Source organism: Sabethes cyaneus, chromosome 3 (assembly GCF_943734655.1).
Source record: "Sabethes cyaneus chromosome 3, idSabCyanKW18_F2, whole genome shotgun sequence".
In the NCBI taxonomy this organism is placed as follows: Eukaryota; Metazoa; Arthropoda; class Insecta; order Diptera; family Culicidae; genus Sabethes; species Sabethes cyaneus.
In genome coordinates, this window is record NC_071355.1 from 202,399,205 (window position 1) to 202,642,997 (window position 243,793).

Below are 243,793 nucleotides of genomic sequence, written 5' to 3' on the forward strand. Positions count from 1 at the left end.
ATGAAACTGAACAATTTATATGTCGTTGGATAGATAAAATGACCAACAATTTTATGGAGGGGGTAAGAGAGCAATTTTATGGACGGTGTAAGAGGGCTAATTTGTTGCTCCACTCAAATTTTCAAAATGGCGCCCCCAGAACAAAAGAAAAACAGCCGGCGTTGGTGTGTACAGACATTTTACTACCTACACACTCGCAAACGCACAGCCTCGTAGCGTCTTTCTGCATAACCACTCACGAGGCAAACAACTCGTGAGCAGCCAGCTACCCGTAAGTGTTAGTGGCACACTGGGATACAGATGTTGCATTACTTTTTGTTTTCTTCTTCATCTTACGCCCTCGATTCTACACGCGGGTGGGAGTGCTAGTCCGCGAGAGTGATCGGTATTAGTTGCTCGGGCTGCAATGACGGGCGAGAGCGACGACCGTGGTTGTTAGCTAAATACACACTCGCAAAAGTCGTTGTAGTGCATGAATAAACACGAGCAGCAGACCGAAAAGAATGCTTATACCGGCGTGTTCATTAGAACGAGTACGCGTGTGTGAGAAAATTGGCCCACACAAGTGCGGGCTTCGCCACGCTGGTCACATTCAACCTCCATTTCTTTTGAATAATTGTCGGTTTCTTGAAACCCATTATTAGAATGATAAACCTTCAAAAACTTACGAAACTTACGCCAACTTACGTGCCTGTTGCCATTCATGTCAAAAGAGAAGGACATTCGAATGGCATTCGTAATTGCGATGAACGTGCTTTGGTTTTAATGTTACAGTAATGACCCGATTTTGTCACCCCCATGATGAATTTAGAGGTGCCAAAAACGGGACAGTGACAAAATCGGGTATTTTTTCAATTTTTATGTTCTTGCAGATAACTTAGAACGAACTACATATATTTCATTCTGATCACTTTTAGGACCTTTCGCACTTCCTTCTACCTCTCTGTGGACATTTGTCACCTGTGCTGTGAGGTCCCACAAGTATGAAAACACGGGTTTTTTAATTGCGCCGAAATGGTTGATTATACTGGTTGACTATGTTCAGAGAAATTTCACAGCGTAAAAAGCTCTTTCTTATGGTATGAACGATTCTTTGATTAACCCCCCTAAAAGTAAGATAGAAAATTTATTTTTCAAGCAGTAAGAGATAGAGTAAAACAATGTTCTACAAAATTTTTGAGAAGATTATTATAAAAAACTTTGCCAAAGAAAGTGACCTTTTAGCTATTATAGTTGTGGAGAAAAAAAACAACTTTTGTGGAAACTCCACAAAAATCAACACAGTTCTTTTCACAGTGTTTTAACACACTTGACATGTTTGAAAATGATTTTCAAACTAAGCTTTTGATAAATCAAAACCGTGACAAAATCGGGTAAAAAACGTGACAAAATCGGGGGTGACAAAATCGGGTCAAAAACGTGACAAAATCGGGGGTGACAAAATCGGGCAGTGACAAAATCGGGGAGTGACAAAATCGGGTTACCACTGTATTTGTAACCAATGGCCCTTTTAAAGGCCACAAGCGAGTTAAAGTAAGATTATTGAAACACGTCAAGTTACACGTAATCATATTTAATACAATAATCTGTGGGCTGGTCATTCATTACTATTTCAACCTTTATGATGCACACAAGAGATTTTTAAAAGAAATCTCTGTCTCAATGGTTGATGGTGTTGCACTTATGAACCCTCGTCCACCTATTTTCAAAGCCACCGCTGCCATTGCATTCAATGAAGAATTGAATCTGAATATTTCACTCTTCTCTTTCAAACATTCACGTAAACAATGACAGTCACAGATTCTTATAAACATACATATGCCAGAAATGCAGTTTACATTAGCCTTTGATCTAATGATCTGATATAGTCCTACGCCACCCTTCCGTACAACCCTTAGGGCTGTATACCTTGTAGTTTTTTTATTTTGACTTAGTTTTTTCATTGTTATCACTAATTTTGTTCAAATTTGGTCAATAAAATTAAAGGGGCATAGTACTTTTTCAACTTAAAAAAATCGAAATTTTTTTTATTGATTATTTCGAAAGATTGACATTTTGACCATATGTGTTTCAAGTCATTTCAATGAATTCCAAAAATTGACAAAGTTACAGCTATTTGTACCGCGCATGTCTGGAGCGATTACACGGCGAATAAAAACTTCAACGTCGTTTTTCTCGAAACCAGGTTTTGAAAGTCGGTACCATAAATATCTCAAGAACGGCTCAAGCAATTCTCATGATTCTTTTTTTGTTTTAAAGCCAACAAAATTATCTAGTGTTTGACCCATCCTTTTTTTGATATTACTATTTTTGTATTTTTTAGAAATGTTTAAAGTCAATTTTTTCGACTAAAAACCTTACTTTTATGTTTGAATGTCCGCCATTTTGTTATGCGTTCGAATTTTAAAAAAAGGATGGGTCAAACACGAGATAATTTAATATACTTTCATGTCGTTTTGGAATTTTTCAATTCGGATAAGACCCCCAGCGCCAATCCATGGTACCGCAAATCATGTTTTTTTCGAACGATCATGTTCAAGGAGCCGTAGGGGAGAGGGGAAGAGGTTCACATATGCAAACAAAATTGTAAATATTAGTACAAAGTGTAATGTTTGGAATGCAAAAACCCGAATCGATTTGCTTTTCGCGTTATCGAGAATAAAATATTTGAAATTAGGCAAAAAATATGGTGTTAAAAGTACTATGCCCCCTTAAATTATGTCTGATTTATGGCACAGTGCGATCAAATCCCGGTGTAGTGCCACCGACTTCTCGGATTCAACCCAACCCCGCAAAGGTCAAGAACGATCTAAGCTGTTGGGGTGTCCATAATTAGAACAAACAAAAAGTATTTTAGTTTGATTTAGTTTAATTACGTTTCGTTACGTTACGTACGTTGGGCTGTGTTTCGGGTATGCTTCCACAGTAGCGTCGAGTACCTTTCCATTACATGAACATTCACGTAATTATGCTTTGGATTTTATATAAAAATTGGGCTATTTGATTGCTTCAAAATGCTGTATCTCGGGATCGATGTACAATGTCCTGCAGTGATGGTAAAAACTCAAAATCTCAAAACTCATCAAAAATCAAAATCAACTGTGAATCAGTCAGCTTGATCCTATGCAGAAAAAAATCACGCGTTAGTTTTTCTGTTTTCATAGCAAGAAGCACAAAACTCACACATATTTCTTCCCGTTTGATCACATTCTGCTTTGCTTCAACTGCTAACCGGAGCTATGCACATATACATACAAATTCCTTGTTGAACAGCATATGCATTCTCTCGTGCGATACGTAGTTGTGAGTGAGCGTGAGGGAATGAATCTCTAAATAAATCGCAAAGTTAAACGCACGTTTAAATTACATATTTAACTAATTCTTATTAGGCTTGTTACTTTCTAGCTAAGAAAATGTCGATTCTCGCGAAGGAAAAATGTAAATTCCGCCAATATGTTTGCCATCTTAATTCATGAATGTGTGTTGCATTTTTCGCGGCTGATGTTTTCTCTGACGGTAGATTCTCTTTTGCTCTCTGGTTCGTTGTATAAAATGCCAGCTGTGGAAGAATTAAGCAAAATGCTCACAGCGTAGCAACAGAGACATCGCGTATAATAGCGAGAGAAATTCATATGTGACTTTCGCGCTTGTGAACAAGGTTGAAATTTCATCTGCTTGAGATCTCATTGAATTTTTTGCTGCTATGAATTTTTCAACACTGTGTACTGTGGTAAGGAGTGATTGTTGTAAAAAAAACAACAGCAAGCAGTAATACTTTTTCCGGATTCCTTGCACAAATTTTTCAATAAATGTAGAATAGATTTTATTTCTAAATCTAATATTTCCCGAGATAAAAGCAAAACAATGGTAAAAAAAAGGAATTTGACGAAAACGGAACTTTTAAAAGAAGCTAGTCCCAATGTTCGAGGCAATGTACTATCGACACCAATCCTAAGATTTTCTTATGATCGAACCCATACTTCCTCAACGGGTAGCCAAATGTCGTCATCGATAATAAAGAGCTTGAACCGGCCATGGCACGATGGTTTTGCGGCTATCGTGCGGACGCTGCGTTCGATTGTCACCCCAGATTTCGATCATTGCGAGTAACTCGTATGGACAGTCAACCCATGCGAGCAGCTTGCCAAGCACCACTAATTTTTTGGTAGTAAATCTGCATGTGATGGAGTTTTGAAAGGTTGTTTAGCTGCTGGTTGCATGGTGGTAAGTTGTATGGAATATCGAGGAGGCAAAAATCGGCAACTTTAAGCTACCTTACGAAGGATTTTGGCAAGATCACTGCGACTGTTGGTTGTTAGCTGAAATAGCTAGAATACAGCGTGAAGATCACAGATGTCCATCAACAACAATCCATCCCAGTGCCTGTGTGATTCGATTGGCAAAAATTTAAAGAGTAAATAGTCAGTAGTTCAAGAACTGAAAGCTACGATATTTGAATATATCGTGAACTGTCTCAAATGATGTATAGTACTTTAAATTGTCTGATGCTGGTTGAAGTATACTTTAGTTTGGTTGCGCCCAGCTACTTTGCTTGGAACCTACGGATCTAACGTGTGCAACGGATATTTGTTCAACTCCCAAGTAGCAATATGGGTTTTATTATACTCTTATGATGGCATTTAAGACCAAAATTGGTCTTGAAGACCACCATAAGAGTACAATAAAAAACACATTGTTGCTTGGGCTGGCTGATTTCCCTGACCTGTCACCTCGCGCAAACAGATGTCGTCTACTTGACCTTGACGCAAACACAGATATTAAATGCGTCAAGCTATATTCATGACCGCGGCGAAATTGACTTTCCAAAACTGCAATATAATTCATGGGCATCGCAGTGCTCTTCACGCTCAACGGATTAGTTACAAACACCTTATTTCATCGAACTGCGTTTGGATATGATAAACCAATCACGGAATGTTTATATGTTTATGTTTATTTTTCCAGATATAAGGGCTTGACCGCCATCGAAATTAAAATTAATGATTATAATAGACCGTCGAATATTTATTAAAAGATGTGGCTTTTCGATCTCGGGTTTCTTACGAAAACTTTATTTTACGTTCAGCTGACGTTTCGAAGAACTATGCCTTCATCGTTTTGCTCCGATGATGAATAAAGTTTTCGTAAGAAACCCGAGACCGAAAAGCCACATCTTTTAATTAAAATTAATGTAATTGGGCTCTTAAAAATATTCCAAGTTGTGCCTTGGTCAATGATATATTAAGATTAATTACATTTCTAAAGTTATTCATGAGCATCATGTATCGTTAAGCTGGCTCGTTATGGGCAATTGACCTCAATTTCTATGAGTAAATTTCATGGTTTTCTTCAATTTTGTAATATACCTAAATATATCTAAAATATCTGGGTAGAGCGTTAAATATTAAAAACGAAAAAGAGAAATTGATTTTTTTCTTACCTGGCGCTCCTTCAGTTAATTATTTTTGCATGAAAATCTGAACGTAAGGTTCTTTTGAGTGTATTTTCATGATAAAATAGTCATTATTTTAATCGCATCGTTTTTTCGATGTTGCCCGTTAGAGGGTTAAGCAATCCTCCCTTTTCCTAACTGGATAAAAAAGCTTCACATCGTCAGCGTAAATTATTTGAAAGGCATTGTTAGTTACGGTGGGTTCAATTATTAGTATAACGAATAGAAGTGGTCTCAAATGACTACCTTGCGGTACTCCTGACGTAACAGTGATGGTTCGGAACAGGCACCTTCTACACTAACATATTGCTTTCTTCCGGTTAAGTATCTATGGATCCATCTCATCAACGAGTTACGCACCAACCAGAATTCCTACAACACCGAAGGCCTTCGTCATGTTTGTATACACGCAATCAATTTGGTAACACGTTTTCATCCATTCTGTCACTCTTGTGGTGAACTCACATAGGTTTGTAACTTCTGATCGACGCTTGAAGAATCCGTGTTGAGCTGGCAATATCAAATTGCTCTACAGCTGAGTACAACTTGTTATGATCAAGTGCTTCAAACAGTTTGAGGGTTTGCGGATAAAATAGCCACTCCTCTATAGTTTTCTGCTCTCAATTCAGAACCCTTTTTATGAATTGGTATTAGTCTTGAGATTTTCCATGAGCTGGGAAAGCTTCCTGCTGCTTGCGATGAATTAAATAATTTGGTCAGCGGATTCACTAACGGAGCTAGCAACAGCAACACGTTTTTAATAGCTTATTAAGTATCCCATCCGGGCCAGGTGACTTGACTGGATCAAGTGAAAGCAATTCGCACTTAATTTTCTCTTCGGTGATCGTGAGTGATAGAACCCATCGTAGTATTTTCCTGGCGAGGACTATTGTCATTCTTACCCTCTGCTGGATATATTGATTAGGAAAAGTCAGCGAAAACCTGCTCACTTGATCTGAAGCAGTTTGCTTCCGCACTTCCTTTTGCCATTGCGAAATTTCCAGAAGCTTTTTGCATCAGTTTTATATTATTTTGGATCTTTGATAGGTATGCAGTATATGCATGGTGGTGTTCCTGTTTAAAAGAAGTCAGAAGTCGTTCACATTCGATATGATCTTTTTCATAGTTGTGTTTTTACGCAGTTCTTTGCGTAAGAAGAGTTTGATTGTGTTATCATATGTTATTATTAATTTAAAACGACATTCGATATTGTGGAGCAAGAATTAAACAAATTAAATTAAGCAACGGAAACACTTTGATAATGCAAACTAAACTTTATTACGTCCGCTTCCTGCAATGGTACTACAATACAGAATATTCTTTCATACCCTATCGTGTTGGTTACAATAAATTTTCCTACACACACGCAGATCAAGTTTGGCGCGTATTAATTTGACAAGTTAGGCAGTACGCCCAGAATGACGGAAATATGCATGACGGAACATGTGTGAAACGGAATAGGGTGCATAAACACACTACATAACGTAACGTAACCTAAATCATACTACAATATATTTTATGAGATATTAAAATGATCTTTTAATACTCATATGCGACTACATTTCATATTCAATATCTTAATAATACTAAAATATGTTATTCCAAACTTTATATACAGTCATGTTATTGCTTTGTTATTCAAATAACACAAGTAGTTATGCTTTTGGCCTTAAAGGGGCAAAATTTTGATATTATTTTTTGTTATTTTATCAGTTATCCCAGCCAAGACAAGACCAAATTTTGAAGCGAGTTATCCGATTTCCACAATATGGTTTGATATTATTTTGCATTTCGTGTCTCCTCAGGTCAGCCGCATCAGTTTGTATGGAAAGCCGTTTTTGTCCATTGTTTGCCATGTAACCATTCGCATTTGACTGTATCGTATGCTGCTTTGAAATCCACGAAAATATGATGCGTGGGTATGTACTTCCGACATTTCCGGAGAATTTGTTGGAGTGTGAATATTTGATCCGTAGTAGCACGAGCAGCCATAAAGCCCGCCTGATACTGTTCTACGAAATATTTTGCTGGACGTAACAAGATTTGGGAGAGTATCTAGTTGGCAGCTTTGATCTGTGTAATGCCGCGGTAATTACAACAGTCAAGCCAATATCCCTTTTTGCTGATGGAACAAACCACACAAACTTTTATTAATTCCTCCGGTAATTTCTCCTTTTCTCAAATCTTCGAAATTATCCAGTTAAGGACGCTTGTGTACTAAGTATTTTCATAATTTTGGTATTCCTCGAAAAAATTTGTGGACTTTGGTTGACTGAGTCCCATTTTTGACAAAAATGGAAAATTATCCGTCAAATAATTCGTATGTTTAAAGCATTTCACACATTTTTTTAGTGCAATAAAACTAATTGTATGAATCTCAAGCCTTTCTGAAGACTCTGAATTTTGCTGTTAACCCAATGAACTGCGGCATTTCAAAGGTAAAGTTGCGACAAAGGCAGAGGACATACTCAGTGCAATTATTTTCCGCACAAAACTAATCACCATCATCACGATCAGCATTTCAGTGTTACTCAACAACAGCAAAAACTACTACAAATTGTCACTGTCCGTATCTGTGAGTGTTATAACTTATCGTGCGACCTGTCGGTTGAAAAAATCACTTGACCATAAACCGGTAAGATTTGCTCAAACCGAGCGAACGCCGAATAAGGCATCCAAAAAAACAAAGCAAATGGATGAGTCTCACCGAAAACATCCCGACAATGTTTATTGTCGATAATTTGTCAAAGGCCGTTTCGTTTGATGTGCTGAACTGCTGCTGCTATCGATGGCTGATGTATTTACCAACCTATACCTATGGAGGACTTTTTTTCCACAAAACAAACTACCGGCCCCCATCACTCGTTTCAATCCGCCAATGACACAGATGTGGTTTTTCGTCACGAGGATTTTCTGCTGTCTGCACAGAGCGCCCAGTCGATTTTCGGCTGTAAACCGGCTTTAAATTAAAATCGAATTAATTTACAAATTGTGGTTCGTCCCTTCTTATCTGGGCTGTTGGCGGCGGTGGCAGCAGCAGCAGCAACAGCTACTGGCATGCGTGGTCACTGGAAGCCCTCCGGTCCCCGGGGCCGGCCCAGTCATTGTCGCCGCTCGAGAGTGCCCATAAATGGTCAGAACGAAACGAAATGAAATAAATTCAATTAAACGAGTGAAATTTTTCAACAGCATCGGCCCGCCAGTTAAAAAGCACAAGAGCTGACGAGTTGAAAATGAGATTTTCCCGGCCGAAATCAGCAGATAACCCAGCTTTTTAGGCGGTTTCGGCAGGTATTCTGCGCAAATGGAACGAGAAATGAAAAAAAAAAAACAAATGGAAGAAGGATGGCAGATTTCGACTTCAGAGTGGAGATGATTGTCCAGAAAGTTACAATGTGCGTAACTTCAAGGTAGTTAATCGCTTTTCTCGCGGCTGTCCACCGTGTGTTTGTCTGGTACATGATTGGACTTTCACAGAGGAAGGAGCATTTTTACGAGATTCCTCGGTAACGGCAATGGGGGGCGATTGTGCAACGCGAGGGGCCGCGATCAGATAGCGATCCGCAGACGCAGCTGGAATTGTGTGTGCTTTTTACTTGCTTGCTTGCTTGCTTGCTGGCGGGGACCCTTTGGGGGCGCAAGACTTTGGAGCGGCGCGACTTTGCGAGAATGTTAAGCATCTTCTCCACATCGGTAATGTGCTTTTACGGCGCAGGATCGCGTAGTTTTGGCACAAGCTTTAAAACGGTTTTTCTTTTTGTTTTTTTCGGCTCTGTGTGAATGTGATCATTTTACGATTCGATGCACCAGTTGAGATACCGAAGCCAATCGAGCTATGACCGATCGGAGCCAACATTTTTTGGTCGCTTTTTATAAGCTGAGTTTTGTTTTTTACCTGCCTGCAAGATTATAAACTAAAACATTTCGAGTTTGGGATGAAATTAAAATTGATAAAATTCTTGCAGAGAGTTCATGCTAAATGGCACACTGACGCGTAAGCTTCTAACAGTGTTTTAGACAAAAAAAACAGATTAATTTTATAATAATAACAATGAATTTGATTGTTTTGCTTCACATTGGATTTATGATCACGTTTTGGAGTTCCTTTCAAAACTCTTTCAGCTGCAAGACATTGATTTGTGGGCGTAAATACAACACGGAAAAGTATCGTGAATAATTAACATTATACGAGTAGAATACAATGCATTCCAAAACTATTTTTTGCTATTTAGGGAACGTTGCACGCGACTAGACAGTTTGATATGCATTCAAGTAAAGGATACGGTTTGAATCGTTGCATTTTCAGTTCCGCAGCAAAAACTGGTATTAATTCTGCTTGTAAGAGCACAAGCGAAACATTTTGGCTTCGATTTATTCTGTTGTTTGTAGGAAAGGTTCTATAATCTGAAAAATCTGATTTGTAAAAAGTCAGGTATTCATATAACAAGCATATTTCAGCACTAAGGTACTTTTCCTGCACAGTCAAAGTCCGTACAGGAGAATGCAATGAGCATATGAGATCACACTCAATTGCACTTAGCTTTGAGTCTGGCCAATCTAAGAAAGTCCAGACAGCACCGCTAGAAGAAACAATCTATATACTTTTTGCTGATCTTGCTGTCATACCGATCATTTATCAAGTTCGTCTATAAAACCTCCAGCCAGACCAGAACTAGCCAAACGTCCCTGCCACTCCGGCCGAATGTTTCAATCAGCATGTGTGTTCCAATCCCCATGCGCTAATTGAGTGATAGAAATAAACATTTACGGCGTCTACTCTCTGGGCGTCGCGTCGTTCCGTTGTTGGCCAGTGAGAGACCTTGTTGAACTTTTATGATCTAGATATTCCTGAGGACACAGCCCACACCGATTGATGAAGTTTTACTGCCGAAAACCGACCGATATGTCGTCTCGTTATAGTTCGACGAAACACGTCGTCGGGCGGGCTTGCACAGATCAAATCGTTAAACTGAAAAGCCAGCCCCCCCACACCCAAAGGCAGCCCACTTGGAATGAAAACGAGCGAGTGTCACCACCTTCAGCACCGCATCACCGGGGGGAAGAACTGGGGCGAGTTATGAATGATGACACCATAACGTAGTATTATTGGTAGAGAAGATCTCCAGCAATTTCTGCCATAGACGGTTCGCGGACGAGGGGACGGATCGGATGGTGGAAAACAAGGCTGTGCAATGTCTTGAGCGGACACCAATTCAATTTACGACTGTCATCTTACCATAAATTACCGACTGCTGAGCAGTTGTTGGTAAATACGGACTGAACAAATGCAAATGATGATATTGATTGGACATTGTAAGGCGATATCGTCATGCTACAACAAGCCCGGCTGTCGAATGAACTGTCGAATTGAGAAATTATCGGATTGACTAGATGTAGACGAGAGTACACTATTTGAACGCCGCCGAATATGTATGTCGTGATTGATTCGGCTGTCGGTTTCGTTCGAGGGGTAATTGTTTGCATCCGTGGGAAAAGAATCTTGATTTTTTAATCGTCTAACGTGAACAGGATGTGGATATCGATATTAATAATCATCATAATTGGATTTGTTAGCGATATTTCGAGCAGATGATTGGTTAGTCTCGGATATTTATTTATTAGATAGTTAAACAAGTAGACGTGACATGCATCTGATGACAGAAATGTCCTTCTGGCTTTCATTTATAATTATCGATCATGATTGTTTGATGATGTTTGTTTGTGTCCCATATTCGGCTTGAGAAAATCGATGGTTGTGTATGAATATTATTTTGATTGAAACATAATTTCGTACCTATTTTGCATTAATTTTGTTCAAATTTTATCCCAAAAGGATAAAGTAGTATTTTTAAAATAATGTGATGCAAAATACATCAAAGAGTTTCAGAATTTCATGAAATTTTAAGTATGGGAAATGTAAATAAATTTACTCAGCAATTGGGGGAAAGTATAATCTAGAAATAGTTTTACAAAAAAAAATCCAAGGTCCTGAAAAGCTCCGATGAAAAGTCAAAAACAAACTCTGTTACAGCTCTTGGAAGAAATATTTGTAGAAATGAATGTAATTGGGAAAACTTATACATTAGTTTGTAGCACAATAAGGCCATTACAAATATTTTAAAAAGTTTTTGTCCCCCCCCCCCCCCCCCCCCCTGGAAATTGGCTTGAAAAATCGAGGGGCAAAATAATAATTTTTAGGACATGAGCTAATTTTTTTTTTCATAAAATCAATTGTCCATGGGTTCTACAGCCTGAAAATCTCGAAAAATGAGTGTACGAGTTGAGTTAACGCTTCTAACACGAAAAAGAAATGGAAATTCGAGCAATGCAATTTCCGAAAATCGTCCAAAAAAAATTTTAGATTTGGTTTTCACGTCGATTAAAAAATTCACTTTGTTTTTTTCGCCAACCCCCCCCCCCCCCCCCTTCCCTTCAGTGGCCCAACACCGTGAGGACAAAAACTTTTTAAAATATTTGTAATGGCCTAACTTCTTTTCCTTAAGAGATAGAAGCTTTCCACCTTCTACAAAAACTTCTTAAATAACATTTGATACCTCTGTGCATTGTATGCACAGTGTTGCGGTGCATTTGCTGCTGTTGGAAAAAGTTGCCAATGCCTTGTGCTTTGGACTACTAGAAAGACAAATCTTTGCTATGGTTAAAACTTTCAATTTCGTATCACTCGCAAAAAAAGATAATGGAGCACTTTCCAGCGAGCGCTCTAGTTAAGTAGCTTGTTTCGCTTTTATTTCTCTACTGGTGCTGTTAGGTATATTAAACTATATGTGTGTATTTAATATTGATAATATGAATCTTTCTGATCAGCCAGATTCCGTCTCACGAACGAGATTACTGCTTGTGTGCTTTTTTACGTACGAGCATGAAAGTAAATTCTTGGCATTGTGTTATTTGTTACCTGATAGTGAACAGGCCCATTGTAGAGCCACGGGAACATACAACAATTGATTTGTTAGATCAGTGTCGTATCACGGAGCTAAGTAGGAAGCGCGGGAGTACTTCGTAACATGCCAAAACATTGCACTATGGGCAAAACTGAACGAAAAACGACCTGCAGGCTACGTGATCCAAAGTAAAATTTTCGCGTAAAAATCGCGTGGTGCTGACCCCTTGCTTATTTATCATCGGGAAGTGCCCCATTTTGCTCATTTTCCCCTATTTTTAATATTTTTCACCCTTATTGGACTGTTCCATGCAAAGCTTTGAGAAAACAAAAGTTAAAAACCTAATAATTTTGTGTAAAAAAGCCCGCAGAATCAAATAGGGCTTATTTCATTTAGTTTAGAGCATTTTTTTTGGTTGAGCTCCCGTTATCATAGCGACCATACCACACGGGAATGCAACCAAAAAAATTAATGTGCTCTAAAATAAATGAGATAAACCCTATTCGATTCTGCGGACTTTTTTTACACAAAATTAGTAGATTTCTGCGGTTTATTTCCTCAAAACCTTGCTTGGAATAATCCAATAAGGGTGAAAAATGTTAAAAATAGGGGAAAATGTGCAAAATGGGGCCCTTCCCGATGGCAAACAGGAAAGGGGTGGGCAACACGCGATTTTCCGGAAAATTTTACATAAGATTACCTATATTTTATAAGCATGCAGGCCGTATCTTAATTGCGTCCGTTTTTTCTCTCGTTTTTGCCCATTGTGCGATTTTACATTGCGTAACAAAACTAAAACATGTTTTAGTTTTAGTAGCCGACAACCGGGTGGCTCTTGCCGTATCAAGAATTCTTCTCCATAGTACTCGGTCCTGGGCCACTCGTCGCCAATCCGTTGCGCGTCTCGACACATGCAAGCCGGTTTCAACCTGGTCGAGTCATCTAGCACGTTGGGCCCCTCTATTCCTGGTGCTAGTGGTGTTCTTGAAGAGATCGGATTTCACTGCACAGCCGTCCGGCATCCTTGCGACGTGGCCGGCCCACCCACTATGGGCCAGAAATTAAAATTTCGGGACAAAAATATTTACGGTTAAACGGCATGTCTCAGCACAATGTGGTCGTCGGCAACTTTTTGAATAAAAAATTGATGCATATTTTGAAGGGGCTGTCCAATATTTAAGCGTTACTTAAACAACAATTTAAGTAATAACTTTTTGAGTAAACGGTTCTTCATCTTTTTGGCTTCAAAATATTAAAGATAAACCGATTTCAAGTATTTTTCCTGAAGAAATGAAACTTCTACCTTTTACCCATTTTCAGCAATAGACCTTTGTTTATAAACGACCCCTGAAATCACATTTCTTCTTGTAACATATTATTTTTTAACAGACAGCTCAATGTGATGTTCTAGAAAATATTTTGCACATAAAAGAGGAATATTTTTGCTGAATACTGTTTAGCTTTGCATTAAGTTTATGCATTAAGGCCATTGCAAATCATATTTATAGTTTTTGTCACCCCCCCCCCACCCCCTTGGAAATTGGCTTGAAAAATCGGGGGGCCAAAAAAAAATTTCTAGGATATGAGTCAAATTTCTTTTCATAAAATCAATTGTCTGTGGGCTCTACAGCCTGAAAAACTCGCAAAATGAGTCTCCGAGTTGAATTAACGCTTCTAGCACGAAACAGAAATGGAAATTCGAACAATGGAATTTCCGAAAATCGTCCAAAAAAAATTTCCTTCGTTTTTGTCTTTTTTCGTATATTTTTGCATAGAAAATAATAACGTATATATTATAAGCAAGAATAGATTCGGTTTTCACGTTTAAACCTCAAACAAAAATTCTTAAAATCCATGCTTTTTTTGCTCGATTAAAAAATTCACTTTGTTTTTTTTCGCCCCCCCCCCCTTCAGTGGCCGAACACCGGAAGGACAAAAACTTAATAAAATATTTGTAATGGCCTAATTAATAAGATATAAGTGATTTTAGATTAAAAACCGTCTGATGAAAAATCCGAATATCTTAGCCATCTGCGAGTATCTGCAATTAGTTTGCATACCAATTTATAGGGAATTATTAATGCTATCTGCCCAAATGTGTATTTCAGAGAACCTGGGAATACCATGACTCGGAATACCTGGGAATAGTGCGGATTTTTTTCATACATTTTATAACTTAATAAATATGCGTCCTAGCGTCAAACGGTCTTCACAGAAAATAAGTATTTCAACTTACTGAATAACTTTGTAGAACATTTGGAATCAATAAATTATTCGTGTGGAAAGTTATTGAGTGTAATTGATTTTTAAGTGCTTTTTTAACAATTCTTCTTCTTCTTCTTCAGCAGCAGCATAGAGCCGAGGTGGCTCGTGCTGTTTCAAGCACTCGTCTCCATTCAACTCGGTCTTGGGCCACTCGTCGCCAATTTTCTAGTCGTCTCAGAAGTCGCAAATCGCTTTCGTCCTGGTCGAGCCATCGTGCACGTTCCTGGTGCACCTGTTCCTGGTGCCGGTGGGGTTGTTGAAGAGGACTATTTTCGTAGCGCTGTCGTCCGGCATCCTTACGACGTGTCCGGCCCACCGTGGCCTGTTAACTTTCGCTAGATGTACGATAGGAGTCTCCCCAAGGAGTGGCTGTAGCTCGTGATTCATACGCCTCCGCCACTCTCCGCTTTCAGTTTGTACTGCGCCAAATATGGTCCGCAGCACTTTCCGCTCAAACACGGCAAGGGCGCGTGTGTCCTCCGTAAGCAGCGCCACGGCTTCAAGTCCATAAAGAACTGCCGGCCTAATAATGGTTTTGAAGATTGTTAGCTTCGTGCGGCGGCGTATGCTTCCTGATCGTAGCGTTTTACGAAGGGCAAAGTAGGCCCGATTTCCCGCTTGGATGCGCCGCTGGATCTCCTTACTAGTGTTGTTGTCCGCGGTCACCAGCGATCCCAAATACACGAACTCCTCTACTACTTCTAGTTCGTCGCCGTCAACGGTTGTTACCGTCCGTGGGAGGCGCGCGTTTGTTTCCTTTGAGCCTCTTCCTTTCATGTACTTGGTCTTCGACGCATTTATTTTTAGCCCAATTCTCCTAGACTCCGCTTTCAGTCTGGCGTAGATTGTCTCCGCCGTCCCACGGTTTCTAGTAATGATGTCGAGGTCGTCTGCAAAGACTAGGAGTTGGCTACTCTTGCTGAATATCGTTCCTCTCGTTTCGATGCCCGCTCGCCGGATCACACCTTCAATAGCGATATTGAATAACATACAGGACAGCCCATCCTCTTGCCGTAGCCCTCAGCGCGATTCGGAAGGTCTTGAGAGTGTCCCGAAAAGCGCACGTAGCGCATCACTCGTTCCAGAGTAGCTTTGATCAGCCGCGTCAGTTTGTCCGGAAAACCGCACTCGAGCATTATCTGCCATAGCTGTTCACGTTCAACGGTATCGTATGCTGCTCTGAAATCCACGAAAATATGATGCGTGAGCACATTGTACTCTCGACATTTCTGGAGGATTTGTCAGAGAGTAAAAATTTGATCCGTAGTAGCACGGGCCCCCATAAAGCCCGTCTGATACTGCCCTACGAACTCTCTTGCTGTTGGGGATAGACGATGCATCAAAAGCTAGGAGACCACCTTGTAGGCGGCGTTGACCAACGTGATGCCGCGGTAATTACAGCAATCTAGCCGATCGCCCTTTTTGTAGATGGGACAGACTAGAACTTCCATTCACTTCTCCGGTAGTTTCTCCTCTTCCCAAATCATGTAAATTATCCAATGAAGTGCCGTTGCTAGCGGTTCTTGGCCATTTTTGTAGAGCTCTGCCGGGAGCCGGCTTGCGTAGTAATTCTTTGCGAAATCTTCCCGTTGGAATATTTTCTGATTTGGACTCAACTTCATCTATGTTTCTGATAAAAGGTAACATGCGCCTTCCACCGGCATTGGCACCATTTTGACCTAAGAACATGCTCCGAAAATAATCTCCCAGATCAATTCTCCCAGATAGCCAATAAGCATCACCAATGCAATTTGAATGCAAATCAACAAGCATTTAAGTCAGTTTAAATGCTACTTAAAGCCATTTTGGCAAAATATACGGCCGTAATATAGTCTTGATAATGCCTATTTGCAGCTGTTTACCGAAGAAGAATTTAAATAGAATTTTGGATGCCAATTTACAACAGTTATGCAGTCAAAAGGTTGATATACAGGAACGTGCAGCCAAACATAAAAAGTGTATTAAAAAAAATTAGCTTTAAAATTTAGAATTTAAATTCGGACAATAGTTTTCGGAATACAGTGAATACCAAATACGCCGATGTACGCAAGACATCACGTAATTTTCACAAAACATATCCCAATTTAGGTATAAATTTAGCAATCGATCTACCGTCGCCTTTTGATGTTCCTTATCCTCTGACATCAATCAGTATTTCCAACAACTAACTTTGACTTCGGTGTCGCTGACGACACACGAGAAAAATTAGTTCCAGTAATTACCTCATCACGCACTAACTATCGAAAACATGTATGTATACATACACATTCCAAATTGATACTTGATTTACCCCTTCAGTGGAGCGCATCCCTTCTGCCACAGATAGCATCTAGCTTTAATTTCTTTCGATTCTGCACGCCAACCCGCGTGGCAGTTAAAACAACATACATATAGAGGCTTATGGAGGAAAAACATTTGCCAACTAACCACCCACCTGCCAGCCTGCTAACCGGCCTGCCTGCGGAATCGGTTTCATAAGACGCTATCAATATTCTATCGTCCTCCTAGGGCGTTCTCCCACGTTCTCTTTCCCTTGTGTAACCGCAACTCCAACCACTACGAATCCAAGAATACAAAAATACACGCGCCTCGTGCCGGTGGTTGCACCTGGGCTTGAAGTTAGTTTATCTAATTGCACACCGGCCGCTACCGGCTTCATCGGGTATGCTGACGTGCGCTTTCTTATTGTACCGTGAGTTTTTCGTTTGAAAAATTAATTCGACAATTGAAACGATTTTCTTTTTTTTTTTTTTTTTCATCCGTTACGTGCTTCAAAAAGGACACTGAACGGCGGCTAGGCTTTGCATTGAGGGCGCTGTCCTGCTGACAATGACGTCAACGCGGGCGACGTAACGAAAAATACGAGTTACATGACAGCATCACCGACTGACTGCTGTAAACAAGCGTCGTCGCTGGGGGCAGGCGGCAAGGCGGTTTTGTTTTCGTCACGAGCCCCTCGTCGGAAGTGAATTGAATTCGTCGACTGCTGATTGTGTTTGCAGATTGATGGTGTCCTTTCAGTTCTTCGCGTGAAGGGTGTATCGCCCCGGTTGAATCGGTTTCTTTTTTTTTGCGGCGAGGAATACGAACTTGTACCGACACACTGTGATGTAATTGAACATGTGGGCGTGCTGTTGTTTGCGGATTGTCGGGAGAAGGATTTGAATTCATGACATAGAAATAGCAAAGCAGGGAGGGTAATTATTTAATGCAAAACTAATTGTGCAAGTCGAATGTGCGGTAATCGTTGACGTCAGTGTTTGTGCGGTGGAGTTTTGTCCCTTTGAATTTGATGAAGTGCTTTGCTGGTTAATTAACGAACAGTTTCAATCAGTAAATTATCATTGGTAAATGAAAAGTCATTAATCATAATTACAGTCGCCTTATCAAATTACTGTATAATTTGAAGAATTAAACGTGAATGAAATCTTTTGAAGCTTGTGTCTTTTCAAGGTTAATTCAATTCGATTTTTTATTGAGTGTAAATATCTTCATTTTTTCAATATCTTCAAAAAGACACAAACACAGCTAGTTTTTCAACTAGCGAGAAAAACTAGTTTAGAATTCGATTACAGCATAATTATTCATAACAATCAAAAACTTAATATTACCGCTGATTGCTAAAAATAGTCTAATACACGAACTAAAAATACCTTATTGACAGGGATGGATAAAGGCAAAGTCCCAAACGTTGGAGGGCACCACACTGTTTGATTACTGTTTCTAACAAAGGCACATTGTCAGCCACGCTTGATGACTGCGCAGAAACGTTTTTCGAGTTTGCAATAAAAAAAATATTTTTTGCTCCTTTTTAACTGCCGCAGTTGGCGCCATTGTGGGATTTCGCGAAAGAGTGTAAAATTGTGAGGCGAGCGTGCCAGAACCGCTTCTTCCTTCGTCCGTTCCTGCTTACAAATATCACACCGTCGCCGTCGTCGTCGTCGTCGCAACCTTGACAGCCTTGACAAGAATGTCCGATCTCAATTTGCCAGAACGCTTCATATTTCAAATTTTTTTTCTTCACAACGAAAATCCACTGTTTCGTAGCACCACATACTTGACACATTCGCATAACATAGTCTTTTATAACATCCAACGCAGAACCGTTGCCGTCTTCGCATGATGTAGGACTTTCGTTTTCTGCGTTAGCCATACCTGTGAACGTGTCAAATTACACCAGTTCTTGATCCGATTCTCACTGCACGCACCTCACTGCTCGGAAAGCTCGGAGGTTTATCATAGGCCTCATACACGCGCGGGACTTGACATTTTCATGCGCCACTGGTCAACCGGATTTGCCTTGATCGACCGACCGTGATAAGTGGATCAGCGAACCGGACTGGGTGCTCTCAAGGACGCGATGCTGTCAACCCAGCAGCAGCGCCAGCGCAGTGCCACGAAGTTCGCAAAACAAAAACGAACATCGAAGGGACCCAACGAGCACACACAGGAAACTCATTACGGATCCCCGCCCCGCCCGTCACACCAATCACCAGCCTTTACGCGGTCGGTCACACCCAACCTAACGATTCGATCACCGATTTTACGACCCAATAAGAATTGGAACAAGCGGGTAGTATAAAGACAGCTACGAAAAACCGACCGTGCAATCATACGGCGATTAAATCGATCATTTTATCGTACTTCATACATCTTAATAGCCTATTTTTTATATAAAATAAGATTCTTTATTTGCTAATTGTTCTAACACAGTTTCAATTTTTTATAATCATTGTAACAAAAAACTCATTTTCAAAAACCTAGTTTGATTCCCACATCCATGACCGGTTTGCTGGATCAATAGCTATTTTATGCTGAACAAAGAAACGTCAAGTTATTCTATTCTGGAATCTTTATGATTATTGTGTCATAAGTCGTCATATCTTTGAATTGGTCCCCGCATAGCATTGCGTGCGGTGGAGTTGTTGAAATTTAAAATAAGCCTGGGTGGAAGCGAAGAAAACTATTTTAGGGATCGTGCAATCGATAAATACCCAGCTGACCCTTTATTTTAGTGTGATGCAATAATGTTTAAAAATATCTAGCAAAAATAGAAACTGTGGAAAAGTACTATAACTAGTAATGCTAAAACCAGATCAGAAGACAAACTAGTTTGGCTTGGTGTCGCTATATGTCGCTAGCACCATATTGGGAGTATGTTTAGGCTTCACGTGTGCTGAGCATGCCTTCTATCACCGTGGCAGCAGCTTAAGGTAGACATGAAGAAACCCAAAAGACAAAGGAATTAGAAAGAGATAATTTATATATTTCTTAAAGCATTTCATTCCTAATCTTCTTCAAATGTTGCTTGAAAGTATCCACAGTCAATCCTTTGTAGGGAACATTACTTTTCCTAGCATGTAACCCCGTGCAGAGAAATCAAGAGGATTCAAATTAGGTAAAGAGGCACACCCCTCTTTCGGTAAAATGAAATCCGGAAAATTGTCCTCACACTAAGCCAGTGTAGCTTTTGCCTGGTGAGACGGTGCAGAATCTTGTTGGAAGTAGTGTGGTTCATGTTTGTAGTGTTTTTGTAAGTTTTAGAAAGCTCACACTGCCCTGCTGGCTCACTCTATCTTCTCAGGGTCGTAGCGTGTTCGGGGGACTCAGCACATTCGACTACTTACCGTCTCAATCAAACAAAGCGGAACAACGAACGAGGGTTCAGAGGAAAAGGGATCGGCTCTTTAAACTTAAAATCTAAAACTCCATTTTACTTATTTATTAATTCGAGTTTAGAGTTGAAAATCACGTTGCGGTACCGGTCACGACGCGTTGGGGCCCATCGGCGACATGCAGGAAAACGGATGAAAGAGAGAGGGTACATACCTCGACCGCTTCACGGTCGATTTTCGAGATGCTGGCACGATGACGTACTAGATCGAGGTTAAGGTTGACAGGAACTGTGCTTCCGGTGACTTCCGGGAATCAGGATGAGTAGCGTTGCACTTCGTTTTCCACCCTTCAGGAACACTAACGTTGCCTTAAGCTGTTTGCCGTCCACAATGGCAACGGGGTCACACGTGGTTCCACGTAACACCTGCTATACGATGGCTGAATCCGTAGTTGAAATGGGTATGGGTCACTACGTCCGACTGCTTCTGGCCGCTGTCTGTCACATCCAATATGTTGGTACACGGACAGCCACACTGTCTTAGCCGAATGAATATGAATCCAGCTCTTGGGCTTTAAGAAAGACTACGCTTCGGATGACTAGGTAGTTTTGCACAGCTTTGAAATTTTAGCTTTCTGGCGTTGGGTATAGTTCACCGTATAGTTCGAGCTCGACTGTTCCCTCCTTTTGGGCCTTTCAACCTTCGACCTATATCTCCCTCTCGTCGACTATCTCTCTCCTCCCTTCTCTCTATCCGGACACAGTGGGTTCGCTATCGAATTTCCCTTCGTTTGCGGATAGGCGAACCGGTTGAGAGTTCCCAGGGTTGTGCCGTGATCAATGGGTTAGTTTATTGGTTGGAAATTTTAGTGCGGACTATTTTGCCGTCTTTTGCCGTTGCGGTTTTTCCGGTACATGCCTTTAATTAAATTTGTGACCGTTTACAAGTCTTGGCTGCCCTCTGGGAAATAAATAACGGCTCCTTGTGAAGCACGTCCAACGCCCCAACGTCTGGTCTGCACGTTCCGGGGTGTGCTCAGAAGGCCTCTTTTGTTATCCCAGATTATCATGCGGCAGGGATCCCACGGACTTGTAAGCGGCCACAATACAATATTCATTTTTTCGCAATTTGTCGTTGCTTAATTATAGGGTTTTCTTTTATGTTAGTGTGTTAGTAAGGACTTAAACCTAGGTTAAACAAAAATAACAAATTTTAATAAGCAAAAGAAATTAACAAACTAAAGACAATAATTCAGAGCCAATCAAAACAAAACAAAATAATTACAAACTTAAAACTAAAACGCTAAACTGAACCAACTACTTCATTGTGACGATCAATTTAAAAGTGATCGGTAACATTTTTTGACGATGAGAAGCAAATGGTTCTTCAAAACATTATCGATGAACCATATTTATTGTTGATTTTGACTCCAGGTTCAATAAACTGCAATGGAATCTTCAAATTTTCGGCGAAACATAGGCGACGATGCAGAAAATTTTCCAAAAGCAGACTTATTTCAAGTTCCCTTTTTGCATCCATGATTACCACGACTTTTAAACGAATGAAAATGTGAAACAAACTTGCCAGCTGTGGTGACATTTGAATACTCTCTAAACGAAATAGTTTCAGACACATCTGTGATTAACCCATCTTTAAGTTAAAGACGTCCAAAAAATACCGTTATTACTACTCCCCCTGTGGAGTTCAACAGCGAAAACATTTTTTTATGCGAGGCCATATTGCCTTATTCTAGTATATTTTTAACCCTCAAACAAAAATTCATCCAAGCAACGTGTAAATTGCAGAAAGAAAGTTATTATCAATCGGTTTTGACGTAGGACTAGATCTTACGGTAAGTTTTGGCTAGATAGTCATTCTTTCTCGAAAAGTGGTCAGGTTTTGATCGCTATAAGCTTAACGGCTGATTTTTAATAGGGTAAAGAACTAGTTTTAAGCAGTCTAAGCGGGTCACTAATTGTTTTACCTTATTACAAGCGATGGGTTGACTAAGTGGGGGATATCAGCATACCAATCTTCTTGCTATCTTTGGTTCTTCAAGCTGTTACCTGTTACTGTTACTGAAATCTGAATTTTTTTACGTCCCCTTAAAAAATCTCTTCCCTTTTCTTCCAACTTTTCCCCCTATTCAGGAAGTTCGCGTTCCTATCCGCGACCTACTAATCGGCATCTGATGCGTAATCGGCATAGCGTATCGGCATAGATGCGTAAAATGCAATCTGTCTAAATTGTTTATCGGGGCATACACTCACCGCACCGTTCGGCAAACGGTATTCGTCGTCTCTTTTATTCTCTGGTGTTCTTATGAGAAACTGCGAGTTTGACGTCTCACTCGCTGTTCATAAGGATGGTGGGAGAACAAAAGAGGTAAACATATAGCAGTACAAACGATCCAACTCAGAACAGTGTTGTCAAAGCAAATAACATTGAAACACATCGTTGCCTTTATTAAATCACAGAGAAAATCTTCGAAAATTATTGAAAAAGCTGTCTTTTGTGTTGTTTTTAATAAAGAAAAATTAATTATGAACATACATTTCTCTTGAAAGTATTGAACCACGTTTTCACCATAGGAGGTTTCAGTTAATTTCAAACTTAAAATTCTTATTTCCAGAACCGAAACAGTGTCTCGGCAACACGATAGTTCATCAGTTGTGCTGCAGCTGCTGCTAATGGTGAATAGGTTCCGTCAATTCAGAATTTGTTTTTAGTTTTGTTAGAAAATAATAAAACTTTTTCCTAGTGACAAAGCCTTAGATAATAGAAAAAAGAGACTGAATAATATGGTATGTGACAATTGAGTGCTTGACTTTCAGAGTGGTTGTAATCAGTGCTGAAAATTTGATGAATTCGTTAGTAGCGAGGTGGCGATTGCTGAAGAGCAGCTGAAAAATTTACGTTTTTGGACAATAATTTTTAATTCATCATATTTCTTGTCGGAAACCCAGTAAATTGTGTTTGTGTGAATCAAATGTATGGTTAGGTGATTTGTGAAGATGACCCTGTCAAAAGATTTTGAAAATATGAATAAAAAAGTGCATTTTCGGATCATTTATGTTCAACTGATTAAAATAGGTAACACTGCTTAACTCGTTCCTTACCCTATGTTTGCACCAATCGATCGGAGAATCTTCTAGGCATCGGCCCAAATGATGAACACTATTAATCCTTCTTAAATGTGCACAAAATTGAAAAATTAAAAATAATGAAGCATTATCCAACTCGAAATCCTTGCTTCCTGATTGGTTGGAATAGACGTCATCAAAGTTTTAACGTGTTTCTTGCAGAAAAGTGACAGAACACCTTTATTCTTGTTTACGGCCGTATCCTGCATTCGTACGAATAGTTTGTTTCGAACGAAACGGGAAGCACTATTCTCATATTCGAATGAACAAAATGAAGGGGCGTTCGAACGTTCGAATTGATTCGAACGAAAACAAGAATACGGATCGGGTTAACTTTCGAACGAATATGATTCGAACGAAAACAAGAATAAGGGTGAGAAACTCCCCGTCCAATTCGATGTCGTTGCTTGGGAAGTACGCTAGATCGAGTGACAAAGTCTCCTCATTCCAACAAAATTTATTACGCCCGCGATTAACCCTCCGTAACCCTCCGCGCTGTTGTATTTTGTACAACGTCTGTGAACCGTTAACTTTATCTCGGGATTCCAGCAATAAAGAAAACTACTTTTTCAGCAAAGTTGATCCGCAGACCAAGATCTTTCAAACGGTCGAAAAAGTTTTATAAGTTTTTTACTAAATTGCATTAAATTCTGTTAGGTTTTAGTATGCCTACAAATCGAAGTTGGCGCGAGTAACGAAAGGTTAAACCTAGATCAATTTGATGTCTGTGTTAGGCAAATGCACCAGAAAAAAATTACAAAAGCTGCTTGTACCAATAGATAGCAAATTCTTGACGGCGAGACGATTAAGCCTGCGCGAATCTGTGTTGGAAAACTGCGCTACGACTGTAGTGTTTGGTTGTAATATGATTCCATATGTATACGCACGTTTACCATTTCATTTGAAGAGTAATAAAAATAAAATGTAGAGTAATTGATCGTGATTCGTACTATGCAAAAAATGATCTTGCTTCGTACTATCAACTCCCAAGTAACAATGTGAGTTTTATTGTACTCTTATGGTGGTCTTCAATACCAATTTTGGTCTGAAATGCTATCATAAGAGTGTAATAAAACCCATATTGTTACTTGGGCTTAATCACTATTATATCATTAAATATTTTGAAATTTGAATTCAAATGAAACTTACAACCTGCTTTTGTGATTTTTCCATACGTTACTTTCATTATTTGCCATAAAAAGAACTACACTAGCTCAAATAATTAGTATTTTAACAGATGCGAATTCGGCTTATAACGCTTTCATCAAAGGTGTCTTGTAAAACGTCTTGAAAGTATTTTTTTCTCTTCTGTTGGGTACTCTCACCAGAACCAGAACCAGTTTTGGTCTTAAATGCCATCATAAAAGTGTAATGAAACCCAAATTGATACTTGGGTTATGTTCTGAGCAGGCTTGGCATACACTTTTCGCTTTAATTTTGCTCTTTTGATTACTGCTCCTCAGCCAAGCAGAATTTGAAAAACTGGTGTATGGGGCATTTGTAGAGCTAGTAATTATCTATAATATTGCAGAAGAACGTGAAGTTTTATCTTTAGTATTTACGGCGCTGTAGGGCATCAATGCCGTTGGTAGCAAAAAGAGCACTCTTTTTGCTACCAAGAGGGTAGCAGCCTTATAGCGCTATAAGTACAAAATGCACAGTAATGCTTACTTCAGCAATATTGTAGATAATAACAAATTCTACAAACGCCCCATACATCACTTTTTCAAATTTTGCTTGGCTGAGGAGCAGTAATCAAAAGAGCAAAATCGAAGCGAAAAGTGTATGCCAAGCCTGGTTCTGAGACACAAACGCTTCTCCTTTTTATGTCACAGGAAGCAACTAGAATTTTGTTTAGATAACTGGTTTGCCTTCTTTCTTCTTTTTTGACTTTATAGCAGTCAAGCTTACTTTTTTCTTGGGGATGTTGTTCGATGTAAAAAATGTTAATTTAAATAAACAAAAAAACTCTTGATATTAAGCTACACAATATAGACTCAGTGAAGGTGAGAGTCGATTTCCAAAAATTGCACAAATTCTTTGACGCGTTGATTTTATCCACCTATCATTCCAATATGCAAGATGAAATTTAGTGCGCATATGCAGCACAACTATGAAAACTGCTGAAAATTTATTATTTTTTCTATCGGATATTTTCAAGTTAACAAAGTTAGCTGACAAATTAAGTTTATCACCAGAGCAAACTTATAGAATAAAGCGAAAAGCTTTATTAAGTTATGCCTGCAACTGCCAAGAAGCGAAAAGCATAATCGGTTTTATTCAGCATAGTGTGATAAAACCTACATGAGCTTATAGCCTTATTCTTCAGAAGGCGTCTGAAGAGTTGGCTTGGCTTTTTGATCGGAAGGCAGTTCTATAGCGGTCATCAGAAGGCTCTAGTGGATCTCATTGTTACTAGTGGATACTAGCGGTTTTATGAAATTGGTCATGACAATCACTAGAGGAACGTAATAAAACTTAAATTGCTGCGGGATGTGGGATGTTTCCTTATTGACGACAAAACGTATGTCATGATGTATTTTGGGCAGCTATTTTGTACAAGAGTTTTATGAGGTATCTGCATCTGCGTCCAGAAAACTAAGATTTTCATTACAATTTTGACTATGAACACAAGGGCTCTGTGAGTCTTTGGTCAGATTTAGTTAGCTACCATGACTTGAACTGTATCCCTAATTTGGCCCGATCGAGAAATAGTAGACAATTCTTAAACGGAAGCTGTAAAAGAGTGGCCAGGTCACTCGGGATACTTCAGCAATGAAGAGATGTAGAATTAGATGTCCGCTCAGGTTGACCGACAGTATGTCCAGAAGATGGTGGGAAGATTCGAGCAATTAGGAAGTTAATTTCATCGAAACCAAGTTTGATATTTTTTATGAAAATACAATAGAAAACCGTTATTTGACTACTTAATTCTTCACTGATTAGAACGAAATCCGAGAATTTTGTGCGTCCAGATATTGACTAAAGGGATCAGAAAAACTGGCCAAAGTTTGTGATACGGAACAGCTACCGCAGGAGTGGAAAAATAGGGTTGTCTGCCCGATCTATAAAAAGGGTGACAATTTGAACTGTAAGAACTATCGAGCGATCACCGTTATCAATGCCGCCTACAAAGTGCTGTCCCAAATCATTTTTCGCCGACTATCCCCGATTGCGAACAGATTTGTGGGAACTTATAAAGCCAGCTTCGCCGAAGGTCAGTCTACAACGGATCAAATATTTACACTGCGGCAAATCCACCAAAAGGGCCGTGAACACAGAGTTCCCTCGCTTCATTTGTTCGTTGACTTCAAAGCGGCATATGATACCATCGACCGGAAAGAGCTATGGAAAATCATGGGCGAAAACAGCTTCCCCAGGAAACTCATCAAACTGATTAAATCTACGATGGATGTAACACGGTGCTGTGTTCGGATTTCGGGTGGCTTGTCAAGTTCATTCGAATCACACAGAGGGCTTCGTCAAGGTGATGATCTTTCATGCCAGCTGTTCAACATAGTGCTACAACCGAGCCGATATCAACACGCAGGGCATGGATCTTCAACATATCTAGTTAATTCGTCTGCTTTGCCGATAACATGGATATTATCGGTCGAACATCTGTGGCGGTGGCTGAACAGTGCACCGGACTAAAGCGCGAAGCAGAAAAAATTGGGTCTAAAACAAAGTGCATGCTGGCCAGCGGAACCGAGGCCTAACGACACCGCTTGGGCAGTAGTATATTGATCGAGGGCGATGAGTTTGAGGTAGTCGACGAATTTGTCCACCTTGGCTCACTGGGAACGGCGGACAATGATACCAGCCGTGAGATTCGGAGGCGTATTATTAGCGGAAGTCGTACTTACTATGGGCTTCACAAGCAATTGCGATTGAGCAGACTAAGTCCCCGTACAAAGTACATCCTGTACAAGACGCTTATTAGACCGATTGTTCTCAACGGGCATGAAACATAGACAATGCTCGAGGAGGACCTACGAGTGCTCGGAGTTTTCGAACGAGTGCTAAGAACGATCTTCGGTGGCATACAGGAGAACGGAGTAAGGAGGCGGATGATGAACCATAAACTCGCACAGCTCTATGGCGAACCCAGTATCCAGAAGGTGGCTAAAGCTGGACGGATACGATGGGCAAGGCATGTTGCAAGAATGCCGAACAATTACCCTGCAAAGATGGTGTTCGCCTCAAATCCGGTAGGAACAAGACAACCAGGAGCGCAGCGAGCAAGATGGTTAAACTAGGTGCGTACTCGGTTTCCGAGGAATTGGAGAGCGGTAGCCTTCAACTGAATTACATGGAGAAACTTTGTTCGACAAGCTTTGTCTTAAAACGGTAAGCCACCTAAGTAAGTAAGATAAAACAAAAACGAGTTTTACAGATATTTTAAAAAGCAAACTCATGCTGATAGTGGTTCGATTCTAAGCGTGTTCATAAAACTGACCTCCGAAATATAGCAAAAAATTAATATTATATTTTGTAATATTTAAAAGCGTTCATCTTCACAAATTTGAACACAAAATTTTCTGGAGACATTCAACATTTATTGGAATTTTTAAGAGCTTTGTTAAAAATTTAATCATACCCCCTGACACAGAATAGCCATAAATAGCAGAGCAGGCAAAATAGGAGGATAACAGTATGATATAATCTATTAGATCATAGAGAATAAATATGCAAATTTTCAACTAATTCTGGGAAGATCATTCCAGATCCATTTGCAAATTCATGCGGAACGTTTCAGCTGAAAGAATCTGAATGGTGCCTTAATTTTAGATATTCTCTCAACTTAGCACTCATAATCACTGCTGTTTTTGTAAATTAACAACTTATCACTATTTACATCATCTAACGATACTGTCTGAAGGTCGCTATAAAAAAAATTGATTCGGCTGATTTTTTTTTTCGCTCTCTTCTGCATTTTTTCATTTTAACACTCCTCGGAATCCAGTTTCCAAACAAAGTCCTATATTGCTTCGCTAGCACTGCAAAGTAGTAACACACACTGCAACAACAACAACAACAACGACAACAAAAACGGCTGCTTTACAGACATAAAATTAAGCGTCGTCGTTAAACCGCCGCCCGGCACATGTCGGCACAGCTCAAACTGGTTTACGCCAGCATCAGCAGAGGAACAAAACGGACACCGGGCAGCATTAATCTCTTCCGTATAGGTACACAATGTCCGCCAATCGTCGCGTGTTCAGAGCAAAATTCTGAAATCTACCTACCTACCTTTAGGAAGAAGGAGCTAATCTGTGCGGTCTACTGTGCATTGGAAAATAGGGTGATTGTGCGTATTTTTGGTTTGTTTCATCCAAACAAAGTCTAGAAACTAGAATGAAGTGGCATTATAGGTTCACTCACAGCAAAAGTACGTATTTAATTAAAACCTTGCTCCCATTTCGAATAACTGAAAGAATAAACTGTGCGACTCCGCCCAAAATTCTGGTTGGAATTTTGCAAAAATTCACTCAAAGGTTCCTTGTTGTTGTGTTCCGGGTCGTGCAGCTGCTTGTGCACAGAGTGGGCGCGACTGACTTTGTTTTACAATATTTTTGATCGTAATCTCGGCGCCTCCAGAACGAGGCACGATCCAGTTCTTAAAATCAGCTTGGATCAGATACCGAACGGACACTGTCATTTATCATATTTACGCGCACTTTTGTGACAGCATTAAGCAGAACGATTACTACGATACGGCGCGGCAGAAGCTCGACGGTAGTCGCGATCGACGCACGCACTTTTGGACGCACGCAGGGCGTTCAAGGTATTATTCATCAACCTCGGTGGCAAGAACCCATCAATCAAGTGCTGCCGATTTGGTTTGTAATTCGGACCCTGCCACCGGTAAATTAGCCGGAAATTACTCGATGAATCGTCAAAACATGCGCTTGGACAGGTGTACAGAGGACCAACGGACGGCGGTCATGAATATTCAGTTCGATTACATATCTACTTTCGTAGCGGTAGGAGCGTGGTTCGGCGGCCGCGACGCTGCGAATAATGGCGTGTTGCGTAGTCAAAATATTTGACTAAACTATTGTCACTCAGCTCGCGACTGAAAACAATCAACGTTTATGGCTAAGCCTCTGCATAAACGAATAGGTTTGCGATAAAAAGCTTTGATTTAGCGTTTTTTCGGTTTGGTTAAATCCAAAGTGACTGCCTGTGCTTCAGAAGCAGCTCCGCTGATGATGAAAAATGACACACGCCCAACGAAATGTGTTGATTCACTGAATTTATTGGTTCTGTTGGTGTAAATGATCAATAATGAGTGACATGAGCCAGTACTAATAGGGTGTAATAAATGATTAAATTTTAATTCTTTGGCAACTTAAACGTGAACAGAATTGTGCTCCAGGAAGTTGCAAATAATCAGGAATGTCTGCTTATTGACTTTGTTGACCAGTGAAATCATTGCGGGATCGTCATCCGAACAGAACCGCCCAATGGACTCGATTTTGCATAAAACGACAATTACTCAGGTTTAATCGGTACGACACAATCGACCGGTATGACTTACCGCATTCTCCAGGTCGAGATGGTCCATAAGGTGACACCTAGCGGGTGTTAGTTAGATCATCAAGAACGAACACTCGTATGAAGTGATCCATAACTGATCACCAGAAACGGTGGTTTCTGGTGTAAATAGAAACACTTCGAAAGATTTGCAATATCTAAAACAAATAAATATGCTCTATGGAATAACAACTCTTTCCATCGAAGGGGGTGACTGAGGGGAAGCGGATGAACTTAAAGCTTCACGTCAGAGAATCAATAAGTCGATAATTTACGGCTGTTTGATAATCGGCATATAAAGGAGATTATTACTAGCACCGTAGCGTAGTTCGCTCGTGAAACTGCAGCGCAAATGAATTCGACTAGGAGCATAATTTTCGTTATTATTTTAACACATTCGATTTCAGCCAGCCAGCCAGATCTGGCTGGCTTTACCGGTTCATCAAGTGCGTCTGCGCGTGTAAGGAGGATCACTGATGGACCGACTTGTTGCTCGTCGCACGGTGCGGCATTACCTACCAGTGTCGAATGGGTCAATTTGTATCTGTGTCACCGGCTGTGGTGATGCGACTGTACGGTGTCATCTTTTGGACCGTTCAGAACCTGTTTCGGTTGCCACACCAGCCAGCGGCACCGGCCATCGATTGACCAGGCTCTGGCTCCGTGCGAAGCTCTCTTCAAAGAGCGGGTTTCTTTCGGTCTTTTTACCTTTGCTACACAATCGAAGATTGTGGTATCAGCTTAAAAATGTTCAGCTAATCGAAACGATGTTATCGAAGGGATATAAATATCCTAATGTCATAAAAATACTTTGACGATTAACATATTCAATCTGAAAAGTCTACATGACTCAAAAAATCTATTTATAAAACTATATTAAACCTCAAAAGCGGAGGCTATTTTTGGTTTCCTTTAAATTATGTATACAAATGGGTGCCAAACAACGGCTATAAAAATAAAACAGCATTTAGTATGTATTGAGGACCCAAATTACAACCACGCGCGAAACGATTCGCAACGGGAGAGAACCTTAAGTTCCATCAGGCACCAAAGCGTTTGAAAACGAATTAACACGGTCTAATATTTCCAGTTTCATATGAACAATCTGGTTGATTCGACAATGTATATTGGTTTTCTCATATGCCGATGCCTATGGCATCACTGTTGTTTCTGCTTACCTAAAGTTTAAAGGTATATGTTCCTATGTACCAAATCTAATGGGTCAATTATTAAGACCTAGACTTTGCGAAGTGTACAGAAAAATGGTTGAAAATATGGATCTGTTGATACCAAGGTATTAAAATAGTTTAATAATGTTTGAAATGTAACAGTTAAGTGCAATAAAATTTAAATGTAGTACTGTAGTTTTTTTTTCATATTAGCCATGTTCGCACAAGAACGGTGATAGCGGATGCCCATTGGTGCACTTTTCAACTGTTTGTAAAATTTATCCGTTGATATAAAGTAGTTTTCTTCCATACACAATTGTGTGAAGGACCGCGCAGAACTGGCACGCTATGGTAGCGGTTGTGTAAATTTGACAGATAATCTGTCAGATTGTATGGGAGAACTTGTCACCCGCTCCAAAGGCAGTGTACGACAGTATTTAGTACCGCTGCATTGGAATGGTTATTATCCCTCCAGCCAGAATTAAATGCAACGGTAATGTTGCCCTAATATACATCAGTACACTAACAACAGCACAACAGAACCCATATCCAAGCTGTAAACAATGAGCCACCAAATTCCCATGTGGAAGATTTGTGCCAAACAACCTTGTGCTGACCCACGCTCTCTTATCAATGCCGTTATCCGATCGCAACAAACCAGAACCGATCGAACAGACTGTTAGTGAGAACTTCTGGTGGCAAGTGAAAGCCATGGTCACCTGATTTCATCCATTTGTTCTGGCGAACCGGTGGACATGGACTCCAGAGTTGAGTGCAGGAAAGACATTACTCATGTTTTTTACGAGTAGGGAAATCTGCTGAGCACCTTAGAAGATACGATACTATCAGACACCTGAGAAAACAACTCAGGGAATGGGGTTAGGTATTCTGACAGCCCTAATCAGGGCTTCGACCGATCCTTTTTTTCTACCGCAGTCCCACCAACGCGCATTCAAGTTCACACCGTCCGTTTAGTGATGGAATACGAACGCTATGCATAACACAACTGGCAGTTTGCTCAGTCAAACGCCGATGGCACGCAGTAGTATGAACGCATTCTAACGCTTTTTAACATTTTCGTTTCGATCAAATTGCCTTTACCGTTTGGAGCAGCGAATGACTGCAAAACAGTCAAATGACTGGCAGTCACCACGCTTACGAAAAGCAACCGCACAATCGTATGATTCAATACTACAAAAAAACAACCACTACATGTGCATGGAAGAAGTCGGTCGGACTCCGTCCAATACAAACGAATATTTTGCTTGCGTCGGACCGACGTCCGGGTGACAAACTATTACTGCGAGCAGCCGATTTGGAGACAAAAAGAGAAACGAAAAAATACGTCACCGTATGCTTCCAGTCAGTTTGCAGTTTATATTCTCAAAGCGCAAAGCAAAACGGGAGATTGACTGTTTGCTTCTGCAGAGATGCCGCATGAATTGTAAGACGGCAGCAGCGCAAGCGGGAGATTGACTGGATTGAAAAAACAGTCAAATGATCGTTCAAAAAGCGGAGTTTGAATGCGGAAAGTTCGCATTCACGGCAGTCACATTCAACTTGCGATCCCTTTTCAAGCCCTGGCCCTAATGGGGCCTGAGGATCCAGACCCACTAAAACCCTTCTCGAGTCTTCAGCCTCAATCCCCCCTGGCACCACTTTATCGGTATTACTTCAGGGAGGGTTTGTTGTGCTTAACGCACCCTCTTAGATAGCTACTGGACTATGGTATTGGGACTATGGGACTATGGCTGTTTATTCGCCGTTGATCGGTTCTCCCGCGGTTTTGTAACTCAAGTATAATCTGGGTAGCAGCCGCATTGACCGCTCCCCAGACGTCCGAGCTAGAACATATCTTTTGGAAGTTATCCGGAGTAGTGTCCTGTCCGCTCACTGCCATCATGTTGCTTCTCGCGACCGCGAAACGAGGGCATATGAAGAAAGCATGTTCTGCAGTTGCCTCAACATCCACGCATTCGGGACACGCAGGGGACTCCGCATGCCCAAACTTGTGCAGATACCGTCTAAAACAACCGTGCCCTGACAGAATCTGTGTTAAGTGGAAGTTGACTTCGCCGTGGCGTCTGTTGACCCACCCGGATAGTTCCGGAATAAGTCGATGTGTCCACCAGCCTTTTGTGGAATTAGACCATGCCCTCTGCCATGTGGTCATCGAGGCCGATCTTGTGGTACTCCGTATGCTTCTAGTTCCACGTTGATTGAAGCATCATACACGCTAAAGGCCCAAACAGAATGCTGCGTCAACGCATCCGTTAGCGTCAATTTGACAGTAAACCCATGGGAAAACTGCCAGAATAACGCTGACGGACGCGTTGACGCAGCATTCTGTTTGCCCCTTAAGACACACATTGCGTCGTGTGAAACCGTGCGATACGCACTCACCACGCTCAAGCACATGAGACGATAGGTGCTTTCCAGCTTGGCTAGATAGCTTTTGGTACCTAACGCCGATAACCACACCGTCGGCCCGCCATACCTGAGTATGGACTGGAGACATTACTCATGTGGTGGAAGACGATCGACGATGTTTTCACATATTAAGTGCGATGGAGTCATTACGATTTGGCTCTAAAAGGTTTGCGACGTATTCGATTTGCCTAGCCTGTTCTTTCAGTTTCTGTCGTTTTGCTACAACAAAGATGGCGATTCGGCGTGGTGATGAAGAAATCAACGACGACGGTTGCGCAAAATGCAAGTGCTACTTCGCCTTGAACATGTTAGAGTCCCTCAACCATGAGTCCGGGGGTGCTACAACCACGAATATCTCCGAAGAAGGCTAACTATTTACCGTTTCACACGTTGGCGGACGCCAGCGAGAAGGACATGAACGTTGTCTACTATTTTTGGTACATCGGAAGACGCAGAATCATCTCATGAATTATTTGCTGTATAGTGCCCGATGGAAAGCTGATTAAATGTGATAGCTTTTGAAGCTGTATTACATTACCCCGGCCGGCACGTCGCCATTTTTCTGTGACAAATCAGAAACATCAAAAGCACTGGACGGGAAATCACTTCATAGGACAGGACATAAACAGCTAGGAGTCGGTAAGCAAACATTAGTCAGCCGAAGCGCTAAATGCAATATTAAAAGCCACTTTCAATGCTATGTAGGTCTGCACTGAGAAAACTTTTCGTATCGTTTCTATGTGTCCCACACATAGATTTTTGCAATGTGCCCAGTAAATGAAATTTATGTGCCAATGTTCCTCTCTTTCCAAAATAGTTTACGTCATGACATCATTCAGCACTGCAATTCATGAATGAATTGTTTTGAAGGGTAGAAAACTGAGGAAGACAAACACTGTCTGTCAGCAGCACAGTAGTCATGTCTGTCCCCCGAAACTGGCACCGGGTGTTCCAGAAACGATGGTAAAGTTGTCATTTGGCTTCTAAATGACACTGTTTTACTTCCATCAGTCATATTTTATTAAGCCGATGTGATTTGATATGTTGCATTATGAGTTATCCTAAAATACAAAAATGTCCTCATAAACCAGGTACCGGATGTTCCGGAACCGATGGTGATTTGGCCATTCGGGTCCAAAATATTCCCATTGTACTTCCACTAGTCTTATTTTATCAAGCCAATGTGATTTGATGTACCGAAAAATCAATTACCTCAAAGTATAAAAATGTCCCCCGGGACCTGATAGTGGGTGTTCCGGAACCGACACAGAAGTGGCCATTAGTCAACAAATATTCCCTAATATACCTTGAGTGCCAGGTTTCGACCATACCTTTCAAACGAGGTAAAGAAAACGAAATTCGGATTGAAAATGGATGAATGAGAGCAATTTCAAAACTTGGGTCGTCTTCGACCCCAAATGCTTTTTTTGCTGTGGCTCTTCTAGATATCGCGGAAAGCTGAAACTCCCCCACAATGCTAGTTTTTGAAAGTTAGGAAAAGTCAGTAAATTTCAAGTCTCTAGCTCGTTCCGTTACTCAGTATCAAGCTTTGTTAATATGCCGATGGGTCGAAAACGACCCCAATGCACTAGGAAGATTAAATGCTAGAGAAAATGGACAGAATATTTAGTGTAACAGTGACAATGTTTATTGGTCCACTGTAAATATAATTGTATATTGTTTGATGAGATGCGAAATATTAACGATGGGGTAGGAGTAAGAAAAATACTCGCGGTGTTTGACTAGCTCGACCGTAGGGCCTATGCTGTCCTTACTCGATATCGCTCGTTTTGACTTAAAACTAAGAGATAGCCTCAAGTTTTCGGTAATCCTGAGGAAACCAGTATATCAGTTCTTTGCATTGTTGAGGTTGAAGCTTTGAAAGGTGGGATCTTCCTCCTCTCCTTATTAAGAGCCACCTGCTTTTGTCTCCCAATCACTTGTATATCTTTTTTCTTTCCGGAAATTTCAAGTCCCCGTCGAGCACTGTCCACGTTTCGTGCCCTTAGGTGACTACTGGTTCCGGCAAAAATACGTCTGCGTATTTCTCTGCTGCAGTTGTTATCCGACGGATTCAACGATCCGAAGTATACACGTTCGTCCACCACCTCGAACTCGTCTCCATCGTCTACCACACTATTGCCAATGCGAGCTCGAACGCGCTCGGCTCCTCCTGCTAACAAAGATTTGGTCCGTTGTCGATGCCCCGACTACAAACGTTCCACACTGACACGATGACGATGATTCCCCTTTCGCTATCAGCATACGACCCTAGTTTATTTGAATTTTTGAGTCACCGGTCAATTATGTGTGCAATTTAACCGTTATGTGTGCAACAGGGTACCCGGGTACCTTTTCAGTTTTAAAATAGTTATAACTCATTCAATTTAAAACATACGTCATTGAAATTTTGCGACATCGTAAAACTCGTTGATCTTAAGTAATTGAGTTTTTTTTGGTGCATATCCATAAAAGGGATTAGCAATGAGAGGCACTTGAATTTTTTTATTACGTAGGAGGGCGACAAGGGTACCCGGGTACCCATGATTTGCTATGTTCATAACTTTGGCTATCTTAAACCGATTTGGATGAAACCAGTGGCATTTGATTCGTACATTTATCTAGTTTTGATTAGATAAAGCATTTGGCCATCAAATGACATGTAGTTCCCGGAAATCGGTAATTCCGGAGCAACGTCCGGTAAAACGTGGGAAGCCGCGTGTTTTGAAAGAATATCAGCTTTCAGCAAAACTATTAGCTTTGAACTTGACATTGTGGATTCTTTTTTCATCTTATTATATAAATTGGTGACTTTAGATCGCATTGGCCATTCCAGAACTGGGTTCCTGTAGGGTTACAAATGGCCAGTTGGGTGCCTAATCCAATATTAGAATTGGTTTAGCGGATCTTTTAGGTGTTTTGAGCTGATATGGCCAGCTTAGTACTGATTAATAATTTCGGAACTGGTTCCAAATGTATAACGGATGGTTCTACGGTTTGAACTATTTCGATAATGCTAAGCATTATCTCGAATCTGTGACCCCGTAGAAACCATTTTCGAAATAATCAATCAAAATACATCGAAATGTAAAAAATAGCACCTACCGAAGTAATTCCAAGAACTTTGATACCCATATTGCTAGCTTTTACCTCCAATCCTAGACTGGCCACCCATGACCCCACAGGAACCTACCCCGGAATGGCCAACCTGATTCATCTCATTATATGAAATAATTCATTGTATGAATTTTTAGAGTTCTTATATCCGCATGACTGATTTTCCTGCAATACAATCAGTTCTCTACCTCACAGCGGACACTCTGTCGGAATTCCGGATTTTCCGACCCCGTATATCTTTTAATGGCCAAATGGCCAAATAATTCAAAACTAGATAAATTAACGAATCAAATGACACCTATTTCATTAGAATCGGTTTAAAATTGTTGATGTTATAACACTATCAATTTTGGGTACCCGGGTACCCTTGTCGCCCTGCTAAAGGTGTTTTTTTTGTCGCACACATAACGGTTAAAATTGATATTTTTCGTTTGTAATAAAGATTCTGAAGATGGCTGATTAGGAAATCAGTAAGCCGAAACGTAAAGAAAAGGGGAAGTTTTTTTATCGTATTCACCGAAAAATATCAATTTTAAATTGCACACACGACCCTAGTTTGCACCGAGGTTGGTTAGCCGATCTCCATTAATGTTGCTCGTATCCCAGCTGGTACCACGAGAAGGTAGGGATAGGAGTTGCTGGATAAGAAACAAAACTACTATGGGGTTTATTTAACCTGTTATCAAAACGTTGGCTATGATATTTAACTTAAATTGGAGTTGAAGTCCAAGTCGGACTTAAAATGGGACTTGAAATTGGACTACAGCTGGGATTTAAGACTGAAACAGAAATTTTACTTTAAGTTAAACATGCAATTGGACTTGACAAAGGTGAAATTTCAACATTAAACTTGAAATTGGTCTTAAAAAGGGACACCACATTGGAATTGAAATTGACCTTCAAACTGGACCTCAATCAAACCTAAATTGAACTTGAAATCGGAGGCAAAATTTGAATTAAGTAATACTAAAAATTAAACCTGAAGTGGGACATTAAATTACTTGAAGTTAAGTTTGAAATGGAACGCCAAATCGGACATTATGCTTCGAATATTTATTTGGAACTTAAATCCGATTCATTAAATTAGAATTAAAATAAATTTGAACTTTGATTTCAAATAGAATATTAAAATGGGCTTGAAAATGTACTTCAAATCGAAATTCAATTAGGAATTCAGTTAGACTTGAATCTGTCTTTAAAATGGGACATTAAATTTGGCCTTATGGGACTTGCACTTGAGATCGGAAGTGAAATTGAAATTAAATTTTGCACGAAATTGGACTTAGGGATACTAAATTTAAAATTGGCCCCTAAATAAACTTAAAATCCAAGGCAAAATTCTAATTTACTGAATATAAAGTTGGACATTAAATCAGACTTAAAATTGCACTTGAAATCAGACTTGAGGACCTTAAATCGAAGATTACTCACCGATCAACTAATTTGGTCTTAAATCCGATACATTAAATTGGAATTAAATTAGATTTAAATTTTGACTTAAAATGGGACAAATGGGGAAATGCAATTAGGAATATAACGATTCGAATGAACGCCTGGCGTTTAAAAAATCCTATTAAACCAATAACAACAATTAGGAATATAGTTAGATTTGAATTTATCCTCAAAATGAGACATTAAATGGTCCTCAATTGGACTTGCTATTGCACTTGAGTTCGGAGGTGAAATTATAATTAAATTTTGCTCGAAATTGGGCTTAAACTGAGACACTAAATTGGATTTGAAATTAGCCTAAAATTTGACTTGAAAATGAACTTAAAATGAATCAGTTGGAATTGGAGTTGAAACTGTTGGAATTAAAGTTGAAAGTATTCAATTGAAATTGTATTTTTAGTTGGACATGAAATCTACGTTTAATTCGGAGTAATTAGCACTTGAAATTTTACATCAAATTTGACTAAAAACTGGACTTAAATATAGACTTGCAAGCGAACCTTAATGATAGAACGGATGGAACGACCCAGCTAGCACCAAATAGTACATCAATAACCGAAGATTATCGTAAATAACTCATAACAAATTTGGAATCGTATCCAAAGGTTAATAAAGTCCGCCCGAGTTGATTTTCAGTCGTATATAATGATAATATCTGACATACATACGATATTCAGCACAGAATCGTATAGCAGTACGGAGCGGGTCGGGACTAATCGGATATTGACTTATATCGATGAAATGCGTATGTTTATTCCTCATCACGTATATCGCCTCCAAAATACCACGGATATGCCAATTTTGTGCATCAAATACGATTTATTAGCATGCATATATGTACGTAATGCTGACTTAAAAGTTAAAAGTCTAGCTAAAATTCGCTAAAATGCTAGCTGAGGATGGACAAGCAATTTCAGTTTAACTTCTATGATTTCCCAGATAATACACTAAAGAATGAAACAAACAAAAATATAAAAAATCAAAAGGAAAGAATGAAAAATCATGACTCTTTAATCAAATTTTTATGGTTTTTTCCGGATATTACTTATTCTCATGAACCTCCCAGTTGGCTTCGAGGTATGACGCTGGCCGTCGTATGTTCGAATCTCGGCTGGAAGAGGTTGTTAGAGTCCATACGATCGTAGCAACTGGCCCTGCAATTGTCCTGTACCCTAACAGCTGGCTGCGAAGTCTGTCGTATAAAAACCGAAGGTCAAGTTTCGAAAACAGAATGTAGCACCTAGACTTTGCTTTGCTCTACTTATTTTCGTGGATATTAATTGATCTCATGGACGGGGGAAATAGTTTTGTCCGTTTACGAAGAAAATCCAAATCTGAACATATCAAATTAAACTTCCAGTATACTTATAAAGAATCTTATTTGAGGAAAATAACACCCTACACTAGGTGGATTGTCAGGCTGCTCTCCCCAGGCTAGTTGCTACGTATTACTCTTTCATCGCGAGCACCGCACTATCAGTGCTTTGAATATGAAACTTATTCATTAGTGTTTATGGGCCGCAATAAAATGCAAGCATGTTTTGATTAGTTGTCTGCAATAAGCCTGAAATATCGATCGAATAGTGGCTACGATACTAGTAGGTATTAAAATGAAACTGAATCGGCGGCTTAAAGACGTACAGAATTTCCTTATGATTGTATAATGTGCCTATTTTTCTGCAACTCTATCTAAAATATGATGAGCTTTTTGACCAGGTTTTCCTTTATGTTATGCCGTTCGAATGTAGGACAGCAAAATCTATACAATATTTTGATGTTGTTCGGCAACTTATATTTTTGCTAGGAAACTAAACATAGAATGATTGTCGATCGAGCACATAATCCTCATGAGTTGTCATCAGTCACACGCGCAACTGCAATCGCTTAGATTAATACGAGCCCATTAATTGAATGTGCGTTAGCTTCCACAGCAATGCAAGGATCTCATTCGCCTATCATAAACTTGACGAGAGGTTTTGACTAAGCTTCCGCGAAGTTTGTGCTTGACCAAAGTGCAACACCACGCGCTGCCTGATGGGCTTCCAGGCCCAGAGAATCACAAAGGAAAACAAATGGTCGCCTAATCGCTTTTAGAATCGATTAGCACTCTCTCGGCTCGGTGAATTCAACAACGGCCCTCCTAAGCAGACGGTAAATAACTCACCGTCGTTTATAGCGAAAAAGATGCGTGATTCTGCGGCTTCAGCTAACCAGCAGGATAGAGGAGGGTACACGATACGATACACAGACGGCAGCGAAATCAATTAACAGAATTGTACACCATTAACCCATTCGCAGCTCACGACAGGATGCAGCGTACACGCGTGCTTCAGAACGTCTGGTTCTGGTGTGGTTGAGCACTTGATTGGCTTATAATTATTCGATTAAATCGAATAATTTATAATTTAGCATTGATACGCCTTCAACGGTTCAGCACAGGGTTCAAGTAGTGGTGAATGGTAATAGGGAAAGGATGTGTTTGAGGTAGAAACCCCCCAGGTTGATCCATCTGGTCGACTGTAATGGTCTTTCTCATTAAATTTTGCTTTTTTCGGTAATTCAGCAAAGTACGAATAAACTGTTAACGAAAAAAACATCTCTTGATATTAGTCATCGTTTGGTTAACATCCACAAACTAACAAAACATGTTTACAATTATCAAAATTGAAAGTGATAAAATGATTGGACTTTAATAATTTATTAGAAGTCTAACATTTATCCGGTTAACCTTAACAAAAAAATTTGCATCTTTTTTAAAATTGGGCCTTTTATATGTCATAAATGATAATATGATATATTTTTATGAGGATGCAATCTTGATAACCTACTATTAAATATAGTACCTTATGTTAATTTACAGACTCAGCACGGATTCAGTCTAGTGGATTAAACTGAAAAACAGCTTCATAATTAAGGTGCAGTTCCACACGACGATTGTGGATCGATTGTTTTTCAAACCCACCAACCAAGAAAGGTTTTCGATGCTGAATAAATGATCCACTTTGTCATAATTAATATGCACCAGTTTCAGGAGCACAGAAGTCTCTCGCCAGCTAACCAACCAGCCTAGTGATCGCATTCGACCGTGGGAAAAAGAACGCGGATCCTTTCCACCACGTCGCGTAGGTAACGTTTCGCGCGATAAAGTCTCCGTTTGCCTGTTACCTGTTACCCGGTATCGTCAATGACATCCCAACCACGGCCATTCATCAGGCCGGCCGCTCATTGCCCGTCAGTCCAGTTTGCCAGGCTCTGAATAACTGTACTCTGTGTCGACTCCTAACAATGTAACGCTTCTTCAACTTTTCCCCACACCAATCAATTACAGATGATATGCGATTTAATGTGATTATCATTCTTATTTAACGGCCGGCGATATTTCTTCGCTTTGTTTTACAAGATACAGTCGCGCAGCCGTACGAGCCACTGCCACTGCACCGATGTGTCGGAGAGCTTTTTCAAACGCGCAGAATGTCGTTCTAGCCTCTAGGTTTTTAATGACCGACTAACACCCCGGTTGAGTATTTCACCTCCACCGATTGCCGACGATGCAATGTATGTAAGTGCAATCGCATGCAGAGGCGTAATCAAACTGAAAATTTTTTTTATTCAACCCGCTCATCATCATCGCATCTCTTCTGTGTGGAATCGTGTGTCTGCAGCATATGTGCGTCTGTCGCGCGGTAAATGTTGTCCTATTAATTATTTCGAAAAATCGAATAAACTCTAATTTATGAATACTGTTTCAATTTAGTCACTTTGCCGCTCTTTATCCGATGCTGCACTTTCGTTTAAGCCCCGAGAGGAGCCTTGCGACGCACGATCAGGGTCGTCATGCTAGGTGCCATCATCATCGCACCGGTTTGGAGTAATATTTCCCTATAGGGAAGTCTAATTTCCCCCGCCGACGGGCTGAAGCAAAATCTTTATGTTACATTAAAACCGATAAGTTCACCATTGCAAAATGACTCACAAGGCATGTGCCAATAGTTACCGTAAGTAGGACTTGCCTTTGATGATGTTAGTTTTCGTCACTGGTGAGGGTTTGATAAATGATTTACCAATCAGAACGATACCTTATGCAATTAAAATATAAATCATAAAGATACGGGAATTGTCACGCGAGTTTTTTTTCGTTGGGGGATTCTAATAGTCCAGTCTTCGACAGCCGATTTTGAGCGATTATCAATTCATTGAACCTTTCACGTAATAACTCCACTGAACAACCGTATGGCATGTTGTACCATCTTGTTGGAAGAAAGCTAATCGTCATCAATTTAATCAATTTTTGAATAGAAAAAGTTGATTTATATGAGGTAAGGCATTTAATTAAATATTTTATAATGGTAGATTTTACAATCGACGGAGGAGACCGGACAATATGAGAAAGTAGTAAAACAAAGGTGTTTATAATACCTCAGGGTAGACAAAACGTTAAGGGTAAAGAGCAAAAAATTGGGTAAGGGAGGGTCATTGAAGCAACCGGAAGACCCGTGAATCGAACCAAGTTATAATTTTTTGGACAGCGTGACTTTTTACCGAATTTCCCATAAAAATTACAAGATTATCAGAGTTATCAAACACTTTCACTGATTTATTTATCTGCTTCAATTGTGGCCTGATTATTGTATACGGTTGTTTATGTACTAATGTTTGAAACTATTGATTTTCAATATTTCAATTAACTTGAGATATTGAATGCGCTTCCCATGTGCCCTCGATGTAAGACGCTGGTCAAAAAAGCCAGTCATCGTATGCTTGAATCTCGGCTGGGAGAGTTTGTTAGATTTGATGCCAACAAAAATTGATAAAATGTTGGCCACAAGAAAAATGTTCTTCACCATGGTTAACACTAAACTACTACTAAAGAACGCTTTCCACTTGGGCATGAAGACACTTTTTTACTTGAAAAGTGTTAAAGAAAAACGTTGAAGTCAAATACCGCGGCATAAAGCAAAATAATAAGGCATTCGTAACTTCCAATCGGGATGTTTTCCGAAGAAGCTAGTGAGTGTAGAAACAAGAGCATTTGGAAGTGGGGAAAGGGTCACGCAAGGAATTTCAATCACAGAGAACAGACTAACAGGCTCGAAGAAAGTAGTTGATTTTTTGTGTGTAAAATTTGTCAAGCAAAATACAGCTTGAGAAAAACGAAAAAGAAGAAGAAAAGATGCCTGAAAAAATAAAATTTTGTCTTCTTTTTCTTTTTTCTCTGGTTGTGTTTCGTTTACAAACCTCAAAAGTTATTAAAGTCTTTGCCAAGCTACTTAACAAAACTACTACAACAAAACAAAAAAAAGTTTGTTCCAATATGTTGGACAGTTTCTGAGAAAAAGGTACATAAAGTTTGAAAATCGTGGTTTTCCAGGAGCGGCGCTTTATTCCGCCGAAGTTGTTCCACACCGCACTGAAATGCTTATATGTATGATGGTTTTTCGGCCACTTCCCGTGGTCGGATAATTACAAGTTTACTATCAAAATAAGCGGAAAAGACTGCAGAATCAAAATCTGAAATAAAAAATAATGATTTTTTCAAAATTTTTAGTCGTTCATGTCCCCTTAATAAACTAAAATTCAGAAATGCTTGAATATGTAAAAAAATTATTTTAATTATAATGCCAGTTCTTGCCTTTTATATTAATTGACAAAATAAAGCAAAGCCTAGGTGCTGCAATCCATTATCGAAACTTGACCTTCCAGTTTCTTACAACAGACTTCGCAGCCTAATCATGTATTGATATAGGAAAAGGAGCAAATGTGAAAGTGCTCCGATTTCGTTCAAATTTGGTGTTTTTTCCTAGTTTAAAACTTTTAGACCCATATTTTTAATTGGACGCTTAAGGTGCCCCTTTCTGAGTTAGGGTGGGCCCAAAAATCGTCATGCTTTCCGATTTTATTTCATTCAAAGCTTCATAACTTTTGACCCACCTAACCGATTTTAATGATTTTGGTTGTAAATTAAAGATGTTTCAATCAACTTTTTGGAAAATATATTCTATTGTAGCTCAAAGCATCGAACTACAAAAACATTGAAACTTTGAAGAAAGAAAGAATGGCAAACATGATGATTTTTTGAAGCTACCTTAACTCGGAAAGAGGCACCCTAAGCGTTCAATACAACTAGGAACAAACACACCAAATTTGAACGAGTTCAGAGCAGTTTCACATTTGCTCCTTTTCCTATCAATACATTGTCAGATTTCAGTAAAAGTTGTACGCTAAAGCAAGGCAAAACATTCCTTTGCACGACATTTTTGTGAAAAGTTTGATCATCGTTCGATCTTCTGACGTTTTCAATCTTCCCAACAAGCATGCCTTCTTGAAAATCTCAGGTAAAATTATCGAATTGGCATTTTGCCTGTGGTACAAAAACCTTGAGTAAAATTGGACAAAACAGACTACTAGATTATCTTGCATTAAAATGAAATTGTTCATATACTTGTTCCTGACATTCTTCTTTTTTTCTAACCATAAAATCTCAAATAAGAGAAAGTTTGTCTATGATTCTTTGAAAACCGTTAGGAAATAGGGGTAAATGGGGAAAAAATGGGCTACTTCCCGTCATCTCCGCGCGTTGAGACCACCATTAATCGATTTCTCGTGATTTTTTACATAAGAAAAGTCACTTTTTACCCCTTAAAAACAGCGCCAATAAAAAGTGACAAAGCCCGCTCGTTTCAACAAGTCGAAGATTCTTTACGACGTTCAAACTTATACTAATTTTATATCTGTGCTTGGGAAGTACGCCAGAAAAAGTAAGTCCTCTCGTCCTGACAAAATTTCTTAGGACCGCTGTAAACCTAGTCCAATTTGATGTTCTGAAAGTGAACTGTCATAAAAAAGTTAGCGACCAACACTATCTTTCGCCCGGTTGTATCCACAAACTGCAAGAATTATTCCAAACTGATGGCATATGTGCAAAAGGGGTAGACAGAATATTCATGCATGTTATATGATGCAGTAAATTTTCAAAGTGCGGAAGAATTAGTTAATGTCTGATCCGAAAATAGGTTTAGGGGCCACTACTGACACGAGGTCTTCCAATATTGGAACTTGGAAATGGAAATTGGAAATGGTTAAAACATGAGAATTGCACTTACAACACCTCGAAACAGCACCGACCTGAATAACCAAAAGGTTAAAGGGTCGTAAATAAAAATAAACAAACAAGCAAATCTCGAAACAGTGGGCCCCTCGTTCGTCAAGGGGCCCGACAGTTACAAAAAATGTTGAATTTTTGCAAACCTAGAGATCTATATTAGTGATATTTCCTGAATTTGCAATGAAACAACCAACAAATGACCTGGTTGTGTAAAGAAGAAGAACAGGGCTTTCAAATGGAGTAAAAACTTTTATGGCGACCATCTTGGGTTTGGCCGCCATATAAGGTTATATCAACAAATCACCGTTTTCGCCATGAGCCCCCAACCAATTTTTATTTTAAGACCATCATTGGAAAGCTGAGAAAAAATGTTACAAGAAACATTCATCAAGTTAAGTGTGCATTGGCAACAACCAGTTATTTGTAACAAGGGTCACAATTTTCATATAAATATTGTGATATTTCCAAAATTAGCTATGACAAAAACTATAAACGACACAGTTTTGTAAAGAGGAGAGATAATGCTTTTAAATGAAGTGAAAAAATAGTAGGCGGCCATCTTGGATGTGGCCGCCACATTGGATTTTTTTCAAAAAATCGCAATTTTCACCATGATTCTCCCAACCGATTTTAATTTTAAGACCACCACTGGAAACGCTGAGAAGCGTTGGAGAGGTGCGAAATGTTAGGCATCCAGACTTTAGGCATACGCACATTGCAGGCATCATGGACGTTATCATAACGGACAAATATTTGCAAAGCATAAGTATAAGCAGAATAGATGATATGCATAATGGATGACAGCCATAATGGACGCTAGGTATAATTTACAAAACTTCGCATAATTTCGAAACACATGTTTTACGACTTTTCATAGATAATTTAGGGCAAGACAGTCACAGGCCGTAACGGTTGCCGACGATCCGTCGTCGGAAACGCCGTTCACTGCGGAGGCAGTTCACCCTCAGAAATCACATCTTTCTTGGTTTATTTATTCCTAGGTCTACCAACTCTAGTTAGTTTTACTTATTTTTTGTTTTACTTCTCTCTGATTTTGTCGCGGGATTGCGGGAATAGTGCTTCATGCTTGGCTTCATGTATTAGCACGCTCTATGCTGCAACATTTTTGTCTTAAAGAGTTCTAAAAGTCATTTGAAGACAACATTCGCGAGAATTTCGCTATTAAAAAGTTACAACGAAAAAACCGTTTTTTAAAAGCACCCTGAATCGATTCAGAAAAATGGCTCAAAATCAGTCAATTGAAGAGATACAACAATTTTTTTTTAAATTGCATGAAATTATCAGATCTACAACTTTGACGAACAATGTTTACGTCTAATTTTCAAAATAAAAAAGTTAGATTTTCGATTTGTTTGAAAATAAGAACCACCCTAAAATTTGATAGCACCTAAATGAGCGCCTTTTTACATGCAACAACTTTGTCGAACACAAGTTTTGTCTGGAAACTCAATTTTAGGCTAGAAACCTTAATTTCCGCCTAAACTTGTCTCCTGGACCACTGTGCAGTGTACCCTACCCTAGGCAGAGTGTACCCCGTTGGGCCTACGAACGATAGGCATAATGGATGCTAGGCATAATGAACAATAGGTATAATGTGCGGAAATATCTTAACTATTTTGAAAAGAGCTTAGCCAGCTTAACGTTGAGTTTTTACTAATATTATTCGAGAAACTAGTTTTCGGCGGTAGAGAAGCTGTAGACATGATTTCGGAGTAATGCTTTAAACGCGTTTCAAGAACAATTTTTAAGAAAAATTAGTATTTAATAAATTATGAATCCTCCTATATGTCCCCAATCGTAGTAGCCCTGTTGTTTACAAAATGAATTTTGCAGTGTTATCAATTGATTGGACGAAAACAGTCAAGCAACTACGCTTGTTACTTTGTTCGTACCGCTAGCTCCACCCCTGAGTGAAGAAGTGTTGGAAATTCCGAGGCAGAAGCTGAAGAGGAAAACCACGGGTAAGGTGGCTGCATTACTCTGCGCCTTGAGCCGGAAGGTCAAAACAACCGGCCAAATGGTGAAAAAGTACCTACCCAAAATAAATATTTTTGTGCGGAAGTGTCGGTGGAGGTCGTGTCTGAACAGCAGACAATCACCCAGAAGAAGGAATGAAGGTGCTACTAGTGAAAAACATCTTTCTGGCGAAGCGTAACGTCGTAGCTCGTAGTCATAATGGTCGACGAGACCTACTAACTGCTGGACGGCAACTACTGGCAGGAGCCGGATACTGTATGTACCCCTACCAAAGAGACAAGTGATGACGGGAAAACATACATTGCGAAGTTCGTGCCGGAAGCTGCCCCCTTCATCAAGAAGTATCACGCGGAGGAGGATGTAATCTTTCGATTGAACTGGTATAAACTAGGGCTGTCTAACCGGTAGTATCGGTAGTACCGAAACCGGTAATACCGGCCAATTTTTGGATACCGAAATACAGGTTTTGAAAAGGCAAAAAACCGGTATTTCCGGTATTTTCTAATCTGCTTGTTTTTTCCAATTCCTTATTCGAATAAGAACTAAATTTGATAAAAGATTATAAAACTCTTAGAAAAACAACTTGGTGTTAATGCCGACGAGATTCTTCGAGATTCTTTCAGCTCTTGAACCCGTTTAAGGCACAAATTATTCCAAACTCTCAAATAACGAATTTAGGAAACAAGATCAGGGCCCAGAAACGTCACTTACAATAGTAAATTGCAGTGTTGGGCACCGCTAATTCGCTAAGCAATTCAATTTGCTCGATAATCGAGGAAATTTCGCTAATCACTAATCGCAAACTGCAAATTAACAGTCACAGTTTATTTTTGAACATATCACAACAACTTGCATTGTAATCTATCACTGTACAAATTATTACTTTCTTAATAAAACTAAGATCAAAACCTATAATAATGGATAATTCGGATAATCCTCTACAGTTTACTATTTTAAAATTAACAGCGGCACTTCATTTGGAATTAAGGATCAGCAACAATTCGGCTAATCTGAGTATAAATGATGAAGCCTAATTAGCGTTTCGCGATTGCTCGGTTAGCGAATTAGCGGTACCTAACACTAGTAAATTGTTATTCAACAATGAAGTAATAAAGCTTCAGTTTTGGGGGGCCCTGTAGCCGCAAGGTTACCGAGTCTGCCTTGACAAGCGAGTGGTCATGGGTTCGAATCTTAGTAGAATCAGGCCGTTCCGATGTTAAGTGACTTTAGCATGGGTTTATTCTCAGGCCCCTCCACATCCTTCCTGCTGCATTCTGCATTTACTAACAATGAAAGCCTCTTGCCAGGGCAAGTTATAAGAGTGGTACTTGCTTGAGGTGCGAATGAAGCCTCTTGTTCAAGGGAAAATTATAGCTTGTTCCCCATCCTGGTTCTAGGAATGAGATTGGTAATGCATAAGTAGTAAGGAACACATACATACACACATACACACCCTCACTCTGTGCTGAACTCTGCTTTACCGACCATGAAGCCTTTAGCCGGGACTGGTTATAAGAATGATACTTGCTCGAGGTGCGAATGAAGCCTCTTGTCCAAGGACAAATTATAACTAGTCTCCGCACTTCCTGGCTCTAGCGCTAAGTTGGTTGAAAAGTAGTAGAAAGCGTAGAGGGAAAACGGGGTGAAAACACACCGACACTTTAAGCACATATAATATAGCGATACTGCAATAACAACGAAGTGCGGAATAACACCCGGATAACATCACAATAGATCAAAATGCTGGTGGTAGTGATAATATCCACACACAAAATAACAAAAAGCTTCAGTTTTAACAGAAGCAGCGCCGCTTCGTTTCAAAACTGACTTCAATCAGCGTCATTGAAACGATTTTCACTTCATCATGACGACCGGTTTTAAAGTTTCATTTGTATTTCTCTATCAAATATTCAGAAAAAGGTCAGCCTAGACTTTGAATGCAATTGAATTGATTTTGAGTAACATTTCCTACATTAATCTACTCAACATCGACAAATCGTGCATGACTGTCAATCGTCATCATTTGACACAGTCAATAGCTTCAGCTGAAGCTTGCTGGAAACGTTCTGTTCAACAAATGAAACAAGACGCTTCATATATGAAGCGAATGTAAGGAAAAGTTAGCTTCATTTATTTGTTTCGACGATGCCGGGCTCTGATCAGAATACGGGAATCTTTGCGCGTTTTGAGCATTCTTACCAACAAAGGATCTGACAGGAAAGAATTTGCACACAAGGAGATGAAATCTGCATCCCACTATCTTGGAATAGTGGGATTGATAACAGAGAATAGAAGCTATTTGTGAACGATGATGAGGAGGATAACGTTATGCAGGAGTTCCGGTTTGGGGATGGAGAAAAAATTGTTGAGAGGCTGTAGTAGACCGGGGCGTTAATTATGCTGGAAGCAACAATACAAGATATTTTGTAAATAATTAAAGGCGGATCTCCCTACTATAAATTTGAAGAAATGTAAGGAAAGTTCGTGATGTGCTTAGAGCCGTTCGCTAGACATCGATGAAAGCGGAAGTTTTTTCAATTGTTGGAAGTGTTGGCAATAAAATTCATTCTATAGTAAGGGAATTAAATCACTAAGTGTATTATCCCAGCTAGCATTTTCATACGTATAAAAAAAGGTAAAAATCAGCATTACGTACAGATGTACATGCTAAATAAATCGTATTTCATGCGCAAAATTGGCATATCCGTACTAGTTTGGAGGCGATATACGTGATTACGAATAATTTTGAGCGTTATGACTATATAAGTATTTATATACGATAATATCCGATTAAGCGCGAGTCGCTCCGTACTACTCTACGATTTTGTGCTGAAAATCGTATGTATGTCAGTCATTATCATTATATGCGACAAAAAATCAACTTGATCCCACTTTATCCAGCTTTAGTTACGATTTCGAGTTTGTTAGGAGATATTTACGATAGTTTTCGTACATTGATATACGAGTTGGTGCTAGCTGGGTATATCTGCTTCAATTCTATTTTGCTAAGCAACAATACTGAAGCTAATGTTTCAAAATAAAAAGATTTACTGAAAAACATCAATATTTCTATTGATTTCGAATAATCTGCCAATACCGGTATTTTACCGGTATTACCGGTATTTTCTACGCCAATACCGAAATACCGGTTTTCACCAAAAGCCCCCAATACCGACAGCCCTAGTATAAACCGAAACCAGTATGCCAAGGGATCACTGGAAGAAATGTACTGGCCTTAGATAAACGTCATATTGAAGACCACCAACCCTCCCAACGTCCCCCAGCTGCGACCGATATTTTTTTTGACGAACCTCAAATAAAGGATCTACTCCAAGGCCAAGAAAGAGCTGAAGAACATGCCGACAATGATCTCTTATAGTTTTTCGTCATCGCCATCTTAAATAAAAATAATGGACTTTAACGCCTACGTTAAATTCTTTCAAGTTGTGAAGACCTTAATCAAAAGTTTGTGCATGTTTATAGCAGTATTTGGCTGTTGGTTTAACTTCACCATGCACCGAATCCGAAGAAAGTGGAAACAAGATGATGCACCGAACAAGAATCAACTAGGGTAGACGCACCATTAGTGGTGGTAGTACCAGTAGTGGTGGAAACTCGAATTATTCCATTATTTTTGCAGATTTTGGTACAAGTTTGATATTTATCAAATAATACTGTTACTGGTAGTTCGATTCATATCAAACTTGTACCAAAATCTGCAAAAATAATGGAATAACTCAAGTTTCCACCACTACTGGTACTACCACTACTACTGGTGCGTCTACCCTAGACATGTTATTATTGAGATGAAGCAATGTCTGGCAAATATGGCGGGTGCAAAAAAGCTCTCTAATTCAGCGTCTCCAACTGATTTTTCATTACTTTCTTTTGCACTCTGGTGTTGGATCCTTAACTTAGCAACCGTTTTGCTAACACGACGACGAAATGTAATATAGAAAAATAACAGTAAACTAGATTTTCACGCGATTTTTACACGAATTGTACTATTTTATAATATTTTCATTATTTAATCCCTGTAAGCTTCTTTCTGAAAAAAACTTAAGCTTTATATGCTTGTCAAAGGTTACTAGATCTGTACTTTGTGAACGAATCAAATCGGTTTTCACAATCGCAAATCATTAACCTACCTACTCCATGGGAACTAACCGCTCGGAGGAAATTGAAACTATTTAAAATTAAAAAAATAAACTTAAATCACCTGACCGCTGCTGCTATCGTTGATGTCTTCATACAAATTGTGTCTGAGCAGCAACATAAATATGCCTCTACAACCCAATTATGCAAATGTTTCCTAGATTGAATAAAATGACACACTGTGTAGAGATGGTGGTGGAAAACGGCTCCCCGAGTTCGCAATGTGTTATATGATTTCTAGCAACATTTTGACACAAGAATGTCAATCCGTAGTGTAATGGTTTACGCATATTCACGTTCGGAGGAAATTAAAACTACTTAAAATAAATAAATAAAATAAATCACCAGTCCCGACTGCGTTGCCGCTGATGTCTTCATATCCTTACGGTATAAGAACAACAACATAAATATGCTTGTACAAACCAATTATGCAAATATTGAATGGTTGAATAAAATGACATGCTGTGGAGGGTGGAAAACTGCGCTCTGCTCAGGCGCAAAATGTGTTTTACGATTCGTAAAAACATTTTGACACTCAAGGAAGTTATCGACAGACGAGTGTAATCGTCTACGCATATCAAATGATGGTTTTTTGAGGTCGCATGAAATCAAGCGTTTTACTGTTTTTATCAAACGCCGAACAAATTAGGCGGTGTAGTGTGATGATGTAGACACACGGACGAACGCACGCACGGATGTATCAAAAACTGAGGCTGTGTCTGGTCAAAAGCAGATGACGAATCGAATCGTTTTTTTTTTGTTTTCAAAGTGCGTACTAAATTGGTTGCGATTTCTTCCGGCAAAGAAGCATGCAGTAACATGCATTTTTTGACTCGCAGCTGTGACCTGAAGGCTGATTCGGTTGGCGTATTAAAACAGTTTAACTAGTAGTGAATAGGAAAATGATATAAAAAAAACTGCACATGAACAGTGAATTCATTAAGGAACACCGTGAAGCTGCTACACCTGCTGCAGACAGGAACACAAAGAATTTGACCTCATCGATTTGCATGCTTTTTGCTAGGATTAATTTGCGGGGTAGTAAATAACATCTTTGCTGTTGTTCTTCGACTCCCAGACAGAGATACATGCGGCTATGAATTCCTGGTGCTTAACCGGAGGTCACAAAATTGTAAATTCTTCGTTATGGTCGATACCTACATACTGCATTCATAATCGAATTGTTGTGAAAGTTAACACTAAATGCAACTTATTTGGGAGGAATTAATATCCATGGTTCATGGATCTATAAGTTACGAAAGTGTCACGGAATGAACCGTAACTGCAGATTACTCGCTAAACGAAGAAGTTTTCCGCAAACATAGACTTCTTTTTCATTTTGTCAATCGTATGATTCGTACGGCACGAGGTTTAAAATTTTTGTCCAGGGTTTCAAAGATTCAAGTTTTCAGCTGACTGGTGCTAGTACGAACACCTGTCAGTGTTTTACTTCTCATTTCTATCAAATTGCATCATTCTAATACATAAATTCTCTTTTATCTCTTTCAGGTATGTACTCAACAGTATCGAACTATAACCGCTGAAACGCACCTCTTGCTTGGTAGACAAAAAAGTAAGAAGACATATTATATGAAATCATGCAACCACCTCACTTTTAAACCTTACCCTCAAAAACCCGGTCCAACACGGGACGATCCAGCCTGCCGCCAACCGGTACTGTGCGCAGAGGAAAAAGTGAGAAAACCGTATCATAAAAAAGCGGAATCAAATAATAATCGCAGGCCCACAGTCAAGCGGTCCAAACTGGCGAAACAGTAATCTAAACCTAAATGTAAATATCGAATTAATTCAAATTTATTCGCAAAAGTCGCAAACCATTTGGCCGATTCGGCTGAATGTTGAAACGCCCCAAAAGCATCGGGCGACCGTTGCAAATTTGCAGGATTTTTTTTTGTTCGGCTCGGCACCTGCACCATATGAGGGACTTGCGCAGGTAGCTCAGCTGGAGTATCCAAAGCGGAAATCAATATACAACTTTTTGCTAAGTTAGCACAGCTTAAAACTTGACGCAACACGGGGTCAAAATGACAAATTGATTTAGCATCTTAATTAAAAATATGGTTAAGAATATTTTCCCAATATTCTTAATTTCAAATGAAATCCTAATCGTTAACATTTGCCTTAATGCATGTCGAAACCATGGTTGTTCGTTTTTATTTGGATTTTTAGTAGCAATTTGTACGACGATGCCGCCAGTGATGAGCAGTGCTCACACCAGGAATTATGACACCTTGTTGGAATGGTGCATACCTTGAGAAACAACATTCTTTTTTATATCCCATAATTACATCTCTGTTGTCATTGGAGCATGTTATTCACACAGCAATATAGGTTCACTACAGATGTAAAATAGCCTTTTATTCTACCGATTTCTTGCGGGAAAAGAGTTACATTATTTAATTAAAAACACGTAAATAAGTTTATAGGATTCTTCTGGTTTGAATCAGCAACCGAGCTGCAGGGCTTGTTCAAACTTATAGCGTGTAATTTAGAATTAAGTTGCTACTAAATAGTCTCGGCAACGATCGTATTCCACTGTGGGACGCTGAAATCGGAATTTTATTTCGACATGAAACCGCGTTGGACCATAACTGGACACACAAGTCACTACCTTAACTGCACGGTGAGTTCATCAGAAGTCGAGTCGGAGTCGGACGGACAACCGATCTCCGTGGCAATCTCATCATCAGTCAGAGTCAGAGCCGTTGCACCCGATTGCCGAACCAATCTTTCGCGAGTTTTGCCGATGAGGGCATGGATCTTCATCAATGGGTTGCGTTGGTCTGGTTTTTTGTCGTCGCTTCATATTTTTTTTATTTTTGCGGACAAAAACGACCCGATAGAGCCCAATTCGGACTGTTTCTTTTATTGCCTACTTTAGCAGTCACTGTGCGCGTTGAATTAAGCAGCCATTCGAGGGATATAAATAATAATCACATGTACGAGGTGTTCGCCAAACGCATCCGACGACGCTCGGACTATTCGGACAACCTGCGGTTACTATTTCTATACCCCATCATTAAACCATCCGGAGGCTGAACAGAGATATTATTCGTTCGATTTGCCAATTATACGCTCGTAAATGACATTGAAGAGCGTCCAGTTTACAGCACTCGGAATTGAGCGTCAGGTTCTGGAATACTGACCGGGGCTGCTACACGCGGAGCCCATACAGGCCGGCGCGGCGGCCGATGCACGAAATGGCATGCCCAATAAACATGTTCATTTGTTTCGTCACTTAATCAGCCGGTGGACCACCAAAGGTGAACCTGCGAGGGGCATGCGTCCTACTTCGTGAGTGATTTATCAATTATTTCTTTTGCTTGATTTATGCACTTCAATAAATGATACTACACACTAGGCATGCAAATGTAATCATAATTACGTTTCAGGTTATCATTTGACCAGTGCAAAGTGTACTTTCGCTATACGAGCAGGTTTTACCTTGAGAGCCCAAAGCTCATTAAAAACTTTAAAATATTTTATGTTGATTATGTGTGGTATTACGTATTATGTCGGAGTAAATTGAACCTATCAAAAGTGCAGTCCGTGAGCTACAATCTTGTTCGTAGTTTAATAATATATGATTATTTTTTTCCGGTTTCATACCGACTCGTGCATCTTGTCGCTGTAATTCTAGCTTAAAACTTTTGTTTCTCTTGAAGCCTGGTACTAAAATGGACTAACTCCATTCAAATATTCCTTGTTCTAGCTATTCCAAGGCCACCTGTTCAATACGTTTCAACACAATGTTTGCAACTACCGAAGATAGAGGTGAACCCACAGGCATTCCGAATTTTTGCCGGAAAAAATCATTATTGTTCCACCACAATTTATTTGAGTAAACTTTGTTAAATCCACGCCTATTATTTTCCCGAAATTGTCCGAGTTACCACTTCGTACAACTCCTGGAAATTCTTTGAATAGTGGTACAAAGCTAGATCCGGCCAAAAGATCGTAGGGCCCTCGTGTTGCTTCAACAGAGGAAGCAGATGCTTCTGTAGATATACCTTGAGATAGATCTACCTGTTTACAGAGTCCCGGTAATCTTGAACGCACTCCATTTGTCACATGAATCATATGCTGGGTGGCGAAAAACAATATCCCCACACGTTGGTCCAAAATGGTGAAAAGTGGAACTTTTTTCCTACCGTCTTTTGTTTTCATTTTAGCAATACAGTAACTTCAAACCTCTGGTTCATAGGAATACCTCGCATAATCTGAAACTGTCAACAGTTACTCATGGTTTCCTATGATAAAATAAAAAAAATAACTTTTTTGTGTTGAGAAATACAGAAATAATCTTTTCGGCAGAGTTGTATAAAATATAAAGCCAAACCAATTTGCTTAATGAATGATATTTCTATCAATTTCGGGTGTAGAGATACAGAGCATATTCTTTGAAAGTTCTTTAAAAATTAGTTTTCTATGCATAGCTTTTGTTTGTTTCATTTAACCAGAACCTATTATTCTAGGCAATTATCGAAGCACTCAAAACACAAGTTTCTGCAAAAGGCCGTAAATCTCTAAGACCTTTGTTTACAAAGTGGTCGCTTATTTAAGCTATATATAGTAGTTATATTAAATCAGTGCTTCAGCTTGAAGGTTGGGACATACTTGGCCGCTTATCTCCGTCCACCCTTATAGCAGTACGGCAAGCATATGTTTTATGTGTTTTGCGTACGCCATAAGCTTTATACACGCACACTGTTAAACCACAAAAAATGAAGTACACTTGTAGCTTGCATAACCTCCTAGCAGGCTTTGCATGCACTTTTTGCTCCGATTTGGCTCTTTTGATTACTGCATCACAGCCAAGCAAAATTTGAAAAAGTGATGTATAGGGCATTTGTAGAACAGGTAATTGTCTACAATATTACTGAAGAAAGTAATGTTTTATCTTTTGTATTTACGGCGCTATAGGGTTGCAATGACGTTGGTAGCAAAAAGAGCACTCTTTTTGCTACCAACAGGGTAGCAACCTTATAGCATCGTAAATACAAAAGATAAAACATTACTTTATTCAGCAATATTGCAGATAAAAACTAATTCTTCAAATGTCCCATACATTACTTTTTCAAATTCTGCTTGGTTTAAGTGCAGTAATCAAAAAAGCAAATCGATAGCGAAAAGAGCGTGCCAAGCCTGCTTTCTAGAACATTGTCTAGAACATTTGAAAACGAAAGGAAAATAATACCTTCACAGAAAGCTTGATAAATATTGAAGCAATTTATAAAAAACTTTTAAAACATATGCGTTCCGTACTCCCACCGTAGGGTGGGTGGGGAAAAAGAACACTTACACAGGTTTGTAGCACTTGATCTAAGCTTCAAGGTGTCCACTTGCCCCATTCTATCCTATTGGCTCGTGAAATTAAAAACATAAATCTGAAATAAGCGATAACTTTGTAATCGATAATTGCCTAGAATAATATGTTTTTGTAAAATGCAATGCAATTGATCAGAAAAGTTTAAATTTTACTGACAGATCATTCTGAACGATTTGGTTTATAGCGACCAGAATCAAATATCCCATAGAATATTTATTAAATTTAAGGCAATTTCCTTAGTTTGCAGCATGTGCGCATTTAATTTCATCGTGCATATTGATATGATAGGTCGATATAATCAGCGCACCGCTGAAATTTTGCAATTTTCGAAAACTGATTGTTTTAACAAATTGAAAATGTTCAGTTGGTCAATCTCAATTTCTAGCAAAATCATTTTAGTTGCTTCCTCTGACAGGAAAACCGATTGATAATAACTTTCTTTCTGTAAAACACTTTGCTTTGATGAACTGTAGTTTGCGAGCTAAAACAAAATACTAGAATATGGCAAGATGGCTTCACATAAAAAAATGGTTTTGGTGTTGAACTTTGGTATTCTTCATAATAGCAGCAAAAAAACTGTTTGGTTGGGGTGTTACCGTTTGAATAGCTCTATAAAACTAACAGATTTATTGCGGTTTGACAAGTAACCGCGATAAGATCAATTTTGAATGGTGTGCCATTTTGTATTGCCACGCCACACTTATGGCAAGTTTATAAGGGACGTGGTGCACCCAACAAGTTTTAACGTGGTAATATAAGCAACCACAATAAATTTGCTTTATAAGAAGTTTCATTACGGTTTTCTAGCTAACTATAAGTGTGTTTGGACTCGTATCCTCTTGGTATTGCGCAATACCACAATAAACCCAGAGAAAAATGAACGTTAATACCGCAATAAAACCTTTATAAAATTCAAATAAAACCAAGTGGCTTTAGAATTGTTACTTGGGATTTCTCTATCTACTAACACAGAAAAATGGACGGGTATTGAGTCTACGGCAAACGCAAGACACATGAAACGTATGCTTGCCGTACTCTCATATCGGTTGGTGGGAACAAACGGCACCTATGCAAACTTGTAGTACTTGACCTAAGCTTCTAAGCTAAGTGAAGCACTGATTTGATATATTCACTTGCCCCATTTTATTTTCAGGCTTGTTAAGTCAAACAAAAAAACAAAGCTTGAATATACAATCTATACCTATAAAGAAGGATTTCTGTCTGTCTGTCTGTCTGTCCTGTGTTCCTTATAGAATCAAAAACTACTGAACCAATCGGCGTGAAAATTTGCATGTAGAGGTTTTTGGGGCCAGGAAAGGTTTTAGTGATGGTTAGAGACCGCTCCCCCCACTAAGAGGGGGGACTCCCATACAAATGAAACACAAATTTCTGCATAACTCGAGAACTAATCAAGCAAATAGAACCAAATTTGGCATGTGGGTGTTTTCGGTGACAAGAATTTATTCTAGGGTAATTTGAGACCCCTCCCCTCTTTATAAGGGGAATTATAACTCCTCTCCCCTTTAAGAGGGGGGGGTTTCCATACAAATTTCCTCATAACTCGAGAACTAATCAAGCAAATGGAACCAAATTTGGCATGTGAAAATTTTCGAGGGCAAGAAAATTTTCTATGTTGAATTAGGACCCCTCCTCACTTTAAGAGGGGGGGCTCCTGTACAAATGAAATACCAATTTCCTCATAACTCGAGTACTAATCAAGCAAATGGAACCAAATTTGGCATGTGTGTGTTTTTGGAGACAAAATTTTTTTCTATGATGAATTGGGACCCCTCCCCACTTTAAGTGGGGGGGGGGCTCCTATACAAACGAAATACAAATTTTCTTATAACTCGAGAGCTAATCCAGCAAATGGAACCAAATTTGGCATGTAGGTGTTTTTGGAGGCAAGAATTTTTTCTATGATGAATAAGAACCTCTCCCCACTTTAGGAGGGGGGGCTCCTATACAAATGAAATACAAATTTCCTCATAACTCGAGAACTAATCAAGCAAATGGAACCAAATTTGGCATGTGTGTGTTTTTGGAGACAAATTTTTTTTCTATGATGAATTGGGACCCCTCCCCACTTTAAGTGGGGGGGGGGCTCCTATACAAACGAAATACAAATTTCCTTATAACTCGAGAGCTAATCCAGCAAATGGAACCAAATTTGGCATGTAGGTGTTTTTGGAAGCAAGAATTTTTTCTATGATGAATAAGAACCTCTCCCCACTTTAGGAGGGGGGCTCCTATACAAATGAAATACAAATTTCCTCATAACTCGAGAACTAATCAAGCAAATGGAACCAAATTTGGCATGTGTGTGTTTTTGGAGACAAAATTTTTTTCTATGATGAATTGGGACCCCTCCCCACTTTAAGTGGGGGGGGGGCTCCTATACAAACGAAATACAAATTTTCTTATAACTCGAGAGCTAATCCAGCAAATGGAACCAAATTTGGCATGTAGGTGTTTTTGGAAGCAAGAATTTTTTCTATGATGAATAAGAACCTCTCCCCACTTTAGGAGGGGGGCTCCTATACAAATGAAATACAAATTTCCTCATAACTCGAGAACTAATCAAGCAAATGGAACCAAATTTGGCATGTGTGTGTTTTTGGAGACAAAATTTTTTTCTATGATGAATTGGGACCCCTCCCCACTTTAAGTGGGGGGGGGCTCCTATACAAACGAAATACAAATTTTCTTATAACTCGAGAGCTAATCCAGCAAATGGAACCAAATTTGGCATGTAGGTGTTTTTGGAAGCAAGAATTTTTTCTATGATGAATAAGAACCTCTCCCCACTTTAGGAGGGGGGCTCCTATACAAATGAAATACAAATTTCCTCATAACTCGAGAACTAATCAAGCAAATGGAACCAAATTTGGCATGTGTGTGTTTTTGGAGACAAATTTCTTTTCTATGATGAATTGGGACCCCTCCCCACTTTAAGTGGGGGGGGGGGCTCCTATACAAACGAAATACAAATTTCCTTATAACTCGAGAGCTAATCCAGCAAATGGAACCAAATTTGGCATGTAGGTGTTTTTGGAGGCAAGAATTTTTTCTATGATGAATAAGAACCTCTCCCCACTTTAGGAGGGGGGGCTCCTATACAAATGAAATATAAATTTCCTCATAACTCAAGAATTAATCAAGCAAATGGAACCAAATTTGGCATGTGAAGGTTTTCGAGGGCAAGAAAATTTTCTACGGTGAATTAGGACCCCTCCCCACTCTAAGAGGGGGAGCTCCTGTACAAATGAAATACAAATTTCCTCCTAACTCGAGAACTAATGAAGCAAATAGAACAACATTTGACATGTGGGTGTTTTTTTGGTGACAAGAATTTATTCTATGGTGAATTGAGACCCCTCCCCTCTTTATAAGAGGAATTATAACTCCTCTCCCCTTTAAGAGGGGGGGGCTTCCATACAAATTTCCTCATAACTCGAGAACTAATCAAGCAAATGGAACCAAATTTAGCATGTAGGAGATTTTTGAGTCTTGAATTTATTTTATGATAGTTAGAGACCTCTCACCCCTGTGGTAGGGGGATATGGACTCTCATACAAATAAAACAGAAATTTTTGCGAAACTCAAAAACTAATCCAACTCGAGAAATTCGAGACTCTTCCATAAAACATTAATCAATAACAAGACCACAAAAACTATCTATAGTAACACTAGATCATTCAGGACGAGCCGGTCGCGAGTGTTGCCGGTGACCCGCCGTCGGAAGCGCCGCCCACTGGGGGGCTTGCAAAACTCGAGATAGTGACAAAGATCATCCGAGATTCATGATTTATGTACAACACAGGTTAATTTGTGGCAATACGAAGTTTGTCGGGTCAGCTAGTACCTTATAAAGTAAATGTCCTAGAGATTTGCGGTCTTCTGCAAAAACGTATGTTTTGAGTGTTTCGGTAATTACCCAAAACAATGTGTTATTGTAAAATGCAACCAATAAAAGTTATGTATGAAAAACTAATTTTTAAAGAACTTTCTAAGAAAACGCTTTATACTTCTGCAGCGGATAGTGATAGAAATGTTATTTCGTCAGCAAGTTTGCTTGTTTTTACTTTTTCTACAACTTTGCTGAAAACCCCATGTCTCTAACTACTAACACAAAAAATAATTTATTTTTAGCATGGTAAGCCATGATTACCTGTTGACACATTTAGATTAGGGTGGGTATTTATACGAACAAGTTATTTATCGAGTGCTGAACTATAGGGCATATTCTTTATAACTTCTTTAAAAATTGGTTTTTCATACTTAGCTTTTCTTAGTTGCATTTTACAAGAATACAATGTTCTAAGCAGTTATCGAAGCTCTCAAAATACACGTTTTTACAGAATACCGTAACTCTCTTGGACCTTTACTTACTGAGTTATCGCATATTCAAGCTTTAAATTTCCATAGCTTCACGAGCCCATGTGGTAAAATGGGGCAAGCGGATTTATAAAATCAGCACTTCATATTAAAGCTTAAGTCGAGTACTATAAACTAGTATGGGTTCCGCTTGTCCCTAACCACCCAAATGAGAGTACGGCAAGTATACGTTTTATGTGTTTCACGTTCGCTAAAGGCTCGATACACGTCCATTTTTTTTTTGTGTTCGTAGATAGACACATGGTTTCTTCGGCAAAGTTATGGAAAATATGAAGGTAAACAATTTTGCTAAAAAAATGGCATTTATATCTGTATCGAGTGCAGAGCTATAGAGCCTTTTCATTGCAAATTATTTAAAAAGAAGTTTTTTTTCACATTTAGCGTACGTTGGTTGCATTTTACAAGACTATATGGTTCTAGGCTTCTAGGTGATTATTGAAAGACTCAAAACACATGTTTTTGCAGAAGGTTGTAAATCTCTAGGACCTTTCCATTACAAAGTTATCGCTTATGTAAGCTTTCTTTTTCCTTAACTTCAAAAGCCAAAAGCGATAACTTTGTAAAAAAAGGTCCTAGAGAATTGCAATCTTCTGCAAAAAGGTGTATTTTGAGTCCTTCAATAATCGCCTAGAACCATATATTTCTGTAAAATGCAACCAACGTAAGCTAAGTATGAAAAACTTATTTTTAAGGAATTTCAGAGGAAAATGCCCTATAGTTCTTCACTCGATAAAGTTAGAAATGTCATTTCTTTAGCGAAGTTCTTTGCCTTTATATTTTTCATAACTTTGCCGAAGAAACCATGTGTCTATCTACTAACACAAAAAATTTACGTGTATCGAGCCTTTAGCGAACGCGAAACACATAAACATATGCTTGCCGTACTCTCATTTGGGTGGTTGGGGACAGGCGGAATCCATACAAGTTTATAGTAATCGACTTCAGCTTTAAGATAAAGTACTGATTTTATAAATTTAGTTGCCCCATTCTACCCCATAGGCTCGTGAAGCTATGGAAATATAAAGCTTGAATATATGATGACTTAGAAAATAAAAGTGTCAGAGATTTGCGGTCTTCTACAAAAACGTGTATTTTGAGAGCTTCGATAATTGCCTAGAACATTGAATGCTTGTAAAATGCAACTAACAAAAGCTAAGTATGAAAACCCAATTTTCAAAGAAGTTTTAAAGAATATGCTCTATAGTTCAGCACTTGATAAAGATAGAAATTTTATTTCTTCAGCAAAGTTGCTTGTTTTTACAATATTTACAACTTTGCCGAAAAAACTATGTCTATATTTCCTAATACAAAAAAGGAATTTTTTTATTTTCATCATAGTAAGCAATGACTATCTTTTGACGGTTTTAGATTAAGGGGGATATTCATACGAACAAAAGTGCTGAAGACCATAAATGATAAAATGAAAGCAAAAGACACTAGGAAAAAAGTTCCGCTTTTCGCCTTTTTGGACTACTGTGCAGTGGTCCAAAAGGACGCAAGGTGGAACTTTTTCCTAGCGTCCGTTGCTGTCATTTTAGCATTACGGGTCTTCCCAGTAAACATTTTCATATGCATATCAGAGCAATAAATGAGTTATATGTACCTATATATACCCTGAAAAATCGTATGCTGTAATCGTATGTCGTATGCTGTACTGAAAGTCGTAGGTCAATCACTTGCTATCGTCAAATAGGATAGAATCTAAACTTATGTGCGTTTCATTAGACTATATTTACGATACTGAATTTATTAAAAGTCAATAACGATAATTTTCGTACATTGATATACGAGTGGGTGTTTGCTGGGTTTTCGCCCTTTTGGACCACTGTGCACTGTGCCCCGGAAGCTGCCGGAAGTCCGCCTTGACGTAAGTCTCATCATTCATGATGAGACAATGTGATTTCGTCAGCATCTGGGTGTACAGTTTCTGAGCCCGTGACTTTTCCACCGTATTTTGCCGTTCGTCACGATTTGGAGCCTTCTGCACTTTGTACGTATGCAGTCCCTCTCGGTCCTTGGCACTCTGAACGAAAGACTTGGACAGATGTAACTTTTTGGCCACATCTCTGACCGAAGCATTGAGATTCTGCTTAAACGCCTTCATGACACTGATTTGATCCTAATCTCGAATAGAACATCCATTCTGACCGCATTTCTCCTTCCGTTCGATGCACAGAGTTTCGTAGTAACGTTTAATCACACGACTCACCGTTGACTACACGATTTGCGAGTTGTATTCCGATGTCTCGATGAGAGAGTTAAAGATTTTCCAAAATCAATTCGCGACGGTGCTTTTCGGATGACGCCAATTTTCGAAAAACTGATAGCGATAAAAATACAGTGAAACAATACACTCTAAACCATTTCTCCTCAAATTTTCAAGAGAAGTGGGTTGTACTGTTTCAATATGATATCAGCTCCTGATAAGGCTAATAGTGAAACTTCAAGAATTGAAAAATTGCAGCTTTTGTATTGATTTTGGGTCATGTGTTGGTGTGCATTGTGGTGCCGTTTTGGTGTTATTTTTGTATTCTTATCGCTTCTGTGGTATTTTATACCAACCTCCCCTCTTTTTAGCTGCCCGAAACCGAAAGGACAACAGTTGTATAAAATTTTGTTGTATTTCTCGTATAAAATTTTAAAATATTTGTTATAGCCTTATGGGCGTTCAAATTTCTGCCAATTTTGTCTGCCCCGATCATTTTATATGCTTAGCACTGATTTTCTGAAAAAAGGTAGTAACAAATGAGATTTCCTAGTGCAAGGAAAGTAGAACCACCAAACATCTGGTCACAGATAGATGAAGATTTACATAATATAGCACAACAATGGTAGTAAATACTCGAATATGAGGATGGCGAACACTGTTGCCGGTTGTTACAGTTTTATAGCATCCATAAAAAATTAAGCCAACATTCTAACCAGTAAAAAAAGCATAAGATAGCAAATCCATAAGACAGGAATTTCTGGACAACTTTTTACCTTGATCCTGGCAAAGTCTCGGCAAAGTTATCCACTCGCTTTCAGTATGCCGGTATGCCGCTCCTTCAACATTCTCGCTTCTCGCGCTCCTTTTGGACGCGCGCATTGTCTGACGAGAAAAACAAAATTTATCAAGTGATAAAACTAGTTCCGCGACAGCTGCCGAACGTGAACACATCGCCTTCTGTCTTCAGCTATCGCGGGCCAGATCAACTGCTAGAGACAAATGGTAGCGATCGAGCCGTAGGCAGTGCCTGCGATTAATCATAGTAAATTAAATTTCCCTTTCGTTCGTCTCAGCAGCGTCTCAGCGATTGAAGATCGGAGACCTTCAACTTCATCTCCACTCGTTCTCCTCGCTGCTGGCTGCTGGCTGCTGCGGACCCCAAAGCAGTCGCTTCGATTTGTGCCGCTTTACTTGAAGGTACCTATGTAGTGCAAGAATTGAGATTTTGTTTTGGATCCGCTCATACATTTTTGAAATCGGTGTTTGGCATTACCGTGCTCCGTAGATAGTAATTTTTTTCCTTCCTCAACCATTCATCACGATTTAATTTAGTTTTGCTGCTGGAAATCGGTAATAAGCTAATAAACATGCAAACACTTTTTCACTGAACTACCTACCTACGGACCGGTGTCAGTTGTAGGTCGCTTGCTTCTATAGGCCACACTGATGCTGTACGCCACCGTTATGATCGGTGAGCCGCGGGTCGCCCCGGTTTTGGCAGCTTAGCTGGGTATTATTGTGAAATTTGTGGCTATTTCGAAATGTTGGGGTTATTTTGCACCCTCGCGGTAATTTCTGTTGGCCCAACGTGGCCCACCGTCGAGCGTTTGCGAAATACCCAGTAGATGCGAGCCGGTATTTAGTTGAAAAAAAAAACAACTGAGGTATGGGAAGCAGTTAATCGATTTTCATGATCATCGGCCATTAACGATAAAGTTCAAGTTTGATGACAAGATGCTGCTTCTTCGTAAGATAAATTTGCATTTTCTGGTGCATTAAATCATGGCAGGAACGCTAATCGACGATCTGTGGATCAAGGTAAATAAACATTTCTGGCTGCCATCATTTTGGACGCTTGAAAGTTAAATTGTCCTTGCAGATTTTAAGCCTCATCTTATTGGCGTGAACATTTCACACTGTCACAACACTCCCGGTTGTGCGTTCACGCTGTCACTTTGTGGTCATATCGAAATCGATTTCAGCTGGTATAAGACTGAACAGCGCGGCAGTAAAACCGCATATCAATCACAACACGTGACACCCGGCCGGTCGATTTCGCAGAAGCGTCTGCACATTTGAGCCTGGTCAAAATTTCACGCGCGAAACCCACGTTGAATTGCGTTAAGCGATTCGGTTACCCACTTCCCTTGTGGCACTTAACAAAAGAAATGAATATATGTAAAGTTAATCCTTGTTTGGACCTGACCCACCCCCCGAGGAGTTCCTCTACTGTCCAGATTTGCCGCAATGTCACAACAGGTCTCAATCAAGAAGATCGATTTCGCGCAACCAAATTGATTACTAGCAACTCCTCGGATCTGGTCCAATTATCACGGTTCCGCAGCGTCCGCAGTTGGATGAAATACAAAGCCCTGAAGGTTTGTGCGTGACGTGGCGGCAGCCAAGAGACACGCATCTTCCAGTTTCATTTTTCGACCGGAGTGAATTTGTACGTCCCACACGGCGGCCTTGCAACAGTGCTTGATGCGTACTGTATATGCTCCGGGAGTGCGCAATCAAGTGACATGACGTGCGAAGGTAGACATGTAACAAATCAATTAATCTGCGAAATATAACACGATCTCCGATTCTCCGGCAGATGCTGTCGGTCGGGGAAGAACAAGCTACTATACGAGGAGGAGCGGAACGCGATGCCAAAAGTGCCGATGACTTAAGCCTTTAAAATCGGTACCGATGCCGTGTCGTGCGCTTATGAACATAATTTCTGCCATCTCAAAGTGCTGCTTATCACGTTTGATGTTGTCGAAGTGCCTGGAGTTGATATAATCGCAAATTAATTGCCTTCGACGGATGCCACGGTGGATTGAGCGAAGGCGGAAAAGCATACACTGCTCACACTGGGGAGTGTAGTTTGTCAAGTAATTTTTTATGTCAAATTTGTCTGCTGTTGGAAATCATATCGCTTAGAAATTATGCATGATGTCATCCTCCACTGGTAAATTGGGTAACATTCAGTTTTCATTAGAATCACTAATTTGTTATACAATTTCTGGTAAAAACGGTAGCTGCATTCATGGATTTGAATCCATATTTTAGTGCATTTGACAACCATATGAGCAAAATTTTGCAGCATGATAGCAAACTTTGCTGGGCGCCAAATGCTCTGTTGGCGTTTGGTTTCGCTCGATAATTAAAATAAGAAAAGAAATATGGCCCCATAAATTATCTATTCAAATCGGTCCGGTTTTACGATTAGAACCGAAGGAGTTAATAGTCGATTATTTTACCACAGCAAAGGCTGAATGTAGTGTCGTCTCCAACGGAGCAATTCCATTCAGAAGGAAAGTTGCTACGTCGAAGCGAAGCCCAAATGTTCATGTTAATGTAAGTTTAAAAATAAATTGATGGGTGCGTGCGGATATTTTAATATGTTTTTAATACGTGAAACTTACATATGGGCGCATATTTTAAGACTTGATGATTAATTCCAGAACTATAAACCTCCTTTCGGCAAACTAAATAGTAGGCATCTACTATTAACCTTCAATTTGGGATTTTATTTGATTATTTTTAGAAATAATTCCTTTAATCATCACCATGATAAATGGCACATTGTCCATGAAACAGAGGAGAGTGTCTAGGATTGTGATTCATCGATAGAACTATAATTTTCCGTTGGAATGCTTTCATTGTTATTTACAGTTAATTATTATGTTTGTGTTCATAATTGTTATGATTAACCAAAGATCTAATTTTCTTAAAATATTTCTTAGTTTTATATCTGAGATTTTGATTGTCCTGAAAGAACAAGAACAACTAAAAGTTTGTTCCAATACGTTGATACACAAAGTTTGGATGAAAGACATACTGCCAAAAGGCATAATGGATGCGATGCCGAATGAAAGTGAGACGACTTGGACGCGAGGCCGAATGAAGACGAGGCCAGTAAGACTGGAAATTGAATGTGATTGCAAGGCCAAGACTACTTACCTCTTACTTCTCATTTCTCATGTCTCATTTCTCATTTCTCATTTCTCATTTCTCATTTCTCATTTCTCATTTCTCATTTCTCATTTCTCATTTCTCATTTCTCATTTCTCATTTCTCATTTCTCATTTCTCATTTCTCATTTCTCATTTCTCATTTCTCATTTCTCATTTCTCATTTCTCATTTCTCATTTCTCATTTCTCATTTCTCATTTCTCATTTCTCATTTCTCATTTCTCATTTCTCATTTCTCATTTCTCATTTCTCATTTCTCATTTCTCATTTCTCATTTCTCATTTCTCATTTCTCATTTCTCATTTCTCATTTCTCATTTCTCATTTCTCATTTCTCATTTCTCATTTCTCATTTCTCATTTCTCATTTCTCATTTCTCATTTCTCATTTCTCATTTCTCATTTCTCATTTCTCATTTCTCATTTCTCATTTCTCATTTCTCGTTCCTTATTTCTCATTTCTCAGTTCTCATTTCTCAACTCTCACTTCTCAGTTTTCACTTCTCTTTATTCATTTCTTAAAGTCACTGAAAAATGAAAAGTGAGAAGTGAGAGATAGGTCGTTCAGTACCACATTCATTCTAAACGACTTACTTTTCTTTTCTCACTTCTCATTTTTCATTGCTCATTTCTCTTTTAGATTTTCTCCCTGCTACCTTTTACCTTCTCCCTTCTCCCTTCTCCCTTCTCCCTTCTCCCTTCTCCCTTCTCCCTTCTCCCTTCTCCCTTCTCCTTTCTCCCTTCTCCCTTCTCCCTTCTCCCTTCTCCCTTCTCCCTTCTCCCTTCTCCCTTCTCCCTTCTCCCTTCTCCCTTCTCCCTTCTCCCTTCTCCCTTCTCCCTTCTCCCTTCTCCCTTCTCCCTTCTCCCTTCTCCCTTCTCCCTTCTCCCTTCTCCCTTCTCCCTTCTCCCTTCTCCCTTCTCCCTTCTCCCTTCTCCCTTCTCCCTTCTCCCTTCTCCCTTCTACCTTTTACCTTTGAACATGGCTTGAGAACATGGGACATGTTTTAAACTTTAACACTGTCGTGGAGAACTATGTAAAACGCTTTTCCAACTGATAATTATTCTGAATTACTGAAAAAGATTCTTACATTTTCATTGCCAATTTTTTCTTCTACAATGCTCTCAAGACTTACGAACTTTTAAATTTATAATTTGGCGATATCGTAGATAATGCGAAATTTTTCTTCGAAGTTTTCTAGGAAAATCGTATTTTTCGAAACCGAAAACCCACATTTTACGAGTTTGGAGATTTTTTCGTTAGCTTAACTTCGCTTAGCTTAGCTAGACTTTCAAAATTTGGAATTATTTTCGTTTTCGAAAAATTTTGTCGCACTAGTAAATGAAACCCGATTGAGCTGAAATTTTTTGTTGACTTTTCCCATACATTCATTGGCACCCTACTGTAGCACATACCGTGAGATAATAATGAAAATAGTTATTCTTGTGGTACGCACGCAAGTATGTAGTTTCTGAAACATTGCAAATCGTGACTTTTTTTAATTATTGAGTGCGGTAAATACGACACAATTTTAACCATTGTGTTATCTTCTAGTATACTGCTAACATCTAAATACTATTGACCAAACTCGTGATTTTAGTCATGACCTTGAAATGCGGTCAGGCTTATATTAATATTTTTTTTTTTGAAACGATGATTCTACAATTGATGAAGGGACGGTAAGGGAAAGTAATGAAGAAGGATTTTTTGAGAATGGATGGGAAAGAGTGGAAAGGAAGGGGGGGGGTTATAGTCTTTGATTATAGCTTGGTTCGACCCATGCACCTTCCAGCATTGGACAAAAGATAGGAGTCACAACGACAACTTGTTAAGCGTTGCTACCTATTACCCCCCTCCCCCTTCCTTTCCACTCTTTCCCCTCCATTCTCAAAAAATCCTTCTTCATTACTTTCCCTTACCGTTCCTTCATCAATTGTAGAATCATCGTTTCAAAAAAAATATGAAAAAATATGAAAAATATGATTTGGCTGGAAGTATCCGGGTTGAACCTTTAAGAGGTGGAGCCCACGCAAACGATTCAACAACGTCAAGGTTCGTATGCCACAAATCAACCAACGTCCATAATTTTCCAGGCACTTCCAAACCAAACCAAGTTTTGACAGACCAAAATTGTTTAGTAGAAGTTCTTTCCTTAAATACCTCTTTAAGGTATTATCTTAACGAATTTTAAACAAATTTCGTTAAACTGGATCAAATTAAATTTGATGTACCCACAATATTCTTGTTCCAGACACGGTGTTTATTATTCAAACGCAGAACAAAATTGTCCGTCATCACCGCCATTTTTTTCGAAACCCAAAATATTTTCGGCGAAACCGTGACTCTAGAACAGTGGTGGCCTCGCTATAAGCATAATGCGAGTTAAATCAAATCTCCTCATTAGATCCGCGGCCCGAAATGACTTCGGACGTGATTAAATTCAACCTATAGTTCCCGTTCACCATCCAAGAGCCCCAGTTTGGCCATCACTGCTCTAGAATATTGACCTGTAAATAATAAATGTAGTGCTTGCGCAAATAGTACCGCATCTTTCAATTTCATTAAGAACAATATGTCTATCTATCAGCATGATTTCATAGTAGACTGTTCGGCATCTACAATACTCTTTGTTTTATATGCGACTAGCTGACTTTTCGTGGAAAGTACCATTTCGATCCTCGAGGTGATCCACTGCTTACTCGTTATCGCTCGTTCGGACCCAACTGAAGAAAAGTAATAGAGGTCAGTAGACCTAGGAAAACAAATAAACCTAGACAGAGGTGATTCCCCTTAAAATGGAAGGGATCCTAATTCATAATTCTCCTCCTAAAGAGGGGAGGGGTCTCAATTCATCATAAAAAAAATAATTGTCACCAAAAACACCCACATGCCAAATTTAGTTCCATTTGCTTGATTAGTTCAGGAGTTATGAAGAAATTTGTATTTCTTTTGTATGGGAGCCTTCCCCTCCTAGAATGGGGAGGGGTCCTAATTCACCATAGAAAAAAAATTTGCCTCCAAAATCCTTCACGTGCCAAATTTGGTTCCATTTGATTGATTAGTTCTCTAGTTAAGAGGAGATTTGTATTTCATTTGTATGGGAGCCTCACCTCCTAAAGTGGGGAGGACTCATAATTCCCCTCCTAAAGAGTGGAGGGGTCTCAATGCACGATAAAAAATTCTAATCTCCAAAAATACCCACATGCCAAATTTTGTTCCAGTTGCTTGATTAGTTCTCGAGTTATGCAGAAATGCAGAAACCCTCTAACTATCATAAGAATCTTCCTCGGCCCCAAAAATCCCTACATGCAAATTTTTATGCCGATCGGTTCAGTAGTTTTCGATTCTATAAGGAACATACCGCCAGAAAGACTGACAGACAGACAGACAGAAATCCATTTTTATAGGTATAGATTAGATCATTTTTCAGCAACAAAGTGTCTAAAGGTCCAGCAACAATAATGCAATGGAGCCTTGTCAATAAGCGATTACTTAAAGGGTGTCCTACATCAAATTGCATCACGGAAAAAACGCTGTAGCAAATTCTCCGTTATGTATTTTCTCTTGAAAATTTAGGTAGAAGTAGTTTAGAGTGTATTGTTTACACTGTATTTTTATCGCTGTCAGTTTTTGAAAATTGCAAAAAATGGTGTCACCCGAAAAGCAACGTCGTGAATTGATTTTGCTCAAGCACCGCATTCTGGCCCGATTCGTGCCACTATTCAAAGGATTTCCTGGAGTGGTATGAAGTCAACGGGGTCATTTTCGTACTCAAGTAGTAGTAGTAGTAGGGGAAAGCCACCATCATTTCATGGACTTGCCAGTGTATGTAGGTAGATTCACAGTAGATCCAAATTTGATTATCAAATTTAATGCTGCTACAGAAGGGCCAAAAGGGATTGGGCGGACCCACAAGCAGAGGCACTTGTGCGCATTCTGGGGATATAAGGTTCGCCTTCCAGCATTAGGATCCTTCCATGTAATAATCAATTTCGCTGTACCAACTTGATGATTTGTTTGTTTTGAATTGAGAAGTGCCATATTTGCTTCAGACCTTAAGGATTCAGGTTGGCAATCCACTCCATCATCCACCCTTCCATATTTATGATATCAATAATAATACTATTGATATTAAGATGAAATGTGGTAAATATGGGTAAAAATAGAACAATCTCACCAGCAGTCCTTCGTATGGAATAGAGTTATGTCCTTCGAGGTTCCATAAGTGATTCTAATGATTAATTTAATTTTTTTCATTCTGATATCCATGTGCAGTATTAAAACTCGTTTTGGCCAAGTTTTTACTATATAGCAGAAGATGCTTCATAAGCTAAAACGAAAAAAAAAATAACTAAAATAACTTATACTAGACTTACCTATTAGAAAGGCCGTGTGACTCCGCCGTCTGCCCAAAACCGCGGTTTTGAGATCAGGCAGCCGGGAACCACCCAGCATCGCACCTCCTAGCTTGGCTACTCAAAAGAGCATTACCAGGTATGGCCACGTGGAGGCGCTAGGTAGGGGTTTGGGATGGCTAGAGCTATATTGGACGCTCCTCATTTGCCTTCCCCATTTCATACCCAACAATGGGGTCACTTTCGTACGCAAGGACATGAACCCACCCAACGCACCAGGGTAAAGCCCCATCGAAAAATACTGGGTTAATATGAAGCAGGCATTACGGAAGCATCCCAAGGAGCTTAAATCTGAAGAAGACATGAAGAAAAAGTGGGTTTCCGAATAGAAGAAGTTGCAACCAGATGTTGTACAGAACCTTATGAGTGAAGTTAAGCGTAAGGAGCGAGCTTATGGGGGGCTCCGTAGCCGCAAGGTAACCGAGTCTGCTTTTACAAGCGAGTGGTTCGAATCTTAATGGAATCAAGCCATTCGATGTCAAGTGACTTTAGGATGGGTTTATTCTCAGGCCCCCCTCATTTACCCTTCCTTCATGCTGAATTCTAAATTTACCCATTGGAGCCTCTTGAAAGTGCAAAAGTCCCTCTTATAGTTAAGTGTACTGGTCAGAGGAACGAATGAGTCCTCGCCAGGGACAAAAAAATTTCTTTCGTTTTTGTCTTTTTTTCGTCGATTTTTGCATGGAAAGTAATAACGTATATATTAAAAGCAAGAATAGATTTGGTTTTCGCGTTTAAACTTTAAGTAAAAATGCTTAAAATCCATTTTTTTTGCTCGATTGAAAAATGCTCTTTATTTTTTTTTGATCACACCCCCCCCCCCACCCTTGAGTGGCCCAACACCGGAGGAACAAAAACTTTTTTAAATATTTGTAATGGCTTAAGTATATCGCTCATTCAATAGCGATTATAGCAAAAAGAAATGCAGTGCAGATCATACAGTAAACACCCGGGCGATATCACAATAGATCAACTATACTGGTCACAGTGATGAGTCCACACAGGAAAAAGAGGAGCGAGCTTACGGTTATGACATTGAATTTGAATAAAATAAATAATTCAAAAGCTTACTAATGGGTTATATTTTATTGTCTGAAAGTGTGAAAAGGATCGGTCAACTAGGTAATTTTCTACAGCGGGTTTTCGTAATGCAATGTTATGTGGGACACCGTTTATAAGAAGAATGTTCCGCAAGGAAGTGAACTGGGGCCTATGCTTTCACGTGCAATTTTCACTTTAGTAAAAATAATTAGCTTTTATTTTAGATAAGCATGAGAATTCGAGTATTAGTGTGTAGCAGATCATTTATGTTGGTATGCACAATTCTATGCGTCACTATTATTCCTTCTGCATATAAATGTGATGTTCAACTCAGGGTCCTAAAAATGGATGATCTTCTCTCAAAGAACTGCCTCATCAGTCAAGTATGAAACGTCACCCTACTCTCAACAATACGTTTCATCGATCACTTTCGGAATGAAATCTTCCCAATCTGATCACTTAAACTAATCAAACCCTAATTCCCAGGCTCCAATTTCATGACCCAGTGCGAGCACTCTACCGCACCGCCGTGCCGCGTTTGCCCATTGCAACGCGGGCCTTGCGCTGTCATCGCCGGAGACCTGACCATCCCTACCGACCGACCGACCGACCGACCGACACCGAAGCATCTTTCTCGCAGAGCGCGCACACGAATCAAATTTAAATTATATGTCATGCAGTCCCTTTTTCGCGCACACCACCACCGCACGCTATTTGTTTTCGGTTGTTTACTTTTGACCCGCGGACGGCCGGCGCGGCTGCTCCGCCTGCCCCCCGTTCAGATGCGTGCACACCCCGTCCGCCGAACGATTTGATCACGATCACGAGCAAGATGCCGGCCCACAGTTCGTTTCTCGTTCAGTACCGCCGCCGTTGCCGTCGATCGCCGACGTCTCTTGTCGTGGCCAGCAATGTGTATTTGATGGCATGCGTTTTCGGATAGATTTCAACGGGAGGTCTTATCTGGTGGTTTTGATCTATCATCGCGTCGCCGGGTGTCGTCCGAAAGAGAATACTATCGGTGTGGTGCGAGATGCAATTTATTAGCGATTGTTGGTTGGTGGGGTGTTTGTTGTGAAACGTGAAACAGAGACTGTGACCAAGTCCGAAAAAAACATCGACGTTTGTCGATCGTGATTTTGGCGAAAATTTGATGACGTTCGAGGAAAAAAAATGTCGGGGATTTCGTTTGAACCCCGTTTGAGGGAAAGAATTCCAGCTGTTGAAAGCATGATTTCATTGTGGCCGTTCAGCAACCAATAATCTCACGAAATAGGAATCGTTTTCAACAACAACGGACAGTGCGATGTACAAGCGCCCGATGTACCGCGATGCATAAAGCGTTCCTGCCTGAACGATTGAGTCATTATGTAGAATGAATTTGGTTCCCACAACATACTTTCGATTGCAGAAGAATAGAGTCTGAACACGCGCCACCAGTAGGTACCTCGGGATGGGATCGATCGTGAACTATGCAGCGCTTATGGTCGGCTATCATGCGCTGCCTTGATCAGGGACTACGAGAAGATTTTATTATCTTTGCTTTCGGTTGATGGCTGTTCTCCCTGTTTAAGGACGCAAATTTGCAATCAATCGGTAAGTGGTGACGGTCTTGTGTAATTTTCTTTAAACAGAATAAATTTTTCTGTTTTGCTTTTTACTTGCTGCTTTGATTCACGTAAATCCAATAAGGTTGATTTTTAAAAACTCATTAAATTATTCCAATTGATCAATATGCACGATGCCGTGCATTCGAATAAATAATCTTCATCATTTACGCGTAAGCATAACCACAATACACAAAATTGATCCGAATCAATATCATAAACTTCACTGTCGTAGGGTATTAAAATGGATTTCGAACATCAATCAAGCCGCACCGTTTGCCTGTTTGAAATCAAAAGTGCCAAAGTAAATGACTCAACAGATATATTTAGCGTGGTGGAACTACACCACCGCCGAGGTCGAGAAAACTCCCAACCTAGCTCAAAGTTCGGGGCTCGTCAATATATTTAATTACGTGATCACGAAATGATCTATTTGTAGCGCCAATAAGGCCCCCTTCTTCTCAGAGGAGGGCCCACGAGGCAAACGATCGCGTGAAAGTGAAATGAAAACGGAATTCTCAGCATCTCATTAAAACGACATAAAAGGAGTCGAATAACGCCTCATCCCACAATCGGATTGAGAAGGCTCGTTAGAGGTCCCCTGCCCGCTATTATGGACAACTGGCACTATCAACCCATAAACGAGAAGCGTTGAAAAAATATGAGTAATCAAATCGTGCCGAACAGAACGCGAAATAACCCCGTTTCCCACATCTTCCCTCTCCAGTGGCATTGCACAACATATCTTCACAGACTGCAGCAGTTAGTCAGAGCGGAACCTTGGGTAATGAATAGGCAATCCCACTGGCTGGGAATCTTCTCGTTATGGTGCCATGATCATTTGATTATAACCGTGTTTAGTTGAAAATAACTAACCCAAAATTCTGTAAACAACTTCGAAGCTGTGAATTTATACAGGCTTTGTATGCGATTCAATTTTTACCATTCTTCAGGGATTTCAGTTGAGAGCTGTAAGCTCTCGATTTATCCACACGTATTTTAAAGCAAATTGATGAACAAGCCATAGCTCGTCTTAATTACCGGCAATTACATCGAAATGCAATTAATTTCCCATTTTAACCTGTCGGGTTTCGATCTGCTTGTTCTTTATCAAATTGTACAACAACCAATTCACGCAACTTTATGCAACACAACCGCGCAGCATCGCTCCCAAACATGGCAAGCATAACCGAGCCGTCGGCAACTTGATCCTTCTTGCTCGCGAATTACCGTAGGAGAAAATAATCATAATTTAATGTTTTAATTAAAATATTATTGCTTAATTGCCACGATATTTCAGCCTGTCCAAAGTTTTTTTTGTGCATACATTGGATGCATCGCACGCTGGCTGGCTGCATCCTTCAATTCGAATCCTATACATCCTCACCAGAGAGAGGAAACCCAATAAACGTTTCGCTACTTCCCATATATTGCTCTCAGCATGTAGTTTTTTGCAATCATTTTTTTTTTGGTTCCATTTCGTTCGAAAGCTCGATTGATTGACCAGATGGTTATTGAGTGTCAAACAACATCTTCCCAACTCGGATACAATAAAGCTTTTATTTTCCTCGAGATGAAAACAGGTCTTGAAAATGTTCAACACTAAATAGAACATTATAATATTCTTCAAATTAGTGAAGGGTAATGAAACGTTTTTATGTTCGTAAATTACTTCCAAACACAAATGAATTTTTACCTTCAAAGTGAATAGCCAAAAGCCCATTAACGGATGTTCCCCGAGTAATTGTACCATCAACCACTACCGCCACCAACAGGTTGCGCTTTGACTAGCTAGCAACATTTCTCGTTTCAGCAGGGCACATCACAAATTACATCGGGTGTATCAAGTTTATCTTTCAGACCGCGCACCGCACCGTCCATCGTCGTCGCGACGCCTAGTGAAGCGCGCGCGGTACATAAAAGAAAAATATGCGACAAGAGCTTTTAATTAAAAAAAATTATCTCTAGAAATGATGTTGCGAAAATGATCTACCACCAGCAGCAGCCGTTCATCATATGGGTAACGTGTGACAACCTGAACCAGGCGACCAGCAACCTAATCTAGCCGATTTACTCAAACATTGTATAGCTAAACTGTTGCATGTAATAGTTTTTGGTTGTCATTTTTTAAATTAGCTTAAGCTCTAAATTAGCTCGGTGAAAAATTACACAGCATCGAAATTTAAGTAATTATTACTGTAAAAATAACCTAGTACAAAATTTTGTTACGTACACTTGAATATATAGAGTAAGGAGAGATAAAAGTGCGATGGGGGTAAAAGTGCGATTCAATGATTTATCAGTAAAGATTCCGAGTAAATTAACTACACTGGCATGGATGGGTAGCTACTTTGACAGCATGAATCTATCGTTAACATTTTTTGTTTACGAAACATGGTTGCTGAATTATGCGCAAATGTTATTTTAGGGCGGTTTTGATGTAGTATTTCGTTATACGGCAAATACGATATCGACAGGAGGATATTACTTGTTGAAAAATTGTAGCAGCGGTTTACATCACTCTCATATCACTTTTGAAAATACGATGAGAAGAATTTACAAAATATATTTCGCTTTACCATAATTTGATCAAACCCCGTCAGGCGCCTAGCGGGGTAAAAGTGCGATTCGTGGACGGGGCAAAAGTGCGATTCATGGACGAAGCAGAAATGCATAGGTGATTATATACAGTTTTAAGCACTGTATTACAGATGCTAGACATGGAAATTGCTAGAAATGGATCCGCTGGTGAAACAAATAATAACCTTTGTTAAAGTTTCGATCTGACGGAGGCTGCAGTACACCAGCGGAAAACAGGAAAGGTACAAATTGAGAATATTACTTTCCGAAACAGATTGAAGATTGAAGATATTCTGGTTTTGTTAGCTACTGCTGTGCCAATTTCATGGATTCGAGCTTCGCACTTTTGCCCCGCGCTATTCGCACTTTTGCCCCGCTAGTGGGGTAAAAGTGCGATTCAGAACTTGATCAGAAAAATGAAAAATTTATTTTGCTTAACACTATTACTCCAGGTGATTTATAGTTGAATGTGAAGATATTGAGTTATTGCATCAATATAAAATATATTTTATTGTTGTGCTTCTTCATATCTCATGAAAATTGATGTCAACTCCAAAGTCACACTTATGCCCCGCCCTATTCTACTTGTGCTATTGGGACGAACCAACCAACGGTTGAAAGCCCCATCAAATAGTGAATAAATAAATAAATACTTGTGCTAATTTTACGGAGATTACCCTACTAATCTTGTATTCAACGATTACTTTATTTTAATTTCACGAAGTAGGGGAGTGTCGTCGTGGTTGGGTCACGTTTTGGAACTCACCCATAACTTACGTTTCAAACGGAATTTTGGAAATCTAAATACATCGTTGCAAAGGTCTAAGAATAAGGTATATTTCCGGAAAGTTTTGAACTGATTGCTTGAAAAATAAAAAAGTTATAGGCATTTACGTGAAGACAAAAAATGTTGTCATAGTCGGGCCATGTTGTACAGGTTGGGCCACCGCAGAAAATCTAAGTCATACGTATTGAAATTCTATATAGAGACATGAAAAGAATGAATTCCGTGAACAACGGCTAATATAGGTACAAATACCCTATTTTTAATTGCATTTTTGCGAAATTTTGGCGAAATTTTGGTGTGAATCCTTTTTGTTCCTCTTCCTCTTGTAAAATCAATATTTGTTCAATCGCCTTTTCCGAAGTGTACAACTACAATAAAAAAAACTACAAAAATCTAGGTTTTTACCATATTAATTTTGCTTTATTTCATCACATTTTACGTGACTGACATTCTCTAGCGATCATTGCCTTTCTGCGCTTAAACTTCGGTGTTCAAAATCGTAAAGAAGTATGAAAAAACTTATCGAAAACCCGACGCAGAAAGATCACGGATTTTGTGTAGCTTTCCGAAAAGTTCCGAGAAGTCCGATCGATGCGTTTTGATGGACGACGAAACGTACGTCAAATTGGACACAAGTACATTTCCGGGTCCGCTAATTTTTTGACGCTGTAAACCGGACAAATGTTCCGGATGACTTACAATGAGAACAGAAAAGGTTGGAAAGTAGGTTTATGTGTGGCAAACAATCTGCTCGTGTGGATTGAAAAGTTTATATTTCACAACGGGCACGATCACGATCCTATCTACCGAAAGCATACAACTCCTCCATTATTTTGGCCGTATCTAGCTTCTGTTAACTATGCTGCTGCGACTTTGTCTTTGACTGAAAAAGTTAGTTATGTTCAAATATATTAAAACGCAATTTCCAGAACTACGGTCTATTAAAAGATACTGGGCTAAAATCTAAAGGCATCTCAAAAAGAATGGTACAGAAGCTAACTCCGTTGAAAGTCTCAAGAGCAGCAGTGCGAAAATTTTTAGTGAATATTGTTAGAGTTCGTCACCGTGAATTTTATATATCAATTTTGTTGATTTTTTCGGTGAAAATAACAACAATTTTCTATTCAAAACGTTTTAACCGAAATATTAAAACATTGCTATCACATTAAAAGAAAATATTTAAACTATTTTCTGTACCATTTATCACGATGGATATTTTTTTATTGAGAAATCAAAAGCAGTATAGTTTTACTACAATTCTTAACATAAAATTGAAAAAACAAAGATTAGCTTAACTGCTTAGTTTTTAACCTTTCGCATGCTGTTGATATTGTAATGGTGTTTACCTGGTAAGTATCCAGTAGAATAATTCCAGCTATTTACTAACTATTTGCTCAACAAAACTGCGCATTTTCGTTTTTAATGTAACAACAATGAAAAAAAAATCCAGCCCCTCAAGTAATATTGATAATTACTACCCTGGCATCTTTGTTAAAAACGCGTCTTAAACACTCCAGGCGTAACCTTGATGCTCATTACCCGAGAAATCAGTCATTTTCTGTCAGCAATCGATGAACGAAAATATTAAAGGTTTCAAGATGAACGACCCATTCCCTGCGACACTCTCAAAGGGTGCGACGAAAATGGGCTTCACAGCCGCTAAAAAGAGGTATCCGGTTGGGCCTGCCGAAATGATCAGCCAATCTGCCGATAAGATCTTTAATTTTCTTATGAGCTGGTTTTGGCTTCTTTAATGTAGTAATAATACCTCTGTTGACTGATTTTCGAAAAAAAAATTGAGTAACCTTCTTGTAGCTCGCTGGAATGGTTACGCATAGCTCTAAACTGTTTTCTTTTTCTCTTCACGCTTTCAGGTAAGTCAGTTATCAACCTCTTTCAGCAAATTTCGGTATGTAAATTACCTATGATGGATGCTACCGGATGGACAGCGAAATCGTGAGTGACCAAAAAGTAATAATCAAATTAAAACCCCATCGAACGATTGAAGTACGTCGCATGCGTTGACAAAGCGCAATTTGTTCATTATACATTCTCGGAAATGCCTCTTTCATCTATTATATAAAACATTGCCAATTTCGTCATCTAACCTCGCGGCTAATCTCCCCGCGGGCCCACGCAATTCGGCTCGTCAAACAGAAAGCCCCACCGAAACGCCAACTAATAGACAAAACGAAAAATAAACAACAACCCGTTCCGACCTACCAGACAATGCTTTTAGCGCATTTTAGGAGCATCCCATCTATGTGCTCGGTATGCAAATTGCATTTATTTCGCGCAACAATTTCCTACAACTCAGCTGCGCCTTCGAAGGATTCCAGCAACCGCTCGATACGATACCAAGCTGGTGCCACGTTGTGACAAGAAGTAGTAGAAGGGTACGATGCGAAGACACTCGAAGTCAAAAGTCGTAAATCATGCTGCATAATGAATTTCGATTCGACGTCTCCTTCTCTTCCACCAGCACGCCACTACCCCAACCGCAATCGCTCAGCCAGTAACATCGACGATAACGTGCTCGCGGGGGAAACTCTAATGCGGTACATCTGCTGTCTATACCATACGACAGAAGGACGACAAAAATCGGCGCTCATGTCCCTTCTTTCAATACCAAGCATATGAAAGGTAGTCCCGAACTGATGTAATAACGGCATTGTAGAGTACAGTGACATGATGTTTTCGTACCACACCTTACCGAATGAAACAAGAATATGTCCACCAGAAATCGAACACCGCGCAGAATGTTCTGACACGTGATTTCCAAGATTATGTAGTGGGAAATTTTCTGATAAATTTATTTGTAATATTTTTTAGCGTGATTTGCAAACGCCACAGCTAGGTTTGACTTCCCGAATAGCCCATAAACTTCGGTGCCACCCCCACCCAGCTGGCTGTGTCGCATTGTTCCGCGCTAATCTTTTATTCTCTACTATTCTCCATAACAACATCGAAATGCGAAGGCGTCAACCTGAGCTAGCAAATATTTCCCCGCCTCCCGCCTTAGACCGACGATGACGACGCGACGGCGGCCGCCATCGAATGCAATAGAAACATCAATCTATATGGTGGTCCGCTGCCATGCTCGGCTTCGGCGACGCTCATCGAACGCGCGCGGTCTGGTCTGGTCTGGTCTGGCCTGGTCGCTCTGGCTGCTTGCGCTGCTATAGAAGAGTCGGCGAGCGAGCGACTTCAACGCGCGAACTTGTAAAAACATCCACACGCGGCATCAAGCGTGGTGGTACCGACGACGAAGCGCGACCGCGATATCAGAAGCACTGTGCAGACCGCGACTAGTGGAGGAGACTGAATGGACTGAAAGAAAGCAATGGCACGGTTCTGTGTCGACTACAACTGCCGTCTGTACCACTTTATAATTCATTAAGTTTTATTCATGTAAACACGCATGGGAAAAAACGTCATAAAGGGGAATTAGGTGAGATGCTGTATACGTACAGGCAAGCAGCTCACATCTGTTTAATGGCACCACCGCACCGGAGCGCTGGGTAGAAGGCAGGCGGAATCCGATGTGGGTGGGAAGAGAATTCGAGACTGTGTAAGATGAACGCAATTCAAATGGATGCAATCAACTGATACAAATCATTTTATGTTTGTAAATGTGTAGGTATTTGAATTTGAACGTAGGTACTTTGCCGGTGGTGAGGTTTTCAATTTTTTGGAGGTTGTTTCTTTATCCGTATGAAGTGTACATTCAGTTCAATTGCGCCAGGAATGCGCCAAACGGATGTGAAATGTTTTAATTATGGCTGTTGCTTTCGGTTGTTTCAGCTCCTCGTTCAAGGGAGCTCTGCCATCAGTTGAAGCATTATTTTTCTATTTTTTACCGAGTTGCTTAAATTATAGAATTTTAGAAAGTTACCGTTTTAGCTGAAAAACATCTTATAAGCGTATATAAAGAGAAACTTAATGCTATGTGAGCGAATGAATCACTAAATAAAATGCAGTGTTAAATTACAATCAATTTTCCTGAAATATAAAAAAATGCGGAAAATTGCGAATGAAACAAATTTTAGTATCAAAATAAACTAAATTACAAAATAATGTTTCATTCTCTTATTCTCGCATTCTTTCATTCTGTCATTCTTTTATCCTCTTATTCTCTTATTTTTTCATTCTCTCGTTCTGCCATCTTAACTTTTTCTTATTCTCTCATTTTCTCCTTCCCTTACTTTCTCATTCTCCCATATCCTCATTCTCTCATTCTCTCACTGGTTGATGGAATGGATTTTTTAAATTTGGACCAAGCAAATTTACATCGTAATCATCTCGGTCGAGTGATTGACTTGGTATTTTACTCTTTTGGGATGCTCCTTTGCTGCTGATGGACACACACTGCCCTCCGCTAGCGATTCATCGCAAAAACATGACAGAACTTCAACGATCGTCATTGTTTGTACGTCCCCTGCTTGAAAATCCATGTGTGGTTTCGACTCCACGCCAGCTCATCAGCTCATATGGAACTTGAGAATCCAACGGGTGCACAGAAGGTTTCTACGTCTGGCAATAAGGGACTTACCCAGGCGAGATCCCAGCAACCGTGCGCCTTATCAGGATCGCTGTCGTCAGCTTGGACTGGATACACTTGAACGACGACGCAAACTATAACAGGTATTACTTGTGGCCAAAGTGCTGAATGGCAAAATAGATTAATCGAAGCTCCTGGCCATGATGAACTTTCGGTAAAGTGACAACTAGTGCTGAGACCGTTTATGCGAATTACAACGAATTACATCGTAGTAACTTTGTTTATTTCGTACGCCTAGCGTTCAGTGTGAGGTTATGCAGTACTATTGAGCATCTACTTGAATTTATTCTCATATATTTAAGCCTAAAATCACTAGATTTTAGAGTAATTGATTTTGCTTCATTAAGGCAAATATTTATCAGGTGATAAGAGAAAATAAACCAAATTCTCTTATTCTTTAATTCTCTCATTTTCACATTATCTCATTCTACGGTTCTCTTATACTTCCGCAAATGTTTCGAAAACTAAAATGACTTCTATTTAAGATAACATTTTATCTTTAGGGGAGGGACGTCTACAGTGAGATTTTTTCCAAAAATTTTTATTTTTTTTTTGGTGATAGTCAATTTTTTTCAACGAGCTCATCAATCCATTTGAGAGGTATATCCTTCTAGTTGTCTGAACAAAAGTTGCAGTCGTTTTGGTTCTAAGCTAAATTAGTTACAACCACAAAGGTGAAGGTGTCTTTTTGGCTCACTGTTCCCCAGTAGGTGGGAAGAGTGAGACAACGGGTATTGCATACTGAGACACCTATTTGAAATCAATATAAACCATATTTTTGGATAATAAAGAATAGTTTAGAGGTCGTCCTGTTTATTGTTTTATAGACATCATTATTGTTAGGTATGATTGAAAATTCCGAATCTATACCTATAAAAATGGATTTCTGTCTGTCTATCTGTCGGGATGTTCCTTATAGAATCGAAAATGACTGAACCAATCGGCGTGAAAATTTGCATGTAGAGGTTTTTGGGACCAGGGAAGGTTCTTATGATGGTTAGAGACCCCTTCCCCCACTAAGAGGGGAAGGGGTCCCATACAAATGAAACACAAATTTCTGCATAACTCGAGAACTAATCAAGCAAATAGAACAAAATTTGGCATGTGGGTGTTTATGGAGACAAGAATTTTTTCTATGGTGAATTGAGACCCCTCCCCTCTTTAGAAGGGGAATTATGACTCCTCTCCCCTTTAAGAGGGAGGGGCTTCTATACAAATGAAATACAAATGGCCTCATAACTTGAGAGCTAATCAAGGAAATGGACCCAAATTAAGCATGTGAAGGTTTTTGGAGGCAAGAATTTTATCTATGGGGAATTGAGAGCCCTCTCCTGTTTAGCAGGGGGGAGCTCCCATACAAATGAAATCCAAATTTCCTCATAACTCGAGAACTAATCAACCAAATTTGGCATGTGGATGTTTCTGGAGGCAGGAATTTTTTCTATGGTGAATTGAGACCCCTCCCCTCTATAGGAAGGAAATTATGACCCCTCTCTCCTTTAAGATGGGGAGCAACCTTGCAAATGAAATTCAAATTTCCTCTTATCTCGAGAAATAATCAAGCAAATGGAACCAAATTTGGCATGTGGAGATTTTCGGAGGCAAGATTTTTTTCTATGATGAATTAGGACCCCTCCCCTGTTTAGGAGGGGGGGCTCCGACACAAATGAAATACAAATTTCCTCATAACTCGAGAACTAATCAAGCAAACGGAACCAAATTTGGCATGTGGGGATCTTTGGAGGCAAGAATTTTTTCTATGACGAATTAGGACCGCTCCCCCTTTCAAGAGGGGGGGCTCCCATATAAATGAAACACAAATTTCCTCTTATCTCGAAAACGAATCAAGCAAACAGAACCAAATTTGGCATGTGGGTGTTTCTGGAGGCAAGAATTTTTTCTATGGTGAATTGAGACCCTTCCCCTCTTTAGGAAGGGAATTATGACACCTCTCCCCTTTAAAAGGGGGGGCTTCCATGCAAATGAAATACAAATTTTCTCATAACTTGAGAACTAATCAAGCAAATGGAACCAAATTTGGCATGTAGGGGTTTTAGAAGGCAGAAATTTTTTCTATGGTGAATTATTACCCCTCCCCCTTTCAAGAGGGGGGGGGGTGGCATATAAATTAAATACAAATTTCCTCAAAGGTCGAGAACTAGTCAAGCAAATGGAACCAAATTGGACATGTGGGGGATTTTGAAGTATTGAATTTATTTTATGATGGTTAGAGACCTCTTACCCCTGTGGCGATTTAAATGCTTATTGGCTTGCATTTGAATAGCATTGGTGATGCTTATTGGTTACCTGGGATGCTTTCATAGTTACGTAACTGCCAAAATGAATCATTTAATGTTGAACTCCTCAGAAACTTGCCAATTTCGAGATTGTGACAAAGATCATCCGAGATTCATGATTTATGAACAACACAGTTTAATTTGTGGCAAAACAAAGTTTGTCGGGTCAGCTAGTGTTTTATAAAAAATAGTGAACTAGCGCAATTAGCAAACAACTCGATTTTCTTTTTTTTTAAATATCAACTCTTCTTACTATGTGAGACCATGCAGTAATTTTAATTTTAATTTAGTATGTATTTTGTTGTTGAAAATCACTTGAAAATGATACAAAAGAATTTACTTAAAACTGCCTTCTGACCAAGTGGCCCACTCTTCAGAAGGCTTTCATAACCTCCATAAGAATCAGGTCATAAGCTGAAGTAGTCTTATCATACTCTGCTGCTCTGCCATAATTAAATAAAGCTTTTCGCTACAAAGCTATAAAGCATACAGTTTGCTCTGATGAAAAACCATATCCGTCCGCCAATTTTGTTAACTTGAAAATACGTCCGTGAGCAGAAAAGTTAATGTTTTACTGTCAGATTATCCTGGTCGATTTGGTTCACAGCGACCATAACAAAATATCCCATAGAATAATTAATAAATTTTAACAGTTTACATTGGTTTGTAGCACGTGCGCATTAAATTTCATCGTGTATATTGATATGATAGGTGGATAAAATCAACGCGCCATCGAAATTATGCAGTTTTTGAAAACTGGTCGTTTTAACAAAATAAATATATTCAGTTAGTCAATCTCAATTTCAAGCAAAATCAATTTATTTGCTTCCTGTGATAGGAAAACCGATTGATAATAACTTTTTTCTGCAAAATGTTTTGCTTTGATAAATTTTTCTTTGCGCGCTAAAACAGAATACTAGAGTATGGCAATATGCCATCGCATAAAAAAAGATGCTTTTAGTGCTGAACTCTAATATTCTTCATAATCGCAGCAATAAATTTATTTGGTCATGGTGTTACCGTTTTAATAGCTGTATATACCTAACTAACAGATTTATTGCGTTTTGACAGGCAACTGCGATAAGATGAATTGTGATTGGTATGCCATATTGTATTGCTACGCCACACTTATGGTAATTTTATAAGAGACCTGGTGCAACCAACTAGTTTTATCGTGGTAATATAAGCAACCTGGCATAAATATTGCCTTGATATAAGAGGTTGAAAATGGAGAGAGAGAGTTGAATCAGGGTTTCTCGAGGAATTGCTGATTTCTTATGTGATTTGTCTGTCATCTTCGCGCAATTTTTGTAAAAATTACGTTATTCTTACGTCAAATTTTTATGAACATGCAAGTAAATTTTCTCTATAACCTCAAAAAAATGGAAAATAAGCTCTATATTTTTTTGGGATTCTGGAAGATTTTTAGCATTTTCCTAAAAAAATTGTTTGTTTTAAGATGACTGGCTCACAGGCTATGCATTTTTGAAAGAAGTTTTCTAGAAAAATTGTAACTTTTCTAGAAAAGTTGTAACTTTATTAACCTGTGAGCAGAGAACTGTCATTTAATGAACCCTATGGCATTACCCAAAATCATTATGAACAACAATAAACTTCAAACAGGAAAGTTGGGCACGTGTCCCAATGTGTGCGCCATCCTTGGCACGCCAGTTTGTACCAATCCCAAAACCTCTCCAAGTTATTAACCTCTCGATTATCTGGTTTTCAGCACGGCACTCCGGACGCTCCGCTGCTGACGCAATTGGAGTTCATTTACTCCCTCACGCCTCTCTCGCGCTGTCTAAAACAATTAACTGCAAAACAAACAACAGTACCATATCCACAAAACCATTTAGATTAAAACCACAACTGACGGCCGACGGGACGGTGCACAGCCCACTGACTTGCGCGTCGCATTATATTTTTTTTTTAATGAAGCCATTAACTGCTATCTCAAGTGGTCCTCGCGCCTACAGGCCATTTTGGTCGCTTTATTTTTTCACGCCTTCTTGCATTTCGGCTGTGGCTGTGTCTTTATGTCAGCTTTTTTCCCGCAAATATTAATAAATCATTACCCATTATTAGTGTTGTTATTGTTTTTCTTGCTTCAGTTTACTTTAAGTTCAACTGAAGAAGGGACCACGATAGATGGTACCAAAAATAAACCCTAAGAAACCACCGAACGATTCACCCTTTCCATCATGTGACGCACGCATTTTTCGACAAGGTTCACTTGACCTTATAGAGCGTACCAAGCTGCACTAATCATATCGCACACACTCTCTGTGCGACGTTTGACGTACCTTTAATTTGTCCCATATATCACACCGGGCAGTAAAAAACACTGTCACCTTTGGGCGATAATAATATAAACTAATGGTAAAGGTTTCTCCGAATTTAACCGGGAACTGATTAGCTCCAGATTCGTGTGAAAAACGCGCGTTGGCATTATAAATGGATCGCTTGCCAAAAATCTAAATTGAATTGAATAGAAAGCCTATATTCCACGCATCACAACACTTGCCAAGTCAGTCTGTCACCCCCTCACTCAGTCTTGGTGGTGCGGTGGAGTCCCATCAAATTATTAGTCCGCGGTGAACCATTCACGAAGCCGAAGCATTGCTGGTCGGTAGCAGCATTGCATTGTACTGTACCGAGCGATCCCATATGTATGCAAATAGGACCAGATCTGTCGCCGTTATGGATTGCTGTCATACTAACCTTTATGGTTATGAATTGCCGCGGGAGATTGATAGGTGCAGTTTCGAGAAAGGAGATTGTGGAAAATGCGCCGAGTTGCGGTGCCTCTCTTGTTGATGGTTGATCCGTTTTCCGAAAGGGGTGAACTTATGGATTAAGAAATAATTAATTTCAGAGCAAACTAAGTTTGATGTGACAAATGTCTTATTATTTCACCTTTACCGCAGTTTATTGGGCCTCTTTCGGCCCGTTTGATATATTTTCGTATGGCAAAGTTACGTTTGTTTAGAATGTTTAGAGTTCATATGCATGTTCATGTTCAGGAAAATGTATTCGTTGTATTATGATAAATAGAAAGAATGTAGTGGATATATTTCCATGAACAGAATTATTATTGCGAGAATTAAAACTGCTTTTAAAATCCAAAACTTCAATGATGACTGTTTGAACTTTATCAAGCAGAAATAAGACTGTCGGAGAAGACTATATCACTTCAAAAATACAGTAAGTACAGAAAAATTGTGTTCTTAAAAAAATCAGAATCTGCTTGAATGTGCTAGCAATTTTTTTCTATTTTTGTATTAAGTTGCAGCACAAAAACGACACAAAAATGGAACAAAAATTATGCTAGTATAATTAAAACACATTACGAAAATGAAAAAACATGACTAAGAAAGTAAAAGTAACACTATACAAATAGAATACAAAAATGATACAAAATATGAAATATAGAAAAAATTCACATAGGGCATACAGAATACAAATATGACACAAAAATGACGTAAACAGAAAAGCTACAAAAATCATAAAAAATGTTACCAACAATAATGCAAAAACATGATATTTCCAAAATAATCCAAAAATAACGTTAAAATATTGTAAAAGCCATACAATAATAACAAAATAATGAAGCAAAATTTAAAATAAAGACATGAAAGGAACCCCAAAAAGGAACAAAACAAACTAACACTGACATGGAAAAATTTCAAGTAACGAAGTTGGTTTTAATGCACTCTTATTGATGTTTGCTCAAAATGCAGTGCAGGTTATACATCAAACACCCGAGCGATATCACAATAAATCAGCTATACTGGTCGCAGTGATGAGTCCACACATGGAAAAAATACTGTCCGTACGACCGTCCGTCCCACAATCCGTCTGTCCCTCCGTCTGTCCATCCCTCCGTTCTACCCTTCATCCGCCCCACAGTCCATCCCTCTGTCTAACCCTGCATCCAACTGTCCAAACCACCGTCCATCCCATCATTCGTCAGTTTCCCCACCCAAGTAGCAATTTTGGTTTCATATTGATTGTAAAGTAGATTCCAGAATCAAATTTTACGACCTTATTTTTATAAAAACCATCTGGGGACCCACAAACGACCACGTTATAATAATTTGGCCCAGTTTCAATGCAATCATTAAAACCCGATATGCTAACCATCTGCAGAGAACAGATTTTATTCGAGATTCATGCTAAACTTATATATGACTGAGAACTATGGAGCATTTGTTATGTTCTACAAAGCTTCACATGAAAAAAAGCTAAAAAGCTCAAGCAGTGAGACATTCTGCTTTACTGATTTGAAAAATTATAATTGCACAATAAATAGAGATTAAGCTTTACTGTCAGATCATTTTGCAATCAATTTAATTTTACCACGATCTTCTAAAAAATGTGAAATAACAAATAGAATTTTTTTGATCATTTTCTCATAAGTTCGATTAGTTAAGCTCAATTTCCCATAATATTGCTCTAGCTGTATTTTATAATACGCGAACACAACAAAAATAACTTAATCTGTGCAACTCGCTCTTTATTTTGAGGAAATGGCCAGAATATTTGTTTCGTGGTTTTCAATTGCTGGAGTATCAATATGGCCTAATATTTTTTATGGATAAATGTAGCAACACTTCATAACAACTGTGTTAAATCTGCTTGATTGCATATAACCATTCCAATATCGTTATTAAACTATGAGTTGTTCGCCTTTGTGTGCATAGAAATATTGTAGCCTTGAAGTTGTATTGCAGTTTGACAAATAGCCTCCATAAGGACAGTTTTGTATTGATACGCCAATGTATTGGTACGCGTTCTCTGGGGAATACTCAGAATTGTTTTGTAAGAGATGTTACATAGCCATCTAGTTTTTTTGTGGTAATATTAGCAACCATGTGATGCGGGTTTACGGATAGTTTTATTCGAGTCAAATAGTTAACTATAAGTATTAAATATGACTCTTTCTGCTTGGCAATGGGTATGACCACTATAAAGCTTTAGGTTATCATTATTCTACAATAAAATCTTTATAAAATTAAATAAAACCAAGCAGCTGTAGATTTGTTACTTGAGCATCCGTCCCTCCGTATGTCCCACCATCCGTCCTACCGTCCGTCCCTCCACCCCTCCGTCCTACTCTTCATCTGTCTCACTGTCCGTCCCACAATTCGTCCCACCGTTCATTCCTCTGTCCATCCCTCCGTCCAATCCTCCATCCGTCCCACCATCCATCGCTCCATGCGTCTCTTGATCCATTTCTTTTCACCATTTCACCATCCCATTATGGCGCAGAGCTGGCCAAAAGTCAAAAATCCAAGTTCAAATTTTTGTCGTTATTATGTTTTTATATTTTTATCATTTTCTAAAATAGTTTAGGAAGTTAACCTGAAAATTTTAGCCTAATTGAAGCTAAAGCCCAAGTTGAAGTTAGAATTTCTGAAGTTGACCGTGTTGAAAATTAGTTTCACGTCTTCCATTCAAAATGTATGGAGAACTCAAGACCAATATTCAGTGATCAAGAAAGTATTGTTGTAAACATCCGAAAAATACTGCGTTAAGTTAATTTTATGTTAAGTTTTCTCTACTTTTCGCTTCGCTGCGCTAAGGTTGGAATACCGAATTTTCTAGCGGTTGAAAATGATTTTTTCTACCATAAATTATACACTACAGAAATAGTGCTCGGATTTTGATCAAATTTTGCCACCTGTTCTTTTTCAGAAAATTTTGGATTCATACGAGTTAATTTTGGAAGGTTTTCCGTTTAATTCTACTAAAAATATTTTTATTAGAATAAAACGGAAAACCTTCCAAAATTAACTCGTATTCGAGATTCTGCAAAGACGCTCAACGTAATAACTTTTAATTTGGATTCATATTTTTTTATTTATAAGGGGGGCTCTGTAGCCGCAAGGTTACCGAGTCTGCTTTGACAAGCGAATGGTCATGGGTTCGAATCTTAGTAGAATCAGGCCATTCGATGTCAAAGTGACTTTAGCATGGGTTTATTCTCAGGCCCCTCATCGCCCTTCCTTCATGCTGAGTTCTATATTATCCCGATATGGCCTATTGACAGTGCAAAAATGAGACCCTTATAGTAAAAATGCACTGGTTTGCTACGCCAGGGATGACTATAATTGGGGACTGTGCGCTGTCATGTGGAACGAGGTGGGTAAAGTAGAGTAAAGCATTGAAAGAAGGGTACCCAATTACACACAAGCACGCATAAAAAAAAAAAAAATTCAATAAGCATATCGCTCACTCAATAGCGACTATAGCCAAAATAAATGCAGTGCGGGTTATACAACAAACACCCGGGCGATATCACAATAGATCTAACCATACTGGTCGCAGTGATGAGTCCATACAGGAAAAAAAAAAAATTTTTTTTATTTGGCCCTTGAGGTACCCGATTCTGAGCCGTAGTGGTCCCAAAAAAATTTTGTTGACGCACTAAACAAAGGTTTTCTTGATGCATGTTTCTTTTGTTTTGTATTAAATAGTTGTTTCTTTGCTTATTTTATTTTTTGTCCGATTAAAGCTATTTATTAACTGCTCATTAATTCATTTTTTCTAGTTGAATAGTTATTTAGCAATTCGTCTTTTCATATTTATCCTTTCGAGACTCAGCCAAGTAGGGATTCAACCTTTTGTGATTCGATCAGATATAATTCCGGCCTTTTGTGACAATTGTTGAAATTTCTCTTATTTGTTATTCAGCCAGTTGTGTTTCGCTCATTCGGTAAGCACGTTAGCTCGATTTCGTTCCGATCGCGCCTAATTTCATTTTGATCATTTGATTTCATTGAATCTCACACCAAATAAGGACAAAATTGAAGTAGTTCTAACTATGATATTACAATGAAAGAAAAATATTAAAAGAAATATGAAGTCAAAAATATTGAAGTAGAATTTCGACTTAGAAATCATGTACTTAATTAAGCCTTAATTTAAATTAATTCAGCAGGAGTTAATCCCTTCTTAATTTCAAATTAAAACATTGCATCTATACAATTAGTAAATTAAAGAAATGGTTATACTTCCTAATAACTGAATGGAGAAAATATCTGAACTGATTTTTTAGCTCATTTTTAACGAATCGTATTATAAAAGAAAACTTCAAAACATGATAACATTTAATCCATGAAACAATTTTATATCATTTATGTGTGTATCGTTAATAATTATCAAACAAATTAACATTTGATCTGCATGAAAAATTGGCGAACTTTGGAGTTTACCCTTGCCATGAGGGTCAGTGCAGACTTTTTGGCAACCAATTAAGCTGCGTTTGTCCAAGATTTTCGAAAATTATCTATAGTTGTTGCTTGTTGTTTGTGCTGGGACAGCTCTCTCTTCACCAAAGCCCAATTCCGCTCGATGGGGCGTACTGTGGACAGTTAAATGCATTCGCCTTCTTCTGTACAATATGGACTCCATTAGCATCATACCATTCCAAAACATCTTTGGCGTAGTGACAGGATGCCAAATCAGGCCAAAACAGCGAGGGTACATCTTGGCTGTGTAGGAACGACAACAATCGTTTCTACAGGCATTCTTCACGGTATATTTCCTTGTTAACCATTCCCGTAGTGATGTAACTTTTGCTTGCTCGACCGCAGCTGCTAATGGCCTGCCATACTAAATATTTTTTGTGTAACCTGGCTTTCTTCTTTGTCCTAAAATGCTCTGCAACGCTATTCCGTTTCATGGCAGTGTAAAAAAATGTTTAAAGTCTTCTAGGACATACGTTTCATCGTCCATTGTAACGCATGGAAACTTAAAAGACTTCATGCCTTGTCATGGCTTAGAAGTGTGCATGAATGTTGGCGACATTTTTATTTTACGAGCAATGCTACGTACAGAAAGATCTGGACTCCTCCGTAATATTTGTTTTACCTTCGTATCCACCTGGTGGTTTCTCAGTTCCGTTTTTGTTCCTTTTCCCTTCTTTCTAACTGTTGTCAAGCGAGTATCGAACGATTTTAAAACACTGTGAACTTGGAGGAAATCCAAGCTTTTTGGCAAGTTTTCTTAACGAGAGATCCGGATTTTCATTGCGACCGCACACAATTGCTTTTCGCGCCTGCTCTTCTTTCGACCTAAAATTAAAAAGAAGAAAACTTATCCAATTTAATTCTACTATGTATATTTTATTCACGACAGATACGTATTTCGCCTACGGCTTGCAGGCTTCCTCAGTGTCTGTTTTCGAACTTCGAAAACAGACACTGTTTTCGCTCATTTTGACACTGGCTTCCTCAGTGTCTGTTTTCGAAGTTCGAAAACAGACACTGAGGAAGCCTGCAAGTCGTAGGCGAAATACGTATCTGTCGTGAATAAAATATACATAGTAGAATTAAATTGGATAAGTTTTCTTCTTTTTAATTTTAGGTTTCGTATTCTACTAAGACGCTTCAAAAACTTTAGCTTCTTCCGACGCCATTTTACGCTGAGCGCTTGTAATATAAACAGATGTTACATTATCAGACAGAACAGTCATACGTCTACCACTCTGCAAAATATTTCACTCATTGTTAATGTATTTCCGAAGCTGTGTGTGTTTAGGGGTGTCCAAATTTTGTCGCGAACAAGCCTTAAATGTTCCATGCAGAAAAAGTATGAAGGTCTGTGCCTAGGTGCACAAATGAGCGGCTAACGTGGGACTACGAATGCAGGTTCAATTCGACAAAACTTGTCATTTTGTAAATGTTTGTTAGGTAAATTTTTAATATACTGTATTGCAATAAATACTCCGAAATTTTCCTATAAATTTAATACAAGAAGATAACTTATTTAAGGTTTAAACGTGAAAACCGAATCTATTCTTGCTTAACTATTAGAACATATATCTTTCATATTTTCCTGACGGTAACTAAAATCTAAATTATGGAATGACACCCCGCGGTAAGACGTACTCGTACCTGCTCGAGAATATAACCTAGAAATCAGATCCACAGAGAAGCCCAATTATTTTTTATCGCAAACCCAATTGGCAACTCCCAATCGAAAAATAATAAACAATAATTTATTGTTCGTATCGTACCGTTTCGAAACGCAAACATCATAAACGGCAATCCGTACATCATTACATCTGCAAGTTGTCAATCCACAAAACCTCTTACTGGGTGTCTCATTCCATACTGCCAGGCAAATTTTCGTTCGCCTCTGCACACGGGGTCACACCTTTTCTGCCAGCTTAAGCTTCCAGCCAACCGTGCGAGCATTGCATGCTTATGCACCGCACCGCGGGAAAAGATCTTCCGATTGATCAATCTTGAAATTGAAAACACAGCTCCGAACCAAGTCCGTTTCCTGCCTGCTCGCCTGCCCGCCTGCAACATATTGCGCCCATTGCCAAGAGCCAAGACCAGCGAACGGAACGGAACGACGACAGCCGAAGCCGGAGCTATCGAATGATAGTCCTATGCAACATGGGTGTACGATTGCAAACCGACAGTACCGGATCGTCGTTCTCGGTTTGCGGTAAAATGGATTAATCCGACCGACCTACCGTTGTTGGCGGTTGTCGACGTCGTCGTCGCCACCATCATCGCCTCCGTCTCGAGAAGAGATTCTAAAATTACACTCGAAATATGGATATCGTTCGATGGCAAACAAAATACATAATACGGAACGAAGCCGACAGGTATTGGACTGATATTTTTATTGCCCTCTTGTATCTTAATCTCGATTAGTGCCTGAGTTAAGGCCACGTACACGTACGTGTACGTACACACGTACGCACACTGACAATTGTATGAACTTCTGTCGCCAGCAGGAGGAGGGGGTGTGGGAAACAGCCTTCGTTCCCAGCCTTCGAAGATCAGCCAAGCAAAATATCGTCGGTGACGCGGTAGTGCTATTGTTTATTTATTCTTATGGAAATGGCTCCGCCATTCCGCATCGCTACTGCGTCCTGTATGCTGCAGCATGCAGTACGTTCGTTCGTAACAACCGAGGAAGAGGTTAAGTTATTGAAATCAATCGGTTGTTTATTCTGTATGCATTGGAGACACACGCTCGGCTGTCTTGTAAGGTGATAGGTTCCAACTTGGTTGGCCAGAAGGCCAACGGTGTGGTTTCTATGTTTTAAATATTTCAATTTTGTAAGGAATGGACAAAAATTTGATTTTTTGTACCAATTCGAGACAATTGAATAGTCAGCCGACTATGTAATCGAACCGCTTCGTAAGTTTGAAAAACCATATTTCACAAGAAGCAATCTGGCATCCCGATCCATTCCCAGCGATAAGCGAACGGTTCTCATGACGGCAGTTTTCGCGAATTGTGCCAAAGTTGAAAGTTTGCCTTTAATTTTTTTTCTGGTTTCACTAGACTCAAATCGATATTGTTCCACCTCCGTTCAAACCGAAAAAATAGAAACAAAGCCCCCGTGTGAGGCTGCAAAAGCGCAACCGCAATTCATTTGAATTTCAATTGAATCGAGCTTTCGAAAGCCAACGAAGGGTTCCACCGCTCGGTGAGGATTTTCCGGAACACAGAGTGCCGGGCAAGCGAACGAGCAAGCAAGCAAATCAGGCCCCGGTTTGAATAAATTTGAAAGTAAAATACTGCCAACAACAACAGACCTCCCATTACAGCGCGGCAGTACCGCGCGTATCGACAGACTGCCAACAGGAGAGCGCTTCAATTTCAATGCAATATTGTTTCAGCCCCATCGATTGGGGGGACGCCAAAGCTGCTGTTATCAAGATGCAGCAATGTGGTGAATTATTGCCAATATGGCAAATGGGATTGAACCCGATTCTATGCATGCTCGCGGGCGCAATCTGATTCAACCGACTACTAAGTAACGATTGTTTACTGTTTACTCTGTCCGCCAAAATACGATCTTTGTTTCGCTGCTTAATTGATCAAACTCGTCACATAGACCAGCGGCTAATTATAACCTGAAAACCTGTCCTACCACCTTGTGTTAGATCAGCACTGTAATCGATATTCATCTAATTGATACTGACCAGTCTACCTTTCGAAACCGAATAACGCCTAATAAAAATCACATTAGATTTCATTGTCGTCAACACAACCTAGCAACAAAAGGATTGAATTTCTTCTATAACTTCTTTATTCGCTTTCGGTTCCGAACATAATAATATGACTCAAACAGGTGTCAGTCCGGGGAACAACATGTAAGGTTCGTTGTCTACACGTCCGTTCGCCCGAAGTCTTTTGTTAATAACACTAGCGAAACTGATGAATGGAGTGGAGCGGCGCGAAGCCTACATATTTGAAGCGACGAAAGTTTAATTACAACCGCAAAAAAAACACGACGCATTCTAAATATAGACCTTCAAATACGCGTAGAAGAAGAAAAGTTAGACAATAATTTTAGTGTACAAAAAGCAAGTGCCATTCTCCAATGCTTGGTTGCCAACCTCGCCCGCTGCGCTTTTTTCAACGATGTTTATTCCGCAAACTCTCCGCGTTCCGAGTACCGACCCCGATCGCCAGAGGGGCAATCGCCCTCAATGCCTGGCTTCGGATGATGATTTTTGCGTTATTTGGCCACTTTTTTTTGTGCTAATCGTTCAACTCATATTTGCTAAATATGATTAATGACCATCCGCGCCAAGGACTTCCAGAAAACTTGGTACTTCAATCATACGGGGGGGCTTTACCGACAAAAACATCAGGTTATTTATAACCACAAATTATTTACGGTTATTTATGGTTCACGTTTTGAACAGCGACGACGACGCTGTCTGATGATAAAATAATCTCTAACTCTTAAATTCCGGACATTCAGGCCATTTTCACATGTCAATTGAGGCTTAAATTGCTTCAGGCTAGCCGTCTATTTGATTGAATACTTTTTAACTCCAGCCATCAAATGAAATTATACCGATCAACACAAATAGGAAATTGAAGTTTATTTTTAGTGAAATGATTCTTTGAATTAAAGGAGAAGGAGGCTGTCCACTTTGCCTCACGATATGATGTTGATTTAACAAGTTGTCAAATAAGAAAATTTATCACTACGGTTTTGTTTTTTCGGAAAATCAAAAACATTTCGTTGTTTGACAAAATCCTCATAAACCTAGACGATTTATAGCAGGATACGATGAATCCTGACAATTTATTTCTACTACTTAAACAGCACCGTAATTAAATATTTATAGGCTGTGAATCAATAAAAAAAACCAGTAACCTATTACGTCAATCTGATCTGATCCCTGTTCTAGTTTCAACAGCTTCAAAACCCTCCAATGCTTGTGCTTCGAGCAGTGCGAACTAATCAACTGAGGCGCGTTGAAAAATGAACCACTTTATTCAACGATATAGATTTAATTAAGATAACAATTTTAATGATGCCATGTTTTGGGTTTCGCTTTCACCCTTATGTCGTGACCCGGTCCGTATGCGTGCGTGTATCTGTGTGTGTACTCCCCTAAAAGGACCAGCGATCCAACAACGGCGGCGCTGCCATCGATATCATCGAATTAAGAAAACATCCTCCCGAGCGCCGCAGCAAAAAAAAACAAAACAAATGAAAAATTTGCGCTAAACTCTTACGGTCAACTTCAATAAACCGGAAAAACGATCAAGTAACCCAGCCGAAATACCACTGACCTAAACACGTGAATTGGAAAATTTATAATTTCACGTAACAACGGTCCCGTGGTGGTCAAGAGAACCTCTCGGGCAGAACCGGTTAACCGTTTGCAAAGGTAGAAGAAAAATAAATAACGAAGAAAAGCGACAAGACGAGAAAAAAAGTCAGTTCCGCGCATTCTTCGGACGCGCGTAAGGAAGAAATTAAAGCGACAAGCACAACATATTATGCTAAGACCCCTCGGGGCTCGGATCGGCGTATCATGTTTAAAGCAAATTATATAATTAACAATTAATCATATCAGCATTTTCTCCCCGCAAGCCGTGGTTGGCTGGCTGGCTGGCTGGATGGCCGGCCGGCTGGGGAGGCCTGCTAGCCGAGGTTAACTTCAGACGGGGTTTCGCTCTTTGCTTAAGATTTTTTATGCTGGAAGAAATTTCTATTAGGTGCATTCTTATTGAAAAAGTGAATAAACAGAAAATTGTCGAACTAAAATATTCGCATGCAAAATGCTATGAAGTTAAGCGATCGAGAAGTTAAAAGATCAAAAACTTAGAAATCCTACAGATCAGCGGTTCCCAACCTTTTTTCGGTTCGCGTACCCCCTGACGGATTTCCCTATACTATTTTGAAGCGAACTAAAGTTTTGGCGTACCCCTGGGGGTTCGCGAACCCCCATTTGGGAACCGCTGCTACAGATCAAAAAGTTAGGGAATCAAGATATTTAAAAGTCAGGAAACCATGAGATCGAAAAGTTTGGCAATCAAGAGATTAAACAGTTAGAAAACAAGCAGATATAATGAAAAACAGAAAAGTAGGAGCTGAAATGTAAAAAACGAGAAGACAGAATGACGAAAAATAGAAAACCATCAATCATTTTGAGTGGAAACGTAGCGTACGAGAATGGTAGAAAACTAGAAAAATTACAAGAGCAGAAATTTAGAAATGTACAGATGTAAAAGAGCATAAAAGTTTAAATTGAAAGAAAGCTGAAAAGCAAAATAAATTATAGTGGCATAGTAGTAGAATAATGAGAAGCAAAAAAAAACGGGAAATTACAAAAACCGAAAAGGTCAAAAAGCACAAAAAGAAATACAAAACTAATACACCTAAAAGATAGAAGTTAGGAAATCAAGAGATTGAAAGTTAGCAACCAAAAGATCAAACAGGTTGGAAGTCTAGAGATTAGAAAGCTAGAAAGTCAAGATATCAAAAAATTAGAAAGTCAAGAAAATGAAGAGTTAGGAAGTCATGAAATCAAAAATTTCAAAAGTTAATAACATCAAAACATCAAAAACATCAAAATTAGATATGAAAAACAGTAAAAAGTACACGTAAAGTAAGTAACAGTAGAAAAGCAGAATAAAAGTGGAAACTCGTGAAAAAAAAAGGTTTGAAACTGCGTTCGACAAACACCAGAAAATAAGAAAACACAGATAACAAGAGAAAAAGCAGAAAGTCAAAAGAATCAAAGATCTACAGGTCAACACAGCAACCGATCAAAGGATCAAATCAGCAACTCTAAGAATAAAATAGTAGGAAAACCGACAGAGTAGAGAATATTAAATTCTAATACATACACATTAGTATAAGCATAAGCAAAGAGTCGAGAAAATTAGAAAGTAAAACAATAGAAAAAGTTAATTAGAATAAATAATATCATAGCACTACTCACTATGTTTCGAATCCTAAAAAGAGGTTGCAAAACCTTCTTCGCCTAGACTTTGCATTGTCAGAGTCGAAAAATAAAAGAAAAAATCGAAAAATAGACAAGTAAACAAGTTGACAAAATAGAAAAGAACAAAGTAGAAAAGCGGACTAGAATAATAGAAGAAAATATTGGAAAAGAGAAAAGCAAAAAGTTGAAAAAATAAAAGAACGTATAACGTAGAAAGCTGTAAAAAAAACCCGATTTAATCCACCTAGTGGTGAAAGGAACCTTTGTTATACGGTCTTACTTGCTATTTGAGATAGAAATCGACACGTCTTCGAAACATAATTCATCTATTGGTTAACGTTGCGTGGTGCGTTGGTTTTCATTAAATTTTTGGAAATTTAATAAGTTTACAAAATTTGAACAAAATAGCAGCACCTATAAATTTTGATAGATCCTTTTTTCATGAAATTACTGAGTAAGGGCAAGCTGGTTGTTTCTAATTTGAGTAAGTGCAAGTAAAAGCAAGTTATAAGAGGAAATATTATTCTTTAACATATACATTGCGTAGTAAAAGTCTAGTTCATAGGTTTTTGAACTACGCATAAATTTCTGTAACGCCATTATTTTTGATTGACATCAATAAAGTTTTCTTGAATAAATTTCATCAATTTCTATTAACCTTCGATTACTCACGCTGTTGCATTTTGTACAACACGTGTAGGTTTTTGAATGCCATATTGTTATAAAGTTACAAATCTCTGCTTAACTAACGTATGTTCTTCAATTACCTTGTTATGAGCAAAATGTCATAATTATGCATTAATACTTTAAATTATTGGGTAAATAGATCAGCATAAACTGACATCACAGAAACGAAGCAATCAGCATGTGAGTTGTACCGCGATTGGCCCTGGAAGTTTCTCTCGTTTCTTCATATGTAAAAATAGTGTCTGTATGCAGCAACATAATTAGCATATATAAAATGTTTAAAATGTATCTGTTGGTAGTCGAGTCACTCGGGGTCAAAATTAAGGCATTTTTTTAATCAAAGTTCTACAGTACCTAAACAAACAAACATAGAGGTATACTATATTAATCAAAGTTGTGTATTTTTACTATTTATTCAATTTTGTAATACATGAAAAAGGAATGCAACAATTACAAAAAGAGCTAAAATAGAAAAAAACTGATCTTAGAAATTCATATACAATGAATAAGATTTTTCTCTCTTCGCTTAATAGATAGAAGGTTACTGTATTCAACAAAATTTCTTGTAATAATATGTTCTAAAACTTTGCAGAACACATCAATGTGTTATATTGAAACTGAAGAAAAATAATATTTTTATTTCACTTATAGGGGGATTTATCAAAATTTAAATTGCACCAGACGATAGAACTTTCAATTTCAAGAAATTCTTCCGAAGGTTCCATAAACCTAAAACCAAGTTTTCCCAGTCAAAATTCCAATGCGCATGTCTTTTTGGCTTTGGACCATTGTGCGCACGAGTAACCGAATTACAAAAGTCGGCGCGAGTGTTGGAGGGTTAATATCTTTTGATCGGCAAAACCGATTCTTCTGAAATTTTGCAGATATATTTGTAGCATTAAAATCTCTAATTTGATGCCAAAATAATTCAAACTAGATAAATCATCTTAGATGAAATCGTTATAAATTATTGTAAATTTTAATGTGTTGTATTCAATTGATCATAACTCTCAAATTAAACGTCCAATCAAAAAACAAATCAATAGTGATCTATTAGGTTATGTTACCTGTCAAATGAGACTAATAGCGTCTAAATCGCTTTAGTCATTTCTAAGAAACAGGCGATAATTATTACCTTGTCAAAACAGGTTTTTTAAGCATAACTTTTAAACTGGTTGTTTGTTTTCAATAAAATTTATCCGAAAAATTTAGTGTTAACAAGAGCTTTCATTCGATACCAAGATCGTTGAAATCGGTCATTTGGGTACGGAGAAAATGGTGTCACGTAATTTTTACTTTTTTACTTATAACTTTTAAACGAAATGTCGGACCTTGAAACAATTCAATAGTGATATACTAGGCAATAATACCTTTCAAACAAAAGTAATAGCGAACAAATCGGTTCAGCCATCTCCGAGAAACAGGCGATAGAAAAGTTGCGCTCCGCACATACATACACACATACACACACACACACACACAGACATTGCTCAGTTCGTCGAACCCTGTCGATTGGTATATGTGGCTCGGCCCTCCGGGCCTCGGATCAATTTCGTGTTTTTCGACCAATTCCTAAACCTTTGTTATAGAATAACAAAGGTAAAAAGGAAATGAAGTGGAGAAAATAATAAGAGGGAAAAACTACTAAAACAGAAAGCTATAGGAGTGGAAAATCGAAGAATAAAAATACAAAAATAAGACAACAGTAAAGCACACAAAGCAGAGAAGCTAAAAGTACGAGCGTAGAGAAAAAATAATGTATAGAAAACTACAAAACTAATTTAGAACAACATATTTAAAGAACAGAAAAGTGGATTAGTAGATTAGTAGAAAGGCAATTTGGTAGAGAAAAGTAGAAAAAAGAAAAATAGGAAAATTAAAAAGGACAGAAAATTTAAAAGAAAAAAAGTACAAAAAATTAGAACAGAGGAAAGCTAGAAAAACAAAAAAAAATATTTCTCATATCTTGTAAATCTGAGAAGAACATTATGTAAAATAAATAAAGAAATCGTGAAAAACAGAAAAGTGAAAGATATGTACGAACATAGAAAACTAGAAAAATTCAAAGCTAACAGCAGAGCAGAGAATTCAAAAAGTATAATGGACTGAAGCACAAATTAGGAAAAATGGAAACAGAACAAACAGTAAAAAAAAATTATAAAAGTATGAAATTGGGAAAACAATAAAATAAAATTAGGGAACTAAAAAACCCTAATATAGAAAAATACTATTTATATAAGAGGCTTATGTTTGTACTGAAAACCAGGTCTCTGACAGGACATTATAAGAGGCTTATCGGTAACTAAAAACAGGACCCTGACAGGACGTCATGCTTTCGAAGCAATGGGTTGTATTCTCAGTCCCTGGTCTACTGGTCGACTGCTGGACTGCTCGATTGCTCAACTGGTTGACTAGACTGTTCGATTCGACTACTCGACTCAAATTCTTGATTGGACAGATCGACTTGACTGCTTGACTGAACAGCTCGATTTAACTGCTCGAGTGGACTACTCGACTTAACTAGTCGATTCGACAGCTTGACACATTTGCTTGACTTACACTCGACCCGACTGCTTGACTTAACTGCACGATTGAACTGCTCGACTGGACTGTTCGATTCGACTGCTCGATCGGACCGCTTGACTGGACAGCATGATTCATGTGCTCGAGTAGACTACTCGACTCAAATGTTCGATTCGACGCTGGACTCAACTGCTCGACTCCACTGCTCGAATGAACTGCTTGACTCACTACTCGATTGGACTATTCGAATCGGCCGCTCGACTCAACTGCTCAACCCGACTGCTCGATTCAACTGCTTGACTAGACTACTCGATTTGATTACTCGACGCAACTAACAGCTTGATTCAACAGCTCGACTTAACTGTTCGACTTAACTGCTCGGCTGAACCGCTTGACCCGACTACTCGACTCAACTGCTCGAATAGACTACTCGATTCAACTGCTCGACTATCCTACTCGATTCAACTGCTCGACTGGACTACTCGACTTATCTGTTCGATTAAACTGCTCGACTGGACTGCTCGATTAAACCGCTCAATTCGGCTGCTCGGTTTAACTGCCCAATTCGACTGCTCAACCCAACTGGTCGGCTGAACTGTTTGACTGAACAGCATGATTTAACTACTGGATTGCACTGATCGACTCAACTGCTTGACTTCTGTTTGATTCCACAGCTCGACTTAACTGCTCGAGTGGACAACTCGACTCAACTGCTCGACTGGACTACTCGACTCGACTGCTCAACTCAACTGTTCGAACCAGCTGCTCAACTGGACTACTCGACTCAACTGGTCGATTGGACTACTCGACTCAACTGCTCGACTCGGCTCTTTAAATGAACTGCTTGACTCAACTGTTCGACTTAACCGCTTGACCCGGTTGCTTGACGAAACCATTCGATTCAACGGCTCGACTCAAGTGCACGACTAGACTACTCGATTCAAATGCTCGACTGGACTACTCGACTTAACCGCTCGATTAAACTGCTCGACTGGACTGCTCGATTTAACTCCTCGACTTGAATGCTCGATTAGACCACTCGAGTCAACTGCTCGACCGGACTGCTTGACTTAACAGCTTGATTTAGCTGCTCGACTAGACTGCTCGATTTGACTGCTCGACTTAACTGTTCGACTCGACTGCTCGACCCAACTGCTTAACTCGATTGTTTGATTCGACTGCTCGACTGGCCTGCTCAACTCGATTGCTTGTCACGATATCATACGGTCGGTGTTAAATCAGACAGACCGGACCAAGTGCAATATAAGAATTCAAAGGACTAATACAAAGATTAAACATCTTCGCAAACACTGTCCAATGGAATGTATCCGCAGTTTTCTGAATTCTGAACAGACATTTATATCCTATGATTCGGGCTCAACTAGTAAAAAATAAGAAAGCAAATGTATAAAATCGCACGAGCAAGAAACAAAAAACTATGAAAAGAGAAATACTAAAATATAGTTTTATTAACTAGTTGGAAAATGAAGAAATTATTTTCAAACACTAGGAAATAGAATGGGAATATATCCCAGAGGAAAATCAGAGAAGAGTAGAGAAGTAAAACATTTATCAAAAGGGTAAATAAGCAAAAATTTAAAAGTTTGGATAATAGAAAAGAGGAGAACTAAAAATGTACACAATTTGAAAAGTGGATAACAAAAGAGTAAAATATTGAGAGAAACGGAAAAAGTAAAAGTAAAAAGTGGTAGAGTAGAATAAACTTGAAGTAAAAAAGTAAAAGTTTCAGAATTGTACCAAACCGTGAAGCGAACAACTAGAAAATTAAGAAAGCAGTAACACAGTAAAGTAAACATAGACGAAGAAAGAATAAACGAAAAGCATAAAATCGGAAAAGTTAAAAAGCAGTCAAGTACAATACTGCCACTACTCGTGTTACAGTACCATTTTCTATGAATTTTCTTATATAAATGGAATTCTTATTCGGAATAGTATAAATTTGAAAAACTGAACACTTGAAACGGAAAATAAAAAGCAAAAAAGAAGAAAAACGTTCAACTAGAAGAAGCAGAGAATTAAAAAAAATACATAATTCAAATATACACAAGAACAAAAACTAAACCACGGCGAAAGAAAAGAAATATTTCAAAAAACAACAAAATAAATGGACACAGCAAACACGTTGAAAATAAGAAAAATAGAGTAGCAAAAATGCAGGAAATTCTGAAACGTAAAAAGTAGAGAAGAAAAACTGAACAGTTTAAGAAAGTTAATAAGCAGAAATAAGAGCAGAAGAAAGGTACAAAATCTCAAAAGTTCAAAAACACCAAAATTATAAAATTTAAAATTTTCAGTATAAAGTACAAAATTTACAGAAGTACTTAGGCACAGAGGTATAAAAGTACAGCGGTACAATAAAACAACAGTACACAAGTAGAAGAATATAAAAGTACAAAAGTACAAAAGTACAAAAGTACAAATTTATAAACGTCATAAGTACAAATGAACAAAAGCCTCGATTATAGGATGAGTAAATCAAAAAGAACTACCACCAAGTTAAGCTACCAAGCCAAGCGCCAAAATAATAAAGTGATTAACGACAATCGGGGAATAAAAATCCAAAAATGCATGGATATTTCATCCCTGGATAATAATTCCAATAAATTTTAGTAATATTTCGACGCTACCCGTTGCAGATGACATCCACACAGGGCATCCTGTTCAAAGGAAACACGCCTCCGTTCCTCCTCTCTTTCTTACCGAGTGCCCTCCCACCGGAGTGCGGGATCATATTTCTGCATCGCTTGTAATACATCCAAAATCTCGCTTACGTTTAGTATGTAGGTATTGCCAAACAACAACAACAACACCGTGATGCGGATTATCATCGCGCCAGCAACCAACCAGCTTAGTTAGTCATCGTGAGTCTCGCTGTCCCAGCGGGAAGGACCCATGCGCTAGCGGAACGACCGACGACCTGCCTACCTACCTGCGCAATCGTTCTCCTAAAGCGGACGATGGCGATGACGGCCTGGCACTGTTGGTTCGTAATGAAAATTTATCTCACGGTGATTAATAACTACACCACCACGTTTCATTGCCGTCTTCGGACCGATAAACAGTCTACATTACGCACATGCGTAATTAATTTTCTCTTCCAAAAACCGAAGCAGCAGCAGCAGTTGCTGGAAGTTAAGCAATATCGCAGCAGTTAAAGTTACAGCGAAAATCCCTGGAACACGCATTCGGCGCAATTCGGGCAGCCACCGCCATGCCAAGCTACGGTGATTGATCGTAGTTCACGCTTTTCGTTTGTTCGATAAAAAAAATCAAGAAAATTAGGGCGTCTCATGAGGGTCTCATCCAAAACAAGTGACCATTGTCTTATGTCACGTTTAACCTTACACAACTCACTGTTTTTAACCGTCTGAAATAAACTATTCTATTGAAATGTTCGAAATCTCACCTTTTCAACTGCAAAAGAATAAAAGCATAAATCGGGCTTCAAGCTATTTCCGATCGTACGGACTTACGGAGTGTCCGACCCAGTTACTTTATCAACTCGGAGACACCCTGCATACCAAGTCAGGGAGAAATTTTCTCCCATATTTTTTGACAAAGACGACGCACTAAATTTTCATTTTTTGACAGCCGGTCGATCCGTTTGTTGGCGAACTATACGGCAGTATGGCAGTATTTTTTTTTTATTTTTTGCCGATCGGCAATTTCGGCTGGAAAGCCTCGAAATTATCGACAATAAATTTTCTTCGCTTTGGTCCTATCGTATCGACAGCGACAACGACGCCAACGCCGTTGATGACGACCGTCGTCGTTGGGGTAGGCTGGGTTGGATGGGATGCGAAACCACCAAGTCACAAATTAGACGAAGATTTATTGGTCCTTTGTTCTTATGGCTCACCAATGAGCTGTACGCGATGCCGGTCAAAGCGGCGAAGGTAAGAAACATTTCTGCGCTTCAAGGAGACAATCTCAATCTTAGTTGCTTCGGCTCTCTGACAGGACCATTTGGTCTGATTCCGACAGGCTAACAAATTGTTACTCTACATTGTTAGAGTCAATGTTGGGGTCGTTGGGATGACGCTCGCCTCAAGAGGACATAAATCACGTTTGATTGGATAATCCAATAACGGGGGGCGCCGCGCGGCGCGGGGCAGGAAACTACCTTGCCAATTGTCGAGTTACCTTAATAATCACAGCTGGTGGCAACCAAAGAAGCGCCACAGCAGCGCATACCAAGCTGTGACGGTAGGGGGTTCGAACATTCCGCATCTTGACGTAGAGTAGAGTTCAGAGGCCACGTGGGACGGAGGGGTTACGTAGCAATATGACACACAATCAAACTGGTGGACGACAAACGAAAGCCGTGGCCATCCGCTTGAAGATATTAATCAGTGGATGCATTGGATGGGTCGGTGATTGAAGGTAAGTTTTAATGAAAATAAGTGAGACTCGTGCTCTTCGACGCCTATGTTCACTCCGTTGGTTGGCCGGTTGCTGGTAGTGAACCGGGTAAACGATAGGAAGGTTTTGGGGTTGAGTGCCTCAAGTGACTTCAATTACGGGTGCGCTTTCAAGGCGATGAACTCTAGCTTGATAGTCGATGAGAGTCGGTGATTTATGCCTACTGCGCAGCAAGGTTAACCTCGGATGCTGGACGCTGTTTTACGTTGGCGCTATTTTATTGAATGCACAAAATGTTTGTTTTCGTTTGTTCTACGTAAGTAAACAAACTGTCAATTCACTGTTTTACAACAAAAGCAAAATATTCAACACTATTTTACTGCTGCGCATCCATTACTACCCGCGCCGCTGAAGCATTTCACTAAATCATTCACTTTAATCGTAATAATGAGGCATTTTCCTATCACTGAATTTACGATACCTGTCGAATCGTATGTAATTCTACACCGAGCGACGTCCACTAGCGCTGAATAGAGTAGATCAATCAGTACATGAGGGGTAAAGGAGTTAAAAAGCTTCTTTCACAACTGCGTGCCTAACTGGTGCTCCACTGGACTGGTGAGTGATGACTCTCGAACCATACTGCATGCTACACGTGGTTGAGCCAAGCCGTGATCTGCACTGTTTTGATTGATACCTAGACCTGATCGATGATGGTAGTTGCAGGAGTATGTACTACAAGTCACCGGAAAGCCGCCGCAGGCCTCTGCTCTAGAGTAGGTCAACGGACCTACGGGGGCGCGCGCGTGCGCCGTATGTAGCGTCAGTCATGTAAGCAAAACGTACACAAAACCGATCATCAGCTGCTGACGGTCGCTGGCTTTGCTAGATCGGCCGGCATAGGAAGTAAAGGGGATTCCAATCCAGGATCAAAACGTAGATTACGTGTTGTTCGTTTCTGCTGCCGTGGCTATTTGCGTTACGGCTGCTGCTGCTGTAAATAGCCGCCAACGTCCAACGATCGATTGGTCCGCTAGAAGGTGAATTATGATCGTGGAAATTTGCTATCTATTTTCATACGAAACTAAAGTTCGTTATTTTGTAACAGAAGGGTCATTTATTTTGAATCCAGCTGCCAGTTTTGTGACAGTCCCCGAGCTGATTGATGAATTCTGCTATCTAAAATGGGAAATTCTTCCAAACTGTGCAATTTCAATACTAAAAATTAACGCCTATCGTCACATTTGCGATCGTAAGAATATTCTACACAACTATTTTTGTTGCTTCGTACTACAATTTCGTTTTTCGTTTTTTATGACGCTGAGACTTATCCTGGGGCGATAGTGTCCATAATTACTCTCAGTGTGTGGTAGATTCAACGATAAACCGCTACAGGGAACCATTGCTCCCTAATTGTGCAATATTCAATAATTTGCAACACTTTTATGGCCAATTATGCACCATGATGGCGGCCATGCACAAATTGCTGCCTGTTCTAAGGTTGAGTGAATCACACACGAACCAGCCGTCATTTGCATTCCATCAAATGAACCAAAAAGGGGGAATGTCATTCACGTACGTGTCAAAGGGGGTTTGCTCTCATAATCGCACTGGTTTGGGCCCAAGGCTCTCTGGATTTTATGAATTTTTACGAAGGTCTACGGTTTTGTTTACTGTATTAAGCGACACTCTATGCAACCGACTACCGTTCCGTACCATGGGAATGAGAAAATTCAAGCGCTGATTACTTCTTTGGCATTAAATGGAGCTGAGTTGTTATTATTTCGTTGGATGCTTAAAATTTCTAAGAATTTTGTAGCATTATAATTGTTGGTGACCCCAGATAACCCCAGGTGTAATTTAGTTATTTTCTTTTACATGACGTTGTTTGAAATTTCAACAGTGTATGTTGCGAATTCAAAGTTCCAAACTGGGAACTCAACAACCATTCACAGCGTACGATAGATTTTAATATTATAAATAGTAGGACCCGACTTCATTTATCTGCAGAAACGTTTGCCTGAGGCTAGTGGCGTTTGGAACGCTTAAAAATTTTGAGCGTAATAAGAAAAGCCTATCAGTCTCAATAGACTAAGCTAACTGGACGTCGTAATCACGCACTTAAATGTAATCGAAGGTTCACCAAATTCAACGTATTGTTCAACAAAACTTAGTACACGCTGCAATCGGTTCATTGCGGCCAAATTCAGTGCTGTGAAAGCGGTAGGTCAGCAGTGAGGGTGGTCACAGAGTCCTTTGTACTGCGCGAAAATTCACCAAGTAAGTAAGCGCGGTGAATCAGTCCGGCCGTGTAGCAGTTTAGCCACATCGTCGATGTTCTAACGTATCTAGACTAAGCAAGCGACAGCAATTGGGATACGGAGGGAAATTTTCCGGGTCGCGCCAAGGTAAATTACACAGCGCTAATCGCTTGAACCTCCTTTGCATTGGTTTAGATGTTCCAATAGAGTTGATGCGGAGTCCAAATTAGAGACGCATTTTCGAGAGTAGGACGAACTAAGGCGCAATATTGTGCAGTGCTTTACGGCAGCGAGAGTCTTTAAAATGTTGCAAAATTTTAGCTACTATCTAAATAACTCCCAACTAGCGAGTCGCGTTTGAGATATTTCTTGTACGATGATGATCGAAAGTCACTTTCAGATTGAGAATCACATTAAGGTCATTTACATTCTCAACCCTGGTCGTCAATTTTGATAGTTGAAAACTAAAGACGATTTGATTCGGTGGAACAACATAACCTCGATTTTAGAGACACTAATAGTCAAGTTATTCACTTTGCATCAATTTACAAACGATGCAACAAAACGTCAAGTAGATTTTAAAATCGTCAGCATTAGCAAGTTTGCAGCCTCTTTCAGAGGCAGAGAAGAACAACAAAATGAACAAAAGTGGTCCTAAGTTACTCCCTTGCAGCACATCAGGTAGATTCGTGAGCCGGGAAGACACTTTCGAATCCATTGTATCCATCCCTGTCGCTCAAACTCTAGCGTAACCATGTGACAAACTGTTGCGAAACACCCATTCGTGATACTTTATCAAGCAGTATGCGATAATTGAAGCGATCGAAGGTAACTTTCAAGTGTCAATATATATTACGTCTACCTACTTGCACCTTGCACTGCATTTCAGTAATGCAATTAGAAGTGACGTCAAGCAGGTTCGTCAATTTGGCGGCGGTGAAGAAACTGGTAATATTGGGTGATTTGCCCAAAATTAAACGCAGTCTAAAGGAAACACCTGCTTGAAGCAAACACCGCGCTAGAACTGTTGCCAGAATGCTGTAAACAGTAACTAAAACGTTATGATTTCTGATCATTTCTTCCAATAATATCAAAATCGACCCGGCGACTATGAAAGAGCATTTCATTTCTGAGTTGCGCGGTTGATAATTTTCAATGAAACTCACCCTACTATGGTAGTTTCTAACACTGATCGCCGAAGTCCACTCTTGAATAGCGGGAACATGAACGAAAATTGAAAAACACTTAAAAATTCCAAATGGTTCCAAATTTCTGAAAGAAAATTTTCCTTGTGCGATCCAGCACAATAGGATGTTTTCAATTTAGTGGCAACAACGGTGATCAAATAAGCTTTTTTTCGCGAATTCTCCAACCACTGGATATGACGTAACGTTTCGGGACATTGACTTGCATACCATTTAGAATACACTCAAGTATTTTTTTACACGGTTTATTTTTTTCGATTACTCGAAAACAGTGCAGCTAAGGAATTATTTACAATCTACATGAGGAATGTCGAGCTACTCCCAAATGTATTGAGAAATAAATGAATGGTCTCTAAGTTACCCCGTTTTTAATACTCAAAAAACTAAACCGTGTAAGAAAAGTACTTGAGAGTACACCTTTGTGAAAGAGAATTTGGAGAGTACAGCAGTCAAGTTTGGTTTTAATTTCGTGGAATATCTTTAAATCGTCGTTAACAAAAAGGATAAATATGAATGGCCCTTGATGGCTAGCTTGGGGAACTCCAGATGGTATCTTGAAACAAAACGAATTAATATCCATGATACTGACAAAAGCGGAGTGTTCGGTAAGATAAGATTGGATCCACAGTGTCTCTCAGTTTGGTAAGCCCTAGCGTCGTAGTTTTCCAACTGCGAGTGCGTGTGGAACTTTACTTTAGCTGAAGTCAATGTATATTGCATCAACCTGTCTTCTCCTTTCTATACTCTTGATCAGCGAGTTGACGAATATCATCAGATCAAATCAAATTGAAATTCCGCGATAATTTTCGATATCGTGGATAATTCCAGCCTTGTGTATTGGAGTGATTGACGCAACTTTCCACAGCGTTGGGAAAATGCTATGATCTAGTGACCCATTGAAGATTATTGACACGGGAGAAGCGAGGGACGTAGCACATTGTTTAATGAACGAGGGAGGCAAACTACCAGGGTCACAGGACCTTTTGAGGAATTCACCGACGAAAGTGCTTCTTCCACATCCTCGACGGAAACAATCAAGTTTGGCAGATACATCTTGTGATGCGCTATGCCAGTTAGCCATTCGCGACGTTCGTCCGACGTATGAGCAGGAAGCATATTTGTGAACACATTTTTAAAGAACTTAGCAAAATCAGTTCACCACCTTTGTTTACATCCGTGAGCAGAAAAGTTAATGTTTTGCTGTCAGATTATCCTGAACAATTTGGTTTGTAACGACCATAATAAAATAAAGCATATTTAATAATTTTTTTGCAATCTCTTTGGTTTGCAGCATATGCGCATTAATTTTATCGTGCATATTGATATGATAGGTGAATAAAAGCAACGTGCCATTGAAATTATGCAATTTTAGAAAGCAGATTGTTTTAACAAAATAAACATATTCACTTAGTGAATTTCAATTTCTAGCAAAAACATTGTAGTTCCTTCCTGTGACAGGAAAACCGATTAATAATATCTTTCTTTCTGCAAAACGCTTTGATTTGATGAATTTTTGTTTGTGAGCTAAAACAAGATACTAGAATATGGCAATATGGCCTGGCATAAATAGCAACAATAAATCTGATTAGTCAGGGTGTTACCGTTGTAATCTATACCTATAAAAATGGATTTCTGTCTATCTGTCCGTATGTTCCTTTTAAAATCGAAAACTACTGAACCGATCGGCGTGAAAATTTGCATGTAGGGGTTTTTGGGGCTAGGGAAGGTTCTCTCGATGGCAAAAGAACCCTTCCCCCCGCTAAGAGGGGGGCACTCCCATACAAATCTATGCATATAAAAATGGATTTCTGTCTACACTTTATAGTATGTTCTTTATAGAATCTAAAACTACTGAACCGATCGGAGTAAAAATTTGCATGTAGGGGTTTTCGGTGCCAGGGAAGGTTCTTATGATGGTTAGAGATCCCTCCCGCCACTAAGAGGGGGGGCTCCCATACAAATAAAACACAAATTTCTGCATAACTCGAGAACTAATCAAGCAAATGGAACAAAATTTTATATGTGGGTGTTTTTAGAGACAAGAATTTTTTCTATGGTGAATTGAGACCTCTCCCCACTTTAGGAGGGGGCTCCTATACAAATGAAATACAAATTTCCTCATAACTCGAAAACTAATTAATCAAATGGAACCATATTTGGCACGTGGGTGTTTTTAGAGACATGATTTTTTTCTATGATGAATTGAGACCCCTTACCTTTTTAGGAGGGGGGCTCCCATATAAATGAAATACAAATTACCTCATAACTCGAGAACTAATCAAGCAAATGGAACTAAATTTAGCATGTGGGTATTTTTGTAGGCTATTTTTTTTTCTATCGTGAATTGAGACCCCTTCCCTCTTTAGGAGGTGAATTATGACCCCTCTCTCTATTAAGACGGGGGGCTTCCATACGAATGAAATACAAATTTCGCCATAACTCGAGAACTAATCAAGCAAATGGAACCAAATTTGACATGTGGGTGTTTTTGGAGACAAGAATTTTTTCTATGGTGAATTGAGACCTCTCACCACTGTAGGAGGGGTGGCTCCTATACAAATGAAATACAAATTTCCTCATAACTCGAAAACTAATTAATCAAATGGAACCATATTTGGCATGTGGGTGTTTTTGGAGGCATGAATTTTTTATGATGAATTAGGACCCCTCTCCCTTTTTAGGAGGGGGGCTCCTTTACAAATGAAATACAAATTTCATCATAACTCGGTAAGTAATCAAGCAAACGGAACCAAATTTGGCATGTGGGGGGGTTTTGGAGGCAGGAGGCAGCCCCCCGTAGGGATCACCTCTATCTAGATTTGTTTATTTTCCTAGATCTACTGACCTCTATTCCGTATTACTTTCCTATTACTTTCAGTTGGGTGACCCCTGCGAAATGGTACTTTCTACGAAAAGAATTTCCGTGAAATGGTACATCCCGCGTAAGGTTTTTTGCGAAATGGTATTCTGCGAAACTCTATATTCCGCGTTATGGTCAACCGAGAATTGGTGTTCCGCAAAATGGTATTCGGCGAAATGGTTTACAATGATGACGAATTTTTAAATATAGTATATTAAAACACCCATGAACTCCTCAGAAACTTGCAAAACTCGAGATTATGATAAAGGTCATCCGAGATTCAGGATTTATGTACAACACAGCTTAATTTGTAGCAATACGAAGTTTGTCGGGTCAGCTAGTAGCTCATAAAACTAACAGATTTACTGCGGTTTGACAAACAACCGTAATAAGATTAAATAAGACAATTTCGATTGGTGTGCCATATTGAATTGCACACTTATGGTATGTTCATAATTCATTATGGTATGTTCGTGGCATTACGGCACCAACTAGTTTTATTGTGGTAATACATGTAACCACAATCAACTTGCTTTATTAACAGTTTTATTATGGCTTTATAGCTAGCCTTTAATAAAACCTTTATAAAATTCAAGTCAAACCAAGTGGCTTTAGAATTGTCACTTGGGTACTTCACCTACTTTGTTTCTCACGCCAGTACTATCTCTAATTATAATTATTTGAACCATCTCTGACGAGGATGACTGGTACATTTAACTATAAAAATTTTTTTGCACTGTCAAGAGGCTTCGTCGGGGGTTAGTAGAGAATATAATTCACACGAAGCAAAGGGTAATGAGGGCCTCATTTTCAAATTCAATTTCAGTCCAGCCTAGGGTGTTCCGGCTTTTCTGTAAAATTGACGCTGTCTATATAGACCTGAAGGGTGCATTCGATCGTGTTGATTATGGGGTACTGTGTGTTAAATGTAATGAGCTTTCACCGCAAAAAATAGCCTTTGCTATTTGACTACCGCATTGATAGGATATCTTTTCAACGCAAGGAAGTTGTAACTCATCTTGGTGTAATTTTGGACGCTCAACTAACATTTAAGCAGCATTACTCCATGATCATTAGCAAGACAAATCGCCAGCTAGGATCAATTGTCGGAATCGGCAAAGAGTTCGATGTTCCTGGAACCTTGTAGGCCCTCTATTGCTCGTTGGTACACACAAATCTAGAGCTTTCTTCTGAGTTTGTCATCATATGAAGACCACTGATTGCTAATTGAAATCAAACCCTTCGAACAGCGACAAAAGCATATTAGGGTAAATTAACCATTAGTGAACCAGTTAGTACTTGGTAAATATTCTTCCACGAATTATTTTGAAACTGGTAACGCCAAACACGCAACCGATGGCACTTACAATATGAGAATCTTTTTTTTAAGCCTAAAAAAATATCAATTTATGTTGCAAATTTCTATATTTTACTTTACACATTTTTTAAAACAGATTGGAATGTCCGTTTCGTTTTAATGGGCCTTGTGGTTTATAATAGGATAGCGACCGGGTCCATTATACAAATTCTAGTGTATTTTGCATGAAGAGGGACCAGAAATGGCGACATTTCGCATTGTTAACCATAAAATGGACCCTAACTTGTTAAAAATGTCGATTTTAAAACATGAATCATTAAATTCAGCTAAAAGTTTATAAACTGAACCACAGTAGTAAGTTTAGTACTTTCTGTTTCATGTCATATATCCTCGGAAATAAGAAGCACACGCTAATAAATGCCTATAGGGTATTGTCGTTATCTTCGGGCCACTGTTATGGTCGGGCCATCACGAGTTTACAGTTTTAGTAACTCATGATATCTATGATACAACCATTGTAAAACTTCTTACTGTGATAGCTAACTTTTCACAATGTTGTGAGTTTCAATCGTGTATTCAAAACACCCGTACTGAATTCAGTGACTACATCTTACAAAAAAAGTTTTCCAGGCGCAATGAACTTTTCTTCAAGAACTGGTTCATGAAATGCAATTATCGAGATAGATTTTGAAAATGTATGAAGTGTGTTGTGCTGCACACGAAGACTATATAAAAATCTTCTCCAGTAAGGTGTTTGGGAAAGATAAGGTGAAATACTAGAAAAGCGCTATTTGTAAAGGTCGGGCCACTTGAGTAGTCATGGTTGGGCCACCATAATTTTAAGCGCAGTAGCGCAATAATCGCTAGAAAATGTCAGTCACGTAAAATGTGATGAAATAAAGCAATATTAATACGATAAAAACCTGGATTTTTGTTGTTTTTTTTATTGTAGTTGTACACTTCGGAAAAGGCGATTGTAGCAATATTGATTTTACAAGATCGCTAAAATTTCGCAAAAATGCAATTAAAAACAGGGTATTTGTACCTATATGAGCCATTGTTCACGGAGTTCATTCTTTTACTGTCTCTATATAGAATTCCAATACGTATGTCTTAGATTTTCTGCGGTGGCCCACCCGATTATGACAACATTTTTTGTCTTCACGTAAATGCCTATAACTTTTTCATTTTTCAAGTAATCAGTTCAAAGCTTTCCGGAACTATACCTTATTCTTAGACCTTGGCAACGATGTATTTAGATTTCCAAAATTCCTTTTGAAACGAAAGTTATGGGCGAATTCCAACACGTGGCCCAAACACGACGACACTCCCCTACCCGAAGTTCATTATAGGTAAAGGGTCCACTATAGGTTAACTTACCCAATGTCTCAAATGGCCCACAAAATTCTAACCAAGAGCTACGACTGTCCCAATATCCTCGCTATGTTACAAATGCATTGTCCTTTGCGCCCGCAACGTCATCAAAATCTTCTACGTTTAGACGTTTATTGAACGAATTACGGCCAACATGAACCCATCCGTCCGTATAAATCAGAGTGAAAACAATTTTATCTTTCAATGTTTGTAAACTGCTGTTCCTTTGTTTATTTTAAATTACTGTAAAGTTGTTCTTGTTCATTTAAGTTATTGTAAAGTTGTGCATAGTTGATAAATTTTATTATTTTATAACATTCAGTGAAAATTAGACAGGCTTTTGTGTCGGCTTGAAACTGTCATTTGCGCATTTCAAGGTAGTAAATTTGAGATAGGCTCTAACATGAAAATCCGGTTTGTTAGTAATTGAACAGCTGAGAAATCGCTCAGCACCACTCTTGGCCTTATTCAAAGGATTACTGTATTATGGTAGTCAAAAATTGATTTATTCACTTTAAACTGATTACAATTACCTTTGTCGGTTGTTATTTGGGACAAATCAGTGGCAAAAATGTTTCCGCCCGGGATCGAACCGGGGGCCTTCCGCGTGTTAGGCGGATGTGATAACCACTACACCACGGAAACGACTGTGCTTGTTGGTGACCCCCCGGCCGGTTGATCTCTACGACCACAAACCTACCCCGAAAAACCCGGCGCAATTAGCAGCTGTTCGTTTACTATTTATAGCTTTTGCTTCAAACCAGGCTGCAACCACATGGCTTTGGCCTTTCGTGTGTGGCTTTCTGTTTTATTTCGGTGCACAAGCAACCGATCCAGTTTTGTGGGCGATGAAAGTTTCGCTTGACTGTCAGTGATTGTTTTCAGGTAGCATTCATGTTTCCATCAGTTACCACAAAGGTACGAGATATGCACCAACACCCCGGTAGCCGTGATCGTCTAGTGGTTAGGACCCTACGTTGTGGCCGTAGTAACCCAGGTTCGAATCCTGGTCACGGCAATGCTACTAAAGCATTGTCACGGTGGGAGATTTTTTTTCGTATTTTAGTTATATTTAAATTCTTAGTAGAACGATGTGATATTGCTTGTAATTGAAGTCTCTAATTGTTTGTTTTCTTTTCCTTTACAGGTGAGTATCAATAACCATCGGAATGGTTATCGAATGAGCTCGTGCCGGTACCTTTAGTAGCTGAAAAAGTTAACTGCCGAACAAAACAGTAACAGGTAGATTCTAAATTTAAACTTGGGTTAAAGTTATCCTCCAGTACATTTCATGATGAAACAATTCTGGTATTAGTAAGGCAAATATCACATTGATAAGAACTTCTGATAGGAAATCAGCATTCAAATTTGAAAAAGAAACATTCAAACCCTTAACGCTTGTCTATGTCTGCCAGAACCAGCTGCTTTTCCGCTTTACCCCTTTTCTGTGCAGTCTGGAATCGCTAGCACACCCAGTAGCCACTCGAGCCAGACACCCAGGTAACTGTCGAAGAAGCATACTTACCTGGCACAGGGGTTACCGTGATCAGCAAGGCGGTTCCCCCAAAGCGAGACTCTTCCATTGCACTTCGGTTGAGTTGACCTCTGCGATTATCCCTCATGTGGATAACTCGTGTGTGTAATTTTTGTTAGCCGGGACGTGCGTTCGCGCACATCCCGATCAATCATTTACAAACAAACCAAAAGACTGTTTAAAACAAAATAACCATCATGAAATACAACATACAGTTTTATATTCACTTGCATTATCGGCACGACAGGCTGCAGTAAAAAAAACATATCACCAGCATAACGAGCTGGTCACCTGCGAAAAAGATATTGCCAATTATTCCAAGGACCCTTGACACTAATTAACTGCTGGTTATCTCAGCGAAAACACACTCTACAAGTCGTAAGTTCATTATACTTCAGCATAATTCCCCGCTGCTGCTGCAGTCAGTGATTCCCCCATTGCGCAAACCCATCACGACGACCGGCGGCGTCTTAAAGCTACACTGCCAATCTGGCAGACAGCATCAGCATCATCACCATCGATGCTGCTGGCGAAAAAAAACTGTTCGAAATTATTGACAAACTGCACGCACGAGTTGATGTCTTTTTTTCGCACCTCATCATAAATGGATTAAGCTGGCCTGGGGACCTTCAGAGGCCCGGAGAAGCCTTCACTGTCCCAAAGAGGCTATCCGATGAATCCGCCATTAAACACCGTTTCAACCATAAACTGTGACCGCGCGGCGACGGATCTCTTCTTCTCTAGATCCTATCTAGTCGAAGCGAATTTCAAAATCGCCCCGGGCGCCCCGTTTCGTTTAATTCATCTATCATCGACAACCCATGATAAATGCTAGGGTTTGATACTAATTTTCCGGCTTTTAGATGATGAGACTGCTAAGGGTATACTTATTGAGTACAACGAATTGGGTATCAAATCCGGTGTGGATCGAAAAGGGTCATTTAATGCGTAATATCTATGACATTGATACGGAGGTAGAGCAACTCCCCGAATCATTTCCACTAGATTCCGTTGCAAGCTGGTTTCACTGTAGTTGAACCGTCATTTAGTGCTTTGCCTGATGTCGAAATGAGCAATTTATTTCTCGTATTGCCCTCCGTGACAATGTGGTGAAACTTCGTTTCGTTAAATTCCATTGATGAAATCCGATCTTTTGCGATATGATAATACGAAACTATGCTGAGTAGGAGTAATTTTAAATTATTTTCTTCGAGCTCCCACTTGTCAGCCGTGCTCCATTCAAATCAATTTTCGACAAAAGCCAGCAATTTCACGCAATGCAAAGCATTCTTTCACATGCACCCTTTTCCGGATCCACACCTTCTTTTTCCTTCTTTTGTGGGCTCCCTTGTGTTTGATTAGCTTCCCATTGATGTTGCGTGTGTAAAATAAATAAAATTATTGTAATACTTATCGGCAGTCCGTTTTGTCCATCGTTTCTGTGGTGGTGGCACAAGCTTCGCTTCATTATCACCTTCCGTTCCATTCACAGACGCATTCCCGGCGCGCCGGGTCCCCTTTCCCAGCCCAAACATGGTGTTAATTAATTTGAACGCGTTCCTTTTGTCGACGAGGCTGCTGGCATCACGCAGCCTCCGGTTTTCTACGGCGCGGCCGGCCAATAATCAGTAGCCTTCCGCGGAATGTACACAGTTACACACCTAGCGTGGACACTTGGACAGTCGGTCGACGTTTGCGATCTACGCGCGTGCGGTTACTCGCACCCAATAGGTGCTTGTCACACGGGCTGGGCTCTCGGTCACGAATTTCTCTTCCCCCGATCAGTCAAGACCAACGGTAAGAGGACAATTTGTTACCGGGTTACCAAGGGATACCATCCCCGAGGGGAATTAATTGTTTGTCGGTGCGCAGAAAAAAAACTTCCTTTTAAATCAAGACATTGGCATTGCTCAAATATCTGCAGGGAAATGATCCGATAAGACAAAATATTTGGATAGTCACTCTTATCAGATTTCAAGCGTATGGATGATAAATTCCTACACGAAACGATGTTATCCACAAACAATTCATGCAGCCTGCATGATGCAGGTACAAGTTATGTGGTTTCTTTTTTAATGACAACAGCTGAACCCGAAAGGATTACTAGCAAGCGCCCTCGAAGAAGCATACTTACCTGACACAGCCAGGGATCTGCGTAATCAGCAGGGCAATTACCACAGAGTGAGACTCTTCTATTGCAATTCGGTTGGGATGATCCCTGCGATTATCCCCATGCATATTTTTTCTGCCAGGACGTGTGATAGCCCTATTTCTTCAGAATTTGGTCATCGAACCTCCTGAATTTCTGCGGCATCCAATACTGCCCATGGATTCATAGTTAACGTAAGAGCCAAAATGACCAAAATGTACTTTATCAGTTCTATGCATTCTCAACTATATAATATACATGCCCAATGCTCAAACGTCATTTGTTTGATTGAAAATATTCAAGAAATTTTGGAAAATAGAGCTAGTCTAGTTGACGTAACTTATTTGATTGAAACAGTATATAGTTAAGATTATATGACCTTAAACATTATTCCCGATAAAAATGCGTTTTCTCAACAATGATGGTGTTGGTCGTTACGTCAACTATGCATCCATGGACAGAATAATATTGGCTATAACTCAATTCATTTACCGTGAAAGCGTTTTTCTACTTGTTTTGTTTTTAATTTCTTTTGCCATTTCATCATAAATAGACTGACACTGACACCTGAACAACGTCTACAAATTGAGCAGGTTTTTACATAAAAATCATGGTCCAGTTCAAGAATCGTAACATACTCTAATTTTGTCCCATGCCCGAAGCTTATTTTGGTAGAAGATCGGTTGGTCTGATTTCCTTTAAAAATGTTGAAAACCAAACCTCAAAAGTTAATGGTGACCGCTATAGGACCATGATCAACAACTCACCTGTACCACAAATAGGAGCTCTTAATTCGGAAGAGCAATGATTTCAACAAGACGGTGCAACATGCCACACGCACGTTGAACTACTATTTGCGGGATCATGTAAAGTCTCTGGTTTACGCCGATAAATCGCAAACGATTGAAACGTTGATACGCACAGTGGGGAGTTTTTTTGCAAAACGGTCCTTTATTTCTATATCTCCGAATGGGCTACATTGAATCTTTTAATGTCAAAAGAAAAATATTTTTATGGGGATTCCAATGGTGTTTTCACTGCTCACGCCACGCGTGTGTTTTTGGCATTTTGGCCAAATGAAGGAAATTTCTAGAGAAACAGAGTTGTATCGATCAATAACTCTGGAATCCGCTGAGATAAAACCAATCTTTTTTCGTCAAAAGAAAGCTGTTTTCATGTGGATTACGATGGATGGGTAATTGAATGCGACTAAACTAGTTACTAAATTAGTAACGTCACAAAATTAGCGTGGTATAATCTTTATTTGGCCAAAACTGCAAGAAACAAACAGGTGCTGTGAACAAGCGTCAAACTATTCGAATTCATATAAAAATAGGTTTCTGCTGGTGATAAAGATTAAATTTATCCCAGCGAAATCCAAAGATATTCACTTATATACATTGCTAAAACTAGAGTAAAACGCCATTTATTTGTTCAAAACAACAAGAAACAACTATGCGCCGTAAGTAGAAACTTTGCCATCGGATTCCTGATTAAAATTGCTTATTTATGGCGTAAAAACATCAATTTATACCAGCGGAATCTTTCGGAATATGTGACTTTTTTCAGAAAAAATCCTCATTGTGCATCAATATTTGCCACTTGAGCTAGTGTTTGTGCTTGAACATGGACCTGGACGTAGACCTGGACCTGGAAGTAAACCTGAACCTGGACCTGGACCTGGACCTGGACCTGGACCTGGACCTGGACCTGGACCTGGACCTGGACCTGGACCTGGACCTGGACCTGGACCTGGACCTGGACCTGGACCTGGACCTGGACCTGGACCTGGACCTGGACCTGGACCTGGACCTGGACCTGGACCTGGACCTGGACCTGGACCTGGACCTGGACCTGGACCTGGACCTGGACCTGGACCTGGACCTGGACCTGGACCTGGACCTGGACCTGGACCTGGACCTGGACCTGGACCTGGACCTGGACCTGGACCTGGACCTGGACCTGGACCTGGACCTGGACCTGGACCTGGACCTGGACCTGGACCTGGACCTGGACCTCGACCTGGACCTGGACCTCGACCTGGAGTTTGGTCTTGGATTTTGGTCTTGAATTTTGGTCTTGGATTTTGGTCTTGGATTTTGGTCTTGGATTTTGGTCTTGGATTTTGGTCTTGGATTTTGGTCTTGGATTTTGGTCTTGGATTTTGGTCTTGGATTTTGGTCTTGGATTTTGGTCTTGGATTTTGGTCTTGGATTTTGGTCTTGGATTTTGGTCTTGGATTTTGGTCTTGGATTTTGGTCTTGGATTTTGGTCTTGGATTTTGGTCTTGGATTTTGGTCTTGGATTTTGGTCTTGGATTTTGGTCTTGGATTTTGGTCTTGGATTTTGGTCTTGGATTTTGGTCTTGGATTTTGGTCTTGGATTTTGGTCTTGGATTTTGGTCTTGGATTTTGGTCTTGGATTTTGGTCTTGGATTTTGGTCTTGGATTTTGGTCTTGGATTTTGGTCTTGGATTTTGGTCTTGGATTTTGGTCTTGGATTTTGGTCTTGGATTTTGGTCTTGGATTTTGGTCTTGGATTTTGGTCTTGGATTTTGGTCTTGGATTTTGGTCTTGGATTTTGGTCTTGGATTTTGGTCTTGGATTTTGGTCTTGGATTTTAATCTTGGATTTTGGTCTTGGATTTTGGTCTTGGATTTTGGTCTTGGATTTTGATCTTGGATTTTGGTCTTGGATTTTGGTCTTGGATTTTGGTCTTGGATTTTATCTTGGATTTTGATCGTGGATTTCGTGCTTGAATTTGGTCATTGGCTTCGGGCTTAGATATCTGTGATTTTAGTTCTGGAATTTGGTCTTGGATTTGCTCTTGGATTTTGATTTTCGATTTTAGATTTGGATTTAATCTTAGAAATGGTTTTGGAGTTGGTCTTGGATACGGTCTTAGATTTGGTCTTGCATTTGGCGTTGAATTTGGCTTTTGGATTTGGTCTTATACTTGGTCTTGGATTGGCCTTGATTTTGGTGCAGGATTTGTATTTGGAACTTAGATTTTAATTTTCATTTTTCTTCCATTTTGTTTTGGATTTTCTTAGGATTTTATCTAAGATTTGGTCTTGGATTTTGTAATTTGCTCTTGGATTTGATCTTGGACTTGGTCTTTGATTTATACCTAGACTTGAACTTGATCTTGGCATGGGCGTTGCCTAGAGGGAGGAGGGGGGCTTTGGAGGCTTAAATACCCCCCCCCCCCCCCCACTTGTTAGGTAAATACAGCAAGCGTTGACATGCAAAAACATTTTTTTTAGTATTGAATTATTATTGTTGATATAAACATGACATTTCGGCAAGAATTAATTTGGTATTCGCCGTAGAAGGTCTGCAATATTGTCTCATCTCGTCGTTAACTGCTCCTCCTCAATCTAAGTAAGACCTTTTCAGTGGTAATATGGCTGAGATATCATTACTTGGAAGACGGAAAGGATAGAGATCGTTCATTAAGGCATAGCCATCGTTATGCTCACTTTTAAGCCTAAGTCAAAACCTAAATTCAAGGCCAAATCGAAACCTTGGTGAGCCCAACCCAAGTTCAAATTCAAATCCATGTCCAAAAGTGCATCTAAGTCCATATCCAAGCCTAAGTTCAAACTCAACAATCCCAAGCTCATACCCGAGCCCAAGGCCAGGTTCAAGTCCATACGCAGCCCTAGCCCTAGTCCAAATTTAATTCCAAGCTCAAACCCAAGTTTAAGCCTTGTCCCAAGAAGCTTACACCCAAGTTGAAGTCCAACTCCAAGCCCAAGTCCTATTCTAAGTTGTAGCCCAAGCCGAAGCCTAATCCTAAACCGTCCAAGCATAAGCTCACATCCAAGGCCAAATCTCAGAAAACCCCAAGTTTAAGCCAAATCCAAGCCAAAACCCAAGCCTAGGCCCAAAAAGTTGAGGCCCAAGCTCAAATCCAAGTCGAAATCCAATTCCAAGCCCAAATATAAAGCCAATTCCAAGTCTAAGCCTAAGTTCAAGTCCAAGCTCAACCCTAAGGTCAAGTCCTAGTCCAAACTTTTCAAGTACAAATCCTAACTCAACAAGCCCAAGCTTAAATTTATAAAGAATTTAATCGACTTAGCTTAGTTTTAGATTATTCTAAATTTCGATTAAAAAACCTTTAGGTTATGTCAATTTTTTTTGGTGAAGCCCCCAATGGGTGTTTTCTGGTTACACCCCTTGTTCCTGTATATGGTCTAGGATTTGGTCTTGGATTTGGCCTTCAATTTGGTCTAAGATTTTATCTTGGGTTTTAAATTTGATCTGGGCCTGGGTCTGGACTTGGATTTAGTCTTGAACTTGGTGTTTGATCTCGACCTGGTTTTGAACTTAGAAGTGGATTTAGTCATGAGCTTGGCCTTGGGCTTGTATTTTGTCTCGGATTTAGTCTTGGCTTTCGAATTTGGTCTTGAATTTGTTCCTGGACTTGATCTACGATTTGGACATGGATTTGGCTTTGGCCTGGGTCTTGTCTTTGGTCTTCAATTTGGTCATGAATTTGGTCTTGAATTTGGTCTTCAATTTGGTTTTGGCTTTGGTCTTGGATTTGTTCTTGAATTTGCTCTTGGGTTTGCTCTTTGTTATGGAACTAAACTTGGCCTTATATCTTATAAGGTCTAATAGGGAAAACCGCAAAAATTGAAAACTGTACAAAATATGTTTCTTCTTGTATTAAAAATATTGCTACAATTATTGTAGTATAAACTAAACAGAAGCATTTAATAGTTCATTATGTTTGCAATTTATGACTTTCTAAAGCATTTTGGAATGATGGTAAGTTTAATTATTTCTTGACAATAGCTACCAGATCTGCTAATTTTACATCCACTATTCTAGTAAGTGATTATTTATAGTATTACCTCCCATGAGCCTTCAAATGTGTGGAATTTGTGGTACTTCTGCACTGTATATGGTTTGGGCGAAGTAACCTGCAGAAAATATTCAAAATTATAAACTAATTAACGATTAATTTTGGACGTTATCAAATATCATAAACTTTGCGAATGATTTAAATCTCTTTTTTTTTATTGTATTATTTTATCTTAACCGTAAAATTGCATGTTTACAAATCTATTTATACCTTAAACTCCAATAAAACCACTAAAATTTGTTTACTAGCGGCATTAAAAATTCACCACATCGTTTATTTTATCGTCTGTAAGACTTTTTCAAATGTTTTGTTTGTTCACTACATGGTCAAAATATTCAAGCATCATGTTGTGCTACATAACATAAAGTAAGCTGTTCCAAAAATTGAAGAGCCAATTCGAACCGCAAACAAAACAGTAGCCACCAAAGTTTGTACATCAGCGCGCGTGTTGACTTCTGGATTCACATTCGAGTTTCAATATTTGATCCATAAACAAACCGAAATGGAAACAGTAGTCAAGTGGATTTGAACTGCCAAGTAAAGAAAGAAAAATAAAGCACAACAGGCAGCTCTCAGCCGACGATATCCCATCGAAGCTGCGTAAACACGACAACCAGCCTCTGAGCTAAGAGTAACAACTCAATCGATACTCGGCTTACTTGATTCAAGTTCAAAAGATCGTTTGATCGATTTTCTACCCATTCCATGTGAACCGTGTTTTGATCAGGTAGAAGAAACTGTACTGTTGTTGGCATTGATGTTGGCTTCATTCACGTATCATATCTAAGGTGTTGTTGTACGATTGCTTACCTCACTTCCTTCCTCCGAGGTTCCTCGCATCGCCCGTAACGTTCCAGCCTTCGAGAAGTAGCCTGCCGGCGGACGTCATTGTCGAGAGCCGTGCGTTGTTCGGGTCTCGACAGAAGAAGTGATCAAGAGATTCCACTCGATGTCCGTGTGCAAACAGCCAGCGAACCCCAAGTCGAGCGAAACAAGCACGCGCACTTTTGCACGAGGTTCCCCTCAAGTAGCTACAATTATTGGACAGACCGGACGGCAACCATCCTCCACTATGTTGAATCTTTTTATTTGAACATCATCAACCGTGATCGCTGCTGGGTGGCAGCTCTTCGCGATATGATTTTCAAGAGCTTTTCGATTTGTGTATCTGTGACTGTGCATAATACTTGCGGGAGTTCCCAAAATTATGGAACACGATCGAAATTATTCGTCCTCCTATGGTGGTTATATGTTGATTTTTTAGTTCGGTCCGATGGACAATGGACAGAGGCACCACCCTAACCGTGTTCATTCACTGCCGACGAACGACAAGTGTGAGCATAAATCTTCAGGCGCAACTCATAACAGTGTTTACATTTGGACATAGCAAAAACAAAACGCGGAAAAAAAATCCCCGCACTGATCTTACATGTGCGCTACAACCTGTGAACTCTGTGTAGTTTACTCGAAAACTGTCGAAACCCGGTCCAGCCGGACGCTGGACGCTAGTAGCTGCACTGAAGAAGGTGCCAAAAGTAAAAGATGCGAAATTATTGGAAAATAATTTTAAACCTTTTTTTGGGGTCAATACTTTCACCGTTTTTTTGTTTTGTGGCTCCCTATCCATGCACGGCCTCGGATCTCACTTATGATGGCATCTTCTGACTAGGTGGAGTAGTTTTTTTTTTTGGGATGCCGCTGAAGATGCCAGTGCCGGTCGCGAAGATGACCCGGTCGGAGCTGGTTTCTGTGCCATCGTCCTCTCTGCCAGGCGGCTAGCCAGCCAGCGTTTATGGTGAAGCTTTCCGTGTTTTGGTGGTAGGCTTGCGCTGTCAATGGTAGGTTGGCGAACATTGACGCACATTGCAATCCTGTATGTGGAAGGATAGGTAAACTCGCAAAAATTTCGATAACGAAGGGAGCTTGATTTTGCGTTCGTGTGACTTTTTTCGTGTGTAAAGTGAATTTATCTATTTGAGTTTTCTTGTAGTCAAAGAATTCGGATTTTTCTATCCCCAGATGTGGTATTTCTTGCAGGGTTTCACCATTTGATTGCGCTCGCCTACGAGTTTCGTTGCGCAGACGAATATGCTCAAAATTCCTATCATAACTCAAATGGTTTGAAACTTCAACAGGTCTTCAGGGTGCAAGTCTGCAATTAACACCGGTTGCGGGTCGGTGCAAAAAGGCAACGAAACAACAAAAAATTAACGCAACTTCGCTACATTGTTGCTGGCTTGTGTGCAACATCTAAGAGGGAACACCTCTGCCTCTGCAGCTCGTCGTATTATTTTTAGCCGCTGTCCAATTAGACCCGGCAGCCGGACCCGTGAACTACGGACTCGCTGCCATCGCTGTCGATGTTGAGTGTTGGCCGTACACACCACCAGTAGTAAATTTGTTTAAACATGTGTCTTTATAATTATCATGTTAGGAAAGAGTGTTGGCAAACGTCTTGGAAGCAATGCAGATGGTACAACACAGAGGAGTTCGTAGCTTAGCACATGTAATGGAGAGAAAATTTATTGGAAATTACACCTTGCCAAATTGTGGGAAAAAATTTAGGGAGTAAAAACTCTACTGACAAACTTTCAATTATCTTCAATGACGGTTGTACCGGTACTGGACAATAAAATATGATAATATGAATCGGAATGTTAGTTAGTCTTCAACGGGAAATGATAATTATGATTTCGAAGTAAACTGTCCATTTGTAAAATTTAATTTCGGTATAAATTACCAAAACGATTACGTCAAATTTGCTATCTAACGTCATCATTCCAAATTGGTTTGTTAGCTTTTTATTAACAGCAACAGTTAGCAGCGCCGCTAAGTCCATATCATATTCTGCATCTCAATCGGATGCAAGACGTGTTGCGAGCGAAAAAAAAAACAAATGCAAACGGAGTGATATATTCTTCCCAAGAAATTGTCATTTCTCACTGCAGGTGAGTTCCCCCCGAAAGTTGTGGATTTTTTATGGAAATTTTAGCGAATCACCAAAAACCACGATGACTTCTTAATCATGTAGACGAAAACCGATCGCGGACATATTTGCTTACAAATCATCGGCTAGGTATGTATACAGCAGCTCGACGATTTCCATAATCGAATGGCTACGATGGATTCGAGCGATTATGATGGGCCAAACTTGTTGATTGGTGTCTGCCTGTGTGTTTTTGTGTGTCTCGGTGTATGGTTCGGTTAAAGAACTGGATTTAAATTAGGTCTGCTCAAGAGGGGATCGGTTGCAAAAAGTCTGCTTGTCAGTTGGCCAGATCGTACACGGTTGTGTTCACCAGGCCACCGAGTCATATTTTAAACGTCTAGAAGTTTGTGCGCCGCGAGGTGTAAATATGCAGGTGTGGATACTACTAAGATGTAACTCACCCGATTAGTAGGAAAACAAACATGGAGTGACATCAGTACGGTACACCCGCTTTACCAGGTCAACATCGAAACACGCTTGCGAAGTGCAAGCATAGTCAACGGAGCATTCGCCAAAACGCGAATTTTCCAGTAAATCCCTAACTTCACTGCGGGGACTGGCCGGAATGATGACGGTGCAAAATAAATACTGTTCAAGTGGCCCAAGGCGAGATTTTTGCGCCGCTCTGTCGTTGCTTTATCATAATGTTGAACATTAATACAATTATTAAGCGATGGTCGTGTTTGGTTAGTTGTAGATCGAGGCGTTTCTCCCAAATATACGCTGAATTCATGAATAATAATAAGCATGAACGCGGCTCTTCGTGCGGTACGATTCACTGTCGGCGTCCAGCAAGCGGGAAAGTGGCTTCCTACATGTATGATATCATATGATGGGCACAATAATGACTTACACTGCCCGAAAGATGCTCGATAATTATGAATTTCGCAGCACCTCTTAAATTTGCAATAAATCTTTCTAGTGTAATCGATGCTTTTTCGGATGAAAAATTACATTGAGCATCGTGACGTAATTGTGAAGTATTTTGGAATATTTGGTTTAATTTCCTGTACGGTAATCAACCCCGTCGGTAGCCTTGATATCCTAGTTTTTTTGGCAACGTGTGAAAAACTCTCACAAAAAACGGCATATCAAGCTTGTTTAACATCCACTGTTGTCAACCTTTGCTTTTCTGCTAGATTCTATTCATTCAGCTGTTTCATCCTTAACAATATTCGATGAATTTTCGATTGGGTTAATTTCACAATCTCGCAATTATTTCTCTCCACGTTTTGCCATATGTTTCGCGGCGTTATTGTTCTACTAGCAATTTATCCGGGAGGTCTATGAATATTGATAAAAAGCACAGATGTTGAGTGTTTTCAATTTCCTGCCATCACATTAGGCATTCAACGAATTGCAGAAAAACTGGATTAGAAACTTCCAGAATGTGAAAAGTGAAATCGAAAAAGTTGCTTGCCAGTATGTATTAAGCCTGTAAGTTTGCCGAAATATCAGCCGAACTGATATGCCTCATTAGCATATTTATTGCTGGATAAACGATTTTTTTTGCATTGGCGAATTGAAATTTTTTGTGTTGCATCAAGGAAGAGTTAAAAATGGTGAATTGCTCAATGTGTTTAAACAGTTATTTTGTACAGATAATTGAGTTCCACCCTTTTAGTGGTAAAAAAACTGTAAAATATTTAAATGCCGCATTAAATCAACAATCACCGTAAGTAGCATACCTTGTATACCTTGGCTCTGATATTAACTTATTCTTAGAGAAGAATCGATTTTTACCTTAACAAATTACTAATTAGTTATTGCATAAATTGTGTTTTCAAAGAAAGGTAAAGCTTTTATCCAGCCCATGGAACTTAGTTTATGGTATGAACAATTATAGTAATGTTAACAAACTCGAATTGACTGGTAATCCAACGCACCTAGAATCCACAGAACAGAAGTTCGAACAACGCGACGATCAAAAGGCGGTAACAAAACCTCATTCAATTTTGTCTTTCTTTTGGCTGGTGTTCGCAAAGAAAATAATAACAATAATAAGGTCAGAATGCCTACGCCCTTTCACTGCTATCTGTTTTTGCAAAATTCAAAACGAAAATCCTGGGCCAAAATTCAAGACCAAAATTGGAGACCAAAATTCGAGATCAAAATCCAAGACTAAAATCCATGACCAAAATCCAAGACCACCATAGAAGCCAAAACCCTAAATCATAAAAAAGTGCGAAATCTTCTCCAAGGCCATTTTCGTGTTAAAGTTCAAGTCCAAATATTAACAAAACTTGAAATCCAAGACCAAACCCAAACTCAAATCCAGATATAAAACCAAAACTAAAACCAAACTCAAGACCAAATCCTAGATCTTCTTTGGTTTTCTTTTTATTTACTTTCAGGTTTCGTATTCTACTAAGACGCTCCAAAAACATCAGTCAAAATCCAAGTCCAAAATCCAAGACCTAAGCCAAAACCTAAACCATAGAAAAATCCGAAACCCCCTTAAAGGCTATTAACGAATTCAAGTCCAATTCCAAATACAAACAAACGTCGAAATTTAGGACCAAATCCAAACTGAGGCCCAGGTTCAAAACTAAGACCAGAAGCCAAAATCACACCCACGACCAAGGGTTAGACAAATCGTAGACGAAATCTTAGTTTAATTCCAAGGATAAATCCAAGACCGAACCCGAAATCAAAATCCAACACCAAAATTCAAGTCCGAAATCCAAGACCAAAATCCAAGTCCAAAATCTAAGACCAAAAGCATAAGGCAAAACCAAGCCATAGAAAATCCGTAACCCAAGTAAAAACCAGAATCCAAGACTAAAATCCAAGAACAAACTCCAGGTCCAGGTCCAGGTCCAGGTCCAGGTCCAGGTCCAGGTCCAGGTCCAGGTCCAGGTCCAGGTCCAGGTCCAGGTCCAGGTCCAGGTCCAGGTCCAGGTCCAGGTCCAGGTCCAGGTCCAGGTCCAGGTCCAGGTCCAGGTCCAGGTCCAGGTCCAGGTCCAGGTCCAGGTCCAGGTCCAGGTCCAGGTCCAGGTCCAGGTCCAGGTCCAGGTCCAGGTCCAGGTCCAGGTCCAGGTCCAGGTCCAGGTCCAGGTCCAGGTCCAGGTCCAGGTCCAGGTCCAGGTCCAGGTCCAGGTCCAGGTCCAGGTCCAGGTCCAGGTCCAGGTCCAGGTCCAGGTCCAGGTCCAGGTCCAGGTCCAGGTCCAGGTCCAGGTCCAGGTCCAGGTCCAGGTCCAGGTCCAGGTCCAGGTCCAGGTCCAGGTCCAGGTCCAGGTCCAGGTCCAGGTCCAGGTCCAGGTCCAGGTCCAGGTCCAGGTCCAGGTCCAGGTCCAGGTCCAGGTCCAGGTCCAGGTCCAGGTCCAGGTCCAGGTCCAGGTCCAGGTCCAGGTCCAGGTCCAGGTCCAGGTCCAGGTCCAGGTCCAGGTCCAGGTCCAGGTCCAGGTCCAGGTCCAGGTCCAGGTCCAGGTCCAGGCCCAGGTCCAGGTCATGGTCCAGGTCATGGTCCAGGTCCAGGTCTAGCTCTAGGACCAGGTCCAGGTCTAGATCCATCTCCAGTTCCAGTTCCAAGTCAAACGTCGATTGTACGGTCTTTGGCAGTGTGTGGATGGAGCTAAAGCGACTAGGTGTGGAAGTTGGGAAGGTGAGATATCGCGATGGGCGTACAGCACTACCTATCGCCTTATTCGGGGGATTCCTGTATAGAAACTTCTCTACCACTTTACCGTTGATTTTGTGTAACGGAATTGGTCGATTAACTTTTCCGAGTAGTCTTAAAAATCATTGAAAACGATAAATACGAAACCGCAGAATGCATTCCGAGATATAGGATACACACTTTTATGTATCTGGAAGTTGTAATGGAAAGAAATATGTAGCAAGATCTTTATAATACTTAGTTCCTTTCAGTAAGTTTAAAATAGTCCGTTACACTAGTTTACTTTTGATTTTTCGTAGTCTGCGACTGCGTTTTGATTCAAATAAGCGTTCGCGTTTTTCCAGTATGTTATCAAGAATCCTGAAGTAAATATGTTCATGTATTGAACCATTGTTGCAACTGTCCTGTACAAGAGTTTAATTTAATCCCAGTTATGATGCGACTCTGTATGAAACTGTGGAAAGGCGACAATAAACCAGACAATGAGAAATAAAGATAGAAGGTAAACACACGTGTGTGAATTCCCGGAAAAAAATAAAAAATGTGGTAACAGTAGGATACAAAATACAGTAAAAACAATAAAATTTATCGTCCCAAAAAAAAAAAAAGATAACCAAACTATCAAACTTATTGTTTTCCACCATAATTTTCATCGTTTTCAGAGACTCTACCATAACAATGACGGGTTGTTAAGTATCTTAACAATAAAATAATCTAGTGTTTCGCGAACAAAAATGTTCATTTACAGTGAAAGTTATCGTCCTTTTATGGTAATTTTTTTAGGCAATAAAAACAAAATATAATTTAAAAAAGGCAGTAAATTTATAATGAAATATGGCCAATCTATGGCATAAAATAAGAAACAAAAATAGTAATAAAATTTGCTTTTGAGGCGCTTTTACAATAAATTTACCCTAAGTTTCAATGTTCACAATACAAACTGTTGTAGATGCATTGTTTCTACTACAAAATTTAATGTATTTTTTTCGGGAAGAAACGCTTGGACAACCAATAAATTCAAACTCTCAGAAAGGTTAAGGCAAAAATTAACTTTTTAAAGCGTTGTATGAGAGCTGATAGACGCTTAACTTTTTTGAACAATTAGTTTTTCAGAGAGTGAACTTTTCCGAGAGTCCACTATACTAGAGTTATTTTACTCGGATAAACAGCACTTCATTTTGCAACATACGATCACTCCTTAGTGCATTTGTTTTAGAAGTATTTTTCTGGGTTTTTTGAAGAAAGTTTTTGAATCAAATCAGTTCAACATTTGACCTAAAATTGCACTTTCTTTCTTGATCTTTCACCATTCGTTTTTCATCTTTAAAGATGGCGAAAGTTTTAACATTTCGTCGTTTGGTTTTTTCATCCTTTGTCATTATTTTAGTCTTTTTGTTGTCTGATAGATTGTCACCTTTTGCTGTCGTCTTCTTGTCGTTGTTTATTGTCTTTTTTAATCTGTAAGACGTTTATCGTTGTTTTGACATCTGGGTTTCCGACATTTTAACATCGTCCTTTTGTCTCTTTTAAGTGATTTGTTGTTATTTTCATCGTTTTTTTGCGTGTTTAGTTGCACTTGATGACGTCTTTTTATCGTCATTGGTTATTTTTTATATATTTTGTCTCTGGATTACTGCCAATTTATTATCTCTTCATAGCCTTTTATAATTTTTTTTCGCATTTTTGGTCGTCTATTTTTCTTTCGGCGTCTTTTCATCGTATTTTTATCGCCTTTCTTCTTTTTTCATTCTCTTTTCGCCTATTTGTCATCACCTTTTTGTCATCTTTTCGTTGTCATTTTGTCGTCGTTCCTTCGGTGTTTTTTCGGCGTCTTTTCGTCATCTTGTTTCTATCTTTCTGTCGTATTTATGTTGTGTTTTCATGCTCTATTGTGTTCGTCGTCATTTTGTCGTCTTGCTGTGTTAGTCTTTTTTACAAGTTTTGTCGCCTTTATCACGCTTGTTAAACGGCTTTATGTCGTCTTTCTGTTTCGCAGTTTTAGCGTCTTTTTATTGAATTGTCATTTTATATCCGCCGTGTTTTTGTCGTCTTTCGTTATCTACTCGTCCCAAGTAACAATGTGAGTTTTATTGTACTCTTATGGCGGTCTTCAAGATTAATTTATTAATTAAGAGTGCAATAAAACCGAAAATGTTACTTGGGGTCAACTATTAATCGCATTTTCGTAGCAGCACACAGGCGATATCCTACGCTTATGTTTATATTTTTCTTTTCATTGCATTTTCGCCGTCTTGATTGAACTCAGATCGGAAATTTAAGGTGTGACAGAATAAAAAATTAAATTCCCCGTTATCTACTGAGTCGAAGGAGTTTAGTACCGCAAAAACTGCAAATATTGTAATAAATAACAAAATGCCGTGAATGGGAAAGATGAAAGCCAGTTCGGAGATTTGACTAACTAAATGCTTTCTAATTACTGCTGGTAACGTTACTAGCGATAGCGTTACAGATCAGTCTTGCATGATGGGAACAAGAACCGGCAGCATTGTTCGAAATGTTCCCGTACCGGATAGAAGTCGTGATGTAATTAATGGCTCACAAAGGCACCGGGTCAGATCATCACCGGTATTCCAATCAAACGGAGAGCCTATACTGACTGACCCAATCAATTCTGTATGTTGTCCGCGGTTAGCCACCGCCGAGATTTGCGGTTGGATCTCAAACGGCCCCGTCATCGGTCGTCCGGTGGTCGGCAAGGGGCATTAGTTATGATAATTTTAATCAACTTTATATGTACGCGGATTAGCCGCCTCCTCCTCGAAAAGATGGCGGACGCGCACGTCCTAGTGTGATTTGTAATACCGGACCGGCATACTCCTTTCACACAGTGAGTTTCGAATGTGAGAACGATGACGCCGCGCCGCCGGCAACGATGAGTCCCTTTTTGCTAGCAGCAGCAGCAGCAGCAGCCAGTGCCGGTGCAGTTAGCAGGCGCACTACAATCAATCAGCAAAAGCCGTTATAGCTAGTGCGGTACCTTTTCTAGAAGCATTTCCCTGTTTTACACTGCAACCGAATCATCAATCAAGATCGCAATTAGTGGGCGTTTGCTGGCAGTCAGACAGTCGGCGAACGTAAAAGGAAAATCTTTGTTTTTTGTTTGAAAATGTGCCAAACAATTAGCCTGTTTTCATGGGGGGTAATGCTTTTGGGAAACTTGATTTTTTCTGTGTCGTACGTGACTTGTCTGGAAACAATCGAGTGATTTCTTAAATTGTGACAGGATTTGAATTAATTTCACTAACTAATTATTTAGTTTGGCAGCAGGTTTTAATCTTTTGCCTCCGCTTCTTGTTCAATGTGTTCAACCTATTTTAAATCAGAAAGAAAGCGAAAGAAAGGTTCGGTATGCGCGAAACGTGCCTTCATCCTGAACGGACCGGGTTTTCGTTTGCAAACTCGTTCCGATATTGGACATTGGGGAAATATTAGCGCGCGGCGAACAAGTTAGAAGTCGTGGTGCGACGCTCGAACATAGCCAGTCACATGTAGATGATACTTGTGAAATAAGACAAAAAGTCACGAGAGGCAGGTCTCGGCTAGCAAGTAGTTGCCTATAAGAAGTTCCAAGAGCAAAACATTGGATAACTAACAGCAAGTAGTGTACCGTCTGATATCGTCATCAAACATGAGCGCGACACGGCGAAATACAAGACAGCCTCTAATAGACAGGACTCCTGCCGGAGTAAGCGCGCAGCGCAGTTGATCACGGGAGGGAGTCTGTATGTTCCTAGGTACAGCTTTTGCTAATGGTAGCTGGCGACAACTGTAATGATGATAGGACCCATCATGCCAGCCAGCGACGATTGTGGGAGAGCAAAGCAAAAAAACGGTACGGTTTACCACTTTCATCGGTTTGTGACCAGATCGGCGCGAAGAAGAACGCTGGCACCATCTGTTTCATCCCCCCCCCCTCGAACAACGAGTCGTGATGGATCTTTTCCCGCTGCATTGCGGAGTGCTGCTGCAGTGCGGAGAACAGCAGCGCGCGCGGTAGGTTTTTCAAGTAATTAATCATAATTATACAATCAATTGGAATGGACTTGAATTGACTCGGTAATTAATAATACGAACATGATGAAATAAATTTACATATGCAGCCGACGAAGGAATCAATTACTGCAAATTATTGTCGAAATTGTTCATCATCTTGCGATCAGATTGTAGTGAGAAAAAAAGGTAATTGAAATCATTTTTTTTTTCGTTTAGAGTATAACTGGTTTGATTACAATCGTTTTGGATGGTTCATTTTAAAATTCTTTGGAAGAAAATCCAGCTCTGCATTTTGTTCCTTTTTCTTAAGTTGCATACACAAGAACTAACCCCCAAATCATTAGATTGGGAACGGTTTTGGTGATTAATTCGTGAATATTTTATATGATTTCTTTTTCTTTTATACGTTTTTTAAACTTTGTTGGAAATTATCATAATATTTAAATCACATCCTCATCAAATCGGCATCCATGCAAAATTTCTACAATATTTTCTGACCAAATCCTTAGCACCAAGCCAGGAAGAAACACCTATGTGGGCAGTTTACTTACACTTTCAGCCAATTTCAACGGGCGCGGGGTCCACTTAGCTACAGAACAGAACCGATGGCTGCTAATAATAAACAATCAGTAAAGAATAATCGTGAAACCGTAAAGGTTAGCTAAATTTAGAGTTTCTGAAAACTAAAAATATCTAGAATATCTAAAACTGTGAGTTTATTTTTACTTATCTAATGAATATTCACATTAGACTTCTTATGTCGTTGGTCAGTCGGTGGCACTCAAATTTCCAGAAAAAATACTAACAATCCACCGACTCTTTTGGGGCTTCACATGCGCTGTGCATGCCTGCTGACCGCTCGATCACGCGTTGCATAAGTCCAAAATAAAATCAAACAGATTGCCGACCGTCAGGTTCAGGTCCAATCTCCGAAAACAACAACAACAGCAACAATAACAACCCGAAAAAAGAGATCGCAAAAACGCGTCTGCGCGTCTTCACTTTCGCTTTTGCAGATCTGCACGGGCTGACTGTGACACAATGGGATGTCCTATGGCCAAAAATATATGATACATCATGGTTAATTTAACAGCGGTAATTTATCTAAAAATTAATTAAGCTTTTCGCTGTGATTAATTGGGTTCTTAATTAAGCCGGTTTCAGTTTCTTGCAGCCGCCACGAACCAACAAATACTTATTCTGACCAATGATCCTCCGATGCCATTCATCAAACCTCCATGTGCGAAGCGGACGCACTCAGAGACACCTTTCGACTAGTTTTGAAGAAATTTTTTTCTCATACATACGGGTGCGTCTCACAATTTAAATGATGATGGCATCAAGCATAACAAACTAGATATAGTAGGAGCAGCATCCGAAAAAAAAACTAATTCGAACTGATTCAGCTGAACAACGAGCGGATGATGACGTTCAGATCACATGTGTACCTGTAAGGTTTTGCTGTGAGAAAAATCTTCATCGCTGTAGAAACTGACCATTTCAGTCTGACCCGTGAAGATCTAATCAGACGACGCCGAAGTGCCCGTTCGCATTGGCCATGAGTTTCAGTTTTGGGTCCACAGCCGAATCGAATCAGTCCAAGAAGCAGTAGTACACGTGTGTTGGCAAACTTATCGACGGGATCTGCGGGAAGCTGCGATTGGATTTACCCAATATCTGTACAACGCATAGGTGAGGGCCTCACTCAAAAGCTGAGTGCTACATGACCCTTTTGAGTGCGAGCGAGCTCAATAGGGCGAAGGAGATGAACCCTGATAAAGACTGTTCCCATGCATCATTGATTTTTCTTCGCAAACATTGTATAACAAGCACTAAATTTCACAAAGATAAATGTTTTAATGGTGAAATTTTTTATTAAAATACCATGTAACTTTACCAGTAAATTTTGAATCCAACGTTGTTTACATTTCTACAATCAAATTCATATTTTAAGATTACCCCGAAGTCAAAGCTCGAAAGCCACATGTCATGTCAGCTTATCGTACATTGTACCGGTGCTAACCATAAAATTCATTTTCCTCCCCGGGGGGTTATGATGGTAAATTTAGTATTTTGGCTTTTTACGACTATTTAATGGATACTTTATCTCTTCCCTCAGTGGCCTCAGGGTTGAGAGCTGAGCTGCTTTTCGTTTGTAGCACACGTTCGACGGCCGGTCACTGTTGCACCTGTCGCTGTGCGTGGTGCACTTCAATCCGGTAGGGAAATCCTTAAGTGGAAGCTATTATGTCTAGTTAATTCATTTCGTACTTGCTGATAACGAACATTCTTTGAAAGTACGCATTGCAACCTAATGGACTTATCTACTGAGTTGGTCTGTGAAATCGCACTTCACGTGAAACATAGACGTTGCTTTTTATGTAGCTTGCATACTATTTAGAAAACTGAGATTGGTGCCATAGGCTAATTATCCTATATTTTGTTTTCATCATTTTCAAATTGGAAACCACTCGACAGGGCAATAAAAATCTAACAACAGTTAAATTACTTTTTATCAATTTTATATCAGTACATCTAGCTCTGCCTCAAAGCTGGCTTCGCGGGACGATACTGGTCCAACAAGTCAGTCCTCGTATGTTAGAATTCCGTCTGTGAACGACTGTTGAAGTGAATGGAGGAAGGTGTGGTCAACGCCGCCTACAAGGTGATTTCGCTTCACGAGGGCTTTATGGGAGCGCGCATTACTACGGATTAAACTTTTACTCTCCGACAAATCCTCAAGAAATGTCGTGCTCACGCATCATATTATCGTGAATTTAAGGGCAGCATACGATACAGTCGAGTGCGCACAGCTATGGCAGATAATGCACGAGTGCGGTTTTCCGGACAAACTGACGCGACTGATCAAAGCTACCCTGGAGCGAGTGATGTGCTACGTGCGCGTTTCGGAGACACTCTCAAGTTCTTTCGAATCAAGTTCGAGTTGCGGCAAAGGGTTGGACTGTCATGTATGTTATTCAACATTGGTATTAAAGGTGTGATCCGGTGAGCGGCCATCGAAACGAGAGGAACGATTTTTAGCAGCAGTAGTCAACTCCTACTCCTAACCAACTCCTTCATAGACGACCTCGACATCATTACCAGAAACCTTGAGACGGCGGAGGCAATATAGGCTAGACTAAAAACGGAGACTGGGAGGATTGGGTTACATATCAATGCGTTGGGATTGGTGCGCATTGGATCTGGTCACCGTCGACAATAATACGAGCAAGGAGATTCAACGACGCATTCAAAATGAAATTCGAGCCTACTTTTCCCTCCGCAAGACGCTTCGATCAAGGAGCATATGCCGCCGCACAAAACTGACAATGTACAAAACGCTAATCAACCTGGTAGTCCTCTACGAACTTGAGACAGTAACTTTGCTTATAGAAGGCATACGTGCGCTTGCCGTATTTGAACGAAACGTGTTGCGGACTATTTTTGGCGGAATACAAACAGTTGGTGTATCTTTGTATCATCTGTGCTCGGGAAACGAAGTAGTCATGAAAAAAATGTTCGTAAAATTTACACATCCTCACTCCTCATAATGCATTTTTCACTATTCAGTAATTTTGACCGGATCTGTTTTCCCATGCGAATCGACACATAGAAGATGTTCCAATCTTTCGACCGTAAGAGATTGAAAAACAACCAGGAAATCTTTTTTTCTGTTTTACTTGTCTCTGACTCTGTCGTGATCCAACGTAAACTTTTTTGTAAAGTTAGGGAGCGTTGGGTGAGAAGAATGATAAACTGGATAAAACTGGGTAATTTCGATATGAGATCAAAAATTCATTCAATATATTGGGCTCCAACCCACACTCTCTCGGTTAGTACCCAAGAGATTTTGCAATTAAACAACCGCCGCACCATTCTATTAGATAGTTTCATATCTAATCTGGTCCCTCCAACACAGAACAGAAGTGAAACTTGCAATCCAAACGTACGTACTAACGTACATGCTGCCTTCTACAAATACTAGCGAACCTGGTGGTAGCGAGTGACTTTTGACGTAGAACTACGTCTTACTGCAAGGTGTTAATATAAAATTTAAATCCAAGTTAAATCCAAGCGTCACGAAAGAATGAAAGATTTTGACGTTTGATAGATTTTCCAATATAGAATGAATTTTGTTGGTTCGCATACCATTCGATTGTGTGGTTTTCATGAAAAGATTGTTTTCCAATCACTAGATAGTGAAAATCGACGAAAACTTTCGAGGTCAAATTTTACCATACATTTGCCGTGCAATAAATTTGCTTCACAGACACAGACGACTATTACATACACCAAGCGTACGGCTGCTGCTGCTGTTTCAAGAAGAAGAAGAAGACGAATAAACTTACAACATTTGCCTGCCTTCCTGACGTGTAAAGGCTACTGAAATGCTATAAAAAGAAAAGCCGACCCGGTATTATCGTTCATCTGCTTCTCGAGTTCGAGTGACCAACTGTTCAAGTCAACTTTTCTCTTCGATCTAAGCTTGGACCCCACCAGTGGCAATCCGGTTTAGATATCGTCGAGTGGAAAACGATTGTATAAGCTTTACCCTCGATCCTGTTTTTCGCTTGCTGCGTCACGCGTCACACACGGACTGCCCAACTGAACTGCTCGACTCAACTGCTTGACTCAATTGTTCGACTCGACTACTTGACTCGACTACTCGACTGTACTGCTTGACTCAACTGCACGACTTCACTGCTAGACTGTACTGCTCGAATCAACTGCTCGACTTGACTAGTTGACTCGGCTGCCGACCCAACTGAGTCAACTATTCGAACTCGAATTCGAACGCTCGATTCGACTGTTCGACTCGATTACTCGACTCGACTGCTCACTCACCTACTAAAGAACTGATTTCTCACTCACCTACTAAAGAAATAAGAATGTCAGTAATATATACAATAATGTTCGCATTTGTGTCATAATAAGACAATAATTAACAAAAGATATTTTTTGCTATGCTATTTGTGCAACTTTACACTGTTTTAATTTACATGGGTAAGTGAAAAAAATGTCGTTTACATTCAATGTTTTATCACAAAACCCGCATAACGTCAACCGGTCGTGTCTGGAACCGTGTCGCCGAATTGTTCGGACTTCCACTTCTGCTCTGTGCTTCCAGTCTTAACCATTCCATGCAAAAATATCATACAAAATCATACAAAAATAATTACCGTCGGCGAGGGAGCGTATGTGTGCGTATATGGAATGGTTAAGAGTGGAGGTAATAAATTAGATATGAGACCAGCTAATAGAAGAGTGCGGCGGTAGTTTAATTGTAAAAACACTCGGGCACCAACCGAGAGAGCGTGGATTGGAGGCCCCCCTGCCATTGAATGATCCAATATCTTCATACTCATATGGCCTCATATCGAAATTTCCCATTTTATCTAATTTATCATTCTTGACGTTTGGTGGTTCCTTCACTTTACAAAAAACCTGGAAATCGCTGAGTTCTTTGCACTCAAAACTTGACCACTTTTCGTGTTTAGAATTTTTGAAATGACATCCTACCTATCGCAATCACCATCATTCGACGGTCTCAGTTTTCTTAAAAAAGTTATTAAAACCCATGTAACAGAGTAAGGTAGTCCTACGTCACCCAATAATACACAACACCTTTAATTTTGCTAGTAGCTAGAATGGTGTTGTAATGGTTTCCTGTTATTATTTTTGTTTTAAACGGTGGTTCTACAATTGATGAAGGTAGAAGAAAGTAACGAAATTTTAGGGTGAAGGAGAAAGAGCGGAAAGGTTTGAATGGGGAGGGGTGTTAGTAGCTACGCTCGACAAGTAGTCGTTGTGACTCCTACCTTTTGTCCAATGCTGGAAGATGCATGGATTTTCGGCTTTACAACCAGTTGTATATCGAAAACGGCTTTTTTAAACTGCCTGACGTTTCGGCCTTCGACCTTTTTCAAAGGCAATTGCAATTGGTATTTATTGTAAATAACAGAACGTTAACACATTAAAATATTAAAACATAATTTGGCTTAAACTCACTATTGTCACGTTTTTTTTTGTCTAGTCGTTGATTACCAACGGACGGAAGTTTGAATTTTATCGGCTTCAAATGCATTGGTTTGGGAAAAGAATAAAGTATGTACCAAAACCTTTTGATCATAGTGCACAACTGAATTACGTTTAAAGATGGTGTGTAAAAATCGATCAACTGCGTTGAGCTGAAACAGAGCTATTTGGGTTGTGTACCATGATAGTCATTCATGAGAGGAGACAGGAGACTGCACTCTTTTGGGTTGTGAATTGTTTTTGATGGAATGTAAACTTTAGCACCAATTGCAGTTACCTTTGAAAAAGGCCAAAACCGAAGGCCGAAACGTCAGGCAGTATAAAAAAGCCGTTTTCGATATAAAACTGACTGTAAAGCTATTTATAATCTGAAAATATAACCGGATTCGAACTCACAACACCCGCCAGGGCATGTGGCTCGCTGGTACTAATGTACCTTTGAATCATAGATGCGCTGGACAAGAGGAGACTGCACAACCCCCTTATCAAGCGTGCGTATCTTCAAACTCCACCGTCTGGTGGGTTGGGTTATTTATAGGCACATTTATATTGTAATAGAACCACCAAATTGAGAAGTTTTAATCTAACTCGTTTTTACTCACGAGACGACGAAATAATAATAAGGGGGTTGTGCAGTCTCCTTTTGTCCAGCTCCTCTATGGTTCAAAGGTATATTGGTACCAGCGAGCCACATGCCCTGGCGGGTGTTGTGAGTTCGAATCCGGTTATAATCTCAGATTATAGCTTGCTTCGACCCAGGCACCTTCCAACATTGGACAAAAGGTAGGAGTCACAACGAATATTTGTTAAGCGTAGCTACTAATAACCCCTCTTCTGCCCCCTCTCATCTTTCCGCTTTTTCTCCATCACCCTTAAATTTTATTACTTTCTTCTACCGTCCTTTCATCAATTGTAAAAGAATGGTGAATAACCCTTTGGGTTAAAACCACTAAAAAAATTGTAAAAGAACTACCGTTTCAAAAAATATTAAATCATCTGCCTGACCACATTTCAACGTCAAGACTAAAACACGAGGTTGGTCGGTCTTTGGTTTCCTGTGACAATTAAAGTATTTTCTCCTAGCAGTTTTATTGACCCGAGGACTCTTCCAGAGTTTTTTCTCTATTCAAAAGAATCCAAAATGATTCATAATTATTCTGATTTAATCTAAAATACTCTATAGATCTCACGGCTATGAATCTCTCAACATATGCCGTCCAGTAGGCAATCCCTAGCCGAAAAAAGTACATGTTGAACGCAAAGCTTGTTTGTAACAACATCTGTTTTATTTGCTGTACACAACAACAGCAAAACAGCTCTCGAAAATTCTAGCAATACTTTTCCGGATTCGTCCATCGCTGCTATTTTCCCTTGACAGTGACATGGATAACGTCACGAGTAGCGACGGCGGGTGCAAAATTGTGGGACAAAAAGTATCAACACTTTTCAGCAACATCGATACATACCTGCTCTAACTCAACCCGGTAAAGTCGACGTTCAGGCAGAGGGTTGGGCTGGGTTGAGACAGTCAGACGAGACAAGAGTTTCCCGCCGAGTCAATTTATGCAAAACGTAAATTAATGCTCCATAATCACATTACAACCATTACAGCAGCATAGCTGCTACAAAAACATATTTCTCTCATCATGTTCTGATGCTTTTTGTCGATTTTTTTTTGTCGGGCACGCTCCTATCTGGCCTACGGCTTCTTTCTCCGGCTCCACACCTTCCAAAGTTGGCTGAGTAGATCATGTTTCTGTTGTCATTTTAGTTTATTTTTACTGGCTGTAGCCGACTGGTTAAATCCCCGGGTTGTGTCTTCGATGTATAGTTTTCGACTTAACTTCAACCGACTTAACATCATTTCGCCAGGGAATACCTTTCCTGCACCCTAGTGCCGGGCACTTTCCCGACCAATTTCACGCGATTTCATCTTCTCTGACAAAATTGTTTGTCATCGTTGTCGCTGTCTCGTTCGGGAATCGGTTATGTCGTTGAACCGTTTAATATGAAGCTGTTTGTTTTGGGGGTCCAATTTTGTTTTCGAGGGATCAGTTTCTTCTTTTATGCTGCTTATGTTACGGGATTGCTCAGGCCCAGGTGCAGATCTGCTCGCTGATTCTCCATTTTTGGAAAGCCTTTTTCGCAGTATGTGTAATTGCTTACCGTACCGATCCATCGGTCTCTGTGTCTCACGGTTTTGATCTTTTTTTTCAAGAGAGAGAAGTACTCACATATCCGTTACGTAAAGGTTGGTGCGTCTTTGGTTGTGGCCAAAGAGAAGATGCGCGGGCAGCAAAGTAACAAGTAACATCAATTAGCAACTATTTTAGGTTTTGAATTTCTTTTCCGGAAGTGGAAAGTGCTGAACGAAATTGGACGATTCGTGCCAGTAAGTGGCAAGCGACCGTGTTTAGCGTCAGCCGCAACAATAATGTTCGAGCTTTTTTTGTATCCGTAATGAACGTAGGACTTTTACTTAGAAAATCATTACTATCAGCATTTTTGGCTCGAACAGTAGGTACATTCCTCACAAAAGAGAACCATACCCAAGAAGGAAACTTGAAAAAAACACGACAGACTTACAAATGCATTACAAAACAGCGGACGGCGCCCGAATCGATGAACAATAATAGCAACAGCTTGTAACAAAAGAGTTATGATTAATTTATGACTAGGTGAACTTTGGCGGGGTACACAGAGCAAAATGTGTATTAGAAACTGATCATTTCGATCAGTATCAGATTAATTCGATATACACTCGACATGCAACTATAAATTACGAAGCATTCGAAGTCGAAAGGTTCATTCAAGAACTGTTGAAAACTTTTTCATACCCAAAATATTTAACTCTACTAATTACCATTAATGCTCGAATCAGTTTCCCGTTAGTTAAACAGCATATTTTAAACCACTTTTACTGAGTTCTTGTTTTTCTTGACACAACATACATACAGTTGCTCACGGCTCGCGTTTTGTCTGTGCAGCCGCGTGCTCGGTTCGGTTATTGTTTTGGCTTCACTTAATTTTAATAACAATTTAACAAGCTTGTCAAAAGTGTTAACACGAGTGTTCGCTTCGCCGGTAGAGTGCGAGATTTCCATTTGAACGGTCGATCGATGGTCAACAACGAGCTCCAACGGCTCAATGCAGGCAGGTACTGGCGTTTCGGAAGGAGTGGCCCACTGGGTGGGGGCTCGGAGCGAAAACAAAAACAGAATCCAATCAATAGGGGTGTGTGTACGGGCATCTGTTTTTGGTAGCTATTGTCGTTGTGGTCTTGACAAAAACATAAGAAAAAACAGCAGGGCCTTCAGTTATCTAAATGAGGTAAATAATTACTGAAGGATGGTTTGTTTTGTTTCTGTAGTTTACAGTAGCTAAACACACAAGGTTGTGTTCTATGGTCAATGATCTGCACCAAAACAAAAGCCTCCGGTATACCTACATGCTGGGCTTCATGTAAAATCTTTCATGTAAATTTTTTGACGTAGAACTACGTCTTACCGCAGGATGTCAATCCAAAATTGGAATTCAACCCAGCGTCACGAAAGAACGAAAGATTTTGAACGCTAATAGCTCTGCCAATTATGAATGGATTTTCATGGTTTAAATACCGATCGACTCATAAAAGATGTAGCAATTATGTGATCTCCATTGTAACATTCTTTTTAAATATTTAATTAGTAAAAATTACCGAACAGTTTCAAGGTCAAATTATCCCATACATTTTCTTTGTGATCGCTTTGCTCCACAGGCAGGGACGACACACAGTTAAATATACCAAATAACTGTGATTTCGATTACTTTATGTTTAGAAAAAAAGTAACAAAACCCCCTCGTCCCATCTAACAGGTCAAAGATTCTTTACGACGTTTAGACTTATACTAATTTGATATCTGTGCTTGGGAAGTATGCCAGAAAGAGTGCTAAAGCCCTCTCGTCCTAATAAGATTTCTTAGGACTGCGACGAACCTAGTCCGGTTTGATATCCTGAAAGTAAATAATTTTGTTAAAGCATAAAACCACCCCTCCCCTTCAACCTAGTTTATTTTTGAACATTGAATCTAGTCCAAATTGATGTCCTGAAGGTGAAACGTCACAGAAAAGTGAGCAGCAATCCTTTTCTTTTGCCAGATTGTGTCCACATTCGCGACTACGAAGTTGCCAATATTTATTTGGTTTTTGTGTGAGAAAAAAGTGAAGGAAGTAGGGTACGGGAGAGTATTCCCCTCACACTACTAATTTCAGCATACATTACCTCTTTTGGCTACACTTTCCCAAATAAATATTTTGCCACTATATAACAATACTGAAACGAATATAGCACTCATAGGCTTTAATGTGTTATAACTATTTTCATAAAAATGTAAGTAGCTTGCTTAATTTTATTCAATAAACATCAAAACCACTGTTTTTCCACTAGCACGTAACCAGGCTGAAAAAACTAGCAGCAATCGCTTACGCGTATCCGCTCTTGATGGTTTGGAAAACACACAATTATGATCACGTTTACTTATTCTAGAAACTAAACAGCTGTGAATATGCTATCACAGAACAATTCTACTTCTTTTTATCACGGAAGAACACAAAAATTCCCCTCTGATATGAAAATATAAATCAATTTTCATTCACTAGCCATTACCAGCATTTTGTTTTTAATTCCAGCATATGGTGCGTTATTTACACTACTACCAATATATGTGCTGACAGGATGGTAAATGGCTGAATAATGCGCTCCAGAACCACCGAGAGGTTCCACAGCCTCTTATTCAGCAACTCCTATTTCGACCTCCTCGTGGTACTATCCGGGATACGTTCCTTAGTGGAAATCGGACAACCGGTGGAAACTAGGGTCGTATGTGGACAGAGAAGGGGGCACTAATGCGAAAGCTGAAGTGTAAACTCTCCGCCTGCAGGACGGTTCTCTTGACTCCCAGGAACCAAAGCAGAGGGTCCAAAGCCCCTAAAGGAGATGGTTGTAATAGCTGTTATCTATGGCTATTACGTAAAAATTTGAATGGATAAACCCCTAATCCAAGGTGTGACGCGACCCGTGCCGAAGGATGAATGGTGGAGGGGGTTCTATAAATTCTCTCGCCGCAACGGAGCCTGTGGAGTACCAGGGCGCCCTCCACAGCAATTTGCCCTTGCTGCATCAAGCCGGTCACTGATGCAGTGGACGATTTCTTACCGTGCAAGCTCTCTCTGCCGAAAAACAAAGAAACGAATGAGGCGGAGAGGAGAGTAGTGGAGGATCAGGACTTGAACGATGCGCTAGCAGAGGTTCAGTCCTGATCCTCGTCTATCCTCAACACGTCGACTCGTTGTGAGTCGACAAACGAATATGTGGCTCCAACTCTCTACTCACGGGTCGAGATTCACTCTGCCTGATCTTAGACTGTGTGCTGGAGGGTGGGCTGAAACAAAAGGAGAGCCGAACAGTTATGGCCAGTAGGATGGCTGTACAATCGCTCAAACAATCTATAAAAGAATATATAACGTCTAGTATCCACCCCTAGGTTACTCAAAAGTTGCTGAGTCTCAATAAGAGAGATCTCAGCAAGCTTACCGGTCTTGTGACAGGACATTTTCCGAGTAAATATCATTTTCGGAATCTCAGTTTCATACAAGATGATATTTAACTTCGGAACACTTGCTCTGCTATCGTGGAGCACAAATAGTACGCAGACTGCAGTATCTCAAAACGGGGAGATCTGATTGGCGTCGCCGATCAGGATACTAGGTTCATAAACCTAGTCATCCCTGATTGGCACATGTCTCGCTCCAGCTACCAGCCTGTCACTTCCTCAATAAGTGATAGGTAAGCTTGAAGCGTATAGTATAATAATAAAACGGGGCATACCACAATAGTTCAAAATAATGGACGCAGTGGTAAGAGTACCCAACAGAGGAAAGATATGTGCTGACATATCTGGTATTTGAGTGACAACTGGCGCTAGCGTATATGAACGATTCAGTGATACACTAGCGCCAGCAGCAAGCTGTTGTTACTGCAAAACTAATTATCTTCAATGAGCCCGGAATGTAGGCAATAGCGAGAAGTTATCCATCGGTCTCTCTTTTCTTGTCTCTTTTGATCTGTTTTTGAAAAGCATTTAATCGATGTGCTAGCTATTTCGGCCTGTCGGATTTAAAAAACACGGACACCACTATAGAAAATGGGCTCAACTTAGCCGCAGCGACTTCATCATTTCTCGCGACTATAACTCAAATTCAGTAGCGTTTTATTAAGACCAAAATACATGCCGATATTCAGTAAATATTATTCTATCAACTGGTATAAAAATCTTGTCTCGAATAAATATATTTTCAACGTAGTTCCTGAATATTGTTCAGGCTACCGCTTAATGGGCTGGAAATGCCCATCCGTACCCTATTTTTGCTTTTGTTTTCACGCAAGTTTTGACAATCTCTTAAGCTTTTGCAGTCGCGAATAGGTACTGCAAGATTTTTTTCGGCACTGTTGTCTTACAAGGAAACACGACTGAAGGGATTTTTGTGCATGTGAAGTAACGCAGCAATTCTCAAAGTGAGGAAAATCAGCGACTGTTTTATCCGAGAATAGTTTTGAATGTTTCAATTGCTGCAGTTAGTTGCCTGCAATTCTTTACTATTCAATAGTCAAGCATAAATTTCTTTTGAAAATGATGGAAAGGCAGAAAAGATCCGTAGTGGTGCTAATGTTTATTAGACCGTCAACTCAGTATAAGGCGGTAAGGTACAAAACATTTTGCAAACAACGTTAAAGATAAACTAAGTAGAATCTAATGGACGAAAAAGTTGTCCGCAGATGATGAGCGAAGACCAGAAGTAGCTCGAAACGTCCGGACTAACTGGTATTTAAAAATCTTCATACTTATTTCGCCGAAAAACGTCGATTAAATCGAACAAACACATAACAATTTTTTGATACCATTAAAATACATATAGTGTGATAGTGTTTGATATTAACGAGAGAATTTTGTTAATAGCTGGGTGCGTGAGGGAGATACGGTTCGTTAATTAGGTGTTCGTTAGTTGGGCCATGCTCCAACTTGAATGTCAAATTTCTATTGAACTTTTGAGTTTAAACATTTCAAACAACTGTCAGTCGGCCCAATTAGCGAATCAGCTAAAGTGCATTCGTGACCTAATTAACGAATTCAGGTTGTACTCCGATTCTGGCGCTGGTAAAAATATTTGTTTTTAGCATCACAAATTACACAAAATACATACCAAAAATACGATACAATTATTTAGCACTATTATTTACTTAACGCTATTTTACACCACACATATGTCAATATGGTGTGAAAGACAAGTCAAGGTTTCTTCGCAAAAACCCGCCTAACATAGTTCTACGCCAGCTATGCGGTTGTGTCTGGAATACAACCCTGCTGATTTTTTTTACATGAGCATCCTTTATGGATTAATAAACGAAAACAATAATTCAAAAAACCAAGCCAAATTGAGTTAAAAATAATACAAAACCACAGCACAACTTACAATATAAAAGTGATACAAAAATGACAAATATTACAAAAATACCACAAATAACAAATTTATTATGACAAAAAGAGGCAAAACTAACTCCATAACGATACCAAAATGGCATAAAAATAATACAAAATCGGTACAAAAATGCCAAAAATGCTCCAAAAATAACAGAAAAGTGACATAAAAATATATTACTCGAGTTTTTATTAGGTATTTTTACCTTAATCTTAAATCTGTCAAAAATTTCACAGAAATGATAGCACAACGAATAAAACTAACGACGTTAACATTAAAATAAAGATCACAATCAAGAGCCCACATATCTTAGCAAGCATGAGCTATGACGCTCAATATTTATACAAACTATTGTCATGATTTTTACTATCATCAGTACAAAAAATCTCTCATTGCACACAAATTTCTAATTCATCACCGTGTTACCCTTGCCCTTGTCTTACAGCGCGTCAGCTATTCAAGCCCCGAACTTGACGCTTAGATTAGCATTCCTATACGCGAAACTAAATGACTGTCTATCATTTATCTCTACTTGATTTTAATTTAATTATTAGCCTCTGTTATTTCCACGCTACCACCAGTCCTCCGGCTGGCACTGCGCCCCGCCGCGCCGTTCACGTCCATTCGTACCTAGACAAACGTGGACAGAGACCCAATTTTTCTGTGCACCCGCCGGTGTGGTCGGTGGGGTTCTCCAGCGTGGCCATCCGAACTAACGAAATGAGAAAAGTTCCCACCATTACTTTACAATCAGACCGCTTCGCCTTCAAAGGCCGCCTATCTGCCTCCGTCCGCGCAATGGTCCGATGGCAGCAGGCAGACATTTGGCGGTCGAAACCGAGTCGACCTCCACTGCTTTCTGTTTTGTTTGCCGATATAATTTCTGGTTTCTGATGCCTTCTAATTCCGGCTAATTTCAAGTTCGATGCTTACAATTATTTGTCCGTGTCCGTGCTAGTTGTCCAATGGCAATAGATAATGTGCAGCACGGCGAATCACCCGTGGTACCCTCTGACCCTGAATTACGGCAAAACAGGCGCAAGGTCTCGTGCAAGCTTCCACACTGGATGATGCCTCACTCAATTTGAACTTTGTTTGGAAGACGATCGCAAAATGTAGGGTACCTGTAGTGTACACAGTACTTTACTTACCCAAATCTGCCGGTGCTAGTTGGTTTGGTCAGCACCACACCGAGCGACCGTTCAACGCTGTATAATTCTCGTATAATCATAAAATGGACCATTTCGGGCGAACTTCAATCGACGGTCAACGACGATTGTCAGTTGCTTACGGTAATTGCACAATCGTTAGGGTAAAGCAGTAAAAAGAAATTATGCTGGACCGGCTGGACCGGAGCTTGCGCTCCTAATTAAATGACAGCGTTCACAAACGAGATAATGCTAGGAAAATTGTTTTGATTTTTTTTTCTGCAGAGTTAGAGCTATCTTGGTCACGTTCAAATTGAATAATTTATTTATCGCTTGATCTACACACAATCTACCTAATTTGTATGACTCTAAAAACTGTGATTGAATATTGAATAAATGGAATCGCAGGCTGTAGGAGAGTACTCTTTTCTTTTAGAAACTATTTACTTAATAGACCAATTTCGTAAATGTGCAATTTTTCACCTTGAAGAAGAAGTGTGTCGGTAGGAAATATTGTTACTTGCAATTTTTTATTAATGCCTTATCGGTTATGCGTAGTCTTGGAGTATTGGTATTTTTTTTTAGAAATTTCACCATAACCAAACTATAAAAAATGAATACGATATTTTTTGGTTTGAAGAGTTACGAGTGTGTTACTGCAAATTTTTAAACCTATTACTGTCAGGAAGCCAAAGGTTCGCGGACATTTATTATCAAATAAATTAAAAGAATAGTATATTTTAATTTTACGATCATGTTTTGGGAATGTTGTAGGCCTGAGTGCACAATCGCGGACGACATATGCAAAAATCCGGAAAGTAGCGCATAAGGAGCGCCACATCGACGGACCCCGTCCAGCAAAGCTGCTCTACACGTGCTGTATAATAAGGCACTAAAATTCAACGCAATGCGCAGAAGAAAATATGGTGATCGCCTATTAGCTTCTCACTGGTAATCAGTGATTATAAATCAAACGATAATGAAACGCATTATTTGCATCTCCGATTCGCGAATCGCCCGCTGACCTTTACCGAAGGATACTTTTTCCACGCATTATTTACGCAGTCGGTGGCTGGTGGCGTGGCTGGAACGCGTGTGCGAAAAAAAATTGCAAATTAGAAACCATAAAAAATACTTATACGAATGATCTATCAATCACGCTGACCAAAAGGCGAGGTAAACTTTCTGCTCATAAATTAGCACCATGAAAAGAATATCCATTTCTCAGTCTCGTGTCACTCAACCAATCTGTACGTCATTGATTCTCTACGCTATTAAAGTGCACGATAGAACCTTAGTTTGAAATCACCAATTTCTCTTAACCATAGGCCTTCACTAATTAAAATAGCCCATGTTCCGAACTATACATTACATGCAACTTGAATATAACCTAGTAGCACGGTTGTTACAAAGCTGTTGTGGTAACCGAAGTATGACTAATTTCAATCGTAATTCGGTTGCTTTAACTAAATGGACCTAAAGCGTGCAACTTGGGAATTGCATTATCAACTGGCCAACTAATAAATAATACTGTGAAAGTGCCATTGTTTTAAGTAGGAATGTTCTGCTTGAAATGTTCGTTCATGTTGTTATATTTTAATTTGATTTCATCTATGACTCGCGTCTCACCTCGTTATCGCATGGCTCTATTGCACCCACGTAAACAAATTCGCCGGGTAATCTCCATTAACCACCAAAGCAGTATCAACGTCCGACGGCTGTTCCAGCTACCGCCGTGTGCTCCGTTTTTGCAAATTTTATGAAAAATCCAATCATCGCAATGTACATTTTTAGAAGACTAAATACACATGCTAAATTACTACGCTTAACACCAATGCAATGATAACAAAAAGTTCCACTGAAGTTTTTGGAGCGTCTTAGTAGAATACGAAACCTAAAAATAAAAAATAAGAAAACTTATCCAATTTAATTCTACTATGTGTATTTTATTCAATGACAGATACGTATTTCGCCTACGACTTGAGTTCAAAAACAGACACTGAGGAAGCCTGCAAGTCGTAGGCGAAATACGTATCTGTCATTGAATAAAATATACATAGTAGAATTAAATTGGATAAGTTTTCTTATTTTTTATTTTTAGGTAAAAAGTTCCAAGCGCTTGCAACCATGTTTCAAATCATCTAACGTTAAGATCGCGAAAAATATCTCATCCGTTATCCCGATGCTTAAAGTGGAGTCGACAAATTAGTTTTGTTGGGGAATCATGTTTGCATAATCCGCCACCAGTCATTTCGCTTAATTGAATCATTCGTCGCCTTGAAGTCTATAAATAGATGATGCATCGGCAAGTGGAATTATCGAAAATAGTCGACGAACAGATGGAATCGACTTCCAAAATGTGTCATCATGACATACAACCGCAAGTGTTTCTTCATTTCCATTATATACGACTATAGAACGAATCCGCAAATTTGTAAACTGATCGATGCACCTTGTTGTTCAAATGCTTGTATGTAAACATCCCAAGTAACAATTCCAAGTTTTATTACGTTCGTATAGTGGATTTCATAAAACCGCTAATAAAACTATGAGCTCCACCAGAACTTTCTGATGACCGCTATAAAACTGCTTTCTGACCAAGTGGCCCACTCATCAGAATGTTTTCATAACCGCTATAAGAATCAGGTTATAAGCTCAAGTAGTCGTATCACACTTTGCTGAAAGCAGCAATAAAACCGGTTAAGCTTTCGCTGTTTGACAGCCATCGCCATAATTTAAAAAAGCTTTTCGCTTTTCGCTTTTCGCTTTTCTGGCAAAAGCGAAATAAGTTGTCAACTTGAAAATACATCCGTGATCAGAAAAGTTTCAATTTTACTGACAGATCATTCTGAACGATTTGGTTTATAGCGACCAGAAATTAAATATCCCATAGAATACTTATTAAATTTTAAGCAATTTTCTTTGTTTGCAGCATGTGCGCATTTAATTTTATCGTGTATATTGATATGATAGGTCGATATAATCAGCGGGCCACTGAAATGTTGCAATTTTCGAAATATGATTGCTTTAATAAATTGAAAATATTCAGTTAGTCAATTTCAATTTCTAGCAAAATCATTTTAGTTGCTTCCTCTGACAGGAAAACCGATTGATAATAACTTTCTTTCTGCAAAATACTACAATATGGCAATATGACTTTGCATAAAAAAATGATTTTGGTGTTGAACTTTGGTATTCTTCATAATAGCAGCAAAAAAAACTGTTTGGTTAGGGTATTAAACCTAACAGATTTATTACGGTTTGACAAGTAACCGCGATAAGATCAATTTTGATTTGTGCACCATTTTGTATTGCCACGCCACGCTTCTGGTAAGTTTATAAGAGACATGGTGCAGCCAACAAGTGTTAACGTGGTAATATAAGCAACCACATTAAATTTGCTTTATTAGCAGTTCTATTATGGGTTTCTAGCTAGCTATAAGTGTGTTTGGACTCGTATCCTCTTGGAATTGCGCAATACCACAATAAACCCAGAGGTAATGATTAATACCGCAATAAAACCTTTATAAAATTCAAATAAAATCAAGTGGCTTTAGAATTGTTACTTGGGATAAGATTCAACGAGCAACTTTGTAGCAAAAGTACATAATGGAAAATTTTGTGCTCCGTAGTTGCTATCGTCATTAGATTTTCGATCATAGCAGAGATCGACATGATTAACGGTGTAAGCGTAGCTTCCATCGCTCCTCTTTTGGGCCAAATGAGCCCTTCAGAGTTTTTTTGTTTGAGGAGCCTTAAACCACTGCGACCATTGGTTAGATCTATTGTGGTAAGTTCCAAATCTATTACGGCCGTATAGTGTTGCCGAAGTTGTATGAATGAAGCCTGGCTGAAAATTAAACAAGACGCATAGAACGAAACTGAATTGTTGCAAAAAAATCCATAAAGGACTTTTTTATGCACCTCTAAGTTTTACAATATTACTTACTTACTTTAGTGGCAACGGTCCGTTACCGATCCTGCACCGAACGAACTATGGTCCTCCAGTACCGTCGGTCCTGGGCTGCCGTTCTCCAATCCCCACGAACATCAGCTGAACGTGCATCGTCTTCGACAGCACACACCCACCGGGTACGGGGTCTGCCTCGGAGGCTACGGCCTCTTCCTGGTTCTCTGCTGGAAATAGTTTTAGCTACTCTTTCGTCGGGCATTCTGGTACGTGTCCAGCCCACCGCAGCCTGCCACATTGCACTACCTTCACTATATCAGCATATTTGTATACTTGGTACAGCTCGTGATTCTTGCGTCTGCGCCACACTCCATTTTCCATTTTGCCGCCAAGTATAGATCGCAGAATTTTACGCTCAAAAACCCCAAGCACTCGCCGGTTAGCTTCCTTTAGCGTTAATGATTCGTGTCCGTAAAGGGCCACCGGGAGGATTAGTGTTCTGTAGAGCGCCAGTTTTGTGGGAATTTGCAAATTACGGGACTTCAGCTGGTTACGTAATCCGTAGAAAGCCCGATTCGCGGCTGCAACTCGTCGTTTCACTTCGCGGCTTACATCGTTGTCACATGTCACGAGTGTACCAAGGTATATAAATTCCTGCACTACTTCATACCGTTCCCCATCAAACTCCACCTCGGCACCAACACCCCTTGGGCTCCCACGTTACCTACCAGCAACCTTGCACTTCGTTTTGGTGGTGGCAAGTCCCAATCTCGCCGCTTCCCTTTTAAAAGGCCTGAAGGCCTCTTCCACTGCTCTACGGTTGATTCCGATGATATCGACGTCATCCGCAAAACCAAGAAGCATGTGAGATTTCGTGATGATAGTTCCATTCCTTTCCACGTTTGCCCTTCGTAATGCACCTTCCAAGGCAATGTTGAATAGCAGGTTAGAGAGTGCATCCCCTTGCATCAGTCCATCCAACGTCACGAAAGCAGCTGATGTCTCACCCGCTATTCTAACGCATGATTTGGATCCGTCCAGCGTCGCACGAATCAGCACTAGTTTCGTCGGAAAACCATGTTCTAGCATTATATACCACAGCTAATTTCGTTTAACTGAATCGCACGCCGCTTTAAAGTCCACAAACAGATGATGTGTCTGCAAGTTGTACTCCCGAAACATGTCTAGCAACTGACGCAGGGTAAACATCTGATCCGTCGTGGAGCGACCCTCACGAAAACCAGCTTGGTACTCGCCGACGAAGGACTCCGCTAACGGTCTCAGTCTGCAGAACAGGATACGGGAAAGCACCTTGTAGGCAGAATTGAGCAATGTAATTCTTCGATAGTTTTTACACTCCAGTCGATGTTCCTTTTTGAAAATTGGGCAATGTTGCTGCTTCGTCGTAATTGTCTATTCCCGTCCAATCCAACACAAATTATTAAAAACATCGGCATTTTCATGACGCACAATGCAAAACTAGTTATTCCTTAATATTTTAGTTTGTTGTTTCTCATACGCGATAAATCAAAGTGAGCTGAGATCTATTTAAATGCTTTTTACCATTAAAGAAGTCCTACCAGCCAAATTTTCTACGTTTTTTCGTGCGACGAAGGAGAAAATGTTGACTAATCGTTTTAATTTCCGTCATTCATTAATAAAAATAACTCACGCAAGGCATTGTCGTTATTCTACAGCCAGGAATACTTGCGTGACTTGCAAAAATTTTGCAGAATAACATTTGTCCTGCCGTCCTACACAAATACATGCGCGTTAGCTTAATAAACATTGTTATGATTTTTAGTTCGGACGGTGAAAAATGTTGATGGACGGATTTTAAAACGGAATGACGAATTTAAGAAATAAAGTCAGTTGCGTAATTTCAATAATGTGCTTTAATAGTTTAATGATTGTTTAATGTTAGTGCTTACTTATTAAGAATAATATTTATCTAATTTGTATGTTCTATTTAGTCACATTGTACCTATTTTCCTTGATGTATTTTCCTTGACCTGATACAAAAGTTTCAAACTAACAGGCTACCGTAAGAAATAAACAAACAAATTACAAACAAATTACAAATTACAAATTAATAATCGCTTTTCACTGATTTTAAAGTTCACGGATCGGAAGGTAAGTGTGTTTTAGTCAAATCAGCACAAGAACTTTTGGAATATTTATTAAATCCATCCAACAAATGATGAAAATCAGAATGGCTTTACTTACTACGACCGGGATTAGAAATAAACCCTATTTTTGAAGGAGCTCAATTAAGGGAATGTGAGTGAAAGTTTGCCGCATTCCTGTACTTGGCTTGAATATCTACACTGGTTTTCAGGGCCCTCCAGCATCTTCCGGCGAACAAAATGTTTTGTGTGCTGAGCTATCAGACGAATTAAAGAGACCAGCAGTAAGTACAATTAAATGCTATGGCAGTGACAGAAAAAAAACGGTGCCGACTGGTCCGGAAATTCTAAGGAAGTTTAAAGAGGGCAATCCACGCCGTAGCGACAGCCAACTCACTCGATATTCAGAAACCAGTTAGCCTTTATTTGGCTGCTACTGGAGACCTTCCTAACAATGTTTTTTTCTGTTTGGCATACTTATAACGGGTGACAACTAAAATTTTGGAAATTTTTTCCTAAGCTGTCAAAAAAAACAAAGATACATGCAGAAGATCTGATTTACCGAAATTAAAGATACATTATCCATTATTGAAAAAAAATTTGTGTACACTTGAAAACGGTCCGTAATCGGCTTTTCGGCGATTCCGTTTGATGTCCGAACAGGAGCGTTGTACGACCGTCATATCAACTTTGCGAATGCATCTCTTGATTCTACCAATCAACTGTTTGCAATTCGTGGCTCTCCAGTTATTTTTGTACACCAAGGTACTCAAAATCCCGAAGAAATCTTCGATTGGGTACACTGAGACAGATTTGTCGGGTCGTGGTTTTTGAGTACAAAAGAGATCGAATGGGTATTCAGGAACGATTGTGTTTTTATGGCGTTATGCGATGATGCTCTATCCGGCCAAAATACGTATTGTCCAGCAACCTGATGTTTTCGTAGAAACGGGATCAAAATTTTCTTCAAACATACGTCTGGTGCGCATCTATTGATAGCCAAACCAGTCGACTGGTTGTTGAAAAAACGAGAAAAAGAAGGATATCCTTCTGCGTCCATTATTTTGGCTGGTTTTCCACTACTTTGCTTGCGAATAGTTGTTGGGCGTCTTAGGACATGGTAAACAGTCGAAGCCGCAACATATTTGCTTTTTAAATGTTGTACCTTATACTTTTTGCCGAGATTTCTGTTGCAGTTCGTAGACATGTACAACGTGCTTCCAAAATGCTTCTTGTTTCGACGTCAATTTAAGCAAAACAAGGCAAGCATAAACAAAACAAAAACTATTGACAAAAAGAGGAGAGATAGAACTAACACATACATACTCTCATTTTTCTCTGAGCTCGTTTGTTGTTAAGTATAAGGGCCTCAAAAAAAATTCAAAATTTTAGTTGTCACCCGTTAAGTGACGAGCTGGTTTGCAAAGTCCCCTGCATAGGTCTTATAGCACTGTGAAATTGCACTGAAATCACTATGAAAGCACTTCAAATTGAACCTGATTCGTCGTGTACTTGACGCTTACAACTTCATAAAGGTGCAATAAGGTAAACGTTACAGTAGGACAGCATTTTCCAGTAAACAAAAATTGTTGAAATATAACATTTCATGTTTCATTACTATCAAACAATGGTCCGCGGGTGTACGGTTCTGAAGCCAGTCACCGGAAATCAGAGATGTTATGGAGGAGCACGTCTGAGTAGTCAGTCTGAGACCTTTTTGTAACTCAGTTTGTTCAGCGCATCTGCTCTGCTATTGCGGAGCTCTTGCATTATCAAGGCACAACTTCTTAGGAAGTTTCCTTCTTACTTCATATCAGGTATGGAGCCTAAATCCCAAAACGGTCATTGGCTTTATAAACCATGTAGTACCTAATTGGGGCACAGGATTACAACTATCCCGCTCAACTCCATCAATGGGTATGAGCGATCCGTAAACTGTGTACAGCAATCGGGGCCTGCCACAAAAGACGATCATTAAGACTGTCGCAGTGGCCTTTTAACCCAATGCCCTTCTGGCATACAAAAAAAAGCTCAGTTTGTTCCAATCAGAAAACAATCGAAAATACAACTTTTTATATATTTATACTAGCTGACCCGACAAACTTCGTATTGCCACAAATTAACCTGTGTTATACATAAATCATGAATCTCGGATGATCTTTGACACTTCTCGCGTTTTGCAAGCCCCCCAGTGGGCGGCGCTTCCGACGGCGGGTCACCGGCAACACTCGCGACCGGCTCGTCCTGAATGATCTAGTGTTACTATAGATAGTTTTTGTGATCTTGTTATTGATTAATGTTTTATGGAAGAGTCTCGAATTTCGCGAGTTGGATTAGTTTTTGAGTTTCGCAAAAATTTCTGTTTTATTTGTATGAGAGTCCATATCCCCCTACCACAGGGGTGAGAGGTCTCTAACTATCATAAAATAAATTCAAGACTCAAAAATCTCCTACATGCTAAATTTGGTTCCATTTGCTTGATTAGTACTCAAATTATAAGGAAATTTGTATTTCATTTGTATGGGAGCCCACCCTCTTAAAAGGGAAAGGGGTCGTAATACACCACAGAAAAAAAATTCTGCCATCTAAAACTCTCACATGCCAAATTTGGTTCCATTTGCTTGATTAGTTCTAAAGTTATGAGCAAATTTGTATTTTGTTTGAATGGGAGCCCCCCCTCCTCCTAAAAAGGTAAGAAGTCCTAATTCATCATGGGAAAAATGGTTGCCTCCAAAAACACCTACACGCCAAATTTGGTTCCATTTGCTTGATTAGTTCTCGAGTTATGAGGAAATTTGTATTTCGTTTGTATAGGACCCCCCCTCCTGAAGTGGGGAGGGGTCCCAATTCATCATTGAAAAAACAATTATCTCCAAAAACACACACATGCCAAATTTGGTTCAATTCGCTTGATTAGTTCTCGAGTTATGAGGAAATTTGTATTTCATTTGTACAGAAGCCCCTCCTCTTAAAGTTGGGAGGGGTCCTAATTCACCATAGAAAATTTTCTTGCTCTCGAAAACCTTCACGTGCCAAATTTGGTTGCATTTGCTTGATTAGTTCTCGAGTTATGAGGAAATTTGTATGGAAGTCCCCCCTCTTAAAGGGGAGAGGAGTTATAATTCCTCTTATAAAGAGGGGAGGGGTCTCAATTCACCATAGAATAAATTCTTGTCACCAAAAAAAACACCCACATGCCAAATGTTGTTCTATTTGCTTGATTAGTTCTCGAGTTAGGAAGAAATTTGTATTTCATTTGTACAGGAGCCCCCCCTCTTAGAGTGGGGAGGGGTCCTAATTCACCGTAGAAAATTTTCTTGCCCTCGAAAACCTTGACATGCCAAAGTTGGTTCCATTTGCTTGATTAGTTCTCGAGTTATGAGGAAATTTGTATGGAAGCCCCCCCTCTTAAAGGGGAGATGAGTTACAATTCCCCTTATAAAGAGGGAGGGGTCTCAATTTACCATAGAATAAATTCTTGTCACCGAAAACACCCACATGCAAAATTTGGTTCTATTTGCTTGATTAGTTCTCGAGTTATGAGGAAATTTGTATTTCATTTGTATAGGAGCCCCCCCTCCTAAAGTGGGGAGAGGTTCTTATTCATCATAGAAAACATTCTTGCCTCCAAAAACACCTACATGCCAAATTTGGTTCCATTTGCTGGATTAGCTCTCGAGTTATAAGGAAATTTGTATTTCGTTTGTATAGGAGCCCCCCCCTCTTAAAGTGGGGAGTAGTCCCAATTCATCATAGAAAAAAATTTTGTCTTCAAAAACACACACATGCCAAATTTGGTTCCATTTGCTTGATTAGTTCTCGAGTTATGAGGAAATTGGTATTTCATTTGTACAGGAGCCCCCCCTCTTAAAGTGAGGAGGGGTCCTAATTCAACATAGAAAATTTTCTTGCCCTCGAAAACCTTCACATGCCAAAGTTGGTTCCATTTGCTTGATTAGTTCTCGAGTTATGAGGAAATTTGTATGGAAACCCCCCCTCTTACAGGGGGGAGGAGTTATAATTCCCCTTATAAAGAGGGGAGGGGTCTCAAATTACCCTAGAATGAATTCTTGTCACCGAAAACACCCACATGCCAAATTTGGTTCTATTTGCTTGATTAGTTCTCGAGTTATGCAGAAATTTGTGTTTCATTTGTATGGGAGCCCCCCCTCTTAGTGGGGGTAGGGGTCTCTAGCCATCACTAAAACCTTTCCTGGCCCCAAAAACCTCTACATGCAAATTTTCACGCCGATTGGTTCAGTAGTTTTTGATTCTATAAGGAACACAGGACAGACAGACAGACAGACAGACAGACAGACAGACAGACAGACAGAAATCCTTCTTTATAGGTATAGATTTTATATTATTTAGTGTAAGACCGAAAAAAGATATTATTAAATGTTACTTATTTGAATATATTCAAAAAGTTTAAGTCTCATAATTCATACCTTGTTTGGCACAAACGTTAGACATTCTAACGAGATGGCGCCATCACAAAGAAAAAATCCATAGGATTTCCTTTTTCTAGCTCCTGGTCATGTGCAGAATATTTTATAGTTGTCTATTGACAAGACAAATTACAATCATTATGAGTTTTCATTATAGCAATTAATTGCCGAATTTCACATCTGTGAATGACATCAACTTGATATTTGTGCTGGAAAATGATGAAAACTTAGAATATTATGATTGTATGAATATTAATCGAAGTCAGTTATAAATTTGAATAGAATTCCATCGAAAATCCCACTTAAATACTTGGTTTGTGTGTCACGTGACCAAATGACAAACTTTATGACCCTGAACTTCGCTTATGTTTTCGGCATTCTAAATGCATGTTTATGATCCCAAAACATCATAACGTATTCTAATTATGATAACAGAACATAATAAATTCCCAACGAAATTGCTTTCCTCTCCCACAGCTTTTCTATGGATTTGTGTTGAAATATAGCGCATATCGGATTCGTTGGAGAGAGGGTTGAAGAAAACTGATCAGATTGAAACGATTTCATTCCGCACTTTATTCGTTCACTGAATTAAGGCATCGGTTGTTTTGCCTGTAGAGTAGACCCGCGGTCGGTCAGTGTGGTTGCGATGGGGAACACGGGTAGTCTGCTTCTGTTTCTACCGAATCTTGATCGACGCGGTGCTACCAACCAACGATGACGATGGAAGAATCGGAATCTTCGCACGGGCATCTCTCTATAATTATTTATAATTCGTTTATCTTATTAATAGTGAGATTCATAATAGCGCTCATCAGCAGAGGCGGCTGGTTGAAGCATTGCTCCCCGGCTTATTGGAACAGCTCGGATCGGAAATTAAATAATTTCGGTCCAGCCGGAGTATGTGTTTATCTCGGAGGCGTGCGACCTTTTAGGGTGAAATTTTTTTTGGAAGGGATTGCCTCGAAATCATCTATTAACCGCGGGCTTGATTACGGGTTTTCTGGCATATGAATTCACTTTCTTCCTAATGGAGACCCGATAATGTGTTTTCACACGCTAGGTGACCTCATCATCAGCAGCTTGTAAAAATGTGCCTGCAATCTGTTGAAAATAATCAATTCAACCAACATTTACTGATTCAGTCTGTTTATGGCCGGGTGCTATTCTAGCGAGGAAAATTTAATTTCTGTAGTATAAAACAGTCAGTCTGTCACAACAACCCATGGTTGTTTCCATAAATAACTCGCTAAATATCACTGATTTTATAGTCTCAAAGGGATTTTAACAAACGGAATGCCTACACGTATATAAGTGGTTCTGTATCTATGCTTCGCGATAGCAATCAGCACATTTATCAAAAACCTACCAAACGTATAGACAATATACTTTTACACCGTAGAGGGTTGCACCGTGAAGTGAGGTGAGTTCGGCTCACCAAACCAAAAAAAAATATCAATTTCAAAATCGGCTGCCTTATTGTGTGGCACTCGCGGAGATCACTCCATTTTACCATTTAGCTGGCGAACGACAGCAGCATGAGCGTGAAAAATGAAATTCAGTTTCACCCCAACCTGCCGCTGTGTCTGCTTTTATTGCATGTAGTATGTAAATCTTCGGAATAAAAAAAACTACACTGGCAAAAAGGACGCGTTGTGATGCGCCGGCCCACCGAATCCGATTGATGTGCGAGCCACTCCCATCGAGCAGTAAACCTCGAACCGGCTTGACTAGATCCAAGTGACAAACGTGATTTTATTCTAATTTCGTCTTTTAGCGTGAACTGATAGTTAATTCAATGCAGAGCATTGCTGAAACTAGGATCGAAGCAAGTGATTATGAAGCGATAAAATACTATTATAATAACAACATTGAGCTAACGATCCTGGGAGGTCTTCCGTCCGTCGAATTGTGATTTATTGGTCGTGATTTGGAGGAGAAAAAACTTTTGATGCGTTGTGAAGTTTTACACTGATTTGAGAGGATTTATTGTCTGCACACTTCGACTTCGCCTTCGGAAGCTTTTTCCATTCCATTTGGCAGCTGGGATCTATTTAGTTGATACTATGCGTTATTATGCAGATTGAGCTCTAACAAGGCCATCTGACCTTCAAACGGATGTCGAAGAAGTCCATCGGCATTCACGTTCGAATAATGGTATATCATGGTACTTAACCACACTAACCCACTGACGTCCTGGTGAAACCAGTTTACGAATGTTCGTGTTCTTTCTGTCCATTCCCACAGGTGCTCCACAGCTTCTGTCGCAAGCCGTAACCTCGCCACTCTCGAGTGCTGTTGTTCAGTCCACGACTGCGGTTCCCGTGACAACGACAGCGATCCTCACATCCGTTTCTTCTATTTCCGCGAGCAGCGCAGCAGCCAGGGGACACAGCTCGGCCACACGCCACCTGAGTGCACTTCCCAGCAGTTCGAAAGCAACTTCCGGCGACACCGGATCCGGCGGCAGTGGTGGTAGCACCAGTATGTTACTGTTGCAACCTCAGGTGAGTCGATTTCTTTTAATGAATTCTCGAACTTTCATTTTTATCACAGGAGTTGCAAAGAAATTACTTTAATCGAAGATTAAATACTTGAACATTGATGAACCATTTTAAAAATTGTAAGGAATTTATGTGCATAAATTTAATTTTTTATTCACGATGAAAGTGAAAGTGGAATTCGAATTTTATTTTATCTCGTGGATTTGAAGATTCTACTAATGTGTCCGAGCATAGGGTACTATTGAAATTCAATAAATCTTCGTTAAACTACCAATTTACCTACACAAAACAAATCTATTTCCCAACTTAACGTTATTTACTTCAACCAGCAATGGCTAAGCACACGGACAAGTCGTGAAAATTGGTGATACAACCAAACTCGATTACCATCTCTTTGTCATCAATTCAGAATGGCGGCGAAAGTAAGTTCCCTTACCGGTCCATTGTGTTGTGATCGTGATTATGCGCGAACTTGTTTATCGAAGCGATCGATCGATTTGCACGTCCAATCGCCTCGCCTGGTTGGTAACTCTTCTGCGTAGGATTGTTCGTAGAATACAACTTTAATAATAATATTGGATGGAATTTTCGCTGCATTCACATTTATGCAAGGGATGTTCCTCACGACTGACGGGTGATGATTGACGTTAACGGTAGATAAATTTCCCGATCACGAAAATTAAGGGGACACATTTGAATGTTTATTACGAGCAAGTCGAAAAATCTGATATGTTACTACTTCGGTGGAGGTTATAACAAATGAAAATTCATAAGACATCAACTTGCAAGTAATGGTTCTGCAATGACACTTTCCCATACGAGATATGAAAGCTAGATAAAGCACTTCCCAAGCACATACCGCCTGTCAGGCCGACGACGACCGTTTGATATCAGCAGCGAGTGAATGGATGCTGTTCATAACGACGACCTCAACCAGCTAGTAGGTATCTAGTGACGTGCCATCGGTAGCGGATAGTTAAATGACACTACCTAAGCAATCTACGCTCATAGCTTGTCGATATCGACAAGATAAGCTTTATTGAGCACAGACTCCCGTATGTATCCTTAGGCATGCTGTCGTGTGAAAACAAGTAATCAAATGGAAGATAAAGTATGACATAAAAAATAAATTAAATTACTTTAGTTAATGATAACGTAGAGATTACGCTAATCGATGGGAAATTTGCAGTTGGATCAAAATTTCTAAAGCAGGTCACTTTGGCAAATATTTTTTTTTTTATTTCCAATCAGACTAATATAAGTTTTAGCAATTTAATTTATTTTTTACCAATGGTTTCCCAGCTTGTTTCTGGATTTATAAGGTCAAAACTGTGCCGTGACATCCTTTGTATTCAGATTATGCTTTGAATAAACCAAACCACCTTATTATAACTAACTTCTGCGTCTAGAGGCGTCATCGGAAGCTCTTTTCTCGAATTTGTCGTGCGAGTCGGAAGATCTTAAGGTAGTAATATGGGCCCTTTTCTATTTGTGCTATATTACAAAGAGTTACCTATCGGTTTATGCAAATAATCTGAAGTTATATTTAACTTTAGATTGACTGAGGTACGTAAAATTGTATAAACAACAAGGATCTGGAACCTTTTTGACGATATTTCAAACAGGTCGAATCTGGAACTCGAGAAATTTGACATGGGAGCAGTTGTATCCAGTTGATCGGTTGAAAATGGTTCCGATCAGCAAACATTGCTTAGTATTTTCGTCAACAAGGGCCATATGAAATGGCAAGTGATAGATATTTGTGTTTGTTAAGTGATGGATATGTAAAATTGTCTTGCTAGCCATTTAATCAATATAAATCGAAGATAGAACTGACGGAACTTCGAAACATTTGCATCTTTAATGGTTAATTGCAATAAGTAATAAGTATAGTAATAATAATTGGGAGACATAATAAATAAAATCCAATAACACGGTTCGATTGCGCGTCAAAACTTCTATAAGATAAAATAACTTGTCGTATTCAACAACTTACAACTTGACCTGCCGTCCGTATCCGTTTAGGCGTCACATAGTAAGTACGACCTCCGTTTAAAATTAGTTGTTTTTTTTTTAACAAACGAACAAATGGTGCGTCGGAACTTTTGGAGACTATTCACGGCCATTTTGGAGGATCCGAAAAATTCTACTAGCTATAGTAAACCATGTTGGTGAATATTTTTCAGCAAATTGATACGTACAAAATCTTATTATTGAACAGCTTACACAGCGTGCAGTTTGCCAGACTGGCCCCCGCCAAGGGCGCGAGGCCTAGGGGCGCCAAAAACGGCCCAAACCTCAGTAAGGCACTCTCGAGAGCTGTACGAATCTTGTATGACAGTCTAATTATAAAAAATTATAAACTTCGAAGGAACACTAATTCAAGGTATGATGATGCGCCAAATCTGGCATTCGCTAGGGCCGCTACAATAATGTCACGCTACGGCTCTGGAAGCAGGCAAAAAATTGGATCCAAAATCTGATAAAAAGTTGTCCAAACCTGTTCCAAAATCTGGAACAAAATTTGATAAAAAAAATGTGGTCCACCATATAGTCCGGGTCCAAAATATGGTCCAGGTCCAGAATCTGGTTCAAAATGTTCAAAATCAGTCTCCAAAATCTGGTTGCTGGTGTAAAATCTGATGGAAAATTTGGCCCAAAATCTGCTCTAGGTCTATTCAAATTCAAAATCTATTCAAAAATGGGATCTAATTTATCCAAAATGTGGTTCAAATTTGATAAAAATGTCCAAAATCTGGTCCAGAGTCTAGTTCAAATTTGTTACAAAACCTAGAACAAAATTTGATAAAAAGTGTGGTCCAAAATACGGTTCAGGTCCAGAATCTAATTCAAAACTTGATCCACAATCTGGTTGGTGGTTTAAAATCTGATCTGAAATTGACCAAACTCGTGTTTTTAGCTTGGTTCGACACATGCACCTTCCAGCATTGGACAAAAGGTAGGAGTCACAACGACAACTTGTTAAGCGTAGTTACCTATTACCCCCTCCCCTTCCTTTCCACTCTTTCCCCTCCTTTCCCAAAAAAATTTCATTATTTTCCCCTGCCGTCCCTCCATCAATTGTAGAACTATCAGATCAAAAAATATTGATCTGAAATGTCCAGAATCTGGTTCAAAATATCCTAAATCTAGTCCAATTCTGATAAAAATGTTTCCCAAAATATGGTCTAAAATCTGAGGTAGCTCCAAGAGCTGGTTCAGGTCCAGAATTTGATCCAAAATCTGATCAAAAATTAGATCTATAATATGATCAAAAATGTGATTTAAAGTCTTATCTAAAAGCTGGTCCATATCTGATAAAAATGTGGTCCAAAATGTGATCCAGACCAGGTCTAGAATCTGATAAAAATTGTGGCTGATAGTCGGGGTGACTCTTGCCGTATCCTCTCCAATTCCTCTCCAATGTACTCGGTCCTGGGCTATTCCTCGACAATTCGTTGAGTGTCTCGACACACGCATGTCGGCTTTAACCTGCTCGAACCATCTAGCACGTTGGGCCCCTCGATTCCTGGTGCCGGTGGGGTTCTTGAAGAGAACGGATTTCACTGCATCGTCGTCTGACATTCTTGGGACGAAGCCAACCCACCGTAGTCTACCAGCCTTCGCCAGATACACAATGGGAATCTCTACAAGTAGTGCCTACAACTCGTGGTTCATACCCCTACGCTACTCTCCGCTAACCGTTTGTACTCCTTCAAAAATAGTTTGCAGCACCTTTCGTTCAAATACAACAAGTGCACATACGTCTTCCGTAAGCAAAGTTGCCGTCTCAAGTCCGTAGAGAACTAGCGGTCTGATTAGCATTTTGTACATGGCGGTGTATGCTCGTTGATCGAAGCGTCTTGCAAAGGGAAAAGTAAACTTAACTTCCAGCTCGGTGGAAGGCAAATGTTGTTTTCTCTAGAGCCTCTTCCTACCATATATTTTGTTTTCGATGTATTGATTTGTAACCCAATCCTCCGTTTTTAGTCTGGCGAAGGATTCTAGTAACTATTTCAAGGTCGTTTGCGAAGGCTAGGAGTTGGTTTACTCTTGCTGAAAATCGTTCCGCTCGTTTCGATAGCAACAGACCCTTACCGCAACCCTCTGCGCGACTCGAAAGTTGGTCCAATAAATCGTACTCGGGCATTATCTGTCATAGCTGTACGCGCTCGACTGTGTCGTATGCTGCATTGAAATCCACGAACATATTATGTGTGCGCACGTTGTACTTGCTACATTTCCGAGGACTTGTCGGAGAATAAAAATTTGATCCGTAGTAGCACGGGCCCCTATAGAACCCGCCCGTTACTGCCTTACGAATTTTCTTGCTATTGGGGATAGAGGATGCAACCAAATCTGGGAGAGTACCTTATAGGCGGCGTTGACTAGCGTAATGCCGCGGTAATTACAGCAATCTAACCGATCGCCCTTTTGTGTAGATGGGACAAACCACACCTTCCATCTACTCCTCCGGTAATTTCTCTTCCTCCCAAATCTTTGAAATTTTCCAATGAAGTGCCGTTCCTAGCCATTCTTGGCCATTTTTTGTAGAGTTCTGCCGGGAGTCTGTCCTTTCCGGCGGCTCAATTATTCTTCAGATGACCGATTTCACACCGGATCTCTACGAGATTGGGAGCCGATACGCTGTTTTCGTTTGTAGGCATTCCTAGGTTAGCTTCCGTTGGGTCACCTTCTATTATACAGCCGTTTTGTACATCATCGAATAACTGCTTCCATCTGTCGACCACCTCGCGCTCGTTTGTCCTTGAATTCTCTTCCTCGTCCTAACACATGTCAAGTTTCATTGTGTTGCCCTTACGTAGTTTGGTTCACCATTTCGTAAAACTTGCGCATGATATTAGTCCGGAATAGTTGTTCTAGCTCTTCACGATCTCTATCCTCCATCTGGCGCTTTTTCATCCTCAGGATCGTGGTCAATTCATTTCGTGCTCGTCGATATTTGGCCGAATTCTCCCTCGTGGCAATGCTCAAGTATCTCCATCGCTCCATTGCTTGTTGCTAGGATGCCTGTTGCGGCTATAAATAGTTTCGTTCATGTAACCGATTTTCAAAAATTGTTTCCACGAAGAAAGTAAAGCTGGAGTTCCACAACGCAGCAATAGAGGACCCATTCTATTAGTGTTATTTTTCAGCAATGTAAGCCAGTTGCAAATCGGGCTTCGCGGATAACCTGAAATTCTGTTTGGTAGTTTGTAGTATTTTTATTTTAATTACAATGCAGAGCTAGTCATTTGAGAATGCTATGATCTGCCTATAATCGCATATGAGTCCCATCTGCAATATCATCGAGTTGAGAAAACAGCGTTTGAAGGTATTTTTCTTGTTTTGGTTATTTCACCTGTTGAGCGTAGTTTATTCCTGTTTTCTACATAATATAATGAAATAGACCTTTAATATAACTTCTTTATCAAAACATTGCATTTTTTGTGAAAATTGCAATTAAAAATAAGGTAGAGACTGATACGCGATTACTTAGGCCATCGAGTAGCTAAATAATCGCATATCAGTCTCAGGTTTTGTCAGTCGCAACAGATCTGTGATACAAGTAGTTATGCTACGAATAGCATTTTTCCTCAGCTTTCCAATGGTGGTCTTAAAATGAAAATCGGTTGAGGTGCTCATGGTGAAAACGGCGATTTTTGTCATAAAATCCAATAAAGTGACCAAATCCAAGATGACCACCAAAAAATTAATTTTTGCTTCAGGAATTTCAACCTGTTCTTCTTCTTTACAGAACTATGTCATTTGTTAGTTGTTTCATTGCTAATTTAGGAAACATTTCATGATACATGTTTTAATTTTTTGCTAAAAATCTAACTTTTTTTTAAACCATCGAGCCCCTTCGCGAGGGGTCCACTGTTTCGAGGTATTAAGAATTCTCACATTTTAACCATTCCAATCAAGTATAAGAGTTCCAATATTTGAAGACCTCACGTGTCATTAGTGGCCCCGTTTCAACGAAAATTACTCAATTATCTTTCGTATGGAATTTCTTTGAAACAACCCTGTATTTATGAATTAACTGATGATTTTTAATAATTAAAAAGCGTAAAAACAACAACAAATATTGTCTACATGGATTGGAGTAAAATATATGGCCATACCCAGGAAAAACATTTGGTGGGACTGATATGCGATTATTTTTAAGATGGGACAATTTGTCTTCATATTTTTTCAGACTTTTTGAAATAAAAACAGCTTTTTTGTATTCTTAATGGATAGTAAAGCAAGAAAAAGAGAGAATCTGATATTTAACTCAAAACCGATGAAAATGCATATGGGACTCATATGCGATTATAGGCAGTAATCTTTAAAGAAAATATGCGGTGCGCAGAATCAGGAACCAGTAGCAAAAGTAAAATACGTTTTCGATGCCAATTTTTTTTTAAATGCAGTCAAAAATTAATACATTTGCAGTCACCAATTTTTCTAGAAAACTGCAATTAAGGGGAAACCGAAAGTGGCTCAAAGATGGCTGGATAAATGGCTACCATTCGAAGCATGTATTGTTTTGCGCCTTAAAAATTCATCTGTATTGGCAGAGCATGCTTTCGCCACGTAATCAGTGCTTCCAGCGCTGTTATAATTTCCTAAAACTTGTAATTCAATTTATCGATCTGCTATGTATCAATAAACGCTCAGCAAAACATAATTGCTAATGGAAAATAAATTTGACTGAACATATCGATCATTACGTGTTCATAAAAGCGACCAATGTATAATTTGGAATTAGTTAATAGATATTTGGTTACGCACATATTTCTTTGGACTAGCGATTTCCGAAAAAGCAGCAACACAGTATCAAACTTTCGTCACATCAATGAGCTTTTAAAGAGCTTTCAACTTTCGCCGCATCGATGAGCTTAGAGTGAAGTAAACAAACAAAACGCAAATGCAGGAATCAAAAACGCAATCCGATGCAAGCGGATTAATTAAACATCCTAGTGATCCTACGCATTATTCAGTTGCTGCTGTTAATTTTGATTGAATCGGAATGCCTTGATAAAGAAAACAAACCCTTGTTCGGGATGTTTGTAGTCAGTGCGGTTGGCTGCGGATCAGCTGTTTATGTTTACAAGCTCCGCTATTTGACATATATTACCAATACTAATGCAATATTCAAATAAACGTTTAGGTTTTTAACGAACACATGAGATGTACAGTACAGTGTTTGTCGCACTAACACAATAACGTTAGCCACTTTCGGTTCCGCCTTAAAGTTTTCTGATTTTCGTTCAATTTCTTCGATCAAATTCGATCAAAAGTTTTTCTTATACAGGGTGTTAGGTAGCTTAGTGCAGATATTTCAGGGGGTTATAGAGGACCATATTTTACGAAAAAGATTCTTCTACGTATATGGTATATGGTCGTATATGGTCAAATCTCAATTATTACAGAGCTATTGAGCATTTTTAGTTTTTGGTTCTGTTTACCTTAAATTAGCTCTGGTACAAAAACTATGATAGCTAGCTCAATTCTGTTAGTTTCATTCGAAAGCTGAGGAAATTTTGTACCGAAAATTTAATTTTAAACCTCCCACTTTATTAGATTTAATAATTTTTAGAAGCAAAACGCTTTGAGATAAGTGTTTTTCAAGGCATTTTTATCGAATTTCTCTTAAAAATGATTGCTGTTATTCACCAATTTAAAACTCTAGTACCGTTCTACAATTCGTTCTTTGGCGTAAAACGTCTATATCTTTTAGTTTCGCTGCAATTTCATTTTAAACGTATGGTTTTGGGTGTTGAATTAGTATCTGAAAACTGCAGAACTCATACATAACGCATAGCACACTAGTTTACCGCGTGCGAAATATAACCCTCAAACCAATCAACGTAGAACAATTTTTCTACGAAAATACAGGAAAATTTTCCCAGCAATCAAAAAACGACCTTCACAAAATTTCCACGGTGGTGCTTTTTTCAGCATATTTTTTTCCTTTTTTTCGCCCATCATAAATCTTTTAGTGACCTTGCGCCGAGTCGGCGATTTTTAGGCATATCTAAACTGTAAAAAATAACACCTGCTGTGAAATCTTGTCTTCAATTTCAAGATGAGAAAAATGTTTTTAAAACATTTCGATGAGGGTTGACAATTTTAAAAAGAAAACTGCAAAAAACGCTTTTACCAGAGATTTGATCCTATACTGAAAAATTTTCCGGTGTTTTCATGAAAATAAATTGTTTGACGATTCTTGTTTCCAGAATTATGAATTTGTTTAACGATGGCCGAGAAATTTAGAGAGTTCCCTTGAAGTTTTCGGGAGAAATTAATTATTTCAATGTTGTTGTCGTTCATGAATGGACACGAGTTATGCAGTTATGCTTCGTTTTGACACTTTACGACCCTAACCTGTACGATAGTTTTGAAAAATTAACACCTCTCTCGACAAAATTTAAACAAGAACATATCTTGAGAATACACAATTGATATTTATTACGAAAGTATCAAATTGGTGGTAATCTGGAATCTCTTTTGACGTCCATTAATTTTACGTGCACTCTTTTTACATCCAATTTTTTGTTAACTTTGATATTAACGTCCTCAGCCTGAAATTAGAATTAACGTCTTCTAAAATCATAAAGCGAGTGTATATAAAAGTTGCACATAAGCACAAGTGGACACCTTGCGGTACATCAAATGCGACAAATGCAGGAGAGGGTACTATATTGCCAATTTTAACCAATATGAACCAATATGAATTTCTTTTGACATCAAAATATTGAACCTAGCTCTGCGGTATTTTGAGATATAGAGATAAAGGGCTTTTATCGAAAAAAAACCACTGTGCATCGGTTTGTTTATTGTTGGCAACACGCCTTAAAATGTATGTTGCCAGAAATGAACCAGTTTTGAAAATTTTGTTTGACTATCATTACTGATAGTATTCTAGTCCATAAACCATGGGCGTAGCGACGGGGGGGGTTTTGGGGGTTCAAACCCCCCCCAGACGAAAATTTGTTGTATACTTTCAAGCTAGAAATTTCACAGCCAGCTGTTTAGAGCACAGGAATATTTACGGGACATGTTGTACGATCCTCATCGTCGTCAGCAGCAGCTTAGAGCCGGGTTGGTTCTTACTGTTTTGAAGCTCTATTCAACTCGATCTTGGGTTACTCGTCGCTCATTTCCCCGGCGTCTCTGAAGTCGCAATTTTTTTATTTAAAAAATAAAATATGTCACTTTAGACCTGAAAGAGCCATCTCGCACGTTGAGTCCCTCTGTTCTGGGTGCCGGTGGGGTTGTTGTGAAAAACTGTTTTCCTTACGACCTGTCCGGTACACCGTGGCTTACCGATTTTCGCCAAATGTACGTCTCCCAAGCAGTATCTATTTATTTATTAGCTTTTTTCAATGGGGCTTCCAACCAGTGGTAGTTTCGCCCCAAAAGCAGTATCTATTACCCTTGGTTCATGCACCTCCGCTGCTCTTAGCTTTCAGCTTGTACTCCTCCAAATGTCGTCCGCAAAGGCGCGTATGCCCTGCATCAGGATTGTCAAATCTATAAAAACTATCAGTCTAGTAGGGGTTTCGTACGGCGGCTTATGCCTTTTGATCGTAGCGTTTTGCGAAGGGCAAAGCAGGTTCGATGTCCTGTTTGAATACGCCGTTTGTTGTATCTGAGATTGAGTGCGACGCAATCTATTACTGGATTCTCTGCGAGACAAATAACTTTGTTAAATGTAAGAATATTAGAACACTGTAGCGTCCGTATAAATAGAATACTGTTGTCCGAGATAGTTTAGTTTAGTTTAGATGGTAAGGTACGATCAGGCGGTATTTTATTCTGCTGAAAATTTGTCCTGTTTCGCTGTCCATTGAAAGCTGATACTGTCCGCTTTCGGGTCTACAGGATAAGTTCAAAGATAGTGGGAATCGTTCTTTCATCTGCGGATTTGTGCTGTCCGTAATTGGTGAACAGCAACACCGCTGGATCTTCTTATTTGTGTTGTCCACGGCTATCAGTGATCCCACATACGCGAACTCATCTACCACTTTTGGTTCGTCGCCGTCAACGATTACCGTCCGCGTAAAAATCACGTTCGTTTCGTGTGAGCTTTTGTCATTCATGTATTTCATCTTCTACGCGTTTATTTTAGGCCGAATCCTCCTGGCCACTGCTTTCAGTTTAGCGCAAATGGTCTCTGCAGTGGCAAAGTTTCTGGTTTTATTATCAAAGTCGCCTGCGTAGCCAAGAAGTTTGCTGCCTTTACTGAAAATCAAACCACCGGTTTCGAAATCTGCTCGTCGGATCACTTCAAGAGCAAAGTTTAAAATCATGCAAAATAAGTTGTTAACAGCACTTTCACTGCGTCTCGAAGAGACTCGAACCGATGGACTCTAACAGCCTCTCCCAGACGAGATTCGAACATACGACGTATCTGTTGGGAAAGAATAAATGCTTAATGCGAGAAATGTAGATTCAGGCAAACTGAAAATTCTTGATATTAGGCCAAAAATATAGAGTTAGCGAAGGTGAGAGTCGAACTCACAACTCCCAATCTCTAGCTGAGCGTGTTGTTTAACCAATTACACCACTAAGCCGTCTATACTCTGTGGTCTTATATCAAGGTTTTGTTATGACGCATGCCTGATTCTATCATTCATTCGCACATTTATCCAGCGCGAATATATTTTTGTTGATTGTATTTGTTGCAACCTCACAGATTGATAGACATATATACGACGTATCTCAATGCCAACTGGAAGAAAAATTTTAACATTTGCCTTTTATTATTTCAATATTATCCTTTTAGTCAAAAGAACACTCAATTTCAACCAAAATAACTTTTAACTGAAAATAATTCCCCATTTCCTGAATAAACTCCTTACGGATAGGCTCTGTCAATTTTTGTTTGTAAAACCCCCCCCAGGAAACTTTTCTGGCTACGCCCATGCCATAAACAGAATACTTTCTCTTCCGGTTATAATGAAAACTAAGGCAGAATTAATTATAATACAATAATCGTAATATTGTGCTTTGCTTTATTCGACAGTTAACATTGTCATTCAAACTATAAACAACCTATTCCGTTTGTGAGACGAATATCGTTAGAAATTAGTCTCCTGATGTTAGCTAAGCTACTGTCTGCCCGCGTAGCCCCGCGGCCACAAATCTCTTTCCAAACACAGGAAATAATCGTAATCACGTGTAAGGGCCCATTATGGTTTAACATAACCTGACACAACATCTCGTATCATTTCCCCTTCGACGAACGACCCGCGTTAAGAGAGTAGTTCATCTTGTTGGTCGATGAGCACCTGGGGCATTACATCAGCACCTGCTGATGGCCGTGGGAGGATGGCCCTTTTGGCTGCAATCGATATGAAGTGAAACGGTGGCAGGAAATGGCCGAAAATTAGCTCCAAATAGGGCAGATATGAGCTTTCGTCGACCACTTCAATGCACGCCCGATGCACTCTAAAAACTAATTCAAAACTATACAAGACATAAAATGTTGGTTTTGATACCAAATTCCATGAGCTTTACTGCTTATGTTCAGTGAAGAGGGCTCAGTAGCGGTTGAAATCGAAAACTTCAGTTGGTTTTTACTTTCGTTAGTCGAACAGGTAAATCAAACGGCAAACGACTCTCTTCGGAAGATGTAATCGAGCGGGTCATAAATCTTCAGCAGGGGGCCCAGCCGGAAACCGGCTTTTAAAGGCAGGCAGGTAATCTACCGAAATCGCATAGAAACGGCAGAGAGCAGTTGTACGGTGTGGGACAAAATATGCTCAATCCGGAGGGGCGTCGCGATATATTTTAATCTGCCCATATGGACCGCATCGCTCGCTTCGGGGACTGCATGCTGGGAGTCGCTTTTCAGTTTCTGTTTCGTACGAAACTGGCGACCCCTACGCTGGCCGTACCGCGACGGACGGGTGCGCATCGACTCGGTTCGGTTTCGAGCTGATTATGATTGGGGTATCATCTTCGCCGCAGTGCAAAGTCACTGCAGGTGAATGCTGCTAGCTGGCTGGTTGCGTTGTTACAAGGATCTTTTACCGTAGTGTTAGCTACGCTAGGAGTGCTAGGAGAAATGAATGTTCACCGAAGGGGGAAAACCGGCAGCCTGCCGAAAGGAGTGCGAGCGGATAATGCCAATATCTAGCCGGGTAGAGCACAGATCGATGGCAAAGATAACACGGTGGAACGAATCGTTGTGCATAAACTTTTGTGCCGCGAAGAGATTGAAAGAGCGCTGATTGTTTTGCATGATTTTTACGGCGGGTCGGTGCTATTAAATTTGAATAATAACTGGTAAATGTTGAAGGAATGAACTGCGCGGAAAGTGTTTCGACTGTTTTTTTATTACGCTTTGTTTGAATAAAAAGGCTGTTCCCGCAACGGGAATTAACTTTTAGGCTCTATTGAAAGTGCTGCAAGGAATTGGCAACGAATGTGCACATTGAAATACGGGAAATTGATTTGATCCAATTTCGAATTTTGTTTATATTTGTAATTCCATTTAACATGCAGCTTAGGTGGCTCTATTTGAATATCGAATTGCGGTTTGTAATAATAAATTACAAATTTTTATGGTTAAGTAATAATATATTAATCCTGTTTTTAGCACCTTAATATATTTTCAATCTTTGTGAGATTGAGCTTATCATAAAAATCAATGATAATATTTATGATTCGATTGAACTATTAATTAAAAATATTGCTTCATATGTTCTCAATTATTAAGACACCTGTTCATCGATAAAACACTCTAACTCTTTTATATACATGCCACAAACCAAAGCTATCATAAATTTCGCCACGGTCGATAAATAATTCACGCCGTCATGCACTGCGTGGTTCCTCCTCCCAGCGAATTATTTCCTTCCGTTCGTCACGTGCTCATGAATCCGTCCAATAAAACACCGACTTTTGATACAGCAGCGCAGCGAATAATGGTGGCGGCGGCAGCGGCAGCGGCGTTTGCCAATATGCTGCTGCTAGATTGCACCATCAATCCGCGGTAACGGCTTCAGCCGAATGAAAAATTCACCCATTTTCCTCTATCCATACACACCGCCCAGCTGAACCTGGCGTGAGGCCAGTAGTGTAGACAAACCCGGGTGCGCTAGTTTTTCGCTCAAGTTTTTCCCCGCGATAAACATATTATGGAGTGCGCAAGTCAAGCCACGCCCTTTCGAATCGCCTTCGATGTTAATTAATTCCACCCTTATTTTCACTCTCTCACTTTATTTGCAGGCCTCTTCTTTTAGTTCAGTTTCTTCGTTCGATTATTTACTATCGCAACAACAGAATCATCCGGAGCAGTCCTATCATCAGCTTGGTTCATTCAGTGGTCCTACTCATCAGCAACCGCAACAGCAGCAGGAGCAGCAGCCGCAGCAACAACAACAACAACAACAACTATCGTCAGATCTCCTCCCGACAGGAAGTCAGATAGACAAATTTGTCGAATTTTTCGGCTCTACTCAGGCACAAACTCCTACGGAATCAATCGCCAGCGAACCGTTTCTAGACCAAGCGCAGCATTCCAACAGTTCCAGTGACACTCTCGTTGGACTCGAAGAAGCACCGTCTGCGTTTGGCGAATCCAGTGACAGCATTCCCACGGCACTTCTAAAAGCTGCCGAAAATTTAACCGAACTACGGGATCCGTTTAGTGTTAGTCCATCACGTACGCAACCGGCTGAAGCTGAGCAAGATCTCCTCCTAGAAACGTCCTCTACCGAAGAGCTAGGACTACTAACTCTTCGTTCCAGCAGTGATCCAGTTCTCGCAAGTAGTGCACGACAGCAGCAACCTCAGCATCAACATCCAGCAATCCAAGCGCAACAGCAGCAACCGCACCCACAGCGAACCGGTGGCCCAAGACAGCTTCGCTCAACAGACATAGCAGGCACTAGCAGTACCAATCCGATCCTTCCAAGCTTTCAAGAAACATACCCAATCAAGTACAATCAGCTGGCCAGCTTCGGCTTGAAAATGGACGAAGATTGCTTCAAAATTGCGGCTTCTCCACATCATCAGAACATCAGTTACGGACACCACGGCTATGGACATCACGCTGCCGTCCAGCAGCCACATTACGAATTCCAACCGCATAACACAGCTCCAGCAACACAATACAATAATCCAACATCCGGAGGCAGTTTCTATTCGCCCACATACGATCAGCATGCACCGGTAAGTCACAATCCGATCGTCCGAGCAACAGACAGTTCGTTAACTGTTTCTCCCTCGCAGACTTATGGTGCGGTAACACCGCAAGATTCCTATTCCCTTCCGCCATTTCCGACAATCGCCGAGCTGCACGTATCAACTACCTGCTACCGTCGCGCTTCGCTTCCACTGCAACGCTCGGAATCAACATCCAGCAGCGAAAGTCCAAAACCTCCGCGAGTTGGTATTTACAAATACTCCGCTCTACCGAGTGCGTCCAGTTCTGCCTCCAGCTCGCCTGGCTACATCAACAATAACAATCCCAACACAGTGAACAACAATGAAGTGGCGGCAGTTGCCGCCGCAGCAGCGGCTACCGGCGTTACTCCGGCTCCCCGGGGTCCCACACCGCAAAGTCCTTCACAACTGTGTGCTGTTTGCGGTGACACTGCCGCCTGTCAACACTACGGAGTGCGAACGTGCGAAGGTTGCAAAGGATTTTTCAAGCGTACAGTACAAAAAGGCTCCAAATACGTATGCCTAGCGGACAAAGCTTGCCCCGTGGACAAACGAAGACGAAACCGGTGCCAATTCTGTCGTTTCCAGAAATGTTTAACCGTTGGTATGGTTAAGGAAGTCGTACGGACCGATTCGTTGAAAGGCCGCCGTGGGCGGCTACCATCCAAGCCGAAATCGCCCCAGGAATCTCCTCCAAGTCCACCGGTTTCGATGATTACCGCACTGGTACGTGCTCACGTCGACACCACACCCGATCTCGCCAGTCTAGACTACAGCCAGTACCGTGAGCCCGGCCAGAACGAGCCGATTATCTCCGAAGCGGAAAAAGTACAACAATTCTACAACCTCCTAACGACGTCCGTCGATGTGATCAAGCAGTTTGCCGATAAACTGCCCGGCTTCAGCGATCTCAGTCCCGATGACCAGGAACTTCTCTTTCAATCGGCATCCCTCGAGTTGTTCGTACTGCGACTGTCCTACCGAGCTCGAATCGACGACACCAAGATGACCTTCTGCAACGGAGTTGTCCTGCATAAGCACCAGTGCCAGCGGTCGTTCGGCGATTGGCTTAACGCCATCCTAGAGTTCAGTAAAAGCTTGCACGCCATGGAGATCGACATATCGGCGTTCGCCTGTCTGTGCGCGCTGACTCTCGTTACAGGTAATTAAAAGTTCCTTTAACACTCGAATAATTTTTAAATTTTCGAATTCTTCATCTAAACTTAGAACGCTACGGCTTACGGGAACCGAAAAAAGTCGAACTGCTGCAGATGAAAATCATCAGCAGTCTGCGCGATCACGTGACCTACAACTCGGAAGCCCAACGAAAGCCGCACTACTTCAACCGGTTGTTGGGCAAACTGCCCGAGCTGCGGTCGCTGAGCGTCCAAGGGTTGCAGCGAATATTCTACTTGAAGCTAGAGGATCTCGTTCCGGCACCACCACTCATCGAGAACATGTTTCTCGCTAGTTTGCCATTTTAAGCACAACAACAATGGATGGATGACTAGCTAGCAGTTGTGGATGTTGAAGAAGGAAACAAAAAGACACCGAGACAGAGACAGAGCCAGACCGACGACGACGACAAGTCGGAGTTGGAGTCCGGCAGAATCTTAGAAGAGAGAAGACTTGCAAATTTTAAACTTTACACGATTCTACCGAGGAGTGTTTTGCGGTTTTATTTTCAATAGTTGTTTCTACACTTGCATAGCAATTGAATAACACGATGTGTTTGGATGTGTGTGCGTGTGTATCTGCGTGAGTGTGTGTGCGTGTGTCTGCGTGTACGAACAAGATTAGGGTATTACCTTTCCACAATAAATGTGCAAATCAGAATTAGGTTAGATGTTGTTGCCCGTGTCGAAATGTACTTTCCCTTTAAGTGTACTTCTCCCGGTTTGATAACTCTATTTCTAGGTGTAGCCGCTAGCCAACGAACCGTACGCACGTGATAATTTGGAAGATTTGCAGATCTCAAAAAAATCTCGTTCTTTGGTGAATCGGTAATTTTACACAAATGACAATGAAATTTCCCAGTAACGAACACCAATCGCTCCGAAATGTCTAGCGAGTTATGATACAACTTAATACTAAAAAGTTATTATCCAGTTTCCATCCCGTAAGCTGTCTGTATCGTCGACTTTTGAACCCTTCAATAATATATTTTGGTACTAATCCTCGTATAAGTTGTAGTTTCTTCATTCAAGCAAGATTGCAACATTTTTTCTTTACAATTTACTGGCCAATTCTCCAGACAAAAAATGTGTCTGGAAATTTTTTTTACTTAATTGTTTACAATGATGACCAACTAAAAGTCGGAAAACTATGCTTCGCCACATGCAAAAATTACAATTTTTTCGGTTACGGCGGAAAAACTGACAACCAGTTATGTGCCATCGTTAATCGTTAGTTTTTCGCCTATAAAACTTATCAAGAATTATTTGCTAATGACACTACAGGAATGAACTATGTTATCGAGTAAATCGAGATTTTTAAATCAATCAACGAACAGCTCTGCGTCCAACCGATCACAGTAAAATGGCATTTATCGTCAAAACGTTAGAGGATTACGAAAGCTAAAAACTGGAAGTTTGCTAAATAATCTTTACATAACATTACCCACTGGTTACAGTTTCTTTAGTTGCAATCGTCCACCTGCTACCAACATATGCCATAGAGTTGGTTACTTACAACTACTGGTCGAACTTATAACTACCAATTTCCGGTGGGGCTTGTTATCCGATTACACCACCCACCTATCTTTTATTCTACGGTCTGATACGAAGTTTTGCTACGCTTTCCTAATTCTGATATTCTGCTTTTCAATTAAAGTAGATTTTTTAATTTATAACCTTTGACTCATTGAACTATTATTGATTATTGAGAATAGAAACAAATAAAACCTTGGCTTACAGGTTTTCGAAAGATTTTATTGATAGACTTTGCAGCCCTGTTAGAGTACAAAACAATTACGGGGCTTGCAGCGCCGCCCAGCCGAGGTTCAATCAAGACTTTTTCATGTAGATCCATCACTGCGACCAGTACGGTTGATCTATTTTGATATCTCCCGGGTATTTGCTGTATCCTGCACAACATTTCTTTTCGCTATAAACGTTATTGAGTGAGCGATATGCTTATTGTCAATTCTATATGTGCTTGTCTGTATAGGATTAATCCTTCTTTCAAACCTATTAAAGCGCCAGTGCTATCTCCAATTATAGCTCACCTTGGCGATTCCTCATTACGTTGCTCTGACCAGTACACAACAACTCAGAAACGACTTTTACACTATCATAGAGGCTTCATATCGGGGTAAAATAGAATTCAGTATGAAGGAAGGGTACCCAAGTAACAGTTCTAAAGCCGCTTGGGTTTATTTGAGTTTTACAAAAGTTCAATACTTTTCACACGTTGCCTAGCAATTTTACCAAAAGTTATGAATATGCTGTTCTTGACAGTGTCCAGTTCCTGAGCGTCCTTTTTGTGGGTTTTATGCGTGCAAAGCAGTCCAATTCGATCAATCAGTGGCTGGTCTAAAATGGTCTAAAAATCTGCTGCGAGGTGACATGTCTCGTCTCAGTTAATGATTATATCTGGTTTTATTGTGGTATTACGCAATACAAGTCAAAACATACTTATAACTAGCTAAAAGCAAAGCCATGGGTTTATACCGTCTTTAGACATTACCCTTCTTTATCGACAGACTTCGCAGCCGGCTGTTAGAGTACAGGAAAATTACGGGGCCAGTGCAACAATTCTACTGACTTTAACTAGCAAGCACCGCCTAGCCGAGATTCGAACATACGACGACTGGCTTGTTAGACCAGCATCGTACCTCGAAACTAGCTGGGCGGTACTTATAACTAGCTATAAAACCATAATAAAACTGTTAATAATACGTCATATTAGTTGGCTGCTATGTATATAAGTCTTGTCTGTAACCAAAACCAGGCCCCTGATAGGGCGTCATATTTTCGTGGTGAAAATCTCCTACGTTAAGCAAAGACTCAAACCAATTATACCAGATTGCATTCAAGATGAGCAAAAGTAACGTTGTTGCATCTCATTGAGTTACATAGCGTAATTCCGGCTCACTCTCAATTAGACGTGAGGCGACGCATGCGGGTTACAGCTAGTCTCTTATAAACTTACTATAAGTGGGTGTAGCAATACAATATGGCCAAAATAATTCTGTTAGTTTAATAGTGCTGTTAATATGATAACACCCTGGCAAAATATATTTTTTACTGCTATTTTGGAGCATATTAGAGTTGAACTCCGAAGACATTCTTTTATGCGACCCCATATTGTCATATTCTAGTACTTGTTTAGTCCGTAGACTAAAATTCTTCAAAGTCAAGTGTGAAATGCAGAAAGAAAGCTATTATCAATCGGTTTTTATGTCACAGGAAGCAACTAGAATGATTTTATCAAAAATTGAGACTGACTAATTCAATATGCACAAAAAAAATTAATGCGCATATGCTGCACAACTATGGAAATTGCTGGAAATTTATTATTGATCCTATCGGATAATTAATTATGATTGCCATAATTCAAATCGATCAGGATGATCTGATAATAAAACTTTAACTTCTCTGCTCACGGATATATTTTCAAGTTAACAAAGCAAACTGACTGATTTACCTATAAGCTTACTAAAGTAAGCTTCGTGCTTTATACAACAAAGTGAAATGCTTCATTAAAATATGGCGATGGCCGTCATCCAGCGAAAAGCATAATCGGTTTTATTACTGCTTTCAGCAGAGCGTGATAAAACTACTTGAGCTTATAACCTGAGGTTATAAAAACATTCTGAAGAATGGTCCGCTTGGCCGGAAGGCAATTTTATAGCGGTCATCAGAGGGTTTTATTGGAGCTCATAGTTTTACTAGCGGTTTTATGAATATGGTCAAGAAAACCATAAGAGGAACGTAATGGAATTGAAATTGATTCTTGGGTAATGAGGGGCCTGAGAATAAACTCTTGTTTTGACTTTGCGTTACTAACTTTGACATCGTTAGTTTTCCGGTCAGAAACCAGAAATAAAAAACAATGCTATCGTGAGAGTTTTGTCACTAAAATGTAACAAATTGGCATTCAAAAAAAAAAATATAAATTTTCCAAGAATTAAAATATACTTTTCCCGACTATTCTTTGGAATTTTCCATCACCGCAGAAAATTTAATAGAAAACATGCTCATTTTTGTGGGATCTTGCAGTAACAAGGCTATCAAGTATCCTTGATAAGCGAGTTGTCGTGGAGACAAGCGAGTGGTCGAATCTTAGTAGAATCAGGCCATTCGATGTTAAGTGACTGCACATAGGTTTATTCGCAGGTCCCTAAACATTCCTCTTTCATACTGGATTCTGTATTTGCCAACAATAACGTCAGGGCAAATTATAAGCGCGTTATTGATTCGAGATGCGTATTGAAGTCGCTTCTCCATGGGCAATTTATAATTAATTGCCGCACTTCCTGACTCTAGAGAGCGAGATTGGGTGAAAAGTAGTAAAAGCATAAAAGAAAAAGGAAATGAAAATATCGACACTTAAGTACGAATAAAAAACATTTCGCTCACCAAAAATAGAACAAAGTGTGGAATACAAAAAAACACCTGGACGTATGTCACAGTAGGTCAAAATGCTGGTCGCAGTAATAATGTGATAATGTAATAATAATTTCATGAAATGCTGTTCAGGGGTGTAGTTTTCGAATGAAAAAAAATATTTTAAAAATTTGAGTTTTTTTATTTTCCCAGAAAACTCTAGCGAAAGCTTCGTAATTTCATGAGTATTCATTAATTTTTTGTCAGTTCTCCAGGAATATCTGAGAAAAGTTTTCCAAAAAAAGTTTTGTGTGATGGAAACTCTAATGCAACATTTTAAACACAATTGCAATCGCTCTGCAGTGCCTCAAAGCAGTATCCTAAGACCCATGTTTTTTGTTCTGTTGATGAGTGCTAACTTGTCGGTGAAGCAAAAGTCATCGAAATCATTGGATTAAAGTGGCACTTTGCCTGCGGAAAGGCAGTTCAACATTTTAAAATTGTGTTCAATTTTTTTAGCGGCAATTTTTCAATAACTAAGCACAAAATTTTCGATCCAATAAAAACATTCTCTCAAGGTTTGTATGAATTCATGAAAACAGGCTTCGAATGTCAGTTTTGCATGAACTGTTAGGCTGCGCTTTTTTAACCAATGTTGGTGATAGTTGTGACAAACTATGTACCAAATTTGTAGCTTCATAGTTCGACCGATTCGTAATACTTGTCTTTGGAGGTTACCAAATGAAGACAATCGGTTTTTATGTTACAGGAAGCAACTAGAATGACTTTATTAGAAATTGAGTTTGACTAGTTACATATGCACAACATGATATAACGCGCATATGCTGCACTACTTCGGAAATTGCTGAAAATTTATTATTTATTCTATCGTATATTTAATTATGGTCGCTATAAACGATCTTTATCGGGATGATCTGACAATAAAACTAACTTTTATCACCAATTAACTTTTATGTCCAGTATAATTATATAAATTACGCTAAATATCCATAGTTAATAAAACAAAATATGATTTCAAAAGTCAATTTTAGATTTTTCAATATAATTTTGGCCCTTTGATGTATTTTAGTACAAACTTATAATGAACTGTCATTTTGTCATCCAGAATTCAGTCTACCCCTCCAAAATTGTTAAAAATTTAAAATTATTTTTTGTTTAATTAATTTGGCGAAAAATAATACGTTGTGTCAACTCCTAGGAACAACAAATCTACAATTATCACGTGCGTCAGTTTAGCGCAGCAAATGAATTACACGAAACATACAACACGATAAAGGATTAACAATTGTCGTAACATAATATAATAGATATAGGATAGTTACAGTTTTTTCTACTGTAACTTCTAAGCAATTTCACGTACCACTCTTTTCTCTAATAAGTTCTTTTCAGTACTTTTCAAGAGATTATTTCAAGTTTTTTTAGGTTTGACTTTCATTAACGTACAGATAGAAATGAATGTCTCCTCAGTTGTCCATTAGTTGAAAAGTGTAGGTTTAAATTTTACGATTCATTTTGTAAATAGTAGGTATAGACGTAAAGTATAAAGCAAATTATTTACATTAAGAAACTAAGAACATTACATGTGCAAATTTGCATAAATTTTTATGCCATTTACTCGAAATTAAATCACTGATAAACACAGAGTTTACTTCGGTTTGATATATCATACTAAAAAATGTAACAAAATGTGTAAAATGTTATGAAGAACAGAAGAAGAAGAAATTACTGAGGCAACGAAAGAAGGAATTAAGAAGTGGTAGTACAAATTTTACCTAAAATAAATGATAAACAAAAAATACACTCTGAGAGAAAAAAAATCCTACGAAGGAGATCACGCAAAACTGAAATCGGGACAAAAAAGGCACTTCTTCTCTCATAGTTTAAGTTTTAAGTTTACACACACACACAATCTGTCTACCCAAAACCTTACGTCCTGCACGTCGATTATGAATGTTGTTGAACTATAGGAAAAGTATATTGAGAAAAAAAGAAAACAATGCGATATTTTTATGCTAGTCGATTATGTTATAAACGAAAATCGGAAATTCTTTTGCAGTTTGCATAATTTTTGTAATTATATTTTACTTTCTAAGTAGTCCGATAAGCTTCCGTTTTATGTCCCAGTATAGATTATGTTAAGAACAATACTCATACAAGTGAGCACAAATTTTCGATTTGCCAGTTATTCGATAAGTTTATCTTTAATTAACGCTAGATTATTACGAGCAACACTTGACATTTAACAAATTTTCGTTACCAGAACTTGCCATTGATCTTATTTTGTTGAACAACGCTATTACGTTTTTTTTTTTTGTTGTGTTTGATTTTGAAACGATAATCGCATAGTTTAGACTAAATGTACACGCAATCGCATGGGGAAGCAGTTAAACCAACTTACCTAAGTAGAAATCCAGCAAATTGAAAAACCAAACAAAGCGAAGATCGAAGCAGTTACAATTTAAGCAGGTAACAACAAAACTGCCATTTCATTTTGTGTTTCCAGAAGAAAACACCCAGAATGTGATCGACAAAGTGACAACCGTCTACAGCATACTTCTGATAGTTTTCCACACTTTTTCCTACCGTGCCTTGGTTTGCTCTCGGGGTAGCATGCTGGTCCCAAAAGAGCCAGTAGAACCATAGCGCTGCTCGCGAATCCTTCAATTATCCAGTCTGGTCCGGTGCAAAAATCGACTGCGAAGGTTTAAAATCGTGCAAATCAGCAGAGTATGTATTTGTTTTGTTTTGGAACATTACCCGTCATCTTGCTGCAAAACAAAAAAAACGCGTTTGATTAACGCACGTTGGTTAATAAAGTCGCAAATAGCTCACCTGGTGCTTTCTTAAGACCAGCATTATTTGATTTAAACTAGTTAACCAACGTACCGTGATTAAATGAGTAAATTCCCCAACAAACGTCACTTGTGCCTCTTAAAAAACAAACTTAATGGTAAAACATCGCCTTCTGCGATGAACTAAACTCCGAAGCTCTGAACGATAGAAGGATCACCCAATTTTCCTGAACCATAAATAATAAAAATAATCTTTTCCCGCGTTCATGTGACCAGCAGATACCTGAAAGTGCCATGTTAGCCCCCGAAAATATATGTACCCTGATTCGACTGATAGATAACCGTCAAAGACGAAGGAATGTAGGAACGAGACAGTACGAACTGAATGCCTTTTAGTAGCTTAGACCGAAAATAAAATATATGTAATCGGACGTTTAAAACGAAAGAAATTCATATTGAACTAAAAAAACAGCTTTCCGGAAACAAAAAAAAAAACATTTTTGGATCAACTTTTTCTATTTAAAAAAAAACGCATTCATACAAAACAGTGGTTTTTTGTGTAGTTCATGTCAGCACACGGTACAGAGAGTGATAAAGAGTTTCCTTTTCGATGTAGGTAAAATTTGTGATGTATTAATTAGAGCTTCGATTTTCCCCCCGGAACGAAGTTATTCTGTGCATTAGTTTGTGATGATGTAGTCTAACAGGAAAAAAAACAATTCATTTCAACGTTATTGACATGTTTATTTCTAAAAACAATCGTATACTATTTTACATCCAAATTTGTTCGTATGTAAATTTGTGATAACATTTCTCTACTAAAATTGATAAAACAACTCCAGTTTCTTACTTACAATATTTCTAACGAAATTAGATTTTTCTCTATCACAGAATTGCCAATCGAATTTATGATAACAAACAGCAAATTACATACTATAAACTAAAGTGCAAGCAGATCAGGCTCCATCGTTCGGGAAGATGTGGAACCATGCTGCTTGCCGTTGAATATTGTGAAAAAAGACACCTTTAAAACGGGAAGTTTTCCGAATATTTCTTAACAAATCTAAACACTGAGTATGTTTCGATGTAAACACAAAAAAAGGAAAGGATAAACCAAAAAGAAACAAATCGATCTCCGTCCCATCTTTCGAAAAAAAAGACTTAATCTTTAAATTTTATTTGACACTTTCTATGCAATCTTTCGGCGCATTTCAATAACGGTTTTAAAAAGAAATGGAAAATTTGCAATATACCGATTATGAGATAGAAAGTTCGCTTTTACTTCCCAGCACAGAGCATCGCGTGACGGAATAATTTTACATTTTAAATTCATTGTGTACTAGAATGACTAGGTTGACAAAAAACCTATCCTGTAAAAAGTAACTGGACGCATCAGTACAAAGCAAGAGATGAGAGAGTTTATTTTTGTTTTAGATACCGCTGATTTTCTGTTGAACCCCCTGTTGTTCGTTCTCCTGACACCCGATCCATCCTTACGAAAGCGAACTTATCCTATACCCTAGTGAATGTATGAGTACTTAAACTATCTGACAAACATATCCTAAAAATGCCTACACAAACAATAAATGTTAAACCGAGTCGCGATAGCGGTTAGATCCCGAGCGGAGATCGCTTCAATGAATACGAACAAACTATGTTACATATGATGTAATTGATAAGTTTTATTTTTTTGTATAGTTTATCATCCAAAAAATCCGTGTTCGATAGATAGGTAAAACATTGAATGCGCAGACGCTAGAGATCCTTCCCCCCAACAAGAACTCTAGACAAATTAGAATACGTTACAACTCGTTAGTACTTAAAGCATCCCAAGCGTGAATTTAAGGAACATGACAAATTACAATCGTGAAAATTCTCAAATAAGATATATTAAAGTACATGAAGAACCTTTAATTTTAAAAAACATAAATGTTGTCAAAGCACATTATGAGCATATGGAAATCAGAGAAACCGAAATATACATATACGTATTTCTTTACTGTTAAACTGTGTTTTAGAACCTTTCTTTTGGTGAAGAAAAACCTTCTGTTAGAACCAATAGGTCAACTGCATCGCCCCGTCTGCCGTTTTCTGTGTATCCATAGTGCTGGCCTGACGGGCAATCCGTTTCATAGTCTGCCGTCGCATGCGTGAAACTTCCAGAGGAGTTTTTTCGTTGGAAGCATCCGGTTCGTGCAAACTAATCGTGATCGGTATTCCGGCGTTGAGCTCCAACCCGCTGTCGGGTGGCTGGTGGTCCAGACTCTCGTACGAAGTGGCCGGCGACTTCCTTGCCGGAACACATCGAAAGCAATCGTCGATGGTCCAATCTTTACCGAACAGTTCGCCGTCTTCCAACGTCTGGGGCAGCCGATGGTGAAGAGTTTCCGGTAGACGCAGTCCCGTGAATCCACCAGCCACCGATATGCAACCCATAATAACTAGCGGTAGAATTAGGTTTTCTTTTCCCTAAAATGAGTTGTTTTCAATCATCTAACTCGGTTATTTACTAGAGGAAACAACCTACCAAATAAGTAATAAATGGTATCACAATCAGACCTAGTCCTCCAATATAACTGGAGGTTCCGATTCCGACTCCACGCACCTGTGTGGGATACAGCTCCCCAGCAAAGGGATAAATAATGAGAAATGAAGCTGACAGTGCTGCCTTCGACAACAGGTAAAGTATCAACGTCTCCGTGACTGCGTCCTCCGGCAGAACAACGGTTGCTACGCAACTAATCCCTCTGAAATATTAAAAATAAATTTTAATGAAATTTAAAAAAAACTAGGTTTAAAATACTGTACCCCAAGATCATCAGCATACACATCGGCCACCGCCTGCCCCATCGGTCCATAGCGATCCAGCATATCACGTAGCTAGGAATTTCCACCAACGACGAGAGGAAAAAGCTCAGATACTGATTCTCCCCCAGCGACGGTCCGTAATAACTTAACCCTAGATAAACCGTCTCGTTCACAAACCAGTTCAGCGTGATTAGAATAGTTTTCAGTCTCATATTGGGCGTTCGACATAGGTCGAACGCACCGATCGATACTTCCTCCCTCTTCACGGTTCTACTTTTCTCCGCCAACATCCTCTGTTGCAGTTTATTTTTAAACGCAGCCGGAAACTGCTTCCCATTCACCTTCGCCATCTGTTCGAGAATTTTCAGTGCCTCCTCCAGCCGACCCTTCATCAGAAGCCACCTCGGCGATTCGGGCATTATAATCAAGTACAGAAAATACAACAGAAACGGCACCGAAGTGTACAGGGTCAGTTCAACCCAATCTCGGATCAGATAGGTCACCCCCGCCAGCATCATCAGCCCGAAGGTGTAGAAGGTACACGTCATAACGGTAACGAACGACCGATAGTTCGGCCCGACCAGTTCCAGCGCAATAATGAACGGGATTTGGTATACGGCGGGGATTGTGAGGCCCACGATAACACGGCTGAAAGCCCACATGCCAAAATCAGTGCTAGCGGCCGTAATGAAACTGCCCAGCAGTAGTGTTGCCAGACATGAAAAGTACGATGTCCTACGACCGGCGCGATCGTTCAGCATTCCGAACAGGTACACCCCAACCGGGCCGCCCGTGTTCAGTGCCACTAGTCCTAGCGTGGGATAGATGTCGTACTCGCACACCAAATCGAACTGAAAGGTTGTAGAAAAAAAAACAATTTGATTATTGTATTCTATTTACCTTTCGCTATTTGGACATATTTGGATATTATATAACGTTAATAAAGCATACGTAATAATTAAATCCAGTAACTTTATACCCAATTACGGGACATAAACGCCTAAAAAATTTGTAAAAATCATTATTTTTATATTTTAGATTTTGATTCTCAGTCTTTTCCGCTTATTTTGATACTAAATTTGTAATGACCACGGGAAGTGGCCGAAAAACGATTATACATAAGCATTCCAGTGCCGCGTGGAACAACTTCGGCGAAATAAAACGCCGCTCCTGGAAAACCATGATTTTCAAACTTTATGCACCTTTTTCTCAGAAACTACATAACATATTGGAACAAACTTTTTTTGTTTTGTTGGTAGGGTAACCAACCTATTTTGGACCCCATCAGCAGCTGTACATAATTTGGACACTTCCATTTGCTGTAAGTGTCCAAATTATGTACAGCTGTTAAGGGGGTCCAAAATACGTTGGTTACCCTAGTAGGTTGGCAAAGACTTCTATAACTTTTGAGGTTTGTAAACGAAACACAGCCAGAGAAAAAAGAAAAAGAAGACAAAATTTTATTTTTTCAGGCATCCTTTCTTCTTCTTTTTCGTTTTTCTCAAGCTGTTTTGTTTACGAAACTCAAAAGCTATGAAAGTCATGTCCCCTTAACAAATTAAAAATAAATAGTTTTAGATACTTATGCCAAAGTAAAAAATATAACTTCTTATGTTTATAATTCAATTAATTTTTTGACAAACCACCCATTAACTCTAAAATGTTAACTCTAATGAAATTTTCCTCCTGTTCTTTTCCATTTTCCCATATTTCCTGTCCCGTTTTTCTCTTTTTTCTTGTTTTTTTTCTTTTCTGTTCCTTTTTGCGACTTTTTTGTTTACTTCTTCATTACGCCCGCTTTTTCTCCTTTCCAGTCTCATGTTTTGGTTTCTGTCCCGTTAACTCCTATTCGATTTTTTCATTTCCATCTGTTCCGTCTTTCCTCTGCTTTCAGTCCTGCTTTTCTTTTCTTTCTGCTCTCATATTTTCTAATTTCTATCCCGTTTTCTCTTTTTGTGTTTTGTTTTTTCTCCTATTATGTTCAGTTTGTCCACATTCCTTCCTCGTTTTCCACGTTTTTATTATTTTTTTTTTTTAGTTTTTGCCTCTTATCGTCTTTTTTCTCTTTCGCACTCCCTTTTTTTCTGTTCAGTCTCCTTTTTTGTCTCGTTTTCTGCCGTCTTTTAATCACTTTCACGCAGTCGCCAGCGTGTCCCTCCGCTAGCACGGAAAATGCTAGGAAAAGCGATCGTATCGATTACCGGCAGCGCCGCAGCGTGAGGTTGGCCAGACTGGCCCCCACCAATGCACATAGGAGTATTTGACCCAAAAAGTTGGCCATAAGTCCGAAATATGAAATGCAAGATTTTTATTTATATGTAGTATCTGTTATCTCAGCATAGCCTACTAGTCACGTTAGTATGATTTTGAAGTGAATTCATGCTTATCTGCGCTCAGCAAGCTGCCTATTTAGAACGCCATTCGGCAGTAAATTTTTTCGCTTTTAAAATGCGTTCCTCCGCTTGTTGGTGCAAAAAGCTAAAAATCCGAGTGAAATAGTATTCATTCACCATGGGTAAGTATTTATCAGCAAAGAAGAATGTTTTTCAATAGTTTTTATGTATAATTTCATAAAATAAATAAATGTCTTCAATACGAATAATGATTACGAAAATTACCCCAAAAATAGTGGTAAGATCTTGATACTTTAATCAATGTTTTAGTAACCTTCCGAGCATGTCCCGGCAAAATTTCAGTCACCATCAGATGGGTCAAACATCACAGAATATAGTTGAATCGAAAAATCTTCCGCATGGTTCCGCTTTGTCGTTTTTTAGACATTTAATTATTTTAAGGTAGGAGTCGTGTAGGTAAGACCGGCGCAGGGGGTAAGACCGGCACCCATAGAGTTTTACTAGAATGCATTAATCAATTGAGTTATTAAACACTCAACATGTTTGTATTCATTATTTCAGATGTTTTAAAACAGATCAAGCTTACTATAAATCGTCAAATATCAAAAAAATAAACAAAACAAACGCGAGTGTCGCTGACGCGCAGCCCCTTGTAACTTTTTGCGAGTAGGTTTTAAGCTTTACTCAGAAGAAGTTTCAAACTAAATTTTAAGACTTTATATATTCTAGCTAGTATTGTTTTCCGGCAGTGAGATTTAAGTAGAAATATGATAGATTAATAAATGTATAAAAATCGTCTCCTTAAAAAATGTGCCATGGGAGTAAGACCGACACCTTTCGAACGGGGTAAGAAAGGCATACTTGCAGGTCGCCGGCAACAGTCACAGTCTGCGTTTGTCTCGCCCTGAATCATTTCACACACTCGTTCAAAGTCATTTGTAGAGAAAAAGATGTTATTCAATGTTACGGAGAACCCTCCTTATGGTTGCCGTACATGTACCGTATTAATGACTATCGTCCGATCAACAAATCAGTAAACTGACCACTTTTGCGGAAGTTAACGGAAGTTATTCGGCTCTGGTCATTAAGGTATATGATTTGACTTCTATTGGGCTTGCCATGGAGTTCTAGAGTGATACGTGGAAGCACACGATGGGCTTAATTAATTTTAAATTTCTTTTATTCTCATATTATGTATTCACGGTCTCAAACACTTTCGAAATTACAGACTAAACTTCGGAAGGTATGTTTAAATTATTCTTAATAAAAACAATATACTGTACTAAATAAAACTTTCTTAGGAAATTTTCAAGAACACAATGCAACAGAGTTGTTTTGAATAGACTTCTGCTAAGTTCGGATCCATTCATTAGTAGCTCAAGGTTGATACCAAGAAAAAAAAGCAAACCTTCTTCAACCGAAACGTTGAAGATGTTGGAGATAAATCAATTTCAAACTAAAGAACATGAGGAATACAGCGACTATGAAACAGAAGACTAGAATGTGATGCTTCTATACGTATACGTACACACCTCCACATTTAGATACATACAGGCACTTTTACATCACACATACACCTCTACATGCTTACATACATACGGACACACATACATACACACTTCCCAACACCTAATAAATGGTTATATTCTTAATCGGTTTTTTATAAATATAAGAGAAAGACCCGAATTGCACTTTACAGGGAATTAGTTGGCAATTTCTTTAACTTTATATGCAGAATTGGGAAATATTTAATTTCTGATCATATTTTATCAATATCGACTGGAAAGAAGCAATTTAGAATTTTGGCCAGCTTTTTGGGGCAAATACTCCTTTGTGCAATGGCTCAAGCTCTTAGGGGCGCCAAAAAAGGCCTCCATTTCAGTAAAGCCTTAGCAATAACAAATGCAATAAAAACTATACTGATTTTAGCATTTTTTTCATGCCACGTTATCAGTTGGTTTCCATGCAGCAGCCATGGTAAAAACCGTCAAACACCTAAAGCTCGATGCTTTATTCGTACTGCCCGCTCCACCCCGTAGCGAAGAAGCTGGACATGGTGAAGCACTTCGTATCCGCCGATAGAGCAATCTAACATTCGCAACATCTCCTCCCCCAATAGAGGTGAAAGTGCTGTACCGAAGCCTAGTTCCGGCTGCCCGAGAGGTTGGAGAAACCGGCTAAACGGTACTTGACTTATGTACTTGACCAAAATGGACATTATCATGCGGAAGCGTCAGTCGAGGCTGGCCGTGTCTAAGTAGCAGACAATCATCCAGAGAATGGCTGAAGGTGCTGGTGAAAAACATCTTTCCGGCAAAGCAAGTTCCCGAATAGTATCCTTCTGTGTGGCTGACGATCAGAGAGGAGAGAATGTTCGAGCCGCTGTTATTTCGTTCAGGGTTTACGGTGAACCAGGAGATACGAAGATACAGTTTGAAGAACCTACCGGAAATTACCGCTTTCATTAAAAAGTATTGCGCAAAGAATGTGGTCTTTGGCCGAGCCTGACCTTGGCCCATCAAACCAAGAGAGGAAACTAGAGGAGATGAACCGGCTGAAGATAAAGGTTGAACCGACGATCACCAACTCTCCCAACGTCCCCCAACTGCGATCAATAGTAAATATTAAGGTGAAGATCAAACGGAGCATTTACTTCAATAACTTTGTAGCCAAAAAGGATAAGGACCTGAACGCCAACGTCACGAGAGTGTTGAATAATATGCCGACACCTATCTTTTGATCAGCCATAGCGAAGATTCCGGTGATCAGCTGTAAAGCCGAGGGGCGCCAAATTGGGTTTCCGCCAAGGGCGCCGCAACGTCACGCTACGGCTCTGATTACCGGTACCGTTGACTTTTTTTCGTTCCTCCTTTTTCGCGTCCGAACACGTTCCAAGTTCAACTTCAAGAGTAGTGTTCGACATCGGAACGAAAATTGAAGTCCGGTTTTCGGTCCGGTCCAGTTAAAAATCGGCTCGAACTTTGTTATTCCGACTTTATTCCAGTCCGATTTGGCTCTGTTCAGGTTCCAGAACCGGAACTTCAATTTTCGTTCCGATGTCGAACACTATTCAAGAGTGCCAACCACAATGATTTTTTGACGTTCCGTTCTAAGCAATCTGCGTTATGCGCAGTGGTGTGCGTGCTAGATTTTAACCGGGGGGTAGTTCTGTGCCGAATAATGCACTGAACGCAAATAGCTTTCCGTTTTTGTGGCAAAGTAAATTTTTACGCTACACCCTCTATGTGATTCGAATGAACTCGACAATCCTTCCGGAACCGAAGCACAGTAATATGTAACATCCATCGTAGATTGAATCAGATTGACGAGCTTCCTGGAGAAGCTGATCTCACCCAAGATTTTCCATAACTCTTTTCGGTCAATGGTATCATATGCGGCTTTGAAGTCAACGAACAAATGGTGCGTAAAATTGCTGTATTTGCGGCCCTTTTGGAGGACTGTCGCAGTGCAAATATTTTATCCGTTATTGACCGTCCTTCAACAAGACCGGCTTGATAAATTCCAACAAATCATTTCGCAATTGATGATAGACGATGAACAACGATTTTGGATAGCATTTTGTAGGCGGCATTGAGAACGATGATCGCTCGATAGTTCGCACAGTTCAATTTGTCGACCTTCGATGGTCGATGGGCAGGGAACCCCATCTTTCCACTCCTCCAGTAGCTGTTCTGTCTCCCAAATCCTATCAATTAGCCGATGTAGACAAGTGCCATAACTCAGGAACAACAAAAAATGTTATCAAGAAAATTTTATCATTGAAAGATTAGAAATTGATGAATATTACGGTATCTTGATTATTTGTATAATGTTCTGATTGATTAGCAACGTAACAGGCAAGGTACTCGAATTCGAATTTTAATTTGAACTCATCAGATATACAATCATAATAAGTCATATTTTCGTGGATTTCAGGGCAGTATGCGATACAGTTGACCGCGACTAACTATGACAGATCGAGCACGACTGCGGTTTTCCGGACAAACTGACGCGGCTGATCAAAGCTACCTCGGAGTGAGTCATGTGCGTGTTTCGGGGGCACTCTCGAGTCCTTTGCGAAGAGAGTAGGGGATGAACTGTCCTGTATTTAATTCAACATTAGTATTGAAGGAGTGATTCGGTGAGCGGGTATCGCAACGAGATGAACGATCTTCAGCAAGAGCAGCCAACTCCTAGCTTTTGCAGACGACATCGACAATATTACTAGAAACCTTGAAACGGCGGAGGCAATCTACGCCAGACTAAGAACGGAATCTGGGAGGATTGGGTTACAAATCAACGCGTAAAAAATCAAATATATGGTAGGAAGAGGCTCCATAGAAAACAACCTCTCCCTTACTCGGCCAGTAACTATTGACTGTGATGAACTGGAAGTGGTTGATGAGTTCATATATTTGGGATCTCTGGTCACCGCCGACAATAATTCGAGTTAAGGAGATTCAATGACGTATTCAACCTATAATTCGAGCCTACTTTTTCCTCCGCAAGACGCTTCGATTAAGGAGCATACGTCGCCACACAAAACTGACGATGTACAAAACGCTAATCAGACCCGTAGTCCTCTACGAACTTGAGACAATAACTTTGCTTACGGAAGACATACGTACAAGTATTTGGACAAAAGGTGTTGCGGACTATTTTTGACAGAGTACAAACGGATAACTCTTCAAGAACCCCACCGGCACCAGGAATTGAGAGGCCCAACGTGCTAGATGCCAAGATGTCAACGAATTGGCGCCGAGTAGCCCAAGATCGAATACAGTGCAGAGGTATTCTTGACACGGCAAGAGCCACCCCGACTCTCTGCTAGCAGAAGTAAGATGTAAGTAAGAAATAAGGGAGTAAAAAAGTTTATCAAACACAAGTATAGTTTATGAATGCAGACCAGGTTGTTCTAAAAAGTTTTTTGGGTTGCTAGAAACATAGCGCTGAGCGAATTGCGTCCATAAAAATATTACCTGGAAACTGGTATTATCGTTTTTTTTGCTCCAATTCCGAAATTACGTCGATAAAACTAAGCTTTCGCGATTGTTTAGGGTTTGTGAATGAAGAACCACTATGTTTCCTGCGGAAGGTTAAGTATATCACATTCAGACCATATGGAAGATTAAAATAGCAGTTGAATCGCATAGCAAGGCTACCTGAGCAGTTAATCCTGACAAATTTCCATAAGTATGGTACATTCGCTACTATTCTAATTGCAAAATCCGTATTGATGCTAATATCACATAACATTACCCCTTTACTCATTTACATAAAGGAAAAAACCTTGCACCGCTGCCAATTATTCATTTAAATGAGCTCAACATTGTAAATGGATTACTGTTGGATTGACTTAAACTTGCTTAAACCGATCAGAACGTGGAAAAAAACGTAAACACTCACATCAATCACAATCGATGATTTCACCTCGGTGGTGTTGTATTCCCAGCCATCGCGACAATTTTCCACTGGCCACGAACTGTTTGGAATAACCAACTCCATGTCTGTACTATTTATAAGATCGTTCCAATTCACTGCATAACGGCTGCATTTACTGAACTCCTCGATACCATCGCGCTGCAATGAAAGAACGGTGATAATTATCAAAAACCTCTTACGTGTATTTCTGATTGAAACGTAAATCCGATCATTCCTATAAAAGAATAAATTCGTAACTAATCCTGGCATACTACTTCTCACTACCGAACTAGCTTTAAACTAGGTTTGGTGCAAAACAGTGCAAAAGCGACGGATTATGTACAGCTGACAAATGGGAAATGGAACGATTAAGTTTTTTCAGTCACGTGGTGCGGAAGGACAAAACCCATGTATTTACCCTCCACCTCCTTACTGCATAAACAAATGTCTACTCTAATCTATGTATGTACAAACTCACACGACAGCCCTTCGATGCTCTTGAATTTCACACCCCACTGAAGGCGACCAACCGCAGCTACTTATGTAACCATGATTCTAATTCCTGTCGCTCTGAAGGGTAAAATAGCATGAATGGGCAATAAAAATAGCTGCAGCTGATTAGTACACAGTTACTATACAAAAAAAATTAAAACACCAATTCAAACAAGTCTGGTCTGCATTACATCCATCTTTGCATGAGCACCTAGCTGTTTACCAGCAAGCAATTCATTCATAAGCGATTTTCTCAATAGCTTGCTAACGATTAACACTTATCTACAGCTAATTCTAAGCCGCACATCAAGCAACTGCAAACAAGAGCTGACTCATCCGTAATTGATAGCCCCACAATCAACCCTAACCAGACGGCATTAGCGCCAAGTGCCGGTAGTAATTACCTCAACCACTGGAATGCCGTACTGCCTTCGCTCCTCTGCGCTGAAATTCTGCAGCTCCGGTATACGGCACCAATAGTCACCGGGAACGTCTGTCATAAACAGCTGATTGAAGGCACAGAACCCGCACGGAATGCAGGCCGGAAGACATATCAGCCAGAGCAATAGTTTTTGGTACCGTCCGAATTCGCCTATTGCCGGTAGTAGCTCGTCAAGGTCGAATGGTTCCTGTTGATAAGGTGATAGATCATTTAGGCATAGATAAATATTCAAAAGATTTGGGAAAGTATTGATGATGGATTTTGATCCAACTTAAGCAATCCCCTCAGAATTCAGTTACACTTTGTGGATGTAAAAGTATTGCCTAATTGCAAGACTGCATATTGTTCAAACATTAATCTAATTAACATTTGAACAATGGCAAGACAGTTTACCTATTGTTTACTGAAATAATATAAGTAAACAGTAACCAGTTTTACTCAAATATAATCTGTGGATAATTTTTAAAAAAGTGACGGCTTTCTTGATATAATTATGTTATTGCAACGTAGGACAATGTAGTGAAGCAGGGAAAAACTGGTTGGAGCATTACTACTTTAATGCTGTTACTAATAGAATAGAAAAATATCATAGGAAAAACGCTCCAGCTTGTTAAATCAATACACATTAAATTCTTTTAAGTGTAAGCTGATTTGATTTGGTATGGTATCTCTGACTCTGATTCATTAAAAAAATTTAGAAAAAATAACAACTATCGTAGATTAACTTCAGACTAGAGAAACTTTTCCAACTAGGGTAACTTATTGATTTGGCCAGTTTGGTGCGTAAAGATATAAGGAAAAATATCTTTCCCGGTTAAATTCTACTGGTAAATTTAATATCTCGACAGTTATGCATTTCGCCTACGACTTAAGGACGATTCAAATATGACGTCCACCAAATTTCTGCTTTTTTAGACCCCCTCCCCTCCCTCCTCTCTCCGATTGTGTCATTAAACTCAACCTCCCCCCCTTTTTGGACGTCACACAAAATAACCCAAAATAAAAATGAAAAGCGTGTTGAAAGTTAAAAGTGGTTCATCAGCTTCGTTTTAACAGTTAGTGTATGATTCAAAAAACATAGAAATATATAAATATAGAAAATAAAAGTCGCGTGTTTTCTCAAAAAACATAAATTTAAATTTTCAGATTTTTCCGGATAAACTGATCTTAGTGTTATCTTTTTAACGAAAATACTTTTATGGGCACAATTTATGAACTGCGCACAAGGGCAACAATAACGTTCAATGGCAAATCGTCACAAATCAATGAAGAAATGAAGCTTTGGTTTCAATTGAAGTAGCACCCCTCCGCTTCAAAACAAGCTTCAATCTGCGATCTTCGGAAGTAAGACAAGTTCGAAAATGAAAATAAATCGATGAGTGCTGAATGACTGAGAAACATATTTTTGCAGCCTTTTGATGAAAATAAAATTTTCTTCGACGGATGTCACATTTGCCTAGTTTGCCCTTCGCAAAACGCTACGATCAGGAAGCATACGCCGCCGCACGAAGCTAACCATGTACAAAACCCTTATTAGACCGGTATTTCTTTATGGACTTGAAGCCGTGACGCTGCTCACGGACGACATACGCGCCCTTGCCGTATTCGAGCGGAGAGTGCAGCGGACGATATTTGGCGGAGGGCAAACTGAAAGCGGAGAGTGGCAGAGGTGTATGAACCACGAGCTACAGGCACTGCTTGGGGGGACTCCTATCGTACATCTAGCGAAAGTTAGCAGGCTACGGTGGGCCGGACACGTCGTAAGGATGCTGGACGACAGTGCGACTAAAATGGTCCTCTTCAACAACCCCACCAGCACCAGGAACAGGGGGGCCCAACGTGCACGATGGCTCGACCAGGTCGAAAGCGATTTGCGACTTCTTAGACGACTAGGTAATTGGCGACGAGTGGCTCAAGGCCGAGTTGAATGGAGACGAGTGCTTGTAACAGCACGAGCCACCCCGGCTCTATGCTGAAGAAGAAGAAGAAGAAGATCCCCAACAACTACTCGTAAGCAAGGTAGTGGAAGACCAGCCAAAATTATGGAGGCAGAAGGACTTCGTTCTCTTTCTCGTGCCTTCAACCAATGTTGCAAATTATCGCATCAATGAGCGCTCACGATCCAGTTACCTGCGATAAAATCAATGCATTAATTTTCCCGCCAATCTCTGTGAACACCAAAAAACGCAAAGCCACCTAGATTTTTTAGTTCGATCCAGTTCATGATTGCAAACAGTTGTTTGGTAGAATCAAGAGATGCATTCGCAAAGTTAACATGACGGCCGATCCTATTCCGACGTCAAACGGAACTTTCGGCGAACAGCCAATAACGGACCGTTTTCAAATGTTCACTAATTTTTTCTCAACAACGGACAATATATCTTTAATTTCAGTAAATTAGATCATCTTCATGTATCTTTGTCTTTTTTTGACAGTTTGAGCAACAAATTCCAAAACTTTAGTTGCCACCCGTTAATAATTGCCTTATGCTAATTTTAAAACGACCTCTGCCTACATGAAAAACGAAAACTTCTGAATTTTTTTAACAAGCTAAAGCATTAAAGCGGATGGTTTTATCCAAAAACAGTTCTATGCCTTACAATATGGATTAGCAAACGTTGGCGAGAACGACGCGAAGCGATGGGGCGAAAAAGTTTGCTAGTCGCAGGAGGTCTGGGCAATCAATAGCGCAAGGTTTCGTAGGAATCAACCAGGCGGGCTTCATGGGTGTTCGCACAACTACAGACAACAACGCAATCGGAAAACTAATAACTAACTACGGCAGATAACCGGTCCTTAGAGTTTTAGAAGAAGATAGTAGAAGATTATATCAAACATAGAAGTGGAAGATAATGAATTGGACTAAAATTAGATTTGAAATTGAACTGAGAATTTAGCTTGAAATTATATTTAAATGTGACTTAAGTTGCTATGAAATTGCACTTAAGTTTGGACAAATTTGAACTTCAAGCATTACGTTAAAATTAAATAGAAATTGGACTTTAACTTGAGCGTAAAATGGAATTCAAAGTTAGAGTTGAATTAGGACTTCAAATTAGAGAAATAGGACTTAGATCGGATTTGCAATTGCATTTGAAATTAGATAAGAAAATTTTACCTAAAATTGGATTTGAAATTGAATGTCATATGGATATGGCATGGGATTTGATATTGAACTAAAATTTAAGCTAATAAATTTAGAACTGAAGTTTTTGAAGCGTCTTTGTAGAATACGAAACCTGAAAATTAAATAAAAAAGATAATTTATCCAATTTTATTCTACTATGTATATATACATAATAGAACATAATAAAAGAACGTAATGGAAAAGTTTACTTTTTTTATTTAATTTTCAGGTTAAATTTAGAATTCGAATTGGATTTGCAATATAAATGCAGATGTTTGAAAAATCGGAATTTTCTATAATGCACAACAATAATGTATCCTTTATGCACGAAATAAACAGTACGACCTCTAAACTATTCTTTGTAACCAAAAAATATGGTTTAAGTTTAATTCTAATATGTGTCTCAGTATTCAATACTCGTTGTCTCACTCTTCCCACCTACTGGGGAACAGTGAGCCAAAAAGACACCTTCACATTTGCGTTTATAACTATTTTATCTTTTAACCAAAAGGGCTGAAACTTTTTTTCAGACAACTAGAAGGATATACCTTCCAAATGGATTGGAGACCTCGTTGGTAACTATCACCAAAAAATTTTTAAAATTTTTGCTAAAAAAGTGTCTCACTTTAGACCTCTCTCCCCTACTTGATATTTTCCTTAAATCTGGCCTGAAAACAGGTATTGGACGTAAAATTTGACTTGAAATATGATTTGAAATTTCACGTGAAATTTGCGTTAAATTTCATAGAAAAGGTAGGGTAAGTGCCCCAGTGAATGTGTTATAAATATCAGATTGTGTTATATGTTTGATATACACCGATATTCTGCATTTCGAACGCTTTGCTCAATTTTTGCGGATCGTTTTAACATAAATCCTGGCTGAATTGGTGCATTACAGGGGCGTAGCCAGAAATTTTTCTTAGGGGGGGGGGGTTTACAAAAAAAATTCTGACATAGCCTAACCTTAAGGAGTTTATTCAGGAAATGGATAATTATTTTCACGTTTAAGATTAGCTCTTACAAACACCAGGATCAAGCTGGCTGGGTGTACATTAGATTGATTGATTGACTGAAATGGAGAATTATTTTCAATTAAAAGCTATTTTGAGTTTATACTCAGGGTTTTTCGTTTGACATCAAAAGTCGAATTGAAAGAAAAGAAGGTAAATGTTAAAATTGCGCCTCCCACTTGGCACGTTGTATATTCAAATCTCTGCTGGGAGAGACTATTAGAGTCAATATGGTCGAGTCCCTTCGAGGTGCAACAAGAATCGAGACAAGTTGACAGCTTATCCTGCATGCTTTTCAACATCACCCTTGAGAAAATGACCCGGCGAGCAAAATCGAAACGAAAGACTCAATTTTCAGTGAAGGTAGCAAACTTCTTGACCACTAGGGCTGTCTAACCGGTAGTACCGGTAGTACCGAAACCGGTAGTACCGGTAGTACCGAAACCGGTAATACCGTCCAATTTTTGGATACCGAAATACCGGTTTTGGCAAAGCAAAAAAACCGGTATCTCCGGTATTTTCTAATATCTTGGTTTTTTCAAACTCCTTATTCGAAGAAGAACTAAGTTTGATGGAAGATTGTAAAACTCATAGAAAAACAACTTGGTGTCAATGCTGCCGACATTCTGCGACTACTAACAATGAAGAAGGTGAAATTGTAGGTCAAATAATTATAGCTCTTGAACCCGTTTAAGGTACAGTAGAGCATCTTAGCCGTAAAAAAGTTTCATAGTAGTCAGACGTCGCGTTTCAATTTATTTTTGAACAACTTGATATTTAAAAGCCACCAAAATTTTCGAAGTTCTCAAATAACGAATTTATGCAACAAGATCAGGGCCCAGCAACGTCACTTATAAGCGATTTTTCAAATCACTACTCAACAATGAAGTAATGAAGCTTTAGTTTCGACTGAAACAACGCCTCTCCGTTTTAAAGCTGGCTTCAATCAGCCTCAATAAAACTGTTTTCACTTTATAATGTCGACCGATTTTAAAGTTTCGTTCAAATGTCTATCCAATATTCAGTAGAAGGCTAGCAACTTTGAATGCAATTGAATTGAATTTAAGTAACATTTCCGACAATTTAGCGAATATTATAATTAATCTACTCAACATCGACAAATCGTGCCTGACTGTCAATCGTAGTCATTTGAAATAGTCACTAACTTCAGCTGAAGCTTACTTAAAACGTTCTGTTCATCACATGAAACAAAGAAACAAATCGCTTCATGTACCTATAAAGCGAAGGTAAGAGAAAGTCAGCTTCATTTAATTGTTTCGAGGATGCCGAGCCCTAGTCAGAATACGGGAATATTTCCGCTTTTCGGGCATTCTTGTCATTAAAGGATCTGCCAGGAAAGACTTTGGAAGATTTTTCAAGTATTTCGAGTGATACATTGATCAAAAAAGCAGATAAAATTTCCAAGCTCTGCGAATAGCGAGATTGATAATAGAGAAGAGAAGATACCTGTGAACGATGAGGTTGTATAACATTTCGCCGATACCATTTTCATTCATTCGATTGATTTTTTTACGTCCCCCAATAGTGGCCGGAAAACGAGACTTGAGTGTATAGGAATCACGAGCAGCAGACACTACTTGGGGAAATTACCATCGGACATCTGGTGAAAGTCGGTAAGCAACGGTGGACCAGATAGTCATAAGGAAAACGGCTCTATTTAACAACCCCACGGACACTTAGATCAGAGGGGCCAACGTGCGTGATGGCTCAACTTGGTCTTGCGACTTGCGCCTTCTGAGACGCCTGATGGGAAATAGGTGACGAGTAACCCAAGATTGAGTTGAATGCAGCCAACTAGTTGAAACAGCACGAGCCACCCCAGGTCTATGCTACTGACGACGACAACGAGGATCGCACAACTAGTCCTGAAAATTTTCCTGTGCTCTAAGCAGTTGGTAGCAGAAATTTCAAGCTTCAAAGTGTAGAACAAATTTTCTTCTGGGGGAGATTTGAACCCCCGAAACCCACCCCCCCCCCCTCCCGTCGCTACGCTTATGGTGCATTACTTAGCCATATAGTATTGCGAATAATTGTTACTAGTTTTATTTTGCGAATTAATGTCGAAGGCGATGACCTCTTGTCGAAACAATATGTTCATACAGAATAAATAAATCAAAACAAAAAGTACACTGGTGCCATCTGGTGATTAAATACTGTGCTAAATTGTCTATCATAGAATGACCTGATCAATCTTGCCGAAGACAAGAAACTTGCATGTCATCTAACTTGTTTAACCGCGAACAATATTTATATAATGGTACACATCCACCACCTGGTGGGTGAATGCTGAGCCGTTCATCAAGTTTTTATCTACCACCGGACTATGTTCATTTTGTATCTTGTCTATATAATCAACTATAGCAAGAACGATTTACATTAGTAGAACCTAAAAAAATACGACCAAAAAATATCGATTTTTCGATCGTTCCGATCTCGTGTTCGCATATATTTTTGTAGAAGAAAGAATCGTTCTAGATGGTAAGAATTTGGTGATATATACGTCAAAAATCTGAAAAAATCCGATTTTTCCAACTTTTCTTCACTAAAACCCCTCCACAATAATCAAATCTTCCGACAAAAAACCCCTCCTTGTACAAGATCCCCCCTGCCCTCCTTGTCGACATTCATAATTTTATCATTTATTCCATTGAATTACCTTTCTGAAACGTCTAAAAATTCGGAAATCCGTCTATTTTTCGTTGAATTTTGGGGTCAAATTGACCCCAATGTACAGACAATGTAAGTATTTTTTTGTACATACAGAAGGTTAAACACGCCATCTGTTTACTGTGTTCTATTATAAATCGATCGCTATTCAAATCATCCAAATCCATTCATAGCTGGTAGAGATATTAACGGGAAAATTTTTTCATATTTTCATAGCGTTAACTAGAAGGAATGAAACCCTGCGGCAAGACGTAGTCGTACGTCAAAACTGTAGTTGCTGCAAAGATTCCACAAGAAGGAAAATGATTTCTAAAACCTATTCATTAGAAAAAACTAACTGTCCAAAAATAGTAAACCATGCGATGGTTTGGGTGTGTTATAGAACAAGGCTTAAAGACCGATATGAAGTTTTACGCTGACAATGTTTTGAAGAACCATTTATTTTTCAGCGCTGCTAAATTGCATGGCAGGTAATAGTAAATTTTGCTTTCAATAGGACATGCGCCCGCTCGATATGAAGATGTCAATAGCGTGATTTATTCAACGCGTGATTATTGGAAGGGAAATATAACATGTCACAAAATTTCATGTATGCAGCTTCACATAAAATGTATGAGAATACTTTCACTGATTATTTGTAATGATCCACTACGCGACGCGTCTTAATTTATAATCATTTTAACTGAATAGAGAATAGGTTTGAGTTAATAAACACTAAAACGACCACCAAACATTTTTTGGCACATTTTCATAGCACTTCACTTAAATATTTTTATTCAAAAATATAAAAATATTATTCAAAACTTGCTACTAAATCATTTATTTTTTATCGGGAAAAGTATTAACCCTTATTTACCGACAACTGCGAATTTTGATCGGTCGAGTCGAGGAAATATTTTAGCTTCTTCAGTTGATAAATTTTGTACTGAAGCCAAGCACAGGTTCTAGATGCTACATTCCGTTTTTCGTAGCTTGACCTTTTGGTTTTATTCAACAGACTTCGCAACCAACTCTTAGATTACAGCAAAATTACGAGGCTAATACAACGATACTATTGCCTCTTACAGCCTCTCTCAGTCGTACCACGTACCTTAAGATCGAGACCATCACATATTTTTTTTGAGGAAAGCGTTTTACAGGAGTATAATATCGATAATTGTTAATAATAGAAAAAATCCTTATAATTTGAAAAATTCGTTGAATTCCATGTACCATTGCACTGTACTGGTAGGATTTATTGTTAATTTTTGCCTCTTTCTTTATATCGATGTTTAAACTGTTACTGTTAAGTATTGTAGTTTATCAGACTTTCACTTATCTTATTTTATCATGTTAATCAACTATTCACACTTCACGACGATCTGTTGCTCACTTTAATGAGTATAGGTCACTATTAGTCAACTTCGAATTTCAATTGCGCTATGTAAATGAAACATAGAGCAGTTGTAATTAAATTTTGTCTCATATCTACCCACTGAATTCGAAATGTTTGTCCTTGCTTACGACATTTTTTCCATATTCGGTTATCTTGAGATCTTCATTAAACCAAACCAAAATATCCCCAGGGCAATCTTGTTACTACTATGAGTTGTAACCTGTTAATTCTTTTTTGCATTTACACCACACGGCAGCGTATTCATTGTATCGGCCTCTTTTCACATATTCACTGTTATTGTACGTTGAAATTGTAGTACAAAATATGAACTCCTGGGGCCGTCATTGAATATTTTTCATTGTTTATTGAAACACACTTCAATGGTCACTGATGTGGCCCGTTGGTTAATCCTGTGTATAACACGAATGCTTACTTCAGACGCGATTTTCTCGTTCTCTTCCTCCACGGGCTCACTTTTGGCGTCCATATTTGCGCTCCTCCGATAACTTCCACTGCAGATGCCCGGCCAGCCCGAACTCGATTATTCAATTAAAGCTCCGCTTCGAGGCGGTCTACCCTTTTTGCACTGTTTCGTTGGCTACCTCGGTATCGATCGAAAGCAAGTTCTAGAGCGAGGCCCTTTCGGGAATATCCAGCACTTGAAACGACTGCAACCACACACGCTTCGTTGATCATCTGACGGATTTGAGTTAAGCCGCTCGGTCACCAAACAGGAATCACAATGCAGTCGAAAGCAAACCACTGCAACGCTCATGTGCAATGTTGGATTTTACGCAAAACTTGTTACGCAACGCACAAGGGTGCATTAATTGGAAATCATTTTTCGCACGTCCCGCCGCACACTTTTTTCTACGTACATCGAACACTATCCAACCGAACGTCTCGAACTCTACTGGCCGCGGCAGTTGTACGAACGGCCACTGCGACCATCAGGACTTCCGGACATAACCGACCGTGAACGATGGCCGTCGAATGGATTGAAAGCAGAGGAAAACGGGACACCGAACACCTAATCCAATTATCCCATTCATAACAAAAATATAAACAACACGCGTGTTAACACTGCAACCTGCAACCGCAGCGGCTCTCCCGAACAACAGTAGGTATGTAAATCATTCGCGCGCCGCAGACCGGAGCGATCCTCAAAGCGCGCGAAAACACAATCAACTACGCAACGTGGCGTGGTGCAGTTGATTCACTGACTACCCGATCCGCAGATTTCTAAACAATCAATGAGTAGTAGCTGGGAAAATCTTGATAAATCTATAATCTTAGCTAGAAGCTAGACGCTGTAAGTTGACTGAAAAGAAGGGGAGCAAGCAAATCTATCCATTTATGTTGCTATGTCCGTAGATGATGGTAAGATGCACGTTTCAAAAAAAAATTAGAAAAATATCTGAACTGAAATCAGAAAATTCAAATAGTTTGCATTGACAGGGTTGAAGCTAGTGTTTTTAAAATTGAACTTTTTGATTTATATGTTTTACCCTGTAATCGAAATATACTACTCCATAATTACAAATCGGAATAAGCTATTAGCTGAATGTAGTAAATTTATTCGCATTGCTAGTGCAAATGAATCAATCGCGGTTTAACGAGAATCACGTTAAGTATATTATTATCAGTATAGATACCTGCTAGTAAAACGATCTGCGAACAGTTGCCACACACTTCCAATGCTCGTATCCAATCGGAACTGTTGACTACATTAACCGCCCTTCGATACATCTGGCACCTGTTTTATTGCCGTGTTATCTGACCGCCTCGTAGGAAATTTAATCAACTATATTTACTCATGCAGCACTTGGCAGCTTTACCACCGCCCAGTGCCGCAATAATTTATTAATTATTTCAATTTGTAATATTTAAATAATTGGTATGCGCTTAGTATTTCGTCACGATCTCGGCATCTGGAGAAGGCAAGGCATTATTATCACGCGATAAATAAAGTGCATGATAAGTATTCTAATTAATTCTAATTATAAATTCAAATTTTCTTGAAAATGCCTAGATTGCTTTTGTATAATGTGAGAAATGAAGTTTAATAAAAATGTTTGTTTTGTTTTTCCCTTATCCCAGATCAGCTTATGTGTTTGGTAAAATGCTATGGACACTGACGAACTGACTTGACACATAGAAGAAAATCCTTTAAAAACCATCGTCCTACACTCAAAATAATTTTCACGTCGAAATTACGGGAAAAGTTAAGTGATTATTTTCCATGCAACTTTTTCCGTACTATTTACGTGAATTTCACGTAGTTTGCATTAGTATGCGTGCATTTACGTGGAAATCAGCTAAATGTTATTGTATTTTCCAATGATGTTCAACGTAAAGTCACGTAACTCCCTGTAGAGAAATTTACGTGATTTTTCACGTGGAAAGGACATGTGGATGTGGACATGTGGCGCGCCGCGGTGTGGTCATGTTGCGAAAAATGCATTTTTGAAAAATGATTGATTTTTGATTGGACGATGGAATTAACGTGAGTGTCTCGGCTGTTTGTCTGTGCTAAGGAGTTTAAAAAATCTTCTCGTAAAAGCTTGAAACATCGTTGCAGGCAGGTACTTTCAATAGTGGTTATGATTAATAAGATTTATGTGAAAGATAGATTTTATTATACACTAGCTGAGTGCCCGATCTTACTCGGGGAGCCTTTGTCTCACAGCCATTTGTACATCGGTTATTGTAACCGAAATGCTTATACAGTCAACTTTCGTTCGTTGGGCTATCTTTAACTGGGCTACGTTTTAATCGGGCTTCCGTTAATTGGGCTATAGCCCATCTAAAACGAAGTCAAACGTCATTTCTAACAGCGTATTTTTTCTTCCGAGGGGCTCTTGAATATAGTTCATTCAAGTGTGGAAAATAATTTATATAGAAAATATTAAAATTAATTGAATGGAAAACAATTGCATCATATCGTTTTCCGATCCCTTATGAACTTGACCCTCCTATTTTTAGCATCACGGTGAAACAGTTTAAAATGCCAGTATATATTAACATTGTAGCATGAAATTCAGCTATTTACTTGTTAAACAATCTAGAACTAAATTTCAACAATGAAAAAATTAGGTTCCACTTTGATTCTGTATTTAACATAAGTGTATATAGTTAACACAGCAAACAAATATCCCTCCCGCATAGAAGCGAAACCATCAAGGAGTGGAAATTCTTAATGTTGTTTTCCACTCCTGTCGTAAAACACCCGGCACGCACATCTGGCAAGATCGCATCCCAGCGCAGCGTGGGAAAAGTAGAATATGGAAACCGTGGGAAACCACGCTATCACTCTCTCCGCTTTCCACTATTCCAGTGCACCGATCGATGCAGCGTGGGAGGTAGGAATAACCGCGTAGAGGTAGCAGCTAGGGTAGGTTAAGAGTGCTAGAATTAAGAAAAATCAGTTTGTAACTCGGTAGTGAATAAAGAGGACGTAAGTCCTTTTTCCTTAAGTTCACCATGTCTTTTCATTAACTGGCGCCCGAATAGGGACCAGTTGTGTGAAATTAAGTTAAATTGTGAAAAGTGCAGTGAAACCGCCAAGTAGAGTTGCAACGCTAGAGTTTCGCAACCGCTTGGAAAAACATCTTGCACCAGATAGCGGAACTGTAAGAGGATTTCCGCATCTGTCATCTTTGACAAAATCTGGTCTGACCGCACTCTGCAGCCGTACGAGTCAGGTCCCGGAGTATCCAGAACAGCTAGAAACTCGTATCTGGAGAAAAGGAAAACTACCGGTCGTACTGGGAGGACAGAAAGTCACACGCTGGTTCTACCTCGACCTGGTTTCAATTGCAACCCGGCAATTGGTCGAGATCAACAAGATAATAGGACCCGTCAACACTCTGAACACGCGCTTGAAAGGATCTCCAGATTTTCCACTGGAAGAGGATTGGAAACGGAGTCTACGTGTCCCGCAGTCTCCGTGGCATACCCACGAGATGTTCAGAATTATATTGTAAGTAAAAATCAAAATGTATTCAAAAACTAACACAAGTGAAAATCAAAATAAATAAAAAATAATAACCAATTAACAAAGTAGTAACTAATAACAACAAAAGTGAAGTGAAATTAAATTATTTTTTATTAAATATTCTGGTTAAAGGTGTATAAACCTAGAAGAATTAAAATCCTCCAACATTAAATCGTGTGTTCCACTGGTAACAAAACGCACTGCTAACTTTTGACAGGCATAAATTGCTAGACCGTGCGTAAGTTAAGTTTACTTGACAAAATAGATAAAATTTACATTCGCGACGAGTGAGAAATTTGCAATACTTTTCGAGAACTAGAAGTAGTTACTGACACATCAAAATTCATCAACATACACTTCACGGAATAAACAAAATACAAATTCGCAACGATCACTAGCCAGATTTAAAAAAAAAATAAGCTGTTGAATAACCCAGCAAAAATAGCAAAATTTAAAAAAATACCTCTTGACTATCTCAGACCTGACGACAAATTGCCTTTCACCACAAAGGTAATTGCAGAAACTAGAATTACTGACGGCAACTAATCTAGTTAGCTAATCTCAATTAATCGATTTTTCAGTAATTAATATCGAATCGAAGTTTTGCTTTATAAACTGAACTAGTGATAAATGCAATACAAATGCATCAAACATCTTCAAATTATTTTTTAAGATTGTTTAAATTGCAAACAGTTTAACAGAATATGAGAAGCGTTACAGGATAGTTGAAGAATATAATAGAATGAAGTTTCTTTCGGTTTTACAGTCATAAAAAATAACAGAACAATAGTGTTTTTTCTCTTCTATCAACGTTTTAAATAATATATATTCTTTTTCAAGACCCTACAAAACACAGACATTTTAATTCGTCATGGTTCAAACATTTCCATTGCCATATAATTCATACCCTCAATCACTCAACTTCTGACTTAAGACAGTTAATAAACAGATCGAAAAACTACTCAATGACAGCATAATAAGACCATCCCGACTGGATCAATCAAATAAAAAGAGGTATTGACTAGTTATAAACTACCAAGAAGCCAATCAAAAGACAATCAGACAAGACTATCAGCGATAAATATCCTATCCCTGATACCTCAACTGTTTTAGCTAACAATAACTATTTCACAACGTTAGCCCTAACATCTGGATTTCACCAGATCCCAATGTCACAATAAAATATAGAAAAAATGGCATTCCCCGTCAACAATGGCAAATACGACTCAGTGCTTAAAATTATCAGTTGATACTCATAAAATTGAATATCAACTCGCTCCCTATGTAGCTGATATTTATCAGCATGAAAATCAATTTTAATATCCAGTCACGATATTATTGGAACAGATAATCATTATTCCATCTCTAAAACTGAATATCAAATATCAGCATCAACGAATTCGAAAAGAAAAATGATACTCAATATCAAAGATGTCAGTTACATCTCGAGGTGTTGATATTTTCACTAAACGTTGTTTTCACCATAAACGTTTGATTTCAACGCAAATCGAACAAACAATTATCTCAACTTCAAAGGAAATTGTCGTCGCAAAGCCTTCTGCAATCTGTTGCGTACCTATCCACTAGAATATAAATATCCAGTGCAAGGCGCTGAAACTGATATTCATATTCACTGCCATAATAATATTCAGCTCTGACTTTTTTGTAACGGATTATGAATTTTTCAAAACGAATACATAGCAACATCGAAATTCAGCGGCTTATTATCAATGAATTTTTATTCCAATGATATTCATATTCCTTCTAGAAAAAAGAATTTTGATATTGTATTAACTCAAAATCAATCATTTTGAGTTTCGATAAAGTGATTTTTTTCAGCACATACGAGTTCATTCGATTACCATTTAAACTGATAAACGCACCCTATATTTTTCAAAGAGTAATGGGTGATATACTACGAGAACATATTGAAAAATATTGTCATGCTCACATTGATGATTTTATTATTTTTGGAAAAGCGTTCCATGAACAGTTGGAAATTTTAAAAATTATCCTTAAAAACACTGCGTAAATTCAAAATTTAGCCTGATAAATCAGAATTTTTGAAAAGCAAAATCGAATTTCTAGGATTTATCGTTCCAGAAAGTTCTTAAACCAAGCATGAATAGAGTCAAATGCATTCAAAATATCCAAAACCAATTTTTTTGAAAAAGATTTAAGATTCCTCAGACTATCCGGATATTATAGACGTTTTGTAAAAGAAGCCTTTGACAAAACTTTTAAGAGGAGAGGATGGCCACAGCCAAATAAAAAAAATACAAATTTAACTAATCTAATGATGTTCTAGCTTTTTCAGACTTCGAAAAACCGTTCATCCTTACTACTTGCGATAAAGCACTAGGATCTGTGCTTCCTCAACAATTTTACGACGGTGATCGTCCAATAACTTTTATTTCCAGGACGGAAGAAAATTACGCAACCAACAAAACATCTTCACGGATCATCTTCGACTAACATTCACACTTGCTCCAAAAATTAACAAAAATCCTTTCCCGAAGAACATGATTATCAAATGTTCTATAAACCCAGAAAATCCAACGTAGTAGCTGTCGCGCTATCCCGAATCCAAATCAAATCCCTAACTCCCACTCAACACTCGTCTGATGACAACGATAGTTGTTTCTTACCATTAACTGAAGCTCCCATAAACGTTTTTCGTAACCAGTTAATCTTTCAAATCGGAAAAAGATCAACAGATCAGCACATCGTCCCATTCGAAAGACATAACAGACACATCCCTACGGAACCGAGCTTCCCAAAGCAGTTCCTTAAAGCCAAATTAAAACAACTTTTCAATACCGCAATAATGAATGGCATTTTTACAAACGAACCAACTATGTGAAATATTCAGGAAATTCATAAAGAACAATATAACTCAAAAATATTTAAAGCTAAAGTTAAAGTTTTTCCAAAGCCCGTATAATAGATCTTAATAGTGAAGAAGAACAATTAGAAGAAGTAAAAACCACTCAATTTCGTTAATCGAAATACTAAAGAAAATTCAGAACAAATAAAAAAAAAAAAATACTTCTCACAAATGCACAAGTTAGTTTTGAAAATAACAAAAACACAAATAATGCAACATGTAAAAACATACTAGATTTGTAGAACAAAAAATATGAACTATAAAAATAAAATAAACAAAACCTCAACAATTTCTTCAAGTCAAAACTCATACTCATCCTGGAAAAATAATACATATAGATATAGGTATTTGCTTCAATATTCAATTTTTCTTTAGAAAACTTTTCAAAACACTCGTTAATAAATCTGAGACTAACGGTCAAGTAGAAAGTTGCCATTCTACACTTAGGAAAATAGCTAGATATATAAAGTCATTCAATCCTGACATTACTGTTAAAAGTCTTATTCAAGAAGCAACACACACATATAAAAGTCTATACACTCTTTTGTAAAAAAACACCAACAAATATTTATCTAGGAAAGAACACAATGACTTTTCAAACGAAACACTAACAGAGATTAGAAACCGTAACAATAAAAAAATGTTTGAAACGTTTTAAAGAGAAAGAAGAAAAGATTATCCCAAAAACTTACCAATCATACAAAACAAATACTTATACATACGAAAAAGCGCACACTAATAATAAACGTGCAAGTAGATATTAGCCCATTAAGATAAAAGAAGATCATAACATGTACAATCTATTGTATAAGCCAATTGAAATTAAGAAAGATAGATTGTCAGAAACCTTTGTAAAATTAAAACCAGCCACTCCACGACATTCTCGACGATTGAATGCTATAGAAACCGCATGGAAATTGATATCCAGAACACCCGACGCCGATGATCAGAGAATCCTCATCTCAAATCTCAATACGCGCATTCAACAAAACAATAATCATGTTGTGATCAACGAGGTGATAAGTCGCCGTGTAGAAACAATAACGGACATTACCAACCGACTGCTTAGGATGGAAAAAGAAAATATACAAGCACAGTTAAACAAACACGACATCCATATCGTATCATTCGAGCAACTACTCTCTCGATCAACCGCACAAGTAACGATGAATTCAATTCACCTAGCTTATATACTAAAAGATCCACAGTTAACAAAAACAATTTTCGAATACAACTACATTGATTCCATTATTAGAAACGACAAACGAATCACGATGAAACAGAATTACCTTTTAAGAAATGATACTGAAACCTACGAACTCAATCAAGGTTGTAAAGATATCGGTGAATATTTCTTGTGTGACAAATCGATGCTAAGCCATACCCCAGAGTGCATCCACTCTAATTGTACGGTCGAAAAAACTTATTCCAACGGTCTAATAAAACGAATAGATGAAGCCACAGTACTAATAAATGATGCTGTCGCAGATGTCACATCAAATTGCAGCAACGCTAATAAGACTCTGACCGGTTCGTTCCTAATACAGTTCGTGAATTGCAGTTTACGAATCAATGGAGAATATTACGCAAATTTGGAGACTATCGTTCCAGGAAACACGTTCTACCCGACTATTGGACTTCACATCGCTGAGCACCACCTGATAGACGCTCTCCCGGTCGAATACTTGCAACAGCTCACTCTGAAACACCGCGAGCAGCTCCAGTTACTGCACGAAGGACACGATTTGTTTAATTGGAAATTCAATATATTCGGATCCATTGGAACTTCGGTAATTGTGACCCTGATAATTATCATTATCTTTTGTTATCTCTCCAGCAAACCAAAGACCAGCATCAAAGTCAAACCATCCAAAGAACAGCAGTCATCGACATCCAATCGACTTTGCGGACAAAGTCATTTAAGACGAGAGGAGTTAACACAGCAAACAAATATCCCTCCCGCATAGAAGCGAAACCATCAAGGAGTGGAAATTCTTAATGTTGTTTTCCACTCCTGTCGTAAAACACCCGGCACGCACATCTGGCAAGATCGCATCCCAGCGCAGCGTGGGAAAAGTAGAATATGGAAACCGTGGGAAACCACGCTATCACTCTCTCCGCTTTCCACTATTCCAGTGCACCGATCGATGCAGCGTGGGAGGTAGGAATAACCGCGTAGAGGTAGCAGCTAGGGTAGGTTAAGAGTGCTAGAATTAAGAAAAATCAGTTTGTAACTCGGTAGTGAATAAAGAGGACGTAAGTCCTTTTTCCTTAAGTTCACCATGTCTTTTTATTAACTATATTTTTATAAACCTTTCTAACCTAACCTATAAACATAAAAACAATCAATATATCCCTCGGTTTTGACATCTCAGCCCAATTAACGAAAGTCTTTCACTAAACGGGCTAAAAGCTTAGTGCAATTAGCGAAAGTTGACGGTAATGCAAAAGTACAACGCTTGTTCCTCTTTCGGACGTTCCTCCCCATTTGTCAGCTCACCTTCTTTTGTCTACCCGGCCACTCGCGCATCTGTTTTCTTTACAGAAGTCCCTATAAAACCCTATAAAGAAAGAAAAACAAAGCCATTTTTCCTATTTGCACCTTCCGCTTTTAACAATGGTTACCCCATCCATAGGAAATGGATAATTTTGTTATTGTACTTTTCTAGACACATATTATTTATTTGTTAGTTTAGTATTACCGTGGACCCCCGTTCGTTTGACCATTTTTAATCTGAACACTTTTTAATTTGAACCCCGTTGGTTTGCACGACGTGCAAATTAAAAAATGGTTCAAGTGTCATTCTCAACATGACATGACATTTGTTTATGCAGACAATACACATAAACACGATTTGTTTGTACTGACCTAGCGTGTTTAATCGGTTTCACATTTCGTTTCCCTTTAAGATTAAGATAGAATCCGTTGTCCGTTTTCGATTAAGATAGAAATCCGATCGGAAAATGCAATATTCGCACTTGCAACTGCCAGCTAAAACAAACCACCAAAACAATAACAAAGAGCAGGGCGACCAGTTCACACAGGTTTCAGCATATTTCGGGTTACCAGTTGTTCAAATTAAAAAGTAACCCCGTTAGTTTGCATGAGGAATCGTTCAAATGAACGGGGGTCCACCGTACATGCTATCCTAATAAAAAAAAAAAGTAGAAGGTGCAACAGTGTTTCTTCCATGGATACAGCAAACCTGTCATTCCTTTCATCTCATCTTTTAGTGAGAGTAGTACCAGGAACAAGTATGCACAAATTATTGGCTAAGCCCACTTTGGAGCATGCCACATAAAGTTTACCATGGGAAAAACATGGTGTTCTCAGATGAACTCCACGCTGTTTGAATGATTGCCCCTGTGACTCAAACAGAGTCGACCAACAACAATTAGCACTAATGATCGAACGCTTTTTATACAGGGCACTTTAATTCGGTGCATAATGCATAGTTTAGTGGTTCGTATTCTGATTTTTTCTATTGTACGGATAAATTGTTACAGTCATATGGGCGTTACTCCCCCCTTCTCGTCAGTAACCTCCGGTCATCAGCTCCTCCTTTTGTCCTACCGTCACTTATGGGAGAACCGTTCAAACAGTCCCCCTCTTAAGTCAAGGAACATGTGTGCCAAGTTTGATGAAGAACGGTCAAGGCGCTTCGGAGTTATGGCCTCTCCCCTCCTATTAGGGACCCTCCCCCACCTATCAGGGAAACTCCCCTCCCCCTTTTTGTTGACCCCCCAGTGCTGATTCTCTTATGTCAAGGAACATGTGTGCCAAGTTTGATAAAGAACGGTCAAGGCGTTTCAGATTTAAGGCCCCCCCCCTGTTATGAACCCCCTCCCTCTTTTGTCAACCCCCCAGTGCTGATTCTCTTATATCAAGGAACATATGTGCCAAGTTTAGTGGAGATCGGTCAAGACGTTCTGGAGTTATGGTGGAACATACTTACAAACATACAAACATACAAACATACTCACGCTCACTTTTATATATACAGATAGACAGATTGCATTTTATCGGCTTTCCTAAATGCAGGTCTATGTTAGCTTCAATTCCACTTCGGGGAGAGGAAACGATCTTAGAAAATGCAAAAGATTATCTTATGTAGACATCACCGGAGCCAAATCCTTTCAGTCGGAGCATCGTTTTGAAATCCGCGAATAGTAGCAAGTTGGGGTTAGACCTGATAAATATAAAGGGTTGTTGGCAAAGTCAATTGAGATATTTTCTGCGAATTTGCAACGTAATAGTTATACGCAAGAACAAAATGTAGTACGTAGTTGCTAGTGATGGTCTAGCCCTTCGTTAGAAAATCAAAGAAGTATCCCAACATACTGAGGCTATGACGTTCCTTACCTACTGACCATTGCGTCATTGGACGATCATCTGTTTTTTCCTTTTCACTCGACTGACGATCTTTTTCACTCAAACCCGTAATATATTATGTTCTGAAGCAACAAATCCTTTTTACCACATGTTTGAAACACCGTTCATAACTTCGTTATTATGTAAATAAACTTGTAAATAAACGGGGCACCAATTATCTATAATTTTTTAAGCATTAACCCACGTAATTATGTAGCTGAAAGCTGTTATTGCGGAGATTCCACCTATTTAGACTCCCACGCGAAAATTATTAGCGTGGTTATTTTCTGCGTATCCCTCACACGTATGCAATTTAGCAATTTAAACCACCAGTTCTTCGTCGATGCCTCCCCTCTGTACCCCTTCTTACTTGACAAGTATATTTTCAATATATTGCCAAGTACAGGATAATTATAATTAAAATTTGAATAGGACTCGTTAAATTGCTGCAACGTACAATACTAAAAAGATTTTCAAATAGCGTTCCTAAAATCAAATAGCAGCCAAAAGAGTGAACATGTGCAAATATATCATCTCTGTTCACTAACTCCTATCGGCACCTCCACGTGGCTGGAGTACGCAACTTCAGTTGCCGTACGCAGACAGAGTAGGTGGTACACTCTCGCCGTGTGGTTTCCGGCTACCTAATCTTACAATTCGGTTCCAGTGTTTCGAAGGCCATGGCCACGGGATGTAAGCGGACCGAGTGAGAGTTGGTGCCGAATTGTAAGCTTAGCAAAAAATTGAGCCACGGGATCCGACCCTGCCGTGAGAGTTGTCAAGACCAAGGTGCAACTCCGCCCCGTTGATTGAATGGCTGGAGGGGTGAAAACATGCCAGTCGTGAACGGAGTGCGTTGGGTATCTTTCCCCTACTGTGCAATGCGGGTGTTCTAGTACGGTCGGTGTTTGTTGTCACTTGCGTCACGTGGGAACAACATAGAGGTTCTGTCCCATTCCTCTTTTGGAGATTACACCAAGTATGTTCTGAGTTCTGGCCAACATTATTGGCTTCGCTCACAATTTTCTGGTTGTTGGTTGGTGTATACATTCTTCTAGTCAAATAGATAGAGTTGCACAAATAAATCTTCAACACAAACGAGCAGCAAATTTTTATTTATGCGAAAAAAATTTTAATGGCTCTGTCACCATCGCACCATCGTTCAGGAGCCATAATTTCACAATGGGTATTTTTATTCGACGGATATTGGAAACCAGAACTTTGCTGTTTTCAGCAAAATTGTTTTGACAAATCCTCGTTTCTTGCCCAGGGCATGCGTATTGTTACATAGATCAATAAGTGCATGCCTTATCTGTGAGTTGACTACTCGAGATATTTGTGCAGTCACAGCAGATCTCACCGTGGATGATGTCCATAGGCACTACGTTCTGTTCTGCATACTTACCACATGACGAACCGTCTCCCAGCAACGATTTCAGATGTGGTGAGATGCTGCCAATCTGATGGGCTTCCGCTCATTGTAGGCAGTGACGCCAATGCGCATCACATCGTTTGGGGCAGTTCGGATATCAATCTGAGGCTGAGATATTCTAGGACCAACCTTGGAATACTCAACATTGACAATTGTCCAACTTTCATGCGAACTGGTAGAGATGATGTGTTAGATATAACACTCTACTCTAACAGGATCAGTCATGAGATAGCACAATGGCATGTTTCAAACGAGACACCAATGATCATTACTTTATATATTTTGATCATTTGGGTGTCTCCTCGAACGCTGCAACATTTCATAATCCGAGATTTTCCGACTGGGAACTCTTTGAGGAGGAACTCGCGACGAAATTTCAAGGATTCGAACCGACGACGAGTCTTCAATTGACTTGGATGTAGCACTAGAAGTAACATCTTTAATTGCGGAAGCTTTTGTGGTAGCTTTCCCGCTAAAAACTATCAAAACAACTAGAGGAACACCATGGTGGAACTCTCATCTCGCGGAACCGAAGAAACGATGCAGGAGAGCCTAGAAGAGGCGTCGTAGATATGGCGTGGAGCCCTTCAAGCAGGCCCGGAAAGCCTTTGCAAAGGCTGTACGATCTTCTGCACGCACGAGCTGGCACAGGTTCTGCAGAAACGTTTCCAGTTTCGGCGAGGCATGTTAGGTTAATAAAAGACTGTCAAAATCGAAAGATTATCAGGTTAATAACATCTGTCCATACAAATCTCCTGTAACAGATGGAATATACCCTATTCTACTGCAGAAAGGATTCAAATACTTCAAACACACCCTGAAAAGGATGTTTGCCTGTATTATTGCTATTGTGCCCGCCAATTCAACAGCGTGAAATAACCATTTAATTTTTCCCAAAGGCTGATCAGCAAGCAAAAAGTTTTAGACCAATCAGTCTACCGTCTTTCTTTCTCAAATCACTTGAGCAGATTGTTGGGTAGTTGGTTGCGTATATTTTGTGGATGACTATCTCATCCTAATAGCTGGAAAATGCATAAGCACATCACTTGACTTAATACAGCAGGCACTACAGGTCGTGGAAACGTGGTGCCGAAAAACTGGACTTACGGTAAATCCGAGCAAAACATCTATCGTCTTATCTTCAAGGCGGATAGTGACAACTAAAACAGTCGATACAACCGATAACTGACATAAAGTTTTACCGTCAGCCGACTTGAAAATTCTATGACCTAAAAATAATTCTAATCAAATTGCTGTAATTCTAATCAAATTGTTTGGTAGTTTGAAGAACCTTTTTAATTCCCTTAATCCTCTTACGTCCAACATCGTAAAAATGACACGATCAAGCTAATGACTATTGTTTCATTAAAGTATACTCAAAAGAAGCTCAAGTTTCGATTTCCATGCAAAAATAATTATCTAAGGGAGCGCCTAGTAAGAAATGGTCTAATTTATCTTTTTCGGTTTTCGTGTCTAACGCTATTTTCAAATATTTTTTCAATTCAGATACATTATCAAATTGCTTTATGTAAATTATTCATAGCTTTTTAGGTTAATCATTTTGTTTTAGAAGTCCTTTTAAAAAAAGGAGTTTTTCCACAAATTTCCTGGATTTTTGTTCTTGAAAGATGATAACTCTGGAACGCATTTTCAGAATGTTGTGATAATAATATCACAATGTCAAAAAATCTGTTCTGAACACATTTTTCATATTGCCAATTCAAAACAAATTTCGTATGTGGCTTCGAAACTCTAAAAGCGAAGACGCTTTACAGCTGGCCTAACCCGTTAGAGGGTTAAGCAAAGCAAAGCCTTGGTTCCATTCCTTTATCAAAACTTGACCTTCTGTTTTTATACGACAGACTTCGCAGCCAGCTGTTAGAGTGCAGGACAATTGCAGAGCCAGTTGCTACGATCCTATTGACTCTAACAGCCTCTCCCAGTCAGGATTTGAACATACGACGACTGGCTTCTTAGGCCAGCATCATACCTGGAGGCCAACTGGAAGGTTAGAGGGTTAAGCATCATTGATTATTTAAGTGTACTGTTCAATTGAAAGACTTATTATAAAGCTTGTTTTTCAGCTTTTAGGAGAAAATATTAATAAATATTACCGAAAGACGAACATTTTCAGTACAACTAAATCATAAAGGCAATACGTTACCTTAGTTACACTTTCTCTGGTCGCGCGCAAATCGTAAACAATGACTCAAATGATTACTGTCATTTGACGAAGACTGATGACTGACTGTAACTGATTGTGTGATCTGTGAGCGTTGAAGTTGAAGGCAAATTTGTTTGAGCAGTTGAGCTTCCAGGACGAGCGTTAATCATCAAATGTACCAGTAAAATGGTTCTAAGTCTAGTGATAAGTGCAATTGCAATATATTGTATCTACAAAATACTGCTGCTATGTGGAACAGTCGCAACGACACCGCTAATTACGGCGGCTAACATACTGTACGGAATCTATCATCCGCCAAACTTCCCGATTTCCTACTATGTCTTCGGTAATGGACTGCTCAGCATACTCGTTTTTCCGTTCGAGTACACCGTTTGGATTATTTACAAGGTGATTGCCTTCATCGTGATGCTCCCGTTTCATTGTTTGGCCTTCGTTATCAACCTACTGCTCTCGGCCTTCAGCCTGTTCAACACCGTTGTGTTGTCTATGGTTGTGCTTAAGATTGTACTGTCACTGGTCAGTGTTTATTACTTCCGGAATTTGGTGTTCAAGTACGTTCCTTTGGACCTATCGGATCTATCTTTGAGTAAAATCGGAAGTTTCCTAACCGTGTGGAACTGAAATGGCTTTCGAAGTCGACGTTCGGAATTCTATTGATATTAAAATTAAGATATTTGTACAGCTTATTGCATTTATGTACGCATAAGAGACAAACTGTATCAATAAAGTTGTATTTATTTTGTTAGTTAGTTTTATAAGATTGTTTACCTGATTATTTCGTGCATCCTGTTCTAAATACAGATTTAAACAAACGAATTTACAAAGATACAAAGACGGTCTTTTTTCATTTGGGACGCCAAAAACGGGTACAGCTCGTTAAAAGAAAGCCCTATTCCTATTCTAGACTCTGACATGGTGTTCCTCTGAACGTTACTTTAAAAATATGCCAGTGAAACGATAAATGCCACCTGATATGTATTGCCAAATACACCTTTGAACCAAATTTAAAAAAAAATGTTCGAGCAATTTTTTAATTACGCCTTATTAAAGATTTAAGAGCAAATTCCTCATATAAATTAAATAAAAATCTTCAATAGCACTTATAAAACGAACGTAAATCACAGGTTTTTTTGCGACACCTCAAATCGCACTAAAATTCTAAAAATAGACAAAAACACCAGTTCATAGACAAATAATGTTTAATAATAGTGTTTCAAATAAAATAGAATAGTTCCTCTGGTAAAAGAGGCTAAGTCTAGGGGCTACATTTCGTTGTCGAAACTTGACCTTCTGTTTTTATACGACAGACTTCGTATCCAGCTGTTAGAATACAGGACAATTGCAGAGCCAGTTGCTACGATCCTTGCTACGGTTCTTCTAGTAACGAAACAAAATGTTTTATAGCATCCTCAAAACGGAACAAGATCTTAAGGTGGATAAGCGTATGTTAGGTTGTAGTTCGTTCATGTTTACCAAACTGGGAGATCCGCCATCAACTACGGACCGAGAAGTTTAATCTATTTTTTCTAACCGCGACGGCATAAACGTAGACACAATGGAAGAATGAAGCATGTGATTACATTAAAGTAGTCCACCAGGTCTTCATTGGTCCCGTCGTAAATTGGCAGCACTAATCAGACTATGGCAAGCTCGTCCAGCTCATCTCGAGCCCGCATTTGCATCAGTCTAACCTGGATTCTGTTTCTCCTCTGCTTCAAACAGTGCATCAATGATGTCAACCGTTATATCCCATGACGGCGGACCTTACTTGTTTCACATTATTGTATCCTTATGAATACGGATGTAATGAGCAAAACACCACTACATCGACAATTTTATTTATAACTTTCAAGTCACCAGCAATAGTGGAGTTAGACTCATAAAGCTTTAGAAGATGGATCCAGATCAATAAAATACATTTATTTTTAATAAATAAAATATTCTTCCGGAAGATTTAGAGCTAATGCTATGATGTGCAACCGTATTGGACCATCTTTTTGTTAAACGATGTAGAGTCCTGAGTAAGTTTAGCATTTCGAAGCAAAATTGATAGTAATCTTTAATGATCCTTCCCCACTATCAATACCAAGCTTCCACGGTTATCTCATTGTTTTATTTGCTGTTACGAATCCTGTCAATGAGGTATGATACGTCGTTGCAATAAATCAAAGGATTATTTGTCTACTGATTCAGCTTTAAGTTTTTAGTTGAAATTAGTAAAAAAGATTCAAGTGGTTACTGGCGATCAGGTGAATATTTATTATCTTCTAGAAGTTCTCCAAGTTTAACAACTCTTAACAGGATCGTAAGCTGAGAACTCATATTCAGCAGCTTCAATTTTAACTCACTTTCAAAATCTAAACCGAACCACTTGAGACTCTTCAAAATACCTGTAGGTGGATCAATACAGAGGGAAAATCAGTTGAATAAGCAATTATGTAAGAGATACTACTTACCCAGTGTTTTTCGCATGCTGAAGAATTCTCCGTTTTTATTTTAAACAGATCTTTCGAGCGTATTTTATGCTGATTGTTCAAAGCTGACTGAGGCAACTATTTTTGTAAAGTGACGACTTTCCTCGACAAATGGCAACTTGTTTCGACCTAAGAATATGAAAATTAATTTTACTAATTACACAACTACCTAATTAGTAACTTTTTATTTACCGTAACTTACCGATTTCTCCGCTATTTTCTTCTGTGATGACCGGGACGAACTTTCTTGCGGACAAAGCCAGAAAGATTTTTTCCAATTACGGTTTCTGCAGTTTTGCAAGCTTCCCACCAAATGCATGTATTAGATCTTATCAGCAGCGTTTGATCATATTTGTACTTGTAGAAATGCAGCATTTATATTTTCCCAAAGGGATTGCAATGTATTTAACATGGAGTGTATATAGACACATTCCAGCGTTACGGGACACTATCTGTACTATGCAGACCGGCTCCTGTTTCCGCAAATCCCTGGCATTCTAGTGGAAAATGAAGTACTCTTTAAACAACTATTTTACAAGTTATTTGCCAAAAAATTGGTGAAATAGGAGGCGATTCACACGGTAACAAAGAGTGCTAATTGTGTCCCGTAACGCTGGAATGTGTCTATAGATGATGGATAATACAACTTTCAATTATCACCAATTTTCAAATAATCACTGGCATTCGTCTTCAGACATAATCAACGAACTACATTTTGAACTCAATGTTCGCTCTAGAATTTTGAGCAATTCTGAACAGTACCTTGGAAAAAGTGGATTGCGCTATTACAATGTGGAAGTCTTATTCAACTTCATGCATAAAATTGCCCTCCGCAAAGAACGGCAAACATGCTGCCAGCTTCTCCTTCCCAGATAAACCACCTTTGCTTATATCGGAAAATTATCTCCAACTTTCCCTAGAACGTATTGAAGAGCTTCTTTACTCAAGCAGAAACCAGGGAAGGGCTAACTTAATTAGCACTACTAAGTGAAAAACGAATACTTTCGCAGTTTTAAAAAGTCAGATGATTCACGGAGGTTCCGGCGATGATTATGAAGCGATTGGATGTCTTCTTGCTGCGCTAAAATGGCAACATGTCATTTCACTCACGCGCGTATGAATCCAACTGGTATTTACCATTTTGATGGCGTATTTTTTGTTAAAATAACTTTTGGAGCAGCGTGTTTTGGTTATAACAAAACAAAAGAATGATACCTTATTCCGTTTTTCCAACCTGTTTTTTTCTGCTTTCCTCCGTCAATACCGATGTTGCCGGTTACCAGTACTGTCATTCACTGTAGCAGCAGTTCTATCCTATGACAGAAAAGTCAGGCTAAACAGCAACTAAAGACCATCACTTGTCTCAATTTTCTGCGAGATTCAAAGGGACTTGAGAGTATCCCAAAAAGTACAATATATTACACATTTGACAATTCATAGTAGCCATCTTCATTAGTTGTATATGTTGTCCGGGAGGATATTCTCGTTCTCATGCATGAACCTTCATAGTTGAATATTCAGTCGACTGTATCACACGCTGCTTTGAAGTCAATGTGGTGTATGGACACATTGTACTTATTTTTTTCCAAAAACTGTCAAATTAATAATTACAAATACAACTAATGCTTCAGAGTCAGAGATTATTTAAATTGATATTGTGCCTGCCAGCCAAATCTGGATCATTTACCCTAATACCAAATGCTGTTGTTGCTCTGTATCCTTCTCACGACAGTGACTTCAGTATGTCGCAATTTGGTCACAGTTCTGTGCAGTCTCACTTTCAAACTGCGGAGTCTCGTTTAGCGGAAAGTGCGGTATAAAATAACATGGAAAGTGTAGCGTAACGAGGAGAAAAGTTTAATAACACTTCCAGGTAGACAAAAAAGTGATTTTAGAAACGCTTGTTGCATAATAAAATCATCCTTTTCCAATCAATATAATTTTCTTTTTGTTCTGTTACTTGAGGGTGTATGTAGGATATTCATGTACCATGCGCCTCCATTGAGTCATTTTCCCATACAAATGTCAAGTTAAGTTTTCTCAAAAAAGTTCCATAGGCTACACCTATACGAGCAGTGCAGTGATGGTCTGGATCGACAGGACTACACTGTGGTGTATATGGTTAAGCTCTAAGCCTGTGACGCATAGTGATGTTTCCTTGTAAGTGAAAAAGAAATGCTTTCGCAGTTTAAAAAAATCAGATGATTCACGAAAGTTCCGGTGATGATTACGAAGCAATTGGATGTCTTCTTGCTGCGCTAAAATGGCAAAATGTCTTTTCACTCACGCGTGTATGAATCCAACTGGTATTTACCATTTTGGTGGCGTATTTTTTGTTAAAATAACGTTCGGAGGAGCAGCGTGTTTTGGTTATAACAAAACAAAAGAATGATACCTTATTCCGTTTTTCCAACCTGTTTTTTTCTGCTTTCCTCCGTCAATACCGATGTTGCCTGTTACCAGTGCTGTCATTCACTGTAGTAGCAGTTCTATCCTATGACAGAAAAGTCAGGCTAAACGGCAACTAAAGAACATCACTTGTCTCAATTTTCTCTGCGAGATTCAAAGGGACTTGAGAGTATCCCAAAAAGTACAATATATTTCACATTTGACAATTCATGGTAGACAACTTCATTAGTTGTTGTATATGTTGTCCGGGAGGATATTCTCGTTCTCATGCATGAACCTTCATTCAGTCGACTGTATCACACGCTGCTTTGAAGTCAATGAAAATGTGGTGCATGGACACATTGTACTTATATTTTCCAAAAACTGTCGATTTAAGATTTGATTCGTATTATCCATGAACTCTGAACCTCCTGGCTAACAGTGATGGTGATGGTACCAATGGTTTTTCTCCTCTCAAATCCCGAAACTTTATGCTTGTACAGCTCATGGAGGTTGATCTCCAGCAGATCGCTCTTTCAGGTGCTCATCGAAATACTCCTTCCGCCAATTTGGTTGCCTCCCTTTCGTTCGTGATCAAATTCACATCCATCGTCTATTGTAGAACTTCCTGATTTCCACTCACTCGATTGAATGTATTTCAGTCAACATTCCAAAGTATGAAACAGGATAGTTTTCTTTCATTTTTTGTTTGCTGAAATATTGAATTTCAGCAACCCTCCAACGTTCAAAGAACAATCCCAAATGCCACCAAATTCGTGTAAAATAGGCCAAAACAACATTTCGGTCATACTTTCAGTGACCAATAGGAAAATTTATATTAATAACTAATAAAACTAGCTTCTCGTTTTCCGCTTTTATTTCCATTTCATACAAAAAATTATTGTTTTCACTATGTGATAAAAAAAAAGTTTACTCCTAACAAAAATTTACCCGCGCATCACATATTGGATAAGGAACGAAGCCACACTCGTTGTTCTTTATTAGCACTCAAACTGTTTTCGACAATGTTCGTTTGTTTTCCTCTTTTTTTTTTTTGTTTGCAGTTATCTTCTAAATACACCGTTCACTCACTTCTCTCCTACTGATATGCAGAAGGGATAAATAAGACAAGATGATGTTTTTGGCAGTCATGTAATTTTTATTCAGTCACCAAGCATCAAGTATACAAACAGCCAGACTAACTTACAAAATAGACTAACATTCGCTTATCACTAACACACTACTTTGCCGCTTAAGAAACGTATCTCAGTCTCACCAAAATCAAACACGTGCATCACGACACACGCAACGGCTATGGCTTCACTTTGAACTCAGCTTCATTCACTTTCATTCCGTTTGATCCATCATCATCAAAGTTCATAAGTTCTTTTTTTTAGAAGCAAACAATCATAAAACGATCATTCGATTTTTTTTTAATACGACTATTGCCACACACTATTACAAGTAAACTTTCATCATCACCTCAGCGTTTCGCAGAAACTCACAGAGTAGTTAAGTTGCTGGAAAATATTTGTTGTTCTACCCAATATGGCCATTCTTTCAAGTGTGATTGCATATGTTGGGTCGTATTATGTTGCGTGTTCATAAATTCTAAGGTCCTCCAAAAAAACAAAAAAAAAATGTTCGTTTCAGTATGTTACGATGGAATTCTGTACAATAATATTAGTATACTTTCTCTTTCGCTTAAATCGCAGCCATGAAATCAGTTTCATTGAAACCTCCAAAGTTCGCTACCATGTACTTTTTTGTCGTTACGCTGCAGCAGAGGCTGATTTATTTTCTTTATTTGTTATGTTTCCCTATACAATAATTTTTAGTTTTTTGTTAAAAATTGCATTTCTCTGATGATAATTTTGTTTGATATTTCGCATTCAACAAATCATGTTGTCTCGTCCCTCTTTGGAAGTTTCCGATGCAATCGAATTGCATCATATTCTCGCAAACAAAACATTCCACTCACCTTACCTCTTTTCAGATTTTTTCCAGGTTTTCAAGCACAGATTCATTCGGTGGTTTCGGAGGGTAAAATTTTCAACCAAAAGTTTTTCCTAGTATTTCTTGGAGCGAAATCGTTAAATCAGGCGCACATGCATACCTACTTCACACAGGCACACACACACTCGGGTGAATCTCGCTCGATCACACATCCGTCGTTACAGTTTGGTATTACGTTAGAGTTCTTTTAAAAATCAGTCGTTAATTTCTTGAGAAAGCTTTTTTTCTTCGACTCGTTTTTTGTTTCAATATGTTTTTATTATTTTAAAGAATTTTGGAATTTTTTAAAACTTCAATTGTTTGTTTCGATCACACTTTGCGCCACTTTTTTTTGCTGATTGATTTAAATTGTGCAAATTTATCCAATTTGCCTTTGCTTTCGTGTGACTGTAAAAAGCTTTCTCAAATCACAGTTGTTTTCCTTCTTATTATTTCTTATAGTTCAACTTAATTCTTTTTCGTCTAGTTAAGTCAGCATCATAATAGTTCTGTGTAATTTCAATAATTCCTACTTATTCTCTAATGGATTTTGTAATGCTTCCACAGTTTCTTTTAATTCATTGGTTCCGTTAGATTCTGCTATAATTCTGTATATTTCAATATTCCCAAGTTTTGTCGGATTTCGAGAAAGGTTCTCGGTTCCTAAATTTCCTTTCTGGTTCCACGCATGTACCCATTTCCGCCTTCAGCAGCAGAGGGTTCTGCAGTTTAATTTCATGGTTCTCGTTCGTTACACGTCTAGCTAAACAGGAGTAAACGGATTGACTCGCCTTCTCTGTCGTCTTACTCTCTGGTTAATGTTTTTATTTAAGTAAAAATATATGACCGTTCAAACACGCGATTCACAACGTGATATCCAAGCGAGCTTTGCGCACCGACATGGACATCACTCTCGCACACTCTCCAACTCTCCATCATTCGCGTTTGTTTAGCAAGAAGGAAAAATTTCACAACTTCGTACTACACTTATTGTTTGTTTGTCTTACAACAATTTTACGTTTTTCACTTATTTTTTAGTTTGAGAGTGCAGTATTTCACTGTTTTGTAAGTCTTTGTATTTGTTTGTTTGTTTGTTTGTATGTTTCGTATGTAGGTATTTGATTTTGTTTTGGTTTCTTTTTTGTTTTTTGTATGTACCTGAGCAATGTTCGCTTGTTTTACAGTGTTATTTGTTTCCTGCTTTTGTGGTTTCCTAACAGTCTGTGATTTATCGTCAAAAGTCGTACTTTTCATTATCGATTTATTAAATAAAAGGTAACAGAATAAGTTTATCTATAAATTGCTTTGACTGGGAATCATGAGTTAGTATGTTTTTTTTTGTTTGGATTAGTATTTTGTATTTGTGTGTTGCGTACTTGTAATAAGTCTCTTCCTATTTGTGTTTTTCGTTCGACTGCCCGTCCATAGCGAGCAGCCGATCTGTGTTAGGTAGAATTTATTTTTCATTCTTGCGTTTTCACTCATTTATTTTAATACTAAAAGTGGCAAAAGATGTTTAGTACTACTGTGTGTCTCGCATAAATTTCAACAATTTACCCTCGATGGAATGATTTTGATTCTGACATGCAACACTCTTTAATTCATTCCCTTATCGACATTTAGTGAGTAAAATCATATTTTGCCAGTATTCTATATTCTTGTGATTTTGGTGTCATAGAACCTTATTATCGAAGTCAAATCGTATGGTTATTACAGACGCTGACATCGTCAGTATTTATGACAGGCGTTAGGCGTTAGGTCAGGTGCCAGCAGGCATCGTGACCACTCGACTTCCGTAAGGTAAATTCTATAATAGAGCATACATTTTAATCTGCTTCGACCTTATTCAGAGTAGCTCAACGTTTTTGTTTTGTTGGTGCCTTTCAGAATTATTCTACATGATTAAGAAAGATTATGATTGTTTAATTGTTTCATGTGAAAATTATTTTCAATCATTTGCTTTGTTTTATATTTGGAACAAATTTATGGAATAGGCAAAATGCTCTTAAAAAATCTGACATGGAATGAATCCAAACTTGAAGCAATCTGGAGTCTTGTGTGATAGTACAACAATTCGAGTAAAATTTAGTGCAATTGAAACTTTAATTCGCACCCAAGGAAGGTAACTATACAATGTTACTAATAAGAGTAACGGCATTAAACGGTTATTTATTAGTTAGATATGAACTCAACTGTTCCGCTGAAATATGGAAAAAATTTGGAGCTAAAAAAGTGAAATATCAACAACGAAACAAGACATACGAATATAAAGAACACAACGACCCCATTACGTAGCTTGAATCGACTGTCACTTTGCTCGGTTCTGTTTCAGTATTATAAAAACCGAGCTCGACGCGATTGCTCATCTGAGTCGACCGCACTATGAAGAAAGATGTCACTACTTCTATGATGTAGAACTTCGCTCCACTCAACAGTAACAGAATCCAGTCGAGTTGGTCGATTCGACTTACATATTACAGCCTGTAGAACATTAGAAATACACCTGTTTGTTATTTGTGTAATAATTATCTTTTGTGTCAAGTTTTCTGGAGGTTTATTGAAAAAAAAATGCACTCCGACATTCGTTGAACTTTTAAACTGAATGCACTCTTTCCTCGCTTTGGGGTTATATTTTTCAAAAAGACACTAAAGATTTGAATGCAAGACCAGATTCCGCATTAACGAAAAAGTTAGGCGAAACTTCCATTTAAACCGTTTGTTTCACTTTTTCGGCAACTTTTACTTTCGTTGAGGATTCGTAGAACCGAGCGGGTAATCTTTCAGCAGTTCTATAAGCAAGTAATAGCACTCTAGGATTTTGGAGCTAAGCGTGCTGTAAAAACAAGCTTTGTGCTACTTTTCAAACACTTCCATTCATTAACGTTCAACGAACTTTTAACAAACATTTTGGCTTATAATTTCATAACTGTTGAAAAACTAATTGGCAAAAGCTTTCTATCCCTTAATTTGTTTTCCATATTTGCTACAAATAACTTACATAGAAACGGTGAAAGTGGAATTCCCATGGGTAATCTCTTGGTTTGCTCGTAAAAATTGCTCCGAAAAGAAAACTAGTTTTCACTGATGCCAAGTCATTTAAATGTTTCCTCCATTACAATGGTCGATTTGGGGATTTTTGGAAGATTTAATCATAATCAATTCTTTCTTAGTTTTAAATAGTGGATGAAGTTTTTGACGTAATTCTTGAATAGTTTGCAGGTCAGATTTATACTCATGGCGAGAAAGATTCTTCGCGGTTCTTAGAAAAAGACACTTGGTACGCACTTAACTAATTTGTGCGGTCAAAAGTTAGCATCTCTCAACACAATCAGCTCCGGTGTCAATTATCACCTGTTTGACATTTGATTTAGTAGAAACCGCACAGTTGAGACCCATATTCAGCAGGTTATTCTGTATGGTTTGGAGAATTATAATGAAGGTTTGTTGACTACAAAGTCATCCGACAGATGTGTCTTAGGTTAGATATCCTGCTTCTACGGAGAAGCATTTCATTAAGCTTGATTCCTTCAAAGTTTTGTTTTCATTCCGCTTCGTATTTTTCAACAACTTTTAATTTTGTTCAAGTTTTTGGCAACCGAAGGGTTAACCTTTCACCAGTTTTGAATACAAATGTTAACACTCTACGTTTTTGGACTTACTTTCTTTACAGTTGCAAGCTACTTTTCCAACATTCCTTTCCTTTCGCTTAACGTAAACGAGTTCAACGAGCTTTTAACTAACACATCATAGCCTAAAGCTTTATTCGGATTCAGAGCATCTGATATGAAATATGTGCAATCCCGTATCTCACGAGGGAAGCAATCAGAGATATTAGTAACAACAACAAAACTAATTGCGTGCAGCACCATCCATGTCACAAATAAGTGTGAGCTACGAACTGGATTTTATCTGTATTTAGGCGCAAGACACCATTAGCCTATACGATAATTTCGTTGACAATAGAAAACAAGCTAAATGATGATAGTGATCAATAGTGAACCCTCTAGAGAAATTCAGCGTTGATTCAATATTATTATTTTACAGTTCATGTACAGAATTTGATTTCATTATGCGGAGCTCGTGCACACGCACACTCTTGTTTTTTCTTATATCACACATAATTTTGGCTACGATTGGAATAACCGTTGTTGCATCAGGTTCTCAGGAATATCAAGCAAAGTTAGATATACATATCACATTCAAGTTTTTTTTTCGCGTTACGCAATTCACGCACGGCGCTTCGCAGACGCACTCAACCACTCATCAAACCGACAACAGTGAGGGAAAGCACAAAGACAAAGTCTCAATCACACGCGAATTCATTTCAGTAGTTTTCTTTAGTATCGTCTATTGGTATGGATTTCTTTTATCGATCAGTCAAGCTCAAGTCGGTCGGAAAGTCTTCTGTTCCTGGTAAGTTACAAAACAGTTTTATTTCATTCATGATTTTCCAGTGATTCGTTTAGATTTGAGTTCCAGTTTGCTATGAACTAGTAGAGTGTGAAGAAGCTCGTATTTTAAAAGACCAGGAAAAATTTCTAGTAGGTATGTCAAGTAACCATTTATGTCCATTTTATGTTCATTCCTCGACTTATCAACTTTATCAACTTGTAAACTTGTTATCAAAACCATCAAACATTTCTCAATCAACTATTATAGGAAATCAATAGACATAGTCTCGAATTTAGTATGACTCTTCAAGCACGCAGAGTACGAGACTCTCAATCGCACATCTTTTTTTTAACTCTCCAACCTCCGACCAACAAACAACATGCCCCCTCGGTCAACCCCGAACGCAAAACCACTAGTCGTAAACATCCTAGTCATGAAATAGCACAGCACATAACACGCACTTACACATTGTTTTTGTTTTGGGTAATTGCATGACTTAACCTTGTAATTTTTTTTTTTGTTTTTTTTTCTGTTTTTATTCTAATCTTACAAGACTTGATATTGATATTTAATAATCTACACTGTAAGCTTTTCTGCTTTTATGTTGTGTTGCAAAATTATAGTATAGTATCATCCTTTTTCCCCTTGTCATTTTGCCATTTCGTAATTACTCACTCGGTTGTGGGACTCACTCTACAGTATTACGTCTGAAAAGCATGCGACACGGAATAAAGGACTTTTTCAGGTCGACGAAATAATTCTCTCCTCTAAAATATTACAGTCCAATTGTGTTACACTTTGTTGAAGCAGGCAAAGTTTTCTAGTTTCCTTAAATAATATATCAGCGCACAATTTTTAAAACCCCCACGAATTAAACTGTACAACCTAAATCGCATTGTGTCGCTCCAATAACCGACAAAAATCTGCTTATGCTCTTGCCTGCTGGGCATACTTGCTGCTTTAGTAATATTTGTCGAATCAGAAGTATTTCGTTTCCCCGTATACGAGTTTTCTATCTCCTTTAAGGTAAACTGCAGCTAAATATGGGAGTTTTTTTTTTGTTGTTGTCAAATATACGCATATTTTTGTTTAAAGGTTTGTCTGTATTGTGTTGAATTTCCGATCGATATTACCGCTAGTTCCTAGTTTACTTGCATCATAGATTACCGAAGGAAAATAAAACGAGTGCCACGGTGAAAGTGTACAACGTACGAAAAAAAACAATTTTATTTGTCAACAAATTTACAATTGGACTGCTTTGAGGTCCACTACTTTTAGATCACTCTTCGCGAAAAAGGCATCCCAACGTTTCACTATGGCACACGTCTCGACTATAAGAATAAAATTTTTCACTCGTAAAGAAGATACATTGTTTTAACGGATTCAGTTTGTGTTCGTGTTTGTGTGTAGATGTCGCTTACTACTTTTGGATAATTGATTTAATTTAGTTGGCTTACACAGTTATCATCTAAGTTTCACTACAACTATTACTACTACGACACACCGTAACCTAGATGTACACACAGTTCCGGTTCTACGGGAAGTTTACTCGTCTGGAGCGACCAGCGACAACAGTTGGAATCATGCGATCATTTGTCTCCCTAGCTTCCTGGCGTAGCCCAGCCACTGTCACTCCGCACACTGCATCATAAGGTTGGTCAATCATAAAAGAGAAAGCAACGAGTGACTTACATATTGGGGAACCTGGATATACCCTAATTTAAACCAGTGAATCAGGATCCAAATGAAAAAAAAGAGTACGTCTAGATCTTCAGCAACATATCAAAGCAGAGATTGTCGCTGTAGTAATAGTTGCAATTGAATGGTTCCTCCTGGTCTTCGATGTGATGAAGAGGTAGCGCAGCTACCGCAGCTGGCGAATTTTCGGAAATAAGTGGTGAAGTAAGACAGTCGAAGGGCACTACAAACGGTTTGATGGTAGAATTACATTGCTGGAACTGTACTGGACGTGGTGCCATTGGCTGCTGTGTAGTTGAGCGTGTTGCCGTTAATGCTGAATTAAATCTGCAAGTAGCGGAGAATCAATTGCGATTGAATAGCGAGGGGCGAGTGCCTGCATGCAATCTGTGGTTTGAATTTTTTTTTACGATTCTTTGAGCAAGCGAACAAACAAATGATGAGCCGATGCGAATGTTCCCATATCTGCGTACTGGACAGGGACCATCGCGCGAGGTTCCTTACCATGTTTACACAGACACAATGGAATCGATTCTGTAGCCTTAGATAATTTGGAAAGCGCCGAGAAGTTGTCGGCGAGCTCCAACTCAATTCCAAGGCGTCGTACATGATCATGATACTTTTGTTTCTATGAAAAGTTCTCGATGAAATCCAGCTAATGAATGAAGATCTATACAGAAACCTAAGCGATATGATAGCAGTAAATTATATCATAAAACATTTATAAGTAGCAGCTATTAGACTTTGCATGTTGAGTCTTAACTTTGGTTCAACGTTAATAAAGCAGCTTTGCATGATTGTGGTGGCCATTTTTCAAAATTGTCGTACAAAATGAACCAAATGCTCCCAGAATTTTATGAAATTTTGTACGCGTATAAGGTTAACGGATTTATGAACGAAAAAAATAATTTGAACAACCCGAGGTCAGCAAACTCATAGGTTCTTATTTATTTTTCCGGTAATCGCAAAAAAGCAAAAGTTCATCAAACTTTTTCTTTTCCAATGTAAACTTTATGGGAAGTAAAGAAAACTCTTTTATTCATAGGTCTAATAAAAGAAAACGGTTTGAATTGAATAACGAAATTCTGAACTATCTTTTAAACAGTTCATCCTTCAAGTAGGATTTTCAAGGAACGACTATCAACGGCACTTTATCGGAGTATTTCCATGGTTTGAGGATACGCTAATCAACACTATCTACCACGTGCTTTCACAGTCGTTACATCGTCTATCCCCAATAGCAAAAGATTTCGTAGGGTGGGCTGGAATGGGACCCGTGCTGCTACAGATCAAATTTTTACACTACGACCAATCCTCCAGGAATGTAGGGAATACAGCGAGCTCAGGCATTATATTTTCGCGGATTTCAAGGCAGCGTACGAAATAGTTGAATGCGGCTATGGCAAAAAATGTACAAAATCAGTTTACTGAATAAACTGACTCGGCTGATCAGAGCTAACCTGAAGCGAGTGATGTACTACTTGCGTGTTTCAGTGGCACTATCGCGTTTCTTCGAATCGCGCAGAAGATTTCGACTAGGGGATGGATTATCCTACATGTTAGTTAACATCACTATTGATACGGCGAGCGAGCGATACGACAAAAACGAATTTCAGCCAAAGTAGCCAACTCCTCCAACTTCGTCGAGCTCGAGACGTCATAACTTTGAGATAGCGGGACTAGGAAAATTGGGCTAAAGGACGATGTACCTAAACCTGTGAAGGTGAATACGCGAATAAATAAATACGACCGCTGCACAAAAACATGATATCATGATCGTCATTGGGAATTTCAATGCTCAGGCCGGCCAGGAAGAGGAACACAAACCGGTGGTTGGAAGGTTTAGCGCACACCAACTGACCAATGAAATAGGCCTAAGATTTAGAACATGGCCGTACGTTGTATCTTTTTTCAGCACAGACTCCTAGATAAGTACACCTAGAGATCATCAATTAGACAGAATCACAGATCGAATTAAATTAAATTGAATTCGGTACCGACGCCAGCCTTGGTTAGATCTCGCGCCGATGCTGCGAAGCTGCGCTGCCGGAAGAGGACAAGCTGGACAAAACCCCTCTCACGGACTGTTGGAACACCATCAAAATACCCATCAGCAGTGTAGCGGAGAGCTCCATCGGGCATGTGGCACGGAATCAGTGAAACGATTAGTTTGACGATGAATGTTGGAGGGTGATGGATGAAGAGAACGCTACGCAGGCGGCGCTGCTGAGAAAGATGGCATTGGAGTAGAGCGACTATGACCAATTCCAACAGATTGGTGAGAACTTATTAAGCCGGTTGCGTCGAAGATCGGTCTGCGACGGATTAAATATTTAGGCTGCAACAGATCCTTCAAAAGGGCCGTGAATACAGCGTTCCCAAACAGCAACTGTTCGTTAATTTCAAAGCCGCATACGATACCATCGACCAGAAAGAGCTGTGGAAAATCATGGACGAGAACAGCTTCCCCAGGAAGCTCATTAAACATTATCAATCTACGATGGATAGTACACAGTACTGTGTTCGAATTTCGGGTGGATTATCAGGTTCATTCGAATCACACAAAGGGCTTCGTCAAGGTGATGATCCTCTCATGCCTGCTGTTCAACTTAGCACTACAAGGTGTTATGAACTGCCCGGATATCAACACGCGGGGACGATCTTCAACAAATCAAGCCGTCACATAAGCTTTTACTAAAGCTTTTGGTGCGCAGATTTTTATGAATTGACTACTAAATTCATATAGATTAATTATCAGAAAAATGTTATACATAAAAATAAATAAATAAGTTGACTTCCCTAAGAAAAGCAACGTTATCAATCACCAATGAACGATTTTTATATTGTCAAATGAATACAGCGGCACTTTGTGTTTCCATAATGCACAGTTTGGTGGAATATGGGCGGCTGATGTAAACATCTGCAAACATCATCTCAAACTTGTGGAGGAAGAATTTCGACTAACGTTTGAGAAAATACCAACATTTTTGGTGTAAGCCGAAGCCAAATGCTCCGATAATGTTAAGGCGTTGACACCGTCACATTTTGAGAGATCAGCAATTAGTATTCTGGAACAATCATAAAAGTAAGAGGATTGAATCGCTGGCAGTACATCCAATCGACGAGAAAACATTTCTATGCGTGCTGGTTAACAGAATCAATATCTTCACCATCTACAGTGGCGCCAAAAATGGATTGATGGAATCACTAAGATCGATATCGGAGCAATGGTAATATTCAAAGATGTTATATTAAAATAAAGACGTCATGTATTTCATGATCCAGTTTCGGCAATCGTTTGAACAATCGAACATCAGAACATCTGGGACAATAGGAGACCTCAAGTTTTTAAATACTGTTTTCATTCAAAAGCTTATTAACTATACTTCCGTACAAAATTTCATGGAATTCCGGAACCCTTCGGCACAAACTTCTACGATAATTTTAAAGAATGCTCTATTGTGAATGAAAATTGTTCAAAATATTTCAGTTACCGCGACCGCTGTTTTTAAAATCTCAAATGTTTCAACAACATATGAAGCGATGAAATGTCTGGTCACTAATTAGTATACAATCAGGAAAATAAAACAACAAAATGAGTGCGAAAGCCTATATAACGTTAAAACAAAGCAGCACTGGTTAGGCGCAGTGAAACAACAATGTCACAAGGAGAATGCGCTCTAGCAAAAACAAAACAAAACAAACACAAAGCCGATGTTAGGGAACAAAATTAACGGACCAAAGTTGGTTTACCTTTCGATCAAGCGGGTAGTCCCAGAAGAGGAAACCCCCATCTTTATCGATCAACTTCTCGATAGGTTTTCATATTATTCTTCGGCAGGTAGAGCTTTCGTCAGCAGCACCTCCTGTGTATCACAACCTTGCGTATCTCGCTCACACTTATTACATTCAATCAATCGGAGAAACATTTTTTCAACGCCTTCACTTTCAACTACCAATTCATTTAAGTCGCCTAGTATATGTGCGGTAACCAGGAGAAAGAAATAGAATAGAGAGAAAAGAAAGGATTTACAATAGTAGGTACGACCACTGATCATGACAAAAAGAATCACAAAAAAAGTTCATCCCACAAACTTGCAGCCATTCGCCAAAATCATCACACGGTATACTTACCAACTCGCGTCGTTTGTTGTCTGCTTAAGTTTTTTAATTTCCTTTAGCGCCCAGTTGGTAAGTGTTTTGGTTCGTCCGGTGCGTGAGACTTTGCCATCATTCATCAGCTGCTGAATCTGAGGGTCTTCCACCAGCGGCAGCAGTGGCGGTCCAAAGGCAGAGCACATATCGCCGATCAACCCGCATGCTATAGCGATATTTCCATCCGATAGTTCGCTGTCTTTCGCAATCGAGATGATATAGTTGATAATGAAGGGAACATGCGGTTGCAGTAGGTTCACATCCTCATGCGGGCTCTTATCGGTTCCCTTTAGTCCCTGCACTATGCCAGTGTAAGCTTCCAGGACACTTTCGCGAAGTTCATTCAGGTAATCGATCATATCATAATCGTTCGGGTCGATCTGCACTTGCGTCGCATGGGCCAACATCTGCAGGACAATGGTGAGATACTTCTTGAAATCAGCTCCAATACTCAAAGCCATATCTCCAAACACGGACAAAATCTGCGGTTTGACGCTTCGATGAATCGATGGATTACTGAGGTTTTCCAGCAGCAGAGTCATAATTTCATCGCAATAAGGAAGAATTTTATTTTTGAGTCCTCGGCAAATGTCACCGGCAAGTCCCACTGCTGTGCAACATACTTGATATTCTTGATGGTTTTTGAGGCCCATGTACAAAAATTCTCTAAACGCGTCCATGTATATGATAAAGCCTTCGCCAAGCAAGTCAACTAAAGTTGACACTGCCATTAGAGCATCTTCCTGAACACCACCAACTTTGCCAGAACTTGACCTAAACATGGTCAAAAGAGCGGTCATAATGGCATCAGATATTTGAGGAGCATCTTTAGCGTCCACTTTACGCAAAACCGACTGCAATGTGGCACAGAGCAGCGACTGTAAATCGTTAAACTGGTGCCTGTCGTTGTGGGTGGAAATATGTGATTCCATGTGCAGGACCTGGTTGAGTCGGTCCAAAATAACCATCGTTGTTTTCTGTACGGAGACGTAGCAATCCTGAGGTGAGTTCTTGATCATCTCCATCAGTGCTTCATAGGCAGAAGAGCGCAAGTTGGCTTGCGCCCCATCAGGGCGATCGGTCGTTTCTAGCAGATTACTGATAGTGAAATCGAAATACTGTGACAGACAGTAGGTCTGTGGAGCATCATCGTCAACATTCGCTGCATCGTACGCCGCTTCCGATAGACCAGTGAATGCCCAGCATACGTTCGTGGCGACACGTGGCTCTGCCTTTAAACCGTTCAGCAATGCCTTCAGCAGAGGCTCGAGATACTGTTCGTTGATAGCAGCCTCGGGAATGACCTGTCAATGATATTTGTTTAAAAATACGTTTAATATAAGCATGCGTTAAGCGTATTTACCTCACATATGCGACCGAAGGTCCACGCACAGGTGTCACGCACTATAACACTCTGATCGTACATCAGCTCAATCAGCGTCGGCATCGCTTGTTCAACAAGCGGTTTCAGAGTGTTTGTCTCCAGACCACTCAGGATAGATCCGAAAACCATCAGGGCAGCGTCTCGGTAGCGCCAATTTGACGATTTGATATTATTATTCACAAATGGCAGCACGTGCGGAACAATTTCATCCTCGCAACAGGTGGCCAGAAGCATTAGACATACCCCGGCTGACTTCGATGGATTCCAGTCGTCTTCATCGTCAAACTCCTCTTGCCGAGTCAGTTTTTCCATCAACACTGGTGCCAGAAACTGCAACGCCCCTCGAGCATAATGACGCGACACACGATTGGGCGGGCGGCCAGTATCGGCTGCTTCTTGTGATTCAATCGCCAGATCGATCTCTTCGTCGCTGACGTTGGACCAAAATTCAATACCCTGAAGCGCGATCTGTTCATTTTCACTCTTCATTGCCTCCAGTGTGATGGGGAACAGTGCTTGGGCCATATACGCTTCCATATGCTGGTAGTAAAGAGTAAGAATTTTCACGAGACATTGCAAAGCAGCCACGCAAATCTGCGTATCGGTGCTCTGAGTCGCCTCACAAACCACCTCCATGATATAGTTCCTTTCTGCCGTTTCTTCGAAATTGGCTTTTGTGAATTCAAGTGAATTTAGCAAAGCATTCGTAGCCGCCAATCGTACATGGTTCGATGGTTCCGATTTACGCATACCGTGAATAATTGCCGTCAAAATCTGATTCGATTGATGCTCCAAAATTTCCGAATTAATGTCCTGACAAATGTAACCAATGGCCTCCAACGTAGCTTCCCGTTCCATCTCAGTTGACTTTTCATTAACGACGTTGTCCACGAGTTTTTGCATCAAATTTGGCCACTGACCCACAGGCAGCTCGGCAACGGCAACATAAGCCACACACTGCGCCGCGGATGAGGGTCGACTGCTTTCTGTTCCCAGGGAAGCAAGGATCTGCGAAATAAGAGATCGTTTGCCATTAGAAGTTTCAACGACAAAGCCATAACAAAAGCACACTTACATTCTTTTTGATATATTCTCGTGTATCCTCGGGAAAGGATAGCCATCGCTCCTGGTACTGGCACTTGACTGTTGCATCCTTGCTGGTGAGTTGATTCTTTAACTGCAAACCGGCGGCCATACGGGCCACCGGTGAGTTCCCGGCAAACACCAGCACATCTGACAAAGCTCGCAGAAAGCTGGGCAGGTTCGATGCGGCTGCATGTTCGAGGAAGTTTTTGGCCGCCAGCAGTTCATCTTTATCTATTTCGAAGGAAATAGATAGGGTGTTTAGAGATGATGGGTATTCGTAACAATAATTGTAGAAGTTAAGCAGAAGAAAAAAAGTTTCATTTGAGAATTGAAGTACTTGATAGAAAGTTTTTACTTAAAATGTGCTAATAAGCTAATATGATAGGTGATAACATCGGTATTGTTTCACCTAAGTTATTTTTTAATAAAACATAAAATTATGTCACATATCAGCCATTGGCAACCGTAAAGACGTTAGTAAGTACGTGACAACTCTACTAAGGATCGTCACCACAGGTTATGTTTCATTGTCAGTAATTTCTACTTATCTCATGAATGTGTTCAAATAATCACTTGTATGATGCATACACTAAAGGAAAACAAGGGGTCCCCAAAACCAAAACAACATTATTATTGTAATTTTTTATACATTAAATGATCTAAATAGACTCTAGCAGTCTCTATCAGTTAAGATTCGAAGTTACGACGACTGATTCAATAGACCGCAGTGCACAGTGGTACCGAATATTACGGCTAAGCGGTTCATTATAACGGCCCACAATCTTCGGCAAAGTTATTTAACTTATTTAAAAGAAATTGACTAAGTTCCAGATTGGCCCGTAAAGACACGACTTATACTAACTTTTTGTGGGAAAGAAATAGAAGAATGATTTCTTCGACAATGATGTGGCGAAAGAATTTATAAGTAACTTTGCCAAAGACGTAGCAGACGTATTTTTTATAGTTTCTTACCTTACAGGGTTTATAAATGGTTTAAATTAAATGGTTTTATTGGTCCAGGTTTTACAAAGTTGATTCTGTTATCAAGATATTTTAACAGAATATTGTGTATGAAGACTTTTATCGTCTTTTTCAGAACGAGATAGGTATCTCAAAAGGGACAAATTAAAAAAAAGTTGACCATTTTTAGAAGCTTAATCTTAAACATAAGAGAGAGCAAAAAACCTATTTTTCTTCTCACTCGAGTAATTTTAGTTTTATTATTTCATACTCGATCATTTTCTGATACACAAATCCCACTATATCAATCTTCTTATGAACACCAAGTGTTTTGGAAGAATTTCTATCTTTCAATGTTCATATTTTCAAAAAATATGTGCTTTAACGACTGTTTCGGACCAAACAATTAAATTAAAATCTATTTTACCCTTGTTTGATAATTTTTTAATCTACGTTCGTTTAATGTACATTCCGTGTACTTCAAAAAAGGCGTTAATTCCGAAAGTCGCATGAAGCCGCGTGATTTCGAAATGTCCGTTAAAAATCGTATAATTTTCAAAAATTGCGAAAAAAAACACGTAAAAAACCCTAAAGTTAAGTAAATGTCACGTAAATTAAAAAATTCGCTAAAAATTCCATGTAAAAACAACTTTAGTGTTACAAAAATTACCCACATGAATGAAAAAAAAAATAAACTCGGTCCAAAACGGAAGCTTTATGTTAGTTTTTGTTTCTTTAACTAAAATATGATTGTATGAGTCAGTAGGATTGTTGCACTAGCCCCATAACTGTCGTAATAGCCGGTTGTGGATAAAGATCAGGGTCAAGTATTAGAAAAGACGTTTAAGCCCAAGGCTTTACTTTTATGATTGTACAATAAGTATCGGTAGGATAAATTTATTTATGAAAACAATCTTTCTGCGATTAAAAACTCGCAACCCAATCTATATATATTTCTATTGCTACCAGACCAGAGCCATAGCATGACAGTGACATCCGCTCGTTTTGTAACTCAATTTGCTTCTCAAGTTTACTATTATTTTTAGGGATCATTCCAGTCAACCGCACGCTTTGGCCCTGGTCGCGACATACCGGAAGCCAGCTGAAGACGGTCGTCAGTTTTGAGCAATTATTGTGGCTTAAGAGATCGATCTATCAGAGATGCTTCGATTACTTTGACTCAATTTTGACCCATTTGAGACGGTACTCAGCCAAGCAAGAAAGAAAACTTTTCCAAATTAAATTCTAATATATTAATATTATATTCGCGACAGATACGTATTTCGCCTACGATTTGCAGGCTTCATCAGTGTGTTTTCGAACTTTATTTTGTGAACAATTTGTTTCGTCAAAATCACAAAAATGTTCTATTAGATGACCCCGCACCAAACTTTTGTATCTACTCAAATCCACAACAACAAAAATCATATTCAAGTTCTTACTTTATACAGTAATATACTTTATTATTGAAAGAAGACAGGATACTACAATCCAATACCATTCTTCATTTTTGAATAAAATATAGTATATCCAATAAGAATTGTCGGTCAGACGTCGTCCGATACACACGAACCCGACACTCTTACCGGGCAGTGTGTATCTTGCTCATGCAAGTGATTGCCAAGAACAGAAACCGAAATGAAAAAAAAATCTGACTCTCTTCATCTCCCACTCCTATCCGCCACCCGGAGTACCCCTCTAAGGCTGATCCACTAAGTCCAGGGAATTAGTTATTATCTATAACATTGCTGAATAAAGTTTTGCTGCATCTCTGGTATTTACGGTCCTACGATACTGCTACCCCGTTGGTGGCCAAGTGAATATTCATTTGATTCCAATGAAGTAGCAGCATTGTAGCGCCGCATATACAAAAGATATAGCCAAGCTTTATTCAGAAATATTGCAGAATGACTTGTTCTACAAATACCCATACACACCTCTCTCAAATTATGCTTGGATGAGACGGCACTGTCAAATAAATCAAAATTGAGTTAAAGCGATCGTGCCTTCCCTGTTTGTAAGTTTAGAGATTTGCAATTTATTGTTGCGCGAAAACTAAATCTAACTTTTCTAACAATATATCTCTGAATTTCTTTTTATTTGTCAGCACAAAACAATAATGAAATGATAGGTTAGCTTCAAAAACCGTTAATTTTTTATCTATGCATTGTCGCAACTTTTTTTCCAAGTAGCAATTTTAGATTTTTCCCTTTAACCCTTTATAAGGCAGTGGCAACTATATTGCCACCAACAAACATTTTTTATTTTGCTTCTATAATTATATTGATGTCATTATAAACGCAAAACAAATATTTTTCGTTGGTGGCAAAATAATTGCCACGGCCTTATAAAGGGTTAAACCGCGAAATCCGTTATGCAACACTTACGTGTTTACCGAGGGTACACAGTATTTAAAATAAAACTTACTAGCTTCCGCCGTTGACCGTTACCGGATTATTTTTTGCAATGAATATCCGAGATAAAATTTTGGTAAATAGTTTGAACTTTTTTCACAGGTTGAAAATTAAAATTAAAAAAGTTAAACATAACACACATTCACATTGTTTCTTTAGACAATTTTTGTACTTAATAGTTGGAACTAACTTTTTAATTCTTGATATTTTGCAAGGTAACAAACAGCTAGAATAAAATTCCGCAATGTCTTTTAAATCGTTTTTTAAAATGATTACTGGGTAATATGATGCGTCATATACCGATATTTTTAATTCAAAGCAAAAAAAACTATTGCCATGTTTTCAATACACGTGGACAAGCAGATGTCTTGATTTAACATTCCATTACACCAAAGCGAAGTGTCGCATTCACCGACCCCTCGCTCATTTGATTCTCTCATATACCCATTTATGTGTATAATAATCTATACAACTACTTGCACGATGCGAAAGACGTAATTTCAAGGCAATTTTTGGTGAACCCAATTCAGCTTGCGGTCACTTCAGTGTGCTGAAATCACTTTCGAGCTGCATGAAGTACCTAATGTCCTTCAGAGGGTACCCATACCGACGATGGAAGTTTTATTTTTTTGGACACAAGCAAACATCACTATAGAACCTATCGATCATCACCGAAACTCTTACCTGGCGACACCGTCTTCTCGAGGACTTGCACTATTTGCATGTTTGATATATTAGATGCCCAGTCGATCACAATGACGAAATTCGACGCGATTTCAGAAAATCGCTAATAATTTTACAACACTTTTTCCTCACACGCACAAATCCACGAAGTTTCCTGCTTCAGCTTTTTTTCTTGCTCTATAGCAGTAGCTCTAGTTGTCGCCTTCCCTTCCAGACAGATTCACCAGAAGCACACTCGCGTGAAAAGAATTTTCACTCGAAATTTCCTGCCTATTGGCGAAGCGAAAACGACTGAATTCTACGGAAAATCACACTTCGCACAACGAGGAATATTTTTCACACTTTTTTCCAGCGAATAAACGATTTCCAGACAGTTTTCCGAACGAAAAAGTTCACGCTGGTTGAAAACTGACAAATTTTCGCTTTTTTTCTTCTGTACGGCCGGCTCCTCACTCTAGAAAAGAGTATCGTAGTTGCTCGCGCTGCTGCTGACTGATGCCTGGTGTGAAGTAATGTGCCAAAAAGAAGAAGAGTTTTTGCCAGTGCGTGTTCTCTCGCGCGCGGATCTCTCCGCGTTTTCAACCGATGCCCGCCTGCAGCAAGAAGCGTACATTACCCAAAGGTGAGCATTTTCCTTCAAGCAAACTGTCAAAATTTGAACGGTCTTTTTTGTCAATGACAGCGCTGCCAGATGTTATCCTGAATAAAAAAGTTCACGGCTTCGTTTGTTTTTACTTTGGTTTTCATCATCTCTTTAAGCTATATAGGTGCAATTTCATAGCACCCGGCTCA

General features: G+C 39.3%; 3 protein-coding genes and 3 non-coding genes across 10 annotated transcripts; 3 read left to right on the forward strand and 3 right to left on the reverse strand.

Annotated features, from left to right (window-relative positions):
- Positions 1 to 115,958: 115,958 nt before the first annotated feature.
- Trnav-aac (transfer RNA valine (anticodon AAC)) lies at positions 115,959 to 116,031 on the reverse strand. The gene has a single exon. It is a non-coding gene; the product is annotated as a tRNA-Val (tRNA).
- A 301-nt stretch (positions 116,032 to 116,332) lies between these two features.
- Positions 116,333 to 116,404, forward strand: Trnah-gug (transfer RNA histidin (anticodon GUG)). The gene has a single exon. It is a non-coding gene; the product is annotated as a tRNA-His (tRNA).
- A 499-nt stretch (positions 116,405 to 116,903) lies between these two features.
- LOC128744827 (U1 spliceosomal RNA) lies at positions 116,904 to 117,067 on the forward strand. Its single transcript, XR_008412450.1, has one exon. It is a non-coding gene; the product is annotated as a U1 spliceosomal RNA (small nuclear RNA).
- Positions 117,068 to 118,563: 1,496 nt separating this feature from the next.
- On the forward strand, positions 118,564 to 177,903 carry LOC128740594 (probable nuclear hormone receptor HR38). Its single transcript, XM_053836154.1, has 5 exons — positions 118,564 to 118,717; positions 161,994 to 162,253; positions 175,481 to 176,425; positions 176,486 to 177,581; positions 177,647 to 177,903. Exons 1-5 carry the CDS (start codon positions 118,564 to 118,566, stop codon positions 177,901 to 177,903), a joined length of 2,712 nt encoding a protein of 903 aa, XP_053692129.1.
- A 7,656-nt stretch (positions 177,904 to 185,559) lies between these two features.
- LOC128741473 (carcinine transporter) lies at positions 185,560 to 206,208 on the reverse strand. Of its 3 annotated transcripts, none has more exons than XM_053837315.1 (6): positions 206,154 to 206,208; positions 196,261 to 196,485; positions 195,350 to 195,523; positions 187,590 to 188,440; positions 187,309 to 187,528; positions 185,560 to 187,250 (listed from the first exon to the last, which is right to left on the reverse strand). In XM_053837315.1, exons 2-6 carry the CDS (start codon positions 196,354 to 196,356, stop codon positions 186,831 to 186,833), a joined length of 1,761 nt encoding a protein of 586 aa, XP_053693290.1. In that variant the 5' UTR covers positions 196,357 to 196,485; positions 206,154 to 206,208; the 3' UTR covers positions 185,560 to 186,830. The 3 variants fall into 3 exon arrangements, with proteins under 3 accessions (XP_053693290.1, XP_053693289.1, XP_053693291.1); XM_053837314.1 differs by lacking the exon at positions 206,154 to 206,208 and adding an exon at positions 204,932 to 205,577; XM_053837316.1 differs by lacking the exons at positions 196,261 to 196,485; positions 206,154 to 206,208 and adding an exon at positions 195,843 to 195,899.
- Positions 206,209 to 225,108: 18,900 nt separating this feature from the next.
- Positions 225,109 to 243,488, reverse strand: LOC128744594 (importin subunit beta). 3 transcript variants are annotated; one of them, XM_053841724.1, is made up of 5 exons: positions 243,002 to 243,488; positions 238,933 to 239,174; positions 237,837 to 238,865; positions 236,453 to 237,777; positions 225,109 to 232,634 (listed from the first exon to the last, which is right to left on the reverse strand). In XM_053841724.1, exons 1-5 carry the CDS (start codon positions 243,039 to 243,041, stop codon positions 232,565 to 232,567), a joined length of 2,706 nt encoding a protein of 901 aa, XP_053697699.1. In that variant the 5' UTR covers positions 243,042 to 243,488; the 3' UTR covers positions 225,109 to 232,564. The 3 variants fall into 3 exon arrangements, with proteins under 3 accessions (XP_053697699.1, XP_053697701.1, XP_053697700.1); XM_053841726.1 differs by having other exon boundaries at positions 225,109 to 232,645; XM_053841725.1 differs by lacking the exon at positions 225,109 to 232,634 and adding an exon at positions 236,178 to 236,291.
- Between the last annotated feature and the right edge of the window lie 305 nt (positions 243,489 to 243,793).

Excerpts from the sequence above, each read along its gene's own strand:
- LOC128740594 (XM_053836154.1), top strand. The coding sequence starts at position 118,564 with ATGTACACAGTTACACACCTAGCGTGGACACTTGGACAGTCGGTCGAC. Across the intron at positions 176,426-176,485 it reads CATACGATCAGCATGCACCG|ACTTATGGTGCGGTAACACC; the intron begins GTAAGTCACAAT and ends TCTCCCTCGCAG. Across the intron at positions 177,582-177,646 it reads CGCGCTGACTCTCGTTACAG|AACGCTACGGCTTACGGGAA; the intron begins GTAATTAAAAGT and ends ATCTAAACTTAG.
- LOC128741473 (XM_053837314.1), bottom strand. The coding sequence starts at position 204,985 with ATGGACGCCAAAAGTGAGCCCGTGGAGGAAGAGAACGAGAAAATCGCG. Across the intron at positions 195,524-196,260 it reads ACGGCATTCCAGTGGTTGAG|CGCGATGGTATCGAGGAGTT; the intron begins GTAATTACTACC and ends CTTTCATTGCAG. Across the intron at positions 187,251-187,308 it reads TACCATTTATTACTTATTTG|GGAAAAGAAAACCTAATTCT; the intron begins GTAGGTTGTTTC and ends AACTCATTTTAG.
- LOC128744594 (XM_053841724.1), bottom strand. The coding sequence starts at position 243,041 with ATGCAAATAGTGCAAGTCCTCGAGAAGACGGTGTCGCCAG. Across the intron at positions 239,175-243,001 it reads CGAGAAGACGGTGTCGCCAG|ATAAAGATGAACTGCTGGCG; the intron begins GTAAGAGTTTCG and ends CCTTCGAAATAG. Across the intron at positions 237,778-237,836 it reads CCTTCGGTCGCATATGTGAG|GTCATTCCCGAGGCTGCTAT; the intron begins GTAAATACGCTT and ends TATCATTGACAG.